We start from the raw sequence: 256,691 nt of genomic DNA, 5'->3' as shown, positions 1-256,691 counted from the left end.
AATTTAAGTGGGACCATCCTGTTACTCTCTTCAAACCATCGTCTACTACACTGCTCTCATCACCCCACAGGGGATCATCGACACGGCTGATTAGCCGTCCTCAGAAGACCACTTCCAGAACGAGTGAAAGTAAACAGACGACTAACTCTAAAGATATCTAAATATCTTTAGAGTTAATTTGGGAAACGGTAACTTGTTAACTCGTTAAACAACTTTTCCCATGGAGCCCCAAATTCCTAATGAGTTAATTGTTACATGATTAATTTAATCTAGTAACAATTAAACATAGTAGGTAATTATTCGATAAATAATAGTCATCACAATAATGAAAGGCACGTCATGACAGATGCTACAAGACCAAGAGCTGGTTCAGTCACTGCAGATTCAGCTGAACATCATGGCAGACAAGTGCAAAGTCGTGACCACAAAGATCTTTCACTATTTAGAGGACTTGCAGATGAACATTGCAGCCAACAAAGAACTACAGTATGAGGCTTGTTCACACTACTTTGACGCAGTTGACAACTTGCCCTTTGCTGTGAAAACACAAATCTTGAGCACTGTTGAAGAGGCATACAGCAATCCAGAGGAAAAACGTACAAAGTACATGTCAGATGGACAGCCTGCCATGGAGTTCCTCCAAGATGTTAGGGTGTTTGATCCACGTCACATTGTGTTTATGGATGACAGTGTGTCCAGCTACAAGGCTATTCCAGGCTTCAGTAAGGTACCGAGAGATGAACTGGATGCCTACTTGACCAATGTAGGACCAGCAACACTGAGAGCCACAGTGAGTGGGGTGGTGGATTTGACCTCACATGGTGAGGTCACAAAAAAAGATTTGATATCAAAATGGGGTCGCGGGCCAATAAAGTTTGGAACCCCTGACTTACCAGTTAAAAATTATTGCTAAAGGCCTGGCTTCCGTAGCCTGCTTTATAACAGTAACAATTAAAATATCTTAGAATATTTCCCTCTGCTTCCTTCTTTAGTTTTGGGACAGCATGCAGCTACCGTCGTTAGCAATGTTGTGATTCCCAAGAAATAGCGCTCAATAGCTCTCTCCTCCCCCGTGTCCTCCGGCTAGGGCAGACGGAGGTGTTTTGCCACGTTTCCATCCACAGTTTTTATAAGAATAAAGTCATTATATAAAAAAATTCATGACAGCTGTGAAGGAAACAGGAAGTGTGTGGTCCACCCACTACGACTTGGAAAACCACAAAATGTATTAGGCTACAGATTAGGTAAATTATGATGAACTTCACAGGGTGGTGAAAGTGCACGGGGATAAGCTTGATGCTGCTTTCCAATAAACAGCAAGGGTCTTATTCTGATGACATGATGATCGATGCTTGACTGCCATTTGACAAATAAAACATGTTTTTTATTTATCCATAATAATCTTATGTAGACTAGACAACCCGCATAGCCTACCACACTGTATCTGCGAGCTGTTGGCTAGAGCAGGGTTTCCCAAACTTGGTCCTGGGGCCCCCCCTGGGTGCACGTTTTGTTTTTTGCCCTAGCACTACACAGCTGATTCAAATAACCAACTCATCAAGCTTTTCGGACCGAGTTTGGGAAACCCTGGGTTAGAGCGCAGGTGCCAAGACCAGAGTAGGCACATTTGCTGTTTAACACAACCATTTTTGTTACATAACTATCGGTAGAGTTGAAAATGCTATGGAAACACATGGAACTTAAGTTATGTCCCGAATAAAAATCTAAAGCGAAAAAGTACAATTTGTGTACACTACATAATCACGGACTGATTTTTATCCTCAACAAGTCCATTTGGTGGAAACATGCCACTGGTGGGAAAAATTACATATTTTCTTTATGCGGATTCTAGAATATTCACATGAAACTCTGTCGTCAATTGGATGGAAACCTAGCTACAGAAATCACTAGCCACTGTTTTGCCATTTCCTGATATTTTTGAGACAATCAACACAAAATGTATATCCAGCAGTGCAACATGGACCTAATGTTGTGTCAAATATTGCTATCCATCTGTGGTTGTGTGGTCCAATTATATTGGGTGAATTGACTGGGACACTTTTTGCCCCTCATAATCATAGTCATTTTGACCAAGAGAGACGTTAATCAGTCCCTGTGGCATTTAGAGCAGAACACAAATTTATGGCTGAGGGCAGCGACCAGAGGCTATATTGGCAGATGTTATGTGTATTGACTAACTATGAGCAAATACAAGTTGGTCTTGATACTACACAGCCTATATTATATTCCAGTAACACCTTCAACCTGGCATCTATGAATGCTACCCTTGAGCCAAACACTCTTTCAAGTCCCTATGTCCAAAAACATGGACATGATGGACAACTTACTTTTAAACAGTTTAATACATTTCGTTTGAACAAGATGGGAAAACACAATTATTACAACAAGTGAAAGATGGATAAGCAGAATGACCACAGTTAAAGAGCTGACTATTCATTTTGGCACTTCCTCTTCCTGTGGCACAAATCATCCTGGCTCAGCCAAAGAGGAAGGATATTTCTGCAATGCATATGCTTTAAAATCTCCATAGGGGTGGGTACACTCCTTTACATAATCACGTTTGAATTAACCTTTCCCCTATTAGGATGTTCTTAATGTATTTGTGCACATCAAAACTAGTTATGTTTGTCCATGATCAAATACATACAATGCAGAGCTAGTGTGCAAAGTTTAAGATGGCATTAAATGAGTCAATCCATTGTACATTGTGGGAGATGCTGTGGTATTATCATCACCATCCAGTAGCCAAATACACACAGTGTGAAGTGTCTTTTGTGGTCCCACAGACCAAATACAAAATCATAAAAATACATAGCTAGTTAAAAAACAAGAAGGTCAAACATGGAAATGGTCACAAATGTAGTTGTCAATCCTCAGCCAAACTGCAGCAACCAGTCCAGCATACCATCTTGGTTTAGGTCAATGTCTCTCCTTTTGTGACCTAAACAGAGAAAGAGGTTTAGAGAACACATTATGATGACATCCAGTAACGTACAGGGAAATCAAACTGGAAACATTTCATTTATTTACAATATAGAATTAGAGTGGCAATTCTGACACTTACCCTTGCTTCAATGTACTCAATTCTCCGCTCTAACGCTGTCAGCTTTTCGTTCAGGGTGGCCAAACGAGACCGGCAGGACATATCTAAAGCAAAGGAAATATAAGGTCCACATATTTTCATTTCTGATCACATCAATGTCACTCATAAGTAAATATGGTTAATTGACTTTGAATCAAATCGCATCAATATCACAGGTTATGAAGATAATGCACATGTTCATAATCTCCCAAGTGTAGGCTAACTATTGCACTGTAGTTCAATAATGCAATCAATTTGTCTCAATTTACAGTATGCATGGGTCAGGTAGGTTCCAAAGTACATAGAGGCTAGCTACGCCCTGCCCCAGTATCTGTGCGTTAGAGATGTTGACGGTGAGTATGACGTGTCTCCTCTCTAATGCCCAGGAAGCTCCAACACAAAGCTCTGCAAGTGTTATAATCAGGGGTGTAGTGCTGCCAGAGCGCGGAGCAGCGGCGCTCCCTCACCTTTTTCAATTTGAGAATACAGAGCTGGTAGAACTATTTCTGGAAAATGTATTCTGATAAATGCTAAATAAATTATATTTAATTACCACAAATTATACGAAAATGATAGATTGACAAACCAAACATATGTATAGAAACACTGGTGGTGGCGAGAATGATGAACTGTAGGCTACATGTGTGCACTACGGATTGACCACTTTGGCCAATAAGAAAGTTAAAAAAATTAATCCTAATTCACTGTGTCTGCCTTTACGTTCATAAAACTCCACGGAACCTCTCTTGCGCAGTGGAACCCAGAACGATATGTGACCATTTGGTTACAGTGACACCGTTCTGCCGAGGACACCCACACCAGAGTGGCCACCACAAAGCCCAAGGAGCCTGACCCTCTCTGGAAGTTGCTGTCGCAACCCCTATTACTAGCCTGTTCAACCTCTCTTTCGTAACGTCTGAGATCCCCAGAGATTGGAAAGCTGCCGTGGTCATCCCCCTCTTCAAAGGGGGTGACACTCTAGATCCAAACTGTTACAGACCCATATCCATCCTGCCCTGCCTTTCAAAAGTTTTTGAAAGCCAAGTCAACAAACAGATCACCGACCATTTCGAATCCCACCGTACCTTCTCCGCTATGCAATCCGGTTTCCGAGCTGGTCATGGGTGCACTTCAGCCACGCTCAAGGTCCTAAACGATATTATAACCGCGATCGATAATAGACAGTACTGTGCAGCCGTTTTCATTGACCTGGCCAAGGCTTTCGACTCTGTCAACCACCGCATTCTTATTGGCAGACTAAATAGCCTAGGTTTTTGTAGTTGTCCACATACTCTAGGTCAGACCCGTCGAGAGTAGTGATTCTAGTCGGGTGGGCGGGTGCAAGCAGCGTTCGGTTGAAGAGCATGCATTTAGTTTTACTAGTGTTTAAGAGCAGTTGGAGGCTACTGAAGGAGTGTTGTATGGAATTGAAGCTCGTTTGGAGGTTTGTTAACACAGTGGCCAATGAAGGGCCAGATGTATACAAAATGGTGTCGTCTGCGTAGAGGTGGATCTGAGAGTCACCAGCAGCAAGAGCGACGTCATTGATATACACAGAGAAAAGAGTCGGCCCAAGAATTGAACCCTGTGGCACCCCCATAGAGACTGCCATAGGTCCAGACAACAGGCCCTCCGATTTGACACATTGAACTCTATCTGAGAAGTAGTTGGTGAACCAGGCGAGGCAGTCATTTGAGTGTCTGGTTAGACTGTAAACTCTCCTTCCAGACTCACATTAAGAATCTCCAATCCAAAGTTAAATCTAGAATCGGTTTCCTATTTCGCAACAAAGCCTCCTTCACTCATGCTGCCAAACATGCCCTCGTAAAACTGACTATCATACCGATCCTTGACTTCGGCGATGTCATTTACAAAATAGCCTCCAACACTCTACTCAGCAAATTGGATGTTGTCTATCACAGTGCCATCCGTTTTGTCTCCAAAGCCCCATATAATACCCACCACTGTGACCTGTACGCTCTTGTTGGCTGGTCCTCACTACATATTCGTCGCCAAACCCACTGGCTCCAGGCCATCTATAAATCACTGCTAGGCAAATCCCCGCCTTATCTTAGCTCATTGGTCACCATAGCAACACCCACCCGTAGTCTGCGCTCCAGCGGGTATATCTCACTGGTCATCCCCAAAGCCAACACCTCCTTTGGCCGCAATTCCTTCCAGTTCTCTGCTGCCAATGACTGGAACAAATTGCAAAAATCTCTGAAGCTGGAGACACTTATCTCCCTCACTAACTTTAAGCATCAGTTGTCAGAGCACCTTACCGATCACTGCACCTGTACACAGCCCATCTGAAATTAGCCCGCCCAACTACCTCATCCCTATATTGTTATTTATTTTGCTCATTTGTACCCCAGTATCTCTATTTGCACATCATCTCTTGCACATCTATCATTCCAGTGTTAATACTAATTGTAATTATTTTGCACTATAGCCTATTTTATTGCCTTACCTCCATAACTTGCTAAATTTGCACACTGTATATTATATGTATTTCTGTTGTATTTTTGACTTTGTTTTGTTTTACCCCATATGTAACTCTGTGTTGTTGTTTTTATCGCACTGCTTTGCTTTATCTTTGCCAGGTCGCATTTGTAAATGAGAACTTGTTCTCAACTGGTTTACCTGGTTAAATAAAGGTGAAATTAAAAAAATAAAAAAAAGCAGTTGGGATATTTAGCCTATTGGCTGAGATGCAGGGCCTGTTCTAGCTTGGTATGTCAGGGTGGGAAATGTGAATTGGGCCATGTTGGAGGTAATAATGCAATTAGTTTATAGTTTATTGAGATGCATGAATACACTACACCAAAAGCTAGTTTTTATGGCAGTTTCTTCTTCTACGTAGTAATGATTTATGTTCACAACTTGGTCAATAGATTTGATGATTTGACTACGCAAATAAATTACGAATTGATAGTTCACCTCTCTGTATATTGTAAACGTGTTCAAGCTAATCAAATCAAAGTTAATTTATGATACAGAAGTGTAAGCTGCACAATACAATGAAATGCCTACTCGCAACTAAAGCCCTCTCCTCGAAAACAGTGCAATGCCATTTGTACTTGTATTTAAATTAGGCTATAGCCTAAAAATAACTATACCACATAGTTGTAGGCCTATTAGGCTACACTGCAACAACACAAAATCCTGAACTGGCCGAATGGCAGAGCTATGATTCAGCTATCCTTCAGCACCACAAGTCTCCCGAGTGGCGCAGTGGTCTAAGGCACAGCATCGCAGTCCTAGCTGTGCCACTAGAGATCCTGGTTCGAATCGGGAGACCCATGGGGCGGCGCACAATTGGCTAGGGTAGGGGAGGGAATGGCCGGCAGGGGATGTAGCTCAGTAGCTCAGTTTGTAGAGCATGGCGTTTGCAACGCCAGGGTTGTGGGTTCGATTCCCACGGGGGGTATAAAAATAATGTATGCACTAACTGTAAGTCGCTCTGGATAAGAGCGTCTGCTAAATGACTTAAATGTAAACAAGTTGGTTCAACTTCTTTAACATCATTGCTCGATCCTGGCGCTCCAATCATTTAAAATAACACTCAAGATATGTTGCCTACGCCTAATAGTCATACTCATCACTTATTATTACAACTAGAAGAAGACTATCACTTCTCACAATTGTGTTAAGTTAGATCAAAGCTGAATCAATGTCTCGCAAGATCACATAATCATTCATTAATATTTTCCATAACCGAATATAATAGCATAGCATAGTAGGCCTATAACGTTACACCAACAAACAAACAAAAAACTTATAGTGAGATTTTAGGATGGTTAGCTGAAGCTGAATAGTCACGTTCTCTCATGCGCCAAAACGCAACCGAGTGTACCACTGGGCAGGATATATGCTTTGATTGAAACAAAATAAAAGAAAATGTAATAGTTAACACCAACTGTGCTAATTCGCTCACGAAACAGTAGTTCAAAAAGATCGAAATACATAGGCTATTCCCATTAAAATGATTGAGCTCAATCAAATGATTGGCATGCAGATGCAGTTTCACCGGTAAAATTGAAAGAACGATATATCACAATTGACAGCGATGATGGCTATTTTGAAATTAACTTGATGTTTGAGTGTATTAAATGTGTGGGCATAAGCAGACGTTGCAATGTGATTCATATTCTATAACCGGGCTCTCCAACCCTGTTCCTGGAGAGGTACCATCCAGCAGGTTTTCATTCTAACCCTAATCTAGCTCACATTATTCTAATAATTAGCAGGTTTATAAAATGCTTCAGGTTTGTTACAAGTAGCTCTCCAGGAACCGACCTGTGCGGTTGATTGTAAATGTTTATTTAAAGCTTTTTTGGAAGTACATACCGGCCTTGACGGGAGTAAATGGAGATAGTTGCTAAGTGAAACTCATATTTGGTGAGAAACGAACGTATTTTGACGTTAACGCTTGCTGAGCTTCCTGGGCGTAGAAGAGACGTCGTAATCATCGTCGAAATCGCAGATACTGGGGCAGCTACACCCCTCCCTTAATGCAAGTTCACACTCGTTGCAAGCTGGAGCTAGCTATCCATTTTAGAACCCACAGATACAAAATCAGTGTTGGCCCACTTCATCCTATGTTAAAGTCCAGTCCATGGCACTGTAGTCATGGTAAAATCTCATCGCAAAATTAGCTAGCACGAGTATTAGCTAGCAAGCTCAGTGAAGCAGTTTCATCGATTGCTCGATAAATTATAAACGTTGCAGCAAGTCGCAACAACATTGCAAGTATAATTCTTAACACGTGTTATACGTAAGAGTCGTTTTGCAGGTATATTATTGCTGTCTTGGATGGAAACCAACTAACGTGCTAGCTAGCGTTAGCCAAGAAGAAGACCGGCAGGGCTTGAAGTAGGTTAGGCCTTAACATTGACAGCCTTTTTGTTGCGGTTACCAAGTCATCTATCTAGTTACTGAGTACTTACCGAAGGAATTTAGAAAATCTGCTATTTTCTTGATACTGCTCGTGATAACCTCAATGTATTCTCGATTTGCCCAGTCTTGGTGGATCTCCCTCTGCACAGGATCTTCTTGACCGGCCATTTTCTGTTTTGAGGAAGCTGTGTTAGCGCTAGCTACCAGCAGGTGGCGACAGTTCCCTGAAACGTGAACTCCGTCTTTGGTGGGGTTTATCAGCATCCAACCTTATGGTGCATTACCGCCATCTACTGTGCTGGAGGTTGGGCCAGAGACAGAGAAACTAAATCCTACCTGCCAGCCCTGTTTCTCTTAAAAGATAACAAAATATTTGAGACTGTATCTAGTGACGTTCTACTCAATATACTATTTAAACAAATGTATCCCCTTCTCCCATATCTAAGCCTATCTTTCCCTATTACTGCCCACTCTATCAATACATGCTCCATGTTTCCTGGCAATAAATCACACTTTCCTATTGGATGCTTTCCTATCACATTTAAAGTCTTATTTAACCATTTGTGTACCACCCTTACTATTGTAAAAATAGCCTCCTCTCTTCTGTCCCTTCCTGCCATCCTCCCCTCCTTGACTTTCCTCTGTACTTGAAATAAATGCCTGCCCTTAGTATCTCTATTCCACTGCTCGTGCCATCTCTGCACCATCACTGTATATATATCAGTCTTTTTGCCTTTGCCTTGCTCATTGAAACTACAACATCAACACTACTAAGTGCTTGTTTAGCCAGTACATCAACTGTGAAATGGCCACAAAATCCTGTTACAGTATCCAGACGTCTGTTAAACAAATCAGGTAGATCAACACCCTCCCTATCTTTCCGTAATCTCTCCAACACTTCTAGATCAACTACTGGAGGCGGGAGTAGCCATGGTGGGTTTACAGGAATAGCTACCGTTGGACTAAACTCCCTTCCATACAGTCCCATCTCCCTCGCCTGGGTATTACCCACCCACCCAAAGCTTGTGTTCTGTCCTCACTCATGTTCCCAGCATGCCTGTAAAATCCCTTTCGCAGGATGAGACACCCCATGTCCCTGTAGGTTGAACCAATAATTCATTGCCAGCTGCTGTCTCCTAATCTGCAATGGCATATCCCTCATTTCCACCTGTAGTGCAGACACTGGGGAGGTCCGAAACACCCCACTACATATTCTGAGTCCTTGCCCCGTATGACATCTAACCTTTTCAATGAGGTCCGGGCTGCTCGTGGAGTTGCAATGATCATGAGAACGGTGAGGAATCAGCCCAGAACTACACGGGAGGATCTTGTCAATGATCTCAATGCAACTGGGACCATAGTCACCAAGAAAACAATTGGTAACACATTACGCCGTGAAGGACTGAAATCCTGCAGCGCCCGCAAGGTCCCCCTGCTCAAGAAAGCACATATACATGCCCGTCTGAAGTTTGCCAATGAACATCTGAATGATTCAGAGGAGAACTGGGTGAAAGTGTTGTGGTCAGATGAGACCAAAATGGAGCTCTTTGGCATCAACTCAACTCGCCGTGTTTGGAGGAGGAGGAATGCTGCCTATGACCCCAAGAACACCATCCCCACCGTCAAACATGGAGGTGGAAACATTATGCTTTGGGGGTGTTTTTCTGCTAAGGGGACAGGACAACTTCACTGCATCAAAGGGACGATGGACGGCGCCATGTACCGTCAAATCTTGGGTGAGAACCTCCTTCCCTCAGCCAGGGCATTGAAAATGGGTCGTAGATGGGTATTCCAGCATGACAATGACCCAAAACACACGGCCAAGGCAACAAAGGAGTGGCTCAAGAAAAAGCACATTAAGGTCCTGGAGTGGCCTAGCCAGTCTCCAGACCTTAATCCCATAGAAAATCTGTGGAGGGAGCTGAAGGTTCGAGTTGCCAAACGTCAGCCTCAAAACCTTAATGACATGGAGAAGATCTGCAAAGAGGAGTGGGACAAAATCCCTACTGAGATGTGTGCAAACCTGGTGGCCAACTACAAGAAATGTCTGACCTCTGTGATTGCCAAAAAGGGTTTTGCCACCAAGTACTACGTCATGTTTTGCAGAGGGGTCAAATACTTATTTCCCTCATTAAAATGCAAATCAATTGTTCTTATTCTGTCTCTCACTGTTCAAATAAACCTACCATTAAAATTATAGACTGATCATGTCTTTGTCAGTGGGCAAATGTACAAAATCAGCAGGGGATCAAATACTTTTTTCCCTCACTGTATCAAGACATCAGTCAGGAAGTTAACGCTTGGTCGCAAATGGGTCTTCCAAATGGACAATGACCCCAAGCATACTTCCAAAGTTGTGGCAAAATGGCTTAAGGACAACAAAGTCAAGGTATCGGAGTGGCCATCACAAAGCCCTGACCTCAATCCTATAGAAAATGTGTGGGCAGAACTGAAAAAGCATGTGCGAGCAAGGAGGCCTACAAACCTGACTCAGTTACACCAGCTCTGTCAGGAGGAATGGGCCAAAATTCACCCAACTTATTGTGGGAAGCTTGTGGAAGGCTACCAAAAACAATTTAAAGGCAATGCTACCAAATACTAATTGAGTGTATGTAAACTTCTGACCCACTGGGAATGTGTGAAAGAAATAAAAGCTGAAATAAATCATTCTCTACTATTATTCTGACATTTCACATTCTTAAAATAGTGGTGATCCTAACTGACCTAAAACAGGGAATTCTTACTAGGATTAAATGTCAGGAATTGTGAAAAACAGAGTTTAAATGTATTTGGCTAAGGTGTATGTAAGCTTCTGACTTCAACTGTACGTGGTCCTCAATGAGGAACGCCCAGCCCCCCACTCCTTCCCCGTAAGACAGCGCATCACATTTATCACCTTCTTACACTTTCACACCACTCTCTGTGTGTTCTTCCCAGTTCAGCATAGTGTCAAAGTACACCAAGGAACCTTGGCCATTTACCCTAACTCCATCCCTTGTTGCTTGCAATCTTTGAACATCCACTAGAACGCCTCCTCAAGTTGTTGCTTACCTTTTTAGTGCTAACACTGACAGGCATTCCTTTAATCCCCCCTTTAATCCACTGCTTCCCTGCTTGATCAGTCCAGCTGCTCTACACCACCTTACACTTTCCTATTTGCTTCACTCAGAGATGTTTTCCCTCTGCGCCATGTCCTTACAGAACACCAACAAGCTCCCATCTCTTAACACTTTAGCATTGACAACTTCCCCAATCAACTCTTATCACAGCTATCAAGGAAAATAATGGACCAGTGTGGGGGCCTCAAGGAAGAAAATGGCCCGGTGTGTTATAAATGCCAGGAACGATTTTTGGTCCCAGTTTTTGGTTCAAGTTTCCAAGGGTAGTCATTATAAAGGTTAACATGTGACTGACTGGGTTAAGACTGTGTTAGCCTGTTGAGCTAAAGCCTAGGCATTGGTCCTGTGACTTGGCTGGGTGTCTTCAAGGAGGAGAAGTGTAACACAGGTGGTTCGGTGTCCACGCTCGTGTGATGAGTAACTTGTCTGAGACCTGAAAAGTTGCATTGTCCGGTGCACAAGAGACCTGGGTTAGAACCCGATCAGTCAAACTAACGTCTTCATGTCTCAGCCAATCTTGCTCATCACATAACCTCATGAGCTGCCTGATCCCGTGAGCTTACATGAATGGTATGCTACACGCGATAATCAGTCTGGTAATTATGAGGCTACTCATCACATGGATTACCAAACCACCTCTGCACTCTTCCACTCTCATTAAATGGGGTGCACAGATCCTTCTGCTTCTGTTTGCCACAGAAAGAGTTGTTGTTCAGTAGGCCTGATATCGAACCCAGTCAGGTATTTTGGTGCCGTAATCTCTGAGTATGAGGTCAAAGGGGGGTGAAATATAACTGAGGTGGTTCGATGAACCTTGCTGGAGACTTGAAGATTTGTTTTAGCTTCCTGAACTAATACCTGTGGGCTTTATCTAAGTGGGCTAACACAGTCTTGAGACATGCAGGAGAACTGGTTCAAACCCAGTCAGTCACAAGAGCAAGATTAAATAGGGAGTGGAAAGGGCTTAGAAGGGCTATGACCGGGCTATTCAACTATGTTCTTATGAGGGCCAAATTGTGGTTTTTGTGACACTCCTTTCTAATGTGGCCTGTGATCATCATAAAGGGGAACAGAAAGCACATCCATGCTCCAGAGAGTCTTAGCTTTGAGGAATGGGGTCAATAGCTTATAGCCAAAGCGGTTCAAACGCTACATCCAAATTCATAGGAAGAAAATAAATTAAACATGGCTTCAGAAACCACCAGAAGCTTCTCCTTACCACAGAGAGCATTTTTTTTAAATATGTGTTCTCCTCTACCTTTCCTGGCTGGCAAAGTATCAGGATGTTGCCTCTGGTTTTGAATCTGAAATTAGAGAACTGAATCTGAATGCATCTGAGAAGTTGAATATATGAAACTTTGATTAACTTGAAATGATGTTTTGTAAACTTGATACCAACAATGAATGCAATATCTACCATAGTGAAACTGAATGTAGAAATATTGAATTTGAATATTCAATTAAATTGAAATTACCTTTTTAAAAACTGAATGCAAAATTCATTCAATTCTGTTTCAAATAATGAAATACAAGTTCAATGTATTAGTTAAATGATTCAATTTGTGTATGAAACAAAAATATATAAAATTAAATATCCTAATACAAATATTATAAAATTCTAATACAATTTCTATTGGCACTGGAATCGCTCCATAGCAAACCTAGCTACTGTTCTATCTGTGATGGAACTGTCAGAGAGGTCCGCAGTGTGAGCGCGATTCATAATTATGTCACTAACACACAGCAATCAACAGAAATCATCTGTTCAGCTAGGTGCATTGATTTATTGGGTGAATCAAGATTGTATTCTAAGCAGAAAAAAATAATTTTACTGATTACCCGTTCAGACTGATTTCAGCCATCACCGCCAGGTGGCACTATATTTTCCCGTCAATGTTGCATTGTCCATGTTATTTGCTTTGTCGATGCTTACCGTGCATATTTTGCTATCTCTCTTCTTGTCCGGCACAGTGCACATAATACCCATAAAACCTAGCAGTCAAACACAGAAATGGTTCCAATAGTTTTCACCATACATTTTTCAGTTTATTTTACAAACACTTCAAACTAAGTATGTGTTTGGTGTAGGCTTACCTTGGCGTGATGTTTTCATAACCATGTGAATGTCTTGGACAAGGTGAGTTTTATCAATATATTCGCCTCAATTTACTATAAAAAAATTTGAAATGCTAATTACAAACAGAAAAGACCTAAGCAAGACAACAAATTCCTGCAGGAAGCTCCTGCATGTCATTTCTAGCCGACACTGTCAGCTACCGTTCACCAGTGCGATCAGAGACCTGTGCCCAATCCATGATGAATCCATGTGCTGTATTGAAATAAATTGAATAAAGTGTTGAACTTCTTCCGTCCCCTTTCTCCGTCTTAGCTAGCCACCGACTACACTTTAGCTAACTAGTTAGCACAGCAGTAGATCAAAAAAATATTTTTGTATTACTTAGCCTAGATAATTGATTGTACAGTATGTCGACTTTGGTGTCTATTTCAGACCTTATAGCATTTTAAGGATGCACGAGAGCATTAAAAAGGGAGAACACCACTATAAGTCTGGCCATGTGGAGAATGCAGCTAATAGTGAGGGGCCAGCATGAGGGACAACGTTTATCCTGTGTCGGTGGGTGTAGCTATTAAGTTAAGTTTGAGCATCTTAGCAATAAAATGTTATATACAGCTGACAACATTCTACAAGGAAAGATCCACTTAATCAATTATATAAATCACTAACCAGATTACCCCAGATACCAGACTTAGATGAGCGATAACTGTTCTAGAATGTTTTCATTGAGAATGTATTTAAAAAATCTATTGACATTCAGAATTGACTTTGTTTAAACATCCAGTCTGTATTGTAGTTGCATGACCAGAGACAAATCTTCAAAGGCACAGTATTTCAAGGTGTTCAAAGTCATGCATTGAAAGGCATGTGGCACTTAACATCCTTCCTTTTGGCAGGTCTCTGTAGGTGACCAGGGGATTCTCTCTACCACATGCGAATGGCCCTGTGGAGCTCATAAGTGTAGCCATGCGGCTGCATTGGCTATTTTTGCGGTTCACAATATCGGATGTGGAATGCAAGTGGAGGAAGCCAGCCGTGCCCAACCAGGTGCAGTCAGTGGAGGACCTGTACCCGGCCGACGACTACAACCCTCTGTCCCAAGAGCCCACAGAGGAGGATCTTCAGTGGCAGGTTCAGAGCAGTCTCCGGGGCAGGTTCAGTGGAATGGCATGGCTCCTTGAACCTGAGCCAGAAAAAAAGGGCACCGGGGGAATGCAGGCATCCTGGCTGGCATGGCGCTGTCGGTGGAGGAGCAAATCAAATCAAAATCAAATTTTATTGGTCACATGCGCCGAATACAACAGGTGCAGACATTACAGTGAAATGCTTACTTACAGCCCTTAACCAACAGTGCATTTATTTTAAACAAAAAAAGTTAGAATAAAACAACAACAAAAAAAGTGTTGAGAAAAAAAGAGCAGAAGTAAAATAAAGTGACAGTAGGGAGGCTATATATACAGTAAAATAAAGTGACAGTAGGGAGGCTATATATACAGGGGGGTACCGTTGCAGAGTCAATGTGCGGGGGCACCGGCTAGTTGAGGTAGTTGAGGTAATATGTACATGTGGGTAGAGTTAAAGTGACTATGCATAAATACTTAACAGAGTAGCAGCAGCGTAAAAAGGATGGGGTGGGGGGGCAGTGCAAATAGTCCGGGTAGCCATGATTAGCTGTTCAGGAGTCTTATGGCTTGGGGGTAGAAGCTGTTGAGAAGTCTTTTGGACCTAGACTTGGCACTCCGGTACCGCTTGCCGTGCGGTAGCAGAGAGAACAGTCTATGACTAGGGTGGCTGGAGTCTTTGACAATTTTGAGGGCCTTCCTCTGACACCGCCTGGTATAGAGGTCCTGAATGGCAGGGAGCTTTGCCCCAGTGATGTACTGGGCCGTACGCACTACCCTCTGTAGTGCCTTGCGGTCAGAGGCCAAGCAGTTGCCATACCAGGCGGTGATGCAACCAGTCAGGATGCTCTCGATGGTGCAGCTGTAGAATTTTTTGAGGATCTGAGGACCCATGCCAAATCTTTTTAGTCTCCTGAGGGGGAATAGGCTTTGTCGTGCCCTCTTCACGACTGTCTTGGTGTGTTTGGACCATGATAGTTCGTTGGTGATGTGGACACCAAGGAACTTGAAGCTCTCAACCTGTTCCACTACAGCCCCGTCGATGAGAATGGGGGCGTGCTCAGTCCTCTTTTTTTTTCCTGTAGTCCACAATCATCTCCTTTGTCTTGGTCACGTTGAGGGAGAGGTTGTTGTCCTGGCACCACACGGCCAGATCTCTGACCTCCTCCCTATAGGCTGTCTCATCGTTGTCGGTGATCAGGCCTACCACTGTTGTGTCGTCGGCAAACTTAATGATGGTGTTGGAGTCGTGCCTGGCCATGCAGTCATGGGTGAACAGAGAGTACAGGAGGGGACTGAGCACGCACCCCTGAGGGGCCCCCGTGTTGAGGATCAGTGTGGCAGATGTGTTGTTACCTACCCTTACCACCTGGGGGCGGCCCGTCAGGAAGTCTCTGTAGCTCAGCTGGTAGAGCACGGCGCTTGTAACGCTAAGGTAGTGGGTTCGATCCCCGGGACCACCCATACACAAAAAAAAAATGTATGCACGCATGACTGTAAGTCGCTTTGGATAAAAGCGTCTGCTAAATGGCATATAAAAAAAAAATAAGTCCAGGATCCAGTTGCAGAGGGAGGTGTTTAGTCCCAGGATCCTTAGCTTAGTGATGAGCTTAGAGGGCACTATGGTGTTGAATGCTGAGCTGTAGTCAATGAATAGCATTCTCACGTAGGTGTTCCTCTTGTCCAGGTGGGAAAGGGCAGTGTGGAGTGCGATAGAGATTGCATCATCTGTGGATCTGTTGGGGCGGTATGCAAATTGGAGTGGGTCTAGGGTTTCTGGGATTATGCTGTTGATGTGAGCCATGACCAGTCTTTCAAAGCACTTCATGGCTACAGACGTCAGTGCTACGGGTCGGTAGTCATTTAGGCAGGTTATCTTAGAGTTCTTGGGCACGGGGACTATGGTGGTCTGCTTGAAACATGTTGGTATTACAGACTCAGTCAGGGACATGTTGAAAATGTCAGTGAAGACACTTGCCAGTTGGTCAGCACATGCTCGGAGTACACGTCCTGGTAATCCGTCTGGCCCTGCGGCCTTGTGAATGTTGACCTGCTTAAAAGTCTTACTCACATCGGCTACGGAGAGCGTGATCACTTAGTCATCCGGAACAGCTGGTGCTCTCATGCATGCTTCAGTGTTGCTTGCCTCGAAGCCGAGCATAGAAGTGGTTTAGCTCGTCTGGTAGGCTTGTGTCACTGGGCAGCTCGCGGCTGTGCTTCCCTTTGTAGTCTGTAATAGTTTTCAAGCCCTGCCACATCCGACGAGCGTCAGAGCCAGTGTAGTATGATTCAATCTTAGACCTGTATTGACTCTTTGCCTGTTTGATGGTTCGTCGGAGGTCATAGCGGGATTTCTTATAAGCGTCCGGGTTAGAGTCCCGTTCCTTGAAAGCGGCAGCTCTACCCTTTAGCTCAGTGCGGATGTTTCCTGTAATCCATGGCTTCTGGTTGGGGTATGTACGTACGGTCACTGTGGGGACGACATCATCGATGCACTTATTGATGAAGCCAGTGACTGATGTGGTGTACTCCTCAATGCTGTCTGAAGAATCCCGGAACATGTTCCAGTCTGTGCTAGCAAAACAGTCCTGTAGCTTAGCATCTGCGTCATCTGACCACTTTTTTATTAACCGAATCACTGGTGCTTCCTGCTTCAGTTTTTGCTTATAAGCAGAAATCAGGAGGATAGAGTTATGGTCAGATTTGCCAAATGGAGGGCGAGGGAGAGCTTTGTATGCGTCTCTGTGTGTGGAGTAAAGGTGGTCTAGAGTTTTTTCCCTCTGGTTGCACATTTAACATGCTGGTAGAAATTAGGTAGAACGGATTTAAGTTTCCCTGCATTAAAGTCCCCGGCCACTAGGAGCGCTGCATCTGGATGAGCGTTTTCCTGTTGATTAATGGCCTTGTACAACTCATTCAGAGCAATCTTAATGCCAGCATTGGTTTGTGGTGGTAAATAGACAGCTATGAAAAATATAGATGAAAACTCTCTTGGTAAATAGTGTGGTCTACAGCTTATCATAAGATACTCTACCTCAGGCGAGCAAAACCTCGAGACTTCCTTAGTATTTGTGCACCAGCTGTTGTTTACAAATATACACAGACCGCCGCCCCTTGTCTTACCAGAGTCAGACGTTCTGTCCTGCCGATGTAGCGTATAGCCTGCTAGCTGAATGTTATCATTGTTGTCGTTCAGCCACGACTCCGTGAAACATAAGATATTACAGTTTTTAATGTCCCGTTGGTAGGATAACCGTAATCTTAACTCGTCCATTTTATTCTCAAAAGATTGAACGTTGGCTAGTAGGATTGATGGCAGAGGCAGTTTACTCGCTCGCCGTCGGATCCTTACAAGGCACCCGGATCTGCGTCCGCGATATCTCCGTCTCTTCCTCACGCGAATGACGGGGATCTGGGCCTTGTCGGGTGTCTGTAGGATATCCTTCGCGACCGCCTCGTTGAAGAAAAAATCTTCGTCCAATGCGAGGTGAGTAATCGCTGTCCTGATATCCAGAAGCTCTTTTTGGTTATAAGAGACGATGGCAGAAACATTATGTACAAAATAAATTACAAATAACGCGGAAAAACACACATAATAGTACAATTGGTTAGAGGGCTGTAAAGCAGAAGGCTATACGGCAGGCAACAGTTGGACAGCGCACCAACCCCAACTGTCACACCATGGGGAGAGGGTGATTGACGGCCAGCAATTTTTGGAGCAGTGGTTAGGGCCAAGCGCGTTACTCTGTCGCTGCTAAGGGTCCTCAGATCATAGTTGGCTCAAAGTGGAGGAGAGATTGACTTCATCACTACTTGTATTTGTGAGAGGTATTGACATGTTGAATGCACCGAGCTGTCTGTTTGAACTACTGGCGCACAGCTCGGACACCCATGCATACCTCACAAGACATGCCACCAAAGGTCTCTTCACAGTACCCAAGTCAAGAACCGACTATGGGAGGCACACAGTACTACATAGAGCCATGACTACATGGAACTCTATTCCACATCAAGTAACTCATGCCAGCAGTAAAATTAGATTTAAAAAACAGATAAAAATACACCTTATGGAACAGCGGGGACTGTGAAGCAACACAAACAGACACATGCATACAAACACACGATAACATACGCACTATACACACACGTACACATGGATTTTGTGTTATAGATATGTGGTAGTAGAGTAGAGGCCTGAGGGCACACACTTAACATGTTGTGAAATCTGTTATGAATGTATTGTAATGTTTTTCTAAATGTATAACTGCCTTAATTTTGCTAGATCCCAGGAAGAGTAGCTGCTGCCATGGCATCCGCTAATGGGGATCCATAATAAATACAAATGGTCCAAAAATATTCCACATACACTACCAGTGAAAGGTTTTTGTTGTAGGACAATGACCCAACACACCTCCAGGCTGTGTAAGGGCTATTTTACCAAGAAGGAGAGTGATGAGTGCTGCATCAGATGACCTGGCTTCCACAATCCTCCGACCTCAACCAAATTGAGATGGTTTGGGATGAGTCGGACCGCAGAGTGAAAGAAAAGCAGCCAACAAGTGCTCTGCATATGTGGGAACTTCTTCAAGGCTGTTGGAAAAGCATTCCAGGTGAAGCTGGTTGAGAGAATGCCAAGAGTGTGCAAAGCTGTCATCAAGGCAAAGGGTGGCTACTTTGAAGAATCTCAAATATAAAATATATTTTGATTTGTTTAACACTTTTTTTGGTTACTACATGATCCCATATGTGTTATTTCATAGTTTTGATGTCTTCACTATTCTTCTACAATGTAGAAAATAGTAAAAATATAGAATAACCCTTGAATGAGTAGGTGTTCTAAAACGTTTGACCGGTAGTGTAGTTCATACACACACACACACACACACACACACACACACTAGGCTCCCAGAGTAGGTTATATTACTTACAAGTTTTGCTCAAAGCAGCCAACTAAAGTAATGTAGTTAAAGTAATTTGAATTACAAAGGCTGGTCTGAGTGCATCTCCTCACAGTTTCAGTCAGTACTACAACACAATTCACATTGCATTTTACCATGGGCACAGTGGATATATCTGTGCTGTGTAAATTATTTTTTACCCACTTCGTTGTGTGGAGCTTCCTTTTCTGGTAAATGCAAGGCCATTGTTATTTCCCAATGAAAAATGGCAGCTGCCTGAGCATTTGCAATGATTCAAGTAGTTAGTAGATGTTATACCAGGTCATTTACAAATGTAACAGCACAGCATCATGTCACTCCTCCTCAAACTATCAATTAGCCATGCGAATTTGTAGATATATCTGCACAGTATGTTTGTTTGTCAGCTAACTAGCCAGCCAGTTTAAGTGGAATGATTAACTGCCAATATTTAAATTTAACTGACTATATTTCAAATTAACTGTCAACATCAAAGCAAAGCAGCGCAACATCAAAGCAAAGGGCTACCTGCTATCCCGGCATCTGGCATCATCCCTCGTGCCTGGAACTTCAATGTTACCGTTGAACTCCAAATAAGAAGTAGAGTTGGATAGGACACCCTACGAAAATCATCTGGACTGCTTAACTAGAGAGAGAGAGTATATTTAAGGATGGAAGAGACATCACTTCCAGCAGATCTCCTTGCGGAGGGTGGCTTTGATCATGCACTGCTTCTCGTGCGGTGAGACTGATGTTCTGCATGTCACACCTCATGTCTAAAACATGGGGAAAAGGGAATATAAAGTCAATTTCGATGCATCTACAAATTCAAATGTTTTACACAACATTGTATCATATTTGATGAGTTACTGACCTGTACGTCCACAGGCTCGATGTGCTGTAGTCTCCACAACCGGATCACACTGGCACAGGATGTCCATGCAGCGGATGGTCTGAGGGATGCACTCCTGTTGGACTGAAAAAAAAGAGACATTTGGTCAGTGTTGGGTCTTTTTCAATGCTGTATCACCATCTTTATCTGGACAGAAAACGTATTGTTTATCGTAACACAAACCCACCTTGGACAATGTGACAAGTGGTCCCTCAACACTCAATCTTAAATCATGAGAACCATACACAAACATGACAAACATACTGCGCAGATATATCTTCATTCATTGTTGTACACAATATTGTCTGACATTTGATGAGTTACTGACCTCTCCGTCCACAGACAAGTGGTCCCTCAACACCCAATCCTCATGCCTCATTGTTTGTTTTTTGTTTTCCATTCAATAGCTACTTCTCTGATGAGTGGGTCTTGGAGATTTTATATTTTAGTCGAGCATTTGCCCTCTCAACATGGATCCTGTTTCTCGCTATGTCTTTTGTGAGATGTATCTCACTCTCTGTGAACCTTCCGTGGTTCAGGAATGGAGGAATGTTCACAGTGACTCCTGCAGGCATCAAGCTATGTTTCAAGAAGCCTTTGTCTGCCAAAATCATGTCTCCAGATGTGAAGATCTTAAACCCCGACTTCTGGACAATGGCTTTGTCCGACACAGATCCTGGATACAGATTACTACAGTATGTTATCACCGCATTAGGTGCAATTCCCAGGAGTAGCCTGAAGGAGTGCATTGAATGGTACATATAATAGGTTTGCTTCTGCAGATCCATCTGACTTGGAGTAGCAACTTTATGTCAGTACAGTCAATCACCATCCTGCAGTTTTTGCTGGACCCCTGAAAAGATGCAGGCAAGCACGTTTGGTTCTTCTCCCTACTTGGAACAGTCTTCATGATGCTAATGAAAAAAAGCTTGTGAATCACGCGAATGAAAGTGATGGTAACATTGCTGACAGTGCTTGCACTACAACAGAATAGTTGAGCCAAGTGCAAGTTGGTGTAGCTATGACGTAACTTCATAAGCGCCATAAACACTTGATCCTCAAATGACAGCATCTCGACCCTCCACTTGGCAAAGTAGACAACACAGTCCTTGTAACGTTCTAAGTAAATCAACAACGATGTTGAACATGTCTTTGTCTGGAAGTCCTGTTTCCATCCTAAGTACTATCAGACAGCTGTGATGCTGAATACCTGTTGCGGGTATACAGCCGAATCACCTGTATAACCTTCAACTGCGCTAATGTTTCCTCAAGATGCACCTCAGTGAGAACTTTTTGCAACTGTGCAGACAGCAGCCTCCTACATTCTTCAGCGGCAGAGGGGCCTGGAACTTCATCATCTGCCATGGTGGATGAGCTACCTTTTCTGGTAAATACAGGGCCATTTCTCTTTCTCACAGGAAAATGGCAGCTGCAGACCCGAGTGTTGCCACTAGTTTCCGGTCCGCACATCCAAAAGACAAAAAAATAAGTACATTTTACTAGGTAACTAGGTTGATTAATAAAATGGTAACATCTATATTTAAATACCATAACCCACAGACTTGACTATAGTAACGGTAAAATAGACTGGTCTTGGGTCTATCTGCACATCTAAAATCCTATTATGTGGATGGGACATTTCTGCTGGGATGGAGGAATTATCTGGAATGTTCAACTAGATGATCGGGACAGTCTAGGGTACTATTTGCCCAAAGAGGTGAAGTATTGCAATGAGCTATATGACTGTACTTCTGATTCTAATTCTCAAGAGGAAAGTTAAAACCCTCAGCCGTAAGGTCACTGAGGAGGACCAACAGTGATAGGGGGATCGTCTGAAAGGGACTGACCTGCAGGGATGGAACATAAGCATTTTGGGCACTGGCCAGAAGACCACGATATCTACTAGCCCGGGTAACATTCAGTTCCTAAATCTGTGGCACACAATATTTGTAAAGGCAAGAAATACACTGTATCAATTATTTACATGAGAAACTAAAAAGATTATAATATATCTACTTGCTATGTTACTTGCTACTTGTCGATGAGAGTTTGGATGGAGAAATCTGGAGTTTTTTCCCCACCCAGCACCTTAAGTGATTATTATTTATTCTTCTTCCTCCTTCTGTTATATCATGGCGATACGCAAACAAACGTTTAAGGTGCATGCTGCCACCTACTGTGCTAGAGTGTGCGATCAATACAGGTCTGCCTAATTCTGAACTACTAAGCTAATACAATTTTAAAAACCAAATAAATCCCTACTAACTTCTACCACATCCCCTCCCCCCAAAAGCCCTCCCAAGCCCCCCAACCCATTAAACGTGATCTATATCATGCTGAAACAATCCACGTTTGGGATTATTCTGCATGTCTACAACCATATCAGCAGTAACATCTGTTACCCCCAATAACCTTAAACCTGGCATTGCTGCTTTCCACAACCAGAGTCGTGTTGATAACCTTTACAATGAAAGCTATGAAGTTAACTTAATTCACTATCAAAGTATCCTTTGTCTCAGCACATTCATGAGCGCAAGATTTCTGAACAGGTCTCGAAAACCATGCCAGGACCAGCAGAAGCACCAGTGCTGACATTAGGTCCACTTAGTACAGGAGCAGCCATGGAAGCTCCATCATTCCGCACTGTAGCTCCACCAATCTATTATCAAATCAAATCAAATTATATTGGCCACATGCGCCGAATACAACAGGTGCAGAAATTACAGTGAAATGCTTACTTACAGCCCTTAACCAACAGTGCATTTATTTTTTATAAAAAAGTAAAATAAAACAACAACAAAAAAGTGTTGAGAAAAAAAGAGCAGAAGTAAAATAAAATAACAGTAGGGAGGCTATATATACAGGGGGGTACCGGTGCAGAGTCAATGTGCGGGGGGCACCGGCTAGTTGAGGTAGTTGAAGTAATATGGGGACAGTGGGGAGAACAAGTATTTGATACACTGCCGATTTTGCAGGTTTTCCTACTTACAAAGCATGTAGAGGTCTGTAATTTTTATTATAGGTACACTTCAACTGTGAGAGACGGAATCTAAAACAAAAATCCAGAAAATCACATTGTATGATTTTTAAGTAATTAATTTGCATTTTATTGCATGACATAAGTATTTGATCACCTACCAACCAGTAAGAATTCCGGCTCTCACAGACCTGTTAGTTTTTCTTTAAGAAGCCCTCCTGTTCTCCACTCATTACCTGTATTAACTGCACCTGTTTGAACTTGTTACCTGTATAAAAGACACCTGTCCACACACTCAATCAAACAGACTCCAACCTCTCCACAATGGCCAAGACCAGAGAGCTGTGTAAGGACATCAGGTATAAAATTGTAGACCTGCACAAGGCTGGGATGGGCTACAGGACAATAGGCAAGCAGCTTGGTGAGAAGGCAACAACTGTTGGCGCAATTATTAGAAAATGGAAGAAGTTCAAGATGACGGTCAATCACCCTCGGTCTGGGGCTCCATGCAAGATCTCACCTCGTGGGGCATCAATGATCATGAGGAAGCTGAGGGATCAGCCCAGAACTACACGGCAAGACCTGGTCAATGACCTGAAGAGAGCTGGGACCACAGTCTCAAAGAAAACCATTAGTAACACACTACGGCGTCATGGATTAAAATCCTGCAGCGCACGCAAGGTCCCCCTGCCAGCGCATGTCCAGGCCCATCTGAAGTTTGCCAATGACCATCTGGATGATCCAGAGGAGGAATGGGAGAAGGTCATGTGGTCTGATGAGACATGTGGTCTGATGAGACCACTCGCCGTGTTTGGAGGAAGAAGAAGGATGAGTACAACCCCAATTACACCATCCCAACCGTGAAGCATGGAGGTGGAAACATCATTCTTTGGGGATGCTTTTCTGCAAAGGGGACAGGACGACTGCACCGTATTGAGGGGAGGATGGATGGGGCCATGTATCGCGAGATCTTGGCCAACAACCTCCTTCCCTCAGTAAGAGCATTGAAGATGGGTCGTGGCTGGGTCTTCCAGCATGACAACGACCCGAAACACACAGCCAGGGCAACTAAGGAGTGGCTCCGTAAGAAGCATCTCAAGGTCCTGGAGTGGCCTAGCTAGTCTCCAGACCTGAACCCAATAGAACATCTTTGGAGGGAGCTGAAAGTCCGTATTGTCCAGCGACAGCCCCGAAACATGAAGGATCTGGAGAAGGTCTGTATGGAGGAGTGGGCAGTGCAAATAGTCCGGGTAGCCATGATTAGCTGTTCAGGAGTCTTATGGCTTGGGGGTAGAAGCTGTTGAGAAGTCTTTTGGACCTAGACTTGGCACTCCAGTACCGCTTGCCGTGCGGTAGCAGAGAGAACAGTCTATGACTAGGGTGGCTGGAGTCTTTGACAATTTTATAATATAATATATAATATGACATTTAGCAGATGCTTTTATCCAAAGCGACTTACAGTCATGTGTGCATAAATTTTTACGTATGGGTGGTCCCGGGGATCGAACCCACTACCCTGGCGTTACAAGTGCCATGCTCTACCAATTGAGCTACAGAAGACCACAATTTTGAGGGCCTTCCTCTGACACCGCCTGGTATAGAGGTCCTGGATGGTAGGAAGCTTGGCCCCAGTGATGTACTGGGCCGTACACACTACCCTCTGTAGTGCCTTGCGGTCAGAGGCCGAACAGTTGCCATACCAGGCGGTGATGCAACCAGTCAGGATGCTCTCGATGGTGCAGCTGTAGAATTTTTTGAGGATCTGAGGACCCATGCCAAATCTTTTCAGTCTCCTGAGGGGGAATAGGCTTTGTCGTGCCCTCTTCACGACTGTCTTGGTGTGTTTGGACCATGATAGTTCGTTGGTGATGTGGACACCAAGGAACTTGAAGCTCTCAACCTGTTCCACTACAGCCTCGTCGATGAGAATGGGGGCGTGCTCAGTCCTCTTTTTTTTCCTGTAGTCCACAATCCTCTCCTTTGTCTTGGTCACGTTGAGGGAGAGGTTGTTATCCTGGCACCACACGGCCAGGTCTCTGACCTCCTCCCTATAGGCTGTCTCATCGTTGTCAGTGATCAGGCCTACCACTGTTGTGTCGTCTGCAAACTTAATGATGGTGTTGGAGTCGTGCCTGGCATGGGTGAACAGGGCGTACAGGAGGGGACTGAGCACGCACCCCTGAGGGGCCCCCGTGTTGAGGATCAGTGTGGCAGATGTGTTGTTACCTACCCTTACCACCTGGGGGCGGCCCGTCAGGAAGTCCAGGATCCAGTTGCAGAGGGAGGTGTTTAGTCCCAGGATCCTTAGCTTAGTGATGAGCTTTGAGGGCACTATGGTGTTGAATGCTGAGCTGTAGTCAATGAATAGCATTCTCACGTAGGTGTTCCTCTTGTCCAGGTGGGAAAGGGCAGTGTGGAGTGCAATAGAGATTGCATCATCTATGGATCTGTTGGGGCGGTATGCAAATTGGAGTGGGTCTAGGGTTTCTGGGATAATGGTGTTGATGTGAGCCATGACCAGCCTTTCAAAGCACTTCATGGCTACAGGTTGGTAGTCATTTAGGCAGGTTATCTTAGTGTCCTTGGGCACAGGGACTATGGTGGTCTGCTTGAAACATGTTGGTATTACAGACTCAGTCAGGGACATGTTGAAGACACTTGCCAGTTGGTCAGCACATGCTCAGAGTACACGTCCTGGTAATCCGTCTGGCCCTGCGGCCTTGTGAATGTTGACCTGCTTAAAAGTCTTACTCACATCGGCTACGGAGAACGTGATCACATAATCATCCGGAACAGCTGGTGCTCTCATGCATGCCTCTGTATACGATACATCATGACTGATTCTATATCTCTGAGCCTCTCTCCACACCTGGCATCCACCAAATGTTGCACTATGTTCCCCCTAAGAATCACAAGACTTAACCTTCACATTGCTCCCACATTCACCAAGAGTGATTAAGTCAAAGCTTGTGACAGGATGTGTAGGGCTATATGATAGCCACAATAGCAGTTAATTAGCGTTTAATTTTGGGGGGGTAATTACAGGCGAATATATTTATAAAAGTGACCTTCTCCGAGAGAGATTTCCACGGCTATCAAAACGTCACGCCGGGGTAAGCCTACACGAAACACAGGCCTTGTATGAGGTAGATCTAAAATCCTCTACGGAAAAATGAATGGTGGAAAAACGATTGGAACCATTTCCGGGTTTTACCGCTAGGTTTTATGGGTATTATGACGCGTCCACTGTGTCTGGACTATAGACAGTACTTTAATTAGCATAGCAACGCCTGAGGTCTGTAACCACGACACAGGTATTTTGCCCAACGGAATAGCTACATTCGGTAAGATAAACATCAAACACTGCAGCGTTTTGTTTCCGAACCAATTGAATCGTGTATTATTAGCTAGCTATAGCATCCTTCAACCTCATTCTCTCGGCTAGCTAACAGTCAGTAGTAGCTAGATAGCAAGCCAGCCAGCTCTTTCCAGCAGCTCTTCTAGCTAGCTAAAGTACTGTAATTCTCTGTTTTTATCAATTGGCAAGAATGCCAAGATGGTACAAGTTAACAGTATAAGTTATATAGTGAGCTGGCTAGTTGTGCATTCACAAGTAGCTTGCTATACGCCCAAATTGACAGTAACTTACTGACAGGTATTTGATCTAACTACTGTAGCTAGCTAACGTTAGCTCGTAGCAGCTAGCTAACATGGTGGTGCCAGTGAATCAGCTAGTAAGCTAAAAGATGCGATTCATGTTCGCTAGCTAGCTAACGTTAGCGACCTTGGGAGACAGGAGTAAATTGCTGCACAGTCCAGTTTGTTAGACGCCAAATTGCTTGTGCAATGCATTCACCAGGGCCCGGTTTCCCAAAATCATCTTAAGGCTAAGTTCGTCGTTGGGAAACTGGGCCCAGTTCTCTGGAAACATGGTGCTGATATTAACTTAGTTCAAGATTCAAGATTTTGTCATATCAGAAGTTATTCCTATGAAACCTGCTCATACACTTGTTCTCTGTCTTATCACCTTGCTAGATATGGCTGAGCCGGAGCTTCTGCTGGATTCCAATATCAGACTTTGGGTGGTTTTGCCCATTGTCTTCATCACTTTCCTTGTTGGGGTGATTCGACATTATGTCTCCATTCTGCTTCAGAGTGACAAGAAGCTGACGTTAGAGCAGGTATCAGACAGGTAAGGGTATTGGAAGCATGTAGGCCTAGATGGACGGTGCATTGACAGTTTATAAAAGGGCTTGAGAGCATGTAGGGTTAAAGTAGAAATGTCTTACCCTGAGTTTGTTTTGACATATTCCTCTCCAATATTCAGCCAGGTTCTCATCAGGAGCAGAATCCTCAGAGAGAATGGGAAGTACATTCCAAAACAGGTGAGATCAATGTTGGATTGACCATAAAACGCCACACATCTTCGCTTCTTTGCACTGTTTGACTCTGCTACGTAAAAAAAAAAAAAATTTATACTGGTTGCGCTCAGACTTTGAGACCTCTCTTTTTCTTCAGTCATTCTTGATGAGGAAGTTTTACTTCAATAATCAAGAAGATGGATTCTTCAAAAATACCAAAAGAAAGGTTGTTCCTCCCTCCCCAATGACAGGTGAGCGTAAGATAATCATATCATACCTTCTCATATAATCCTATTCTCATACCATGATAGGCAGGTATTGGGCCGTGTATCTCTATATTAAACCCAGACACATGATATGGAGTATATTACTTCTGATAGTGCACCAATTACAACTCAGTTTGTTTGGGATTGCACTCTGTAAAGCTACACTAACTGTTTCTTTGTCCAGACCCCAGCATGCTGACAGACATGATGAAAGGCAACGTGACCAATGTGCTTCCCATGATCCTCATCGGAGGCTGGATTAACTGGACCTTCTCAGGGTTTGTCACAAGTAAGTAACATCCTCCTCGCTCACTGCACTGAGACTGGGTTGTTTGGATGATGATTGTCACTAAAGAGCTTCGATATCAACTTTCTTTTATGGTACAGGAATGACCAGGTATTTACTAAGAAATGGCATGGTAAAATTGTTATTACATAGAAATAACCGATAAATAGCAGTAGTATATAATTAAGTGCTTCCAGTTAGTTTCTTTGCTATAAGCAGTTTGTTCAACATTTGCACAGACTGTGGTTTTATATAAATGACCAAACTTACAATGTTCTCAATAACTATTTTCTTGTTCCTCACAGCCAAGGTTCCTTTTCCTCTCACCCTGCGCTTCAAGCCCATGTTGCAACAAGGAATCGAGCTACTCTCACTTGATGCTTCCTGGTTAGTTGATGAAATACATACTTATTACATTATCTGGGTTCCGTGACGTTAATATGGTAATACTGCCTCTGAGTCCTTTTGCTAGTGTAAGCATTGATGATTTATAACCTCACCCTCATTTCTGTTTTAAGGGTGAGCTCAGCGTCGTGGTATTTCCTGAACGTGTTTGGGCTGCGAAGCATGTACTCCTTAATTTTAGGACAAGATAATGGTAATTTTCATCCAACTTCATAATTCAGTTTAGTTTTTCCTGCAAAGGTTATTGATGCATGTGTTTCTGTAAACTAGATGTGACATTATTGAATCATAGTTTGTAACCAACTTACAGCAGTACTTGTTATCAAAAGCAATAAACAGAAGGTCATTGACCTGATTTGAGGAAACAACAAAATTATTTGGAGAAATTAGACTTCTAGTAGGCAAGCGGTCTTGCCTTGATTTGATAATAGGCCAGTCTGCAACCAGTCAGTGTCATGTCAGCAGCAAGGCTGGTTATATTTGGAACATGACTCCATAATCTAATCAAATCAAATTGTATTTGTCACATAAACGTGTTTAGTAGATGTTATAGCGGGTGTAGCAAAATGCTTGTTGAAGTGGCAGGCCTCCAATACTTCACAGTCCTGGTTTTGTCACGCCAAAGCGATATGAAGTATCAATAGTGTTGATGCTGGTGTAATGTGACCCATGCAGGTGCAGACCAGTCCAGGATCATGCAGGAGCAGATGAGTGGTGCTGCCATGGCCATGCCTGCAGACACCAACAAAGCGTTCAAGGTAGAGTTGTCTACTCTTGATAACATCGACTTACTCTCTATGGTGAATTCAATTCCTACAGGTCCCAGCAGAATCATCTGACAGACAGTTGTTTATTTCCCCATTTTAGGCAGAATGGGAGGCACTTGAGCTAACTGACCACCAGTGGGCGCTGGAGAATGTTGAGGAGGAGCTCATGAGCAGGGAACTGGATCTGGATGGAATGTTCAGTAAGGAGTTACCAACGGGTATCTTCTGATTGCCAGTTCATTACTGCAGGGAACCTGCCGCTGGACAACATTTTAGTTTTACTTAAAGTGGCTGACTTGGAGTTTCTCTAGGAAATGACATAGAGAACGATATCTACATTCATTTCAGTGCCATCATTGTCCATTTACATTTAATTGTAGATTAATTAACAGAACATTATAGTATGGAGTTCAGTTAATAATTTAAACTATTTGAAAGATTCAGCCTCAGCTATGTAAAACTCATTACAAAAAAAAAACGTTAATGTTAAAAACATTTTTTTTTAAAGGTGAATGAAAATGTGTTGTGTCACTACTTTGAATCATGTTTGACTTTGTAGTCTGATTCCACCTACCTTCCATTTGTTTGGTCATACTTGTTGGTTATTTGTGAGCTTATTGAAGAAAAGAAAAAAGTGTAATATTATTAGTAACTCAACCCATTTGTAATAGGTGGCTCTTAGCAACATAAGACAACTAGCTGTTGAAGTAAAAAAAAACAAAAAAAACATGGTTATTGCTGATGATTAAATTCCAGTTAATCTTTTATCATTCCTCTTTCAGTTTGTGTGCAGCATCAGCAGCTTCTTGTCATGGCTGACATGAGGCAAATCTAGACATTGAGTGCTGGAAAACAACTGTGTGTGATAGTTTTATGCAATGTGTTATTTTTAATATTTATTTCTCCAATTTATTTTTTAACATTTCCCTTGTGTTTTTGTATAAAGACTGTTTTGACTAAATCGCTGTGGAGTTTTATTCCCTCTTAATTGCAAAGAGACACAAGGAACCCAGTTGTCATGGCAATGGCTTGGCACCTTTCTGAAGACAGCAAACACAGAAGGCATCATTTAGCTACCTGACTTGTGAACTTTTAACCTACGAAAATATGAAGCAAAGTATTTGTTTACGAAGTTGATAATAATTGTATCTAGTTACAAAAAATGTAGAAGTTGCTGCTACTTTAGTGGAGCCCTCTACCGTCGAGCTCCAGCAACTTTCTGCGGATTCTACTAAACAACACAGCCACAAAGTGAAAATTGGTTAGGTTTAGAAAGGAATGGGAATTTTAGAAATAGAGGGGTTAATGAATTTGTGGCTGTAGTAACTAGTGACGACCCCCAGATCACGGAAACCGCAAGTCTCACCAACATTGTGTTGCTCGTGCATCCGCGGTTCTTCTACTGCGCGCTCACGACTCCGGTTCACTCACTGCATGATGGCGGAGGGAGGCGGACCCGAGTCGGGTAGCTCGGCAGACTCCGATCCTGAGTCTGTAGCCGCTCAAATACCGACACCTTCAACCGACAGTCAAAAACAGTGTATCGGAACACTTCTCAAAACAACTCTACGAAAGAGCGACGAGTGGTAAGGAAGTGTTTTGAATGTAACTTTAGCAGATAGTTAGCCATTAGCTACGGTAATGTTAGCTAGGCTAGCCAGCGAGCTACTTTTCAGTTAATGGGAACTAGCTAGGTAACGTTAGCCAGCAAGCTAGCGAGTAGCTTAGGCCTGTCAGAGACGGGTAAACCGGTTCCCATTGAACAGGAAATCGTTTGATTTGTGAAGTTAGTTGGGGCAGAGTAGACGTGACTAACGTTAACAAGCTAACGGTACTTCTCACCCGATAGTTACTGGAACTAGTGCAACCTAGCTAGCTATCTAGTTGTAGTTAGTTAATAACTACTGTTAGCTAGCCAGCAAGCTATTCAAGCGAAGGCATTGCGCAAGTTAACCCTGTCTACTCACATTAGCTTGCTGGCCGGTAACTAGTTACGACATGACGAGGTGTAGTCAAAAGGCCCCTGTTCAATGCGATAACGAGTGACTGCGAAGAAATGTTACCCAGCTACCTATTTTAGAAGCTAGCTAGCTAATGCTTTGTCATTGGAACTGGATAACACCCAGCGACTGGCGCTCTCATATATTCAGTTGCCAAGGCCACAGGTTTCCAGACAAGATCTTTGCGAGGTTTTAACTTTAACTAGCCAAATCCATACTGAACAGCAAGGGAAGGGAACCAACCAATGTGGGCTCAGTAGAGTTAGGCTAACCAGACAGGCACTACCAGTACATGTGACTATTAAACACTAAATCTCTGAACCAGTTGTCTTGAGACAGCAGGCTGCCGGGTCATAACGTTGTGTTTGTTATGGTACATACATCTAGATAGCAAAATTCACAACATGTTTATTTAACTCAAGTAAGCAATCCTTTTAGTTGGGCTCGATGGCAAGTTTGATATACTCTTGGGGCAAGGCTACAGACAATTTCGATTGTTTTGGCCTCCCAGTCTGTCTAAACAGGGTAATGTCAGCTGGGTAGGTGCTTTTAGCAACGCAGTGCCTTCAGAAAGTATTCACACCCCTTTACCTTTTCCACATTTTGTTGTGTTACAGCCTGATTTTAAAATCGATTAAATTTAGATTTTGTGCCACTGATCTACACACAATACCCAATAATGTCAAAGTGAAATGTAGTTTGTAGAACATTTTTTAAAATATTAATACAAAATTAAAAGCTGAAATGTCTTGCGTCAAAGTATTCAACCCCTTTGTTATGGCAAGCCTAAGTAAGTTTGAATAAAAATGTGCTTAACAAATTGCATAAGATGCATGGACTCATTTTGTGTTAAATAATTGCGGTTAACATGATTTTTGAATAACTACTCGATCTCTGTACCCCACACATACAATTATCTGTAAGGTCCCTCAATCGAGTAGTGAATTTCAAGCACAGATTCAACCAGAAAGACCAGGGATGTTTTCCAATGCCTCGCAAAGGGCACCTATGGGTAGATGGGTAAAAAAAAAAAGCAGACATTGAATATCCCCTTTGAGCATGGTGAAGTTATGAATTACACTTTGGATGAGGTATCCCATGTGGTCCCCTGTAGCTCAGTTGGTAGAGCATGGCGCTTGCAACACCAGGGTTGTGGGTTCATTTCCCACGGGGGGCCAGTATGAAAATGTATGCACTCACTAACTGTAAGTCGCTCTGGATAAGAGCGTCTGCTAAATGACTAAAATGTAAATGTAACAATAGACCCAGTCACTACAAAGATACAAGCGTCCTTCTTAACTCAGTTGCCTGAGAGGAAGGAAACTGCTCAGGGATTTCACCATGAGGCCAATGGTGATTTTAAAACAGTTACAGATTTTAATGGCTGTGATAGAACTGGGGATGGCTCAACAACATTGTAATTACTCAACTATACTAACCTAATTGACCGAGTGAAAAGAAGGAAGCCTGTACAGAATTAAACATATTCCAAAAAATGCATCCTGTTTTGTAACAAGGTGCTTAAGTAATACTGCAAAAGATGTGGCAATTAACTTTTTGTCCTGAATACAAAGCGTTATGTTTGGGGCAAACACATCACTGAGTACCACTGTTCATATTTTCAAGCATGGTGGTGGCTGCATCATGTTATGGGTATGCTTGTCATTAGCAAGGACAAGGGTGTTTTTAGGATAAAAATAAATAGATTAGAGCTAAGCACAGGCAAAATCCTAGAGGAAAACCTGATTCAGTCTGCTTTTCAACAGACACTGGGAGACAAATTCACCTTTCAGCAGGACAATAACCTAAAACACAAGGCCAAGTCTACACTGGAGTTGCTTACCAAGACGACGTTGAATGTTCCTGAATGGCCTAGTTACAGTTTTGACTTAAATCATCTTAAATCTATGGCAAGGCTTGAAAATGCCTGTCTAGCAATGATCAACAAAACTTGACAGAGCTCGAAGAAGTTTAAGAAGAATAATGGGCAAATATTGAACAAGCCAGGTGTGCAAAGCTCCAAGGCGCTGCACAAGTTAGCCCTGTCTGTTCACATTAGCTTGCTAGCCGGCTAACTAGTTACGACATAACGAGGTGTATTCAAAAGGCCCCTGTTCAATGCGATAATGAGTGACTGCGAACTAAAGTGAACTAGCTAGCTATTTTACATGCTAGCTAATGCTTTGTCATTGGAACTGGATACCCCAAAAGACTCACAGCTGTAATCGCCGCTAAAGTTGCTTCAACAAAGTATTGAATACTTATGAATACTCTACATAGTGAATACTAATGTAAATTAGGTTCCGTGTGGCTCAGTTGGTAGAGCATGGCGCTTGCAACGCCAGGGTTGTGGGTTTGATTCCCACGGGGGACCAATGCGAAAAAGTATGAAAATGTATGAACTCACTACTGTAAGTCGCTCTGGATAAGAGCGTCTGCTAAATGACAAAAATTTAAATGTAAAATTAGATTTCTGTATTGCAAACATTTCTAAAAACATGTTTTAACTTTGATTATGGGGTATTGTGTGTAGATGGGTGAGAACGGGATTATTATTATTTTTAATCCATTTTGAATTCAGGCTGTAACACAACAATGTGTAAGTGTATGAATACTTTCTGAAGGCACTGTATTTACATACACTAGCGTTGGTTTAAATTGTATTGGGTTGCACAAAAACAATCAGTGGGAAGCCAGAAGTTAAATACAACTCCATTTCAACTTACTGTGCTGGTGGGCAGGACTGTTGGGAATTTGAGTCAAAATATGTAAAGGATCGTATTATTAAACAGACTTTCCAAACGTTTGTCTGTACACCCACTCCCTCTGCTTACCTCATGTCAAAATAAGTCCCTCACAAGTTGTTCCTTTTTTGTCCACATATGGTGCACGTGCAGGACTTTTATTTTGACATGAGGTAAGCAGGGTCAACAGACCCACGTTTGAAAAATCTGTTAATACGATCCTTTAGATATTTTGTCTCAAATTCCCCCATCCTAATGACCAACCGTCCTGCCCACTGGCACAGTAAATTGAAATGGAATTATATTTAACTTCTGGCTTCCCATGGAATGTTTTTGTGCAACCCAATACAATTGAAAGCAACGCTAGTGTATGTAAATACTGCTAAATGCAGCCCATAGCTGCCCAGCTGATAGGTATCTGACTATGGCTGCATTTACACCGGCAGCCCAATTCTGATCTTTTGCCACTAATAGTTTTTTTGACCAATCAGATCTGATGTTTTGTCAATAATTGGGAAAAAAAATCAGAATTGGTCTGCCTTTGTAAACGCATCCTAGTATGTTGACTCTTGACCTCATTTTAAACACAGCTGAGATGGGCATTATAAAGGCTTTAGTTGCAGTACCATGTGTCTTATTTGAAGTACACCTAGCTAATTTAGTCACTAAGTTATCAATTCTAATAAGAGTTCTTTAGAAATAAAGTTTCCCCTGCCTGAACTTTGGACCATGTGAAATCCTGCTAACAAGCTTATGTAGTGGAAGGGATTCTTACTTGAGATGCGATTTAAAGATATCCTAGCTCACTGTTACTATATGTGAATGTGACCGAGAGCACAAGACAGTTTGTTTTGGAGTTGCATAATATGTTGACAGTTGAATACTAACACTAACCAGGTTTCCATTCAACCTTTTTATGCAAGTAAAGTACATTTGACGGGCCTGATGGAAACAGAACATTTTTCAGTAAACTTTCCAAATGTCGACAAAACAAAATGCGCTAGACAAGGTGGGATCTTTTTGTGTCGGTAAATTCAACGATGCGAGAAATGTTGGTGGAAAAACTATTTTTTCTTTATGCACAAATATTTATATAATAACAATCATATCGAAGTAAACTTTGAGATGACGTGTGGTCCTCCTACTACGACTCTTCGGGGAAGCATGCAGTTTATTAGGCTACAGATTAAATAAGTTATGATAAACTTCAGGGTGGTGAAAGTGCAAGGTGATGAGCTTGATGCTCCTTTCCAATAAATATTGAGGGTCTTATTCTGGTGACGATGCTTGGCTGCCTTTGAAAAATAAATATCTCGCTGTTTTGCAGATAATAATCTCATCATGTAGGCTCTACGTGCGCTCTAGCCAACAGCGCGCACATAGAGCTGTTAGCTAGAGTGCACGTGCCAATACCAGAGTGGGCATACTCGCTGTATAAAGCAACAATTTTGTGAGAAAACAATCAGAATTGAAAATGCAATGGAAACCCATTTAACTACACTGAACAAAAATTTTAACAAAACATATTTGGTTTCATAAGCTGAAATAAAAGATCCCAGAAATGTTCTATACATACAAAAAGCTTCTCCTGTTGTGCACAAATTTGTTTACATCCCTGTTAGTGAGCGTTTCTCATTTGCCAAGATAATCCATCCACCTGACAGGTGTGGCATATCAAGAAGCTGATTAAACAGCATGATCATTACACAGGTGCCCCTTGTGCTGGGGACAATAACACAATGCCACAGATGTGGCAAGTTTTGAGGGAGTGTGCAATTGGAATGTCCACCAGAGCTGTTGCCAGGGAATTTAATGTTAATTCTCTACCAACGTCGTTTTAGAGAATTTGGCAGTACATCCAACCGGCCTCACAACCGCAGACCACATGTATGGCGTCATGTGGGCGAGCGGTTTGCTGATGTCAACATTGTGAACAGAGTGCCCCATGGTGGCGGTAGGGTTATGGTATGGGCAGACAAAAACACAATTGCATTTTATCGATGGCAATATCAATGCACAGAAATACTGTGACGAGATCCTGAGGCCCGTTTTTTTTTTATGGTATCTGTGACCAACCGATGCATACAGTGCATTCACAAAGTATTCAGACCCCTTCACTTTTTCCACATTTTGTTACTTTACAGCCCTATTCTAAAATATATTTAAATCGTTTTCCCCCCCCTCATCAATCTACACTCAATACCCCATAATGACAAAGCAAAAACAGGTTGTAATTTTTTTCTCTCGCATTTATTAAATAAACGGAAATATCACATTTACATAAGTATTCAGACCCTTTACTCAGTACTTTGTTGAAGCACCATTGGCAGCGATTACAGCCTTGAGTCTTCTTGGGTATGACGCTACAAACTTGGCTCACCTGTATTTTGCGAGTTTCTCCCATTCTTCTCTGCAGATCCTCTCAAGCTCTGACAGGTTGGACGGGGAGCTTCGCTGCACAGCTATTTTCTGGTCTCCAGAGATGTTCGATCAGGTTCAAGTCCGGGCTCTGGCTGGGCCACTCAAGGACATTCAGAGACTTGTTCTGAAGCCACTCCTGCGTTGTCTTGGCTGTGTGCTTAGGGTCGTTGTCCTGCTGGAAGGTGAACCTTCGCCCCAGTCTGAGGTCCTGAGTGCTCTGGAGCAGGTTTTCATCAAGGATCTCTCTGTACTTTGCTCCGTTAATCTTTCCCTCGATCCTGACTAGTCTCCATGTCCCTGCCACTGAAAAACATCCCCACAGCATGATGCTGCCACCACCATGCTTCACCGTAGGGATGGTATTGGCCAGGTGATGAGCGGTGCTTTGTTTCCTCCAGATGTGACGCTTGGCATTCAGGCCAAAGAGTTAAATATTGGTTTCATCAGACCAGAGAATCTTGTTTCTTATGGTCTGAGAGTCCTTTAGGTGCCTTTTGGCAAACTCCAAGCGGGCTGTCATGTGCCTTTTACTGAGGAGTTGCTTCCGTCTGGCCACTCTACCATAAAGGCCTGATTGGTGGAGTGCTGCAGAGATGGTTGTCCTTCAGAGTGACCATTGGGTTCTTGGTCACCTCCCTGACCAAGGCCTTTCTCCCACAAGTGCTCAGATTGGCCAGGCGGCCAGCTCTAGGAAGAGTCTAGGTGGTTCCAAACTTCTTCCATTTTAGAATGATTGAGGCCGCTGTGTCCTTGGACCTTCAATGCTACAGAAATGTTTTGGTACCCTTCCCCAGATCTGTGCCTCGACACAATCCTGTCTTGGAGCTCTACAGACAATTCCTTCGACCTCATGGCTTGGTTTTTGTTCTGAGATGCACTGTCAACTGTGGGACCTTATATAGACAGGTGTGAGCCATGTCCAATTACATTTCTTTTTTTTACATTTTACACAATTAATTGAATATACCACAGGTGGAGTCCAATCAAGTTGTAGAAACATCTCAAGGATGATCAATGGAAACAGGATGCACCGGAGCTCAATTGAGTCTCATAGCAAAGGGTCTGAATACTTACGTGAATAAGTTATTATTTGCAAAAATGTCTAAACCGGTTTTAGCTTTGTCATTCTGGTGGTATTGTGTCGATTTGAGAAACTAATTTAATAAATTTTAGAATAAGGCTGTAGCGTAACAAAATGTGGAAAAAGTGAAGGGGTCTGAATACTTTCTGAATACACTGTATCTGTATTCCCAGTCATGTGAAATCAATAGTTTAGGGCCTAATTTATTTATTTCAATTGACTGATTTCCTTATATGAACTGTGACTCAGTAAAATCTTTGAAATTGTTGAATTTTTTTTTTTGTGTGTGTAGTATTTATAAAAATTTGGTACATGGGAATTTAACCTCAATGTATTTTTATATGCACTACGTCGTCATGCACAGCCTTTTATTTGCATCAAGTCAATTTGATGGAAACATCTCTGGTGTGAAAATGCGCATATTGTTTTTATGCAGATTTTAGAATATTCACTTGATAATCTGTCGCCAACTGGATGGAAACCTAGCAATTGTTAGAGATAATTTAGAAACTAGTGGCACAAATTGTCTGCATGCAAGGCAAGTTTTATATAAAACATTAGTTTTACCCTTGTGTGATATACACTACCAGTCAAAAGTTTGGACACACCTACTCATTCCAGGGTTTTTCTTTATTTTTACTATTTTCTACATTGTAGAATAATAGTGAAGACAGCAAAACTGTGAAATAACACATATGGAATCATGTAGTAACCAAAAAAGTGTTAAACAAATCAAAATATATTTTATATTTGAGATTCTTCAAATAGGCACCCTTTGCCTTGATGACAGTTTTGCACACTTGGCATTCTCTCAAACAGCTTCACCTGGAATGCTATTCCAGCAGTTTTGATGGAGTTCCCACATATGCTGAGCACTTGTTGGCTGCTTTACCTTCACTCTACGGTCCAACTCTTCCCAAACCATCTCAATTGGGTTGAGATCGGGTGATTGTGTGGAGGCCAGGTCATCTGATGCAGCACTCCATCACTCTCCTTCTTGGTCAAATTGCCCTTACACAGCTTGGAGGTGTGTTGGGTCATTGTCCTGTTGAAAAACAAATGATACTCCCACTAAGCACAAACCAGATGGGATGGTGTATCGCTGCAGAATGCTGTGGTAGCCATGCTGGTTAATTGTGCCTAGAACAGTTGATGTCTCTGTTACTTGAACTCTGTGAAGCATTTATTTGGGCTGCAATCTGAGGTGCAGTTAACTCTAATGAACTTATCCTCTGCAGCAGAGGTAACTCTGGGTCTTCCTTTCCTGTGGCGGTCCTCATGAGAGCCAGTTTCATCATAGCGCTTAATGTTTTTTGCGACTGCACTTGAAGAAACTTTCAAAGTTCTTGACATTTTCCGTATTGACTGACCTTCATGTCTTAAAGTAATGATGGACTGTCGTTTCTCTTTGCTTATTTGAGCTGTTCTTGCCATAATATGGACTTGGTCTTTTACCAAATAGGGCTATCTTCTGTATACCTTGTCACAACACAACTGATTGGCTCAAACGCATTAAGAAGGAAAGAAATTCCACAAATTAACCTTTAAGAAGGCACACCTGTTAATTGAAATGCATTCCAGGTGACTACCTCATGAAGCTGGTTGAGAGAATGCCAAGAGTGTGCAAAGCTGTCATCAAGGCGAGTGGTGGCTATTTGAAGAATCTCAAATATAAAATATATTTGGATTTGTTTAACACTTTTTTGGATACTACATGATTCCATATGTGTTATTACATAGTTTTGATGTCTTCACTATTATTCAACATTTTACAAAATTGTCAAAATAAAGAAAAACCCTTGTACGAGTAGGTGTGTCCTAACATTTGACTGGAACTGTACATTTTAACCTGGAAGTTATCATCCTCATTCTACCCAATACAGTATCTTAACAAGGCACTTCTTTTTGCAGGTTTCTGATTGATAGCCGGTGGTTCAAGCAGTGGAAAAAATATGTGGGATTTGACAGCTGGGATATGTACAATGTTGGAGAGCACAGTCTCTATCCCGGCCCTGTTGACAACTCTGGCCTGTTCTCATGTAATGAAGGCATCATATTCACTTCCACAACATTTCACATTGTGTTTTAATCTATGTGTAGGCCATGTGTGTTTTCTTTTGTCTCTGCTGTGAGCATAATTCTAGTAAATGCACAACTAGTTATAAACAAGCACTCCAAATACTTGATCACTCTAAAAACTTGATGTCATAAACTTACCTTGACTCTATCTCTCCTTAGACCATGATACCCAGATCCTGAAGGAGCACCTTATAGATGAGCTGGACTATGTCCTTGTGCCCACTGAGGCGTGGAACAAATTTGTCAGCTGGTATGGTTGCCTTGAGGGCCAGCGGCCCATCGCCAGAAAGGTGATGCTATTAAAAATGTATATTTTCACCCATTTGCTTTAGTCTCTCTCGTTAACCTTGCTCTTTCTGTCCGTAGGTGGTTGAACACGGCATGTTTGTCAAGCACTGTAAAGTTGAGGTCTATCTGTTGGAGCTCAACTTGTGTGAGAATGACAACATGGACAATGTGGTCACACGTCATTTCAGTAAAGCTGACACTATAGGTGAGAGAGAGAACAGTGTACTGTGAGCCAGAGAGCCAACTGACGTGTGAACTAACTAGATATGCATCATCTTCAGCCACTTCTGGCTTTTAATTAACTAAATATTGTGTGTGCCGTGTCCAAAGACACCATAGAGAGGGAGATGCGGTCACTATTTGAGATCCCAACGGGGAAGGAGACTCGACTGTGGAACAAGTACATGAGCAACACGTACGAGCAGCTGAACAAGCCAGACAGCACCGTACAGGATGCTGGTCTCTTCCAGGGCCAGGTAGAGTACTGTCTCTCCAACACCCACATCCACTCACTCACTGCTAGGCCACACACAGCTAGAGCTAGACCCTTTGCCCACTGGCACTTTCTTCATTAGACACACAGCACACTTGAATCTTTTTGAGGGGAAGCTGCAATGATGTCATCACTTTTAATCTCCTGAGCAGGGTTCGCTTGAGGTGCTTAAAGTACTGGAATTTGGCACTTTGAAATTCAAATATTGCAATACCTTGACAATCAGAAATGTTCTGAAGTTGGTACTTGAAAAGTACTTGAATTAAAATGAGAGGAGAACAGAAAATGATCTAATATGAAAAATATCAGGATAATGTATTGGTTTTACGAATACATTTCCAGGCAGACTGCAGAGTTTTAATTCCTCAGGTGTTTCGTGCTCTGCTTGCCAGGCTCATTCCACCCCCACTGCCTCTCAGCCAGGCAGGTAAAGAACTGACTGATTAGGTGCCGCCAAGTGTCACATAATAACTAAAATGCCGGGCAAATGTAGATTCCATCCTGCGCATATGGAACATTTCTGGGATCTTTTATTTCAGCTTATGAAACATGGGACCAACACTTTACATGTTGCGTTTTATACTTTTGTTCAGTATAGTTTACACTTTTTTTTTACCACTACATCACTAGACCCAACCAAGCCACACTGTAAGGTGCAACAAAATGTTTCTGACATTGCGAGCATGGGTGAATCGGCCCTGAAGGTGGAAAGAGACAAGGCTGCATCTTGCGCTGGCGCCAGTTCTACATTGTGACTTTTTCTCTACAGAGCTTTTTTGCCTCATTCAAGGGCCGCCCGCGATATTCCGCTTTATCAACCAGCAGCCGTGCTCCTGCTGTTCTGGTGGCTGTTCACGTGCCATTTTCCTCATACAGCCCACTTGCCCTTCTCCTGACTGGCTACATTAAAGATGCCAGTCTGAAGCAAGATGGTTTTTCATAGCTATTATGTAGTATTTTCTCAAATTCCCAATGAAATACAATACAGTCATTAAGCTGGAATTGTGTAGTAATGCGAATAGGAAATGTGTTCACAAGTAGGCATGTCCCAAAACTCTGCTCAACACTACTCAAATTACAACATCATCAGTACTGTCTTACCACTCATGTACGTAGTAAATAAGTAGTGAAACACGTATTATTGAGTAGAACGTTTATTTTTTAATGAGGTTGTGGCAATATACTGACATTTGGTGGCGACTAGAAACAATTGCGTAAATAGGAACTATTACAAATTGATGGTCCTTGAAAATTAAAATTAGTGCTAGAAAAAGTACTTGAAAGTCCTTGAACGTCATCTTAACCACTGTACGCACCCTGCATCTGTTTTTTCTCCCAACAGTTGAAATTGCACCTAGAGGTTGTTTTGCTGTCTGTTATGTTATGCAGCAGCAATTAACTCTGCTAACTGAGTATGTTATGAATGTTTTTGAAATCAGCTGAGTTCAGCACGGCTCTCACTGGTATGTTGCCCACACAGGTGCTCGTGATTGAATGCAAGAACGAGGACGGCACGTGGCCCAGACAAGCCTCCCATCCAAAGTAAGTTTATAGCTATATGGTAACACATTCTCTATTGTAGGACTTTGACTAGGGTTGCAAAGGGACGGTATATTACTGGAAACTTTCAAAGTTTATCAGTAAACTACTAGAATTTTGGTATCTTTCAAGGATTTTATTATCAAGCACAGGACATCTAGTGGCCATTTTGGGTTCTTCAGATTATCACAGGTGTCTGTAATATTATCTTTGGCCTTATTACATGTAAAATGTATGAAATAATTAAATAAGATGTTTTAAATTAAAATAAATGGAATGACAAAGCTGTAAACATTATCCTAAATATAAACCATCAACTTAGTGAATACCATTGGTGTTTAATATGAGGGTTTCAGCATGAAATATCCTTTACATTTTTTTACACACTTATTTATTTTACTATGTCTATGTATTTCTTTTCAATGTTTTGGCCTCAAACTGGTGACAGGTGTGAAAAGTCAATAGTTGGAATAGTTGCAGAGTTTATTGAAAATAATGCCGTTGTTGATTAGATGCTTTTAAAATTGAGGCTATTTTCTCTTGAACCATATGGTCCATCTACTAGAAACTCATGGAAAATATGAGATATAAAAAATGAATACTATATATAAATCACCAAGTTACGATAGATTGCCATAGATTTTCTGTTAATTACAAAAATTACTAAAGATTCCCGTAACTTTAGCTTTGCAACCCTATTTGTGACAATTAAGCCATTTTAATCAACATTTACAATATTCTCTGTCTGTTAGGCATGGGCGGTATACCGTATACCAGGGTATTTGGTATTAGCCATGAGATGGTTTCTCAATACCATTGAAACTATTTATTTTAAGTTTTTCAATAAATGTTAATATTTGTAGCTACTTTTAAGTAAATACCTGCAGTCAACTTGTGCAATACGTTAGGAGATAAAGCAGATTACATTTACATTTTAGTCACCTTTCCAGGCAGACTGCAGAGTTTTATTTCCTCAGGTGTTTCGCGCTCTGCTTGCCATGCTCATTCCACCCCCACTGCCTCTCAGCCAGGCAGGTAAAGAACTGACTGATTAGGCGCTGCCAAGCGTCACATAATAGCTAAAATGCCGGGCAAACGATCCAGAGCGACTTACAGTTAGTGAGTGCCATAGTTCCCCAGAACAGTTGAGCCAGTTGTGTTTGTTTGTAAATAGCACAACGGGAGAAAGTGGGAGCAGGTGAGTCCAGCTGTATATTGACAGGGGTCGCGATTTAATATTTTTTCTTTTTTCTTTTTTTTTTCTTCAATAGACTGATCAGGGATGTGCAACTATAGTTTGCCTTTGCAGAAAATACTTTAGTGCAACACATTCGGCAGATAGTAGCTTAATTTACATCAGATGACAACAGAAACGCAACGGAATTTGGCTGGCAGCCACCCAAGTAAATGAGCTTACAATGAAAAAGCAAGGTATTTTTTGCAAAAACTATGCATGGCCATCATATTTCCAATGTTTATCATAGAATGTAGCGGGCTACATTTCCCAATGTTTTACTAGCAGAGAAAAGTAGGCTGGCTACACTGAGAAAACTAGCAACACATCAGTCAGAGCGCTGTCTGCTAATACAATGCCCATTTGTGAATTTTCATCTGAGTGGAGAAGTGTAACTGAAGCACAAAATGAGTCTTCTCCAAGCATGCGTCAACTTTGTTCACATTTCTTGTAAATGTCAACTCACCCAAAATGACATTCGGTAGGTTCTACCTATGTATTACTTTATGAGCTGGATTGCCTGTATTTGCCATTTGTTTATTATAGTTTGCGCTTGTTAGCATATTTAGTTAGCAGCCTTCATGGAAATGCACTATTACTTGTGCTAACTTTGTTAGCATTCTGGTAATAGACATCCAATGGTATTTTTAGCCCCCTTGTGGACTATGCCAGTAATACCGTAAATCCCGGGATGAGAGAAGGATGATATGAAAATCTGGATACCGCCCAACCCTAATGTTTGCTTGCACAAAATAGTATATATCAAATAATGTGTGTCTGAAACTTGTCAAGTAAGTTGTCTATGTTCATGTTATTCAGATCCAGTACGGCTACATCCAGGAATTTCACTACCTCTCCAAAGCTCTCTTCTAACTCGTCGGCAACTATCTCCTCAACAGTAACCAATGGGGACAGCAGCAACTCTGGCTATACACTGAACAACAGCACCTCCTCTGGCAATAGGCAAGCAAACTGTGATTTTATCACTATGCCACAATATGCGAAGTCACTGGGATATCACTAGTCAATGGAGTCCCATTTATGTTTAGGAATATTTATATAATCCATTGATGTTTTACCTGTTAAACACTGGACTCAACCTTACTGTTTCTACAGATTGGGAGGTTACAATTCATACAGCTCCTCCTACAATTACAGAGAGTCACCATCCCAACCTGGCCTCTGTGGTCTCAGTAACCTAGGCAACACCTGCTTCATGAACTCCGCCCTCCAGGTAACACGCACACGAGGTCTGTGTGCAAACTTACATTAGCATATACTACACAAAGAATTCATATGGACCACAGCAAATATTGGGTACTGTAAAAGTTCAATTAAACTCAGTCTATAGCCGCCTGTCCCTTTTTAATAGCCGGGCAACAGCACACATTTCAGCAAATAAAAGCCTGTTTCAAATAAATACATTGTTTACAAGGTTACCATGAGTTGTTTACTAGGTTTAATGTTTGACTTGTTACATAAATAATTCTGTAATGTCTTAAAAATGATGGCAATCATCCATTTTTATCTCCAGTAAGAAACTGCTAGCCATTTGCTGCTAATAGCTGAGAACTGCTAGCTAACTGGCAAGCACAAAAACAGTAGTCTTCGGGAGTACAGACTCCCCAGAAATCGGCAGAAGTAAGAACTGCTAAAAATGCACTGTCAAATAGGAGAATAATTATACTGTAAAGGAAGTTTTATTTATATATTTTTTTAGAGGCGTACTAAGACAACATAAACATGACAGTGTGTAAATGATAACACATGAATGCAGGAAAGGAAGACATTTATTAAAATGCTGTAAGTGAATGCTGGAATGTTATTTGTCACATGCTTCGTAGACAACAGGTGTAGACTAACAGTGAAGTGCTTACTTACGGGTCGATTTCCAACAATGCAGATTTAAAGATAAATAAATAAAAATATATAAATAGTGACACAAGGAATAATTACACAGTGAATAACGAATACAAATAATGAGTTAAAATAACATGGCTATATACAGGGAGTACCAGTACCAAGTCTTTGCAGGGGTACGAGGTAATTGAGGTAGCTATGTACTGTACATATAGGTAGGGGTAAAGTGACTAGGCAACAGGATAGATGGCCACCCGGACAGCTGATGAAACTGAGGAGTATTTTTGTCTGTAATAAAGCCCTTTTGTGGGGAAAAACTCTGTTCTGATTGGCTGGGCCTGGCTCCCAAGTGGGTGGACCTATGCGCTCTCAGGCGCACCCATGGCTGCGCCCCTGCCCAGTCATGTTAAATCCATAGATTAGGGCCTAATTTATTTATATCAATTGACTGATTTCCTTATATAAACTGTAACTCAGTAAAATAGTTTAAATTGTTGCATGTTGCGTTTATATTTTTCAGTATATATATATCTTAACTATTAACTGTTTATAATGTGCTAAGTGTTCTGCTGTTGTGCATTTGGTTTGCTCATTTAGTAGCTAGTTAGCTATCTAGCTAAGTGGTTAGCTTCTTCCAAAATCCTGCTCCGCTTGGTAACAGCAGAGAATTCCCTCCTGGATCAAGCGCCTTTTGTCTAATATTTGTTTTGTGCGTGCAGAAAACTGAGTTGCATTTTTTTGCTACTTGTATAACTTTATGAGCTGGGATGTCTGTGCTGCAAATACTTTAGATCACAGACTATATAAAATGTTCAATTCGCTCGTTAGCATTTAGTTAGTATTCTTTATGGGATTTTACATGTACTTGTTAGCATTGCTAACCTTGTGTTCAGTGCTGGTATTACAATCTGAATACCTCCCAAGCCTAACTTGAAGCTCTTGACCCGGTCCACTACAGTCCCGTCGATGTGAATGGGGGCGTGCTTGGCCCTCCGTTTTCTGTAGTCCACGATCAGCTCCTTTGTCTTACTGACGTTGAGGAAGAAGTTGTCCTGGCACCACACTGCCAGGTCTCTGACCTTTTGCCTATAGGCTGTCTCGTCGTCTGTGATCAGGCCTACCACCGTCGTGTTGTCGGCCAACTTAATGATGGTGTTGGAGTCGTGCACGATGACGCAGTCGTGGGAGTGCAGGAGGGGACTAAGCACTCACCCCTGAGGGTCCCTGTGTTGAAGGTCAGCGTGGTGGATGTGTTGCAGATATGTTGAGGTGTTCAGTCCTAGGGACCTTAGCTTAGTGATGAGCTTCGAGGGCACTGGTGTTGAACGCTGAGCTGTGGTCAATAAACAGCATTCTCACGTAGGTGTTCCTTTTGTCCAAGTGGGAAAGGGCAGTGTGGCGTGCAATAGAGATTGCGTCATCTGTGGATATGTTGGGGAAAATTGGAGTGGGTCCAGGGTGTCTGGGATGATGGTGTTGATGTGAGCCATGACCAGCCTTTCAAAGCATTTCATGGCTACAGATGTGAGTGCTACGGGGCGATAGTCATTTAGACAGGTTTCCTTGGTGTTCTTTGGCACAGGGACTATTGTGGTCTGCTTGAAACATGTTGGTATTACAGACTGGGTCAGGGAGAGGTTGAAAATATCAGTGAAGACACTTGCCAGCTGGTCAGCGCATGCTCTGAGTATGTGTCCTGGTAATCCGTCTGGCCCCGCGGCCTTGTGAATGTTAACCTGTTTAAAGGTCTTACTCACATCGGCTACGGAGAGTGTGATCACACAGTTGTCCGGAACAGCTGGTGCACTTAAGCTTGGTTCAGTGTTGCTTGCCTCTAAGCGAGCATAGAAGACTTTTAGCTCGTCTGGTAGGCTTGTGTCATTGGACAGCTCATGGCTGGGTTTCCCTTTGTAATCTTTGATAGATTGCAAGCCCTGCCACATCCGACGAGTGTCGGAGCCAATGTAGTATGATTCGATCTCAGTCCTGTATTAACGCTTTTCCTGTTTGATGGTCTGTCGGAGGGCGTAGCGGGATTTCTCATAATCGTCCGGGATAGTGTCCCTCTCCTTAAAAGCGGCAGCTCTAGCCTTTAGCTCAGTGCAGATGTTGCCTGTAATCCATGTCTTCTGGTTGGGATATGTACGTACGGACACTGTGGGGATACACTTATTAATGAAGCCGGTGACTGATGTGGTAAACTCCTCAATGCCATCGGATGAATCCCGAAACATATTCCAGTCTGTGCTAGCAAAACAGTCCTGCATCTTAGCATCCGCTTCATCGGACCACTTCCGAATTGAGTGTGTCACTGGTACTTCCTGTTTGAGTTTTTGCTTGTATGCAGGAATCAGGAGGATAGCTATGGTCAGATTTTCCAAACGGAAGGCGAGGGAGAGCTTTGTATGCGTCTCTGTGTGGTGTAAAGGTGTTCTAGAGTTTTTTTCCCCATCTAGTTTCACAGGTGACATGCTGGTAGAAATGAGGTAAAACAGATTTCAGTTTTCCTGCATTAAAATCACCGGCCACTAGGAGCGCTGCCTCTGGATGAGCATTTTCTTGTTGGCTTATGGCCCAATATAGCTTGTTGAGTATGGTCTTAGTGCCATCATCGGTTTGTGGTGGTAATTAGACAGCTACGAAAATATAGATAAAAACTGTCATGGTAAATTGTGTGGTCTACAGCTTATCATTAGTAATTTCTAGAGATTGCACACCAGCTGTTGTTAACAAAGAGACACACACCCCAACTCTTGGGTTTACGAGACGCTGCCTTTCTGTCCTGCTGATGCATAGAAAAACCAGCTAGATTTATGTTAACCTTGTCATCGTTCAGCCACGACTCTGTGAAGCATAGGATATTATAGTTCTTCAGTTAACTAGGCAAATGAGCAAAAGCTGTGTGCGTCAAGGAAATAGACGCCTGGCTCAAATAGAAGCCTGTCTCTAATAAGCGCCTGTTTTGATCAGTGATTTAAGCAAATGAATGCCTGACTATTAATTTAAGTTTCACGACATGTCTTGCTATAGAGCATATTTCCCTTGTCTAAGACCGAGTTGTACTGACCTCTCTAAACCAGTTGATGGTGTGGAAGAGCAGGCCACTGACTAACTCTCTCTCAGGCTTAGACAGGCTCTCTGACACACAAACACACACCAAGCAAGGTTTGAACTGTATATTTCTGCCTTATTCACCTCACTGTTTTGTTGCAGTGCCTGAGCAATGCGTGCCCTCTCACTGAATACTTCCTGGATGACCAGTATGAGGCGGAGATCAACCGGGAGAATCCATTAGGAATGAGGGGGGAGATCGCAGAGGCCTACGCAGACCTGGTCAAGCAGATGTGGCTTAGCCGCAGCAGCTATGTGGCTCCCCGCACCTTTAAAGTGAGCAGTGCCACAGATACATAAGACTGAATTTCTATAGGCTACTGCAATGTAGTGCACCTTCCTCGTCCTCTTTTTGACCTTTAGATTTTTCTAATTCAGTCAGTTACCAGTAGATTTCTGCAATACAGCCAGTTACCAGTTACTATCTTACGAACTCATTGCAGACATAGCAATGAGCATGAAGCTATCTGTCATAATTACTATAACACGTGTGATTGACAAGCTGCACAGTCTGCTAACCTCCACCCTATGTTCCCCCTTTATCCCAGACCCAAGTGGGCCGCTTCGCCCCCCAGTTTTCAGGGTACCAGCAGCAGGACTCCCAGGAGTTGCTGGCCTTCCTGATGGACGGGCTCCACGAAGACCTGAACCGCGTTAAAAAGAAGCCTTACCTGGCCCTGCAGGACGCAGGGGGGCGGCCAGACGAGGTACACATACACACAATCTTGGTGATGCTAGTAAGGAAGATTTCCCATAGCATTGTCATTAAGTCCTATTATGTTTGAGATCACCTCTGTACAAATCTCTAACAGTTTTTTTTCTTCTGAATGACAGATTGTAGCTAAGGAAGCATGGACTAACCATCGCCTGCGCAATGACTCAATCATTGTGGACATATTCCATGGCCTGTTCAAATCCACTCTGGTGTGTCCAGAGTGTGCCAAGGTCTCTGTGACCTTTGACCCATTCTGCTACCTCACACTCCCTCTGCCCATGAAGAAGGACCGAACTATGGAGGTGTTCTTGGTCCGCATCGACCCCGATTCCAGACCCACGCAGGTAACACACACACACTGGACGGGCGCTGCTTTTCCCCCTCAATGTAGTTAGACACTCATCATAATAGCAATCATTTTTTATTTATTAAGGATTTCACAACAACAAAAGGACATGATAAATGCAGAGTAATATAAACATAATATAAAACCAAACAATGATATCAGACACACCAAAAACAAGAGAGAAAAATAAATTAAAAATAAATAATAGCACCACTGCTTCACCACATTATAAACTGACTTCAGATACATTTCACCTTTTGAGGTCCATTTGACCATGCAATGAAAGGGGCCCCAAGTATATTCAAAGTAGTCTAGTTTACCCAGAAACTGGTAAGAAACTCTCCCATAGCTAGCCAGCTGTGCCATGGTACTGGCCCATTCATCAAAGGGAGGGGGATATTCTTTCTTCCAATGCCTTAAGAGTAAGCGCTTAGCTGTTGTGATGGCCAGGATAAGCCATCTCTTTTCAAAGGAAGTGAAAACATAGTCCTTAAGGTCAGTTGTTGAGCCTAACATATACAGTTTTACAGTGATCAGGAACTGTCTTAATAACCTGAAATACAACTTGTTGCCTGTCCCCTGTAGCTCAGTTGGTAGAGCATGGCGCTTGCAACGCCAGGGTTGTGGGTTCGTTTCCCATGGGGGGCCAGTATGAAAATGTATGCACTCACTAGCTGTAAGTCGCTCTGGATAAGAGCGTCTGCTAAATGACTAAAATGTAAATGTTGTATATTATTCCACCAATCTTTTAGCGCTGGACATGACCAGAGTATATGTATAATAGAGGCATCATAACCTTTACATCTCCAACATCGGTCTTCTGGTATTAACATTGTGGAGTCCAATTGAATAAATGTATTTCCCATTTCTTTATACATAGTATTCAAATTAGACAAGCATGATTTTTACTCTTCATGGGATATACAGTACCAGTCAAAAGTTTGGACATACCTACTCATTCATGGGTTTTTCTTTATTTTTACTATTTTCTACATTGTAGAATAACAGTGAAGACATCAAAACTATGAAATAACACATATTGAATCATGTAGTAACCAATAAAGTGTTAAACAAATCAAATATATTTTATATTTGAGATTCTTCAAAGTAGCCACCCTTTGCCTTGATGACAGCTTTGCACACTCTTGGCATTCTCTCAACCAGCTTCATTAGGTAGTCACCTGGAATGCATTTAAATTAAAAGGTGTGCCTTGTTATAAGTTAATTTGTGGAATTTCTTTCCTTAATGTGTTTGAGCAAATCGGTTATGTTGTGACAAGGTAGGGGTGGTATACAGAAGATAGCCCTATTTGGTAAAATACCAAGTCCATATTATGGCAAGAACAGCTCAAATAAGCAAAGAGAAACGACAGTCCATCATTACTTTAACATTTACGACATGAAGGTCAGTCAATCCAGAATATTTCAAGAACTTTGAACGTTTCTTCAAGTGCAGTCTCAAAAACCATAAAGCGCTATGATGAAACTGACGCTCATGATGACCGCCACAGGAAAGGAAGACCCAGAGTTACCTCTGCTGCAGATGATAAGTTAATTAGAGTTAACTGCACCTCAGATTGCAGCCCAAATAAATGCAACAGTCCTTCAAGACTGTTGGAAAAGCATTCCTCATGAAGCTGGTTGAGAGAATGCCAAGAGTGTGCAAAGCTGTCATCAAGGCGAAGGGTGGCTACTTTGAAGAATCTCAAATATAAAATATATTTTGATTTGTTTAACAGTTTTTGGGTTACTACTTGATTCCATATGTGTTATTTCATAGTTTTGATGTCTTCACTATTATTCTACAATGTAGAAAATAGTACAAATAAAAACCCTTGAATGAGTAGGTTAGTCCAAAATCTTGACTGGGACTGTATCTAGAGCCAAATCTTTTGTCCATTGTACTTTAATCTTATTTAAAGGATCAGAAAATTGGTCCAGTAGCAGATTATAAATTATTTCTTCAATTGGGCTTGCTATGGGACAGGTAAGGGGGCTTCCCAAACATTTTCACAAAGAACTATGTAGCTGGAGGTGTCTCCAATATTAATTCTGTGGCAGCTTATATTTCTTAGTAATTTGGGGAAAGCTTAAGAATTGCTTAGACTGCTCATCAAATAAATCCAACAGATAATTGGTTCCTACTTGTTGCCACTGTACCCAATTCTTTATTTTTTTTAACCTCCAATTGGGATACGCTTATTGTGCCACAGAGGGGCTTGAGGCTCTTTGTATCTTACCCCACAAGGTTCTAGTGTTTGTAACAGTGGGGTGATCCTTCAGTTGTGGTCATACAGTGCAACAAATTCCAAGCCAGGGCGATACCCCCATGGGCCTCAGACTCCAGCTGGTACCAGCCTGGTTTAGCCCCTCCCTTCCGACATGGCAACCAAATACTGATTTGTTTGACATTGATAGCCCAGTAGTACCACCTGAAGTTAGGGAGACCAGATCCACCTTTTTTGGGGGAGACTTACTTTTTATTTAACCTAAACTGCTGAGTTACCCCAAAGAAAATCAAAACATGCCTGTCAATATCTTTAAAGTAATAATCTGGGATGTATAGAGGGAGATGAGCTAGAAGATAATATATTACAGGTGCCAGCATCATTTTAATATAATTAATTTTACCCCATAATGAAAGATTTTTGACCATCTAGCAAAGTCATTCTTCATTTTTAGAAGTAAGGGTTTCATATTCTCTCCAAAAATATCCCTGTGGCTGGGGGTTATTAGAATGCCAAGGAATTTGATACTCTTAGGGGACCATCTACATTTCATAATAACAATCTTAAGCACAGCCTCAGACAAAACATTTAGGCTAAACCTGGGCTAGTTGAATTTCATTTAAATACCGTGTCTGTGTACATAGATAATGTTCTACTAACACAATTTTGATTTAGAGGTGCCAAAATTGTGTTTCTGTTCTCGTGATGTCTGCAATGTAAATAAGACATTTGCATATAATACTAATTGAGGTGGTTATCAAAACCAGACCAGTTTCAATGGGGACCTAGAAACAGAGTGGTCTTTGTACATGCTGCCGTGCTCTCTTCGATTTCAGAGTGGGCCGCGGTTCACCGACTGAGGTCATGACATCTATGTAGACAGAAGTCAAAATATCTTGTCTCTCTCCATCCTTCTCTTTCTCTCCCTCTGCATCTCTCTTTTTTCTCTTCCCCAGTACCGAGTGGTGGTCCCCAAGCTTGGCTCAGTGACAGACCTGTGCAGCGCCTTGTCCAGGCTCTCTGGAATCCCTGCTGAGAATGTGAGAGCTTTACCCTTTATGTGCTGCTAGCTGAATGAGGGCCATTGTACTTTTAGACTCTCTTTTTACAGTCCCTGCCTGGCATTTGCACCCATGTCCTTTATGGTTATGCGCTCATGATGACATTTTGGTTGTGACTTGATAGGATTAAAATTATCGGCCAGTAGGCTTGGCGATACTCTGGTATATGGTATAAACGGTATATTTAGAAAAATTGACAGTATGATTTTCAATAACGTTTTTTTAAAATGTGCTACGCCACTGCTTATAACTATAAGTTATAACTGTTAACTTGCTAGCTAAGTGGCTAGATGTCAAGATCAAGCTTCTTGGTTACAGCAGAGACATTATAGCCTGAGTTACCAGTCTCTTTAGCTAACATTCCACACCTTGTCATTGCCAAAGAGTCTGGCCTTTCTGCCATCTTCAAATATTTTATATCATTAATGAGCTCGAGAACAGAGGAGTTGATCCTGATTTGATAACCCTCACAGCTATCCTCCAATCACAATAATGATACAAATATTGGAACTATATCACTTTCTCCACAGACCACATTGGTATTAGGTTGCTAAGCAACCATTTTTTGTTTGTCCACACAAAACCAGAATGTCAAAAGTTGCTAGCTCACATCTAAATTCTCAAACTAAATACACACTGCAATTCCAACCACAAAACCTATTTGCATTTATTTTAAGCCTCAAAATACAACAACTTGCCTAGCTAACAGCCAGCTATTTGTTTTTGACTTAGTTATTTCTTTTATTTTTATATTTAGCAGACGCTCTTATCCAGAGCGACTTACAGGAGCAATTATGGTTAAGTGCCTTGCTCAAGGGCACCGACAGATTTTTCACCTAGTCGGCTCGGGGATTGGAACCAGCGACCTTTCGGTGACTGGCACATCACTCTTAACCATTAAGCTACCTTAAAAATTCTATTTTTCAGGCTCCACATGTTGTCATGGAAAGTATTAATGTTATTTCCAACAACTAATGAGCAACTCTGTATATCCAGCTGCATATTGAATGTTGAGATTGCCGAAAAGCAAGGAGTGGAACGTTAGCTAAAGACTGGTGCCCAGACTAGAGAAATTCACACCCAAAAAAAATAATATATATATATATATAGTACCAGTCAAAAGTTTGGACACACCTACTCATTCAATGGTTTTTCTTTATTTTTACTATTTTCATATTGTAGAATAATAGTGAAGACATCAAAACTATGAAATAACACATGGAATCATGTAGTAACCAAAAAAGTGTTATTTTATATTTGAGATTCTTCAGATAGCCACCCTTTGCCTTGATGACAGCTTTGCACACTCTTGGCATTCTCTCAACCAGCTTCATGAAGCTGGTTGAGAGAACATTTACATTTACACATTTACGTCATTTAGCAGACGCTCTTATCCAGAGCGACTTACAAATTGGTGCATTCACCTTATAGCCAGTGGGATAACCACATTACAATATGTTTATTTTATTTTTTTATTTTTTGGGGGTGGGGTAAGGGGGGGTAGAACGATTACTTTATCCTATCCCAGGTATTCCTTAAAGAGGTGGGGTTTCAAGTGTCTCCGGAAGGTGGTGAGTGACTCCGCTGTCCTGGCGTCGTGAGGGAGCTTGTTCCACCATTGGGGTGCCAGAGCAGCGAACAGTTTTGACTGGGCTGAGCGGGAACTGTGCTTCCGCAGAGGTAGCGGGGCCAGCAGGCCAGAGGTGGATGAACGCAATGCTCTCGTTTGGGTGTAGGGACTGATCAGAGCCTGAAGGTACGGAGGTGCCGTTCCCCTCACAGCTCCGTAGGCAAGCACCATGGTCTTGTAGCAGATGCGAGCTTAAACTGAAAGCCTGTGGAGTGTACGGAGGAGCGGGGTGACGTGAGAGAACTTGGGAAGGTTGAACACCAGACAGGCTGCGGCATTCTGGATGAGTTGTAGGGGTTTAATGGCACAGGCAGGGAGCCCAGCCAACAGCGAGTTGCAGTAATCCAGACGGGAGATGACAAGTGCCTGGATTAGGACCTGTGCCGCTTCCTGTGTAAGGCAGGGTCGTACTCTCCGAATGTTGTAGAGCATGAACCTACAGGATCGGGTCACCGCCTTGATGTTAGCGGAGAACGACAGGGTGTTGTCCAGGGTCACGCCAAGGCTCTTCGCACTCTGGGAGGAGGACACAACGGAGTTGTCAACCGTGATGGCGAGATCATGGAACGGGCAGTCCTTCCCCGGGAGGAAGAGCAGCTCCGTCTTGCCGAGGTTCAGCTTGAGGTGGTGATCCGTCATCCAAACTGATATGTCTGCCAGACATGCAGAGATGCGATTCGCCACCTGGTTATCAGAAGGGGGAAAGGAGAAGATGAGTTATGTGTCGCCTGCGTAGCAATGATAGGAGAGGCCATGTGAGGATATGACAGAGCCAAGTGACTTGGTGTATAGCAAGAATAGGAGAGGGCCTAGAACTGAGCCCTGGGGGACACCAGTGGTGAGAGCACGTGGTGCGGAGACAGATTCTCGCCACGCCACTTGGTAGGAGCGACCGGTCAAGTAGGACGCAATCCAAGAGTGAGCCGCGCCGGAGATGCCCAACTCGGAGAGGGTGGAGAGGAGGATCTGATGGTTCACAGTATCAAAGGCAGCAGACAGGTCTAGAAGGACAAAAGCAGAGGAGAGAGAGTTAGCTTTAGCAGTGCGGAGAGCCTCCGTGACACAGAGAAGAGCAGTCTCAGTTGAATGACCAGTCTTGAAACCTGACTGGTTTGGATCAAGAAGGTCATTCTGAGAGAGATGGCAAGAGAGTTGGCTGAAGACGGCACGCTCAAGAGTTTTGGAGAGAAAAGAAAGAATGGATACTGGTCTGTAGTTGTTGACATCAGAGGGATCGAGTGTTGGTTTTTTGAGAAGGGGTGCAACTCTCGCTCTCTTGAAGACGGAAGGGACATAGCCAGCGGTCAAGGATGAGTTGATGAGCGAGTTGAGGTAAGGGAGAAGGTCACCTGAGATGGTCTGGAGAAGAGAGGAGGGGATAGGGTCAAGCGGGCAGTTTGTTGGGCGGCCGGCCGTCACAAGTCGCAAGATTTCATCTGGAGAGAGAGGGGAGAAAGAAGTCAAAGCATAGGTAGGGCAGTGTGAGCAGGACCAGCAGTGTCATTTGACTTAACAAACGAGGATCGGATGTCGTCAACCTTCTTTTCAAAATGGTTGACGAAGTCATTCACAGAGAGGGAGGAGGGGGAGGATTCAGCAGGGAGGAGAAGGTGGCAAAGAGCTTCCTAGGGTTAGAGGCAGATGCTTGGAATTTAGAGTGGTAGAAAGTGGCTTTAGCAGCAGAAACAGATGAAGAAAATGTAGAGAGGAGGGAGTGAAAAGATGCCAGGTCCGCAGGCTGCCCGGAGCCCTGTTCTGTGAGCTCGCAATGAGTCGTCAAGCTACGGAGCAGGAGGGGAGGACCGAGCCGGCCGGGAGGATAGGGGACATAGAGAGTCAAAGGATGCAGAAAGGGAGGAGAGGAGGGTTGAGGAGGCAGAATCAGGAGATTGGAGGGAGAAGGATTGAGCAGAGGGAAGAAATGATAGGATGGAAGAGGAGAGAGTAGCGGAAGAGAGAGAGAGAGCGCGAAGGTTGCGACGGCGCATTACCATCTGAGTAGGGGCAGAGTGAGTAGTGTTGGAGGAGAGCGAGAGAGAAAAGGATACAAAGTAGTGGTCGGAGACATGAAGGGGAGTTGCAGTGAGATTAGTAGAAGAACAGCATCTAGTAAAGATGAGGTCAAGCGTATTGCCTGCCTTGTGAGTAGGGGGAGAGTGTGAGGTCAAAAGAGGAGAGGAGTGGAAAGAAGGAGGCAGAGAGAAATGAGTCAAAGGTAGACGTAGGGAGGTTGAAGTCACCCAGAACTGTGAGGGATGAGCCATCCTCAGGAAAGGAACTTATCAAGGCGTCAAGCTCATTGATGAACTCTCCAAGGGAACCTGGAGGGCGATAAATGACAAGGATGTTAAGCTTGAATGGGCTAGTGACTTTGACAGCATGGAATTCAAATGAGGAGATAGACAGATGGGTCATGGGAAAAAAGAGAAATGTCCACTTGGGAGAGATGAGGATTCCTGTGCCACCACCCCGCTGACCAGATGCTCTCGGGGTATGCGAGAACACATGGTCAGACGAGGAGAGAGCAGTAGGAGTAGCAGTGTTTTCAGTGGTAATCCATGTTTCCGTCAGCGCCAAGAAGTCGAGGGACTGGAGGGTAGCATAGGCTGAGATTAACTTTGAGGTCTTGTTGGCCGCAGAACGGCAGTTCCAGAGGCTGCCGGAGACCTGGAACTCCACGTGGGTGGTGCGTGCAGGGACCACCAGGTTAGAGAGGCAGCAGCCACGCGGTGTGAGGCGTTTGTATAGCCTGTGCGGAGAGGAGAGAACAGGGATAGACAGAGGCATAGTTGACAGGCCACAGAAAATGGCTACAATAATGCAAAGGCGATCGGAATGAAATGAACTAAACATCTGGGAAAGCGAGAGAGCGGGGCCTCCCTCACTTACGTTTCACTGAAACACCAAATGTAACTCTCCCAACTTCCACCTCAGAAACTATAATTATTGTAAACTACAGCGGTTCAATGTTTTCTAGGAATAGACTAACTTCATTTATTCAGCTAGCTAACTTGGTACAGTATTCTTCCGTGAAAATCGTACAGGGCACCTAGTCATATGACGCCACAGCCAACTAGCATGCCGGACTCCAACAACACGGTTTAGCACCAATACTCGGCCACAACAAACCACTAGTGTGTCAACACACCAAGCAGATGAAGCAAGAAGCCTGATGTTGACATCTAGTCACCTGGAATGCATTTAAATTAAAAGGTGTACCTTGTTAAAAGTTAATTTGTGAATTTCTTTCCTCAATGCGTTTGAGCCAATCAGTTGTGGTGTGACAAGGTAGGGATGGTATACAGAAGCTAGCCCTATTGGTAAAAGACCAAGTCCATATTATGGAAAGAACAGCTCAAATAAGCAAAGAGATTCGACAGTCCATTACTTTAAGACATGAAGGTCAGTCAATCCGGAAAATTTCAAGAACTTTGAAAGTTTCTTCAAGTGCAGTCGCAAAAACCATCAAGCGCTATGATGAAACTGGCTCTCATGAGGACCGCCACAGGAAAGGAAGACCCAGAGTTACTTCTGCTGCAGAGGATAAGTAATTAGAATAACTGCACCTCAGATTGCAGCCCAAATAAATGCTTCACAGAGTTCAAGTCACAGACACATCTCAACATCAACTGTTCAGAGGAGACTGCGTGAATCGAATTGCTGCAAATACACCACTACTCAAGGACACCAATAAGAAGAAGAGACTTGCTTGGGCCAAGAAACACGAGCAATGGACATTAGACCGGTGGAAATCTGTCCTTTGGTCTGATGAGTCCAAATGTGAGATTTTTTTTCCCAACCGCCGTGTCTTTGTGAGACACAGAGTAGGTGAACGTATGATCTCCGCATGTGTGGTTCCACCGTGAAGCATGGAGGAGGTGGTGTGATGGTGTGGGGGTGCTTTGCTGGTGACACTGTCAGTGATTTATTTAGAATTCAAGGCACACTTATCCAGCATGGCTACCACAGCATTCTGCAGCGATACGCCATCCCATCTGGTTTGGGCTTAGTGGGACTATCATTTGTTTTTCAACAGGACAATGACCCAACACACCTCCAGGCTGTGTAAGGGCTATTTGACCATGAAGGAGAGTGATGGAGTGCTGCATCAGATGACCAGGCCTCTACAATCACCCGACCTCAACCTAATTGAGATGGTTTGGGATGAGTTGGACCGCAGAGTGAAAGAAAAGCAGCCAACAAGTGCTCAGCATATGTGGGAACTCCTTCAAGACTGTTGGAAAAGCATTCCAGGTGAAGCTGGTTGAGAGAATGCCAAGAGTGTGCAAAGCTGTCATCAAGGCAAAGGGTGGCTATTTGAAGAATCTGAAAAATAAAATATATTTTGATTTGTTTAACACTTTTTGGGTTATTCCATAAATCCATATGTGTTATTTCATCGTTTTGATGTCTTCACTATTATTCTACAATGTAGAAAATAGTAAAAATAAAGAAAATACCTTAAATGAGTAGGTGTCCAAACTTTGGACTGGTACTGTATATATAGCGCCCCTTGTGTGCACTTCCGGTAATCCGTATACCCCGGTATGGAACAGAAACGGTATGATGGTATGAGAATCTGGATGCCAGGAAATGTGTATATTAGGCTAACATAATTTCATTCTTTTATAGCCTTTTTTCAATTGTGAGGATAACGTTTTGTCCCACTGACGGGTCTGATAAAGTGACTCCAGTTGAGAGGAAACCATAAATGCTCCCTCCTATCTTCCTAGATGGTGGTGGCTGATGTTTACAATCACCGGTTCCACAAGATCTACAGACGAGACGACGGCCTCAACCACATCATGGAGAAAGATGACATATTTGTGTAAGCATTGTCTCTTCTCTTGCACTGGAAGATAACATATTGAACAGTGGTTGGGTATGAGCAGACGTCAAACATTATCTTTATTGTCCAGGGAAATTATTTTGTGCAGCCAGGAGTTTACAGAATAACCACACACAGTGCCTTCAGAAAGTATTCACACCCCTTGACTTTTTCCACATTTTGTTGTGTTACAGCCTGAATTTAAAATGGATTAAATTGAGATGTGTCACTGGCCTACACAGAATACCTAATAATGTCAAAGTGGAATTATGTTTTTAGAAATGTTTACTAATGAATTAAAAGCGGAATGTCTTGAGTCAATAATTATTCACCACCTTTGTTATGGTAAGCCAAAATAAGTTCAGCAGTAAAAATTTGCTTAACAAGTCACTTGAGTTGCATGGACTCACTGTGTGAGCAATAATAGTGTTTAACATTACTTTTTAATAACTCATCTCTGTACCCCACACATACAATTATCTGTAAGGTCCCTCAGTCGAGCAGTGAATTTTAAACACAGATTCAACCACAAAGACCAGGGAGGGTTTCCAATGCCTCACAAAGGGCACCTATTGGTAGATGGGTTAAAATAAATATTGAGTATCCCTTTGAGCATGGTGAAATGATTAATTACAATTTGGATGGTGTATCAATACACCCAGTCACTACAAAGATACAGGTGTCCTTTCTAACTTCGTTGCAGGAGAGAAAGGAAACCGGTCAGGGATTTCACCATAAGACCAATGGTGACTTAAAAACTGTTACTGAGTTTAATGGCTGTGATAGGAGATAACTGAGGATGGATCAACAACATTGTAGTTACTCCACAAAACTAACCTAAATGAGAGTGAAAAGAAGGAAGCCTGTAAAGAATTAAAAAAATATTCCAAACATGCATCCTGTTTGCAATAATGCACTAAAGTAAAACTTTTTGTCCAGAATACAAAGCGTTATGTTTGGGGCAAACACAACACATCAGAGTACCACTCTTTTTATATTTTCAAACATGGTGGTGGCTGCATCTTGTTATGGGTAGGACTAGGAAATCTTTTAGGATAAAAATGAACGGCAGAGGCAAATCCTAGAGGAAAACTGGGAGACAAATTCACCTTTGAGCAGGACAATAACCTAAAACACAAGGCCAAATTTACACTGGAGTTGATTTCCAAGACAACATCGAATGTTCCTGAGTGGCCTAGTTACAGTTTTTACCTAAATCGGCTTGAAAATCTATGGCAAGACTTGAAAAATGGCTGTCTAGCAATGATCAGCAACTAACTTGACAGAGCTTGAAGAATTTAAAAAAGAATAATGTGCAAATATTGTACAATCCAGGTGTGGAAAGCTCTTAGACTTACCCAGAAAGATTCACAGCTGTAATAGTTGCCAAAGGTGACTCTATCATGTATTGACTCAGGGGTGTAAATTAGATATTTCTATGTTTCATTTTCAATTCATTTGCTAAACGTGTTTGCACTTTGTCATTATGGGGTATGGTGTGTAGATGGGTGAGGAACATTTTGTTTTTATCCATTTTGAATTCAGGCTGTAACACAACAAAATGTGGAAAAAGTAAAGTGGTATGAATACTTTCTGAAGGCACTGTACAGTATCCACCACATGTACACAACATATTTAAAATCGTAAAAAAGGAACACCCCAAGTGTGCTACTGTATCATTCTCCATGTTTGTGGTCCAGGTATGAGGTGGCGGAGGAGGACAGGGAGAGGATGAACCTGCCTGTGTACTTCAGGGAGCGCCACTCCAAGCACACGGGCGGCTCCACGGGCACCATGCTGTTTGGCCAGCCCCTCCTCATTACTGTTCCCCGGCAGAACCTGGCCGCTGACATGCTCTACGAGAAGGTGCTGGAGAGGATTGGGTGGGTACACTGTCTGTCTGTAGGCCTGCTTTTGTTTCTACTTGTGTTCTTATGTACAGTATGCAGCATATAGACTTGAGATATTGAACATGTACTTAGTGTGCCAAATGTGGGCTTAGCACATGTGGCAAAAGATTAACATGTGTGATATTTACCCACTGTTTTCCCATTCCAGGCGCTACGTGAAGCGCTTTCAGAGCTCCAACGTTGAGGGGAGGGCCTCCGCCTCTGCCTCCTCGGCCAGCTGCAGCCTGGTAGCCGAGTGCTCAGCAACATCCTCCAATCACAACGCTGCAGCGAGTGGGAGTGGTAGCCCCCTGTTAGAAGGGGCGTCCTGCAGCTCCAGCAACGGCAGCAACCACTCGGGGTCCTCCAACAGGTCCAACGGGAATGGGAGGTGTGAGGGTAAGCAACAACATGGATCAGAGTGCTCCAGCAGCAGTAAAGGCAGCACAGTTACTTACATCTCGTACACCTATTGGTTTCTTTTTTATCCCATGATAAATTAGGTGTACTAAGCACATTTTAGTTTTGCATTCATGTGTGTGAAATATTTCATTGCCACGGGCTGACATGGCTTGTGTGAATCCGATGTGGGGGTTTCAGACTTGTGTGTGTTGGTTCCAGGTGAGGAGGAGGCCATGGATCACCAGGTGAGCCCGGAGCCAGAGAACGGCCAGTCGGGGGAGGAGGAGGAAGCCTCGGACCTGGAGAATGGCCCTAAAACCAAAGAGTGCTCCAGCACCCCGCCCAAACTCTTCTCCTTCAGCATGGTCAACTCCTACGGAACGGCCAACATCAGTCCACTGCCTTGTGACGGAAACGTCCTCAAACTCAATAGTTAGTATTCAGTCTCGCCTCTGGCTTTTCAATGTTTTGACCAGTTACAAGAGGAGAAAATGGCATGAAATAAGTGGTTTTCTGAATGTTTTTAGTTAAAAAGTATGTTGGTTCAGTTGCCATTAGAAAACCGGCTTTCGATGTGAGTTGAGAGCTGACCAAAGCCTCTTATCTCCTCCGTAGCACATTCCACAGTGGCGATTGACTGGGACTCGGACACAAAGAAACTGTGTTACGACGATCAGGAAGCAGAGGTCAGTACTGTTTCAGTTGACTTGATCAGGTTGACCTAAAGCCCTTTTAATCATGTCAACGTTTGTGCCAGGCTATGTCTATACGGTGTGTATCTGTCTCTGTGACTCAGTTCTGTATCCTCTGTGTGTACTGTAGGCCTATGAGAAGCACGAGAGCATGCTCCAGGCCCAGAAGAAGAAAGCCACAGTGGCTCTGAGGGAATGCATCGAGCTCTTCACCACAATGGAGACGCTAGGAGAGCATGACCCATGGTGAGACCAGGCACAAGAGAAACAGGCCCTAATTACTCTACTCACTAAATCATTGAAACCACTACTTTCTTTGGTAGGGTGTAATGTTGTCGTGACGTGCCTTTCATTATTGTGATGACTATTATTTATTGAATAATTACCTACTATGTTTAATTGTTACTAGATTAAATTAATCATGTAACAAGTAAATCATTAGGAATTTGGGGCACCACAGGAAAAGTTAACAAGTTACCGTTTCCCGAATTACCTCTAAAGATATCTTGATATCTCTTATCATTTAACAGTAATTTATTAATAATTTACCTCATCAGTCTCATTGTGAAAGTCGTAGGCTCTTTAAATCTGCACTGATCATTCCTTACCACACAAATTGATTTAATTATTTATTTACTAACTAATTAAAAATGATAACACAAGATACAAACACATACATGGTATAGGTAGGGATTAGAAACTTAATACAATGAAAATGGGTCCCTAGCGGACTAACACAATATGACACTTGTTACAAAAGATGGTGAGTTAAAGAGAGACAGAAACACTTGGATACACATGGACCTAAGCTCATAGTAATCCTAATACTTTGCCAGATACTGCGGCCCAATTGGTAAGAAGTAATGCATGTATTTACGTGTTTGTCTTTGTCGTCTCTGTTGGACCCAGGCCTTTGTGGTAAGGGTCGATTGGGCCTTCTCTTTTCGGATGGCCTTTTAGATGTAAGGCTCAGATGTAAGGCTCAGGTTGTCCACAAGAGGTCACAATGTCCTTCTTCTTAGTCGTCTGTTTACTTTCACTCATTCTGGAAGTGGTCTTCTGAGGACGGCAGCCGTGTGGATGATCCCCTGTGGGGTGATGAGAGCAGTGTAGTAGACGATGGTTTGAAGAGAGTAACAGGATGGTCCCACTTAAATTCACCTTCTTAGATACAGTACTTAGAACAGCTACTCAGCCGTAACATTGATTGTTAGTGGAGGCAACTTTGTCATCTTCACCTCATGTTGATTTTCAGGGTCGGGACCAATATGGACAACAGCTGCAGCTTGAGGTCCATCTAGTCTTATCTGATAATTCTTATCTCAGTCATTTATGCACTCTGGTAAAGAGGGGCGTTTCCGTCATACTGACACGCTCTCAGAGCTCCCTCGGGCGTGGCTAGTTACGAGGCAAAAGTATTATCTATATGATTTTGTAAGAAAGCTAAAATCACATTCCTATCTTCACGGAAACATTGTCTTCCTCCTTGATATTTTCTACACAAGGTAAAGGATGTAAACCTGATATTCACAGTGTAAAAGTTATTAAAGTCACAATGTTTTCGTTATAACGCCTTTATACAATTTTTAATGACATCACAAAATATACATACATTTTCCATATTCCATTTCTCATCATTCCCAACATTTAGATGTTGAAATATATTGTCCCAATGTTCATTGTTGGATGTTGAAGTTTTGGGCGGAAGAAGTCTCTGAAACAAAGGACATTCCTTTCACCATACTAGGGCCAGAGACAGGAGAATCTATCTCTAATTTATGACCGTATTAAGGTGTCAAGACCGTGGGATAGTGGGTCTGGTTGTTGTCGGACATTGTCTTGGCTGATATGAGGCCTTTGATCCTCACCCAGGGAGAGTCATGACAGTTGTTTTGTGTGTTTTTGTCTGTTTCACTGATATCAACGATGCCTCACCTTGTCCACACAGGTATTGCCCCACCTGTAAGAAGCACCAACAAGCCACGAAGAAGTTTGACTTGTGGTCGTTGCCTCGCATCCTGGTGGTCCACCTGAAGCGCTTCTCCTACAACCGCTGCTGGAGGGACAAGCTGGACACGGTTGTGGACTTCCCTGTCAGGTACAGACAACACTATGCCAAGAGGTGGAACTGCTATAACTGACAGATACGTGTCCTCTTTTAGTTAATTTATTTGCACAAATAGAAAGAGTTTGTAACAGTAAAAGTCAAGCTACTGGGGATGTTGGACAGTAGGTACCTCTTTATTTTATTTTTTTAACAATGACGGGGATAGCGTGGCAAACTCAGGCGGGAGTGAGTGCCAGATTATAGGGCCTCTGTAGGTAATTCAGAATGGGGTTGTTCTGGAATGTGGGGGACGTAGCTGTTGTCTGTTTCTTGTTGAGTACTTATGGAATTCATATGTGGTGGTGAAATAGATTTTGAAGAAAGAGGGTCAAACTGATTTAAAGAGCCGTAAACAAATTGAGCAACTTGAAGATAATTCATTTTATAAATATTCAATATTCAATATTTTTTTTAAAAGTGGTGTGCTGAATGGTCTAGGGATGGGCGTGAGTAATCAAGTACTCAAACCAAGTCAAAACTCGATCTTTACCAGAGATAATAAAATACTGTAAAACTATTTGGTTTAAATGTTGTTTTGAAGACAACTTTAATTTGCTTTGACTCTAGTGTTCCATTTGTACATGTGCGTTGCTGGACACAACAAAAAATAAGCCAAGCGTCACACAGTGCTGCTCTTCAAATTCCCTTTCCCCTCCATGTCCCACTCACTCAATTGTGTTCCTAACTCTCCCTCTACACATGCGTGCTGTGTGCGCCTACAGAAATAAATGCCTATAAAAATGTATGTAACTGATTGGATACACAAGCTACATTCCTTGCCAAATTACGAAAGTTTTATCACAAATTCTAAATGGACTGGTTGACTGAAGTAGGGAAATATGTGTTCCAACAATGAGCTGCTGTTTTGGAATGTTCATCATTTTCCGCTTGGGCTACTTTGCGGTTGTCTTTAGTTACCACAGCCGCAAAGTCAAAATTGGCTATATCGTAAAAATTCATGAAAACAAAAATGTGCGTTTTAAGCCTAGGCCTGCTCACCAAATGGATGTCCTGGCCATAATTCATCCCCATGCAGTGTTCAATGTAGAATTGTTAATCCATTTAGAAAATTCCAAGGAACAGGCAGAATAAACTAAATCTAACGTCGGTATATCGAAAAGAAGACCGATTTTGGTTTGTAACCTTGCCAAATTGAGTCCCGTTTCAAATGATCGATAAATTATAAATTATTCACATTAAGATGGGACATTGTCTGTGCTCTTTATTCTTTTTGGACTTTGAGAGGTCAAATTATGAAAGCATCCTTTTGATTTTGTAGTCAACTTTTATGGACCCAAGGTATTGACAGCTTTTACACTAGAGGGTGCTGGTTTGCTAGATATGTCAGAAAATGGACACTGTCTTTGTCCATTTGAGGAAGTCATGGTCACATATTTGAGAAGTGGGTCTAAACTGTCAGGGAAATTGACGTCAAGCTCGACCAGACAAAGAGCATATGTGGTTATAATTGCATCCGGTAATAACTGCTCACAAGCGGATTTCACAATCACAAAAAAGCCCTTTCAACTAAACTAGTAATTTTAATGTATTTTCCATTAGCAGAATACCCAACTTATTCCCCAGGTTGGGAACATGAAGCTAGTAAAATGCTGTGCTGTGGTATAAAAGCAACCTGTGTGGAGGTTGTCTGGCTGAATGCCTGGGAGCCTCCCTGGGCTGTGTTCACTGACCCCTACTGAGTCACACAGGAAGTATAACTAAATGTAACTGACATAGACAAGCACTGCTGCTTCCAAGAACCTGACTCATGCTTACTGGGGAGGTTTGAGACAGACAGAGCCATATGTTGTACCTCACCCCTCTCACCAACATATCAGCGGAAGTACTGGCTGATCACCATCCCCCATACTGGGTTCAGTGTTGATGACATGTCCAATATGAATCACATTTGATATAATAAAAAATGGCTTTCAGTACAGCCCTGTTGCTTATGTGTCTAGCTGTCAGTCCAAGTTGTTGTCTGTGGGTGTAAAGGCAGGTTTAGCTGATGACATGTCTTCTCTCTCCACACAGGGACCTGAACATGTCTGGGTTTGTGTGTGACCCCAAGGCCGGCCCCTATGTTTATGACCTCATAGCAGTCTCCAACCACTATGGAGGAATGGGAGGAGGCCACTGTGAGTAATGGTTGCTTCTGCCAGCAACACCCAGGCTAGGTCCATCCTAATTGCAGACCTAGATAATGAGATACACAGTACACACACCCTACCCCACCCACATTAATGACACAATCAGCTCTCACTTTGTTACATTTCAAATAACTGTTTACCTGGGAAATAGTGCTCAGCAATTAGTGCTTTTTGAGGTCGGTTCGGAGTCAATTATTTTAAAAAAAAATCACGGATTTCGGTTTCAATATTTTTCTTTTACAATAAATGCACTATGCATTATGTGGGTTAAATGCTGTAACAACACAGAATAAAGCAATTAATAAAAGTCCCATGATGGTAGTGACTGTCCACTACTGCTTATTACTTATTAACCATAATTTAGTCACATATTTCAGTTGTGTATATATTACATTAGTTTTATTTGATTACTTTATTATTTCATTCCATCATCATCTCATCTCTATAGAGCTGCTGCCTATGCTGTCTGACAAAATAAAATAAAAAAAAGTTATTCAAAGTAAATAAGGCATACTTTTATGACTGCTGAATACCAACTATCAATCACTTAGATCATGTATTTTCAGGTAGAGATGCCTCACAAAGCATCTGCTATCCCTCTCGATCGCACGTCTTCTGTCTCTTCTCTCCCTCTGTGTCTGCCCACATACTGAACAAGTAGGCACGCAATGGATTATGGTCATTGTAGTTAATTACCACGTTTCCTGCGCTAAACTATGTAGAATATTGGCCTGTTGGAAACAACTCCCTACTACATCGCACAGTCAGGGCTTGATCTGATTTATCTCTGGAGAAACTGTGCATTGAACTCATAGAAAAAAAACAATGACATTTTTTTTGTTGTTTAAAAACTCAAATAACCGACATTTTGGGTAATCGCTCTGCAATGCTGGGAAAACGGATAACAGAACAGTAGGCTGAAAGGGAGGTTTAACTGCCGGTGATCGGAGGCCATTGTTCTTCTTATATTTACTCTGTTCCTGTTATTTGAATACTACTATCTGCTGACAAAGGTATTTGTTTTAGTACCTGGTAACCTGAAGCAGGTCAACCATGCAGAATGTATGTTAACAGATAAGGTGTCTGGCTTACACCTTTTCTCTAAGGAAACTGAGCTTATAATCAGCAGTATTTAATTAGAATGTTGGTTCCCACTTACTCGTTTAATGTCAACTTTGATATCAATTTTGATTTGCTCAAACCTTTTCATGTATTTTAGCCAAGCTCTTGTTTGGTGGTGACTACCCAGGCCTGCTAGTGGAAACCAGTTAATCAGATATTCATCCTAGCTCAACTTTAGATCCCCATGACCATAGTTTTATAATGTTCCTCCAATATCTTGTACCTGCAGACACAGCCTACGGCAAGAACAAAGCTGATGGGAAGTGGCATTACTTTGATGACAGCAGTGTCTCGGCTGCCTCAGAGGATCAGATTGTGGTGAGTGAGCCACCTCAACCCTTACTTTCATGTGTAACTCTGCATATTACGTTTTTGAAACTTTGATTATGTATAAACATTTCTATTGCGTGTGACTCGTTATTACCCATTTGAAAAACGATACACTGAGTATACAAAACATTAAGAACACCTGCTCTTTCCATGACATAGACTGACCAGGTAAATCCAGGTGAAAGCTATGATCATTTATTGATGTCACTAGTTAAATCCACTTCAATCAGTGTAGATGAAGGGGAGGAGATGGGTTAAAGAATGTTTTTTAAGCCTTGAGACATGGATTGTGTTTGTGTGCCATTTGAGGGTGAATGGGCAAGACAAAATATTTAAGTGCCTTTGAACGGGGTATGGTAGTAGGTGCCAGGCACACCGGTTTGTGTCAAGAACTGCAACGCTGCTGGGATTTTCACGCTCAACACTTTCCCGTGTGTATCAAGAATGGTCCACCACCCAAAGGACATCCAGCCAACTTGACACAACTGTGGGAAGCATTGGAGTCAACATGGGCCAGCATCCCTATGGAACGCTTTCGACACCCTGTAGAGTCCACGCCTCGACTAATTGAGGCTGTTCTGAGGGCCGGTGGTGTGGGGTGCAACTCAATATTAGGAAAGTGTTCCTAATGTTTGTTATACTCAGTGTATGTTGTTCCATGTGTCCAGTGTTTATTAATAAATAACGTCAGCAGTGATGAAAGCTCCCATTTACTTCCTGTTCTTTGGTGTTGTCAGTGCTGCTGCAGTGTAACTCTATCCCCTCCTCTCCTCTCTACAGACAAAAGCAGCCTACGTGCTATTTTACCAACGCAGAGATGCGGGCGACGCCCCTGCCAAGCTTCCTCCCTCTGCCTCTCTGGGGGGTGCCACCACTGAAGCAGCCGATGATCACATGGATACCAACTGAGCAGCGCTGATGCTCAGGGACACTCACTGAAGCAAAAATAATGACGAAAGAGACACTTTGATGCACACACCAAGCTACTTCAGTGACATAAGACTTCTCAGAGTCTATATTATTAACTCCCCCCAGCCCAGTACCCGCTGTGTTTTATTTTATTTTGCTCGTACATCGTCACAAAGAGTCAAAAGCCTTGTTGGATACGTGACCCGCGAGACTTCCTCCCGGAGCTGGTGGCCTGCTGATGTATGAAACCTAGTTTACTGGTTTGTAAAAAATAAGGGGAATAAAAGGCAAAGAATCCTCTCACTGGACGAACAGAATGTTAGATGTGCCCTAAAATGCATAGGTATTATTAACACAAACTTTTCTGTTACCCACTAGAAAAGTAAAAAAACACACAAAAAAAGCAGAATGCGCATCTTGTTTCTACCAAAGCGTTCGAAATTGTACATCGTAAAGAACTGTACCAACTTCACTGACAGACTGGGGGAAGGAGAAACATGCCCTTGAGTTGTCTGTGATGATAACCCTCCAGTGCAGGGGTGAATTTATGCAAAATTGTATTTAATATTGAGATGTGCACACAATTCAACACATGATACTGATGGATCCTGTGACTTTCTACCTCCTGTGAAGAATGGATCCAGTTAGAAAGTCACGCTGGAGGTGTTCCTTCTACACACACACACAGAGAAACAGACACACTCAGGCCCTCTCATTTTAGTCTTCCTCTGGGTTGGCTTGCAGGGCCTGTGCCCACAGTAGATAGTGTTTAGTTGATCAAGGTCCTGTTTACTGGGCCTTGATGTAAGCTGTGGCAGAGGCTATTTATTTTCATAGACATGAGTTCAGTCAGACCTTAGCGCCTGCTCTTTATGAAGCCCAGCATGCTAACTCTCACTCATACACTCCCCTCTGTATTTATTTGGACAGTGATGCTAAAATGTGTAAATTTGGCTCTATACTCCAGCATTTTGGATTTGAGATCAAATGTTTCATGAGGCGACAGTACAGAATGTCACCTTTTTATGAGGGATTAATCATACATCTGTTTCATCATTTAGAAATTAAAGCACATTGAGTCTAGTGTATTAAAGTAGTCAAAAGTTTAGTATTTGATCCCATATTCCTAGCACGCAATTACATCAAGCTTGTGACTAAAAACTTGTCGGATTTGCTGTTTGTTTTGTTTTTGTTTAGTATTATGTTTTGCCCAATAGGAACTGAATGGTGAATAATGTATTGTCATTTTGGAGTCACTTTTATTGTAAATAACAATATAAGATGTTTCTGAACACTTCTACATTAATATGTATTCTACCATGATGATTATGGTTAATTATCAGTGAGACCGAGGAACAAAGAGCATACACCCCAAAAAATGCTAACCTTTCACCATTACCAATAACAGGGGAGGTTAGCATTTTTAGGGGGTATGATCTTTGGAGGGGGAAAAAAATCAAATGGGACTAGATGTATAGTGCTTTCATTTCTAAACGGTAAAACATATGTATGAAAATACCCTCAAATAAAAGGTGACATTCTGAACTGTTGCCTCATGACATTTTTTTAACTCAAATCCAAAATACTGGAGTAGAGAGCCAAATGTACAAATGTTTGCTTCACTGTCCAAATAAATACGGTGGGAAGTGCACCCCTTGCTCTCTGAGATAAGTCTCATCCTGATAAAGATGTGCTGCTCCCCCTTGTCACACAAAAGCAACAGTGGCCTTTTAATCCTACAACTTGTTTAAAAGGAGGCACTTTGAGTTTTACTTTAGTCGCATCTGGAATTTTAAATATGTATGTACGACGTGGCGAGGCCCTGACCATTCGTACATTTCTAGATAATATGGCTGTACTTTCAAGCATATTTGATTGCTGACTGAATGGACCTCCCAACTGCCCCGCTATGGCTTGTCCTTAGGCTACCTGTCCTGTGTGGTATTACAGTCCTACATTGAAATTGCTTTTGTTTTTTCTTAAAAGCACACTGCGTGAAGCAAAATGTGATATGTATGAAAGTGGTGCTAAATTTATGAAACTTGAAATTGTTGCTGTTCGTGATAAGGCTCCAATCCGTTGTTAAATAGAATTTGGACAGCAATAACTTAAAGGCGTCCTCAGTGTGTTTAGGACTGCAGGCATCTGTGTTCTCCCACCAATGGACTCTGACAACCAATCAGCTGTTAAATAAAATATATGATGGTGACATGACAGCTTGCTCGTCAATGGATGGAATGAGGACTCTTACAAATCGATCTGCTTGTATGTTGTTAGACGGTTGCTACGTAGCACTATATTTTTCACTGACACTTAAATGTGTCCCACTGAGTACTAGTAGTCTTCAGTGATAGCTGTTCAGCTTGTGCGGGCTAGTGGTGGCAACACAATACATGATGGCAGGAACCAGTGTCTCTGATACCACCTACTCCAGACTCAACACCCTGACCCTACTGTAATATTTCACTACATTGCCAAGTGTCTTGTAAAGGTTGATACAAGACACCAGTAACCGGACCTATACAGTATATGGCTCTGCCAGTATCTACTTCATGGATCAATTTCCCATAAGATAAATTCTAGCTCTGTGGCATCTGTCTTGTGCTTTTTTCATGTGGCACAACAGCATGTAAATGTCTTTGGGACTGCAGATATCATACTTGCTGGTCAGTCCCTCTCTGAGTATGCCCTCCTAAGATGATTACATTATTAATATAACCATATTTATGCCAATGAATAGAAAAGCCTTATATCATATCTGTAATTATTATTCTACAGCAAATGAAAAAGACATCCAGCTGTCCAAAACCGATCGTATTTTAAAGTTTATTTTCTTTACAATCCTCATTAGAAACTTAATTTTGCTGTCAAATATCTTGAATAGATGTAAATATCAAATCAGTTTGTTCCCATACACATATTTGCAGATGTTACCGCAGGTGCAGCGAAATGCTTATGTTTCTAGCTCCAACAGTGCAGTAATGCCTAGCAAAACAATACGCATAATCCAAAATAATGAAATTAAGAAATATCAGAACGAGCAATGTCAGTACCAGTCAAAAGTTTGGACACAAGGGTTTTTCTTTATTTTTACTATTTTCTACATTGTAGAATAATAGTGAAGACATCAAAACTATGAAATAACACATATGGAATCATGTAGTAACCAAGAAAGTGTTAAAGAAATAAAAATATTTTTTTTCTTTTAGATTCTTCAAAGTAGCCACTCTTTGCCTTGATGACAGCTTTGTACACTCTTGGCATTCTCTCAACCAGCTTCACCTGGAATTATTTTCCAACAGTCTTGAAGGAGTTCGCACATATGCTGAGCACTTGTTGGCTGCTTTTCCTTCACTCTGCGGTCCAACTCATCCCAAACCATCTCAATTGGGTTGAGGTCGGGTGATAGTGGAGGCCAGGTCATCTGATGCAGCACTCCATCACTCTCCTTCTTGGTCAAATAGCCCTTACACAGCCTGGAGGTGTGTTGGGTCATTGTCCTGCTGAAAAACAAATTATAGTCCCACTAAGCACAAACCAGATGGGATGGCGTATCGCTGCAGAATGCTGTGGTAGCCATGCTGGTTAAGTGTGCCTTGAATTCGAAAAAAATCACTGACAGTGTCACCAGAAAGCACCCCCACAGAATCACACCACCTCCTCCATGCTTCACGGTGGGAACCACAAATGCATAGATAATCCGTTCACCTACTCTGCGTCTCTCAAAGACACAGTGGTTGGAACCAAAAATCTCAAATTTGGTCTCATCAGACCAAAGGACAGATTTCCACCGGTCTAAAGTCCATTGCTTGTGTTTCTTGGCCCAAGCAAGTCTCTTCTTCTTACTGGTGTCCTTTAGTAGTGGTTTATTTGCAGCAATTCGACCATGAAGGCCTGATTCACGCAGTCTCCTCTGAACAGTTGATGTTGAGATGTGTCTGTTACTTGAACTCTGTGAAGCATTTATTTGGGCTGGTAGCTAATAAACATATCCTCTGCAGCAGAGGTAACTCTGGGTCTTCCTTTCCTGTGGCGGTCCTCATGAGAGCCAGTTTCATAATAGCGCTTGATGGTTTTTGCAACTGCACTTGAAGAAACTTTCTGTATTGACTGACCTTCATGTCTTAAAGTAATGATGAGCTGTTCTTGTCATAATATGGACTTGGTCTTTTACCAAATAGGGCTATCTTCTGTATACCACCCCTACCTTGTCACAACACAACTGATTGGCTGAAACGCATTAAGAAGGAAAAAGATTCCACAAATTCTCTTTTAACAAGGCACACCTGTTAATTTAAATGCATTCCAGGTGACTACCTCATGAAGCTGGTTGAGAGAATACTAAGTGTGAAAGCTGTCGTCAAAGCAAAGGGTGGCTACTTTGAAGAATCTCAAATATAAAATATATTTTGATTTGTTTAACACTTTTTTGGTTACTACATGATTCCATATGTGTTATTTCATAGTTTTTATGTCTTCGCTATTATTCTACAATGTAGAACATAGTAAAAATAAAGAAAAACCCTGGAATAAGTAGGGGTGTCCAAACTTTTGACTGCTACTGTATATATATAATGGTGTGTATAGACAGTATGGACAGTATATGAATAGAAAAGGTGTGTCCAGCAATAGTTATATAGAATGAGCCATGACTATAATACAGTATTTACATTTAAAGTGGGTAAAACAGTATGTAAACATTATTTAAGTGACCAGTGTTCAATGACTATGTACATGGGGCAGCAGTCTCTAAGGTGCAGGGTAGACCGGGTGGTATCCGGCTAGTAACAGTTACTAAGGTTCAGGGCAGGGTACTGGGCAGAGACTGGCTAGTGGCCACTGTAATAAAAACACTATTTCAAAAATAGGTACTTAACTGTGTTCTAATATGAATCATATTGCCAATATCTGCAATATTTATTTTTAATGGGAGAATTATTTGGATTGAAAATACAATAAAGTCTAATTGCTTTTCAGAACAGTAAGAATTTGAAAAAATAAGAGGTATTGCATCACATTAGACATTCTTGCTTAAATTACTAGTTTATTGCATAAGTGCATACGGTTATTCACCATATCCTAATAATAATAATAATAATAATAATGTGATGCAACCTGAAATTGCATCCATTTCCTTGTAGGTGTTTTTTTTACAGAATAACTTCCTGGAGTCGTTGAGAATGAACCACTAAACAAATGGCATTCAAAGTGTCTAAGCAAATGAAACAACCGTGCACTTCTCTTTTCCTACTAGCACCGACTTTGCTCATAACATCTTTGAGAAAAAATTTACTTATGACTGTGATATATGGTTGTCTCACCTAGCTATCTTAAGATGAATGCGCTAATTGTAAGTCGCTCTAGATAAGAGCGTCTGCTAAATGACTAAAATGTTAATATTATGATATTTCCTCCCTCTTCAGACCATTTAAATACACCCCCCCTTTTTGGCTCAGGTGCAGATCTAGAATCAGCAGCTTCCCCTCCCCCAATCCTTACCTTAACCATAAGCGGGGGAAATGCTCAACTGACCCAAGATCAGCGTCTAAGGGCAACTTCACCCTACACCACATTTTTGCTCATGTTGCCACACTTTCACATTTGACCTGAGCATTAATCACATGAAACTCCCGTAAAATACTATGAAGACTGACACAAGAAATACAATGATAAAAAGAATACATTTATTTGGGCAACTTGTTACATTAAAACACAGTCCTGCTTTACATGGGCCCAATGCAACTGTTATGTTAAGACTTTTACATTTCATCAGACATCCCTCTCACAAAAGTATTGGTTTCAATGGATGCCTTCATTTAATAAAAGTTCAGAACACAGCAGCATTTTGCATATGAAAGCACGGCACATGATTTGAAAAGATCATGGGTGTGCTGCTGTCACACAGAGGCTAAGCTTGTAAGGAGGAGGAAGTATTTATTGAATGGTGAGCTGTTGAAAGTTGTTTCTTTTTGAGTTATGGCCAAGGACATTTCCCAAAGTGTGACAATTCTTTATAATTTGAAAAGCCATCACATCTCATATTGGCATGATTTCCACTCCCCACCATTGCCTCTGTGTGACCAACACAGGGACTGTTTAGTTTGCCCTATTGAGAAGCTCCTTGATGTCACCCTCAATGTTGCTGGTCAGGAATCTCCTGCCATAACGCTTGAATGGCTCTCCATCTGGCCCAATGAGGAACTTCTCAAAGTTCCAGGCGATGTCAGTCCTGCAGATGGGACTCCAGATGATGCACTTGGGGTCGTTCATTAAGGCCATGGGCTCGTCGCTTGGGAATGGCAGCTTCTCCTTGAGGTACACAAACAGGGGGTGGGCGTCCTTCCCATTCACATCCACCTTCTCAAGGAGCTGGAACTTCGGCTCAAAGCCATTTCCCGGACGGACATACTTTAAGGACATCAGGATCTCTTCGTTCTTGCAGTTCTCCTGCAGGAGTAGATGGGAAGAATATTTAACATGTACAGCAAAAGTTTGTTAGATGTTTGATCTCAAAAGTGGCCTAATATCAAGTTGAGTCCATTGTCAAAAGCCATAGGTAGAACCCTCAATAAAATTGGATGGACACCATCTAATTTCATTATTGATAGTGCCCATCTTTCCCCTTCATTAGGAATTGAGACAAGGCCATGGCAAAATGAGTAAATTATGTGAAATTACTTATAAAATTGCCTCTCAGCTACAGCAACCAAAGTGATAATGGCTGGGTCATTTTTGCTTGTTTTTGCTCTTCTCAAAACAGAATGGGGGGGGACAGGGGGGGGGACAACATATTTAGAATGATAAGAAAATGTATCCCCTCTTACCTGATGTCCGAATTGATTACAGGGCACACCCAGAATCACGAGCCCCTTGTCGGTGTACCGTTCATGGAGCTCGTTCATTTGGGTGTAATCCCTGGTGGTCGTGCCTCAGAGAGACGCGACATTCTCGATCAGCACCACTTTACCTTGAAGAGACGAGAAATTAAACAATTCTCCTGTAAGGAGCTTTGCTGTCAGGTCGTAGAACGTCTTACAGACAGCCATTTACCTTGTATATGTCACCCCGCTGCTTCTGTCTGCGAAAAATGTCTGTCGGACTTTTGAATACAAGGTACCTACACGGAAATGGGAGGTACTTCATGAACATTTTAGGGACCGTCTAGAAATATTGGGATATTTTGTATTAAAATCGCACGAGAATGCGTTATCCAGGACAAATAACTAAATTATATACACTTGAAGAATACAATACGATAAAATTATAATGACACCCTTGGACGTCTAAAGTAGAGACGTAGTAGACCACTAGAGTTTCACAGGCTTGACATTATACAAGGTCTCTTCCTGCATTGCAAAAACACTGGCGCGGGAATCCTGTACTTTGACAAGAGTTGCTCTCACCAGTTCTTACGACGCGGTGAGTTGCCCAGCTAGAGAAGGTTAGAGGAGTAGGTGGGATAAATCGTTGAAAAACAAACTAACTTTACTCGGCGTGGCGGCGGTTCCGCACAGCTGTGCTGTGACTGGGTCAGAGATGGTAGGAGAGAGTGATGGAAAAGTGAAGCAAGTATGGAACATTGCGGTACAAATAAAGGAGGGAGTAAGAAAGAGAAAAAGGGAGTTGGGGTTTGAAGGGGAGCGAGAGGTCTATGGAGGCAGAAAAGGACGTTTGAGGAGGAACATAAAATGTTTCGGGAGGAAGGGGGAGTTGGGGCGATGAGTCCGATAAGGTTGACGGCTGTGATAAAATAGTTGATTGGGGAAGTTGTCAATGCTAAAGTGTTAAGAGATGGGAGCTTGTTGGTGTTCTGTAAGGACATGACGCAGAGGGAAAAAGCTCTGAGTGAAGCAAATAGGGAAGTGTAAGGTGGAGTCGAGCAGCTGGACTGATCAAGCAGTGGATTAAAGGGGTGATAACAGGAGTGCCTGTGAGTGTTAGCACTAAAGAGATAAGGAACAATTTGAGAGGAGGCGTTCAAGTGAATGTTCAAAGATTGCAACCAACAAGGGGTGGAGTTAGGGTAGATAGCACGTCTATTCTGTTATATTTCAAGGACTTGGTACTGCCAAATAAAGTAACAATAGGATAAAGTAGTTATTATGTAAGGGCTTATGTACCGAAGCCTTTAAGATGTTATAAATGCCAGAGGTTTGGGCATGTGGCAACAGTCTGTAAAGAGAAAAAGAGGTGTTCCAGGTGTGGAGGAGAGCATGAGTATGGGAAGTGTGGAGATGGTGTACAACCAAAGTGCTGCAATTTTGGGGGTGCTCATAGTGTGGCATATAGTGGGTGTGAGGCTATGAAGCAGGCAGTGGAGGTGCAACAAGTGAGAGTGGAGAGAAGGGTGTCATATGCTGAGGCAGTGAGGGTGGTCCAGGTCCAGGGAGATATAGGTTCAAGGGAGAGATGGGTAGGAGCATCTAGACCGGGGAATACGGGAACATTGATTGTGTGCAGGAAGCATGGCTCAAACCGACTGTAGAGTTTATCATACAGGGATATGTAGTGGTTCGTAGGGACAGAGATATAGGAGGAGGGGGGGATGTGCCACCTTCATAAAGCAAGGAATTCCCTACAGGATGATAGGCAAAGGTATTGAACATGAATATGTGTGGTGGAGGTGTGGTTGAGAGGAAGGGTGCTAGTGGTAGTGAACTACTATAATCCGTGCCAGATATTGGACCTGGAAGTGCTGGAGAGGGAGGAGGGCCAGGATAGAAGTAAGGTAATGTGGTGTGGGGATTTTAATGCCCACAACACGCTTTGGGGGTGGGAAACGGATGGATGGAAATGGCCAAGTGCTGGAAAATCTGATAGAAAATAAAGATCTAATGTGCCTGAATGATGGCCGAGGGACCAGGATTGATGTAGCCACAGGGAAAGAGTCTGCCTTGGACCTCACTCTGGTATCTAGTGCGATGGCAGGAATATGTGAGTGGGTGGTATGGAAGGAGTCGACAGTAGGGAGTGATCATTACCCCATAGTATGCACAGTAGGCCGGAGGGAGGAGGTGGTGTCAGTGGATGGTGTAGGCAGGTGGGTGTTTGGAAGGGCAAAGTGGGATCAGTTTCGGGAGCTGAGTGAGCAGGTGATGGCTCAGGTGGATATGAGAGGGGATGTGGATAGTATGAATAGCTGGGTGAGAACAGCGTTATTTGGGGCAGCTACTGAGGCTATACCTAAGAGTTCAGGGAGGAGGAAAGCAGTCCCATGGTGGACGGAGGAATGTGGGGCAATGGTGAGGAGTAGGAACAGGGCATTTAGAGTACTGAAAAGGACGCATAACTTCCAACATCTGATTCAGTACAAGCAGGCCCAGGCCCTGGTGAGGAGAACTATCCGTCAGGCAAATAGGTCATGTTGGCATCGGTTCTGTGCCACCATTGTAAGGGTGACACCTGTGGGAGAAGTGTGGGGGATGATTAAGAGGATGAGTGGGATTATCCAGTGTTGACAAGTGGGTAGGATGTGGCAGTAACAGATGAGGAGAAGGCAGAGATGATGGCCAAAGCATTTGTCCAATTGCATAGCTCCACAAATTTGTCAGAGGAGGGGCAGAGGGGGAGAGAGAACACGAGAGAGGAGCATCCTGGAGTGCTGGATAGGAGGGAGGATGTAAATGATGCATTGAATGCACCATTTACCATGGCAGAGATGAAAAGAGCAATAGGTAAGGCTGGGTTAACTTCACCTGGGAAAGATGAGGTGTACTATGTTATGTTGGCCCATCTTAGTGATGAGGCACTGGATAAGGTATTGGTGTTGAACAACAGAGTGTGGGAGGAGGGGAAACTACCAGGCAGTTGGAAGGAGGCAGTAGTGGTACCAATCCGGAAGCCCAGGAACGATCCAACAAGGCCAACAAGCTATCGGCCAATAGCTTTAACATCACATGTATGTAAGATTATGGAACGTATGATTACGGAGAGGCTGACTTACTTCCTGGAGAGCAGAGGGCTAGTATTGCCACATCAGAGTGGGTTCAGGAGGGGTAGTGGAACTATGGATCCAGTGCTTTGCTTAGAAGCAGAGGTCAGGAAGGCTCAGGTGAAGAAGGAGACTGTTGTAGCTGTATTTTTTTATGTGGAGAAGGCGTATTATATGATGTGGAAGGAGGGGTTGTTAATCAAGCTTGATATTATGGGGGTAGGAGGAAGAACGTACAACTGGATAAAGGATTTCCTGTTTGGAAGGTCTATCCAGGTGAGGGTGGGAAAGTCTTTATCAGGCAGCTACCTGGTGGATAACGGTACACCACAGGGGAGCGTGATTAGTCCTCTGTTGTTCTCAATTATGATCAATGATGTTTACTCTCAGGTATAGCCGGATATAGGGAGGTCATTATTTGCAGATGATGGGGCCTTATGGAAGAGGGGAAGAAATGTGCCATACATAGTCAGGAAGGTACAGGAAGCAATTGATGAGGTAGAGCGGTGGGCATTCATGTGGGGATTCAGGTTCTCTGTAGAGAAAACTCAAACCGTGTTCTTTACCAGGAGGAAGGTGGGAGATGAGGTATGCTTGAGGTTATATGGGAGAAACTTGGAGAGGGTGGGGGCTTTCAGGTTCCTTGGGGTATACTTTGACACTAGACTGACCTGAGCAGAACATATTGAGAGAGTGGTGGGAAAGTGTAAGAAGGTGCTAAATGTGATGCGTTGTCTGACGGGGAAGGAGTGGGGGGGCTGGGCGTTCCTCATTGAAGACCATGTATGTTGCATTGATCCGATCTGTAATAGACTATGGCAGTATAGCATATGGTTCGGTAGCCCGGACCTCATTGGAAAGACTAGATGTCATACAGGGGCAAGGACTCAGAATATGTAGTGGGGCGTTTGGGACGTCCCCAGTGGCTGCATTAAAGGTGGAGATGGGGGATATGCCATTGCAGATTAGGAGACAGCAGCTGGAAATGAATTATTGGGTCAACCTACAAGGACATGGGGTGTCTCATCCTGTGAAAGGGATTTTACAGGAATGCTGGGAACATGAGCGAAGAGAGGAACACGAGCTTTGGGTGGGTGGGTAATACCCAGGCGAAGGAGATGGGACTGTATGGAAGGGAGCTTAGTCCAACGGTAGCTATTTCTGTAAATCCACCACGGCTACTCCCGCCTCCAGTAGTTGATCTAGAAGTGTTGGAGAGACTACAGAAAGATAGGGAGAGTGTTGATCCATCTGATTTGTTTAAGAGACGTCTGGATACTGTGTATCAGGATTTTGTGGCCATTTACACAGATGGTTCAAAAGATCCAAGGACAGGACGTACTGGGTCAGCATTTGTAGTGCAGGAATGTGGGGTGGAAGTCAGGAAACGTATTACAGATCATCTGGCTGTATATATGGCGGAGCTGACGGCCATACTGTTGGCCTTTCAGTGGGTGGAGGAAGTCAAAACAAGACAGAGTAGTTATTTGCTCTGATTCATGTGCAGTGTTAATGAGTCTCCAGTCCTTTAGCTCACGTAGCAGACAAGACCTGCTTTATGAGGTGCTACAAACCCATGACAGGATTAAAAAGATTGGTATACAGATAAGATTTACTTGGGTCCCAGCCCATGTGGGGGTGGAGGGGAACGAGGCAGTAGATGTACTGGCTAAACAAGCACTTACAGTGGCTTGCGAAAGTATTCACCCCCCTTGGCATTTTTCCTATTTTGTTGCCTTACGACCTGGACTTAAAATTGATTTTGGGGGGGTTTTATCATTTGATTTACACAACATGCCTACCACTTTGAAGATTCAAAATATTTGTTATTGTGACACAAACAAGAAATAAGACAAAAAAACTGAACTTGAGCGTGCATAACTATTCACCCCCCCAAAGTCAATACTTTGTAGAGCCACCTTTTGCAGCAATACAGCTGCAAGTCTCTATAAGCTTGGCACATCTAGCCACTGGGAATTTTGCCCATTCTTCAAGGCAAAACTGCTCCAGCTCCTTCAAGTTGGATGGGTTCCGCTGGTGTACAGCAATATTTAAGTCATACCACAGATTCTCAATAGGATTGAGGTCTGGGCTTTCACTAGGCCATTTCAATACATTTAAATGTTTCCCCTTAAACCACTTGAGTGTTGCTTTAGCAGTATGCTTATGGTCATTGTCCTGCTGGAAGGTGAACCTCCGTCCCAGTCTCAAATCTCTGGAAGACTGAAACAGGTTTCCCTCAAGAAGTTCCCTGTATTTAGCACCGTCCATCATTCCTTCAATTCTGACCAGTTTCCCAGTCCCTGCCGATGAAAAACACGTGTTCTCGGGGTGATGAGAGGTGTTGGGTTTGCGCCAGACATAGCGTTTTCCTTGATGGCCAAAAAGCTCAATTTTAGTCTCATCTGACCAGAGTACTTTCTTCCATATGTTTGGGGAGTCTCCCACATGGCCTTTGGCGAACACCAAACGTGTTTGCTTCTTTTTTTCTTTAAGCAATGGCTTTTTTCTGCCCACTCTTCCGTAAAGCCCAGCTCTGTGGAGTGTACGGCTTAAATTGGTCCTATGGACAGATACTCCAATCTCCGCTGTGGAGCTTTGCAGCTCCTTCAGGGTTATCTTTGGTCTCTTTGTTGCCGCTCTGATTAATGCCCTCCTTGCCTGGTCCGTCAGTTTTGGTGGGCGGCCCTCTCTTGACAGGTTTGTTGTGGTGCCATATTCTTTCCATTTTTTAATAATGGATTTAATGGTGCTCCGTGGGATGTTCAAAGTTTCTGATATTTTTTTGTATAATTTTTTGAAACAAGTTAGTTTTTTAATTCTACTTCACCAATTTGGACTATTTTGTGTATGTCCATTACATGAAATCCAAATAAAAAAATCCATTTAAATTACAGGTTGTAATGCAACAAAATAGGAAAAACGCCAAGGGGGATGAATACTTTTGCAAGGCACTGTAGTAGTGGGGATGTTGATGTTGAAGTTTCAATGAGCAAGGCAGAGGCAAAAAGACTGATATATATACAGTGATGGTGCAGAGATGGCAGGAGCAGTGGAATAGAGATAATAAGGGAAGGCATTTATTTCAAGTACAGAGGAAAGTCGGGGAGGAGAGGACGGCAGGAAGGGACAGAAGAGAGGAGGCTATTTTTACAAGATTAAGGGTGGGACACATTTGATAGGAAAGTGTGATTATTGTCAGCAAACAGAGACCGTGGAGCATGTATTGCTATGGTGTAGGCAGTATCAGAGGGAAAGAGAGAGGATGAGATCTAGTATGAGGGAGAAGGGGATACAGGACATTTGTTTAAAGAGTATATTGAGTAGAACGTCATTAGATATAGTCTAAAATATTTTGTTATCTTTTTTAAGAGCAAAAAGGCTGATGGGTAGAATTTAGATTCTCCCTGTCTCTGGCCCACACTCCAGTACCGTAGGTGGCAGTAATGCACCATAACGTTGGATGCCAACCGCCAATAAACACCACTGAAGAAGAAGACCAGTTCTTACAGTATGTTTCATTCTCTACAAACCTTCCTAAGGAAGTAAAATAAACTAATTAATGCAGACCACGCTTCCGTGAAACATCTGTCTAATTTACAATCTATCAATTTAGAGAGTTAGCTAACGTTAGCCACTGAAGAATTGAGTAACACTAGACTAGTCATGCTCTACAACATTCGCAGAGTACGACCCTACCTTACACAGAAAGCGGCACAAGTCCTAATCCAGGCACTTGTCATCTCCCGTCTGGATTACTGCAACTCGCTGTTGGCTGGGCTCCCTGCCTGTGCCATTAAATCCCTACAACTTATCCAGAACGCTGCAGCCCGTCTGGTGTTCAACCTTCCCAAGTTCTCTCATGTCACCCCGCTCCTCCGCACACTCCACTGGCTTCCAGTTGAAGCTCGCATCTACTACAAAACCATGGTGCTTGCCTACGGAGCTGTGAGGGGAACGGCACCTCCTTACCTTCAGGCTCTGATCAGACCCTACACCTAAACGAGGGCACTACGTTCATCCACCTCTGGCCTGCTAGCCCCCCTACCTCTACGGAAGCACAGTTCCCGCTCAGCCCAGTCAAAGCTATTCGCTGCTCTGGCACCCCAATGGTGGAACAAGCTCCCCCACGACAGCGTAGTCACTGACCACCTTCCGGAGACACTTGAAACCCTACCTCTTTAAGGAATACCTGGAATAGTCTAACAGTAATCCTTCTACACCCCCCTCCCCCGGTGGTGGTTGTCCCACTAGCTATCCTAAATTGAATGCACCAATTTGTAAGTCGCTCTGGATAAGAGCGTTTGCTAAATGACTTAAATGTAAATGTAGTCTTGTACTTGCGGCTACTTAACTAATTTAGCAATTAGCCAATTTCTCAACCCAGACCTGGGGAGCTCTGAGATACAGCAACGCAAGAGAAGAAAAAAATCACATTCATAATAAATCATTGAATGCATATCATGGCATATGAGCAGCAGAATAGAGGCACTTACAGAAGTTGCACACATGGGAAACATTTTAGTAGGCTAGGGTCCGGGGAAAAAAATGGATTTTAGTAAACGAATTTCATACAATTCTACATAATTTTACATGACTGAATCTTTTTTAATACCACATTAATGATCGAAATGACAGGTTACTTTGGCACTGAGAATCTGAGATCAATAAAAACAACCTTGTCTTTAATCCATCAATAGCCTTGGCCTAGGTGTGTGGCGACAAATTGTAGGCTACAATATGAGGAGGAAATGACAGTCCTTAAAATGCTTTCCAGTTTCACTGACTCATGCCCCGTTTACATTGTGACGTATTTCATTACTCGGACGTCATCTTCACAGAGTCTTGCCTGGCTACAGATTGGACAAGTGTAGTGTTTGTAACGCAAGGTGGAGGAGAGCCTGTCTCGTCAGAGATCGCATTTACTTTTGGAGATTGCAAAATATGACCTATTCATTCAAGACAGGATAAATTAATTGTTTCAGGTGATAATAAACCATGTTTTGTTTAGTTACTTTTTCCTCAACTTGGTTCTCTAACTTTATAGCAAGTCATGCTAGCTTGCCTTGCAGAGCAGCTAGCTAGCTAATAGCTAGGCTAGGTTGAACATACCATTGTAGCTAGCGACCTCCACCTAATAATTATCATCAAAAACAAACGTCATTACCATCCTCTTCAGTCTTGGCCTGAACAAGACGCAAAATTAGAAAAATTTCCAAGTATGTAGGGCGGCAGGTAGCTTAGTGCCAGTAACCGAAAGGTCGCTGGTTCTAATCCCCAAGCCGACAAGGTGAAAAATCTGTTGATGGTCCCTTGAGCAAGGCACTTAACCCTAATTGCTCCTGTAAGTCGCTCTGGATAAGAGCGTCTGCTAAATTACCAATTTAATTTAATTTGTGGAGTCCGTCTCACAATGGAGCCTTCAACCGCAAGGGGGCATTGCGTTTCCACTCCGTTGTGGACATCCCCATTGAAATGCATGACATCCGGTGCAACTTAACGTGGTACTGATGGGTAACGCTGTATGTCCACCAAATGGCATGAGTTTTGCAGTATGTTGTTTTTGCTGGACTAGCATTTTCTGTGCCCTGCAAGGCTGCAGAAAGGTTTGCAACATGGAGAAGGTCATTTTCGCTGTCTCTGGGTTCCCTGCCATGTTCGACCAAAGCGCAGATTTCTACCTGGACCTCCATGCTAAAAATGCTGCATGGAGACACATTGCCAATATGATTGGATTACCTGGTTAGTTGAATGTGAAATAATTAGCTGGAATGTGGAAGCTAGGTGCTGGCAATTTCTTAGGTGAGCTTTCTACACTGCTCAAAAAAATAAAGGGAACACTTAAACAACACATCCTAGATCTGAATGAATGAAATAATCTTATTAAATACTTTTTTCTTTACATAGTTGAATGTGCTGACAACAAAATCACACAAAAATTATCAATGGAAATCAAATTTGTCAACCCATGGAGGTCTGGATTTGGAGTCACCCTCAAAATTAAAGTGGAAAACCACACTACAGGCTGATCCAACTTTGATGTAATGTCCTTAAAACAAGTCAAAATGAGGCTCAGTAGTGTGTGTGGCCTCCACGTGCCTGTATGACCTCCCTACAACGCCTGGGCATGCTCCTGATGAGGTGGCGGATGGTCTCCTGAGGGATCTCTTCCCAGACCTGGACTAAAGCATCCGCCAACTCTTGGACAGTCTGTGGTGCAACATGGCGTTGGTGGATGGAGCGAGACATGATGTCCCAGATGTGCTCAATTGGATTCAGGTCTGGGGAACGGGCGGGCCAGTCCATAGCATCAATGCCTTCCTCTTGCAGGAACTGCTGACACACTCCAGCCACATGAGGTCTAGCATTGTCTTGCATTAGGAGGAACCCAGGGCCAACCGCACCAGCATATGGTCTCACAAGGGGTCTGAGGATCTCATCTCAGTACCTAATGGCAGTCAGGCTACCTCTGGCGAGCACATGGAGGGCTGTGCAGCCCCCCAAAGAAATGCCACCCCACACCATGACTGACCCACCGCCAAACCGGTCATGCTGGAGGATGTTGCAGGCAGCAGAACGTTCTCCACGGCGTCTCCAGACTCTGTCACGTCTGTCACATGTGCTCAGTGTGAACCTGCTTTCATCTGTGAAGAGCACAGGGCGCCAGTGGCGAATTTGCCAATCTTGGTGTTCTCTGGCAAATGCCAAACGTCCTGCACGGTGTTGGGCTGTAAGCACAACCCCCACCTGTGGACGTCGGGCCCTCATACCACCCTCATGGAGTCTGTTTCTGACCGTTTGAGCAGACACATGCACATTTGTGGCCTGCTGGAGGTCATTTTGCAGGGCTCTGGCAGTGCTCCTCCTGCTCCTCCTTGCACAAAGGCGGAGGTAGTGGTCCTGCTGCTGGGTTGTTGCCCTCCTACGGCCTCCTCCACGTCTCCTGATGTACTGGCCTGTCTCCTGGTAGCGCCTCCATGCTCTGGACACTACGCTGACAGACACAGCAAACCTTCGTGCCACAGCTCGCATTGATGTGCCATCCTGGATGAACTGCACTACCTGAGCCACTTGTGTGGGTTGTAGACTCTGTCTCATGCTACCACTAGAGTGAAAGCACCGCCACCATTCAAAAGTGACCAAAACATCAGCCAGGAAGCATAGGAACTGAGAAGTGGTCTGTGGTCACCAGCTGCAGAACCACTTCTTTATTGGGGGTGTCTTGCTAATTGCCTATAATTTCCACCTGTTGTCTATTCCATTTGCACAACAGCATGTGAAACGTATTGTCAATCAGTGTTGCTTCCTAAGTGGACAGTTTGATTTCACAGAAGTGTGATTGACTTGGAGTTACATTGTGTTGTTTAAGTGTTCCCTTTATTTTTTTGAGCAGTGTATATTGAACAAAAATATAAACGCAACATGTAATGTGTATGCCATCTGCCTGGTACAGTTGAAACCGTGATTCATCTGTGAAGAGCACACTTCTCCAGCCTGCCAGTGGCCATCGAAGGTGAGCATTTGCCTACTGAAGTCGATTATGACTCTGAACTGCAGTCAGGTCAAGACCCTGGTGAGGACAACAAGCACACAGATGAGCTTCCTTGAGACGGTCACAGTTTCTTACAGCTTGTACAGAAATTCTTCAGTTGTGCAAACCCACAGTTTCATCAGCTGTCCGGGTGGCTGGTCTCAGACGATCCCACAGGTGAAGAAGCTGGATGTGGAGGTCCTGGGCTGGCATGGTTGCACGTGATCTGCGGTTGTGAGGCCGGTTGGACATACTGCCAGTGCCAAATTCTCTAAAGCAATGTTGGAGGCGGCTTATGGTAGAGAAATTAGCATTCAATTATCTGGCAACAGCTCTGGAGTTAGCATGCCAATTGCACGCTCCCTCAACTTGAGACATCTGTGGCATTGTGTTGTGTGAAAAAACTGCACATTTTAGAGTGGCCTTTTATTGCATCGTCTGGATGAGCGGTTTGCTGATGTCAATATTGTGAACAGAGTGCCCCATGGTGGCGGTGGGGTTATGGTATGGGCAGGAATAGGCTATGGACAACGAACACGATTGCATTTTATCGATGGCAATTTGAATACACAGAGATACCGTGATGAGATCCTGAGGCCCATTGTCGTGCCATTCATCCGCCGCCATCACCTCATGTTTCAGCATGATAATGCACGGCCCCATGTCACAAGGATCTGTACACAATTCCTGGAAGCTGAAAATGTCCCAGTTCTTCCATGGCCTGCATACTCACCAGACATGTCTCCCATTGATCATGTTTGGGATGCTCTGGGTCGACGTGTACGACAGTGTGTTCCAGTTCCCACCAATATCCAGCAACTTCACACAGCCATTGAAGAGAAGTGGGACAACATTCCACAGGCCACAATCATCAGCCTGATTAACTCTATGCGACGGAGATGTGTCGCGCTACGTGAGGTAAATGGTGATCACACCAGATACTGACTGGTTTTCTGATCCAAGCCCCTACGTTTTTTTAAAGGTATCTGTGACCAACAGATACGCATCTGTATTCCCAGTCATGTGAAATCCATAGATTAGGGCCTAATTTATTTATTTCAATTGACTGATTTCCTTATATGAACTGTAACTCAGTAAAATCTTTGAAATTGTTGCATGTTAAGTTTATATTTTTGTTCAGTGTAGCAAAGTGGTTAGCTTTGTAGTTAGATAGCTAGCTAACTGGCTTGACTGTTTATCAATCAACCAATCACATTTATTGATAAGGCCCTTTTTACATCAGTAGATGTCATGAAGTGCTATACAGAAACCCAACCTAAAACCGCAAACAGCAAGCAATGCAGATGTAGAAGCACGGTGGCTAGGAAAAACTCCCTTGAAAGGCAGGAACCAGGCTCTGAGGGGTGGCCAGTCCTCTTCTGGCTGTGCCGGGTGGAGATTATAAGAGTACATGGCCATTTAAGGCCAGAATGTTCTTCAAGATGTTCAAACGTTCATAGATGACCAGCAGGGTCAAATAATAATCAGTGGTTATAGAGGGTGCAACAGGTCAGTACCTCAGGAGTATATGTCAGTTGGCTTTTCATAGCCGAACATTCAGAGGTTGAGACAGCAGGTGCGGTTGAGAGAGAGTCGAAAACAGCAGGTCCGGGACAAGGTAGCACATCTGGTGAAATGGTCTGGGTTCCCTAGCCGCAGGCAGAACAGTTGAAATTGGAGCAGCAGCACGACCAGGTGGACTGGGGACAGCCAGGAGTCATCAGGCCAGGTAGTCCTGAGGTAGTCCTCCTCCGGGAGGGGAGGGAGAGATGGAGAGAGAGAGAATTAGAGGGAGCATACTTAAATTCACACAGGACACCAGATAAGACAGGAGAAGTATACCAGATTTAACAGACTGACCCTAGCCCCCCGGTACATGGACTATTGCAGCAAAGATACTGGAGACTTGTCAACGATGTAGTGATGGTGTGGTGGGGAATCAGGCGCAGAAGCAGAGGTACAGTCCAACAAGACTTTACTATGCAAAATAATCCACAAACGGCAGGAGGCCAAACAGACGCGCACAGGCGTCAACACACGATCGCACGAAAACACAGTGCGCAAAACTCTCCTAAACAGAGGAGGACACTACTAACACTGGCGTACTGGAAAAATAACACAGCTACGCAACCATCTGACAAGCGACAGAAAAACCCACCATAAAAGGACCAAGCAGCGTGTCAAGCGGCAACAGGATCCACCTACACAGGATTTATATCCACCCATAAAGGATTCATGGACATGGGAGGAGATTCTGGATGGTAAGGGGCCTTGGGCACAACCGGGAGAATATCGCCGTCCTCGTGAAGAGCTGGAGGCAGCTAAAGCCGAGAGGCGGCGATATGAGGAGGCAGCACGGAGGCAAGGCTGGAAGCCCGAGAGTACTACCCAAGAATTTCTTGGGGAGGAAGCGCCGGGTAAGGAGAGAACGCTGGTGGATGTCCTCCTCGGCTGGGGACATATTACGCAGGAGGAGGCCGTCCGGTACTGGAGGGCGATGAAGGGGGGAGAACCTGGCAGGAGAGGAGCAACGGCATCAGCAGGGCCATCGTCGGAAGGACGAGAGGCAACCCCAAAAAAATTTTTTTGGGGGGCACATGGCTTGGGCGCCTGGGCAGCAGGAGGCTGCCACAGGGAGATGTGGAGAGAAGGCTATCGGATTACGGGAGCCATTGGCGAGTAGAGGGAGGGAAGTTGTTGTGGCACGGCGTGAGAGACTGAGGTGTGTTACCAGTCCGGTCCGGCCCGTTCCTGATCCCCAGTTAAGGCCAGTGGTGTGTGTTCCCGGTACGGACCGGCCTGTTCCTACTCCACGCACCAGGTCCACGATGTGCGTCACCAGCCCAGCCCGGCCTGTTCCTGCTCCACGCACGAATCCTACGGGGTGCGTCACCAGTCCAGCCCGGCCTGTTCCTGCTCCACGCACGAAGCCTACGGGGTGCGTCGCCAGCCCAGCCCGGCCTGTAGCTGCTCCCCGCACTAGCCCTGAGATGCGTGTCCTCAGCCCGGGACCACCAGTTCCGGCCCCACGCATCAGGCCTACAGTGCGTCTCAGCCGGCCAGAGTCTGCCGTCTGCCCAACGGCGCCTGAACTGCCCGTCTGCCCAACGGCGCCTGAACTGCCCGTCTGCCCAACGGCGCCTGAACTGCCCGTCTGCCCAACGGCGCCTGAACTGCCCGTCTGCCCAACGGCGCCTGAACTGCCCGTCTGCCCAACGGCGCTTGAACTGCCCGTCTGCCCAACGGCGCTAAAGCCGCCCGTCTGTACTGAGCCTGCAAAGCCGCCCGTCTGCCATGAGCCTTCAGAGCCGTCCGCCAGACCGGAGCCGCTAGAGCCTTCCGCCAGACAGGAGCCGCTAGAGCCTTCCGCCAGACAGGATCAGCCAGAGCCTTCCGCCAGACAGGATCAGCCAGAGCCTTCCGCCAGACAGGATCAGCCAGAGCCTTCCGCCAGACAGGATCAGCCAGAGCCTTCCGCCAGACAGGATCAGCCAGAGCCTTCCGCCAGCCATGAGCAGCCAGATCCGTCAGCCAGCCATGAGCAGCCAGATCCGTCAGCCAGCCATGAGCAGCCAGATCCGTCAGCCAGCCATGAGCAGCCAGATCCGTCAGCCAGCCGCGAGCAGCCAGATCCGTCAGCCAGCCATGAGCAGCCAGATCCGTCAGCCAGCCACGAGCAGCCAGATCCGTCAGCCAGCCATGAGCAGCCAGATCCGTCAGCCAGCCATGAGCAGCCAGATCCGTCAGCCAGCCATGAGCAGCCAGATCCGCCAGAGCCGTCCAGCCAGGATCCGCCAGAGCCGTCCAGCCAGGATCCGCCAGAGCCGTCCAGCCAGGATCCGCCAGAGCCGTCCAGCCAGGATCCGCCAGAGCCGTCCAGCCAGGATCCGCCAGAGCCGTCCAGCCAGGATCCGCCAGAGCCGTCCAGCCAGGATCCGCCAGAGCCGTCCAGCCAGGATCCGCCAGAGCCGTCCTAGCCAGGATCCGCCAGAGCCGTCCAGCCAGGATCCGCCAGAGCCGTCCAGCCAGGATCCGCCAGAGCCGTCCCAGCAAGGATCCGCCAGAGCCGTCCAGCCAGGATCCGCCAGAGCCGTCTAGCCAGGATCTGCCAGAGCCGTCCAGCCAGGATCCGCCAGCCAGCCAGGATCCGCCAGAGCCAGCCAGCCAGGATCCGCCATTCAGTCCGGTGCTGCCCCTTAGCCTGGTGCTGCCTCTTATCCTGGTGCTGCCCCTTAGTCCGGTGCTACCCCTTAGTCCGGTGCTGCCCCCTTAATCCAGGTGGGTTAAATTGGAGGGTGGTCATTTGGAGGAGGCTACGAGAGTGGGTAGTGACTATAGTGGGGTGGTGGTCAAGCCCGGAGCCGGAGCCGCCTCCGAGGAGCAACACCCACCCAGCCCTCCCCTATTGTGGGGTTGTGAGGCGCGGTCGCAGTCCGCGCCTTTAGGGGGTACTGTCACACTCTGGCTCCGGGACTTGTATTTTGAGTCAGGGTGTGTTCGTTTTGTTGGGTTTTGGGTAGGTTATGTTGTGTTATTGGGTGTGTTTGGTTTTGTTGGTTTTGATTAGTCATGTGACTCCCAATCGGAGGTAACGAGTGTCAGCTGTCGGCTCGTTATCTCTGATTGGGAGCCATATTTAAACTGTGTGTTTTCACCTTGTGTTTGTGGGTTTTTGTTCCGTGTTCAGTCTTTGTACTGTTGGACTTCACGTTTCGTCGTTGTTTATTGTTTTTCGTGTTGCACTTTATTAATAAAGTCATGTTCACTTCAAACGCTGCGCTTTGGTCTACTCCCTTTGAAGACGGTCGTGACAAGACTGAGACGGGTGAGTCGGGGGACACTGTGGCCCCGTCCGACGATACCCCCGGACAGGGCCAACCAGGCAGGATATAACCCCACCCATTTTGCCAAAGCGTAGCCCCCACACCATTAGAGGGATATCAACAGACCACCAACTTACTACCCTGAGACAAGGCTGAGTATAGACCACGAAGATCTCCTCCACCGCACGAGCCTGAGGGGGCGCAAAACCGGATAGGAAGATCACGTCTGTGACTCAACCCACTCAAGTGACGCACCCCTCCTAGAGACGGCATGGAAGAGCACTAGTAAGCCAGTAACTCAGCCCCCGTAATAGGGTCAGAGGCAGAGAATCCCAGTGGAGAGAGGGGAGCTGGCCAGGCAGAGACAGCAAGGGCGATTCGTCGCTCCAGTGCCTTGCCGTTCACCTTCGCACCCCTGGGCCAGACTACACTCAATCATAGGACCTACTGAAGAGATGATTCTTCATTAATGACTTACAGGTCGAGACCGAGTCTGCATCTCTCACATGGATAAGCAGACCATTCCATAAACATTTAGCTCTATAGGAGAAAGCCCTGCCTCCAGCTGTTTGCTTAGAAATTCTAGGGACAATAAGGAGGCCTGCGTCTTGTGACAGTAGCGTACGTGTAGGTATGTACGGCAGGACCAAATCGGAGAGATGGGTAGGAGCACTGTCTGTGCTAGTGGCAGACTCCACTAAGCTGTCAAGCTTGCTAACAGCCTGCTGCCTGGCCTGCACCCTATCTCATTGTGGAGCTAGAGGAGTTAGAGCCCTGTCTATGTTCATAGATAAGATGAGAGCACCCCTCCAGCTAGTATGCAGTCCGTCACTCCTCAGCAGGCCAGGCTTGGTCCTGTTTGTGGGTAAGTTCCAGAAAGAGGGACAGAAAACAGTTTTCAACCAGCGATTGAGTTGTGAGACTGCTGTAGAGCGCATCACTCCCCCTAACTGGGAGGGGGCCAGAGACAATTGCTCGATGCCGACACATCTTTTTAGCTGATTTACACGCTGAAGCTATGTTGCGCTTGGTGACCTCTTGACTGTTTCATCCTAACATCGTTGGTGCCGACGTGGATAACAGTATCCCTATACTCTCTACACTCGCCAGTTTTAGCCTTAGCCAGCACAATCTTCAGATTAGCCTTTACATCGGTAGCCCTGCCCCCTGGTAAACAGTGTATGATCGCTGGATGATTATTTTTAAGTCTAATATTGTGGGTAATGGAGTCGCCAATGACTAGGGTTTTCAATTTGTCAGAACTAATGGTGGGAGGCTTCGGCGGCCTGCGTAAGAAGCTGGATCTGGAGCTGTGTGTTCGCCCTCCGGTGCTGCAGGCCTCTCAGATCCACATGAAGAACAAGGGGACATCGGGGTGAGACACACTGCTCTAACAAACTTAAACACCAACACACTCCCATCATCTCAGAGCACCAGTGTATACTGTTATGAATCCACAGAGCACTCGATCTTCACTGGGATTTTACATTTACAGTTATTCAAAACAGCAAGGCCACTTGTCTTAGTTTCTGGTCTCAATTAGCCACAAGGTCCTCCAACACCACAGCATCCAGCAGCAGTCAGGACAGTGTTTCCTTGGTGTTGGAAGGCATCAAGTAAGCTGTGCGCTTCCAGAAGACCATCTCTGAGGCCTGGCTCAAGGTAGGGAGAATAGGCAACTCTACAGAGGTTATATCAACAGCCAGTAAATGTATTTCCCCATGTGACTCTCCCTGTGTTGTTCTGCAGGCCATAGATAATGTGGACGCAGCAGAGTAAGTCACACCTTTCTCAGATTCTCCTCTTCTCTCTGTTCCTATAATTGCATAGGGGCTGAAACTTGTCAGATCAAATCAAATTGTATTTGTCACATGCGCTGAGTACAACAGGTGTAGACCTTACAGTGAAATGCTTACTTACAAGCCCTTAACCAACAATGCAGTTTTAAGAAAGATTACCTAAAAAAATAAAAGTAACAAATAATTAAAGAGCAGCAGTAAAATAACAATAGCGAGGCTATATACAGGGGGTACCGGTACTGAGTCAATGTGCGGGGGCACCGGTTAGTCGAGGTAATTGAGGTAATATGTACATGTAGGTAGAGTTATTAAAGTGACTATACATAGATAATAGACCATTAAAAGGGGGGGAGTGCAAATAGTCTGGGTAGCCATTTGATTAGATGTTCAGGAGTCTTATGGCTTGGGGGTAGAAGCTGTTTAGAAGCCTCTTGGACCTCGACTTGGCGCTCCGGTACCGCTTGTCATGCGGTAGCACAGAGAACAGTCTATGACTAGGGTGGCTGGAGTCTTTGACAGTTTTTAGAGGGCCTTCCTCTGACACTGCCTGCCAGGCCTCCCGAGTGGCGCAGTGGTCTAGGGCCCCTCAGGGGTGAGCACGCACCCCTGAGGGGCCCCCGTGTTGAGGATCAGGATCCAGTTGCAGAGGGAGGTGTTTAGTCCCAGGGTCCTTAGCTTAGTGATGAGTGAGGGCACTACGTTGTTGAGCTGTAGTCAATGAATAGCATTCTCATAGGTGTTCCTTTTGTCCAGGTGTGAAAGGGCAGTGTGGAGCGCAATAGAGATTGCATCATCTGTGGATCTGTTGGGGCGGTATGCAAATTGGAGTGGGTCAAGGGTTTCTGGGATAATGGTGTTGATATGAGCCATGATCAGCCTTTCAAAGCACTTCATGGCTACAGACGTGAGTGCTACGGGTCGGTAATCATTTAGGCAGGTTACCTTAGTGTTCTTGGGCACAGGGACTATGGTGGTCTGCTTGAAACATGTTGGTATTACAGACTCAGACAGGGAGAGGTTGAAAATATCAGTGAAGACACTTGTCAGTTGGTCAGCGCATGCTCGGAGTACACGTCCTGGTATTCCGTCTGGCCCTGCGGCCTTGTGAATGTTGACCTGTTTAAAGGTCTTACTCACATCGGCTACGGAGAGCGTGATCACACAGTCGTCCGGAAAAGCTGATGCTCTCATGCATGTTTCAGTGTTACTTGCCTCGAAGCGAGCATAGAAGTAATTTAGCTCGTCTGGTAGGCTTGTGTCACTGGGCAGCTCGCGGCTGTGCTTCCCTTTGTAGTCTGTAATAGTTTGCAAGCCCTGCCACGGTGTAGTACGATTCGATCTTAGTCCTGTATTGACGCTTTGCCTGTTTGATGGTTCGTCTGAGGGCATAGCGGGATTTCTTATAAGCTTCCGGGTTAGAGTCCCGCTCTTTGAAAGCTGCAGCTCTACCCTTTAGCTCAGTGCGGATGTTACCGGTAATCCATGGCTTCTGGTTGGGGTATGTACGTACAGTCACTGTGGGGACGACGTCGTCGATGCACTTATTGATGAGGCCAGTGACTGATGTTCCTGTTTGCTTATGGCCGTATACAGTTCATTGAGTGCGGTCTTACTGCCAGCATCGGTTTGTGGTGGTAAATAGACAACTATGAAGAATATAGATGAAAACTCTCTTGGTAGAGAGTGTGGAGCAAAACCTTGAGACTTCCTTAGATATCGTGCACCAGCTGTTGTTTACAAATATACATAGACCGCCACCCCTTGTCTTACCAGAGGCTGCTGTTCTGATGTCCAGAAACTTTTTTCGATCATAAGAGACGGAAGCAGCAACATTATGTACAAAATAAGTTACAAACAATGCGAAAAAATAAACAAAATAGCACGGTTGGTTAAGAGCCGATAAAACGGCAGCCATCCCCTCCGGCGCCATTCTTGTAGAATGACTTGTTGATACTAGTTGATTCTGTCTCTCCAAGTGATTCTGATGTTCCTGTGTTGTGTCTTTCTGTCTGTGTGCATGTGTGTGTCTGTTGGTCAGGTCATTGACTTGCTGGTCCTGTTCATCCTGCACTCCATCAATGCCAACCACAGCCGACGTGGAGCCGAGAGGGTGCTGAAGGTCAAAGTGAGAGCAGGACAGATCCAGGAGGCTCTGCTACAGAAGACCTTCAGGGGCTATGCACAGGTGGGACAGTCCTGTTACAGTAGTCCTGTCTCTCCAAGTGAAGCTGGTCTTAAACCTATATATCCCTGTTGCTCTGTTAGATCAAAGACCAATAAAGCTACAATTTGAGATTAGTTTTTCAGCAAAACGGCAGCTGAGGGATCAGGCTGGGACTGAGGAAAGAGAGGCCGATATAGAATAGAAATGCTATAAGGTAAAGATGAGCTGTGTGACTGAGGTGTTAACGTGGTGCTGATGCTGTGTGTGTTTCAGGTGATGCGAGGTTACTTCCCCTCCATCCTGGCCCTGGCCCAGAGTCTGCTGCGCTCCCCTGACCCCTGTGTGGTGCCTTTCGGTGGACACGTACCGACACTCATTCACTGCCTTTGACTCCTACTGCCAGCAGGTATGTGTGTGTGCGCGCATGTGCGTGTGTGTATAATTGATATGTCTTCATGTATGCATGCTGGCTAAAATATGCTTCACATGCTTATTTCCATTGTCAAGAGTTTTCTGTTCTTGTTCCCCGTGTGAGTGTGTTCAATGGTATTGTATGGTTCTTTCTATTGAATTTTACTTCCTCATGATGCCATCTATTTTGTGAAGCGCACCAGTCCCTCCTGCAGCAAAATACTTATTTCCCCCATTAAAATGCAAATCAATTTATAACATTTTTGACGTGTTTTTCTGGATTTTTTGTTGTTATTCTGTCTCTCACTGTTCAAATAAACCTACCATTAAAATTATAGACTGATAATTTCTTTGTCAGTGGGCAAACGTACAAAATCAGCAGGGGATCAAATACTTTTTTCCCTCACTGTAGGACTCGTTTTACTGTGGATATAGATACTTTTGTACCTGTTTCCTCCAGCATCTTTACAAGGTCCTTTACTGTTGTTCTGGGATTTATTTGCACTTTTTGCACCAAAGTACGTTCATCTCTAAGAGACAGAACGCGTCTCCTTCCTGAACGGTATGACGGCTGCGTGGTCCCGTGGTGTTTATACTTGCGTACTATTGTTTGTACAGATGAACGTGGTACATTCAGGCATTTGGAAATTGCTCCCAAGGATGAACCAGACTTGTGGAGGTCTACATTTCTTTTGATTTTCCCATGTCAAGCAAAGAGGCACTGAGTTTGAAGGTAGGCCTTGAAATACATCCACAGGTACACCTCCAATTGACTCAGATTATGTCAATTAGCCTATCAGAAGCTTCTAAAGCCATGACATCATTTTCTAGAATATTCCAAGCTGTTTAAAGGCACAGTCAATTTAGTGTATGTAAACTTCTGACCCACTAGAATTGTGATACAGTGAATTATAAGTGAAATAATCTGTCTGTAAACAATTGTTGGAAAAATTACGTGTCATGCACAAAGTAGATGTCCTAACCGACTTGCCAAAACTTGTGGAGTGGTTGAAAAACAAGTTTTAATGACACAAACCTAAGTGTATGTAAACTTCCGACTTCAACTGTATGTACAAGTAGAGTTGAGATGTGTCTGTTATTGGAACTCTGTGAAGCATTTATTTGGGCTGCAACTTCTGAGGCTGGTAACTCTAATGAACGTATTCTCTGCATCAGAGGTAACTCTGAGTCTTCCATTCCTGTGGCGTTCCTCATGAGAGCCAGTTTCATCATAGCGCTTGATAGTTTTTGCGACTGCACTTGAAGAAACTTTCAAAGTTCTTGAAATGTTCCGTATTGACTGACCATGTCTTAAAGTAATGATGGACTGTTGTTTCTCTTTGCTTATTTGAGACATTCTTGCCATAATATGGACTTGGTCTTTTACCAAAAAGGGCTTTCTTCTGTATACCCCCCCTACATTGTCACAACACAACTGATTGGCTCAAACGCATGAAGAAGGAAAGTAATTCATTTACATTTTAGTCATTTAGCAGACGCTCTTATCCAGAGCGACTTACAGTTAGTGAATACATATTTTTTTATACTGGCCCCCCGTGGGAATTGAACCCACAACCCTGGCGTTGCAAACGCCATGCTCTATCAACTGAGCTACATCCCTGCCGGCCATTCCCTCCCCTACCCTGGACGACGCTGGGCCAATTGTGCGCCGCCCATGAGTCTCCCGGTCGCGGCCGGCTGCGACAGAGCCTGGATTCGAACCAGGATCTCTAGTGGCACAGTTAGCACTGCGATGCAGTGCCTTAGACCACTGCGCCACTCAGGAGGACTAATTCCACAAATTAACTTTTAAGAAGGCACACCTGTTAGATGAAATGCATTCCAGGTGACTACCTCATGAAGCTGGTTGAGAGAATGCCAAGAGTGTGCAAAGCTGTCATCAAGGCAAAGGGTGGCTATTTGAAGAATCTCAAATATAAAATATATTTTGATTTGTTTAACACTTTTTTGGTTACTACATGATTCCATATGTGTTAGTTCATAGTTTTGATGTCTTCACTATTATTCTACAATGTAGGAAATAGTAAAAATAAAGAAAAACCCTTGAATGAGTAGGTGTGTCGAAACTTTTGACTGGTAGTGTACGTTTCAACATCAATGCCCTCAGAATGTGATATCCCAACAATGCTACCAAAGTAACCCCTGCTACCATTAACACTGCCCATGATGCATACTTCAAGATACTCCTCAATGTAGAAAATAGTAAAAATAAAGAAAAACCCTTGAATGATTAGGTGTTCTAAAACTTTTGACTGGTACTGTACATATATTTATTTTTTGTATTTTACCTCCTTTTTCACTCAATTTCAATTGCGATCTTGTCTCATCGCTGCAACTCCCCAACGGGCTCGGGAGAGGCAAAGATCGAGTCATGCATCCTCCGAAACATGACCCGACAAAACGCGCTCCTTAACACCACACCAATGTGTCTAAATAAAACACTGTTCAACTGACGACCAAAGTCAGCCTGCAGGCGCCCGGCCCGCCACAAGGAGTCGCTAGAGCATGATTAGCCAAGTAAAGCCCCACCGGCCAAACCCTCCCCTAACTCGGACAACGCTGGGCCAATTGTGCGCCGCCCTATGGGACTCCTGGTCATGGCCGTTGTGACACAGCCTGGGATCGAACCCAGGTCTGTAGTGACGCAACTGTCTCATCGCTGCAACTCCCCAACGGGCTCGGGAGAGGCAAAGATCGAGTCATGCATCCTCCGAAACATGACCCGCCAAAACGCGCTGCTTAACACCACACCAATGTGTCTAAATAAAACACTGTTCAACTGACGACCAAAGTCAGCCTGCAGGCGCCCGGCCCGCCACAAGGAGTCGCTAGAGCATGATTAGCCAAGTAAAGCCCCACCGGCCAAACCCTCCCCTAACTCGGACAACGCTGGGCCAATTGTGCGCCGCCCTATGGGACTCCTGGTCATGGCCGTTGTGACACAGCCTGGGATCGAACCCAGGTCTGTAGTGACGCCTCAAGCACTGCGATGCAGTGCCTTAGACCGCTGCGCCACTCAGGAGGCCCTTGTAACTATAATTTTTATGCCTACTGTTAGCAATAGCCCATATTAGCAGACTTACACTGAGTATACCAAACATTAAGAACACCTTCCTAATATTGAGTTGCACCACCCCGCCCCCCCCAACCTTTTTCCCTCAAAACAGACTAAATTCTAAATAAACATGGACTAGCATTCCACAGGGATGCTAGCCCATGTTGACGCCAATGCTTCCCACAGTTGTATCAAGTTGGCTAGATGTCTTTTGGGTGGTGGACCATTCTTGAAACACACGGGAAACTGTTGAGCATGAAAAACCCAGCAGCGTTGCAGTGCTTGACATAAACCGGTGCGCATGGCACCTACTACTATACAACCGTTCAAACATATTTTGTCTTGTCTATTCACCTTCTGAATGGCACACATACACAATCTATGTCTCAATTGTCTCAAGGCTTAAAAATCCTTCTTTAACCTGTATCCTCCCCTTCATCTATACTGATTTAAAGTGGATTTAACAAGCGGCATCAATAAGGAATCACAGCTTTCACCTGGATTCACCTGGTCAGTCTATGACATGGAAAGAGTTATTAATGTTTTGTATACTCAGTGTATTTAATTTCAAACTTCACATTTCTCTAGTATTGGCTACTTATCGTGATTATCGATATCAGTTACAGTGCCTTCAGAAAGTATTCATACCCCCCTTGACTCACTGTCTTCTTGGTAAGCAACTCCAGTGTAGATTCGACCTTGTGTTTTAAGTTATTGTCCTGCTGAAAGGTGAATTTGTCTTGCCCATTCACCCAGTCTGATGGAAAGCAGACTGAACCAGCTTTTCCTCTAGGATTTTGCCTGTGCTTAGCTCCATTCCGTTTCTTTTTATCCTGAAAAGCTCCCCAGTCCTTAACGATTACAAGCATACCCATAACATGATGCAGCCACCACTATGCTTGAAAGTATGGAGAGTGGTACTCCGTAGTAATGTGTTGTTTTGGATTTGCTCCAAACATAACACTGTATTCAGGACAAAAAGTTAATTGCTTTGCCACATCTTTTGCAGTATTACTTTAGTGCCTGGTTGCAAACAGGATGCATGTTTTGGAATATTTGTATTCTGTACAGGCTTTCTTCTTTTCATTCTGTCAATTAGTTTAGTATTGTGGAGTAACTACAATGTTGTTGATCCATCCTCAGTTTTCTCCTATCACAGCCATTAAACCCTAACTGCTTTAAAGTCACCATTAGCCTCATGGTGAAATCCCTGTGCTGTTTCCTTCCTCTCTGGCAACTGAGTTAAGAAGGATGCCTGTATCTTTGTAGTGACTGGGTGTATTGATACACCACCAAAGTGTAATTAATAACTTCAACATACTCAAAGGGATATTCAATTTCAGCTTTTTGTTTTTTTTACCCATCTACCAATAGGTGCCCTTCTTTGTCTTTGTGGTTGAATCTGTTTTAAATTCACTGCTTGACTGGGGGATCTTACAGATAATTGTATGTGTGGGGTACAGAGATGAGGTATTCATAAATAAATCATGTTAAACACTTTTATTGCACACAGAATGAGTCCATGGAACTTATGTGACTTGTTAAGCACATTTATTGAACACACTTATTGACTCAAGACATTTCAGCTTATCATTTTTATTAATTTGTAAACATTGTGTGTAGGCCAGTGACAAAAAAATCTAAATTTGATCCATTTTAAATTCAGGCACAAAATGTGGAAAATTCAAGGGGTATGAATACTTTCTGAAGGCACTGTAAATGTCCTTGATAAATGGTTGGTACGGTCGGTGTCTATAATTTTTGTTTTATTGTCCCAGCTCTACGCACAAGTACAAGTACTTTTTGAAAATGAAAACACTTCAGGTAGCTCATGTATGGCTACTAACACTGCAGCAGACACATGCATGTTTCAACTCAGCCTGCTGTGCTGGGAATGGTGTAGACATGCTCTGGTTCTTGCCGTTCTAATGGGAGGTTGTGCGCGTGTGTGCATGTGTTTGCAGGCTGCCCTCTGATCCTGACTGACATGGATGTGGTGGAGAAGTCAGAGAGCCTGTCCAAGACTGATAGAGAGTTCCTCTGTGGCTTGCTCTTCCACACCATCAACTGGTTTAGAGAGGTAAGTACAGCTCTGTCTTAGACAAGGGATAATGGGATGTCTTAGACAAGGGATTTATGGTCTATAGCAAGACATGTATACTTTTTCCGGAGATGAGATTCAACACTTATTGTGGTGGTTTTCTTGCAGAGGGTACTGGTAAGAAGAGAGAAGCCCCTGCTAAGAACTCATCAGCAGACAGCTCTCAGCTGGAGGAGGGCACGGAGGCAGAGGAGACCCAGCAGGTTAACACACACACACACACCTACACACACCTCTGACCTCTCACCTTTGTCACAGGATGTGACTTTTACATACAATACTCTCTTTTCCAGGGGTGGAATTAAAATGATATTTTCTTGTGTTCCCTCTACCCCTGCAGGACCATCCAGACAATGAGAAGGTTCAGGGGGTCAGTCTAGTGTCCTACCGGCCCTTCTTCAGGGAGCTGGACATGGAGGTGCTCAGTGTGCTGCAGTGTAGCCTGCTCTCCCGCTCTCTGCTGGACAGTGAGCTCCACAGCAAGGTAGAACACCACCCATCCCAGAGCCTGGACACATCACACACACAATACTCCCTCAGGGTTGGGCTCTTATTCCATTTGAACTCCGCCAATTATGAGATGGATGGAAATTAAATTACTGAATTGAAAAATCATAATAAAAGTGTTAGGCAATTATCACATTCTCTGAATTGACCCAGTTTACGCCAAATTGTCTGCAACCTTGTTCCCTGTATATGTCTCATACACACTAAAATAAAGGGACACTAGCTAGAATCCCTCCAATGTGTCTGTGTGCTGTAAAGAGATGCTGTGGACCTGTGTAGGTGCGTGAGGAGGTGCAGCTGGGCCCAGCAGAGTTAATCTTCTTGCTGGAGGATATGTGGCACAAACTGGAATTCAGTCTGACTGCTGCCCCTGCCAAGAGAGCTCCATTCTTCAAGGTAGGACACGCACGCACATACACACACACATCAGTTTCTCTTTCATCCTCCATATTGTCTCCTGGCTGCAGGGAAAGACAGACAAGTTTGTGGGTTTCTCCCACCTGTAGCCGAAGAGCCCTAAGGACATCGCCGCCTGCTGTGTCCAGCTGCTGCCCACCTTCTGCACCCACCTGGAGAACTGCCACAATCACTTCCAGATACACACACAAGACACACACACAGCTTCATGTTTTTTTGGTGCTCGGCACACATTTAGCTCATTGTTGTAGTGTCCCCCTTTGTGACTGTCTTTCCTGCTGTGTGCAGACTCTGCTGTCTAAAAACCAGGGGGTGGTGGACGCCCCAGGTCTGGATGTGAAGGAGCACCAGCTGCTGTCCTCAGCCTACCAGCTTGTCCTACAGGTCCTACACACCTCCTTCAGCTGGTCAGTCACACCTCAACACACCACCTGCACACTCCTGCCTTTCAGGACCATATCATCACAGTGCCTCACCTTCCAGGAAATTACAATTACTCAGGGTTTTGCAATTGTGGTCCTGTAGAGGTTGGTGTTGGCTTGTTTTGTTCCAGCCCAGCTCTAACACACCTGATTCAACAAATGGGAATCAGGTGTGTTAGTGGGCTGCAACAATAGCCAGGAACAGGTTTTCCCATCTCTATGGATCTGGCGGTGTAGCCTACAGTCCTGTCAGTTGTATCAGTAGCTGTGGTGAATGACTCTTGTCTCGTTGTGTGTCAGGTCTGGTTTTTCCCAGCCAGAGCACCGTGGCCTGCTGAAGAGAGCTCTGGGAGTGCTGGCTGACCAGCTGAAAGAGGGAGGGCTTGAACTGACCCTGGACCAGCTCATCAAGTGAGTGGTGAAACATTCCCTATCAGATAATAGCCAGTGTTTGTGTGTGTGTGTGTGTGTGTGTGTGACAAGTATGGTAAAGCTGTTCTTCCCTATCTCTCTGGTCTTCAGACACAGCTTTGAGTACCTGCTGAACTTCCGCAGTACGGTGCCCAGCCTCAGCTTAGCTCTGTGTCTCTCCCAGCTGCGAGAGAGAAGGGCACCAGGCTACATACAGGGAGCAGACCGGTGAGACACACACACGCTAAATCAGTCTCTATAGGATTGATGCAACAGTAAAATGGACTGTATCAGGATTAATTCAATTTCAATCCTGTCAATTCCGAAGATTTATTGATATTCTGAAAAGTTGCCTTTATTTTAAATGAGGATCTGTTCAGTAGATAACGGTCTCTCCCTCTAGCAACCCTAGTCCATTAGTTATTGTGCCAGGAGTGGGTGACTGTCAGCGGAGACGGAGAGAAAGGACCCAAACACAATGAGACTCTCCAAACTCTCCTTAGGGGTGTGTCTCGCAAGGATTCACTGATGATGTAGAGCAGTTAATGAATTAAGGTGGCCGTTGGGTCTTAGTATACTACAGACACTGGAAAGTAGAATTTACTCTATAGGGGAGTCCCAACCTTCTTGTAACCTCATTTATTGCAGCTCTTCTCCTGCTATTATGGTTGCCATGCTCCCACTGGCTGTAAGGTGAATAATACTATTCTGAGTGTTCATGGTGTTTTTGTTCCCTTCTCTCCTCTACACTCCCCCTCTCTGTAGTATTTACCTAGAGCACACTGATGATGTTCTGAAGGCAGTGGAGGAGATAGCTGGAGAGGGCATCCCTGAGCTCCTCAACACAGCAGCCAAAGACGCCAGCTCTAGAACTTGGCCCACTCTCAACAGGTAGGTCCTGGTACATATGTGTACAACTATCACTATCTCTCCTGACCTCTATACGCCCATATGGGTGGTTACATTGACCACCTGCCAATCTTTCCCCCTCTCTCTCACTAGGCTGACGTTCCTGGTGTTCTCTATGGGGATGATGGGAGAGCTGGAGAAGGCTGTGAGGAAGATTCCCCCTGGCAGGCACAACTGGACACACATACACAGACAGGCACAGAGGAACTGCCAGTGGAGCAGATGCAAGCTAGCTGGTTTGTGGGCGCTAGTAGATATTGTGCAGTGACTATGATACGCTTGTGTGTGACTGCATACATTCAGCAAGCATTAGTGTGTACTGTGTGTGATCTATAATTGGACATTTACCCTTTTCTGTGTCCAGGTGAAGAGTGAGAAGCTGCTGACATGGAACCTGGCTGTCAGAGACTTCCACATCCTGGTCAACCTGGTCAAGGTACTGAGTCTGTTTGCGCTAGGAGCTAGTCATGAATGGGTTAACCCTTATTCAAACACATGATGTGTCTAGAATGTGTTATGATTGTTCAGTTCACTATGGAAGATGTATGGCTGGAAATAGCATTTAAATTACTGTGCCCACGCTAAACGAGAAGCGTGTAAACATGTATTCCCCCGGGTGTTCTGCCTCTCCAACACACACTCTGGATGGAGGGAGATTAAGCCATCTGTCATGCTCTGCTGGCTCCATGCCGCGTGTGTGCAGTGGTGTGTGTTTGTATGTGTGTTTGTTGTGTGTGTACGTGTGTGCAGGGGTGTGTGTGCATGTGGATGGGCTCTCTGCTGGCTGGGTTTGGGTGTTGAGGAGCTAGAGGTAGTGTGTGTATTCGAATGTGTCTCCTCCATCTTCTCCTCGCCAGGTGTTTGACAACAGACCAGTGTTCAATGTGTGCCTGAAGGTGAGTCTCAGTACATTGGCACTGGCTCTGCCTGTCACAGTGTCAGACACATTCCATAACTATAATATTACCTGTCTTTTTAGGTTGTTGTTGTTGTTGTTGTTGTCTAGTATGGCAGTCTTTCCTGAAGCTGGGGATGCCATTGTTGGATTTCAGTTTTAAAAAGCACAAGGTACAGCCAAAAGACTGAGGGGAAAATACTAGAGAGAATGGTTTATTTCAAATTCAATAAGGCGACATTACATGGTGTCAATAGCAGCTAATGCTGAATTATTTGACACAATTTACAATAATCATAAATACATAATACACAAGAAATCCATCAACACAATAAAATCTACAACTTTAAAATAGTCAGTTGTTCAGTGGTTCAGTGTAATTGGTGTGTGTGTGAGACTGTGTGTGTTTGTGTGTGTCCGCGCTGACTCAGGAGGATGTCCAGAGCCTGCTGAAGACCTTCCAGCTCAGCACCAGGCAGCTCCACCACATGTGTGGACACTCCAAGGTACAACCCAGCCTCCAACACTACTCCTGTCCTCTCCACAGAAACCTTCTGTGTGGATGAAATATTTGAGAATGATGCTAGCCAACATATGAAGACAAAATTACATCCCTCTGATATGCCATCTACACTGAGTGTACAAAACATTAGGAATACCTGCTCTTTCCATGACATAGACTGACCAGGTGAATCCAGGTGAAAGCTATGATCCCTTATTGATGTCACTTGTTAAATCCACTTCAATCAGTGTAGATGAAGGGGAAGAGACAGGTTAAAGAAGGATTTTTAAGCGTTGATACAATTGAGACATGGATTGTGTATGTGTGCCATTCAGAGGGTGAATGGCCAAGACAAAAGATTTAAGTGCCTTTGAACGGGGTATGGTAGTAGGTGCCATGCGCAACGGTTTGAGTGTGTCAAGAACTGCAACACTGCTGGGTTTTTCACGCTCAACATTTTCCCTTGTGTATCAAGAATGGTCCACCACCCAAAGGACATCCAGCCAACTTGACACAACTGTGGAGTCAACAGGGGCCAGCATCCCTGTGGAATGCTTTCGACACCTTGTAGAGTCCATGCCCTGACGAATTGCTGTTCTGAGGGCAAAAGGGTGTGCAACTCAATATTAGGAAGGCGTTTCTAATGTTTTTGTAGACTCAGTGACTATCAATGACGTTGATTATGGGGACGTGTGTGATATGAAAAGGTATGTTTTGTCATACTATTTGTTTGTGGTGTTGTGGTGACCTGTGGTGTTCTTGCCAAGATCTACCAGGACACCATTCTGACCAACCATGTGCCAGCCCTGAAGAAGAGCCTGGAGCAGTTTGTGTACACAGTGAAGGCCATGCTCATCCTCAACCACTGTCAGGAGGCCTTCTGGCTGGGCAACCTCAACAACAGAGACCTCAAGGTACTGGATGGGTCACTGACTACCGCACCGAGAGGGTGTGTGTGTGTGTGTGTGTGTGTGTGTGTGTGTGTGTGTGTGTGTGTGTCTGTGTGTGGTCTCACCATGTGGGTGATTTCCCTATGGGCTCAGTGTGTACAGTGGCTTGTGAAAGTATTCATCCCCCCTTGGCATTTTTCCTATTTTGTTGCCTTACAACCTGGTATTAAAATTGATTTTTTTGGGGGTTTGTATCATTTGATTTACACAACATGCCTACTACTTTGAAGGTGTAAAATATTTTTTATTGTGAAACAAACAAGAAATAAGACAAAAAAAAATTGAGCGTGCATAACTATTCACCCCCCCAAAGTCAATACTTTGTAGAGCTACCTTTTGCAGCAATTACAGCTGCAAGTCTCTTGCAAGTCTCTAACCACTGGGATTTTTGCCCATTCTTCAAGGAAAAACCGCTCCAGCTCCTTCAAGTTGGATGGGTTCCGCTGGTGTACAGCAATCTTTAAGTCATACCACAGATTCTCAATTGGATTGAGGTCTGGGCTTTGACTAGGCCATTCCAATACATTTAAATGTTTCCCCTTAAACCACTCAAGTGTTGCTTTAGCAGTATGCTTAGGGTCATTGTCCTGCTGGAAGGTGAACCTCCGTCCCAGTCTCAAATCTCTGGAAGACTGAAACAGGTTTCCCTCAAGAATTTCCTTGTATTTAGCGCCATCCATCATTCCTTCAATTCTGACCAGATGCTGCCACCACCATGCTTCACTGTGAGGATGGTGTTCTCGTGTGATGAGAGGTGTTGGGTTTCCGCCAGACATAGCGTTTTCCTTGATGGCCAAAAAGCTCAATTTTAGTCTCATCTGACCAGAGTACCTTCTTCCATATGTTTGGGGAGTCTCGCACATGGCTTTTGGCGAACACCAAACGTGTTTGCTTCTTTTTTTCTTTAAGCGAGGTAGTCACCTGGAATGCATTTCAATTAACAGGTGTGCCTTCTTAAAAGTTAATTTGTGGAATTTCTTTCCTCCTTAATGCGTTTGAGCCAATCAGTTGTGTTGTGACAAGGTAGGGGGGGTATACAGAAGAAAGCCCTATTTGGTAAAAGACCAAGTCCATATTATGGCAAGAACGGCTCAAATAAGCAAAGAGAAACGACAGTTCATCATTACTTTAAGACATGAAGGTCAGTCAATCTGGAAAATTTCAAGAACTTTGAACGTTTCTTCAAGTGCAGTCGCAAAAACTATCAAGCGCTATGATGAAACTGGCTCTCCTGAGGACCGCCACAGGAATGGAAGACCCAGAGTTACCTCTGCTGCAGAGGATAAGTTCATTAGAGTTACCAGCCTCAGATATTGCAGCCCAAATAGATGCTTCACAGATTTCAAGTAACAGACACATCTCAACATCAACTGTTCAGAGGAGACTGCGTGAATCAGGCCTTCATGGTCGAATTTCTGCAAAGAAACCACTACTAAAGGACACCAGTAAGAAGAAGAGACTTGCTTGGGCCAAGAAACACGAGCAATGGACATTAGACCGGTGGAAATCTGTCCTTTGGTCTGGAGTCCAAATTGGAGAGTTTTGGTTCCACCGCCGTGTCTTTGAGACGCAGTGTAGGTGAACGGATGATCTCCGCATGTGTAGTTCCCACCGTGAAGCATGGAGGAGGAGGTGTGATGGTGTGGGGATGCTTTGCTGGTGACACTGTTTGTGATTTATTTAGAATTCAAGGCACACTTAACCAGCATGGCTACCACAGCATTCTGCAGCGATACGCCATCCCATCTGGTTTGGGCTTAGTGGGACTATCATTTGTTTTTCAACAGGACAATGACCCAACACACCTCCAGGCTGTGTAAGGGCTATTTGACCAAGAAGGAGAGTGATGGAGTGCTGCATCAGATGACCTGGCCTCTACAATCACCCGACCTCTAACCAATTGAGATGGTTTGGGATGAGTTGGATCTCAGAGTGAAGGAAAAGCAGCCAACAAGTGCTAAGCATATGTGGGAACTCCTTCAAGACTGTTGGAAAAGCATTCCAGGTGAAGCTGGTTGAGAGAATGCCAAGAGTGTGCAAAGCTGTCATCAAGGGAAAGGGTGGCTACATTGAATAATTTTTTTAAACAATTGTTTGGTTACTACATGATTCCATATGTGTTATTTCATAGTTTTGATGTCTTCACTATTATTCTACAAGGTAGAAATTGTATAAATAAAGAAAAACCCTTGAATGAATAGGTGTGTCCAAACTTTTGACTGGTATTGTATGTGTAAATGATAGATGCACACACACACACACATACTACATGGTAATGTTTTTAAATGTATGTACATTTAAAAGTATTTTGTCTGTAATGTCTTTTTTGTTATGTGTCGGACCCCAGTAAGACTAGCTGTCACCATTGGCGTCGGCTAATGGGAATCCTAATAAATCAAATCAAATAGATGCCTTTGTCTTGCAGGGTGAGGAGATCCTCTCTCAGCCCTCAAAGGGGAGTGATGAAGAGGAGGAGGAGGAAGGCTCCCAGCTGCCTCAGGAGCAGTCAGAGGATGAGGTACAAGCCATAAACGTATAAAGCTACTGTATTGAGTTAAATGTAATTGCTAAAATAATTTCTCTCTTTGTTACATATTTGATTGAAACACAATATACTAATTTTGTTTTTTTTGTAACCTTTCATTTTCTTCAAGCTTTCTGTCTATTGTAATCCCAAGAACAGTTAGATTTGTAGAGGATCCTTATGTAGTGAACATTGAGGTTTACAGGCAGCTATAAGGGAAATGGGCATCTGTGTGTGGAACACTGGGCTGATAAGATAAGTTGTACGGTTTCTGTTCCTAGCTAATCATTACTGGCAAGATCCAGAAAACAACAGTGAGGCAGGTTCAGGAGCACTGAGCCATGTTGTTAGACAGTAGCCCTCTAGTCTACATAAATGGGGTGATTTGCCGTAGAGTACAGCATCCTTCTAAAACACTGCTCAGTTTGTTTATCACACATGGCCACTTCCCCAGCTTCCTCTGCTTGCAAAGGGAGATGTTTTCCAGTCTAATGCCCTGCTGTGGCAAAATTACAAAGCTCAATTTTTACTGTTTCTTTCAGGCCCAGGAGAGTGACTGAGGAGAGGAAGAATGGCAACAGGAAGGAAGAGGGGAACAATGATGAAATCGCAGATGACTCGGATGATTAGGACAATGTGGAGGAATACTGTCGACTCTGTGAGCTCTTGACCTTTTGGTGTCAACAAACTCTAACCTTGCATAACCCATATCCCTTTGCCCACTCAGATAGGAATAGGTCAGGGAGAACAAAGAGGCGATTCCTAGTGTCTTGCTGCCATTGAGAACATTGACATTTAGTGGATTTCTGGGGAAGGAGGGGTCACTGTTAATGAGTGTTCAAAACGCTGCAAACAGCATTAGAGTGCTGAACTGTTTCAAACGCTAATGTCTGAGGCCAAATAGTTATAATTTATTTAACAATCCCTTGAAAACGGCATGCAGTTATTCAATGGTTTTAGCAGAGCTGCAGGTCTCCTTGCCCCTCAGCAGGTAAATCGAAAGATCTGCACCTTATTGTGATATTTATTAGTAACGACCTATTATAGGTCATAGGCCTATTTCATAGAAGTCTGGAAACACTGGGCAGTTACATTAATCAGTGTTTGCAAATGTGAGAGAGCCTTGTATGTCTAGTTTTTGTCACTGTCAAACATTATAACATTATCTTTGTTTATGAACTGGGTCCCTAGATGATGGAGCAACTGATATAATGTGATGTACTGTATCATTCAAATATATACAAGTTAGTCTTGTTCCCAGTCTCACAAGCTTGATTCATTACCTGAAACTGTAGTAGATAATGCAATGGACTCCATTGAGTGGTAAGGCAAAAGCAACCGACTGTAGACAAAGGTTGAGGAGTGAAGTTGGGGGAGGTGCATCTGCAAAAGTCGGACACTAACCACATTTCCATCCACAGTTTTAATGCGAATAAAGTCATAGCATATTTTTTTTTAAATCACATCTGTGATGGAAAGTTTCGGTAGAATTTGATAAATGCCGACAGAACATTTTCTTGCTCAACATGGTAGAATCGTTTTGTGTCTGTAAAATGTATTATTTGAGAAATGTTGGTGGAAACTCTTTTATGCGCAAATATTAATATAATAACCATCATATTGAAGTAAACTTAGTCACACAATATGGTGATATGTTGTGTGGTCCTCCCACTATGACTCAGGAAACCATGCAGTTTAAAGGCTACAGATGAAATAATGTATGATGAACTTCACAGGGTGGTGAAAGTGAACAGTGATCTTGATGCCCTATTACAATAAATATCGAGGGTCTTATTCTGGTGACATGATGATCGATGCTTAAATATTCTGGCTTTTATCCATAATAATCTCATCATGTAGACTAGCGTACACGAGCTGTTGGCTACAGCGCGTGTGCCAAGACCAGAGTATGCACATTTGCTATTTAACTCAACAGTTTTTGTGACAAAACTATCGATAGTTTAAAATGTGATGGAAACATATTGAACTTTAGATTTTTATTCGGTACATGAAAATTTAGTGCACACAAAATGTAGTTTTCACTTATGTCAGGGGTGTCAAACTCATTTTAGCTCAGGGGCCACATGGAGGAAAATCTTGGAGGAAAATCTATTCCCAAGTGGGCCGGACCGGTAAAATCATGGTATATATAACTGCTCCCGAGTGGCGCAGTGGTTAAAAAACAACAACTTCAGATTGTTTTCTAAAAAAACTTTTGTTTTAATACTATCAACATAAAACATAAAGCTGGAGCCTGAGGACAGTGTGTCCAAAATAGTACAAGCACAACATCACTATTAATCATAAAACACCTCAAGTTTATTTGAAAATTCTAAAGAAAAAGAACACACAAACACACAATGCCTCAGTGATTCACAGAACTGTTTCACAGATCACAGAACTATATCAGGGTGTCATTTCTCAGGCAGAAATGTAGATACAAATAATGAAATCCTGTTCCCCAAACAAGTGCAAGAATAGGTTAAATATACAAATAAAATAAAAATAAATTAAAAACAATAGCACATCAACATAAAAACATATAAACATAAAGCTGGAGCCTGAGGACAGTGTGTCCAAAAGCACAACATCACTATTAATCATAAAACACCTCAAGCTATTTGAAATTCTGAGGACAAACAACACACAAACACACAATGCCTCAGTGATTCACAGAAGTATATCACAGATCACAGAACTATATCAGGGTGTCTCATGCAGCACTTTAAGTGGGGTTGCATAGTTTATTTGACTCCTGATACCTGGCATCTTTAGCTTTCACCAGCGCATCAATATCAGGCGTCACATCCTGAGTGGCAGCCAACTTCAGGATGTGATTCAAGTGCTTGTGCATGAGCCTTGAGCGCAGCTTTGTTTTATTTATGCTCATTACAGAGAACTTGCTCACAAAGATATGTGGTTCCAAACATGCACAACAGTTTTGCCGCGAGGGCTGTCAAGTTGGGGTAACCTGGCAAGAGATTCTGATAAAATGTGTCCAAGCCAGCTGCGGCAAATTTGCCCTTCAAATCCGAGTCACACTGCAAGTATATTATTTCAAGTTGGATGCTGACGGGCAGATCAGAGGGATTCACGGTTAATGGCGAACAAAAAACGTTGAAGTCTTTCTCCAGTTCACCAAAAATCTGAAAGTGTTGCTCAAACTCCCTTAACAGTCCCGTTATTTTATCTTTGAACCGCTTCATGTCTGCCACATGTTGGGTCGCACACACATTTTTCAGACAGGGGAAGTGAGCTGCATCACCACCGGCGAGTTGCGTCTCCCACAATGACAGCTTCAACTTGAAAGAAAGTATACTGTCATAATACTGCGTGGCAACTTTGTTGCACCCTTGCAGCTGTTTGTTCAAGTTATTCAGGTGCTCTGTAACATCCACCATAAATGCAAGGTCCTGCATCCATTCTGCGGGATGAAATTCTAACACTGGTTTGCCCTTTTCTTCCATGAACTGTTCAATTTCTTCTCGTAAATCAAAGAAACGCCTCAGCACAGCACCTCGGCTTAACCATCTTACCTCAGTGTGGTATGGCAGGCCATAGATGTGGTCTTTCTCTCTGAGAAGGCTGTCAAACTGACGTTGATTCAGGCTTCTGGATCGGATGAAATTAACAGTTTGGATAATATAATAATAATAATATAATAATAATATAATCAAAATAATAACCACCTTCATGACGTTATCCATCTTTAATGACTTGCAACACAAAGCCTCCTGGTGCAAAATACAGTGAAAAGTCCAAAAATCACGTCCTCCATTTGCAGATTGCACTTTCTCTCTGAACTTTGTCACAACGCCTGCTTTTTTCCCGATCATTGAGGGCGCACCATCTAGAGCCAGGCTGACAGCGCGGGACCAGTCCACTCCGACCCTATCCAACGCGCTGACGAGTGCAGTGAAAATATCAGCTGCTGTCGTTGTATCTGTCATCGGCACCAACTCCACAAACTCCTCGGTGACGGTCAATGTGTCATCAACTCTGCGGATGAAAATGGCCAGTTGTGCAACATCTGTAATGTCCGTGCTCAATTGTGCTCAATTGCAACCAAAAACGCAATAAATTACTTTACTTTTTGCTTTCCCATTCAATTCCGTGAATAAATAGAAGGATGACAATTTTTCTTGGAACACTCTGCACTCTGCGTCCACTTTTCTCTTTTTTGACAGAGACATATTGGGGCAATGAGGGTGCCAAAGCACATAATGTTAAAAGTAGAAGCCGTAATAAATATCGCGGGCAAAACAAAGTAGCTCATCCGGACTGGCTGCACTTGCTTGACCTATTTGCTCTGCCCCGGTATAAACAGTTTGCTTGCTTAACACAATTACTATTGCGCCATCCAGTGGACACAATTGGAACAGCAGTTTCTTTTATTGAAAAATTGCAGCTCATTTTTATACTTTACAAAATCATCTCGCGGGCCGGATTAAACCCGTTTGCGGGCCGGACGTTTGACACCCCTGACTTATGTCATCATGCACAGATTTTTATCATCACAAGTCCATTTGGTGGAAACACCACTGGTGAGAAAATGCGCATATTTTCTTTATGCGGATTCTAGAATGTTTGCATAAAAATCTGTCGCCAATTGGATGGAGACCTAGCTACTGATGTGGTTTTCCAACCGCAAGGCTAAGGGCAACATGGCAGTGCTGCCATTGTTTATGAAAGTTGTTCTTTAAGTCGAAATAAACATGTCTCCAACCCCCATATCACACTTACAAACTTAAAATATAAGGATGGGACTAATAACAACTAACAACAACTAATAACAACAAGATAACTAATGTAAAGCATACTGTGTCCATAATAAGTATATAGGTTATAGGTTGAGAGCTTTTGTGAAAGAGCACAGTTAGAAAGATATGGAATATAGAAGCAAACCGGATGGACATCATGAAAATGATCGGAGAGGTTGAGGAAGTTCAGGAGTAAAAACAAACAAAATATAATTATTGTAAAATTGACTGTGTCCATAAAATCTATATAGTATTTATAAACTCGAAGTAGAGGCCTAAGCATTGTTGTTCACCAGTTTACTCCAATTAGGGAAGGGGTGGTAGGGTTGGAAAGTAATAAAGGGAAATTTATATTTTTTAAAGGATATATATATATACACTGCTCAAAAAAATAAAGGGAACACTTAAACAACACAATGTAACTCCAAGTCAATCACACTTCTGTGAAATCAAACTGTCCACTTAGGAAGCAACACTGATTGACAATAAATGTCACATGCTGTTGTGCAAATGGAATAGACAACAGGTGGAAATTACAGGCAATTAGCAAGACACCCCCAATAAAGGACTGGTTTTGCAGGTGGTGACCACAGACCACTTCTCAGTTCCTATGCTTCCTGGCTGATGTTTTGGTCACTTTTGAATGCTGGCGGTGCTTTCACTCTAGTGGTAGCATGAGACGGAGTCTACAACCCACACAAGTGGCTCAGGTAGTGCAGCTCATCCAGGATGGCACATCAATGCGAGCTGTGGCAAGAAGGTTTGCTGTGTCTGTCAGCGTAGTGTCCAGAGCATGGAGGCGCTACCAGGAGACAGGCCAGTACATCAGAAGACGTGGAGGATGCCGTAGGAGGGCAACAACCCAGCAGCAGGACTGCTACCTCCGCCTTTGTGCAAGGAGGAGCAGGAGGAGCACTGCCAGAGCCCTGCAAAATGACCTCCAGCAGGCCACAAATGTGCATGTGTCTGCTCAAACGGTCAGAAACAGACTCCATGAGGGTGGTATGAAGGCCCGACGTCCACAGGTGGGGGTTGTGCTTACAGCCCAACACCGTGCAGGACGTTTGGCATTTGCCAGAGAACACCAAGATTGGCAAATTCGCCACTGGCGCCCTGTGCTCTTCACAGATGAAAGCAGGTTCACACTGAGCACATGTGACAGACTGCCTGCAACATACTCCAGCATGACCGGTTTGGCGGTGGGTCAGTCATGGTGTGGGGTGGCATTTCTTTGGGGGGCCGCACAGCCCTCCATGTGCTCGCCAGAGGTAGCCTGACTGCCATTAGGTACCGAGATGAGATCCTCAGACCCCTTGTGAGACCATATGCTGGTGCGGTTGGCCCTGGGTTCCTCCTAATGCAAGACAATGCTAGACCTCATGTGGCTGGAGTGTGTCAGCAGTTCCTGCAAGAGGAAGGCATTGATGCTATGGACTGGCCCGCCCGTTCCCCAGACCTGAATCCAATTGAGCACATCTGGGACATCATGTCTCGCTCCATCCACCAACGCCACGTTGCACCACAGACTGTCCAGGAGTTGGCGGATGCTTTAGTCCAGGTCTGGGAGGAGATCCCTCAGGAGACCATCCGCCACCTCATCAGGAGCATGCCCAGGCGTTGTAGGGAGGTCATACAGGCACGTGGAGACCACACATACTACTGAGCCTCATTTTGACTTGTTTTAAAGACATTACATCAAAGTTGGATCAGCCTGTAGTGTGGTTTTCCACTTTAATGTTGAGGGTGACTCCAAATTCAGACCTCCATCGGTTGATACATTTGATTTCCATTGATAATTTGTGTGATTTTGTTGTCAGCACATTCAACTATGTAAAGAAAAAAGTATTTAATAAGATTATTTCATTAATTCAGATCTAGGATGTGTTATTTTAGTGTTCCCTTTATTTTATTGAGCAGTGTATATATGTATCTACAGTGGGGAGAACAAGTATTTGATACACTGACGATTTTGCAGGTTTTCCTACTTACAAAGCATGTAGAGGTCTGTAATGTTTATCATAGGTACACTTCAACTTTGAGAGACGGAATCTAAAAATCACATTGTATGATTTTTAAGTAATTCATTTGCATTTTATTGCATGACATAAGTATTTGATACATCAGAAAAGCAGAACTTAATATTTTATACAGAAACCTTTGTTTGCAATTACAGAGGTCATACGTTTCCTGTAGGTCTTGACCAGGTTTGCACACACTGCAGCAGGGATTTTGGCCCACTCCTCCATACAGACCTTTCTCCAGATCCTTCAGGTTTCGGGGCTGTCGCTGGGCATTACGGACTTTCAGCTCCCTCCAAAGATGTTCTATTGGGTTCAGGTCTGGAGACTGGCTAGGCCACTCCAGGACCTTGAGATGCTTCTTACGGAGCCACTCCTTAGTTGCCCTGGCTGTGTGTTTCGGGTCGTTGTCATGCTGGAAGACCCAGCCACGACCCATCTTCAATGCTCTTACTGAGGGAAGGAGGTTGTTTGCCAAGATCTCGCGATACATGGCCCCATCCATCCTCCCCTCAATACGGTGCAGTCATTCTGTCCCCTTTGCAGAAAAGCATCCCCAAAGACTGATGTTTCCACCTCCATGCTTCACAGTTGGGATGGTGTTCTTGGGGTTGTACTCATCCTTCTTCTTCCTCCAAACACGGCGAGTGGAGTTTAGACCAAAAAGCTCTATTTTTGTCTCATCAGACCACATGACCTTCTCCCATTCCTCCTCTGGATCATCCAGATGGTCATTGGCAAACTTCAGACGGGCCTGGACATGCGCTGGCTTGAGCAGGGGGACCTTGTGTGCACTGTAGGATTTTAATCCATGACGGCGTAGTGTGTTACTAATGGTTTTCTTTGAGACTGTGGTCCCAGCTCTCTTCAGGTCATTGACCAGGTCCTGCCATGTAGTTCTGGGCTGATCCCTCACCTTCCTCATGATCATTGATGCCCCACGAGGTGAGATCTTGCATGGAGCCCCAGACCGAGGATGATTGCCCGTCAACTTGAACTTCTTCCATTTTCTAATAATTGCGCCAACAGTTGTTGCCTTCTCACCAAGCTGCTTGCCTATTGTCCTGTAGCCTATCCCAGCCTTGTGCAGGTCTACAATTTTATCCCTGATGTCCTTAAACAGCTCTCTGGTCTTGGCCATTGTGGAGAGGTTGGAGTCTGTTTGATTGAGTGTGTGGACAGGTGTCTTTTATACAGGTAACGAGTTCAAACAGGTGCAGTTAATACAGGTAATGAGTGGAGAACAGGAGGGCTTCTTAAAGAAAAACTAACAGGTCTGTGAGAGCCGGAATTCTTACTGGTTGGTAGGTGATCAAATACTTATGTCTCCACCATAAAATGCAAATTAATTACTTAAAAATCATACAATGTCATTTTCTGGATTTTTTGTCATTTATGCCATCTCTCACAGTTGATGTGTACCTATGATAAAAATTACAGACCTCTACATGCTTTTAAGTAGGAAAACCTGCACAATCGGCGGTGTCTCAAATACTTTTTCTCCCCACTGTATATATATATATATATATATATATTTGCGAGAAAAAAACATGGGGGATTGGAAGTGATGCAGACAATTACATTGATGGAAGTTAAAATCTATCAGCAATATTAAAACTGATCTACCCCCTAAAATATATATATATATATGTGTGTACATTGAACAATCAATTGTTGAGAAAGAGAGCCTCAAATATCACATTCATTTCTACATAACCATTGAGGCAAAGTTGGTTCTGGTTTCAGTCATGTCTTTGGTTATGTTCCTGTAGGTCAAACAAAAACACCCTAATGATTGTTTGAAAAAAGCCTCCAACAATGCAGGCGATGGCTGCAGGATGAAGTTGGTGAAGAGCAACTGCAGAAACTTGCAGTTGACCGTAGAGAAAACATCATGACTTTTGATCAGATTCGTTTTGTAAAGTTTATGTAGTCGACATGTAGGCCGAAGTCTGAAAACGTTTATCCCCATAATGCAATACACTTTGAAAGGCTGTGATCTACATGACAAAAGTGATCCGCTCGAGCACGCCCCATGTACGCAGCTTCTTGGTCAGGGAACCTACGCCGTGTACAACACCATAGAGTGTAAGAGAATGTGGTGGTACAGTCTCGTGCCAATATATTCTAGCTACTTTAAAATAAATGTCACCTTGAATAGCCAACAATGCGATTGATAGTGTAATAATAATTCATACAATAATGCACAAATGTTATGTAGTTACTTTTATGATTAAAGATAAAATGTCGAGCTTCATCGAAAAGGGACACCCCTTCATATGAGGCAAGATGGTTTATCCGGGAACCATGTTCCTGTGTTTAGGGAAATAAACGGTGTTTGGCTATATAAGCCGACCGTCCTACCATAGATAGAACAATGAGCCAGATATTTCACCGGATGTATAAATGTGAAGCATCCTGTTGGCGTTTCCACTCACTACCAAATATGGTGATGGAGAGGAAGCCCAGTGGCCGGCAGTGGGAGAAGATGGAGCGAGATGGATTTTGGCCGACATTCTGCTAATTTTCTCATCAATGAAACATTTAATCTCCATACTGTTTTCTGTTTCAAACAGAGTGGACTGCGTTTCTTAGACTCTACCCTTTGCCAAAGTTTCAAAAAATCGCGTTGTTTAGAAGGAGTGCAAGGGCGAATTGAGTTCCCTAACGGAAATATGCAAACAAATGCTAGAACGCGCCAATAGGATCTCAGTAGCTTATGCTTGGCTCTGCCCACCTCCTTGCTTGTTCTTTAGACTATGATTAATTTGCTCCATTGGAAACGACAGACTCTGGTCTATCTTGGGTTAGTTAGAAAAATCTTTAGTCCTACCTTCAGTTATCACGGAAAATCTTATGAATGCAAACAACAGTTGTACGGTTTATTTTTACATTACAAGCAATTCATATACATTTTCTTTTCAAATCTCGGGGATATTTTATTCATGACGTTCGCTGTTTGTAGACTCCGAAAATTCGTACATCCCGTGGAGGCTCTTCTTGACACTTCATATAGAGCTTGACATTGTCAGAACAGAACGTTTCACTGGGAAGAGTTAGAGTTGCATCAGTGGCAGCAGTGTTAGTGTAGAAAATGTCTGACTCTATTATTTTAGCACTGATAGTGTTTCTCATCTTGTGTTTGATTGTAACAGTGGTTGCAGCTGTTGTGTACTCTGGGCTGTTCACTGAGGTCAATATCAAGACAGGGTCGCCTTATATCAAAAACGTTACCATTGCCTACAAACTCCATAAAGGACCTTATAAAGACTGTGGTGCTGCATTCACAGAGACTGTCAGTATTGGACCGAAGCTCAATACCATCCGTGTGTCTTATGATGACTCCACAGAGGTAAGACACCTGAATGGCATGCTGACCTGACTGTCAATGTGTGTGTGTGTGTGTGTGTGTGTGTGTGTGTGTGTGTGTGTGTGTGAGAGAGAGAGAGAGAAACAGTTCATTTATATTAGTTATGCTGTCTTCACTTCCAGATGTTTTCTCACAGACCACTCTTTTCAAAGGGACATGCCTTGAATCCAGAGAGCTGAATGGAATTCTGATTTGGGAGCATGCATAAAGTCAGCTGTACAATGCCACGTTGCGCAGCTGATGATTTCCCCCCTATTGTGGTTTCAGTTTACTTTGGCATTAGCATGCAACTGACTCATAAATGTCAACGAGAGCAAATCCTCCCTTCCATGGGTCAGATGAAAAAACAGAACTTATAACATAATGCTAAATATAGTCTAGTAAGTACACCCTGACTGTAGTATGAATGCAGTTCTGTTCACTCATTTATAGTGCTTGTGGGGAATTTCTAATGACACAACAGCTGTAAGAAGAAACTGGCTTGAGGGTTGTTCCTAGGCCAGTGTCAGGCCTCCTTCTCAATGCCCCACTGTTTGGTAACTTTACACTGCAACAGTTCTTGGAGTTTCATGGTTACATCCTTGTTAATATTTTACTATACCTGTCCTGTACTGTAAAGCACCACCTGTAAATATACAGCTGGCAGCTGTATTGTGATGGATTCATAAGTTCCTCCAGTCCTCACATGAGCCCGGGTGTTTAGTCAACAAGCTGTGGCAGCCACACAACAGCTTCCTGTTAGATAGCATAGATGTGTACTGAGATCCCAACTGATGATAAGGGCTGAACACAGGCTGGGTGGCCAGTGGGACTGGCTGGATACACTCATGTGACCCAGTGGTGTGACCCAGTGGTAATAGGAGCAGACAGGCTACAAAACCAACAGGTTGATGATTACATTTGTGATGTGAAATTCCTACAAGACCAGGAGTGAATGTAAGCCGGAAATAAATAGTTAGGGTATGCCGTACCGGTAAAACATGAGCCTATCACAATAATTAAAACATACACTGAGTGTACAAAACATGATGAACATGCTCTTTTCGTGACATAAACTGAACAGGTGAATCCAGGTGAAAGCTATGATCCCTTATTGATGTCACTTGTTAAATCCACAATCAGTGTAGATGAAGGGGAGGAGACGGATTTGAAGAAAGATTTTGAGAAGCCTTGAGACAATTGAGACATGGATTGTATGCGTGTGCCATTCAGAGGGTGAGTAGGCAAGGCAAAATATTTAAGTGCCTTTGAACAGGGTATGGTAGTAGGTGCCATGCGCACCGGTTTGAGTGTGTCAAGAACTGCAACACTGCTGGATTTTTCACACTCAACAGTTTCTTGTGTGTATCAAGAATGGTCCTCCACCCAAAAGACATCCAGCCAACTTGACACAGCTGTGGAGTCAACATGTGCCAGCATCCCTGTGGTACGCTTTCGAAACCTTGTAGAGTCCATGCCCCGACGAATTGAGGCTGTTCTGAGGTCAAAAGGGAGGGGTGCAACTCAATATTAGGAAGGTGTTCTTAATGTTTTGTACACTAAAATTGTAGGCTATTACACTATGTATCATTACCGCATGTCAGTCGCTTGAAAACTGAGCAAATAGACTTGAAAACATGTGGAATATGCTCCAAAATGCAGTGTGGTTCGATGATAACACTGACATTTTGCCAAGGCAAAGATGAGTGGCCGAGACAGAGACGCGCGGACAGCAGTGTACGCATCAATTAAGGTTACAAGACTTGTGTAGGCCTAATGAATAACAATCACCAAATGTAATTCATAACACTTTTTGGTGTTTTGAAAGGTATGTCTCTTTGCCAGAATTAGTAGCCTAATAGTTGGAATAATAGGATAACTGAAGTCTGGACACTGACTGTAGGCCTCACATTTTGATTTGATTTATTAGGATCCCCATTAGCCGACGCCAATGGCGACAGCTAGTCTTACTGGGGTCCGACACATAACGAAAAAGATATTGAAGACAAAATACTTTACAATTTACATACATTTAAAAACATTAACATGTTGTGTGTGTGTGTGTGTGTGTGTGCGTGCATCTATCAGTTACACATCCATGTCAGTACGTCCACACAACAAGTAGGTCACATGGAGGAAAGGCGTTGTGCCGTCAGGTGTTGCTTTATTTGTTTTTATAAACCAGATTTGCTGTTCACTTGCACAATATAAGATTGAAGGGAGTTCCATGCGCTCATGGCTCTGTAAAATACTGTATGTTTCCTTGAATTTGTTCTTGACCTGGTGACTGTTTAAAGACCCCTGGTGGCATGTCTGGTGGGGTAAGTGTGTGTGTCAGTGCTGTTTGCATAGTATTAATATTAGCCCTCTGATTACAATGAAGAGCAAGATGTGCCGCTCTGTTCTGGGCCAGCTACAGCTTAACTAGGTCTTTCTTTGCAGCAGTTGACCATATGACTGGACAATAATCAAGATAAGATAAAACTAGAGCCTACAGGACTTGCTTTGTGTGTGGTGTCAAAAAAGCAGAGCATCTCTTTATTACGGACAGACCTCTCCCCATCTTTACAACCATTTAATCTATATGTTTTGACCATGACAGTTTACAATCTAAGGTAACACCAAGTAATTTAGTCTCCTCAACTTGTTCAACAGCCACACCATTCATTACCAGATTCAGCTGAGGTCTAGAACTAAGGGAATGATTTGTACCAAATACAATGCTCTTAGTTTTAGAGATCAGGACCAGTTTATTACTGGCCACCCATTCCAAAACAGACTGCAACTCTTTGTTAAGGGTTTCAGTGACTTCATTAACTGTGGTTGCTGATGCGTATATGGTTGAATCATCAGCATGCATAGACACACATGCTTTGTTTAATGCCAGTGGCAGGTCATTGGTAAAAATAGAAAAGAGTAGAGGGCCTAGAGAGCTGCCCTGTGGTACACCAGATTTTACATGTTTGACATTAGAGAAGCTTCCTTTAAAGAAAACCCTATGAGTTCTATTAGATAGCTCTGAATCCACGATATGGCAGAGGTTGAAAAGCCATAACACAAGTTTTCTCAACAATGGGTTTTGGTCAATAATATCAAAGGCTGCAATGAAATCTAACAGTACAGCATCCACAATCTTCGTATTATCAATTTCATTAAACCAATCATCCGTCATGTAGCCTATTATAATATGAACTCCTGCAGAATTAACTGTTGCTCGCAGTAAAATTATAGACCAAATGTTACATTTGTCTCAGGAACCGTAGTGGAGAAATATGATTGCTTTCTTTCAGCATCTTGAGAGAATGTGAATGCGCACATTGGGACCTGGGTCCGGATTCACAAAACCATAAGAAGACATTTCTTCTTAAATGCAATTTTTTTCCTTGACTTTATACTTAAAAATAAACTTAAGAAAAGTTGCTATTCATCAATAAAGTTCTTCAAAATGTTCTTAAGTTTCTTAAGAAAATAGTTAAGAAGAAATGTGATTCTTGAAAAGAAAGTTATTGGATTTTTTTATTGGAACTGCTCTTAATTCCAAGATAGCTAAACCCTTGGAAGTGAGAAAACAATTCAATTGAACATGTTTAATTCACACTAACTTCATCTGAAAGTTTCAGTATTGATTATTTTAAACCTAAGAACATGTTTTAGAACAGAAGGCCTAATCTCAGTAACAAATATGCTAACATGATTGCCTAGCAGCAATCATCTTAAGTAGATAGTTAAGAAGTTCGTAAAAATATATTTGAGAAGTTTGTAAAAAATTAAATAATAATAGAAATCTTAAGATATTGTTGACGAATTGCACCTACTATCTTGTGAACTTTTCTTTTTTTCTTAAGAAGCTTCTTACGTTTTTGCGTAAGATGTGTTTTGTGCAATTTCTTTCAGCGACATAAAAGCTGACAGTGCTTTAATTTTCATCCACATAAAATATGCATCCAAGACTAACTGAAATACTATCAGAAACATGTTGGATCGTTTTCACAGCTTTTCATTTCCTTAACTGGTCAAACTGGTCCTCGCTCCATGAGAGAGCAGAAATGAAAGAGAACTTGACCGACGTGAACTAGATTGTTGATGATGCATTGATAATTCTATCAATTTATGACATTATTCTGGTGAGCAAGGTTTTATTTAGTATTCTAGATGAGCATCAAGTAATGACAGAATAGAAGCTGCATGTATCTAATTATAGAGAAGGTGACAAACCAATAGCCTACCAAATTTCGTAAATTATAAGCAGAAAAATATCTAAATGATTTTGTAGAAACCCCCTGTCATTCCGCCATCCCTGAGTAATGTGTGCAGACAGCCTACATGAGCCTTTTCAATCTGGACTCCGGGGTAGACGTAACATAGTAAATGTAAATCCGTGACACTCCAATTAGTGTATGGTATATATTCATTTGTGGATGTTCATCATCCATTTGTGACCGACCGGCTCGATTCGGTCTTATGTAGCAAGATTTGAAATTTGTGTTTTTTTACATTGGATAAAAGTAGAGACTCAGAGCTAGAAAATGGTATATCATACAGTACAGTTAAGGAACAATGGGAAAGTAATTGTTACGGATACAGGTATCCTGTGTTTTTGTGTGTTTCTCTCCTTCTGCCCTAATCACAGGTGTCCTGTATGTTCCTGATTGGTGGTCGTTGAGGTGTCTGCTGATTGGACCAATCAGGGAACATTCCTGTGCATTGCACCACCTGTTACTCGTTTGTTCAATCACACATCCCATTATATAAAACCAGTGACTTGTGTTTGTTGAGAGAGAGAGATTTTGCCATATGTGGGTATGGACACGGTGGTGTCCTGTGTGTTGTGTACGCACTAAGTTGTGGGTTACCCTATTGGTAACTTGGTTGAGAGAGACTTTTTCCATATGTGAGTATGGACACGGTGGTGTCCTGTGTGTTGTGTACTCACTAAGTTGTTGGTTACCCTATTGGTAACTTTGTTAGAAGCCATTTCTTTATGTGAGTTTGGATACTGTTGTGTCCTGTGTATTGTGTACGTACTTTATTGCTGATTACCCTGTTTTGTAGCTTGGTGTGTTTCTGGGAAAAGGGGAGTTTAAGCTAGTTGCCCTTGGGCGTACATTACCCGTAGGAAGAAATCTGTCTAAAAACACTAGTTAGACCCTGAGCGGACCACCCACTGTACTTTTGTATGACTAGCAGTAGCCTAGCGGTTCTTTAGGCAGGCTAGATCAGTTTAGGGGGGTTTTACACTATTGTTTCATTTCTTGGGTCCTGCTCAGCCCTTTTTCCCAAACCCTTACCGTGTGTTCAGAAATAAACACTTTGTGTTTGACGGTAGTTCATGGTTGTTGTGTCATTTTTGGTTCTCACTGTTCCCTGCCACACTTATAATTTACATGAATTTATGTTACGGGTCTCATGTCCATCCACCCTAGATGTTTAGAGCCACGGGGTTCGTGAACATAAAGTGGGGGCTCGTCTGGGGATCCTATCTATCCCATGCTACTCATGTAAATTAGTCAGTGTCTGGTTCAGTGTTGAGCTTGGCAGCTGTAACTACCTGTTTTTTTTGTGTGTTCAGTAGTCGACGGCTCGTGTTGCTAGTAGGATGGCTACTTTTGAGTTGGAGGCATTTTTGGAAAACCCTACGTGGGAGGTTTTTGATAATTGCCGTAGAGTGGATCTACAGGCTTTGGCTGACCACTTTTCTGTACCCATACCGAGGGGTTTAGTGAAAGCAGAAGTTAGGGAAGTAGTGTTAGCGATATTGTTAAACGAGCGAGTGCTTGAGTTACCGCCGCCTGAGTCTGCTGCTCCTGTAGGGGATGTGGTTGCTGTTCCTGTAAGCCCATCAGTGTCTGGAGGACGAGGCTAAGGCTCCAGCCACATTGCCCGTTATGACCCACTCTCCCCCACTGACTGACAGTGATGCCAGGATCGATGTCCGCTCGACACGGCTCCAAATGGAGGCGGAAGAGCGGGCACAAATCAGGCAAGACAAGCTGGAGATGCGTAAGCTAGAGGCAGAACAGGAGACGGCGTAAGCTAGGAGGCAGAACAGGAGACGCGTGAGCTAGAGGTAGAACTGAGACGCGTGAGGCTTGATCAAGAACTGGAGACGCGTAGGCTTGATCAAGAACTGGAGACGCGTAAGATGGAACTGGAGGTGCGTAAAATGGAACTGGAGGCAGAAACAGCGAGGTTAGTCGCTGCTCATACTATGCCTGCTAGTGAGCCATCCTCACCAGCTGTGTCGGCTGCTTTCACGTTTGATATTAGTAGGCAGATCACCTTGGTACCTGTGTTCAGGGAGTCAGAGGTTGATTCCTATTTCAGTGTGTTTGAACGTATAGCGGTAGCATTGAAATGGCCCGAAGAGGTATGGTGCCTATTACTTCAGTGTAAACTAACAGGTAAAGCCCAAGAGGTTCTGGCAGCGCTACCTCTTGAAGACAGTTTGAATTATGAAGTGGTCAAAGCTACTGTTCTTCGTGCCTATGAGCTTGTTCCTGAGGCATATCGACAGAGATTTAGGTCTCATAAAAAGTCTCCTACTCAGACTTATGTGGAGTTTGCTAGAGACAAAGGAAATCTGTTTGACAAATGGCACAGTGCTAGTAAGGTAACTGATTTTACCTCTCTACGGAGTTAATCTTGTTAGAAGAGTTTAAAAATTGCTTACGGGACGCATTGTAGTTTATCTGAACGAACAGAAAGTATCCTCACTGTCGGGAAGCGTCTGTATTGGCAGACGAGTTTGTGTTGACGTATAAGAGCGTGTTTTCGCTCGTACGGAGAGCCGGGCTGCGGAGTTGCTAACTTTTAATCCTAGTCGACCAGCAGTACATCCAGCACGCCCAAAAGATGTGCGTCACTGTTTCTATTGTCATAAGGTGGGACATATAGTTAATGATTGCTTTCTGCTAAAACGCAAACCGGGGATGCCTCAGCACGCCAGGCCGCCAACGGGTGTTGGGCTGATTCGTACAGTTGTAGGGCCGGAATCAAGACAGAAGCCTCATAGTGAATGTGGTTTGAAAGTCCCTGTCCCAGATCACAGTTATGAACCGTTCATTTTTGAGGGGTTTGTTTCTATATCAGATGACGAAGCGTCTCAGCGTCCAGTTAGAATCCTCAGAGATACTGGTGCGGCGCAGTCGTTCATAGTAGCTGATGTGTTGCCCTTGTCTAATAATACATATTGTGGTTCCAGTGTGTTAGTACAAGGAATTGAAATGGGATTCGTCCCAGTACCATTGCACTTTGTGAACGTACACTCTGAGTTAGTCAGTGGATTGTTCAGAGTTGGCGTACGTCCTATGTTGCCAGTAAAAGGGGTGACATTTATAATGGGCAACGATATTGCCGGAGGAAAGGTAATACCCAGATTGGAGGTAATGGATAAAAGTGACCAGTCTCTCTCGAGGAGCTGGCACAGGGTTATCCAGATGTGTTCCCCGCTTGTGCTGTCACACGTGCTCAAGCACGACAAGTGGGTGAAGTGATAGATTTGTCAGACACGATTCTATTCCAGAGAGTGTGACCCAGAGGATAGTTCGGGTGCTACCTCTGGTAAGCTGATGCAGTCTGACCAACAGCCCAGAGAAAGGAAGAAGGATGTGGAACTTGTTGCGGAGGCAATACAGTTACCAGTTACTCGTGAGCAGCTGATCGCTAACCAACAGGTTGACATTAGCCTGGCTAAATGTTTTTCTGGTGTTGTCTCAGAGGAGGAGCTAAAGAAGAAAAACATGGCATACTTCATTGATGGTAATCTCCTCATGCGTAAATGGACATCCCATGTTGACGCTTTGCGGAGATTGGAATGCTGTTTACCAAATAGTGATTCCTACAGCCTTCGACAAAATGTTTTATCCCTCGCTCATGATTACCAGTGGTCCGGACATCTGGGAGTCACCAAGACTTATGATCGTGTTTTGCGACATTTCTTTTGGCCTGGTTTAAAACAAGATGTGGCTCAGTTCTGTCGGACTTGCCACACCTGTCAAGTAGTTGGGAAACCGAACCAGGTTTTTTTTTGTTATCCCGGTAGGATGATTTGTGAATTTGGGGGTTGTGATAGTACGTGTGTCGCAAACCATTGTGGTTTGCTCTTTTAAGGGTGGGAGTGTTACGGATACAGGTATCCTGTGTTTTTGTGTGTTTCTCTCCTTCTGCCCTAATCACAGGTGTCCTGTATGTTCCTGATTGGTGGTCGTTGAGGTGTCTGCTGATTGGACCAATCAGGGAACATTCCTGTGCATTGCACCACCTGTTACTCGTTTGTTCAATCACACATCCCATTATATAAAACCAGTGACTTGTGTTTGTTGAGAGAGAGAGATTTTTGCCATATGTGAGTATGGACACGGTGGTGTCCTGTGTGTTGTGTACGCACTAAGTTGTGGGTTACCCTATTGGTAACTTGGTTAGAGAGAGACTTTTTCCATATGTGAGTATGGACACGGTGGTGTCCTGTGTGTTGTGTACTCACTAAGTTGTTGGTTACCCTATTGGTAACTTTGTTAGAAGCCATTTCTTTATGTGAGTTTGGATACTGTTGTGTCCTGTGTATTGTGTACGTACTTTATTGCTGATTACCCTGTTTTGTAGCTTGGTGTGTTTCTGGGAAAAGGGGAGTTTAAGCTAGTTGCCCTTGGGCGTACATTACCCGTAGGAAGAAATCTGTCTAAAAACACTAGTTAGACCTGAGCGGACCACCCACTGTACTTTTGTATGACTAGCAGTAGCCTAGCGGTTCTTTAGGCAGGCTAGATCAGTTTAGGGGGTTTTACACTATTGTTTCATTTCTTGGGTCCTGCTCAGCCCTTTTTCCCAAACCCTTACCGTGTGTTCAGAAATAAACACTTTGTGTTTGACGGTAGTTCATGGTTGTTGTGTCATTTTTGGTTCTCACTGTTCCCTGCCACACTTATAATTTACATGAATTTATGTTACGGGTCTCATGTCCATCCACCCTAGATGTTTAGAGCCACGGGGTTCGTAACAGTAATTCTGCTTTGAAAGTTGATCAACTTGTAACCTCACTTTTGAGAAAATGGCGCCAATTTGAAACGTGTAATATTTGAAAATGTAGCTAGCTAGACTCTCTTACCCGTATACATGGATGGACGCTTCTCCCTCTCTGTCACGGATGCCATGGTTGCCCTTAGTTTGAAGATGTAATCCGGAGACAGGTGTTTTATACAACAGTGTGTTCTCTTTTCGACTCCGTCTGCATATTTGCAATCAAACGCCAGAATGTTTTCCATCTCCTTAGCTATCATACTCTAATTCCACTGATTTCAAAACTCGGTCCTCCAGAAAGTGGAGAGCAACACTTATGCAGTTCTACTACGTGATATCTTGCCCTGTTAGAAAGGATTACCTACACATACTGACCAGCTCATCTTATCTTGTCTTTTTCTGTGGCTAAACCAACTTGGCTTGTAATTTAACAATTGTATTGGTATTTACAGATGGCATACAAGTTTGTTATTAAGGAACATGAAAGTACACATGTTCCAGAAGGCATTTCTGCAAAAAAAAACGCATTTTGATTTTAAAAAAAGTTTACGTTCAAATGGCGTTCATGTGAAGTAGTGAAATACGCCTAGTTTCCTGAAACGAGTCACATTTCGTAAGATATGTTACAAATGGCAATTCATACAATATGTTACGAATTTGCAAAACATATGATATGTTATGAATTCCTATTTGTTGTTTAGACATGGGGCGGCGCACAGTTGGCCCAGTGTCGTCCAAGGTAGGGGAGGGTTTGGCCGGCAGGGATGGCGTTTGCAATGCCAGGGTTGTGGGTTCGATTCCCATGGGGGGCCAGTATGAAAAAAATAATGTATGCACTCACTAACTGTAAGTCGCTCTGGATAAGAGTGTCTGCTAAATGACTTAAATGTAAAATGTGGATAACATTATCTAGGTGGGTAACGTTAGTTAAGCTAGGGACTAGGGGTTAGGGTTAGGAGTTAGGTTAAAGGATTAGGGGAAGGGTTAGCTACCATGCGAAGTAGCAAAAAAGTATTAAGTAGTTGCTAAAGTTGTCCCTGATGAGATTCGAACACGCAACCTTATTGTGTTTGTGGGTTATGTTGCATGCATTGTGGTTTGGGAATTGCTTTGTGCTGATGGTGTGTGTAGCAGTTAGATGAGCTGTTGGATAGGATAGTGGTATTGTGTTTTGTCAGCCTCTATGACATTTGAGTACTCTGAGTGACTCAGGCCATCCCAAATACCATATGGGCCAGTAACTCCATAGGAATTCAATCACTTTTTGACAGCATCCCTTTTGATTTAAACAAAACTTTCCATACATGTTTGCCAATGGAAGAAGTGGTCAGAAAGTTACTTTTTGGACCTGAAAGCCAAAACATTCAGGAGATAGAGGTGCTCAAAGTTGACCCATTTTGCATACCCCACCATACCATGAGAAATCCATGTCTTCACTGGAAAATATAAATGGTTGAGTTTGATATAATTTAAAAGTTTACAAACAGGGTTGTCAAACTATTTTATATAATTTCTTTTAAATGTTTTTGAATAGAAATCGACTTTTGTTTTACTTTTAACGTCAATTATCTTAAAATGTTTGTAGCTTACACCCTACTTTACATCTGAGGTATTTTTGTTTTGCCCACCATCGGTTGAGACACAACATGCTCTTGAATACAAGGGGGGTGTCATTTCAATCATAGAAATAGAACTCATAGAATGGACCTATCCCAAAATAATATTCCATTAATTTAGTTCTGAACCCCCAAAAAGTTACGGTTTATATCGTTCCTTTCTGTTCCTTTTTAAACCAAAGATTTGTTTTTACATTTAGCGCAACATTAAATTACTAAACCAATCAGTGCGAATAGAGCAGCTTGCTATGGAGTGGGCAAGCTATTTACATGCATTGGACAGACGAGTGTAGGGCGCAAGATGCAACAGAAATTTTGCGGGTGGGGAGAGACGGTTGACAAGGAGGCTTGGCTTGAAGCACTGGGAATCTTGTTGTTATGACATGCATTATCTAAATTAGGCCCACAGAATTATACCAACTGAGGAGCGGCTTAGATGAAAAAAAAATAATGTCTGAACTTCAGAAAGTTGGCTTAGCGAACATTGGACCAGAGCTAGCTAGCTAACAAGCTTCTGTGCACCAGAATCAAAAATAAAAACACATCTTATCTTTTTGTACTTCATAAATCCAATGTAACTATAGTATCCTTAACTAGCATTGAAAAGGTTAATCCATTCTTCTCTAATAAAAAATCTCTCTCCCTAATTTCTGAATCACGCTTGTAACGTCAGTAGACAGTGCTTTGGAAGGAGGGGGAGGGGCAGGTAGTCTACACGCACTGGCAAAGATTTTCAGGCAGACACTGGAATACGTTTCTGAGTGACAGTGAGGACTTTTATGGGACTAGAAAAAAATGCCCAGAACGTTATTAATCGGTTCCCCTGCTTTTAAAATAACGGTTCTGTTCCGGAATGGTATAGATCACTTTCGTTCTCGGTTCTGATTCTGTTCCTCAACATTTCTTGTTCATTTCTGGTTTTCTGTTATGTTCCTTGAACTGGTTTCAACCCCTGCTTCAGACCACTGCAATTTAGCTGGTACACCATTGACATTTTTATTGAATTTAAATTTTAACTTCTAATTACTACCACAAAGATGGCCGCCGGTCCACCTACCGTCAAATGTTAACTTAAATGATCATGTCTATTCTATTATCTATATTTCTATGATTTCAATAAGTTTCCTATGGAGGATTGACATTATAATTTAAAACAGCAGATATTCCAATTCAAGTCAACATTCTCTGAAATGTGGACCTCAAACTATCTTTATGGTAAAGAATGTAAGAAGGGCGCTGCACCACCTTGTGGACTGGCGGTGCCACTATGTAATCAATGGCCAGGCAACACACCCCGATAGAGCTCTAGATTGCAGGAAATGGCAGTTACAGGAGTCCAAAGGGGGGCACTGGCATACTCGGCAGCACCACCTTGTTAAAAAATCCTGGGGAGAACCCTGGGTATTATAGATCTGTCACGATACAACGGGTTGCGTGAGATAATGCGCAGCATTAGTTCCAGTACTTTGGACACATCACAATTAGTGATGTGAATCTCTTCTCTTAACATGTACAGTTGGGAGAACAAGTATTTGATACACTGCCGATTTTGCAGGTTTTCCTACTTACAAAGCATGTAGAGGTCTGTAATTTTATCATAGGTACACTTCAACTGTGAGAGACGGAATCTAAAACAAAAATCCAGAAAATCACATTGTATGATTTTTAAGTAATAATTTGCATTTTATTGCATGACATAAGTATTTGATACATCAGAAAAGCAGAACTTAATATTTGGAACAGAAACCTTTGTTTGCATTACAGAGATCATACGTTTCCTGTAGGTCTTGACCAGGTTTGCACACACTGCAGCAGGGATTTTGGCCCACTCCTCCATACAGACCTTCTCCAGATCCTTCAGGTTTCGGGGCTGTCGCTGGGCAATACGGACTTTCAGCTCCCTCCAAAGATTTTCTATTGGGTTCAGGTCTGGAGACTGGCTAGGCCACTCCAGGACCTTGAGATGCTTCTTACGGAGCCACTCCTTAGTTGCCCTGGCTGTGTGTTTCGGGTCGTTGTCATGCTGGAAGACCCAGCCACGACCCATCTTCAATGTTCTTATTGAGGGAAGGAGGTTGTTGGCCAAGCTCTCGCGATACATGGCCCCATCCATCCTCTCCTCAATACGGTGCAGTCGTCCTGTCCCCTTTGCAGAAAAGCATCCCCAAAGAATGATGTTTCCACCTCCATGCTTCACGGTTGGGATGGTGTTCTTGGGGTTGTACTCATCCTTCTTCTTCCTCCAAACACAGCGAGTGGAGTTTAGACCAAAAAGCTAAATTTTTGTCTCATCAGACCACATGACCTTCTCCCATTCCTCCTCTGGATCATCCAGATGGTCATTGGCAAACTTCAGATGGGCCTGGACATGCGCTGGCTTGAGCAGGGGGACCTTGCGTGCGCTGCAGGATTTTAATCCATGATGGCGTAGTGTGTTACTAATGGTTTTCTTTGAGACTGTGGTCCCAGCTCTCTTCAGGTCATTGACCAGGTCCTGCCGTGTAGTTCTGGGCTGATCCCTCACCTTCCTCATGATCATTGATGCCCCACGAGGTGAGATCTTGCATGGAGCCCCAGACCGAGGGTGATTGACCGTCATCTTGAACTTCTTCCATTTTCTAATAATTGCGCCAACAGTTGTTGCCTTCTCACCAAGTTGCTTGCCTATTGTCCTGTAGCCCATCCCAGCCTTGTGCAGGTCTACAATTTTATCCCTGATGTCCTTACACAGTTCTCTGGTCTTGGCCATTGTGGAGAGGTTGGAGTCTGTTTGATTCAGTGTGTGGACAGGTGTCTTTTATACAGGTAACGAGTTCAAACAGGTGCAGTTAATACAGGTAATGAGTGGAGAACAGGAGGGCTTCTTAAAGAAAAACTAACAGGTCTGTGAGAGCCGGAATTCTTACTGGTTGGTAGGTGATCAAACACTTATGTCATGCAATAAAATGCAAATTAATTACTTAAAAATCATACAATGTGATTTTCTGGATTTTTGTTTTAGATTCCGTCTCTCACAGTTGAAGTGTACCTATGATAGAAATTACAGACCTCTACATGCTTTGTAAGTAGGAAAATCGGCAGTGTATCAAATACTTGTTCTCCCCACTGTATGCACCCAGAACTTAATCGAGCATCTGACAAATTACGCAATACTTTAGTTCTGGGTTAACCGAGATGACTCAAACTCTGGGTTTTGGCTTTGGGGTTGATTTTCAGAAGGGGAGCATTAGCATACAATTTGGCAACACACACAGAGCGCTATGTGCCCTGTAGGGCTGACCCCATTTAGTCGACTGGTCAATTGTTTGGTCGATAGGCTGTCGGTCGACCGAGATTTCTTTAGTCGAGCAGTAGCAAAAAATATATAAAAAATCATGATGTACAAGACACCTGTCTGATTCGTGCCTGTCTGAGTGGACTAATCCATTGTGGAGGCTGTGGGTATGGCACAGTCCATCACTCTAAGAAATGTGCTACTGAAATTGTATATGGTTATATTACGTAAGAACAATGGTGCAACACTAATAAAAAATAATATTATTTTATAACAGATGCGCTTTCTCTCGCGTTGGATAGCTGTCACTGTCCTCGGTTCTGAAACATCAGTGCGCTGTTGAATTGGTGCATTTTCTTAGACCATGTTGCTATGTGCATAATAGCAAAGGTATCCAGCATATTGGTGTTGAGAACAGTGCGGTGGAGGCAGCAGCGGAGTTAGATGAGAACTGACCTTGCCTTGTCTAAGAAAAGTGAGGAGCGAGGAAACACCAACTTAATTGGGTCTATAATCAATAGCCTAACTGTTAAATGTGCCTGGCTTTATAAATCATTCATATATACAGTGCATTCTGAAAGTATTCAGAACCCATGACTTTTTCCACATTTTGTTACATTACTGCCTTATTCTAAAATGGGTTAAATTGTTTTTTTCCCCCCTCATTAATCTACACACAATACCCCATAATGACAAAGCAAAAACAGTTTTTTAGAAATTGTAGCAAATTTATTAAAAAAAGTATCAAAGTAAATATTACATTTACTTAAGAATTCAGACCCTTTACTCAGTACTTTGTTGAAACACCTTTGGCAGCGATTACAGCCTCGAGTTTTCTTGGGTACGGCGCTGCTAGCTTGGCACACCTGTATTTGGGGAGTTCCTCCAATTCTTCTCTGCAGATCCTCTCATGCTCTGTCAGGTTGGATGGGGAGCGTCGGTCTCTCCAGAGGTGTTCGATCAGGTTCAAGTCCGGGCTCTGGCTGGGCCACTCAAGGACATTCAGAGACTTGTCCCGAAGACACTCCTGCGTTGTCTTGGCTGTGTGCTTAGGGTCGTTGTACTGTTGGAAGGTGAACCTTCGCCCCAGAGCGCTCAGGACTTCATCAAGGATCTCTCTGTACTTTGCTCCGTTCATCTTTCCCTCGATCCTGACTAGTCTCCCAGTCCATACCGCTGAAAAACATCCCCACAGCATGATGCTGCCACCACCATGCTTCACCGTAGGGATGGTACCAGGTTTCCTCCAGACGTGACGCCTGGCATTTAGGCCATATAGAGTTCAATCTTGGTTTCATCAGACCAGAGAATCTTGTTTCTTATGGTCTGAGAGTCATTTAGGTGCCTTTTGGCAAACACCAAGTGGGCTGTCAGGTGCCTTTTACTGAGGAGTGGCTTCCGTCTGGCCACTCTACCATGAAGGCCTGATTGGTGGAGTGCTGCAGAGATGGTTGTCCTTCAGGAATGTTCTCCCATCTCCACAGAGGAACTCTGGAGCTCTGTCAGAGTGGCCATCGGGTTCTTGGTCACCTCCCTGACCAATGCCTTTCTCCTCCGATTGCTCAGTTTGGCCGGGCAGCCAGCTCTAGGAAGAGTCTTGGTGGTTCCAAACTTCTTCCATTTAAAAATGATGGAGGCCACTGTGTTCTTGGGGACCTTCAATGTTGCAGAAATGTTTTGGTACCCTTCCCCAGATCTGTGCCTCGACACAATCCTGTCTGGGATCTCTACCGACAATTCCTTCGACCTCATGGCTTAGTTTTTGCTCTGAAATGCATTGTCATCTTTGGAACCTTATATAGACAGGTGTGTGCCTTTCCAAATCATGTCCAATCAATTTAATTTACTACAGGTAGACTCCAATCAAGTTGTAGAAACATCTAAAGGATGATCAATGGAAACAGGATGCACCTGAGCTCAATTTCGAGTCTCATAGCAAAGGGTCTGAATACTTATGTAAATAAGGTATTTTTAATAAAGTTGAAAATAATTCTTAAAACCTGTTTTCGCTTTGTCATTATGGGGTATTGTGTTTAGATTGATATGGAAAAACATTAATTTAATCAATTTTAGAATAAGGCTGTAACGTAACCAAATGTGGGGAAGGGGTCTGAATACTTTCCGAATGCACTGTATTTAATCCATGTTAAATTCAGAATGTAACACAACAAAATGTGGAATAAGTCAAGGGGTATCAATACTTTCTGAAGAACGTCTGTCAAAGTTATTAATTTAGGCTACTGGTGTGTAACACATTAACCTGCCAGTCTATTTCCTTGTCTCGCTCTCGCTGTCTCTCCTGCTCTCTTTCTCGCTCTCGCTCTCTCTCTCTCCTGTTCTCTCTGTTTGTGAATATGAAAGTGCAGGTTTTTGTGGAAATTCCGACAGTGAGTCATAGTAGAGGAACTTTGTGGTGAGGCCCTGTATGGAAAAATTGAAAAAGCCTCAGTCCTTGTTGAAACAGTCTGGCATATCTGCAGGGCAGAGGGAGGGAGAGATGCCAGTACCATATCTAAAGCACAGCACAGGCATCATTACTACTGAACACAAGACATTATGCAGCAGCACACTAGCCTAGACTCACGTTCCCATGAGTTGATAGTTGGTAGCTTACTTAATGAAATGTGATTATAGCCTAGCTGTTTTTTACAGTAATTTCCATCTCTAATGACTGTGTAGGCTAATTCAAACACCTGATGTAATGGTGGCCTTTTTTTATGATAAATCATCTGCTCCTATGAACTTCACGTTGGTGCTCATGGGTCCTTTTTGATGGAAATGCCCAGTATTACTTCTGAATTATGCTGTTTACTTTCTATCCTTGGGCTGCCAATGCCACTTCACAATTTTCCTTCATCCAAACTGTTCACAGCCAAATATGGAACAATCCTAATTGTGCTTGAGAAGTTCCTGCAAGCAATATTTGAAAAAGGGGGAAGAGTGACATGCTGCTCGCTGTCTGTTTAGTGAGTGTGTTTTGACAGGCTTTCTAACAGAGCTGTTTTAATATGCATGTGAGGTGTGCAATTCATGTCTCCTCACAAGCGGAACGGATGAGAAGAGCAAGAGAAAAAAGTATGTTTCAACCACACCAGCAGGGGAATGGAGTCTCAGTCCTCGCTGTCTGTCTGCCTACCTTCCCTTGGGGAAAGAATGCCTGATGGATACAGACAGAGCTGGAATTATCTTCTAACGCCTGTCTCAAACTCTCTCTCTTTCTCTTATGTTATAGTTTCAACACCATGTCTTACAGGCCTGCCAACCAACTTCCACTTAACTGAGAATAAGTTAGTTTGCCAATGGCTCTTTTGGTTAGAGACATTCCTTAACTGCTCCAACGTAATGCAGCAGCTGAAGAGAGGTAGTCATACACTCATACACTGTCAGTCATAATCTAGGCTAGCCTAAGTTTAAGGTCTATTAGTTGGCCCCTCGTCACCCAGTGCATAGGCCTACTGTTTAGAAGTATTTCAGGCCTTATGCATTGGGGGATTTTAAGAGCAACGTTTGAAAGGTTATAAATGTGTTATTATGGCTGTTCATGTAATGGCACATTGTTTACCACTAGATGACAGTGATGGTATGCCTATAGCAGAGGGCTCTTGTCTGGAGGACACACACGCACTATTAGCATAACTAACAGGATTCTGGTTGCATACATGCATTGCATGTCATTTTGATATTAGATTAAGCATCTTATTTGACCTAGGTCTATAGCCAGTCTGTCCACAATTAATCTGCTGTGGTCACTCTGCGGTGACTGGCATCCACTCCTCTCTATGTCGGGGCATCACAGTCACAGACAGCACCCAGACAGCCAATTAGCTTTAGGCCTGGCTAGCTCTTCGTCCTGGCTGCCCAGTGATGGGCGGGCGGACAGGCGGCAGGTCTGTGTGTGTGTGTCTGTTTTTAATTGGCGTAATGCTCTGATCTCATTACCACAAAGGCCCGGGTGTCCTAACAGGGCTGCTGACAGTCACGGGTCAGGTCTCAGGTCATTCTACTTCATAGCAGACTAGACAGGTAGACATGTAGACCACAGTGATGTCATCGTTTCCTCAGTTTATTAGACTATTTGAGTGGAGACACAGCAGGTCTATGGTGCTCTCTAGTGTGGCAATAGGGAGAGGTCCAGCGGAAAGCAGCAAGAGTCTACCTGACTGATTCGATTGGCCAGACGCATTAAGCCTACATGGGAGGTCGCCAGGAATTAAAAGCTTGTTTCAAAGTTTATTCGCCAAGTGCACAGGATACAACCGGTGTAAAACAGTACAATGAAATTCTTACTTTGAGAGCTCTTTCCAAACAATGCATTGATAGTAATAATAATAATAATATACACTGAACAAAAATATAAACGCAACATGTAAAGTGTTGGTCCCATGTTTCATGAGTTAAATTTTTTTTTTACAGAAATATTCCATACAAACAAAAAGCTTATTTCTCTCAAATTTGTTTACATCGCTGTTAGTGAGCATTTCTCCTTTGCCAAGATAATCCAGCCACCTGACAGGTTTGGCATATCAAGAAGCTGATTAAACAGCATGATCATTACATGGACCATAAAAGGCCAGTCTAAAATGTGCAGTTGTGTCACACAACACAATGCCACAGATGTCTCAAGTTTTGAGGGAGCATGCAATTGGCATGCTGACTGCAGGAATATCCACCAGAGCTGTTGCCAGATAATTGAATATTCATTTCTCTACCATAAGCCAACGTCGTTTTAGAGAATTTGGCAGTATGTCCAACCGGCCTCACAACCGCAGACCACGTGTAACCACGCCAACCCAGGACCTCCACATCTGGCTTCTTCACCTGCGGGATCGTCTGAGACCAGCCACCAGGACAGCTGATGAAACTGTGGGTTTGCATAACTGAAGAATTTCTACACAAACTGTCAAAAACCATTTTAGGGAAGCTCATCTGCATGCTCGTCATCCTCACCAGGGTCTTGACCTGACTGCAGTTCGGTGTCATAACCGGTATGGGCAGGCATAAGCTACGGACAACAAACACAATTGCATTATATAGATACCGTGACAAGATCCTGAGGCCCATTGTCGTGCCATTCATCCTCCGCCATCACCTCATGGTTCAGCATGATAATGCACAGCCCCATGTCGCAAGGATCTGTACACAATTCCAGGAAGCTGAAAATGTCCCAGTTCTTCCATGGCCTTCATACTCACCAGACATGTCACCCATTGAGCATGTTTTGGGATGCTCTGGATCGACGTGTACGTCAGTGTGTTCCAGTTCCCGCCAATATCCAGCAACTTCACACAGCCATTGAAGAGGAGTGGGACAACATTCCACAGGCCACAATCAACAGCCTGATCAACTCTATGTGAAGGAGATGTGCTGCACTGCATGAGGCAAATGGTGGTCACACAAGATGCTGACTGGTTTTCTGATCCACGCCCCTACGTTTTTTTTAAAGGTATCTGTGACTAACAGATGCATATCTGTATTCCCAGTCATGTGAAGTCCATAGATTAAGGCGTAATGAATTTATTTCAATTGACTGATTTCCTTATGAGCTGTAACTCAGTAAAATATTTTGAAATTGTTGCATGTTGCATTCATATGTGTTCAGTGTAGATAATAATAGAAAATATATTTTATATTATTTTTTTACACAAGAGGTATGATATAGGTTGAAGAAACACGATAATACTGGTCAGTGTGCAGGTGTACTGTGTTTGAGGTAGGTTTATACATAAAAAGTGACTGGTAGAAGGAATATATAAATACAGTGGGGAAAAAAAGTATTTAGTCAGCCACCAATTGTGCAAGTTCTCCCACTTAAAAAGATGAGAGATGCCTGTAATTTTCATCATAGGTACACATCAACTATGACAGACAAATTGAGGAAGAAAAATCCAGAAAATCACATTGTAGGATTTTTTATGAATTTATTTGCAAATTATGGTGGAAAATAAGTATTTGGTCACCTACAAACAAGCAAGATTTCTGGCTCTCACAGACCTGTAACTTCTTCTTTAAGAGGCTCCTCTGTCCTCCACTCGTTACCTGTATTAATGGCACCTGTTTGAACTTGTTATCAGTATAAAAGACACCTGTCCACAACCTCAAACAGTCACACTCCAAACTCCACTATGGCCAAGACCAAAGAGCTGTCAAAGGACACCAGAAACAAAATTGTAGACCTGCACCAGTCTGGGAAGACTGAATCTGCAATAGGTAAGCAGCTTGGTTTGAAGAAATCAACTGTGGGAGCAATTATTAGGAAATGGAAGACATACAAGACCACTGATAATCTCCCTCGATCTGGGGCTCCACGCAAGATCTCACCCCGTGGGGTCAAAATGATCACAAGAACGGTGAGCAAAAATCCCAGAACCACACGGGGGGACCTAGTGACTGACCTGCAGAGAGCTGGGACCAAAGTAACAAAGCCTACCATCAGTAACACACTACGCCTGCCAGTCCACGTGTCCCCCTGCTTAAGCCAGTACATGTCCAGGCCCGTCTGAAGTTTGCTAGAGTGCATTTGGATGATCCAGAAGAGGATTGGGAGAATGTCATATGGTCAGATGAAACCAAAATAGAACTTTTTGCTAAAAACTCAACTCGTCGTTTTTGGAGGACAAAGAATGCTGAGTTGCATCCAAAGAACACCATACCTACTGTGAAACATGGGGGTGGAAACATCATGCTTTGGGGCTGTTTTTCTGCAAAGGGACCAGGACGACTGATCCGTGTAAAGGAAAGAATGAATGGGGCCATGTATCGTGAGATTTTGAGTGAAAACCTCCTTCCATCAGCAAGGGCATTGAAGATGAAACGTGGCTGGGTCTTTCAGCATGACAATGATCCCAAACACACCGCCCGGGCAACGAAGGAGTGGCTTCGTAAGAAGCATTTCAAGGTCCTGGAGTGGCCTAGCCAGTCTCCAGATCTCAACCCCATAGAAAATCTTTGGAGGGAGTTGAAAGTCCATGTTGCCCAGCGACAGCCCCAAAACATCACTGCTCTAGAGGAGATCTGCATGGAGGAATTGGCCAAAATACCAGCAACAGTGTGTGAAAACCTTGTGAAGACTTACAGAAAACGTTTGACCTGTGTCATTGCCAACAATGGGTATATAACAAAGTATTGAGAAACTTTTGTTATTGACCAAATACTTATTTTCCCCCATAATTTGCAAATAAATTCATTAAAAATCCTACAATGTGATTTTCTGGAGAAAAAAAATCTCATTTTGTCTGTCATAGTTGACGTGTACCTATGATGAAAATTACAGGCCTCTCATCTTTTTAAGTGGGAGAACTTGCACAATTGGTGGCTGACTAAATACTTTTTTTCCCCACTGTACCTATAGTGCCTTCAGAAAGTATTCACACCCCTTGACTTTTTCCACATTTTGTTGTGTTACAGCCTGAATTTAAAATGGATTACATTGACATTTTGTGTCACTGGCCTACACACAATACCCCATAATGTGCTTAACAAGTCACATAGTTTCATGGGCTCACTCTGTGTGCGTTAATACAGTTTAACATGATTTTTCAATGACTACATCATCTCTATACCCCACACATACAATTTTCTGTAACATCCCTCAGTCAAGCAGTGAAGTTCAAACACAGATTCAACCACAAAGACCAGGGAGGTTTTCCAATGCCTCGCAAAGAAGGGCACCTATTAGTAGATGGGTAAAAAAAAACAGCTGACATTGAATATCCATTTGAACATGGTGAAGTTAATAATTACACTTTGGGTGGTGTATCAATACACCCAGTCACTACAAAGATACAGACGTCCTTCCTAACTCAGTTGCCAGGCAGGAAGGAAACTGCTCAGGGAATTCACCATGAGGCCAATGGTGATTTCAAACCAGTTACTGAGTTTAATGTCTGTGATATGAGAAAACTGAGGATGGATCAACAACATTGTAGTTACTCCACAATACCAACCTAAAAGACACAGTGAAAAGAACGAAGCCTGTACAGAATAAAAAACATTCCAAAACATGCATCCTGTTTGCAATAAGGCACTAAAATAAAACTGCAAAAAATGTGGCAAAGAAATTAACTTTATGTCCTGAATACAAAGTGTTACAGTATGTTTGGGGCTAATCCAACACAACACATCACCGAGTACCACTCTTCATATTTTCAATCATGGTGGTTGCATCATCATGTTATGGGTATGCTTGTCGACAAGGACTAGGGAGTAAAAAAAAAAATATATATATATATATATATATATGTTTTCATTTTGTCATTATGGGATATTGTGTGTAGAAAAAATATATATATTTAACCCGGGCTGTATTAATTTTGAATTCAGGCTGTAACACAACAAAATGTGCAATAAGTCAAGGGCTATGAATACTTTCTGAAGGCACTGTATGGTAATATATACATGTAAATAACAACTGAAATAGTGACATGAGAAATAAATACTGTGAATAACAAATAAAAATAACGAGTACAAATAAAATGCCTATATATATACACACACACACACACACACACACACACACACACACACACACACACACACACACACACAGTTGAAGTCAGAAGTTTACATACACCTTAGCCAAATACATTTAAACTCAGTTTTTCACAATTCCTGACATTTAATCCTAGTAAAAATTCCCTGTCTTAGGTCAGTTAGGATCACCATTTGATTTTAAGGATGTGAAATGTCAGAATAATAGGGAGAGAGAGATTTATTTCAGCTTTTATTTATTTCATCACATTCCCAGTGTGTCAGAAGTTTGCATACATTCAATTAGTATTTGGTAGCATTGCCTTTAAATTGTTTAACTTGGGTCAAACGTTTCGGGTAGTCTTCCACAATCTTCCCACAATAAGTTGGGTGAATTTTGGCCCATTCCTCCTGACAGAGCTGGTGTAACTGAGTCAGGTTTGTAGGCCTCCTTGCTCGCACACGCTTTTTCAGTTCTGCCCACAAATTTTCTATAGGATTGAGGTCAGGGCTTTTTGATGGCACTCCAATACCTTGACTTTGATGTCCTTAAGCCATTTTGCCACAACTTTGGAAGTATGCTTGGGGTTATTGTCCATTTGGAAGACCCATTTGCGACCAAGCTTTAACTTCCTGACTGATGTCTTGAGATGTTGCTTCATTATATCCACATAATTTCCTTCCTCGTGATGCCATCTATTTTCTGAAGTGCACCAGTCCCTCCTGCAGCAAAGCACCCCCACAGCATGATGCTGCCACCCCTGTGCTTCACGGTTGGGATGGTGTTCTTCGGCTTGCAAGCATTCCCCTTTTTCCTCCAAACATAACGATGGTCATTATGGCCAAACAGTTCTATGTGTGTTTCATCAGACCAGAGGACATTTCTCCAAAAAGTATGATCTTTGTCCCCATGTGCAGTTGCAAACCGTAGTCTGGCTTTTTTATGGCGGTTTTGGAGCAGTGGCTTCTTCCTTGCTGAGTGGCCTTTCAGGTTATGTCGATATAGAACTTGTTTTACTGTGGATATAGATACTTTTGTACCTGTTTTCTCCAGCATCTTCAGAAGGTCCTTTGCTCTTGTTCTGGGATTGATTTGCACTTTTCGCACCAAATTACGTTCATCTCTAGAAGACAGAACGCGTCTCCTTCCTGAGCGGTATGACGGCTGCGTGGTCCTGTGGTGTTTATACTTGCGTACTATTGTTTGTACAGATGAACATGGTACCTTCAGGCGTTTGGAAATTGCTCCCAAGGATGAACCAGACTGGCTGATTTCTTTTGAGTTTCCCATGATGTCAAGCAAAGAGGCACTGAGTTTGAAGGTAGGCCTTGAAATACATCCACAGGTACACCTCCAATTGACTCAAATGATGTCAATTAGCCTATCAGAAGCTTCTAAAGCCATGACATCATCTTCTGGAATTTTCCAAGCTGTTTAAAGGCACAGTCAACTTAGTTTATGTAAACATCTGACCCACTGGAATTGTGATACAGTGAATTATAAGTGAAATAATCTGTCTGTAAACAATTGTTGGAAAAATTACTTGTGTCATGCACTAAAACGACTTGCCAAAACTATAGTTTGTTAACAAGAAATTTGTGGAGTGGTTGAAAAATGTAATGACTCCAACCTAAGTGTATGTAAACTTCCGACTTCAACTGTGTGTGTGTGTGTGTGTGTGTGTGTGTGTGTGTATGTGTATATATATATATATACACACACACACACACACACACACACACACACACACACACAGTGGGGAGAACAAGTATTTGATACACTGCCGATTTTGCAGATTTTCCTACTTACAAAGCATGTAGAGGTCTGTAATTTTTATCATAGGTACACTTCAACTGAGAGACGGAATCTAAAACAAAAATCCAGAAAATCACATTGTATGATTTTTAAATAATTAATTTGCATTTTATTGCATGACATAAGTATTTGATCACCTACCAACCAGTAAGAATTCCGGCTCTCACAGACCTGTTAGTTTTTCTTTAAGAAGCCCTCCTGTTCTCCACTCATTACCTGTATTAACTGTACCTGTTTGAACTCGTTACCTGTATAAAAGACACCTGTCCACACACTCAATCAAACAGACTCCAACTTCTCCACAATGGCCAAGACCAGAGAGCTGTGTAAGGACATCAGGGATAAAATTGTAGACCTGCACAAGGCTGGGATGGGCTACAGGACAATAGGCAAGCAGCTTGGTGAGACGGCAACAACTGTTGGCGCAATTATTAGAAAATGGATGAAGTTCAAGATGACGGTCAATCACCCTCGGTCTGGGACTCCATGCAAGATCTCACCTCGTGGGGCATTAATGATCATGAGGAAGGTGAGGGATCAGCCCAGAACTACACGGCAGGACCTGGTCAATGACCTGAAGAGAGCTGGGACCACAGTCTCAAAGAAAACCATTAGTAACACACTATGCCGTCATGGATTAAAATCCTGCAGCGCACGCAAGGTCCCCCTGTTCAAGCCAGCGCATGTCCAGGCCCGTCTGAAGTTTGCCAATGACCATCTGGATGATCCAGAGGAGGAATGGGAGAAGGTCATGTGGTCTGATGAGACAAAAATAGAGCTTTTTGGTCTAAACTCCACTTGCCGTGTTTGGAGGAAGAAGAAGGATGAGTACAACCCCAAGAACACCATCCCAACCGTGAAGCATGGAGGTGGAAACATAATTCTTTGGGGATGCTTTTCTGCAAAGGGGACATGACGACTGAACCGTTTTGAGGGGAGGATGGATGGGGCCATGTATCGCGAGATCTTGGCCAACAACCTCCTTCCCTCAGTAAGAGCATTGAAGATGGGTCGTGGCTGGGTCTTCCAGCATGACAACGACCCGAAACAAACAGCCAGGGCAACTAAGGAGTGGCTCCGTAAGAAGCATCTCAAGGTCCTGGAGTGGCCTAGCCAGTCTCCAGACCTGAACCCAATAGAAAATCTTTGGAGGGAGCTGAAAGTCCGTATTGCCCAGCGACAGCCCCGAAACGTGAAGGATCTGGAGAAGGTCTGTATGGAGGAGTGGGCCAAAATCCCTGCTGCTGTGTGTGCAAACCTGGTGAAGACCTACAGGAAACGTATGATCTCTGTAATTGCAAACAAAGGTTTCTGTACCAAATATTAAGTTCTGCTTTTCTAATGTATCAAATACTTATGTCATGCAATAAAATGCAAATTAATTGCTTAAAAATCATACAATGTGATTTTCTGGATTTTTGTTTTAGATTCCGTCTCTCAGTTGAAGTGTACCTATGATAAAAATTACAGACCTCTACATGCTTTGTAAGTAGGAAAATCTGCAAAATCGGCAGTGTATCAAATACTTCTTCTCCCCACTGTGTGTGTTGTGTGTATATATATATGAGAGAGAGAGAGAGAGAGAGAGAGAGAGAGAGAGAGAGAGAGAGAGAGAGAGAGAGAGAGAGAGAGAGAGAGAGAGAGAGAGAGAGAGAGAGAGAGAGAGAGAGAGAGAGAGAGAGAGAGAGAGAGAGAGAGAGAGAGAGAGAGAGAGAGAGAGAGAGAGAGAGAGAGAGAGAGAGAGAGAGAGAGAGAGAGAGAGAGAGAGAGAGAGAGAGAGAGAGAGAGAGAGAGAGAGAGAGAGAGAGAGAGAGAGAGAGAGAGAGAGAGAGAGAGAGAGAGAGAGAGAGAGAGAGAGAGAGAGAGAGAGAGAGAGAGAGAGAGAGAGAGAGAGAGAGAGAGAGAGAGAGAGAGAGAGAGAGAGAGAGAGAGAGAGAGAGAGATGGGCATGCTCCTGATGAGGTGGCGGATGGTCTCCTGAGGGATCTCCTCCCAGACCTGCACTAAAGCATCCGCCAACTCCTGGACAGTCTGTGGTGCAACGTGGCGTTGGTGGATGGAGCGAGACATGATGTCCCAGATGTGCTCAATTGGATTCAGGTCTGGGGAACGTGCGGGCCAGTCCATAGCATCAATGCCGTCCTCTTGCAGGAACTGCTGACACACTCCAGCCACATGAGGTCTAGCATTGTCTTGCATTAGGAGGAACCCAGGGCCAACCGCACCAGCATATGGTCTCACAAGGGGTCTGAGGATCTCATCTCGGTACCTAATGGCAGTCAGGCTACCACTGGCGAGCACATGGAGGGCTGTGCGGCCCGCCAATGAAATGACACGCCACACCATGACTGACCCACCGCCAAACCGGTCATGCTGGAGGATGTTGCAGGCAGCAGAATGTTCTCCACGGCGTCTCCAGACTCTGTCACGTCTGTCACATGCTCAGTGTGAACCTGCTTTCATCTGTGAAGAGCACAGGGCGCCAGTGGCGAATTTGCCAATCTTGGTGTTCTCTGGCAAATGCCAAACGTCCTGCACGGTGTTGGGCTGTAAGCACAACCCCCACCTGTGGACGTCGAGCCCTCATACCACCCTCACGGAGTCTGTTTCTGACCGTTTGAGCAGACACATACACATTTGTGGCCTGCTGGAGGTCATTTTGCAGGGCTCTGGCAGTGCTCCTCCTGCTCCTCCTTGCACAAAGGCGGAGGTAGCGGTCCTGCTGCTGGGTTGTTGCCCTCCTACGGCCTCCTCCACGTCTCCTGATGTACTCTCCTGTCTCCTGGTAGCGCCTCCATGCTCTGGACACTACGCTGACAGACACAGCAAACCTTCTTGCCACAGCTCGCATTGATGTGCCATCCTGGATGAGCTGCACTACCTGAGCCACTTTTGTGGGTTGTAGACTCCGTCTCATGCTACCACTAGAGTGAAAGCACCGCCAGCATTCAAAAGTGACCAAAACATCAGCCAGGAAGCATAGGAACTGAGAAGTGGTCTGTGGTCACCACCTGCAGAACCACTTCTTTATTGGGGGTGTCTTGCTAATTGCCTATAATTTCCACCTGTTGTCTATTCCATTTGCACAACAGCATGTGGAATTTATTGTCAATCAGTGTTGCTTCCTAAGTGGACAGTTTGATTTCACAGAAGTGTGATTGACTTGGAGTTACATTGTGTTGTTTAAGTGTTCCCTTTATTTTTTTGAGCAGTGTATATATTAGATTAGATAGATAGAGAGTAGAAAATAACATGGCTATATACAGGGAGTACCAGTACTGAGTCGATGTGCAGGGGTACGAGGTAATTGAGGTAGCTAGGTACTTGTCACGTCTCCTCACGTTGCTCCCCTCCGGCGCTCTGATTCGCCGGTCTACTGAGCCACCGGTCTGAGCGCACCACCTTGGCAACACCGGAATGGAAACCCAACGCACCCTAATCACCGCCAGCGCACCTGCACCTCATCATCTCATCACCACCCCTATATAGCCCTGGACTGTTCAGTGTTGTTGTGTGTGATTGTTAGTATCATGTCGTATACTCGCTCTTTTGTTCTCTTGCTCAGTGTTAAGTAAACCTTTTACATTGTTGATTCCTGCGTCTGCGTCGTGCCTCTTCGTATCCTCAGTACTTGTCACAGTACTGTACATATGTGACCCCTTTCAAGAAGCTAGGTGTATGTCGCACGTCACTACTTCACAGGAGAGGCATTTTAACATTTTAAAAAAGTAATGTTTTTATCAAAATTCGTTTTTTGGCAGAAATGCCTTATGGAACATGTGAACTTTCATGTGCCTTAATAACAAACTTGTATGCCATCTGCAAATATGAATAAAATTGTTCAATTATGAGCCTAGTTGGTTTAGCCATGGAAAAATACAGGAACCTTCCCGCTAGCCATGATTGGCTGAGATAATGGATGGGCTGGACATGCCGAGAGATGAGTTCAGATTGGTCTGCGAGGTAGCATGCTTCTGTCTATAACATGAGCTGCTCAGTATGTGTGGATAATCCTTTCTACCGCAGCTTTTTTAGAAAGATACAATGAAGAACTGAAAAAGTGTTGCTACTGCTCTCAACATTGCTGCCCTGAAGTTAATAGCGCTATCGACAAAGATCAGTGGGAAAAAGTTGTGATCGACTGCTTTCTGAAGGATGATCGTACAGCTCTCTAACTCTGAAAATGAATCAGACGATGAGGAAATCCCTGATTTAGGTTAAAACATTTTAATTGAACCAGACATTGTAGAGCCTTCTGTTGACAGTGATGGGGAAGAAATGGTGATCAACAGTGCTGTTGTCACGGAAGAAGTTGACTGAGTTTTTTTTAAATCAGTGGAATGCCTGGTGGAAGCAGAGAGATGATTGACAAATGTGGAGAGAGCCGACAAGAGAACACAGAAGGCGGTTGTATAAAGCACCTGCCTCTGGATTACATCTTCAAACTAAGGGCAACCATAGCCTCCATGACAGAGAGGGAGACATATTCATCCATGTATACGGGTAAGAGTCTAGCTACATTTTCAGATATTATATGTTTATAATTTTGTTCAAATCAAATTGTATTTGCCACATGCGCCATATACAACAGGTGTAGACATTACAGTGAAATGCTTACTTACAAGTAAAATAAAAAAAGTGTTCAGTAAAAAAATAAAAGCAAATAACTAAAGAGCAGCAGTAAAATAAAATAGCAGGAGGGAGGCTATATAACAGGGGGGTACCGGTACAGAGTCAATGTGCTGGGGCACCGGCTAGTCGAGGTAATTGAGGTAAGTTAAAGCGCACTGTTAGCAAGCTAACGTTAGCTGGCTCACTAGCTAACATTAAGTGTATGATCTGTGTAGTAATATTATTAGTATCTCAGAAATCCATTTGCATTGCTAGTTATAGCTAATATTCCCTAAATGTTTCTGACACTGAACAAATTTCAGATCTGCTGAGCGCAAACTTGAACGTTGTGAAAATTCTATGTAACTTCCGGTGCCCGTTTACTGGGAACACTGAGGCTGTACCCGCTTGAAGTTAGTTTTTTTGTATTTTACCCCCTTTTTCTCCCCCATTTCGATCTTGTCTCATCGCTGCAACTCCCCAATGGGCGCGGGAGGTGAAGGTCGAGTCATGCAACCCTCGAAACATGACCCGCCAAAACGCTTCTTAACATCCGTCCACTTAACCCGGAAGCCAGCCGCACCAATGTGTCAGAGGAAACACTGTTCAACTGACGACCAAGGCCATGTAGGCTCCCGGCCCGCCACAAGGAGGCGCTAGAGATCGATTAGCCAAGTAAATCAAATCAAATCAAATGTTATTCGCCACATGCGCCGAATACAACAGGTGTAGACATTACAGTGAAATGCTTACTTACAAGCCCTTAACCAACAATGCAAAGTAAAACAAATAAAAGCAAATAACTAAAGAGCAGCAGTAAAATAAAATAACAGTAGGGAGGAAATATACAGGGGGGTACAGGTGCAGAGTCAATGTGCGGGGGCACAGGCTAGTCGAGGTAATTGAGGTAATATGTACATGTAGTTAGAGTTATTAAAGTGACTATGCATAAATAATAAACAGAGTAGCAGCAGAGTAAAAAAGGGGGATGGGATGGGGGGGCAGTGCAAATTGTCTGGGTAGCCATGATTAGATGTTCAGCAGTCTTATGGCTTGGGGGTAGAAGCTGTTGAGAAGCCTTTTGGACCTAGACTTGGCTCTCCGGTACCGCTTGCCGTGCGGTAGCAGAGAGAACAGTCTATAACTAGGGTGGCTGGAGTCTTTGACAATTTTGAGGGCCTTCCTCTGACACCGCCTGGTATAGAGGTCCTGGATGGCAGGAAGCTTTGCCCCAGTGATGTACTGGGCCGTATGCACTACCCTCTGTAGTCCCTTGCGGTCGGAGGCCGAGCAGTTGCCATACCAGGCAGTGATGCAACCAGTCAGGATGCTCTCGATGGTGCAGCTGTATAACTTTTTGAGGATTTGAGGACCCATGCCAAATCTTTTCAGTCTCCTGAGGGGGAATAGGCTTTGTCGTGCCCTCTTCACGACTGTCTTGGTGTGTTTGGACCATGATAGTTTGTTGGTGATGTGGACACCAAGGAACTTGAAGCTCTCAACCTGTTCCACTACAGCCCCGTCGATGAGAATGGGGGCGTGCTCAGTCCTCTTTCTTTTCCTGTAGTCCACAATCATCTCCTTTGTCTTGATCACGTTGAGGGAGAGGTTGTTATCCTGGCACCACACGGCCAGCTCTCTGACCTCCTCCCTATAGGCTGTCTTGTCGGTGATCAGGCCTACCACTGTTGTGTCGTCGGCAAACTTAATGATGGTGTTGGAGTCGTGCCTGGCCATGCAGTCATGGGTGAACAGGGAGTACAGGAGGGGACTGAGCACGCACCCCTGAGGGGCCCCCGTCTTGAGGATCAGCGTGGCAGATGAGTTGTTACCTACCCTTACCACCTGGGGGCGGCCCGTCAGGAAGTCCAGGATACAGTTGCAGAGAGAGGTGTTTAGTCCTAGGATCCTTAGCTTAGTGTTGAGCTTTGAACGCTGAGCTGTAGTCAATGAATAGCATTCTCACGTAGGTGTTCCTCTTGTCCAGGTGGGAAAGGGCAGTGTGGAGTGCAATAGAGATTGCATCATCTATGGATCTGTTGGGGCAGTATGCAAATTGGAGTGGGTCTAGAGTTTCTGGGATAATGGTGTTGATGTGAGCCATGACCAGCCTTTCAAAGCACTTCATGGCTACAGACGTGAGTGCTATGGGTCGGTAGTCATTTAGGCAGGTTATCTTAGTGTCCTTGGGCACAAGGACTATGGTGGTCTGCTTGAAACATGTTGGTATTACAGACTCAGTCAGGGACATGTTGAAAATGTCAGTGAAGACACTTGCCAGTTGGTCAGCACATGCTCGGAGTACACGTCCTGGTAATCCGTCTGGCCCTGCAGCCTTGTGAATGTTGACCTGCTTAAAAGTCTTACTTACATCTGCTACGGAGAACCTGATCACATAGTCATCCGGAACAGCTGGTGCTCTCATGCATGCTTCAGTGTTGCTTGCCTCAAAGCGAGCATAGAAGTGATTTAGCTCGTCTGGTAGGCTTGTGTCACTGGGCAGCTCGCGGCTGTGCTTCCCTTTGTAGTCTGTAATAGTTTTCAAGCCCTGCCACATCCGACGAGCGCCAGAGCCGGTGTAGTACGATTCAATCTTAGTCCTGTATTGACTCTTTGCCTGTTTGATGGTTCATAGGGCATAGCGGGATTTCTTATAAGCGTCCGGGTTAGAGTCCCGCTCCTTGAAAGCGGCAGCTCTAGCCTTTAGCTCCGTGCGGATGTTGCCTGTAATCCATGGCTTCTGGTTGGGGTATGTACGTACAGTCACTTTGGGGACGACGTCATCGATGCACTTATTGATGAAGCCAGTGACTTATTTTAAATTTTATTTCACCTTTATTTAACCAGGTAAGCCAGTTGAGAACAAGTTCTCATTTACAACTGCGACCTGGCCAAGATTAAGCAAAGCAGTGCGATAAAAACAACAACACAGAGTTACATATGGGGTAAAACAAAACATAAAGTCAAAAATACCACAGAAAATATATATACAGTGTGTGCAAATGTAGCAAGTTATGGAGGTAAGGCAATAAATAGGCCATAGTGCAAAATAATTACAATTAGTATTAACACTGGAATGATAGATGTGCAAGAGATTATGTGCAAATAGAGATACTGGGGTGCAAATGAGCAAAATAAATAACAATATGGGGATGAGGTAGTTGAGTGGGCTAATTTCAGAAGGGCTGTGTACAGGTGCAGGGATCGGTAAGGTGCTCTGACAACTGATGCTTAAAGTTAGTGAGGGAGATAAGTCTCCAGCTTCAGAGATTTTTGCAGTTCGTTCCAGTCATTGGCAGCAGAGAACTGGAATGAATGGCGGCCAAAGGAGGTGTTGGCTTTGGGGATGACCAGTGAGATATACCTGCTGGAGCGCATACTACGGGTGGGTGTTACTATGGTGACCAATGAGCTAAGATAAGGCTGAGATTTGCCTAGCAGTGATTTATAGATGGCCTGGAGCCAGTGGGTTTGGCGACGAATATGTAGTGAGGACCAGCTAACAAGAGCGTACAGGTCACAGTGGTGGGTAGTATATGGGGCTTTGGTGACAAAACGGATGGCACTGTGATAGACTACATCCAATTTGCTGAGTAGAGTGTTGGAGGCTATTTTGTAAATGACATCACCGAAGTCATGGATCGGTAGGATAGTCAGTTTTACGAGGGCATGTTTGGCAGCATGAGTAAAGGAGGCTTTGTTTGCGAAATAGGAAGCCGATTCTAGATTTAATTGATTTGGATTGGAGATGCTTAATGTGAGTCTGGAAGGAGAGTTTACAGTCTAACCAGACACCTAGGCATTTGTAGTTGTCCACATACTCTAGGTCAGACCCGTCGAGAGTAGTGATTCTAGTCGGGTGGGCGGGTGCCAGCAGCGTTCAATTGAAGAGCATGCATTTAGTTTTACTAGTGTTTAAGAGCAGTTGGAGGCTACGGAAGGAGTGTTGTATGGCATTGAAGCTCGTTTGGAGGTTTGTTAACACAGTGTCCAAAGAAGGGCCAGATGTATACAAAATGGTGTCGTCTGCGTAGAGGTGGATCTGATAGTCACCAGCAGCAAGAGCGACATCATTGATATACACAGAGAAATGAGTCGGCCCAAGAATTGAACCCTGTGGCACCCCCATAGAGACTGCCATAGGTCCAGACAACAGGCCCTCCGATTTGACACATTGAACTCTATCTGAGAAGTAGTTGGTGAACCAGGCGAGGCAGTCATTTGAGAAACCAAGGCTATTTAGTCTGCCAATAAGAATGCGGTGGTTGACAGAGTCGAAAGCCTTGGCCAGGTTGATGAAGACGGCTGCACAATACTGTCTATTATCGATCGTGGTTATAATATAGTTTAGGACCTTGAGCGTGGCTGAGGTGCACCCTTGACCAGCTCGGAAACCGGATTGCATAGCGGAGAAGGTGCGGTGGGATTCGAAATGGTCGGTGATCTGTTTGTTAACTTGGCTTTCAAAAACTTTCGAAAGGCAGGGCAGGATGGATATAGGTCTGTAACAGTTTGGATCTAGAGTGTCACCCCCTTTGAAGAGGGGGATGACCGCGGCAGCTTTCCAATCTCTGGGGATCTCAGACGTTACGAAAGAGAGGTTGAACAGGCTAGTAATAGGGGTTGCGACAATTTCGGCTGCTATTTTTTAGAAAGAAAGGGTCCAGATTGTCTTGCCCAGATGATTTATAGGGGTCCAGATTTTTGCAGCTCTTTCAGAACATCAGCTGTCTGAATTTGTGTGAAGGAGAAGCGGGGGGGGGCGGGCATTGGCAAGTTGCAGCGGAGGGTACAGAGCTGTTGGCCGGGGTAGTGGTAGCCAGGTGGAAAGCATGGCCAGCCGTAGCAAAATGCTTGTTGAAATTCTCGATTATTGTAGATTTATCGGTGGTGATAGTGTTTCCTAGCCTCAGTGCAGTGGGCAGCTGGGAGGAGGTGCTCTTATTCTCCATGGACTTTACAGTGTCCCAAAACATTTTGGAGTTAGTGCTACAGGATGCTAATTTCTGTTTGAAAAAGCTAGCCTTTGCTTTCCTAACTGATTGTGTATATTGGTTCCTAACTTTCCTGAAAAGTTGCATATCACGGGGGCTATTCGATGCTAATGCAGTACGCCACAGGATGTTTTTGTGCTGGTCAAGGGCAGTCAAGTCTGAGGAGAACCAGGGGCTATATCTGTTCTTAGTTCTGAATTTTTTGAATGGGGCATGCTTATTTAAAGAACAACCAGGCATCCTCTACTGACGGAATGAGATCGATATCCATCCAGGATACCTGGGCCAGGTCAATTAGGAAGGCCTGCTCGCTAAAGTGTTTTTAGGGAGCGTTTGACAGTGATGAGGGGTGGTCGTTTGACCGCGGACCCGTTACGGACACAGGCAATGAGGCAGTGACCGCTGAGATCCTGGTTGAAGACAGCGGAGGTGTATTTAGAGGGTAAGTTAGTCAGGATGATATCTATGAGGGTGCCCATGTTTACGGATTTAGGGTTGTACCTGGTAGGTTCCTTGATAATTTGTGTGAGATTGAGGGCATCTAGTTTGGATTGTAGGATGGCCGGGGTGTTAAGCATATCCCAATTTATGTCACCAAGCAGTACGAACTCTGAGGATAGATGGGGGCCAATCAATTCACATATGGTGTCCAGGGCACAGCTGGGGGCTGAGGGGGGTCTGTAGCAAGTGGCAAGAGTGAGAGACTTATTTCTGGAAAGGTGGATTTTTAGAAGTAGGAGCTCAAACTGTTTGGGCACAGACCTGGATAGTATGATAGAGCTCTGCAGGCTATCTCTACAGTAGATTGCAACTCTACTAGACGGAAAATGTTGTAGTTGGGGATGGACATTTCTGCATTTTTGGTGGCCTTCCTAAGCCAGGATTCAGACACTGCTAGAACATCAGGGTTGGCTGAGTGTGCTAACGCAGTGAATAACTCAAACTTAGGAAGGAGGCTTCTGATGTTAACGTGCAGAAAACCAAGGCTTTTACGGTTACAGAAGTCAACAAATGATAGCTCCTGGGGAGTAGGAGTGATACTGGGGGTTGCAGGGCCTGGGTTACCCTCTACATCACCAGAGGAACAGAGGAGGACTTGAATAAGGATACGGCTAAAGGCTTTAAGAACTGGTCTTCTAGTGCGTTGGGTACAGAGAATAAAGGGGGCAGATTTCCGGGCGTTGTAGAATAGATTCAGGGCATTATGTACAGACAAGGATATGGAAGGATATGAGTACAGTGGAGGTAAACCTAAGCCTTGGGTGACAATGAAAGAGAGCATCACTAGAGGCACCGATTTGAGCCGGTCTCGGCATGTATTGGGGGTGGAACAAAGGAGCTATTTGAGGCAGTTTGAGAATGACTTGGGGTTCTATATTGAAATTGTATAATAAGAACTAACTGGAACAGCAATAGGCAAGGCATATTGACATGGGAGAGAGGCATAAAGCAATCACAGGTGTTATTAGAGAGAGCTAAGACAACACTGGTAATGGCGATGAAAGTTTGGGCTGAGGCTAAACAGATAAACAGGACAGGGTACCGTGTAAAGGAACAGTCCAGCAGGCATCAGCTGTGCAGCTGAGTGATCAATAAGGTCCAGTGAACAGCAATATGTGAGTCCGAGAGCAGTTTGAATTGGTGCTACAGCACAGCGAGCAAGAAGCACGGCTGTTGTTTGCGTGTGCTAGCGTGCCGGGGCTAGCAGATGGATTTTCATGGTCGTCGCAACGGGAAGCCTGTTGAAACCACAGACGATTACGTCGGTAGACCAGTCGTGATGGATCGGCGGGGCTCCGTGTCGACTCTAGGAGGTCCTATCCGGTTGACAGAGAGGTAGATAGCCGGGAGATGTGCCTGACTCGAGGCTAGCTCAAGGCTGATTAGCCAACAACAACATCCATTTGGTTGCAGCTAGCTAGTTGCGATGATACGGTGTTAAAGGTCCAGTGATTTAGTGATTCTGGCAGAAAATCCGATATGTTCAGGGTCGATAACGCGCTGTGCAGACTGGCCGATAATAGTCCAGGCTAGAGCTGGCTGGTAGGTAGTGCAGGCCACGGACAATGGTGAAAAACCGCTAACGGTGGCTAATAGCAAGTAGCTAGTTAGCTGGCTACTCCCGTCCGGTAGACAAAGAGGTAGATAGCCGGGATATGGGCCTGGCTCGAGGCTAGCTCAAGGCTAACTGGTGCTTGCTTCGGGGGCAGTGGTGATTAGCCTACAGCAACATCCATTCGGTTGCGGCTAGCTAGTTGCGATCCGGTGTTAGGGTCCAGTGGTTCAGTTATTCCGGCAGAAAATCCGATGTTCTGGGTGAAAACCGCTAACGGTGGCTAATAGCAAGTAGCTAGTTAGCTGGCTAGCTAGTTTCAACTGAAGATTCTAGATAAAGGTGAGTAAATAATAGAATCCGTTCCACATTGAGTGAGGTGGGTTGCAGGAAAGTATATTTAGTAGAAGGATGAAAAGTGTGATAGGGAAATATGTACGAAAAATACAAAAAACAGGCTATTTACACGGACACACAACAAAGATCACGACCGCACTGCTACGCCATCTTGGATCACCGATGTGACTGATGTGGCGTACTCCTCAATGCTATCTGAAGAATCCCGGAACATATTCCAGTCTGTGCTAGCAAAACAGTCCTGTAGCTTAGCATCTGCGTCATCTGACCAGTTTTTTATTAACCGAGTCACAGGTGCTTCCTGCTTTAGTTTTTGCTTATAAGCAGGAATCAGGAGGATAGAGTTATGGTCAGATTTGCCAAATGGAGGGTGAGGGAGAGCTTTGTATGCGTCTCTGTGTGTGGAGTAAAGGTGGTCTAGAGTTTTTTTTCCTCTGGTTGCACATTTAACATGCTGGTAGAAATGAGGTAGAACGGATTTAAGTTTCCCTGCATTAAAGTCCCCGGCCACTAGGAGCGCTGCCTCTGGATGAGCGTTTTCCTTTTTACTTATGGCCTTATACAGCTCATTGAGTGCAGTCTTAGTGCCAACATTGGTTTGTGGTGGTATATAGACAGCTACGAAAAATATAGAAGAAAACTCTCTTGGTAAATAGTGTGGTATACAGCTTATCATGAGATACTCTACCTCAGGCGAGCAAAACCTTGAGACTTCCTTAGGATTAGATTTTTTGCACCAGCTGTTGTTTACAAATATACACAGAACGCCACCCCTTGTCTTACCGGAGTCAGCCGTTCTATCCTGACGATGTAGCGTATATCCCGCCAGCTGTATGTTATCAATGTCGTCGTTCAGCCACGACTCGGTGAAACAGAAGATATTACAGTTTTTAATGTCCCGTTGGTAGGATAACCGTAATCTTAGGTTGTCTACCTTATTTTCAAATGATTGAACATTGGCTAATAGCATTGATGGAAGAGGCAGTTTATTCACTCGCCGTCGGATCCTTACAAGGCACCCCGACCTATGTCCACGATATCTCCGTCTCTTTCTCATGTGAATGACGGGGATTTGGGCCTTGTCGGGTGTCTGTAGGATATCCTTCGCGTCCGACTTGTTGAAGAAAAAATCTTCGTCCAATACGAGGTGAGTAATCGCTGTCCTGATATCCAGAAGCTCTTTTTGGTCATAACAGACGGTGGCAGAAACATTATGTACAGAATAAATTACAAATAATGCCAAAAAGGGCTGTAAAACGGCAGCCATCTTCTCCGGCGCCATCAAAAGCCCCCCCGGCCAAACCTTCCCCTAACCCGGACGACACTGGGCCAATTGTGTGCCGCCCTATGGGATTTCTGATCACGGCCGTTTGTGATACAGCCCGGGATCGAACCCGGGTCTGTAGTGACGCCTCTAGCACTGCGATGCACTGCCTTAGACCGCTGCGCCACTCTGGAGGCCCCTTAAGTTACAGTTTTTTAACAGTGGCCAAGTAGGCTGCTGTGACTATTTGATCATAATGTAAACCTACCAGAGTGGCCTACCACTCAAAAACAATGGAGAAAAATGCATCCCATAACATTTGAACATGGAAATAGCTGTTCTATCATTCAGCCTACAGTAGCAGCAAATGTGTGGTGCTCAAAGAAGGCCTACATTCCATGAGAGTTTTGAAAAAAACATGCAGGGCTTGACATTAATAACCTGTTTATCCACTTGTCCTTCATACAAGGAGGTGACTGAAAATGTTGTTGTGTTGTTTGATTCAAGAAACCACTTTACAAAATAAAATGCATTATTATTCCCAAACCATTATTACAGAGAATCAGACAAATGATGCAACGCTCTGCCTATTGGCTACTTAGCTTATTCAAGACTGTCTCAAAATACAATGCTACCCCTTTAAGACATAAACAAAGCTCTTTACCTGACACGCTTTTCAAAAATGACTACAAATGCACACATTTTGTCGCAACCCCTATTACCAGCCTGTTCAACCTCTCTTTCGTATCGTCTGAGATCCCCAGAGATTGGAAAGCTGCCGCGGTCATCCCCCTCATCAAAGGGGGTGACACTAGATCCAAACTGTTACAGACCTATATCCATCCTGCCCTGCCTTTCGAAAGTATTTGAAAGCCAAGTTAACAAACAGATCACCGACCATTTCGAATCCCACCGTACCTTTTCCGCTATGCAATCTGGTTTCCGAGCAGGTCATGGGTGTACCTCAGCCACGCTCAAGGTCCTAAACGATATAATAACCGCAATCGATAAAAGACAGTACTGTGCAGCTGTCTTCATTGACCTGGCCAAGGCTTTTGACTCTGTCAATCACTGCATTCTTATTGGCAGACTAAATAGCCTTGGTATCTCAAATGACTGCCTCGCCTTGTTCACCAACTACTTCTCAGATAGAGTTCAATGTGTCAAATCGGAGGGCTTGTTGTCTGGACCTCTGGCAGTCTCTATGGGGGTGCCACAGGGTTCAATTCTCGGGCCGACTCTATTCTCTGTGTATATCAATGATGTCGATCTTGCTGCTGGTGACTGTCAGATCCACCTCTACGCAGACGACACCATTTTGTATATATCTGGCCCTTCATTGGACACTGTGTTAACAAATCTCCAAACGAGCTTCAATGCCATACAACACTCCTTCCGTGGCCTCCAACTGCTCTTAAACGCTAGTAAAACTAAATGCATGCTCTTCAATCGAACGCTGCTTGCACCCGCCTGCACGACTAGAATCACTACTCTCGGCGGGTCTGACTTAGAATATGTGGACAACTACAAATACCTAGGTGTCTGGATAGACCGTAAACTCTCCTTCCAGACTCACATTAAGCATCTCCAATCCAAAGTTAAATCTAGAATCGGCTTCCTATTTCGCAACAAAGCCTCCTTCACTCATGCTGCTAAACATGCCCTCGTAAAACTGACCATCCTACCGATCCTTGACTTCGGCGATGTCATTTACAAAATAGCTTCCAACACTCTACTCAGTAAATTCGATGTAGTCTATCACAGTGCCATCCGTTTTGTCACCAAAGCCCCATATACTACCCACCACTGTGACCTGTACGCTCTCGTTTGCTGGCCCTCACTGCATATTCGTCGCCAAACCCACTGGCTCCAGGTCATCTATAAATCACTTCTAGGCAAATCCCGCCTTATCTTAGTTCATTGGTCACCATAGCAACACCCACCCGTAGTATGCGTTCCAGCAGGTATATCTCACTGGTCATCCCCAAAGCCAACACCTCCTTTGGTCGCCATTCCTTCCAGTTCTCTGCTGCAAATGACTGGAACGAACTGCAAAAATCTCTGAAGCTGGAGACACTTATCTCCCTCACTATCTTTAAGCATCAGTTGTCAGAGCAGCTTACCGATCACTGCACCTGTACACAGCCCTTCTGTAATTAGCCCACCCAACTACCTCATCCCCATATTGTTATTTACATTGTTATTTATTTTGCTCATTTCCACCCCAGTATCTCTATTTGCACATCATCTTCTGCACATCTATCACTCCAGTGTTAATACTAAATTATAATTGTAATTATTTTGCACTATGGCCTATTTATTGCCTTACCTCCATAACTTACTACATTTGCACACACTGTATATAGATTTTCTATTGTGTTATTGACTGTACGTTTTGTTTATTCCATATGTAACTCTGTGTTGTTGTTGTTTTTACCGCACTGCTTTGCTTTATCTTGGCCAGGTCGCAATTGTAAATGAGAACTTGTTCTCAACTGGCTTACCTGGTTAAAGAAAGGTGAAATAAAAATAAATTGTAGTAAGCAACCACTCCCCCATTGTTGACTAGAAATGACCTATAACTGGGCTAATAACTAACTAACGAGCAAAGAATATGAACAAATGTGCACAGGTGGCTACATGCAGCTCTTGCTTTGATCTCAAAACAAGTGCATCTACTCGCAACCCCGCATGTTGTAAACACAGTCCAGTTCAAAGTGAATGGCACAGATCCATATATGGCAAAGGCTATTTGCATATAGGCCTACTGCAGCTCTGATCGGTTATGGCACAACAGTCTGTGTAGAGTACGGGCCTGTGTTGTGCCTGTCAATGCAATAGAATCCTACTCCAATGCGCTCTGCCTACAACAAAATCTCTTGCTCAGTTAGTTTTTCATGCTAAGTCTTGCATAGTTCGTTTTTGTTTTGGTATGTTACATTGAAAGTGGCTAATATTGCATTGATTCGAGCACAATTCCCACAGTAGAGCGAAACGTTGATAGTGTTAACTAAAGGGGAAAACTCTAGAAAGTTGAGTGATGTTCAATCTTGTGCGTCTGCGTGGGTTTATATTTATTCTGTGCGGCAGTCCGATGGGAGCATTGGTTATAGTTTAATGTTAGCTAGCTAGCTAACATTGAACCTATTTGCTTAGCTTTAGCTACCTGCAGATTCATGCATGGTTCATGGTAGTGTTGCCACATTCAAAACAACTGGGAACTCTGAAAAATATGAGATCAAATCATGATGTCATTGATCTTCAGTTCGGAAAGTCGGAGCTCTAGAAAGGGGTCAGAGTTCCCGAGTTGGAATTCCGAGTTGGATGAGCGTTCAAATAGATTTTTCCCAGTCGGAGCTCTGGAAGGTTCTCCCATCTCCACAGAGGAACTGGAGCTCTGTCAGAGTGACCATCGGGTTCTTGGTCACCTCCCTGACCAAGGCCCTTCTCCTCCCGATTGCTCTAGGAAGAGTCTTGGTGGTTTCAAACTTCTTCCATTTAAGAATGATGGAGGCCACAGTGTTCTTGGGGACCTTTGATGTTGCAGAAATGTTTTGGTATCCTTCCCGAGATCTGTGCCTCGACACAATCCTGTCTCGGAGCTCTACGGACAATTCCTTCGACCTCATGGCTTGGTTTTTGCTTTGACATGCACTGGCAACTGTGGGACCTTATATAGACAGGTGTGTACCTTTCCAAATCATGTCCAATCAATTGAATTTACCACAGGTGGAATCTAATCAAGTTGTAGAAACATCTCAAGGATGATCAATGGAAACAGGATGCACCTGAGCTCAATTTCGAGTCTCATAGCAAAGGGTCTGAATACTTATGTAAATAAGGTATTCCTGTTTTAAGAAAAAACATTTTTTTACACACTTCTTTCCCCCTTTTCTCCACAATTTTGATCTTGTCTCATCACTGCAACTCCCCAACGGGCTTGGGAGAGGCGAAGGTCGAATCATGCGTCCTTCGAAACATGACCTGCCAAACTGCGCCTCTTAACACCCTTAGACAATACCCCATAATGACAAAGTGAAAACAGGTTTAAAATATTTTGCAAATGTATTAACAATAAAGAACAGAGGCCTCCTGAGTGGCGCAGTGGTCTATGTCAAATTGATGAGATTGATGAGGGAATTTTTTGAATAAGGCTGTAACGTAACAAAATGTGGAAAAAGTGAAGGGGTCTGAATACTTTGAGTGCAATGTACATCTTCACACACTCTGATTCCTGCCTGGAAGACTACATGTCCAGTTGGCAAATAGGGCCCTATAAAATACCTTAACCCAGAAGCCAGTTGCACGAATGTGTCGGAGGAAACACTGACGACCGAAGTCAGCCTGCAGGCACCCGGCCCGCAACAAGGAGTCGCTAGAGCACGATGAGCCTAGTTTAGCTCCCCCGGCCAAACCCTCCCCTAACCCGGACGATGCTGGGCAAATTGTGGGCCGCCCTATGGGATTCCCGGTCGTGGCCGGTTGTGACATAGCCTGGGATCGAACCCGGGTCTTTAGTGACGCCTCAAGCACTGTGATGCAGTGCCTTAGACCACTCAGGAGGCCTCTTTTTTAAAATATATATATATATATATACATTTGCAAAACATTTTAACCTGTTTTCCCTTTGTCATTATGGGGTATAGACAATACCCCATGATGAAAAAGTGAAAACAGGTTTAAAATGTTTTGCAAATTGATGAGATTGATGAGGTGAAAAAAAGTAAAGGGGTCTGAATACTTTCCGAATGCACTGTAATAAATTGACGGCCTCAATGTTTAGCCAGCTGTTTTCCTAACTACTTTTATTTGCATACTTTATTTGCTGCCCCTTTAATTCGGCCTGAAACAGCCCAACGTCATAAGATATCAGAAGTCTTTCCACTGTGAACCCCTATTAGTTTCAATTTCAGTCGGCCTGGGAATCTATTGGCTGTGTCGTGGGCCTATAAGGGGGGTAATGGCTTCCAATCAGCCGCCTTAACAACAATTGCAACCGACAGGCCGTCTCTCATCTCATCACACACAAAATGGTGGGGAGAAGAACTTGATGTCTGGTGCTCTCTTTTTGACTGACTGTGTCCTTCCTGTTCTCTCAATCTCCTCTCCTCACTGTTAACGGTCTATCAACTGTAGTGCAGTGCAGCATTGGTTCACAATCCCACAGCCTCTTAGCTCCATCCATCCCATCAGAACAGTCAGTCAACACACATACTGCACTGTACTGCACGCACTGGAGCCTGATCACACAATATTTAAGGGGGCAGCAACTTTCAAAATATATGAGCGAACAAGCAGTGTTTTATACTCTACTCTGAATATGATGTCCCGCGTCATCCTGTTTCTGCTGCACTTTTACATATGTTGGACTACACAAACTAGCCAAGAAAGATTAACTTGAGAGAGGGCATTGCTGTAGTTTGAAACCAGCAGTGCTACATCAACCTAGAATGAGGACACTAACAGTGTCCCACATGCTGTGACTGGACGGGTGAGTGGTGAACCCTGCCACCAGAAACCGGAGAGGAGAGAAACCCACCCTACTGTGTGTTAGGCTGAGAGAAACTGTGTATACCTTCCCTTTTGTGCTTCTCCGGCATCAGTCAAGAGGGGCCGGTTTCCCATAGCCAGAGTTAAGCTTAGTCCTGGATTAACAATCTTTCTAAATGAAGAATCTCCATTGTGATTTTTAGTCCAGGACTAGGCTTAATCTGGGTCTGGGAAACAGGCCCAAGCAATGGTGTTGAGTGGACATCATGTAGGCTACCCATAGACAGTGAGCTGATGATCGATTCCTGATGCGGCCTGTTAACCATTCTAAAGGATTCATCAGGAGACTAAATGATCCCACGCCACATTGCCAATCCAGACTAATATTTTGATTGTAGGCCTGCCTGGCTGTTAAATTGTCATGAGTGTGATCCTTGGCTAGGCAGAGTGCATGGGGCTCCATCATCTCTTCTCTTCTTGGATTGTAATACAGAGGTTAGGCTTCTCTCCTCCTAGCTGAAAAACAAGTATGTGTGTGCCCCTTGCAATGTCCTCCCTAAAGCACTAATGCTTGAGCGATTGGAAGACGGGCCAATATTGAGAATAATTAATTCCTAGAAGTGATACCCGGGAGGAAAGAGCAGCAGAGGGCCCAGGATCGGAGAAGATGAGCGTGTAAATCCTCATTACATGTCTGCTAATAATGAATTACCTCTGCCAGCCCTACCTTTTTATTGTTGGAGAGCCCTCATCTGTCAGAAAAGGCCCTCGCACCTCCAAGCAAAGAATTGCTTTCAAAATTACTTTTCTTCCATACAGGTCTCAGGAGACCTGGCTTAGAGAGGAATTGGGGTGGAGAGAAAAGGAGAATGGCACCATTTGTGAGAGCATTAGGAAATAATGAGCATTCTAAAGCATGGGGGTAGGATAAACAATGACTGTTAAAGTTGACTGGAGGGATAATTGAGGGACCTCTGGCAGTTTGTGTAAACTCTTGCTGATGTTCTTGGTGGTGTTGATGTGATGGAGCTTACACCGTGTGATGTGCTGAATTCGTTTTTCTGAGGCATGGCGATGTAACTCGACAACTACACCGTCCAATTACGGTGCGGATAGCCCCACTGTCTTCCCATTAACCAACGCGCCAGAAGTTCGCCTGGGCCAATATAAGGGCACTGTCAACTCTCCTCAGCCTCTTCTGTGGATTGAAGCCTAGCTCAGAGCCCAGTGAAGCCAGCTCTGTGTTTCAGAACTACTGTTTAAGGAGCTTTGGTTGGCTTTGAGATCACAGCTGTCTGCATCGGACCGACTGACTGGCAGAATTCCCGTAGTGCGTTACATTTCTCAGACATAAACCTAACTTTTATATATACAGCGAGAAGAAGATGAAGAGGAGCGAGAGAGCGAGAAGGATACTCCAAAATATCCTAATTGCCTGTAGTCTCTCTGTGGTGTGTTATCTGTAATGGAGGAGAGATTAAATGCAGTGTTGCTGATTGTGTTTGTGACTGTGTGTCTGCGTGTGTGTTGTTGTCTGTGCATGTGCTCACAAGTGTGTTTGTGTGTGTGTCAGTGGCGGTCTGTGCCGTTTAAGGGGAGGAGTAAAAAAAAAGATATAAGCATGTCCTTATTTCTATTACAGCATATTGGATGACTGTCATTCATATTCCATTCACCCAGTTCAATGTAGCATCAATAGGTTTAGGCTACTACATGATACTCTAAATTTCCCTATACCCATCATGAGGTTGCAACAACCTACAAATGAAAGTTTACAACGTAGGTGCAAAATTTGAGTAATCAAGGTGACAGTGAAAGTTCAAATTTGTAAGTCGCTCTGGATAAGAGCGTCTGCTAAATTATGTAAATGTAAATGTAATACCGCCTTGCACACTCTTGACTGCATCTAGCTGATCTAGGGTGTAATCATTACAGTTGCAAATGAACACATTTCTATTGGACAAATTCAGGTATGTTTATCCCTGTTTTGTTCCGTTTGCTTCCGTTTAAGAAATGTTTTTCAACAGAATCGCCGGAATGAATACACCCCTGATCACCCGCAAACACAGTTCACTTTCATAGCAGCAACATACCAACAGCATGATCACTTTGCTCTTTGTATAATTCCTTCTCGCATCTACGCGCTCTCCTCTCACCTTATCCCTTCACTTGTGGACTTCATTGCACAACAAAACAGCTGTCTGTGACCAGGCGAAAAAACCTTTCCAAGCCAAACCTTCATACCATAACTGCTACACACAGCCTACATTGTTGTCACCGTGAAAGTGAAGAAAATACAAGAAAATACCTCTTGCTTCTTGATTTTTGAAGAAATTAATTTGTTCAAAACTGTTCAACTATTGTCTTTCTCTCTTTGAGTCAACTACTCACCACATTTTCTTTACTGCAGTGCTAGCTAGCGCTAGCTTATGCTTTCAGTACTAGATTAATTCTCTGATCCTTTGATTGGGTGGACAACATGTCAGTTCATGCTGCAAGAGCTCTGATAGGTTGGAGGATGTCCTCCAGAAGTTCTCATAATTACTGTGTAAGTCTATGGAAGGGGGTGAGAACCATGAGACTCCTAGGTTTTGTTGAAGTCAATGTACCCAGAGGAGGATGGAAACTAGATGTCCTCCGCTAAACCATGGTGCTACCCCGGAGAGTGCTGCTGAGGCTACTGTAGACCTTCATTGTAATTAATTATTTGGTGATGTGAATGTATTTAGTATAGTTTTATCTAAAAAGGATAACATTTCTAATGTTTTTATTAAATTCACTGAGGAGGATGGTCCTCCCCTTCCTCCTCCTGAGGAGCCTCCACTGGTGGGTGTGTGGGCTGTGAGTGATAGCAGGAGCTCTAAATGATATCATTAGCAAGCGAGCGCTACATGTGGGTAACAAGCGTCCCATCAATGAGCCTAGGGAGGGAGTGAGGGAGGGTAGGTAAGTAGTCTCAAAAACCCGATCCTAGCCAACAGTGACTAGGGTCTGGTTTCAGTGGTGGACCAACGTCACTACCTTATCCGCTTGAATAAAGTACTAGCTAGCAAGATGGAGATCACAGAGGTTATTTTTAATGAGTGCATTTCGCACGTTTCTAGTTTGCATCAACTACCTTCACTAAAACCACTGCAAACGTTTTGCCTGCAAACTTTGGTTTCGAATCGTGACATTCTGCCTTGTGATTTGTTTGGAGAGGTGTCTGTCTGAAGAGGACCCCTTATCGAAGTTGCCAAAAGAGTCATTGAAACCAGACCCTAGTCACTGTTGCCTAGGGTCGGGTTTTTAATACTAAGCGAAGAAGGGAGAGATGGTTAGATAGTGGGACGAAGCCATGGGAGGGCAGCGGCAATCTCTCCTTTTATTTAAATGGATGTAGCTGTGTCTTATCATAGCCTGGCAGTATTGACAGGGACCATTCATACACAAGCCCTGTTGACAACCAACACCTTTTATCATGCTTATGTACACTACCGTTCAAAAGTTTGGGGTCACTTAGAAATGTCCTTGTTTTCGAAAGAAAAACAATTTATTGTCCATTTAAAATAACATCAAATTGATCAGAAATAAAGTCTAGACATTGTTAATGTTGTAAATAGCTATTGTAGCTGGAAATGGATGATTTTTAATGGAATATCTACATAGGCGTACAGAGGCCCATTATCAGCAACCATCAGTCCTGTGTTCCAATGGCACGTTGTGTTTGCTAATCCAAGTTTATCATTTTTAAAAGGCTAATTGATCATTAGAAAACCCTTTTGCAATTATGTTAGCACAGCTGAAAACTGTTGTGCTGATTAAACTGGCCTTCTTGAGACTAGTTGAGTATCTGGAGCATCAGTAATTGTGGGTTCGATTACAGGATCAAAATGGCCAGAAACAAATAACTTTCTTCTGAAACTTTTCAGTCTATTCTTGTTCTGAGAAATGAAGGCTATTCCATGTGAGAAATTGCCAAGAAACTGAAGATCTCTTACAACGCTGTGTACTACTCCCTTCACAGAACAGCGCAAACTGGCTCTAACCAGAATAGAAAGAGGAGTAGGAGGCCCCGGTGCACAACTGAGCAAGAGGACAAATACAGTGGGGAAAAAAAGTATTTAGTCAGCCACCAATTGTGCAAGTTCTCCCACTTAAAAAGATGAGAGAGGCCTGTAATTTTCATCATAGGTACACGTCAACTATGACAGACAAATTGAGATTTTTTTTCTTCCGAAAATCACATTGTAGGATTTTTAATGATTTTATTTGCAAATTTTGGTGGAAAATAAGTATTTGGTCACCTACAAACAAGCAAGATTTCTGGCTCTCACAGACCTGTAACTTCTTCTTTAAGAGGCTCCTCTGTCCTCCACTCGTTACCTGTATTAATGGCACCTGTTTGAACTTGTTATAAGTATAAAAGACACCTGTCCACAACCTCAAACAGTCACACTCCAACTCCACTATGGCCAAGACCAAAGAGCTGTCAAAGGACACCAGAAACAAAATTGTAGACCTGCACCAGGCTGGGAAGACTGAATCTGCAATAGGTAAGCAGATTGGTTTGAAGAAATCAACTGTGGGAGCAATTATTAGGAAATGGAAGACATACAAGACCACTGATAATCTCCCTCGATCTGGGGCTCCACGCAAGATCTCACCCCGTGGGGTCAAAATGATCACAAGAACGGTGAGCAAAAATCCCAGAACCACACGGGGGACCTAGTGAATGACCTGCAGAGAGCTGGGACCAAAGTAACAAAGCCTACCATCAGTAACACACTACGCCGCCAGGGACTCAAATCCTGCAGTGCCAGACGTGTCCCCCTGCTTAAGCCAGTACATGTCCAGGCCCGTCTGAAGTTTGCTAGAGTGCATTTGGATGATCCAGAAGAGGATTGGGAGAATGTCATATGGTCAGATGAAACCAAAATATAACTTTTGGTAAAAACTCAACTCGTCGTGTTTGGAGGACAAAGAATGCTGAGTTGCATCCAAAGAACACCATACCTACTGTGAAGCATGGGGGTGGAAACATCATGCTTTGGGGCTGTCTTTCTGCAAAGGGACCAGGACGACTGATCCGTGTAAAGGAAAGAATGAATGGGGCCATGTATCGTGAGATTTTGAGTGAAAACCTCCTTCCATCAGCAAGGGCATTGAAGATGAAACGTGCCTGGGTCTTTCAGCATGACAATGATCCCAAACACACCGCCCGGGCAACGAAGGAGTGGCTTCGTAAGAAGCATTTCAAGGTCCTGGAGTGGCCTAGCCAGTCTCCAGATCTCAACCCCATAGAAAATCTTTGGAGGGGAGTTGAAAGTCTGTGTTGCCCAGCGACAGCCCCAAAACATCACTGCTCTAGAGGAGATCTGCATGGAGGAATGGGCCAAAATACCAGCAACAGTGTGTGAAAACCTTGTGAAGACTTACAGAAAACGTTTGACCTGTGTCATTGCCAACAAAGGGTATATAACGAAGTATTGAGAAACTTTTGTTATTGACCAAATACTTATTTTCCACCATAATTTGCAAATAAATTCATAAAAAATCCTACAATGTGATTTTCAGGATTTTTTTTCTCATTTTGTCTGTCATAGTTGACGTGTACCTATGATGAAAATTACAGGCCTCTCTCATCTTTTTAAGTGGGAGAACTTGCACAATTGGTGGCTGACTAAATACTTTTTTTCCCCACTGTATATTAGTGTCTAGTTTGAGAAACGGGCTCCTCACAGGTCCTCAACTGGCAGCTTCATTAAATATTACCCGCAAACCACCAGTCTCAACGTCAACAGTCAAGAGGCGACTCCGGGATGCTGACCTTCCATGCAGAGTTGCAAAGAAAAAGCCATATCTCAGACTGGCCAATAAAAAGAAAAGATTAAGATGGGCAAAAGAACACCGACACTGGACTTTTTCTTTGCAACTCTGCCTAGGTCAGCATCCATGCCCTGCGGAATTGAGGCTGTTCTGAGGGCAAAAGTTGGTGCATCTCAATATTAGGAAGGTATTCATAATGTTTTGTTCACTCAGTATATATGTACTGAACTGAATATTTTACATACGTTTTGGTCTCATTTTGTATCCCTCGTGGTGTTCCCCCGCTCTCTCTCTCTCTCTCTCTCTCTCTGTCTGTGTGTGTGTGTGTCTCCCTCGCTCTCAGGTGCCCGATGACCAGTGTCGCTACATCATTGGCAGTATACTGAGTGAGGGAGATGAAAAGCCTGACGAAGAGCTCCAGAAGCTGTATGAGAAGTTTGGCTTCAATGTGCTGTCCTTCCCCAAGGTGTCCCTGGCTGTGACCACTACCTTCCCCTCCACCACCCCCCTATCCCACTGGCTGGCACCCTACAGAGTCTACCCTGAGCTCCGCAACTACATCATGGTATGTACCATACACCATCAGGAGGTTACCTAGTCCTCTTTATCTCTATGTGGTACCAGAGAGGATGAGGCAAAGCGAGAGGGATAACTGGGCCCAAAATCTGTCTTCTCCAGCAGGTGCCGTTTCTTTTTTTTTTTTGTATGGAAGTCAATGAGAGCGTGTCGAATTTGGTTAACAAAAATGTAATTGCTTATTTGCTACGTGTGGCTTATTTGATCTAATATAGGTTTTGTAATGCTTAGGTTGTTACGAGTATACTAATATAAGTAGGACACGAGACATCCCGGCAACTTGGGAGAAAAAAAACTTTGTCGGAGATGTGCCTGTTATCATACTCGTATCTGCCCTCTCATTGGCTAGAAGGGTCCCACCTGATCTTGCCGCCTGCCGACTGCTTTCCATTTTTGAAGACATTTCTTTTCATTGTTAAAGCGGCCAGTGCAGTATCTGGTCAATATAATGGATAATCTGTGGTGGTACATAAGGCTTCCATCTGATTAGGCTGTTGTCACAAACTGTCGTCTTCTATTCTACTCTGTCTCTGTCAAAAGTCCTCCATCTCTGTGCTGTATGTGTTGTTTAATTCATCACGCTAAACAGAGGAGCTCTTTATAGTTGATTTAAGAATGAATGAAGGTAGGTGTGGGTCCCTGGGCCCATATGCTGAGCCTCCATGTCCTCAGGCCTGGCCCCAGAAAAACTATTGACATTTACTGATGACATTTACACACATGGATTCATTCAGGGGCATTCCTCTGCATGCATAATGCCCTGGATGTGATATGATTGGAGGGTGTGTGTATCTGTCTGTCTGTCTGTCTGTGTGATGGGTCTAGATGGGTGTGAGGGGACCACTGGGGTTCAGTCTGAAAAGATAAAGGGATATATAGGGTCAAATATGTTTTTTAAATTAATTGCAGGGTCTTTGATTTTGGGTTATATGATGGAAATGAAGGTAGAGTGGCCCACCGGCCCCATCTTTATGTGTGTCACCGACGCCTTGCTCCTTAACAAGCTAAACACACAAGGAAACCACAGCCACCTCCGCTCACAAGGACTGTGAGCTCTTTAAGAATGTCAACCCTCGCAAGGCTGCCGGCCCAGACGGTATCCCAAGCCGCGTCCTCAGAGCATATGCAGACCGGCTGGCTGGAGTGTTTACGGACATATTGAATCTCTCCATATCACAGTCTGTTGTTCCAACTTGCTTCAAGATGTCCACCATTGTTCCTGTACCTAAGAAAGTGAAGGTAACTGAACTAAATGAGTATCGCTTCTGTCATCATGAAGTGCTTTGAGAGGCTAGTTAAGGAGCATATCACCTCCACCTTACCCGACACCCTAGACCCACTACAATTTGCATACAGCCCCAACTGATCCACAGATGACGCAATCGCCATCGCACTGCACAGTGCACTATCCCGTCTGGACAAGAGAAATACCTATGTAAGAATGCTGTTCATCGACTACAGTACCCTCCAAGCTCGTCACTATGCTCAGGGCCCTGGGTCTGAACCCCACTCTGTGCAACTAGGTCCTGGACTTCCTGACGGGCCGACCCCAGGTGGTGAAGGTAGGCAACAACCCCTCTGCCACGCTGATCCTCAACACGGGGGCCCCACAGGGGTATGTGCTCAGACCCCTCCTGTAGTCCCTGTTTACTCATGACTGCGTGGCCACGCACGTCTCCAACTCAATCATCAAGTTTGCACCTCAACAGTGGTAGGCCTGATTACCAACAACGATGAGACAGCCTACAGGGAGGAGGTGAGGGCCCTGACAGAGTGGTGCCAGGAAAATAACCTGTCCCTCAATGTCAACCAAATGAAGGAGCTGATTGTGGACTTCAGGAGACAGCAGAGAGACCACACCCCCATCCACATCGACGGGACCGCAGTGGAAAGGGTGAAAATCTTCAAGTTCCTCATCGTGCACATCTCTGACAACCTGAAATGGTCCATCCACACTGACAGTGTGGTGATGAAGGCGCAACACCTCACGAACTTCTAAAGATGCACCGACACTGTATCACCGCCTGGTACGGCAATTTCACCATCCGTAACCGCAGGGCTCTCCAGAGGGTCAGCCCAACACTACCTTCCCTCCAGGACATCTAAAGCACCCGGTGTCACAGGAAGGCCAAGAAGATGGCCAAGAAGATCGTCAAGGACCTCAGCCACCCGAGCCATGGCCTGTTTACCATGCTTCTATCTAAAAGCCGGAGACAGTACAGGTGCATCAAAGCAGGGACCGAGAGACTGAAAAACAGCTTCTATCTTCAGGCCATCAGATTGTTAAATAGTCACCACTAGCCTGCCTCCACCCAGTACCCTGCCCTGAACTTAGTCACTGTTACTAGCAGGCTACCACCCGGTACTCTACCCCGCACATTAGAGACTGCTGCCCTATGTACATAGTCAATGAACACTGGTCACTTTAATAATATTTACATACTGTTTTACCCACTTCATACAGTGGGGAAAAAAAGTATTTAGTCAGCCACCAATTGTGTAATTTTCATCATAGGTACACGTCATCTATGACAGACAAAATGAGATTTTTTTTCTCCAGAAAATCACATTGTAGGATTTTTAATGAATTTATTTGCAAATTATGGTGGAAAATAAGTATTTGGTCAATAACAAAAGTTTCTCAATACTTTGTTATATACCCTTTGTTGGCAATGACACAGGTCAAACGTTTTCTGTAAGTCTTCACAAGGTTTTCACACACTGTTGCTGGTATTTTGGCCCATTCCTCCATGCAGATCTCCTCTAGAGCAGTGATGTTTTGGGGCTGTCGCTGGGCAACACGGACTTTCAACTCCCTCCAAAGATTTTCTATGGGGTTGAGATCTGGAGACTGGCTAGGCCACTCCAGGACCTTGAAATGCTTCTTACGAAGCCACTCCTTCGTTGCCCGGGCGGTGTGTTTGGGATCATTGTCATGCTGAAAGACCCAGGCACGTTTCATCTTCAATGCCCTTGCTGATGGAAGGAGGTTTTCACTCAAAATCTCACGATACATGGCCCCATTCATTCTTTCCTTTACACGGATCAGTCGTCCTGGTCCCTTTGCAGAAAGACAGCCCCAAAGCATGATGTTTCCACCCCCATGCTTCACAGTAGGTATGGTGTTCTTTGGATGCAACTCAGCATTCTTTGTCCTCCAAACACGACGAGTTGAGTTTTTACCAAAAGTTATATTTTGGTTTCATCTGACCATATGACATTCTCCCAATCCTCTTCTGGATCATCCAAATGCACTCTAGCAAACTTCAGACGGGCCTGGACATGTACTGGCTTAAGCAGGGGGACACGTCTGGCACTGCAGGATTTGAGTCCCTGGCGGCGTAGTGTGTTACTGATGGTAGGCTTTGTTACTTTGGTCCCAGCTCTCTGCAGGTCATTCACTAGGTCCCCCCGTGTGGTTCTGGGATTTTTGCTCACCGTTCTTGTGATCATTTTGACCCCACGGGGTGAGATCTTGCGTGGAGCCCCAGATCGAGGGAGATTATCAGTGGTCTTGTATGTCTTCCATTTCCTAATAATTGCTCCCACAGTTGATTTCATCAAACCAAGCTGCTTACCTATTGCAGATTCAGTCTTCCCAGCCTGGTGCAGGTCTACAATTTTGTTTCTGGTGTCCTTTGACAGCTCTTTGGTCTTGGCCATAGTGGAGTTTGGAGTGTGACTGTTTGAGGTTGTGGACAGGTGTCTTTTATACTGATAACAAGTTCAAACAGGTGCCATTAATACAGGTAACGAGTGGAGGACAGAGGAGCCTCTTAAAGAAGAAGTTACAGGTCTGTGAGAGCCAGAAATCTTGCTTGTTTGTAGGTGACCAAATACTTATTTTCCACCATAATTTGCAAATAAATTCATAAAAAATCCTAAAATGTGATTTTCTGGATATTTTTTCTCAATTTGTCTGTCATAGTTGACATGTACCTATGATGACAATTACAGGCCTCTCATCTTTTTAAGTGGGAGAACTTGCACAATTGGTGGCTGACTAAATACTTTTCCCCCCCACTGTATGTATATACTGTATTCTAGTCAAGGCTCATCCTATATAACTACCGCTGTACACACCTTTTCTATTTATATACTGTCCATACTATACACACCATCGTACATACATATATATTATATGTTATGTTATTTTTTGGATTTGTGTGTATTATTTTGTAATAAAAATAATCCTAAGCATTTTGCTGCACCTACGATTACATAAACAAAATACTGTATTTTTGATTTGATGGAATCACCAGTGCAATAGTCAGAGGAGTTGGCTCAAGCACATACAGATCTGGGACCAGGCTATCCAATATACATTGGGGTGTGTGGATTTCTCTATAAACTGTTTAGTAGTTGAGAAGTATTATTTTAAGCTGACACTGACCGTGTTTGTGCTGACAGTTGCTAAGGTACTGCCAACAGTGCCAATGTGGCATGGGAGTGGCACTTTGATCTGTTGAGCCCTCCATCTGTTGTAGAGGTGTGTTGGCGGGCACAGAGAAGGAGGCAAGAGAGCAACACACAACTGAGTCTCTGCCCACTGCTCACTGCACTGATACAGCCCTTGTCAGCACATCGAAGATAGTCCCAAAATAGCCACATATGCGCACTTGTCACATGCAGACATGCATTACTGAAAAGCTTTAGTGGGTTTGGCTGTTGACATGACATTATGGATTACATTCAGCACCATGCAAGACCACGATAAAACTTTAACTCAGAATTACATTATGACGTCTGTTGAAGGCTAACGGTAGCCTTTCGCCTTGGTGTTCCAAGACTAAGGGACCTACTACACCAAGTGGAAGCAGATCAGCAAAAAGGATCTAGCCATCAAACCAAGTGATAATCTCACACCACATTACGCCTGTCTTCTGTTACATAACCATGGGCAGGCTATGTGTCTGCTAGCCTGCCTATAGCTGATGTCAGGTCGGTGAAAGCAGCATTATGTCCTACTCAGGGCACAGAAAGCATCATGCTCTGCTCTCCCTCGGCTGCGTGAGGCCCATAACGTGGTGTGTCAGAGTCCATCAGCTGACGATGACTTGACCTGGGTGCTGTGACAGGTCATTAAACCCCCTTCTCCCGTCTGTCTGTCCACGAACACACTACTGTTAACATCCTCAGCCTGAGGAGGCAATTGTGTGAGTGATGGGCCGGGCTGTGTGTTAGCGGGGTTAGCGCTGTCAGTGGTACGCATAGGGGCCATGGCTAGGCTAATGAATAATGGACGGTAATGTTGAGAGGGCTGGAGTGTGGATTAGGAGTAGGGCTGTGCCTAGGCATATGATTAATTGAGCAGGGTGGGGAGGAGAGGAGAGAGGGGGGAGCCTCCAGTGACAGTTCTTACTATAGTACTACACACTGTCCCACTCTGCTACAGTCTTTACTGCCAGGAGGCAGTTATATCTAAAAAATGCAGGTGAAATCAGTGGAGTTTTAGCACAAGAGCCAGTGAGAGGCTTCCTGGCATTAGCAAGCCTGACAATGCAACAGAAGGGTTAAGTGGGTGGTCTGGCACATTGGGTTTCATGCACACTCAAGTACATGTGTTTTCTCCCACTCGCAATATATGCCCAAACTGCCTGTCTGTCTCCTAGGGCCCTGGCCTCACTCTAGGCTCTATCGGCTCCAGGCTCCCAGAGACCAGGCTACATGTGGTCCTCTGTAGCTCAGCTGGTAGAGCACGGCACTTGTAACGCCAAGGTAGTGGGTTCGATCCCCGGGACCACCCATACACAAAAAAATGTATGCACGCATGACTGTAAGTCGCTTTGGATAAAAGCGTCTGCTAAATGGCATATTATTATATTATATTATATGTTGGCTGTAAAAAAAAAAATGGTTAAGTGCGGAGCTGCTCCCATCTCTCCCTGGAGCTTTCCCACTCCATGGTCCAACAGCACCCCTGCTCTCCAGCTTAGCCCTCCTAATCTCTCACCCACTTACTCTGGCAGGAATCAAGCTGCCTCAGACACTCTCAAAAACACAGCAGCATTTCAGACAACACAGTCAAACAGATTATTCATTGATTTTACAAAGACAAATGGATTATTTACTGTGGGGTCATGTGTTTGTGTTTCTGTTACTGTTTCCATTTGTGACTGTTTTGGTGTGTGTGCCTGTGCCTTTGCAGCAGTCAATGTAAAAACAGTGGCAGCGTGCGTACGTGGGTGTGTATGTTCACTGCAGGGACTGTGTGAGCATAGCTTGATGGTGAAATTAGGGGATAAAGGAGAAACGGGCACACTATATTAAGGGGATTGCAGCGAGCTCTGCCTGATCTTTGTTAGGACTAATGCACCTTTTCAGGACTCTCAGAAGGGGAGGGAACAATCATCAGGGTGTTATTTCCAGGGCTGACTCATACTAAACTCTCTCTCTCTCTCTCTATAGTCCCCCCGAGCCAAAACAGGAGGTGGAGCGTACAGCTCCAGTCCATTTAGTAATCAATTTATCTGAGCCGGGACTTACAACCCAGGCCTCCTGTGGAGAAATTTTCTGTTTTGCCTTGGCTTAGATGACATAACACATTCTGTCGATATGTGTTCTAATTTTGTGGGTTCTAGTGGTTGCTATTGGCCTTGACTTTTTAAGGAAATGGGTACATGTTTCCTAAGATGTTACTGGAACTGCCAGTGCTGAGTAAACACAACCGTGAGATCAATCGAAGTGCTGCTTTTATTGCTTTGTTTTACCTTCTATATATACAGTCGTGGTCAAAAGTTTTGAGAATGACACAAATACAGATTTTCACAAAGTCTGCTGCCTCAGTTTTGATGATGGCAATTTGCATATACTCCAAAATGTCATGAAGAGTGATCAGATGAATTGTAATTAATTGCAAAGTCCCTTTTCTATGAAAATGAACTTAATCCCAAAAAAAACATTTCCACTGCATTTCAGCCCTGCCACAAAAGGACCAGCTGCCATCATGTCAGTGATTCTCTCGTTAACACAGGTGAGAGTGTTGACGAGGACAATGCTGGAGATCACTCTGTCATGCTGATTGAGTTAGAATAACAGACTGGAAGCTTTAAAAGGAGGGTGCTTTAAATCATTGTTCTTCCTCTGTTAACCATGGTTACCTGCAATGAAACACGTGCCGTCATCATTGCTTTGCACAAAAAAGGGCTTCACAGGCAAGGATATTGCTGCTAGTAAGATTGCACCTAAATCAACCATTTTTCGGATCATCAAGAACTTCAATGAGAGAGGTTCAATTGATGTGAAGAAGGCGTCAGGGCGCCCAAGAAAGTCCAGCAAGCGCCAGGACCGTCTCCTAAAGTTGATTCAGCTGCGGGATCGGGGCACCACCAGTGCAGAGCTTGCTCAGGAATGGCAGCAGGCAGGTGTGAGTGCATCTGCACGCAAAGTGAGGCGAAGACTTTTGGAGGATGGCCTGGTGTCAAGAAGGGCAGCAAAGAAGCCACTTATCTCCAGGAAAAACATCAGGGACAGACTGATATTCTGCAAAATGTACAGGGATTGGACTACTGAGGACTGGGGTAAAGTCATTTTCTCTGATGAATTCCCTTTCCGATTGATTGGGGCATCCGGAAAGCACCTTGTCTGGAGAAGACAAGGTGAGCGCTACCATCAGTCCTGTGTCATGCCAACAGTAAAGCATCCTGAGACCATTCATGTGTGGGGTTGCTTCTCAGCCAAGGGAGTGGGCTCACTCACAATTTTGCCTAAGAACACAGCCATGAATAAAGAATGGTACCAACACATCCTCAGAGAGCAACTTCTCCCAACCATCCAAGAACAGTTTGGTGATGACCAATGCCTTTCCCAGCATGATGGAGCACCTTGCCATAAGGCAAAAGTGATAACTAAGTGGCTCAGGGAACAAAACATCGACATTTTGGGTCTATGGCCAGGAAACTCCCCAGACCTTAATCCCATTGAGAACTTGTGGTCGATCCTCAAGAGGCGGGTGGACAAACAAAAACCCACAAATTCTGACAAACTCCAAGCATTGATTATGCAAGAATGGGCTGCCATCAGTCAGGTTGTGGCCCAGAAGTTAATTGACAGCATGCCAGGGCGGATTGCAGAGGTCTTGAAAAAGAAGGGTCAACACTGCAAATATTGACTCTTTGCATAAACTTAATGTAATTGTCAATAAAAGCCTTTGACACTTATGGAATGCTTGTAATTATATTTCAGTATACCATAGTAACATCTGACAAAAATATCTCATAACACTGAAGCAGCGAACTTTGTGAAGACCAATACTTGTGTCATTCTCAAAACTTTTGACCACGACTGTAGGATATTAATTTTATCACCCTGTTGTAGGACATTTCCTGCACAGCATTATATGCAAACTTGTGTATTTGAGGTTTAAAAAGGCTTCTAAAGTTTAATTTCCACTTTAAAATGTCAGACTTGATTTGCCCAACAAAAAATGTATCAACCCCTACAAAATGTTCCATTAATTATAATCCACACAATAATTCACATTTCCTGTTGATCCAGGATTATTTTCCTGCTGTGAGAAACTGGTCAAATTAAGATCCTCCATCTCTACAGTATATCAGTGGAGGAGCAACAGATTGGGAAACATGGGAAATTACAGCCAAGAATGTAAGCAATACTTTCCTGCATGACAGACTGCCAAGACAACAAGTTGGCACCCAGGCTAATTCACTATACTACTGTACCCCATGGCCAAGATGTCGCAGTGTAGTTTAGTCAATAGCATAGGTAGGGTCCAGAGTTTCTCCTGATCAGGTCACACAACTTGGTGGATAGCTGCATTAATAGATGATATAGAGGTGACCCTTGTTCTCTCCTGAACGGTGGCACCTTCCCAGTTTGCTCCAGCGTTCTGAGATTTGATTCCCTCGGCTCCAGTCATGTCATGGTTTATTCACGCGCTGCTCTTCTCCATCTTCTTTTGATATTATTTGTTGAATTAAACATAGAAAATTGCTTCTGCTTGTCCACAGCATCCATATTTAATGTCCTGGCCTGATGAGTGGGCACGAGCTGGAACCGAGAGGAATTCAGGTGTATCCACCTAGTAAACCACAACAACCAAATCAGCCACCACTCACTGTGGAGTTGACGGCCAGCCAGCTATCCAGCGCTGTGAGGAGGTCGTGTTTTGAACGCGTTCATGTATGATGCCTATCCTTTTACTCAAGTGAGGCTGTTCGCTAATTGATCGGCCAAATGGATTTCCAAGTATGTTTTGGCAAGTGTTTGTGTTCCTGGTCTGATATTGTCACAGTTGTTTTTACATTGTTACTGTATTCTCCTTCCTACTATTACACATGTCTATCTGTCTGTTACCACTGTGCCAGCTAAGAGCCTGTTTGGGGGGACTCTAGTGTTTTGCATTTACAGATGCCCCTTTACCATCATAGTTATTACATGCATGATAGTTTTAGAGCAGGGATAGCATCAGCAATTCTCTGCACCCGTCATATGTACACACTAACACACATTCTCACACTCTGACACACACACGCATGCACACACGTGTCCACACTATATGAAATCCTAACATAGAAAGCCATAGAATGTGCTCCAGTGAATGACATCTCCCAGTCCACATGCTCTTACAGATGAAGAGTTGTCTCTCTCGCTCTGTCTCCTACTTTCTACTGATTTAATGGACGACAACATGGGCCCTGAATACCTCGCCCCATATTAAGACTAATATTTGTTGATAACCAGACTGTTATTGACTGAGTAATAAGAATGATGTCTCAAAGACAGAGCTCCATTTGGAAAGATATAGGCCTACCTATTTATGTTTTAGTTGTCCTCCTCCCTTTGTTACTAAATTAACCAGTAATTTCTGTGACCGTCTGTGGTCAGAAATATCTCCTGTAAGGCTCTCAGGATTGTTTGGCCCCAAGGGAGTGATGATGTACACTCAGTGTGCAACAGGCTGACCCATTGTACTCAATGACAATACGATAGGTAGTCTCTTGCGACACCCCCACTTTTTTTTCATTTTTTAAAATCTTTTTTTTTCATACTGGCCCCCCATGGGAATCGAACCCACAACCCTGGCGTTGCAAATGCCATGCTCTACCAACTGAGCTACATCCCTGCCGGCCATTCCCTCCCCTACCCTGGACGACGCTGGGCCAATTGTGCGCCGCCCCATGGGTCTCCCGGTCGCGGCCGGCTACGACAGAGCCTGGATTCGAACCAGGATCTCTAGTGGCACAGCTAGCACTGCGATGCAGTGCCTTAGACCACTGCGCCACTCGGGAGACGGATGGCGCAGTCTGGCCAAAGCTAGATGGGCTTCCTTCATTATTAATGCTGTCATTCCTTCTATCACACTTGTATTGGCTAACACAAGGCCTGCATCCCTGGGGTCACTCAGAGCTTATGGCCTCTCTTAGACTCCACCCTGTCTACAACCAGCACCGGACCTTACAGTATATATACAGTATAGAATATGCAATATACAGTATGCACTGCAGTATCCTGTCCTGTGTCTGGTGTTTTGTGATGCATCTTCCTATTTAGGGAAAGGTTGGTTATGGATAGGGTTGCAAAATTCCAGTAACTTTCCCAAAATTCCCAGGTTTTCCAGAAATCCTGGTTTTAAAATTCCAGAAATCAGGAAGGAATAAAAGCAGGAAATCCAGAATCCGCCAACCATCCTGGCCGTTCTGCCATCCTAGGCGAGACTAAATAAATTGCCTCCTATCCCCGCAAAACTAGATTAGTGTACAGTGTCAGCTCGTAATTACATTTTATGAATGCCCATCCATGTGGTACTGCTTGTAAAACAGGCAGTTGCATTGGCTTTTATTAAAATGTATGCGCACATGACTGTAAGTCGCTTTGGATAAAAGTGTCTGCTAAATGGCATATTATTATTATTAGTCCTGATTCCTGACATAGTGTACAGGTCTAAAGCATCCCTGTGCTCTCTGAGTCCTCCCCTATCTGAATGTGTTCTTTCACCCAGAACTGACTGGCCCTCCCCTAAGTACCAATACTGTAGCATGGGCGTTAGAGTAGCAAGGTACAGTTTAGGAGTTTCACCTCTGTGTACAGTTAGATTGGTATGGGACCAACATTTACACTAATCTTCTTTTTAACTCTTATATAAAGTAGCACTTTGTTAGACCTGAACTGAAGTTGAGGTCATGTCCTTGTGCTGGTTAGTGTGGTACTCTGGTAGGGCTTGAAGCTCTTATTTCCAGAGACAGTCCTGTCTATGGGGGCCAGTGGAGGTGGATGCAGGTCGTTTTGTTTGTGATGTGCTCATTGATTCCTGGTTCCCTTAGTTTCTCAGCTACTCTTTCAGTCTGATACCCCTGCTGTGGATCACACACCCTGCTGACAATTAGACTCCCCTCCTGTGAGCACAGCCTGATAGGTAGTGTGTGTGTGTGTGTGTGTGTGTGTGTGTAGACAGCTCTGGGCTGCTGTTCCCTGCAATGCTTTTCCAATTGAGCTGCAGGTCAAATCCGCCTCTCACATTAACTTTGACACAGTCACCATCTCCTTAATGTGTGATACGTGAGTGAAGGTTGCCATGGAAATATTGCTTTTCATATAGTCACGCTAAGGCATGAATCATTGTTCTGTGAGACTGATGCAGTATCATCCCCTGTCCTCTGGCACATATATGTTATGGCCGTTTGACTTCATTTGAAGGCCATTAGTCAGTAGAAACTTTTGTATGCTCGCCAAATGATGTTAACCTTTTGGATGGGAGTCCTCATAACACTCACACCCTGATTCTCTGTTATATGTGAATCAGTCTGACTATTGTTTAGTGCCAGTCTCCTCTCAACTAGGGCTGTGGCGGTCATGAGATTTTGTCAGCCGGTGATTGTCAACCAAATAACTGTCAGTCTCTCGGTAATTGACAGTTAATTAACATAAACACATTTAGCATCTCCTGGCTTCCACACATGGCCTATTAAGCCATTTTAAAAAGTATAATAAATCCATGTAATATAGCGTACACCTTCACAATAAATCCATTATTTATTTTAGACAGGTCTAAAGAAGCATGATATGAAGAAAATGTACTATATTTCAGAAGAAAAGAATAGCATACTCTGAGTTGTCTTAATGTGGCTATGCCAAATGGCTGTGGGCTACGCTAGTTCATTTAGCAGACAAGATTTGCTTATAATTCCGTGACATTATTTTATGTTATTTTATAGTATGAAGAATACCATTGAACAAAGCTGAATAAAATAGAAATATTTTCTCCAAACGATTTGAGGGAGTGCACACATGCGGCTATTCTGTGTTGAGCGGTTAACAAAGAAATAGGTACTCCTACTGTGAGGGAATAAAGTATTTGATTCCCTGATGATTTTGTACGTTTGCCCACTGACAAAGAAATTATCAGTCTATAATTTTAATGGTAGGTTTATTTGAACAGTGAGAGACAGAATAACAACAAAAAAATCCAGAAAAACTCATGTCAAAAATGTTATAAATTGATTTGCATTTTAATGAGGGAAATAAGTAAGCTGATGGGATCCTCGTCTTTTTATTAGAGGCCATCACTCTGTTTTCTCCCGCAATTGCGTAGCCTATAGAAATGTTGCTGAACATGAGCTCATGGGCTCTCATTAAGTGTTTGATTAGATTTTTTAATACGTTTGCATTGATCTCAGGTGATTAGAGGGACAATAGAGTGCGGGGTACCAGGCAGTTAGCAAGTTTAGTAGGCTACTAATTACCATCAGCAGCATCAGAGCTTGGAGAAGCCTTATTACCGTGACTAAACGGTCATGTGGAATTTGACTGCCTTCGTGACTCGTGACCGCCGGTGTGGCGGTAATTCGGTCACCGCAACAGCCCTACTCTCAACACCTCTCCTCCCTCCCTGATGACAAGACTCCCACGCTTCTCTTCTCTTCCTGTCTGTGTTCTATCACTGCAAAGAAAACAGCAATCCAATCTCACCAACAAGAAAACGAGAGAGGCGGGGAAGGAAAACACATTATAATGCCACCGTGGCATTTGACTTCATCCTGGTCTCATCAATCCAATAATAGAGAATGAAAATGAAGATAGACAAGATAATACTCTATTCCCTGTGTTATCATACTTTAAATGAATATTATTGCTTAGCCCCCCTACTCCCACTCACCCCCCACTCTCTGTAGCCTGCTGATGAGAAACCCCCAGTGTGGGAGTTTGTAGAGGGTCTGTGTGGGGGCTGCAGGCGGTGGGAGGATGGAACAGACCCAGAAGGCGTGCTGAGTGGCGGGCAGGGCTACAGGCTCCAAGGTGTATCTGCAGGCCATCCTGTCACGGTGGCCTGGTTGAACCCTCCACCACAGCACTACCTCACAGCTAGCCGTGCCCTACACTGACACATACATGGACACACGCGCACGACACATGCACGCATGCACGCACACACACGCATACACACACACACACATGTACAGTAAGTAACCATTTCACTGTTAGCATGTGACAAATAGCACTCTCACACACAGACTTTGACCATGATGGTGTGTGTGTGGGTCCAGCCATCATCAGACACCTCAGTGAGATCCATCGACTTGGTGTCTGCTTATTCCATCCAGCCAAATGAGCAGATACATCTTGGCCTTTAAACTGAAGTTCATGGCATTTAAAGGATAAGTTCAGAATAACCTTGGGCCCAGATTTGATTCTGCTTGAAATGGAAGCAATAGGGTTGCATGAAATGAGAACACCTCCAGTGATGTATGAAACGAGAACATGTTGTGTGCGAGAGCTGCACAGCAACAGCTACAGCAACAGCATAGAACCTGCCCCAGTGACCCTGCAGCAACAGCATAGAACCTGCCCCAGTGACCCTGCAGCAACAGCATAGAACCTGCCCCAGTGACCCTACAGGAGAACAAGGATAAAAAAACATCAAACACATGACCAAAGTCATCCACGGCTTTCTCCAAGAATCAAATCAAAAGGTAGGCTACATAAAACAGATGTCTCCCTGCTCTAAAGCGCTCTCTTGCTCTCTCTCTCTCTCTCTCTCTCTCTCTCTCTCTCTCTCTCTCTCTCTCTCTCTCTCTCTCTCTCTCTCTCTCTCTCTCTCTCTCTCTCTCTCTCTCAGTAGTGGGTGCTGGAGTTAGTGTTTGATCCTGTGATCTACAAAGAGAGCCCGTGTTTGTCTCTGTGTGCTGGTATCTTTCTGAGAACACAAGCTTATTTACCCACTCCATCCATCTCTGAGAGGAGAAGTCCAACCTGATGCGCGTGTACGTGCGTGCGTGCGTGCGTGTGTGTGTACTGTAGGCATGTGAATTTACATATTTTTCTCTGGCATAAGAAAAAAGAAAACACAGTTTAACTGAGGTAGATTCAGGATTATCAGGCAATGTTATAGTCCCAGGGTCTTTAGATAGAGACATAGATTGAGTGATTATCCTAAACCTCAGAGTATCGATTCTTTGGTCCAGGTGTGAGCACACACCTCTCACACAGCCCTACCCAGACCCCTGGTGTGTAGCCCTCATAGCATCTCTGATGAGTTTTTCCTCCAGAAAGGTGCGACGCTTGGAATTGTTTTAGTCATTCTAGCGCTCTGGTGTTTAACCAGTGGAATGTTGGCTTATCCTCTGCGTTTTTTAAGATCTCTGATTCTACTGTCTGCACCCCATAATAAATTCTGTCTCCTCTGTGCTGTGGTTAGTTGTTTTTACTGTCCCATAACTGCCTCATAAAGTAGTTCCTGGTCTATTGGAGATTTGTGCTGGATCTCCTATGAATGACCAAACCCTGATTCCCAAGTCCGAGTAAGTAGACGTTTCTGTTAGAATCAGATATGTTTCCAATCCCCCTAATGGTTATGGTTGGGTAATAATCTGATCCTAGATCTGTGGTTAAGACCAACATGTACCTGGATCTCACATGTCAGAGTCAAGCAGCCAGCCCTCTCCTCTGGACCAGATGGCTCTAGTCTCCAGCCTCACGGTGTAAAGACCAGGCTGCCTGGTTGAGTGAATATTAGTGAGGAGGACCCTTCTAGGTGAAGCAGGTAGAAGGCTGCTAATCCAGTACCCTGTGGCTGTACTGGAGAGACACTGATGACACAGACAACCAGGATCAGAGGTGTTGAGACTGATCTGCTGTTGACATTTCTTCTCAGACACAAGGCTTTGCTTTCACATTCCCCAGGTGTTTCCGATAGGAGAAGAGGGGAAGGGAAATGGGTGACAGTGGGGTTCTGATAACCACTTTGCCTGGGAAAGTGTGTGTGGTAGTGTGTGACATTACAAAGTGTCATGCTTGACAATTGCAGACAAGTCAGTGGAGAGCTTGTTGTCAGGTTTGCTAATGAGCCATAGGGGTTCTCTGTGTTCTGTGCTGTGTGGTGGGTTGGGTTGCTGTGTGTGGGTTGAGAATACGGAGACTGGCCCCACACAGACCCACAAGCCTCATCTGGCACCTCAGGGGCGATCACACACTGACAGGGAGAAAAACAAGCATTATTGTATAAATGTATATTATTGGGCAATAGAAGTGCATTGCGGGTGAAGTAGAAGATAAAACACCTCTAGCACTGCGTTTTGTTAGAGACATGAGGAGAGGATGCCTCTGTTGTAACTGTTTTGAGAGAACAATGAGATGGACTAGATTGACTTGGTTATCGTCCACAATGCAAACCAGTTAGATAGATAGATTAGAAATGTAACAGCGGTCAAGCCTCACTAATGGTTAAACTGTATCAGCAAGCTAGTCAATTATGCTTAGAGTAGAACTGCTAGCTCCTAACAAGTCCAAAAGTCCCTTTCTGAGTGTGTGGTGTTGGTAAGTTCCTCCTACATAATGCCTTTTAGATTGCTATGGTGAGCCCACTCCCATGCAGTGGTATTTCCAGCAGTAATTGTGCTCAGTGGGGCGCTCTCTTAGTTGAGGCTTCCTGATGACCACTGATGTGGGGAGTGAAGTACGGAGGGAACAGGCAGGTAATCAGTTGGCCCGATACCCTTCAATTAACCAGACCTTTATTTAGCTCAGTGTCCAGTGTGTGTTTGTTTCCCAATGCGCTCTGGCTCTGAGCATCATCAGTGGCGATGAGCATGGAGGATGAGAATCAAACCTCACTAAAGGAAAGGAAACTCCCCCTTCCAACATTTAATGTCCGATCCAGTTAAACTTTGTTGGACTTCTGTAATTGGGTCCCCTGCTCTGCTTTTCTCCAAGCCTAATGCTGTGTTCGTAACGAAGTGGGAATTTACCACCATAGAGTTAGAGGACACTAGATGGATAAAACCCATTTTGGCATGGACATTGCCATTTGAGGGTGTGAAGGAAAAATTAAGCTTAATGACAATTGTGTTAGACAACTATACAGTGTGCTTTAAAGCTATTATCCAAGTTGAACTCGAACCGGACAAATCTGGATTTGAGGAAGGGGAGTATGAAACGAGGCAATCCCAAATGTGTTATACATTGAAGGGGGGGGGTATATATCACTTGGGTACCTATATGTATGTCTTATATAATAGTTAAGCTTGCCAAGAAAACTCAGCAGAAAAGAGAATACTGATCTAAACCAGATGTTCCTTGCCTATATAAGCTCAAATGTATTTGTGTCTAAGAGAGTCCAAGGCTGGCTGCATCCAGAAAAGGTATCCCCTGCGCAGGTCACTATTGAATAAACCCTGGGTGAATGCTTAACAGTTTTCTCGACTACAAAAGCAGATTTTTCTACAACAAGGGCTTCCACCATTTTAAAGTAGTCCTATGGGTGAGGGAAGGATCATATTATTCCATCTGGGTAATCAGAAGGGATCAGCCAATGAATTATACTCGTGAGCAAACATTCCATAACTGTAGATGGCAGTAAATCGCCAACGTTGGCTTTATACCTGTTCAAAGAACACACACTAGCTGGCAGTTTGTATACCAACTCATAGAAGTAGTAGAAAAATAAAATGTACTACTTCAAAATGGAGATGGCCTTAATGGCGCTGCCCTTGCGCTCACATATGCCATAATGGGAGTAGAGAGGCTTCAGGTTGGGCGTTCTGGAGCAGGCATTTGCTTAAGGCATGGAGTGTAGCCCATGAGGAATGCTCCACGGAGGGCCATGTGGAATCATAAGTACCGTTCTCTTTTTGATAGGGTCTAGGGAGCTTTCTGATTCAGAAGCATCCAGCAGGCCATGTCCAGTAATGTGATATTGTTACACTGAACAAAAATATAAACACAACATGCAACAATTTCAAAGATTTTACTGAGTTATAGTTCATATAAGAAAATCTGTCAATTAAAATTCATTCATTAGGCCCTAAGTTTTGGACTGGGAATACAGATACGCATCTGTTAGTCACAGATACCACTATTTGCCTCATGCAGCGCAACACATCTCCTTCACATAGAGTTGATCAGGCTGTTGATTGTGGCCTGTGGAATGTTGTCCCACTCCTCTTCAATGGCTGTAAGAAGTTTCTGGATATTGGTGTCAACTGGAACATAGTGTCGTACATCAATCCAGAGCATCCCAAACATGCTCAATGGGTGACATGTCTGGTGACTATGCAGGCCATAGAAGAACAGGGAAATGTTCCGCTTCCATGAATTGTGTACAGATCGTTGCGACATGGGGCCGTGCATTATATCATGCTGAAACATAAGCTGATGGTGGCGGATGAATGGCAAGTCAATGTACCTTGGATCTCGTCACGGTATCTCTGTGCATTCAAATTGCCATCGATAAAATGCAATTGTGTTCATTGTCCGTAGCTTATGCCTGCCCATACCATAACCCTACCGCCACCATTGGGCACTCTGTTCACAACTTTGACATTAGCAAACCACTCGCCCACACGACGCTATACACGCTGTCTGCCATCTGCCCGGTACAGTTGAAATCGGGATTAATCCGTGAAGAGCACACTTCTTCAGCGTGCCAGTGGCCATCGAAGTTGAGCATTTGACCACTGAAGTCCGTTACGACGCCAAACTGCAGTCAGGTCAAGACCCCGGTGAGGATGACGAGCACACAGATGAGCTTCCCTGAGACGGTTTCTGCAAATTCTTCGGTTGTGCAAACTCACAGTTTCATCAGCTGTCCAGGTGGCTGGTTTCAGACGATCCCGCAGGTGAAGAAGCCGGATGTAGACGTCCTTGGCTGGCGTGGTTACATGTGGTCTGCGGTTATGAGGCCGGTTGTCACAGTTTTTTAAATGAATGGTGTTAAATGCTGGACATGTCTATACTTGGAGTTGAGCAGTGAGGGTGAGAACACGTTGACCTGAGAGACATTGTAGATCTAGTTACATATTTGCTCTGATTATTAATTATCAAAGACTTTGATTGAACTAACTAATGTGTACACAGTTGCTTTTGGAATTTCATTTCAGCAGTCACTGTCTGACTTATGTAGCTTGAAGTTGTGTGGCAGGTGGGTAAAAGCCAGGCCGTGCTCTTCAACTATCATTGTGACTATCTAACAGTGTCTCAACAGACAGACTTGGGTATGACTCGTTCTCTATCAGTCTCAGTATCCTCTCTCAGGAAGAGGACTCCTCACACCTGTGTGTGAGGCTGCTGCAGGCTAGGGAAATGAATGGTGTTGATGAAGACTAGAGACGTTGACAACATCAACTCTGCCTCTCAACTAACTGTTAACAAGAAACATTTACATTTGAGTCATTTAGCAGACGCTCTTATCCAGAGCGACTGACAGTTAGTGAGTGCATACATTATTATTTATTTTTTTCGTGGGAATCGAACCCACAACCCTGGCGTTGCAAACCCCATGCTCTACCAACTGAGCTACATCCCTGCCAGCCATTCCCTCCCCTACCCTGGGCCAATTGTGCGCCGCCCCATGGGTCTCCCGGTCGCAGCCGGCTACGACAGAGCCTGGATTCGAACCAGGATCTCTAGTGGCACAGCTAGCACTGCGATGCAGTGCCTTAGACCACTGCGCCACTCGGGAGATTGACAGCCTGAGAAAAGGCAAGCTTGTTATTCTACTGACAGATGGTGTGTGTGTGTGTGTGCTTGCATGGGTTTGTGTATGCATTTGAATGCATGTCTCTCGGTGTGTGTGTGTCACTCCGTGTGTGTCACAGATAGCTCAGAGAGCTCATGTTTTCCATGTTGCGTGTGCTGGGAATGAAAACAGGACATGGAGCTGTGTGTGAGCCACTCGATTAGATTAAGGAAGCAAATTGATTGAGCAAAGCGCCGTCTACATCGGAAAGTGGTGCTGATTGTTGGGGAGGGTGAGAATGCTGGCGCCTAATTTGATCACTCAGCTGCTAATGCAATCTGTGTTACGGCAGTCAGTGCAGATTGCGATTAATGTGCCAATGGGCCGAGCTGGAAGGGAGAAGCAGCCAGTTAGGGGAGAGGGGGGATGTCTAGAGCTGCGCCACAGCCCTGTGATCGTTATGGGGAGATAGGAGCAGGAACCTTAGCTCCCTCAGTGCCAAACCAGTGGTGTTCCATTCACCTTTAGTGATCATACACATAATCAAGATGTTTATACAATACTTGGAATCTTGACAGTTTAAATCTCATTAGGACTACCCTACAAAGCTTGAAATGCACATGTATCAGTTGTTAGTAGTCAATCATTATTTCAACCATGCATCACCAATAGCCCAAATTCCCCTAGGCAACTTTTCTGTTACAACTATCTCCCCACTAAAAGTTTGTTTGCGGTAGCTCCTCCAATGATATGAAATCTAATTGAATCAGAGTATGATGGACGTGTGTGGATTGATTTGATCCTTTTCTGTGGTAGAATACAGGTTGATTTAGCCTAATATTAGTGGGTCATAGAGAGGGTGTTATTTATTATTACAGGGTTATCACATAGAGATGTGCCCTGCCTCCTGTCCACTTCTATTATCCCCTGTCACAGTCACATATAGCCTTAAATATCACATTAACATGTCCCCGTCCCACTGTGGTCTCATACAGCCACCAGACTGGAGCCACCAGCCCTCCCTCCTCACACTTATATTCAGACCTGGAGGGTTTTTCTTTATCATATCATGGTTTATGCATTCCCTGATTCTTTGTGGGGATTTGAAATGGCTGTGATGTGAATAGGCCTTTTCTCCTAAATGTCTTCGATTGGGATTGTGGTAGAAAAGGGCTCTCTGTTTGAAGTCAGATATTTGAGATGTGAGGTTTGAAATAAGTGGTGGTGAGGGGTGTTTGATGGCAGCTAGAGAGGAGAGAGGGAGGGTAAGCCCTCTGCTCGCGACCGTCGCTGCTCAGAATGATATGCATTTTCTTTTTCTGGCGCTGGGGGAATTCAGGGATATTTACAAGGGATAAATGTTACATTTCAATGTGACTTATCAGATATGAGGTATAATAGAGGAGACCTTTATGGATGCACCCCAGAGAGAGAGAGAGAAAGAGAGAGATAGAGAGAGACGGTCAGAGTGAGGCAGGCTTTTGATGCCGAGTGCTATTGTAGTGGGGCACAATGTGCACCGGCCTGCAAAGACTCTTTGTTCCCGTGTGGACAAAGATGGCCCTGGTTCATCCTCCACCTTTCACTGGTGCCGTGGTGCTATCAAAGGCCCGGCGTGTTGCGGTCAACAGTATCACTCGGCTGGGGGTGGGAGCCCGTCTCTATGGACCTGACATACTGGCTGTGTCCCAAATGGCACCCTATTCCCTACACTGTGCACTACTTACTATGGGCCCTGGTAAAATGTAGTGCACCAAATAAGGAATAAGGTGCCATTTGGAATGCAACCTCTGTCATGGATAAATATGGTAATGTAACTTTTCCAGCTCTAAGCCTACAGTACCCTTACACAAAAATGGTTTAAAGTCATCCCTGTACATTCAGACCTTTTTTTAAAGGCAAGTCGTTGTGCTGAGATTATTTGCCTGCCAGAGATACATTTCTCCACCTTTTTTCAGCAGTGTGAAAATGCAGTTTATTTGGTCCTTAGGGCCTTAGCTACATACAGTAAGTATCTACAGGTAACTGCCAAAATAAAAGAAACACTTGAGTAAATGAGGAATACAAAGTATATTGAAAGCAGGTGCTTCCACACAGGTGTGATTCCTGAGTTTATTAAGCAATTAACATCCCATCATGCTTAGGATCATGTATAAAAATGGCCATTATTTTGGCTACCTTGGCTAGAAGAAGAGATCTCAGTGACATTTTGAGCATAGGGTGTTTAAAGAGTGTGTATGTGTCAGGGTTACCGTTTAATAGCTGTCTTTTGGCCTCCCAGAAATGTATGAAAAGCCGATAAATAAAATTGGCACTGGCCAATTGTCCGGGAGAAAAATATATTAATTGATTGAAATATCAATCGATATAGCGTGACAGCTGCTGTTACAGCTCAAACATCTGTTGTGTGGGCCCTTCCGACTGTAGGCTATGTGTCACGATCGTTGGATATAGAGGACCAAGGCGCAGCGTGGAAGGTGAACATACTTATTTATTAAATGATACACGAACAAAACAACAAATCGATACGTGACGTCCACAGGTGCAAAACACAAACCAACACGGAACAAGATCCCACAAACACTGTGGGAAAAACCACCTAACTAAATATGGTTCCCAATCAGAGACAACCAGCAACAGCTGATACTCGTTGCCTCTGATTGAGAACCACTCTGGCCAACATAGATATACAAACACTAGACTAGACACAACGAGCACAAAACATAAACTGTACACACCCTGGCTCAACTTAAAAGAGTCCCTAGAGCCAGGGCGTGACAGTACCCCCCCCTAAAGGCGCGGACTGCGACCGCGCCTAAACATCACCGAACAGGGGAGGGCTGGGTGGGCATTCCTCCTCAGAGGCGGTTCCGGCTCCAGGCTTGACCACCACCCTCTACTAACCCCCCCGTAGTGCCCCTGGTCTGGTCTAGCCCCACTGGCTGGAGCTGGACTGGACTTCGGTGGAGCGGATTGCTCAGGCTCCGGTGTGGAGCAGCTGACCGGTACCTGACCAGGCACCGGTGAAACGGGCACGGGCTGGCGATGCGCACCACAGGTTTGGTGCGGGGAGCAGGAACAGGCCGGACCAGGCTGGCGACGCGCACCATTGGCTTGGTGCGGGGAACAGGCCGGGCCGGGCTGGCGACGCGCACCACTATCTTGGTGCGGGGAGCAGGAACAGGCCGGGCCGGGCTGGCGACGCACACCATAGGCTTGGTGCGAGGGGCAGGAACAGGCCGGGCCGGGCTGGCGACGCGCACCCTAGGCTTGGCGCGATGGACAGGAACAGGCCGGACCGTACTGGGAACACACACCACTGGCCTTACACGGGGATCAGGAACGGGCCGGACCGGACTGGCAACACACTTCAGTACCTCTCGCCGTGCCTCTACATTTTCCTTCCCTCTATACACCAATGGCTCCCGTAACCCGGTGGCCTTCTCTCCTCGTCCACCAACTCGCCCCCTTATCTGCCTCCAGTGGCCCCGTCGTCCCTGCCATGTGCCCCCTAAAAATGTCTTGGGGGTGCCCCTCGCCTGTCCGACGACTGCCCGGTTGGCGCCGCTTCTCCTCTCCTGCCTGGGCACGCTGCTTGGTCCTGTATTGGTGGGATCTTCTGTCACGATTGTCGGATATAGAGGACCAAGGCGCAGCGTGGAAGGTGAACATACTTATTTATTAAATGATACACGAACAAAACAACAAATCGATACGTGACGTCCACAGGTGCAAAACACAAACCAACACGGAACAAGATCCCACAAACACTGTGGGAAAAACCACCTGACTAAATATGGTTCCCAATCAGAGACAACCAGCAACAGCTGATACTCGTTGCCTCTGATTGAGAACCACTCTGGCCAACATAGATATACAAACACTAGACTAGACACAACGAGCACAAAACATAAACTGTACACACCCTGGCTCAACTTAAAAGAGTCCCTAGAGCCAGGGCGTGACAGTACCCCCCCCTAAAGGCGCGGACTGCGACCGCGCCTAAACATCACCGAACAGGGGAGGGCTGGGTGGGCATTCCTCCTCGGAGGCGGTTCCGGCTCCAGGCTTGACCACCACCCTCTACTAACCCCCCCGTAGTGCCCCTGGTCTGGTCTAGCCCCACTGGTTGGAGCTGGACTGGACTTCGGTGGAGCGGATTGCTCAGGCTCCGGTGTGGAGCAGCTGACCGGTACCTGACCAGGCACTGGTGAAACGGGCACGGGCTGGCGATGCGCACCACAGGTTTGGTGCGGGGAGCAGGAACAGGCCGGACCAGGCTGGCGACGCGCACCATTGGCTTGGTGCGGGGAGCAGGAACAGGCCGGGCCGGGCCGGGAACAAGATCCCACAAACACTGTGGGAAACACCACCTGACTAAATATGGTTCCCAATCAGAGACAACCAGCAACAGCTGATACTCGTTGCCTCTGATTGAGAACCACTCTGACCAACATAGATATACAAACACTAGACTAGACACAACGAGCACAAAACATAAACTCTACACACCCTGGCTCAACTTAAAAGAGTCCCTAGAGCCAGGGTGTGACACTATGCATATTTTTTTTTTGGCTAATGATCCTCTGTGGTGAAATCATGCTTTCTGGTGTAGTAGCCTACACTGAGTGTACAAAGCATTAGGAACACCTGCTCTTTCCATGACATAGACTGACCAGGTGAATCCATGTGAAAGCTATAATCCCTTATTGATGTCACCTGTTTAATCCACTTCAATCAGTGTAGATGAAGGGGATGAGACGGGTTAAAGAAGGATTTTTAAGCCTTGAGACAATTGAGACATGGATTGTATATATGTGCCATTCAGAGGGCGAAAGATTTCCGATTTAAGTGCCTTTGAATGGGGTTTGGTAGTAGGTGCCAGACGCTGCTGGGTTTTTCACATTCAACAGTTACCCATGTGTATCAATGGAGTCAACATGGGTCAGCATCCCTGTGGAAAGCTTTTGACAGCTTGTAGAGTCCATGCCCTGACGAATTGAGGCTGTTCTGAGAGCAAAAGGGGGTGCAACTCAATATTAGGAAGGTGTTCCTAATGTTTTTTGTAGACTGTGTATTTTGAATGATTGTATTTATTTCTGTATAGACAGGAGTAAGCTAATTAGGCTATATAATGTTGCCAATTTAATAAAATGTACTTTAGGGAAAGCTTTGTTTAGCCACCTACGTATTCTAACGTCTTCAAATTTCTCACCGGAATTCGGTAAGAATGACGCACGCCGTTGCATTCGAGTTGCATGTTATGTTAAGATGAATTACTGTAAACTAAATGTGATTTCTGTCATTCTGAGAACTGCGTTTGGACGCCCTAATCACGTTATGAAACCATTACGTTTCTTAAATGTCCGGTAAATTAAAATGCTGCCGGTCAAATGCCCGGTGCCACATTTTCCTAACGGAAACTCTGTGTGTGTGTGTGTGTGTGTGTGTGTCTGTCTAAGTCACCAGATTTCAACGCAATTGAAAACTTATGGGAGATTCTGAAGCGGCGCCTGAGACAGTGTTTTCCACCACCGTCAACTAAACACCAAATTATGGAATTTCTTGTGGTAGAATGGTGTCGCATCCCTCCAGTAGAGTTCCAGACACTTGTAGAATCTATGCCAAGGTGCATTAAAGCTGTGCTGGCGGCTCATGGTGGCCCAACGCCTGATTAAGACACTTTTATGTTGTTGTTTCCTTTATTTTGGCAGTTACCAGTAGATCAGGCTAGTTGGTCGGAGCAGTGTGGACAGTGTTTTCTGTTTGTTAGCAGGATCCTCTGTAATCATTTAATAGTTCTGGTCTAAGCACTGATTGGAAATGGTCACATTGCATTGGTGACTCTGAACCAAATGTATCAGCTGTGACAGATTGAGTTGCCAACTCTGCTTGTGTTTCCTCAGTATAGCACTTCGAGGCCATGACTAGCTGTGTGTAAATGTGGAGACAGGCCAGTCTCTGACTGTGTAGAAGTGTTAGAGGGTCTTGGGTCAGACTTACATTAGTGGCTGTTCAGCCAGAGGTGTGAGCCTGCCAGCCTGCTTTCCTCCTCTCCTCCTCCAGCTCTCTCAGCCTCCCCAAGCAAGAGAAGACCACAAATAACACACAGGTGGGAGAGAGAGTGGCAAGTCCTTTTCCCATTGAAATGTTGCACTCCCTCCCAGTGAGCCCTAAAAGCCTGAGGCTGAGGAGAATAGGAGACCTACATTAAGCAGCACTTGCCTGTGGACTCCCTGTTTCGTCAGGAGGCTGTGGTAGGCAGGGAAGAGAGGAGGTAGAGTTGAGGAGGGGGTTTGGCGGTGGGTTGATCTGGCAGGTTATGGATCGGCAGTCAGAGACTCATCTGAGTGCTCCCCCTCCGTCTTCCTCCCCCCTTCCTTCCTCCCTCCCTCCACACCTCTCCTCCAATCCAGAACAGAGCAGACCTCAGTGAGAGCCATTACCCCTGGCCCTCATTGACCTAGCAGTCCCCCTCCTCTGCTCACTCCTAATGGGCTGCTCCACTGGGGCTCCACTGGGGCAGAGACATTACAGCCAGGAGGTAAAGGTTAATGTTTGAGAGAGGGGACATTAAAGAGGCATGTCTGTGTCTGAGACCATCCAGCAGCCCAGTGAGTCAGCCAGCCAGCACCTACTGTACTGTCTGGGGGGACCTTATCATCATAAAGTTTACAGCAGGACCAATCAACAGCAGTGAAATTACTGTTATTATCAGATAGCCAGACAGGTTTATCTGGGGTTGTTTTTGTGGTCATGTTAATTGGTCCAGGTCAGGATAAAGAATGTTGAATGATGGGTGGTAGTGGACAGTATGGATGCTCTGACTGAGAAGGAGAGGGTTGATGAGAGAGGGAGAGAGAGAGAGCATAAGAAGGAAGTAGAGAGTAATGGGGTGAGTGTGTCGGAGGCTGGCTGGGGAGAGGGGGAGAGCAGTAACGGGAAACAGACAAACATTTCGCTTAGGGCCCCCAAAAGGCTAGGGCTGGCTCTGACTGCATACAGTGCATTCGGAAAGTATACAGACCCCTTGACTTTTTCCACATTTTGTTGCGTTACAGCCTTATATTAAAATTGATTAAATAGTTTTTTTCCCTCATCAATCTACACACAATACCCCATAATGACAAAGCAAAAACGTTTTTTTTTTTTCAAATGTATTAAAAATAATACACACCTACTCATTCAAGGGTTTTTCTTTATTTTTACTATTTGTTACATTGTAGAATAATAGTGAAGACATCAAAACTATGAAATAACACATATGGAATCATGTAGTAACCCAAAAAGTGTTAAACAAATCAAAATATGTTTTATATTTGAGATTCTTCAAATAGCCAGCCTTTGCCTTGATGACAGCTTTGCACACTCTTGTCATTCTCTCAACCAGCTTCATTAGGTAGTCACCTGAAATGCATTTCAATTAACAGGTGTGCCTTCTTAAAAGTTAATTTGTGGAATTTATTTCCTTCTTAATGCGTTTGAGGCAATCAGTTGTGTTGTGACAAGGTAGGGGGATTTAAAGAAGATAGCCCTATTTGGTAAAAGACCAAGTCCATATTATGGCAAGAACAGCTCAAATAAGCAAAGAAAACGACAGTCCATCATTACTTTAAGACATGAAGGTCAGTCAATACTGAAAATGTCAAGTATGGCTATTTGAAGAATCTCAAATCTCAAATATATTTGTTTGTTTAACACTTTTTGTGTTACTACATGATTCCATATGTGTTATTTCATAGTTTTGATGTCTTCACTATTATTCTACAATGTAACAAATAGTAAAAATAAAGAAAAACCCTTGAATGAGTAGGTGTGTCCAAACTTTTGACTGGTACTGTAAGTATTCAGACCCTTTACTCAGTACTTTGTTGAAGCAACTTTGGCAGTGATTACAGCCTCGGGTCTTCTTGGGTATGACGCTACAAGCTTGGCACACCTGTATTTGGGGAGTTTCTCCCATTCTTCTTTGCAGATCCTCTCGAGCTCTGTCAGGTTGGATGGGGAGCGTTGCTGTACAGCTCTTTTCAGGTCTCTCCAGAGATGTTCGATCGGGTTCAAGCCCGGCTCTGGCTGGGCCACTCAAGGACATTCAGAGACTTGTCCCGAAGCCACTCTTGCGGGGTCTTCGCTGTGTGCTTAGGGTTGTTGTCCTGTTGGAAGGTGAAGCTTCGCCCCAGTCTGAGGTCCTAAACGCTCTGTAGCAGGTTTTCATCAAGGATCTCTCTGTACTTTGCTCTGTTCATCTTTCCCTTGATCCTGACTAGTCTCCCTGTCCCTGCCGCTGAAAAACATCCCCACAGCATGATCCTGCCACCTCCATGCTTCACCATAGGGATGGTGCCAGGTTTCCTCCATACGTGACACTTGGCATTCAGGCCAAAGAGTTCAATCTTGGTTTCATCAGACCAGATAATCTTGTTTCTCATAGTCTGAGAGTCCTTTAGCTGCCTTTTGGTAAACTCCAAGCGGGCTGTCATGTGCCTTTTTACTGACGAGTGGCTTTCTCCTGGCCACTCTACGATAAAGGCCTGATTGGTGGAGTGTTGCAGACGTGGTTGTCCTTCTGGAAGGTTTTCCCATCTCCACAGAGGAACTCTGGAGCTTTGTCAGAGTGACCATCTGGTTCTTGGTCACCTTCCTGACCAAGGCCCTTCTCCCCCAATTGCTCAGTTTGGTCGGGCGGCCAGCTCTAGGAAGAGCCTTAGTGGTTCCAAACCATTTAAGAATGATGGAGGCCACTGTGTTCTTGGACCTTCAATGCTGCAGACATTTTTCAGTACCCTCGACACAATCCTGTCTCGGAGCTCTACGGACAATTCCTTCGACCTCATGGCTTGGTTTTCGCTCTGACATACACTGTTAACTGTGGGACCTTATATTGACAGGTGTGTGCCTTTCCAAATCATGCCCAGTCAATTGAATTTACCACAGATGGACTCCAATCAAGTTGTAGAAACATCTCAAGGATGATCAATGGAAACAGGATGCACCTGAGCAAAATGTTGAGTCTCATAGCAAAGGGTCTGAATATTTATGTAAATAAGGTATCTGTTTTATATTTGTAATACATTTGCAAAAAGTTCTACAAACTAGATCAACTAGCCCATGTCAGCAGTTTTTTTATTTAGTTTTTTAGGCCATAGGTATTGTTGTAATTTTTTGTCGCTCAAATATCACATGAATACACATTAGACAAGGAAAAATGTATAGAATTGCAAGAAAATTAGCTTTAAAACTGCAACATTTTCTGCACCAACAAGAGAGTTGTGAGCTGTTTGTGTCATGAACATTGCTAGTGCCATTGAAATAGACATGGCGCGTGCAGGGGGGGGGGGTGTTCCCCAATGCTCGAAGGGTGGCCTGAGTGAAAAGGTTTGGGAACCCCTGCTCTAGATAATGACCAAATATAATGAAGCTTCCCGATGAGCTCCACGAACTGAGCAATGAGCATCTCTGTTCCTAAATACAAAAATAATACCAGTAGCCTCCACCATGGCACACTCTGGGGCACTGAGCAGGAGAGGAGAGGATGGCAGGGGTGTACCCAAGCGCAATGAACAGAAACACATGGGGCTGGGTGTGGAGAAGGGGGGGGTGGGATGGGAGGAAGGGGGACAAGAAGGGGAGAGCAGAGGGGGTTGGGCTGCCGGACACACACAACAAATACTTGTTAGTGTCCTCTCCAGCGTGACAATCTGCAGCTCTCGGTGCATGGCATGTACACAGCTCCTCAGCCTTCACTGACTGACTGACTGACTGACTGGGCTCAATCCTAAAAGAGCAGACAAACAGTATATTGCATGAATGAGTTCTACACAGAGAGAGATTGGCAGACACTCTGGAGAGAGATGGGTAGGGTGTGAGGGAGGGAGGTGTGGTGACAGACGGTGAGAGACAGAGCTAGCACAATGACAGGGGACTGTCCCTAATATCTCTAATTAGGTTCCTCCCAGCCTGGAACAAATTACACCCAGAGATAAAGACACTGGTTAGCAGGACAGAGACTGTGAGGTGTGCATTATCAGGACCCATGGATTAACTTAAAATAGCCATTATTTTAAAGATAAAACTAGCAGTTTTAATAAGCCCCCAACTAAGATGTACTAGTGACTAACTTCCTCAAGCTTACTAATTGCCCTGTTTGTTATGTGGAAGTAATAAAGGAATAAGCTAATTGAATCACACGTTAGCTCCTGTATTGATGGTAATGTAGCTTATCACGTTGATGGGTTATGTAATGTAATGTCTCTATTTCCTCCCATTTCCAAAAAATGAGCCAGTACATGTTCATGGTGACAGTGAATCAGATGGACAGTAGGGAGTGATTTATTTACTGTGTGTGTTTGTCTCTCTCTCTCTCTCTCAATTCAAAGGGCTTTTTGGCATGGGAAACGTATGTTTACATTGCCAAAGCAAGTGAAATGGATAAACAAAAGTGAAATAAACAGTAAAAAGTTAACAGTAAATATTACTCAGACAAGTTCCAAAATAATAGACACATTTCAAATGTCATATTATGGATAAATACAGTGTTGTAACGATGTGCAAATAGTTAAAATAAATAAACATAAATATGGGTTTTATTTACAATGGTGTTTGTTCTTCACTGGTTGCCCTTTTCTTGTGTCAACAGGTCACAAATCTTGCTGCTGTGATTGCAACACTGTGGTATTTCACCCAATACATATGGGAGTTTATAAAAATTTGGATTTGTTTTAGAATTCTTTGTGGGTCTGTGTAATCTGAGGGAAAAATGTGTCTCTAATATGGTCACACATTTGGCAGGAGGTTAGGAAGTGCAGCTCAGTTTCCACCTCATTTTGTGGGCAGTGTGCACATAGCCTGTCTTCTCTTGAGAGCCAGGTCTGCCTACGGCGACCTTTCTCAATAGCAAGGCTATGCTCACTGAGTCTGTACACTGTGTACTCTCTGTTTAGGGCCAAATAGCATTCTAGTTTGCTCAGTTTTTTAAAAAATTATTTCCAATGTGTCAAGTAATTATCTTTTAGTTTTCTCATGATTTGGTTTGGTCTAAATGGGTTGCTGTCCTGGGGCTCTGTGGGGTCTGTTTGTGTTTTGTGAACAGCGCCCCAGGACCAGCTTGCTTAGGGGACTCTTCTCCAGGTACACATTAGAATCGCTTCCTTTTAGGTGGTTGTGGAATTTAACGGCTATTTTCTGGATTTTGATAATTAGCGGGTATCGGCCTAATTCTGCTCTGCATGCATTATTTTGTGTTTTACGTTGTACACAGAGGATGTTTTTGCAGAATTCTGCATGCAGAATATTCCCATTTTGTGAATACTTGGTTGGTGACCGGACCCCACACCTAACAACTTAATGGGTTCTATAACTGATTCAATTATTTTTTGCCAGATCCTAATTGGTATGTCAAATTGTATGTTCCTTTTGATGGCATAGAAGGCCCTTCTTGCCTTGTCTCTCAGATCGTTCACAGCTTTTTCGAAGTTACCCGTGGCGCTGATGTTTAGGCCGAGGTATGTATAGTTTTTTGTGTGCTCTAGGGCAACGGTGTCTAGATGGAATTTGTATTTGTGGTCCTGGCAACTGGACCTTTTTTGGAACACTGTTATTTTTGTCTTACTGAGATTCACTGTCAGGGCACAGGTCTGACAGAATCTGTGCAGAAGATATAGGTGCTGCTGTAGGCCCTCCTTGGTTGGGGACAGAAGCACCAGATCATCAGCAAACAGGAGACATTTGACTTCAGATTCTAGTAGGGTGAGGCTGGGTGCTGCAGACTGTTCTAGTGCCCATGCCAATTCGTTGATACATATGTTGAAGAGGGTGGGGCTTAAGCTGCATCCCTGTCTCACCCCACAGCCCTGTGGAAAGAAATGTGTATGTTTTTTGCCAATTTTAACCGCACACTTGTTGTTTGTGTACATGGATTTTATAATGTCATGTTTTTTCCCCAACACCACTTTCCATCAATGTGTATAGCAGACCCTCATGCCAAATTGAGTCAAAAGCTTTTTTGAAGTCAGCAAAGCATGAGAAGACTTTGCCTTTGTTTTTGTTTGTTTGTCAATTAGGGTGTGCAGGGTGAATATGTGGTCTGTCGTACGGTAATTTGGTAAAAAGCCAATTTGACATTTGCTCAGTACATTGTTTTCACTGAAGAAATGTAGAAGTCTGCTGTTAATGATAATGCGGAGCATTTTTCCAAGGTTGCTGTTGACGCATATCCCACGGTAGTTATTGGGGTCAAATTTGTCTCCACTTTTGTGGATTGGGGTTATCAGTCCTTGGTTCCAAATATTGGGGAAGATGCCAGAGCTGAGGATGATGTTAAAGAGTTTAAGTATAGCCAATTGGAATTTGTGGTCTGTATATTTTATCATTTCATATGGGATACCATCAAAACCACAGGCCCTTTGGGTTGGAGGGTTTGTATTTTGTCCTGTAGTTCATTCAATGTAATTGGAGAATCCAGTGAGTTCTGGTTGTCTTTAATAGCTGATTCTAAGATTTGTAATTGATCATGTATATGTTTTTGCTGTTTGTTCTTTGTTATAGAGCCTAAAAGATTAGAGAAGTGTTGTCCACACATCTCAATTTCTGGATAGATAACTCTTCATGTTGTTGTTTGTTTAGTGTGTTCCAATTTTCCCAGAAGTGGTTAGATTCTATGGATTCTTCAATTACATTGAGCTGATTTCTGACGTGCTGTTCCTTCTCTTTCCATAGTGTATTTCTGTATTGTTTTAGTGATTCACCATATTGAAGGCGTAGACTCAGGTTTTCTGGGTGTCTATCTTTTTGGTTGGATAGGTTTCTCAATTACTTTCTTAGGTTTTTGCATTCTTCATCGTTGTTGTTAATTTTCTTAGGTTGTCTGCTTTACATTTTTAGATTTGATAGGGAAGCTGAAATGTCAAATATACTGTTTAGGCTTTCTACTGCCGTGTTTACACCTTCACTATTACAGTGAAATTTTTTTGTTCAGGAAGTTGTCTAAAAGGGATTGAATTTGTTGTTGCCTAATTGTTTTTTGGTAGGTTTCTACACTACTTTCCTTCCATCAATAGCATTTCTTAATATTGTGCAGTTCCTTTGGCTTTGATGCCTCATGATTGAGTATTGCTCTGTTCAGGTAGACTGTGATTTTGCTGTGATCTGATAGGGGTGTTAGTGGGCTGACTGTGAACGCTCTGACATACTCTGGGTTGAGGTCAGTGATAAAGTAATCTACAGTACTACTGCCAAGGGATGAGCTGTAGGTGTACCTGCCATAGGAGTCTCCTCGAAGCCTACCATTGACTATGTACAGACCCAGCGTGCGACAGAGCTGCAGGAGTTGTGACTCATTTTTGTTGGTTGTTTTGTCATAGTTGTGTCTAGGGAGGCATATTTGGGAGGGAATTCTGTCACCTCCAGGTAGGTGTTTGCCAACTCACTCACTTACTCTCACGCTCACTCTTACACACACAGACAGTTTTAATAAGGCGTTGGTTGGCAGTCCGGGCTGCTCATTGTCTTTTGTACATTAATAATGTGGTATAATGCTGTCAATCTGTAGCCAGTAAAAGCAGAACACTCCACTGTTGGGATATTAATCTCCCTCTCCTGTCACTGACACAGCCCAAGATAGGAGGAATACTTTCAAATGGATACCCCCTCCCCAGAGACCTGTTGGCATGTTATTGTACTCCAGATTTTCATGCCTGGATCACTTTTTTATATTCTGCTCAAAATGAATATAAATTGTTTATTTGTCTTGCTTTATTTGTCTTGCTTTATATCTCCATATTATTTATTTGCATGTGTTTATGTTAAAATTTTCAATATTTTGTACCCGTATGCAACTGAATAGAATGGTTGTCTTTTGCTTGACTTTAATGTGTGTGACAGTGTGTTGATAAGAATGGAAAAATACTGTTGCATTGCTTTCTAGCATTGTGATTAAGTGAAGTACACTATATATACAAAAGTATGTGGACATCCCTTCAAATTAGTGGATACGGCTATTTCAGCCACACCCGTTGCTGACAGGTGTATAAAATCGAGCACACAGCCATGCAATCTCCATAGACAAACATTGGCAGTAGAATGGCCTTACTGAAGAGCTCAGTGACTTTCAATGTGGCACCGTCATAGGATGCCACCTTTCCAACAAGTCAGTTTGTCAAATTTCTGCCCTGCTAGAGCTGTCCCGGTCAACTGTAAGTGCTGTTATTGTGAATTGGAAACATCTAGGAGCAATAACGGCTCAGCCGCGAAGTGGTAGGCCACACAAGCTCACAGAACGGGACTACTGAGTTTCAAACTGCCTCTGGAAGCAACGTCAGAACAAGAACTGTTTGTCGGGAGCTTCATGAAATGGGTTTCCATGGCCGAGCAGTTGCACACAAGCCTAAGATCACCATGTGCAATGCCAAGCGTCGGCTGGAGTGGTGTAAAACTTGCCACTATTTGACTCTGGAGCAGTGGAAACGCGTTCTCTGGAGTGATGAATCACGCTTCACCATCTGGCAGTCCGACGGACAAATCTGGGTTTGGCGGATGCCAGGAGAACGCTACCTGCCCGAATGCATAGTGCCAACTGTAAAGTATTGTGGATGAGGAATAATGGTCTGGGGCTGTTTTTCATGGTTCGGGCTAGGCCCCTTAGTTCCAGTGAAGGGAAATCTTAACGCTACAGCATACAATTACATTCTAGACAATTCTGTGCTTCCAACTTTGTGGCAACAGTTTGGAGAAGGCCCTTTCCTGTTTCAGCATGACAATGCCCCCGTGCACACAGCGAGGTCCATACAGAAATGGTTTGTCAAGATCGATGTGGAAGAACTTGACTGGCCTGCACAGAGCACTGACCTCAACCCCATCGAACAGCTTTGGGATGAATTGGAACGCCGACTGCGAGCCAGGCCTAATCGCCATCATAAGTGCCCGACCTCACTAATACTCTTGTGGCTGAATGGAAGCAAGTCCCCGCAGCAATGTTCCAACATCTAGTGGAAAGCCTTCCCAGAAGAGTTGGAGGCTGTTATAGGAGCAAAGCGGGGACCAACTCCATATTAATGCCCATGATTTTGGAATTAGATGTTTGACGAGCAAGTGTCCACATACTTTTGGTCATACAAGTTGCAAGAACAGGCTCTTTCCATGACATAGCCTGACCAGGTGAATCCAGGTGAAAGCTATGCTCCCTTATTGATGTCACCTGTTAAATACACTTCAATCAGTATAGATGAAGGGGAGGAGACAGGTTAAATAATTATTTTAAAGCCTTGAGACATGGATTGTGTATGAATAGGCAAGACAAAAGGCTTTTTTTTATTTTTATGGAAAAGGTTAGAGCTAGTCATCAAGCTGTGCACCCTGAGCCTCTCTGGAGCAGGAAAGATGGATGATATCTCCTGAATCCAGGGATGTATTTTAAACTCCATTGATCCCTCATTAAGGTGACTGAGATATGGAAAATGATATGGTAAATGTCATCAGTTAATGGCGTTTCTAACTCCTAAGGTATGAGATTTGTCTACATTAGTGTATGAAGTGAGAACATGTTTTTCTGCCTGGGTATGTGTCTAGAGACCAACTGCTTACAGTGAACGGAGTCTTCATTAAAGGCAGATGCTGACATGAGTCTCCCTTCCATCTGAATAAGCTTTGTGTGTAAGTGCGTGAGTGTGCGTGTGTACTGTATGCACATCATGATGACAGTCTCCTGGTCTAGCCCAGTGCTTCAGATCCCCAGCCAAGCTCTCCTCTCCTCACTCCGACCACCTCTCCTCTCCTCACTCCAACCACCCATCCTCTCCTCTCTTTCAATACCTGGGATTATCAAAGTATCCTGTCTCCATGGAAAAGAGGAAAGGGGGATCTTTGGCTGAGACGGTTTCCCTGACAAGAAGCTCATTTAAGCCAGCCGCCTGGAGAGAACTAAAACAGAACTGAAGGGGGACCCATTTCATGAAGCCCCCGACGAACAGTTCTTGTGCTGATGTTGCATCGAGGCAGTTTGGAACTCGGTAGTGAGTGTTGCAACCGAGGACAGACAGATTTTTACACACTACCCGCTTCAGCACTCGATGGTCCGGTTCTGTGAGATTGTGCAGCCTACCACTTTGTGGCTGAGCTGTTGTTGCTCCTAGACGTTTCCACTTCACAATAACAGCACTTACAGTTGACCGGGGCAGCTCTAGCAGGGCAGAAATTTGATAAACTGACTTGTTGGAAAGGTGGCATCCTATGACGGTGCCACTTTGAAAGTCACTGAGCTCTTCAGTGAGGCCATTCTACTGCCAATGTTTGTCTATGGCGATTGCATGGATGGGCTCTTGATTTTATACACCTGTCAGCAACGGGTGTGGCTGAAATAGCCAAATCCACTCATTTGAAGGGGTGTCCACATACACTTTTGTGTATATATAGTGTATATGGAACTTTATCAGAAGACATCTAGCCTTTTTGGGTACCTCAAATTATCTCAGGCGTCAAATTATCTCTAGCACTCTGTGTGGCCTTATCACATGTAACATACATTTTTTTTTAAATCAAATAAGATTATTTAAAAAAATAAAAAAATGGAATGACACATTTAAAAAAAATCTAGTAAGATGATACAAAAATGAATATAGAATGACAAAGCTGTAAAACATTATCCTAAATATAAACCATCAACTTAGTGAATACCATGGTTTTTAATGAGGGTTTCAGCATGAAATATCCTTTTATATTTTGTTTACACACTTTTATTTATTTTACTATGTCAATATGTGTTTGTTGCAAATGTTTTGGGGCCAAACTGGTGGCAGTTGTGAAAAAAGTCAATAGTTGGAAGAGTTGCAGAGTGAATTGAAAATAATGCCATTGTTCATTAGATGCTTTTTAAATTAATTAGAATATTTTCTCTTGAACCATATGGACTATCCACTACAAACTCATGGTCAATATGGACACAGATAAATATAAATTATACTATATATTTGAATATATATTTGTAATTTATTCAAGTAGAAATTACCATAGATTGCCATAGATTACCTGTTAATTACCAACTCCATATTAACGCCCATGGTTTTGGAATGAGATGTTCGACGAGCAGGTGTCCACATACTTTTGGCCATGTAGTGTATTATTCCTTGAAAGTTACCAAAATTATTGTAGTTTACTGGTAAACATAGAATGTTTCCAGTAATATACCCACCCTTTGCAAACCTAGCCAGGGAAGAAGTTAGAAAATCAGTCACCCTTTCCTCTTTAAAGTTACTCTGAGACACTGTGCTGCTCTGTGTCCAGCGCATAGCTGTGGTATCAGACATGTTGGGTTTAATTTCATCGCACCCTTCTCTTTAAAATGTTTTATACATTTTTCACAGGTGGGAACGTTCAACATGCACTATGGAACTTTTGACAACCCTGTTACAGAACAAGACAGAACAATTCTAACTAACAGCGTATATTCTCATTTTTGTTGTCTGTACTGACATGCATTTCTCTTGTGTCAGTCACCATATTGTGTGGCAAGCTGTTTGGATTGCCGTAGCTGCAGAATACTTCAGTCTGCTCTTCGGTTTGGCAGACAGACAGGCAGGCTTGTTTTGGATTTGAGCTGAGCTGTCTGGTTGAGCTGTGCTGTGGGCTTCATTGAGAGAGGCGGGTAGAGTCTATATCTCCACTGGCTGTGTGATCCTGCCTGGTTGTCCTGATGGAAAACTGGTGCTGGAACTCTCTGTGGCTGGCTGGAGCTATAGCCTAGCTGCCTCCACAATCACATCTTCCTCTGTGTTTGGGCTCAGGCCAAAGGGGCGTTCTATAACAACCCACTCTCCTCTCAATGTGCGAAGGTAGTGTACTGCCTCCCTGTCATAAACATTTGGAAATGGTTAGCTTTCTGGAGAAATGCGATAGGACATCCGGTCAGTGCAATCATGACCACATAAACCTAATTGTACTGGTCTGATTGACACAAATGAATGATTAGCAGTTATTAACCAGAGAAGCCATCTTTTTATTTTATTTTACCAAGGAAGACATTGAGACCTAGGTCTCTTTTTCAAATGTGCTCTACACAATGCAACACAAATATACACATTATACACAAAATATACATATACAGTATATACACATTAAAATTCAAAAACAGTCATGGGAAGCACAAGTAAAACATCACAAATCACCCAGAAAAACTGTTACATTCCTCCACAAATTATTCCCCAATCAATACTCTAAACTGCCTCAACGTTACCATAACATTAAGATGAAATGTTTTTGCATTAAAATTAAAGCAGATTTACCTAGCTCGGTGGAGCCTTGATTCCTCAACCAGAGTGGGCAAGCCTGACATTTACCTGACACACTGTACAATCCACCTCCCCTTAGAGCGAGACAACACTTATTGATTCACCTCTGTTTGGAGCTGGACCTCCAGTCCTGCTGGCTCAGAATCTACAGTATGTGTTCTTTAGGGTTGTTCTGTGACAAAATCTTCACTTGTGACCCCAGGGCATGCAGTGTTTGCCCTAATAAGTCAGGCTCTCTCACAGGGAGGGAGAGAGATATGTGTTTTGTTACAACCAGAGGCGTGTTTTTTCTTAAGTCTTCTTTGCTGACATAGTGCTCCACACTTTCCTCAGGGAGCCTGCTACCCAATTAGTAATGTGTTGGTAAACTGTCCAAAACTTGCAACATGAAATGGGGACAAATGGAGCAAAAAAAATCTAAATAATCTCTATGCGCTGAGCACAACAACACAGCACTTTAGATAATAACAACCACTAGATAAACAAAGTACTGCAAACTCTCCCTGTGTCGCTGTGGCTGGCATTTGTGTTAATTCCCTCTCGGGGGCTTCGTTTACAAAAAGTGCCCGGGTGTCAAGAGATGCCCGTTGTTACCAAGGACAATTATCATTGTGTACTGCAGCATCATTACCATATGAATAATACTTTCTGTTTTGAAACCTCTTCATCTCCTTTCAGAAAGTCACAGTTGAATTTGAAGGAGAGCTGGACCATTGTACTCTTAATACAAAGCACCGGTTGGTTTTCGCTATGTGGGGAGGATTTGAAAAGCCTCTAGGTAGTTAAAAGAAGAAGGATGCTGAGTTCTAAAGAGCCTGGGAGACTGAGGAGGGCTGTTAGAAGTTAGAGCGTTAGCCCAAAGGACAGACCATAATGATTTCCTCTATCAGAGACCTCACTCTTTGTGTCAGGAGTTAGAGAGACTGACTGACGGACACCTTGGCCTGATGGCCAGAAATAGCCTGCTCATCTTCAAGGTTGGGAGGGCATGCTAATGGAAGGACTTTCTTTAACAGACCGTCACAGGCTTTATCTGATGAGGATTTTCTCTGCTATTCACAGAGTCATTTGGAGCCAGTGAGGTATGGCCAGACTGGAATGGGGCTTTATAAAGGCAGAGGGACAGGTCAGATTTAAGTGCCCTCTGGGACCAGGTGATATGTACTTTAGAGAGACGGCTGTATAGCTGACTGTGTAGGACAGTATCTGGATGTGTTTAAGAGGGAAACTTTCACCTGACTTTGACCAAGGTATCTGACAGACAGTGCAGTGAACTTGAACATGTTTATCATCACTCTTCAAGCAACTCATGTCCTTTTTCGCAGCCATGTCCTGCACATCATTGCATTGGTGTCAACCTCCTAAAATGAGAGTGGTGAGGTAATGATAGGCTGGGGCAGGGATGTTGTTAGGAGTGTTAGCTACAGTAGCTGTAGAGGCTCAGAGCTTTTCTTAGTAGAATAATAAGAGAAGGCCAAGGTTGAACCTACTCATATACAGGGGCCATGGGTCCCACTCCCACACTCGGATAGAATCCATCTATCACCTCCCAATTATCATCACATAATGTACTGTACTGAAGACTCTAGTGGACCCTAGAGTGTGTTATAGAAACTCTCTTTCACCGTCTCTCATCTCTACCTCTCTCCTCATATTATCTCTCTCCTCTTCTCTTTCTCTCACCCTCTCTCGATCTTCCTTTTTCAATCCCTCTGTTCTCTTTATTCCACTCTGTATTTCTTGCCTTTTCTCACATTTTATCTTTCTCTCTTTCTCCCTCGTTTCTCTTTCCCACAATCACAGTCATTATAGGCTGAACGGGAACAGGGGAGCGGGGGTGAGGAGCAGTGAAGGGACAGGGAAATTAGGCACTCTGTCAGCAGAAGGGACTGTTAATTCTAACCATTAGCCCTGTTCTCTAGTAGTGGGTGGCCCATCTGGGCCTCAACCATGGCCCTATAGCCCTATGGTTGGAGGCTGCATGGTGTCAGCCCAGCTCTGGTATCTCTTTCCCCAGCACCAGGAGGCTCTGTGAGGGCTGGACACAGCAACATCCTTCCTCACTCTGTCACAGAGGCTGGATGGCGGGGGAGAGGGCCTGGGGGTGTTGCTGGGGGTTAATGTGTGTATTTGGTACCTTCTAAATATGTGTGATTGATTACTTTGTCGCTGTTTCCTGTTGTTATCGCTTTAGCTTTCTTTTCTCTGAGATGGTTGTCCCAGTCCTGGTTCGTCACTACTGAGTTTAGTTTACTTTTGTCTTCCTGTCTGATCACTGTTGTCTGTAGCACCCAGGGGGTCAACGTCACGTTCCATCATCACTCCTCATCATCCCTCTTCTCGATTGGGAATATTGGCTTCTAGAGCCACAATGTAAATCCATGTATTTAACATGCTGCTCCTTCTGGATATATGGACCAGAGATTCATAGCCTCTTCAAGGTTTCTAGGAGACGCACCGCTCCTTATTCCAAGGCTCAGTCCCAGACAGTCTGGAGAGGAGATGACAAGAGGAAGAAGAAGAAATAGGATGTGGGACGCCAAAGCTGTCCCCAACACAATCACAAGCAGAGCCACGCTTAATTAGAGAATGACAACATCAGAAAATGATGGATGAGAGAAGAGAGGATTAGGAGGTCCTAGTGGTCTGGGCGCTCCGAGGTGTTTTAATTAAGGGCCTGCACAGGAGAGAGGACAGGGGCCCAGCAGCCCAGTACTGGGCGGGGGGACAATAAGCACTTCTCTCCCCAAACAGTCTGGGCTCCAGTTAAACTGATTAGGCCCCCATAGAGAGTGGGGGTGGGGGGGCAATGGGACTGTAGTTTACTGTTGTCTAAGTAATCTCAATATTGCATTAACCACACAGTGGCCTCTCATAGTATATGACCTGATTAAATGCACCATACACAGACACATACAGTAGTCGAAATGTTGACATGGCACTAGCCATTCTACCCAAATATATTACATTTAATTTGCCATATCTGTCGAGAGAGATAGAGAGTGGGGGAGAGAGTGTCTGGCACTCTATTGTAGGGATGCGACACCATTCTTCCACGGGAAATTCCATCATTTGGTGTATTGTTGATGGTGATGGAAAATGCTGTATCAGGCGCCACTCCAGAATCTCCCATACGTGTTCAATTTGGTTGACATTCTGGTGACTGAGACGACCATGGCATACAGTTCGTTCACAAAGTATTCAGACTCCTTGACTTTTTCCACATTTTGTTATGTTACAGCCTTATTCTAAAATTAATTAAATTGTTTTTTCCCTCATCAATCTACACACATTACGCCATAATGACAAAGCAAAAACAGGTTTTTAGAAATTGTAGCAAAAACTGAAATATCACATTTACATAAGTATTCAGACCCTTTACTCAGTACTTTGTTGAAGCACCTTTGGCAGCGATTACAGCCTAGAGTCTTCTTGGGTATGACACTACAAGCTTTGCACACCTGTATTTGGGGAGTTTCTCCCATTCTTGTCTGCAAATCCTCTCAAGCTTTGTCAGGTTGGATGGGGAGCGTCGCTGCACAGCTATTTTCAGAACTTGTACAATTGGTGGCTGACTAAATACTTTTTTCCCCCACTGTATGTATTCACCCCCCTTGCTATGAAGCCCCTAAATAAGATTTGGTGCAACCAATTACCTTCAGAAGTCACATAATTAGTTAAATAAAGTCCACATGTGTGCAATCTAATTGTCACATGATCTCAGTATATATACACCTGTTCTGAAAGGCCCCAGAGTCTGCAACACCACTAAGCAAGGGGCACCACCAAGCAAGCGGCACCATGAAGACCAAGGAGCTCTCCAAACAGGTCAGGGACAAAGTTGTGGAGAAGTACAGATCAGGGTTGGGTTATAAAAAAATATCCGAAACTTTGAACATCCCACGGAGCACCATTAAATCCATTATTAAAAAATGGAAAGAATATGGCACCACAACAAACCTGCCAAGAGAGGGCCGCCCACCAAAACTCACGGACCAGGCAAGGAGGGCATTCATCAGAGAGGCAACAAAGAGACTAAAGATAACCCTGAAGGAGCTGCAAAGCTCCACAGCGGCGATTGGAGTATTTGTCCATAGGACCACTTTAAGCCGTACACTCCACAGAGCTGCGCTTTACAGAAGAGTGGCCAGAAAAAAGCCATTGCTTAAAAAAAAAATAAGCAAACACGTTTGGTGTTCGCCAAAAACCATGTGGAGACTCCCCAAACATATGGAAGATGGTACTCTGGTCAGATGAGACTAAAATTGAGCTTTTTGGCCATCAAGGAAAACGCTATGTCTGGCGCAAACCCAACACCTCTTATCACCCAGAGAACACCATCCCCACAGTGAAGCATGGTGGTGGAAGCATCATGCTGTGGGGATGTTTTTCATTGGCAGGGATTGGGAAACTGGTCAGAATTGAAGGAATGATGGATGGCGCTAAATACAGGGAAATTCTTGAAGGAAACCTGTTTCAGTCTTCCAGAGATTTGAGACTGGGACAGAGGTTCACCTTCCAGCAGGACAATGACCCTAAGCATACTGCTAAAGCAACACTTGAGTGGTTTAAGGGGAAACATTTAAACGTCTTGGAATGGCCTAGTCAAAGCCCAGACCTCAATCCAATTGAGAATTTGTGGTATGACTTCAAGATTGCTGTACACCAGCGGAACCCATACAACTTGAAGGAGCTGGAGCAGTTTTGCCTTGAAGAATGGGCAAAAATCCCAGTGGCTAGATGTGCCAAGCTTATAGAGACATACCCCAAGAGACTTGCAGCTGTAATTGCTGCAAAAGGTGGCTCTACAAAGTATTTACTTGAATACTGAATAGTTATGCATGCTCAAGTTTTCAGTTTTTTTGTCATTTCTTGTTTGTTTCACAATAAAACATATTTTGCATCTTCAAAGTGGTAGGCATGTTGTGTAAATCAAATGATACAATTCCATGTTGTAAGGCAACAAAATAGGAAAAATGCCAAGGGGGTGAATACTTTCGCAAGCCACTGTATATAGACAGGTGTGTGCCTTTCCAAATCATGTCCAATCAATTGAATTTACCACAGGTGGACTCCAATCAAGTTATAGAAACATCTCAAGGATGATCAATGGACCTGAGCTCAATTTGATCAATGCACCTGAGCTCAATTTCGAGTCTCAAAGCAAAGGGTCTGAATACTTATGTAAATAAGGTTTCTGTTTTTTTATTCAATAAATGTGAGAAGAAAAATCTAAAAACCTGTTTTCGCTTTGTCATTATGCTGTATTGTGTGTAGATTGTTGAGGGAAAATAATTGTATCAATTTTCGAATAAGGCTGTAATGTAACAAAATTTGGAAAAAGTCAAGGGATCTGAATACTTTCCGAATGCACTATATGGCTTACATCGTTTTCATGCTTATCAAACCATTCAGTGACCATTCGTGCCCTGTGGATGGGGTCATTGTCATCCTATGGGGGCTTAGCCATGGTGGCCAAAATAATTGCCAAAATAATGGCCTGCCCAGCATGTTTATACATGACCCTAAGCATGATGGGATGTTAATTGTTTCATTAATTACTCAGGAACCACACCCGTGTAGAAGCACCTTCTTTCAATACACTTTGTATCCCTCATTTACTCAAGTGTTTCCTTTATTTTGGGAGTTAACTGTACAAATGCACACACACACAGACAGAGCCTTCAGAAAGTATCCATACCCCTTGACTTATTCCACATCTTGTTGTGTTACAGCCTGAATTCAAAATTGATTAAATATATATTTTCTACACACAATACCCCATAATGACGAAGTGAAAACATGTTTTTAGAAATTTGTGCAAATGTATTGAAAATGAAATACAGAAATATCTAATTTACATTAGTATTCACACCCCTGAGTCAATACATGTTAGAATCACCTTTGGCAGCAATTACAGCTGAGTCTTTCTGGGTAAGTCTGTAAGAGCTTTGCACACCTGGATTGTACAATATTTGCACATTATTATTTTTTAAATTCCAGGATCCCTTCCCGTCCAGGATCTCCTCCCAGGTCCAGGCTGTCTGATCCTGGACACGCTGCTTGGTCCTCATTTGGTGGGATCTTCTGTCACGATCGTTTACGAACGAGAAGGACCAAGGCGCAGCGTGATAAGCATACATGTTTATTTACACGAATAAACACACGACCAAAACAACAAACGAAACGTGAAGTCCAAGGTAGCACACAAACATACCATAACACGGAACAAGATCCCACAACTAACAGGTGCCAAAAGGCTACCTAAGTATGGTCCCCAATCAGAGACAACGAGCGACAGCTGCCTCTGATTGGGAACCACCCCGGCCAACATAGAAATAGACATACCAGATACTACACCATAGAAACGAAACAACACAACACGGAATATACACACCCTGACTCAACAAATAAACGTCCCATGAGTCAGGGCGTGACAGGCTGTAACACAACAAAATGTGGAACAAGCTGAGTGGTGTGAATACTTTCTGAAGGCACTGTACATGCATGCATACATACATGGAATCTGTCCCTCAGAGAACAGCGGTTCGTATGGAGTGGAAACGCGTGTTTTTGTACACTCTTGGCATTCTCTTAACCAGCTTCATGATGTAGTCACCTGGAATGCATTTTAATTAACAGGTGTGTCTTCTTAAAAGTTAATTTGTGGAATTTCCTTCCTCCTTAATGCGTTTGAGACAATCAAATCAAATGAAATTGTATTTGCCACATGCGCCGAATACAACATTTCACCTTACAGTGAAATGCTTACTTACAAGCCCTTAACCAACAATGCAGTTTTAAGAAAATAAAATAAAAAAGTGTTAAGTAAAAAATAGATGAGTAGAAATAGCATATAATTAAAGAGCAGCAGTAAAATAAAATAACAGTAGGGAGGCTATATACAGGGGGGACCAGTACAGAGTCATTGTGTGGGGGCACCGGTTAGTCAAGGACTTGTGTGTCTTATTGTGACAAGGTAGGGGGGTATACAGAAGATAGCCCTGTTTGGTAAAAGTCCATATTATGGCAAGAACAGCTCAAATAAGCAAAGAGAAACGACAGTCCATCATTACTTTAAGACATGAAGGTCAGTCAATCCAGAACATTTCAAGAAGTGTAGTCGCAAAAACCATCAAGCGCTATGATGAAACTGGTGCCTGAGGACCGCCACAGGAATGGAAGACCCAGAGTTACCTCTGCTGCAGAGGATAAGTTCATTAGAGTTACCAGCCTCAGAAATTGCAACCCAAATAAATGCTACAGATTTCAAGTCAGTCACATCTCAACATCAACTGTTCAGAGGAGACTGTGTGAATCAGGCCTTCATGGTCGAATTGCTGCAAAGAAATCACTACTAAAGGACACCAATAAAAAGAAGAGACTTGCTTGGGCCAAGAAACACGAGCAATGAATATTAGACCGGTGGAAATTTGTCCTTTGGTCTGATGAGTCCAAATGTGAGATTTTTGGTTCCAACTGCCGTGTCTTTGTGAGACGCGGTGTGGGTGAACGGATGATCTCCACATGTGTATTTCCTACCGTGAAGCATGGAGGAGGAGGTGTTATGGTGTGGGGGTGCTTTGCTGGTGACACTGTCTGTGATTTATTTAGAATTCAAGGCACACTTAACCAGCATGGCTACCACAGGATTCTGCAGCAATACGCCATCCCATCTGGTTTGGGCTTAGTGGGACTATCATTTTTTCCCCCGACAGGACAATGACCCAATACATCTCCAGGCTGTGTAAGAGCTATTTGACCATGAAGGAGAGTGATGGAGTGCTGCATCAGATGACCTGGCCTCCACAATCCCCCGACCTCAACCAAATTGAGATGGTTTGGGATGAGTCGGACCGCAGAGTGAAGGAAAAGCAGCCAACTGGTGCTCAGCAGATGTGGGAACTCCTTCAAGACTGTTAGAAAAGCATTCCAGGTGAAGCTGATTGAGAGAATGCCAAGAGTGTGCAAAGCTGTCATCAAGGCAAAGGGTGGCTACTTTGAAGAATCTCAAATCTCAAATATATTTTTATGTGTTTAACACTTTTTTGGTTACTACATGATTCCATATGTGTTATTTCATAGTTTTGATGTCTTCACTATTATTCTACAATGTAGAAAATATGAAAATAAAAAAAACCCTTGAATGAGTAGGTGTTCTAAAACTTTTGACCGGTAGTGTATATAGGCTAGGACATACTGTACATTCAACCTGGTTAATTAAACCTGTTCTACACCAGTGTCCCTGCCCCATTTCACCATCATTGTCCACTCTAATTGTATATCATTACAATACAGATGTGAATACGTCTGACATTACTCACAGATTAACATCCCAATCAAAGTGGGAATTGGGTTGGCGATTTGTGAATTATTCACCACCATAATGTATTTATGGAGGAGCCCCGGTTTTTCATTTAATGCTTGCATGATTTAGGGAGCTTTGGGGGTCCTAAATGGGATATTGACCCCATTTTAAACATATACATGTGTATGGTCTCCTTACACACACACACACACACCTGCTCTTACAGATAATCAAAATAATGGCTAATTTGCCTCACTAAGTGTTCTGTTCTGAACCTACAGCATGTCAGTGGTTTGTCAGTCAGTAGAGTCAGTGGAGTGAGACCAGATTTGGGCTCAGCACAGAAAAACCTGTTGTTATTGTCTGTTAAGTGCCTTGTTATTAGCTGGATCTGAATTGGGTATGGAGTAAAGAAGTGTCGAGCTGATCCCTAGAGAAGAGAGTAAGAGAAGGGATGAGAGGCAGAGGAATTATCCATGGTCAGTGCAACAGGCCTGATTGCCTCTCCTCTCCCCCCAGCCTGCCTCATCGATTCTGGGGGAGCTGGGTGGCCCACAGCGGCTGCTGACAGAGTCACTACAGCTCATCAAGTCTTCCTGCTCATCGATCGCTGGGAGCAACTAGAGGTTGAACCCAACAGCCATCCTCCGCCCTCCTCCAGCTGGACCATGCCTCTCTGCCTGGCTGCTGGTGGCCACACTGGGGTGGAGGACACAGATAGAGGATGTCCTCCCTGTGACTGTGTCTGGGCTTGCCTCGAAGGATGTGGAAAATAGAGGCAACACAAGGAGGACAGAAATACTCTGTGCTGAGGAAGTGTGTGACCGGCATGGACAGTCACAATTGAACACCTCTATAGAGGTGTGAAACAGAGTTTTTGTCTGTCCCCACTGAGAGAGAAGAGAGAGAGAGCGGGAGAAGAGGGGTGTTATAAGGAGGAAGGACTGGCTTTCTAATGGTACTGAGGGAGTAAATAGGCCAGAGGAGAGAGGGGACTCAGGGGACTGTCACCAATTGTCACCCTGCCTTGCTTTTGTATACATTTTCCCCTGTCTGCCCGGGGACCAGCTATAAATAGACTGATCATCCAGCTATAAATAGACTGATCATCCAGCTATGAATAGACTAATCATCCAGCTATAAATAGACTGATCGTCCAGCTATAAATAGACTGATCAGCTCTGCTGTGTGTGTGTTCCTGCGTGGACCGTGATGAAGCAGCCCCTTTCCCACAGTTTGGGGCCTAACTGCCACAGGGGCCTAACTAGGCTGCACTCGGTCACTGTAAATGTGGGACGGTGATGGCCCTGCTCTCTCCTATCTCCCTTCCGTTATTCACAACCTGCTTCTTAGCCATCTCTCATCTGCTGCCTCTATTGGGGAATGTCTGGACACCACCTTCTGCAACTGGATACTGGACTTCCTGACGGGCAGATCGTATGCTGTGAGGATTGACAATAACACCTCCTCCACACTGACTCTTAACAAAGGGCCCACCCAGGGGTGTGTCCTCAGCCCTCTGCTGTACTCCCTGTTCACCCACCATCATCAAGTTTGGTGACAACACCACGGTGTTTTTATTTTTTTATTATTTTTTTTATTTCACCTTTATTTAACCAGGTAAGCCAGTTGAGAACAGGTTCTCATTTACAACTGCGACCTGGCCAAGATAAAGCAAAGTAGTGCAATAAAAACAACACAGAGTTACATATGGGGTAAAAAACATAAAGTCAGAAATACAACAGAAAATATATATACAGTGTGTGCAAATGTAGCAAGTTATGGAGGTAAGGCAATAAATAGGCTATAGTGCAGAATAATTACAATAGTATTAACACTGGAATGCTAGATGTGCAAGAGATTATGTGCAAATAGAGATACTGGGGTGCAAAAGAGCAAAATAAATAACAATATAGGGATGAGGTAGTTGGGTGGGCTAATTTCAGATGGGCTGTGTACAGGTGCAGTGATCGGTAAGGTGCTCTGACAACTGATGCTTAAAGTTATTGAGGGAGATAAGAGTCTCCAGCTTCAGAGATTTTTGCAATTCGTTCCAGTCATTGGCAGCAGAGAACTGGAAGGAATGGCGGCCAAAGGAGGTGTTGGCTTTGGGAATGACCAGTGAGATATACCTGCTGGAGCGCAGACTACGGGTGGGTGCTGCTATGGTGACCAATGAGCTAAGATAAGGCGGGGATTTGCCTAGCAGTGATTTATAGATGGCCTGGAGCCAGTGGGTTTGACGACGAACATGTAGTGAGGACCAGCCAACAAGAGCGTACAGGTCACAGTGGTGGGTAGTGTATGGGGCTTTGGAGACAAAACGGATGGCACTGTGATAGACTACATCCAATTTGCTGAGTAGAGTGTTGGAGGCTATTTTGTAAATGACATCGCCGAAGTCAAGGATCGGTAGGATAGTCAGTTTTACGAGGGCATGTTTGGCAGCATGAGTGAAGGAGGCTTTATTGCGAAATAGGAAGCCGATTCTAGATTTAACTTTGGATTGGAGATTCTTTATGTGAGTCTGGAAGTTGAGTTTACAGTCTAACCAGACACCTAGGTATTTGTAGTTGTCCACATACTCTAGGTCAGACCCGTCGAGAGTGGTGATTCTAGTCGGGTGGGCGGGTGCCAGCAGCGTTCGATTGAAAAGCATGCATTTAGTTTTACTAGTGTTTAAGAGCAGTTGGAGGCTACTGAAGGATTGTTGTATGGCATTGAAGCTCGTTTGGAGGTTTGTTAACACAGTGTCCAATGAAGGGCCAGATGTATACAAAATGGTGTCGTCTGCGTAGAGGTGGATCTGAGAGTCACCAGCAGCAAGAGCGACATCATTGATATACACGGAGAAAAGTGTCGGCCCAAGAATTGAACCCTGTGGCACCCCCATAGAGACTGCCATAGGTCCAGACAACAGGCCCTCCGATTTGACACACTGAACTCTATCTGAGAAGTAGTTGGTGAACCAGGCGAGGCAGTCATTTGAGAAACCAAGGCTATTTAGTCTGCCAATAAGAATGCGGTGGTTGACAGAGTCGAAAGCCTTGGCCAGGTCGATGAAGACGGCTGCACAGTACTGTCTATTATCAATCGCGGTTATAATATCGTTTAGGACCTTGAGCGTGGCTGAAGTGCACCCGTGACCAGCTCGGAAACCGGATTGCATAGCGGAGAAGGTACGGTGGTATTCGAAATGGTCGATGATCTGTTTGTTAACTTGGCTTTCGAATACTTTCGAAAGGCAGGGCAGGATGGATATAGGTCTGTAGCAGTTTGGATCTAGAGTGTCACCCCCTTTGAAGAGGGGGATGACCGCGGCAGCTTTCCAATCTCTGGGGATCTCAGACGTTATGAAAGAGAGGTTGAACAGACTAGTAATAGGGGTAGCGACAATTTCGCGGCTAGTTTTAGAAAGAAAGGGTCCAGATTGTCTAGCCCAGCTGATTTGTAGGGGTCCAGATTTTGCAGCGCTTTCAAAACATCAGCTGTCTGAATTTGTGTGAAGGAGAAGCGGGGGGGCATGGGCAAGTTGCAGCAGAGGGTGCAGAGTTGGTGGCCGGGTTAGTGGTAGCCAGATGGAAAGCATGGCCAGCTGTAGCAAAATGCTTGTTGAAATTCTCGATTATTGTAGATTTATCGGTGGTGATAGTGTTTCCTAGCCTCAGTGCAGTGGGCAGCTGGGAGGAAGTGCTCTTATTCTCCATGGACTTTACAGTGTCCCAAAACTTTTTAGAGTTAGTGCTACAGGATGCAAATTTCTGTTTGAAAAAGTTAGCCTTTGCTTTCCTGACTGCTTGTGTATATTGGTTCCTAACTTCCCTGAAAAGTTGCATATCGCGGGGGCTATTTGATGCTAATGCTGTACGCCACAGGATGTTTTTGTGCTGGTCAAGGGCAGTCAAGTCTGAGGAGAACCAGGGGCTATATCGGTTCTTAGTTCTGTATTTTTTGAATGGGGCATGTTTATTTAAGATTGAGAGGAAATTACTTTTAAGGAACAACCAGGCATCCTCTACTGACGGAATGAGATCTATATCCATCCAGGATACCTGGGCCAGGTCAATTAGGAAGGCCTCCTCGCTAAAGTGTTTTAGGGAGCGTTTGACAGTGATGAGGGGTGGTCGTTTGACCGCGGACCCGGTTACGGACGCAGGCAATAAGGCAGTGATCGCTGAGATCCTGGTTGAAGACAGCTGAGGTGTATTTAGAGGGTATGTTAGTCAGGATGATATCTATGAGGGTACCCATGTTTACGGATTTAGGGTTGTACCTGGTAGGTTCGTTGATAATTTGCGTGAGGTTGAGGGCATCTAGCTTGGATTGTAGGATGGCTGGGGTATTAAGCATATCCCAATTTAGGTCACCAAGCAGTACAAACTCTGAGGATAAATGGGGGCAATCAATTCACATATGGTGTCCAGGGCACAGCTGGGGGCTGAGGGGGGTCTGTAGCAAGCGGCAACAGTGAGAGACTTATTTCTGGAAAGGTGGATTTTTAGAAGTAGAAGCTCAAACTGTTTGGGCACAGACCTGGATAGTATGATAGAGCTCTGCAGGCTATCTCTACAGTAGATTGCAACTCCACCCCCTTTGGCAGTTCTATCTAGACGGAAAATGTTATAGTTGGGGATGGAAATTTCAGAATTTTTGGTGGCCTTCCTGAGCCAGGATTCAGACACTGCTAGAACATCAGGGTTGGCAGAGTGTGCTAACGCAGTGAATAACTCAAACTTAGGAAGTAGACTTCTGATATTTATGTGCAAGAAACCAAGACTTTTGCGATTACAGAAGTCATCAAATGATAGCGCCTGGGGAGTAGGAGTGATACTGAGGGCTGCAGGGCCTGGGTTAGCCTCTACATCACCAGAGGAACAGAGGAGGACTAGAATAAGGATACGGCTAAAGGCTTTAAGAACTGGTCTTCTAGTGCGTTGGGTACATAGAATAAAGGGGGCAGATTTCCGGGTGTTATAGAAAAGATTCAGGGCATTATGTACAGACAAGGATATGGAAGGATATGAGTAAAGTGGAGGTAAACCTAAGCGTTGGGTAACAATGAAAGAGATAGCATCGCTGGAGGCATCAATTGAGTCTGTCTCCGCGTGTATTGGGGGAGGGGCAAAGGAGCTATCTAAGGCAGGTTTAGCTAGGCTGGGGGGTCTACAGTGATATAGTACAATTAGAAATAACCGAAACAACAATAAACTAACCATGTTTGGGCTGAGGCTAAACATAAACAGGATGTAGTACCGTAAAAAGGAACAGTCCAGCAGATATCAGCTGTATAGCTGAGTTATCATAAGGTCCGGTGGTGAAGTACTAGTGAGTAAGAGGCCACGGCTAGCGTGTGCTAGCGGGCCAGGGCTAGCAGATGGATGGAATCTTCGTGGTTAACGTCGTAACCACATCAGACGATTTCGTCGGCAGACCAGTCGTGTAGGATCGGCGGGGCTCCGTGTCAACACTAGGTGGTCCCGTCCGGTTGACAGAGAGGTAGATAGCCGGGAGATGGGCCTGATGGTTGGCCTGATGGTTGGGCCTGATGGTTGGCCTGATAACCAACAACGACGAGTCAGCCTATAAGGAGGAGGTAAGTGAACTGGCATTGTGGTGACAGTTGACATGGACCAATAACACCACCAACATCAAGAGGGCGCAACAGCATCTTTACTTCCTAAGGCAGCTGAAGAAATTGGGCATGGCACCCCAGGTCCTCTCCAAATGCTATGGCTGCACCATCGAGAGCATCCTGACCGGTTGCATCGAGGCCTGGAACAGGAACTGCTCCATCCATGACCGCAAGACCCTCCAGCGGGTGGTGAGACAGCCCAGGACATCACTGGGACTGCGCTCCCACCCATCCAGGACATCTACTCAAAACAGTGCCTGAAGATGGCCACAGCATCATCAAGGACCCCACACACCCCAGCCACGAGCTGTTCACTCCCTTAGCGTCATGCAGATGGTATCGGAGCATGAGGTCTGATACCAACCGGCTCATAGACAGTTTCTATCTACAAGCCATCAGACTGCTGAACACTTGAACTGAACTGACCACTTGCTCTGATTCTCTGCATGTTAGTACACATGACACACTCACACACACACACACATCACAACTGCTGCTACTAGACTCTTATTAGGATTGCTAAATGCTGTACAATTTAAACACTTGACCCCCAATTCCCCCTTCCCCAACACATGTGTAAATATTGGACTACAAATTGTGCCTTCATACTTATGTTAAAACATTTATTCTATTCTACTGAGCCATTTACTTTATGTTCGTATTCTTATCTTTTATTATTTCTTATTGTTGTTGTATTGTCGAGAAGGAACCTGCAAGTAAGAATTTCATTGGACGGTGTATACCATGTGTATCCCGTACATATGACTAATAAAGCTTGAACTTGTAACTACTGCCACTGCTCCATAGTGGATCCTGTCTTATTCCACTAGCACAGCAGCAGGATCTTCCAAAACATGTGTAGTTCTTTAGTGAAAGCCATGTCTGATCTAGTGGTCTGTGATTGTCTCTAACTACTGTATTTTGTTGTGTTTTGTCTCCTTGATATCTACAGTGAGGGAAAAAAGTATTTGATCCCCTGCTGATTTTGTACGTTTCCCCACTGACAAAGACATGATCAGTCTATAATTTTAATGGTAGGTTTATTTGAACAGTGAGAGCCAGAATAACAACAAAAAAAAACTGAAAAACGCATGTCAAAAATGTTATAAATTGATTTGCATTTTAATGAGGGAAATAAGTATTTGACCCCTCTGCAAAACATGACTTAGTACTTGGTGGAAAAACCGTTGTTGGCAATCACAGAGGTCAGACGTTTCTTGTAGTTGGCCACCAGGTTTGCACACATCTCAGGAGGGATTCTGTCCCACTCCTCTTTGCAGATCTTCTCCAAGTCATTAAGGTTTCGACCCTGACGTTTGGCAACTCGAACCTTCAGCTCCCTCCACAGATTTTCTATGGGATTAAGGTCTGGAGACTGACTAGGCCACTCCAGGACCTTAATGTGCTTCTTCTTGAGCCACTCCTTTGTTGCCTTGGCTGTGTGTTTTGGGTCATTGTCATGCTGGAATATCCATCCACGACCCATTTTCAATGCCCTGGCTGAGGGAAGGAGGTTCTCACCCAAGATTTGACGGTACATGGCCCCGTCCATCGTCTCTTTGATGCGGTGAAGTTGTCCTGTCCCCTTAGCAGAAAAACACCCCCAAAGCATAATGTTTCCACCTCCATGTTTGACGGTGGGGATGGTGTTCTTGGGGTCATAGGCAGCATTCCTCCTCCTCCAAACACGGCGAGTTGAGTTGATGCCAAAGAGCTCCATTTTGGTCTCATCTGACCACAACACTTTCACCCAGTTCTCCTCTGAATCATTCAGATGTTCACTGGCAAACTTCAGACGGGCATGTATATGTGCTTTCTTGAGCAGGGGGACCTTGCGGGCGCTGCAGGATTTCAGTCCTTCACGGCGTAGTGTGTTACTAATTGTTTTCTTGGTGACTAAGGTCCCAGCTGCCTTGAGATCATTGACAAGTTCCTCCTGTGTAGTTCTGGGCTGATTCCTCACCGTTCTCATGATCATTGCAACTCCACGAGGTGAGCTCTTGCATGGAGCCCCAGGCCGAGGGAGATTGACAGTTATTTTGTGTTTCTTCCATTTGCGAATAATCGCACCAACTGTTGTCACCTTCTCACCAAGCTGCTTGGCGATGGTCTTGTAGCCCATTAAGTATTTGACCCCCTCTCAATCAGAAAGATTTCTGGCTCCCAGGTGTCTTTTATACAGGTAACAAAGCTGAGATTAGGAGCACTCCCTGTGTGCTCCTAATCTCAGCTTGTTACCTGTATAAAAGACACCTGGGAGCCAGAAATCTTTCTGATTGAGAGGGGGTCAAATACTTATTTCCCTCATTAAAATGCAAATCAATTTATAACATTTTTGACATGTGTTTTTCTGGATTTTTTTGTTGTTATTCTGTCTCTCACTGTTCAAATAAACCTACCATTAAAATTATAGACTGATAATTTTTTTTGTCAGTGGGCAAACATACAAAATTAGCAGGGGATCAAATACTTTTCTCCCTCACTGTACCTCACACACACTGTTCTGGCAGCTCCACTAGAACAGTGGGGGAAAAAAGTATTTAGTCAGCCGCCAATTGTGCAAGTTCTCCCACTTAAAAATATGAGAGAGGCCTGTAATTTTCATCATAGGTACACGTCAACTCTGACAGACAAATTGAGATTTTTTTTCTCCGGAAAATCACATTGTAGGATTTTTAATGAATTTATTTGCAAATTATGGTGGAAAATAAGTATTTGGTCACCTACAAACAAGCAAGATTTCTGGCTCTCACAGACCTGTAACTTCTTCTTTAAGAGGCTCCTCTGTCCTCCACTCGTTACCTGTATTAATGGCACCTGTTTGAACTTGTTATCAGTATAAAAGACACCTGTCCACAACCTCAAACAGTCACATTCCAAACTCCACTATGGCCAAGACCAAAGAGCTGTCAAAGGACACCAGCAACAAAATTGTAGACCTGCACCAGGCTGGGAAGACTGAATCTGCAATAGGTAAGCAGCTTGGTTTGAAGAAATCAACTGTGGGAGCAATTATTAGGAAATGGAAGACATACAAGACCACTGATAATCTCCCTCGATCTGGGGCTCCACGCAAGATCTCACCCCGTGGGGTCAAAATGATCACAAGAACGGTGAGCAAAAATCCCAGAACCACACGGGGGGACCTAGTGAATGACCTGCAGAGAGCTGGGACCAAAGTAACAAAGCCTACCATCAGTAACACACTACGCCGCCAGGGACTCAAATCCTGCAGTGCCAGACGTGTCCCCCTGCTTAAGCCAGTACATCTCCAGGCCCGTCTGAAGTTTGCTAGAGTGCATTTGGATGATCCAGAAGAGGATTGGGAGAATGTCAGATGAAACCAAAATATAACTTTTTGGTAAAAACTCAACTCGTCGTGTTTGGAGGACAAAGAATGCTGAGTTGCATCCAAAGAACACCATACCTACTGTGAAGCATGGGGGTGGAAACATCATTCTTTGGGGGCTGTTTTTCTGCAAAGGGACCAGGACGACTGATCCGTGTAAAGGAAAGAATGAATGGGGCCATGTATCGTGAGATTTTGAGTGAAAACCTCCTTCCATCAGCAAGGGCATTGAAGATGAAACGTGGCTGGGTCTTTCAGCATGACAATGATCCCAAACACACCGCCCGGCAACGAAGGAGTGGCTTCGTAAGAAGCATTTCAAGGTCCTGGAGTGGCCTAGCCAGTCTCCAGATCTCAACCCCATAGAAAATCTTTGGAGGGGAGTTGAAAGTCCGTGTTGCCCAGCGACAGCCCCAAAACATCACTGCTCTAGAGGAGATCTGCATGGAGGAATGGGCCAAAATACCAGCAACAGTGTGTGAAAACCTTGTGAAGACTTACAGAAAACGTTTGACCTGTGTCATTGCCAACAAAGGGTATATAACAAAGTATTGAGAAACTTTTGTTATTGACCAAATACTTATTTTCCACCATAATTTGCAAATAAATTCATTAAAAATCCTACAATGTGATTTTCTGGATTTTTTTCTTCTCATTTTGTCTGTCATAGTTGACGTGTACCTATGATGAAAATTACAGGCCTCTCTCATCTTTTTAAGTGGGAGAACTTGCACAATTGGTGGCTGACTAAATACTTTTTTTCCCCACTGTATCTAACAGCATCAAGTGTCCTGGGAACCCAAAGCTCCCCAGCTCAGTGAATGAGCAGACGATACACTGAGAATCCACCTCTTTTAATGTTAATGATCATTCTATGTAATTACCCAGCTGGAATCATAAAGAGATTCTTTGGAATAACTTGAGATAGAGAAAGTGGGACAGAGACAGAGTAGAGAGGGAACTCATCATTTGGGGGGGCCTGAGAACTGAGTGTGTACATGAGTCACGCAGAGACATAACCGAGACCGACAGAGAGGGATTTACACGTTGTGTGACACATTTTTTTAGTTTTTCACCTGTTATAAAATAGGAATTCTGCTTTCTATCTGAACGGGCATTTATAGAATGCAGTCCATTAAACCCAATTTCTCTTGTTTTGATTTGTGCATTCATCTTTGTCATGTCTTCTATCTGGCGAACATTTGGAATGATAAACTCTTCTCCATGCCTTAGCTGAGAGGATGACAGGTTTATTATTTGTTTGTTGTCGTATTGCAGCAGCTCTTCTTCACAATCCATATATGACCCTTAACCTTTTGGTGGACAGAGGGAAAAGTGGGCTTCGGCGATGTCTCATTAGCCAATGAGGAGATTAGGTGTGAGAGAGGGACTGAAGAGCTTTAGGAGGATATGATGGGTTCTCTACAGATGGATCAGGAAGAATGAGAAGGTGATCCTTCTCTAAAGGCTGAGCAAATATAAACTCTATGGGATGTAATGGATTCATTTCACAGTCTCTGACAACAGTATTGTGCTTGGGTTTCTACTATGCTGCTTGTGTACTGAAAACACTACACAGTTTTCTTTATCTGAAAAACTAGAGCACTTTACTTTCAAAGAAGCTGTATGTTCCTGATGTGCATAGCCATTAAATTCAAAGACCTTTACATACTAGGTTTATTAATTGAGCGTTACTGTAGTACATTCTAGCTGTATAGCTCCAGTGTCCGAACGTCCAGCTGAACTCTATAAGGGATGATCTCCAGTCAGAGCTGTGAACATGTGATGTGTTCTGGCCCTATAGACCCCCTGAGAGACGTGACCTGCTGCTCCGCTCCCTCTCTCCTCTTGCCTCGCTCCTTTCCTCCCTCATTCTGCTGCTGTCACTGGGCTGGTCACAAAGAGAGGGGAGAGAGATGGCAGATGAAAATGAACAGAATGAATTATGCCTATCACAGAGACCTTTTCAAACGCTCTCCCCCATGTGAAGGATGAACAAGGCTACCACCATCACACACATCTGGAAATAAAAGGCTGCTTCTGTATTGGCGTCTAGCCTAAGAGATTGAAAGAGGGAGAAATGTGTCTTAATGACTCAGAAGTGTTGCTTTTCAGTTTATTACCAGTGGTTTGTGTAAGGTCTATGTACTGTACTGCACAGTGATACATGTTGAATAGGCAGCCTCTACTGCTACTAGGGCTAATCATGATTATTATGCCATGGCTGCATGTACTCTTTCTGTGGCTTGAATGCTCCTAGGGCGTTGTTACAGTACCGGTGTTCCTTTCACTCCTATAGTGTCTATGAAGAGGGAGGCTGTCTACTCTCAGAGCAGCTGCCAGAGAGAGCAAAGTCACGACAAACCCCCACGAGACCCTCCCTTCTGTCTCTCTCTCTCTGTCTGTCTCTGTCTCTCCTCCTAATTTTCCCTGTCTTACCTCCAGTCACACCAACACTTAATTAACTTCCCAATTAAACAAATTATCCTTAACGACGCTAACTCCTTCCTTAAAATTGTTTGCTTTCGTGGACAGAAAATCTAATTAGGCAAAGTTTATATTGAGGGAGTTGATCCTTGTCCTTGCATATCAATTGACTGTGGTTGCTCGATCAATTTGTGCTTGCTCCATTTTTTGTCTCCGCTGCTTCGCTCTTCTATCTCTGGGTTTCTTTGTCTTGTCTTGGTCTGTTTTAATTAATTAGTCAGGGATTTCACCATCGATCCAGGAGGAGGCTGAGGCTCTCTCATGATAATCTGCCTTCATTGTCAGCAATCGCGTGTTAATTTATTTGGAGGACAGTTTCAATTGTGATGCTCTGTGTCTAAATGCTCCATCCTCCAAACCTTGTTGTTATCCTTTCTAGCTAATGGATGTGTGTCATGTAGTTGACGTGTTTCAGGGATGTTTCTGCTCTGTTTTGATGCAGATAACAAGGGAGAAAAGAAGATGGTAAAGCAGTCTTCTTTTTATCTCCTATAACTTCCTCGTCCCTCCTCATGTCGGTCGTTCTCTGTCTGGAAGGCTCCCAGCCCAATTATCTATTTTATTACATCATACATCACACTCAGTGAGAGGTAACGATATCAACTCTAAGAAAGTTTACAGTTTGGAGCCAAGTGTTCCTGACTCTCTGTGTGTGCTGCTGGGTTTGCATGTGGTTAGTAGTTATCACTGATACACTGCACCTCGAGATCAGGCTCATAGTCCAGACAAGGAATTATTCATACTAAACATACCAGCCTTTGGTTTGTACAGAAGCCTGTGTATTCTGTCAGGGAGGTAGTTCTGGCCTCAGGTTCAGTTGAATGGCTGTTGTTGTGGATGTCAGTCCTATATATCAACCATAGCATGTTGGTTTAATAATCTATAAAGCATTCCTTCATTATAATACATGGGATGAGATAAGAACGGAAAGATGCATGGGTGAATTGTAGTGGGAATGGATGGGTAGATAAAAGATCTACTCTTCCCACACTGTGCTTATCAGACTTCACAGCTCGATATGGAGAGAGCTTTCCTCCTATTAAGATGTGTGTATCTAGACGCTAAAGTCTAGTTTGATCTTCAAATAGCCTGGGTTCCTATACACAACTCTGTGTCTTTAGCTCTATAGCCTGAGTTCAGCTCTGTGTCTTTAGCACTGCAAAAAGCCACACTCCATACTAACCCCAGACCCATATGCATTTTACATGAGAGGAAACGAGGTGAAATTATTTGATAAAGTAATAAGACCAATTATAGTGCAGCACAGGAGGCACCTAAATGCCAGTTTAACCCAGAAAAACACTGTTTTCATCAATGCTTTATAAAGCTCCTGAATTATTGAGGAGGGGGTCATGTAACAGGGAGGGAGAAAAGCAGCACAACCACGTGCGCCATTTTATAATGATTATAAAGGCATTGTTTCTACTGCCAAATACAGTAACCAACATCAGCATACTGCTCATCATAATATGCTGTTCACTGGCTTCCTATTTACAGAGAAATATACATAGCAACCCAATAAACATGTATTGTATAATTGTGATAACCAACATGTATCCTTGTCTAATGGTTTTCAGTCTCTTCTTTGCGTGTGGTTAGGGCTGATCTTAGCCAATGCTCCACAGTGGAGTTAACAGTTAGGCAGATATGGTCTGTGCTGTGCTGTTCTATGCTAAGCTATACTGTGATGTGCTGTTCTGTGCTGTATAGATTCAGAGAAGTCCACTCTGTCCTCCATATGAGAGCAGAGCCCATCTCAGTCCCAGCAGCCCCAGACTGAGCAGGTTAACTGGACGCATGTTGACTCCCGGGCCGCCGGCCATTGAAATGGATCTCCTCCAACCAGGAACACGGCGATGCAGGATTGCGATGCTGGGAAAAGGGCAGGGTGAGGAGGAAGGAAATCCAATATCCTCCCATCGTAATTAAAAACGTTCACGCCAGGAGCGCCATTTTGATTATGACAGACCAGTTAATCTATCTCTTTTTTGTACTAATCTATTTATCATTGGTTAATAATACATGTGGGTGGTAACTGTTTTTCTGTTTGGCTGTCAAATCAGGGAGTAAAAATGGTATGGCGGAGGGCAGGATCAGTGTGGGTGGCAAATGGAACAGTCGGGGCGCCGATGGGCCGTAAATCTAACGGGTACTGTTGGCCATCCATTATTCACATGCTCTTTCTTAATGATTAAGTGGTTAGGGGGTGAACATTATTTATAATAACGGTTACATGGAGAAAATCGGACCTCTCTGAAATGAAAATGGATGGCCCTCCCATCAGCAAAATACATTTGACCTAAACCCTCCCTGAACGCTTGAAAAATAAAAACTAGTGACACTCCCCTATACCCAAAATAATAATTAAACCAAAGTGGATAGCAGAGAACATGTCTACCGTTTACCCTCATTTCTTGGACAGACCAGAGCCTTAGATATGCAGTTTTAGAAACTGTTCTTGGTCCTGTAAGCATTACATGGCAACACGGCAATTTTGATAGCGCACAGGGCTCCACCGCCGTGGACAAGAGTAGGACTGGAAAGATCTCCTTTATAGTAAAAGCATTGCATGAATCTATCATCGTATTTGCAGGTCCGAGAAAAAATTGCCTTTTATAAACATTTAATGCAATTCTACATAATTTTACATATTAGCTGAATCTTTTTTTAATACCACACAAAATCGAAATTACAGGCTAAGAATGGACAGAGAGATAGGCCTATGTGTTCATTTGATCATATTTCTCCAATGCCAAATCAGTGTGTCTGTCTTGTTTGCAACGAAACAGTCCATGTTTGCAAATAATTAAATCTGAGACTTCATTAGGAATCTAAACATGGTACTTTCAAAAGTTAGACCTACCTTTCCACCCCAGACAGAGTAGGGCCTACCGACACAGAAAAATTTAAGCTTTAACTGCTGGCTACTCTTCTTCCGTGGCTTAACCCAACGAAGGTCACAAGTGTTTCCCTAAAAGCTGTCAGGGTTTAAACATCTTCTATTGTATAGAAAGTGAATAGCTTAATCAATTGATAGTGACAATTAGATTACTTCCCAAGCGAAGTCGGCCTCTGAATGTCAAAGAAACGAAACAATGATATCCCCATATGAATCGGAGTCACGTCTTTCCCGGGTATTTTATAGCTTGTTTCTAGCATAAATCATCCAAAATAAAACGGATCAGATTATATAGTGCTTTTTGCCGTTTTCTTTAATGAAAGGTAGGTATGGTATACCCTCTCAATGCGTGTCTTGGTTTTAACTTAACAGCCCTTCACTGACACCGAGGTAGGCTATTTAAAGAGTGCATGGTGGGTGGAGGAATTGACGAGAAAAGTATGGATATAGGTTTACATTTTAGTCATTTAGCAGACGCTCTTTTCCAGAGCAATTAGGGGAAAGTACCTTGCTCAAGGGCACATCGACAGATTTTTCACCCAGTTGGCTTGGGGATTCAAACCAGCGACCTTTCTGGCTCAATGCTCTTAACCGCTAAGCTACCTGCTGCCTATATAGCAGCCTATAGCCTAATTTCATCTGTTAAACAGCTAGGCATACCTCTTTCTTAAATAGGACGAAATAGGCTCCAACACAAAGCCCTCTTGTTGTTAGTAAAGTCTAATTAAAATTAAGACTGTTGAATTGAACTATGCCTACTCTAATTTGCCTACTTTCAGCACCATGAGCTGTCCATTCCCGACTGATGGTGCGTCGGCTGCTGCTTCAAGGTTCAGCACCACCAGTGCTTAATTTGAGCCGGATCCAGCCGGAACAGGATCCGGCACCTCTCCGTTTTGGACTTTTTTGTTCCGGAACCTATTTGGCCGGATCCGGTACATCGTGGCATGAAAAATAATTTTACATTTTTGCATGAAATACGTTTATTAAAGGCCAACATTTTCCCGGACCCTAGGCTACTAAAAATGTTCCCCATGTGTGCAACTTCTGTAAGAGCCTCTAGTCTACTGCTCTATGCCAGTACTCAAATGCGATGATATGCATGCAATGCATTATTATAAAGGTGATTTTTATTAATTTTTCATGCGTTCCGGATCACCCACCTCTCGCTTTCACTTTTTGTTCCGGCACCTTCCGATTTACAAGTTAAACACTGAGCACCACAAAGTAAGTTACTCGAATCTGGCTTATTGTGAGGTCAATAACTAATAAATACATCATGGGCAAGAATCATATTGTTTTTCTAAATCAATTATAGTAGTAGAAAGCTATCAAAGTTGACCTCCTGTCCTCCTCATCTTCGGCTCTCCTTCTCAATCTGAACTAGGGTAGTCCACGCACAAGATTTTTTTGGAGTAGGCTTAATAAAAACATATTTTCGGAAGAAACCTTTGACTCCTCCTGAACTGCCACCATAGCCCTACACAGCACAGCCATTGGTTAGGCAGGACACAAAAATGTTTTGAATCATCAAGAGCAGAGCAGGCCGGGGTTCAGGGTTGAAATATCCATTGTATTGTGTAATGCAGCGTAGTTTTATGTACACTATCCCAGCAGCTATCTTAGAAATATAACTTTGGTCTGTGCTTCTCCTAACATGCACTTCGTAACCTATAGGCTATGGATCATTTGATTGAGACCACACTAAATAGCCTATAGGCCCACTTGATATTGTACGCCCATCAGAGATGAGGGGTGGCATCGGGCACACATGAATATACACTGAGTATACCAAACATTAGAAACACCTTCCTAATATTGAGTTGCCCCCCCACATCAGAACAGCCTCAATTCGTCTGGGCATGGACTCTACAAGGTGTCAAAAGTGTTCCACAGGGATGCTGACCCATGTTGACTCCAATGCTTCCCACAGTTGTCAGGTTGGCTGGATGTTCTTTAGGTGATGGACAATTATTGATACACACGGAAAATGTTGAGCGTTAAAAAAAAAACAGCAGCGTTGCAATTCTTGACACAAACCTTTGCGCCTGGCACTTACTACCATACCCTGTTCAAAGGCACTTACATATTTTGTCTTGCCCATTCACCCTCTGAATGGCACACACGCACAATCCATGTCTCAATTGTCTCAAGGCTTAAAAATCCTTCTTTAATCTTTCTCCTCCCCTTCATCTACACTGATTGAAGTGCATTTAACAGGTGACATCAATAAAGGATCATAGCTTTCACCTGGATTCACCTGGTCAGTCTCATGGAAAGAGCAGGTGTTCTTAAGGTCTTGTATACTCAGTGTATAGCCTAATAAGCAACTCATTATAAAACACTGTCATCAATTACAAATTACATGACCCTACCCTATACTACATGTAAAAAAAATACTAAACCCTCCCCTTGACTGAAATTGAAATTGAAACCTCCAGGTAACCGTTCTGTAAATGTTGATCCGTCCCTTAGTAATGCAGTGTTATATACAGAGCATACTGTGGCACATGTACTACTGCAAGGCCCGTGCAAAGAACATATGAAGCTGTCTAAATTGGCGACAGATTTCCATGCGGATATTCTAGAATCCGCATAAAGAAAAACTTTTGGGGGTCAAATGGCAGTAAAGCATCGATCATCATGTCACCAGAATAAGATTCTCGATATTTATTGGAAAGGAGCATCAAGATCACCTTGCACTTTCACCACCCTGTGAAGTTCATCATACTTTATTTCATCTGTAGCCTAATAAACTGCATGGTTTCCCGAGTCGTAGTGGGAGGATCACACACCACATCATCGCGTGGCTCAAAGTTTACTCTGATATGATTGTTATAATATCAATATTTGCGCATAAAGCTGTTTCCACTGCCATTTCTCGCATAATTACATTTGCCGACACAAAAAGATCCCACCATGTCGAACGAACAAATTATCTGTCACCATTTATAAAATTGTACCGAAACTTCCTGTTTCCATCACACCTGTCGTGATTTATATTTTATACTGTATGACTTTACTAGCATAACAACTGTGGATGGAAACGTGGTTTATGTCTCTGGCCCTCTCTCTCTCTAACTCTCTCTCCATCTCTCTCTCCAATGGATGCATTCCATTGTAGATGTACATCCATTAAGGCAGTGTGTGTTGTAGTGTGATTGTCTTGTTGTGTCCTGAAGCTGTGGAGGTCTAGGAGGTTAATTACTTTCTCAATAGAAGATATCTCTCAGCTTTCATGTCATCTTTATCAGTCACAACAACACCGGCACACAGACACTACAGCAAATCCTGACATGTCCAGGAAATATGTTGATGCCCTATACTTTGAACACTATTGGTGCCTTTAGAGAGGATTTGTAGTGACATTTGCGAAATGCGCCAATGGTTTTACAAATCATCTCTGCTCTGTGTTGGACCCTGCCATTGGTAAACCAATGTAATTCATCCTTATTTGTATTCACCTTGAATTTTGAATGACTTCTACTTTTGTGAGATGGACTGTAATTCATATCAGGCTTTAAATAGCCACTTGACAATAACCGTGCTAGGGATAATGCTAGTGCCAGAGTGGTTTGTAACAGAGAGTCTCAACAAACCATTACTTCCTGCAATAGTGGCAGATTCTTCCCTACTGGTTATATTCACAGGAAGTAATCATGCCATCAGATTGTAATCAGAATAATCCACTGTATCCCCAAATATCTTATAGTGACTGGCTTCTCTAGGGTGTGTTTCAGTGACTGGCTTTTCTGGTGTGTGTTTCAGTGAATTGCTTCTCTAGTGTGTGTTTCTGTGACTGGCTTCTCTAGTGTGTGTTTCAATGAGCTGTTGAGCTGCACACTAACGTCATCCTGGGGAAATAAATCTTCTTGATTGTTCTATCAGAGCAATGCTATTAGAGATATCAGAGACCACTAATGCAGTTAATATGTATTATCTAGTATGTTCCTTTATCTGTCAAATCAATCTCAGTACATGTAAACACTTCCCTCTGCCTGTCACAATGATGCCACAGTATCTATCATATACTACAGGAGCGTCACTGACGTTTGAAGAGAAAGGCCCCTCGTTTCTCCTTGTGTCCTCACCCGACCCACGCTATAAAAGTTTACAGATTTGTGTAAAGGCAGTGGAGAGACTCTCTCTCTCTCTCTCTCTCTCTCTCTCTCTCTCTCTCTCTCTGTCTGTCTGTCTGTCTGTCTGTCTGTCTGTCTGTCTGTCTGTCTGTCTGTCTGTCTGTCTGTCTGTCTGTCTGTCTGTCTGTCTGTCTGTCTGTCTGTCTGTCTGTGTTTGTGTACGGCTTATTGTATTTCTCACCTTCCTCCTGCTCCTCATTATCTGGGAGGGTTCGAGGAGATGTGGCTCATTTGCATATGGCAGTAGCCCTGGGGGGGGGGGGGTTTATGTGTAGCAGGTGATTCATACCACGGAGGAGCGGAACTAACTAGCTACATACCTATTTTACCCAGGATAAGATTAAAAACAATCAATCCCCCTCGTTCACACAGCGACCGTCGCCCAATACAAAAACGGATCACCAGCCCTCTCCTTCCCCCCTCTCTCCCTTTCCCTCTCGTCTCCTAAAGTGGAGAGGGGGCTGCACGCCTCCACAACCCACTGCCTCCATCTCTTTCATATATATTTGTAAAAATATTGATATAAATTTTTTATCATTTGTACAGTTCTTAATTTAAAAAAAAATGTGTCATTTTACTGTGTAAAACCTTGCAGTGCTACTTTTTTTTAACAGTGAGGTGGATATATATCTAAATGTGATTGTTTGTCTCTCTGAAATGAAACCATCTAGTGGTAGGTTTCAAATATTGAATAACCCCATGCCATGATTAGATAGTGAAAAAACACATTGATCTATTTCAGAAGTTCTTCAAACAAAACATTTGAATTTACTAACATTTCTGAAAATTGATATATAGGGTTTTGGAATGAAACGCTTCATTTATAAACTCCCCTCTTTCATCACACATCTGCCTCCCTCCACCCTAGGAAAGTGGCTATATAGACATATGGCTCTATATAAATGGAATATTAATGGCCTGGCATGTGGAGGAACATATCTCACATGCCATTAATTCATATTCATGCACCAGACATACTGTATACAGTATGGTAGAGTGTTATGTCAGCATACTGGGAGTGTTTCATCATGAGGCTCCTCTCTGATCTTCTCTTCTTGTCTGATGCCTTCTGCCCATCTGCATAACACACTTAGCTTCTCATTGGAATGGACTCTTTCACATAACAGTATGTTATGTGCTGCTATACAGTATGGATCACAGCACTTGTGGAATATCTGTATATATCAATCCTCATATTGACTACCTCACTACAGTGTATGAGGTTATACAGCATATCGATGCTGTCGAACCTCTTTTTTTAATGACCCTTTTTTTAATGACAGGACTGTCTGATGTCTTTGTTCCAGACAAAGGAGATTGGCTCATTAAATGTAGCATAATTGTTGTGTGTGCGTGTGTGTGTGTATGCTCATCCCTCACACAGCCTTGTTCTAATCAGGGTGTGCTGGATAAGCAAACTGCCTAGTGTTAAACATTAATGAGCAGAGAGTAAAGTAAAGATGTAAAGCAGGGGGCAATCTCCTCCTCCTGGAAAGAGTTTCTTTAAAGATTGTTTTGTGTTGTACTCTAGAGTGGGAGAGGAGAGAAATTATGTCACGCCTTAACACTGACAAAATCAGCTTAATGGTTCACAGCTCTGTTTATTGTTATGGGAGAAACGCAGGGCTTAGTGATGTGGTACATGGTCAAACTGACAAGTCTTTCTGGTCAACAGCAGCCGTCTTTAGAGAAGGACTTAGTCCATTAGAGTAACTCACCCTACGTTGTTGTTGAGATAAGTGCTTTTTGGATACAGAGCGGCTGAGCCTTTGAAAAGCTCAGGAGTGGAGGGCAGATCTCACAAAATAGACTGCCTCTTGCCAATGGGAATGAAACATGCAGTCTGAACTTTCTCTCTGTCTCTGTCTCACTCTCTCTCACCCACAGGAGAGGCAGCTCCATGCCTGGCCATTCATTGAGATCAATACAGGGGACCTAACCCACTACATGGCTCCGCTGTCCTCCCAGAGCGGCTTCCACCACACTGGCTTTGTTGTGCCCGAGCTCATCACACAGACATCGGCCAAGACACCGGTGACAGAGGTGTCCTCGGACCAGGACAGAGGGACAGATATTTCAGGTACTCTAAGCCCCTCGTCCTTCCATACAACCACTGACATGACATTGACCAACCAGGTGTTTATTTTAATTTTATTTCACCTTTATTTAACCAGGTAAGCCAGTTGAGAACAAGTTCTCATTTACAACTGCAACCTGGCCAAGATAAAGCAGGTGTGTTCTCCCCCTTTAGGATGTAATGGGCTAGTTCAACTAACACCACATATCTTTCAGTTCTCATTCAACCAACCCAACCACAGATGCGTTTTAGCTAGTTTCATTCATAGCAAGAAAATAAGACATTGGATGGCCAGTAGAGGAAAGAGAGACAAAAGCATTGAACTATTTCTTCCTGAACAGCTTGTTCCACTAAGAGGTTTGTTTGAATTACTTCAGCGTGATTGAGTTTGCAGAGATACAGCTCTAGTCTATCCAAAGGTAAGGCTGTGTGTTAGATATGTAACCCTCTCACCAGGCTCGAATTTGACTCTCACGATATTACCTTACTTAGAATATCTGAACAGCATGGGATATTAGGTGAGAAGGACATCTCCAATAAGAATCCCTATTGCAAACTTGCTAGGGTGAATGACAAATAGGGTATTAACTTCAGATAAAATGATTATAGACTTGGTTATTATTATAAGGATATGCTTTCCCATGCATTAAATGAAACTGAAACAGTAAATGACTCCACCAATACAACAGACATAAGGTTCAAGATCTATATTATCACTTTTTCAATGTAACACATCAAAATAAATAAAAATAATAAACCCCAATGATTTTTCCACAACCCATGTCCAAATTATTTGCAAGCTTGCTTAAACCGTGGGCGCGCGTTGGAGCTAAAAAAAATGACGACATACATAAAGTCCCAAAGTCCACCCCACATTTGTAGTTACTCACTACTTGTAGATATTGCCTCAGCAAAGTATAGCAGTTCCGTGCAGGTGTCCTCACAAGATCCACAGCGAACACAGCTATCAATGCAGCCAGTACTCGGTAGCAGCAACAGACATCTGTTGGAAACCCGAACTCGTTGATCGTCACAAGCAATTCTCTCCAAGTCTCGCACGATGCTAGGCTAACCTCTAGGATGTCGAATGTCTCCACAATGCGAAGGCAGCTTCAGTCTCCACTAGGTCTTTCTTAACTAAATAATAACACTCTCTTATAGAAATACAATCAGGATTTCCCTTCAAAACTCTGTAGGTATGGTTTTGTTCTCTCTTTATCGTTTCCTTTAGTCTTTTTTTTCCCTTCACCAACCCCACTAACGTCTCTCCTCTCCCTTCTTTCAACCTTTCCCTCCCTTTTCTTTTTCCAGCAACCAGTCCACTCTCCCATTGGCCACAACTTAACAAGCTTCCTCATTGTTCAAAACTTTAACAAGATATGTGGGAAACTTAAAACTTAAAAGTAAACCAACCTATTCACTTGTACATTTTTGAAACATTGCTTCAAAATAAATGCATTAACGACATTACAAATCAGGAGCTATTCGATCACCTTTTAAATCTAATACCAATTAATTATAACAAATAAACTCTATACTTGGTTTTAGCAAGGGTATTACAGATATAAAGAACCAACAGACAGCCAGGATGTGGCTGCAGGTATTTTGTGCCCCACCGTGTTGATCCCACCCAACAGCCCCTGTAATTGTTCTGTCACTGTGAGTATGTTTCTTCAAGTGCAATGTTTTTTTAGACCCGCCATTACTCTTTAAAACTTGACAGGGCTTTCAGGTTAGCACAGCGGTGATATTGACTTTGTCTTTGCACAAATCATTTTGTAAGAGAAGCAGTGGGGTGTGTCCGTCCGTCCGTCCGTCCGTGTGTGTGGATAAGACTGTGTGGGCTGTAGGTGTAGACTGAGATGGCTTGACTGAGAGGAGGTGACACAGAGGGAATGGGGAAAGAAGGGCTCACAGAGGCTGTCTCTCTAACCGCTCTTCCTCATAAAGTGCACAACTTTAGTTAATCAGATGCCCTGTATTATGGGGCTTATTGTCTTTCCTTTGTTCTGTGTCCATTCATGTAATGATGTCTGGGTTGGTTCAGAACTGGTTACCATGGTGAGAGTCTCTGCCACTGGTCACTGAGGAGGGCAGTGCCAGTCTGTTGGTGATGACATAGACAGTTAGTGCTGTTCAGAGCTTTGAATTTATTTGTCAACACCACTGAATTGAGACAAAATAGTGTTCATTGGTAGAATTGAATATGTGGATGACAAAATATTTTTGATTTGTTCAAGCAATAGACTTAAGAAAACCCAACTGAGGGGTTTTTTACAGAAACTGCACATTATGCTCCTATATTTGGGATAATAATCACTCTGGATTCACCAGTAAAGCAGAAATTCATCCTCCTCTTTAGAGAGAGTTCCAGACTGGCTTGTTGCTTGTTCTCATAATGAAAGACTGCTCAATCAGTGGTGCTGAGCTGTGTCTGACAGACCAGCCCTGGAAATCAAACTCCGCACAGACCTTCCTGTGTCTGACAGACCAGCCCTGGAAATCAAACTCCGCACAGACCTTCCTGTGTCTGACAGACCAGCCCTGGAAATCAAACTCCGCACAGACCTTCCTGTGTCTGACAGACCAGCCCTGGAAATCAAACTCCACACAGACCTTCCTGTGTCTGACAGACCAGCCCTGGAAATCAAACTCCACACAGACCTTCCTGTGTCTGACAGACCAGCCCTGGAAATCAAACTCCGCACAGACCTTCCTGTGTCTGACAGACCAGCCCTGGAAATCAAACTCCGCACAGACCTTCCTGTGTCTGACAGACCAGCCCTGGAAATCAAACTCCGCACAGACCTTCCTGTGTCTGACAGACCAGCCCTGGAAATCAAACTCCGCACAGACCTTCCTGTGTCTGACAGACCAGCCCTGGAAATCAAACTCCGCACAGACCTTCCTGTGTCTGACAGACCAGCCCTGGAAATCAAACTCCGCACAAACCTTCCTGTGTCTGACAGACCAGCCCTGAAATCAAACTCCGCACAGACCTTCCTGTGTCTGACAGACCAGCCCTGAAATCAAACTCCGCACAGACCTTCCTGTGTCTGACAGACCAGCCCTGGAAATCAAACTCCACACAGACCTTCCTGTGTCTGACAGACCAGCCCTGGAAATCAAACTCCACACAGACCTTCCTGTGTCTGACAGACCAGCCCTGGAAATCAAACTCCACACAGACCTTCCTGTGTCTGACAGACCAGCCCTGGAAATCAAACTCCACACAGACCTTCCTGTGTCTGACAGACCAGCCCTGGAAATCAAACTCCGCACAGACCTTCCTGTGTCTGACAGACCAGCCCTGGAAATCAAACTCCACACAGACCTTCCTGTGTCTGACAGACCAGCCCTGGAAATCAAACTCCACACAGACCTTCCTGTGTCTGACAGACCTGTCCTGGAAATCAAACTCCACACAGACCTTCCTGTGTCTGACAGACCAGCCCTGGAAATAAAACTCCACACAGACCTTCCTGTGTCTGACAGACCAGCCCTAGAAATCAAACTCCACACAGACCTCCCTGTGTCTGACAGACCAGCCCTGGAAATCAAACTCCACACAGACCTTCCTGTGTCTGACAGAGCAGTGCTGGAAATCAAACTCCACACAGACCTCCCTGTGTGTGGCCAGCCAGACTATAACTCAAACACACTGCCTTGGATGGGTGGGCTTGAGGGGTGGGTGTACTTGTACTGTACTGTACACACATCACTGCAGTACTGTGTGCTCAATGTCCCTCTACAGAAATGACTATACAAATCATGTGCTCTTTACATGTGATGATGATCTGACGATCACTGCTATGTAAATAACTGCTTATTTCATAAAACACAAGAGACATAAATAAGGATACTACACAAGTAGACACAACAGGTGTTGGTTTTCATCTCATATTGTCAATGAGATGATTAGTGTTCTCTGCAGGTCTTACTACTGTACCTCAGGGGATCTGTTTCACCAAGTGTGCCCGTGTGAAGAGGATGTGCTTTTGCATGTCCTCCATTCGTTTCATTGCGCAATTAAGGTATTTATTTTAACACTGTGAACGTTGCAGAAGCTAAATTGTGAGAAATTGTCAGCCCAACCGGGTGTTTCATTTTGGAACACTAACGCAGGAGATAATATTGACCATGTCGAGGGTAGTTATGGAACATTCCGTTTTCCTCTTATTCCTATCTCCCACTCTGAAACTATGGGATCATGCAGTGAAGAGCACCAAATAAGCATCATCTGTCCTTGATGAACAATAGTCTGTTCTCAGAGAGCTTGTTGAGCTGAACTGAGGTCTGTGTCTATATGCTATTATTATTATTACCCTCCTGAAGAAGTACAGAGATGGCTACAGTATCATTTAGTCCTACTGAATGTAATTTATTTCTAATTGCTGTATAATTACACAACAATTACTACATTGTCTGTGTAATTGTTAAACAATTAGGCCTACATATGATCGTGTTGTTATAATCAAGGCTAATGGAAGGGGGGAAGAATGGAAGGGGGGAAGATGTCAGGTGTGCTAGTTGCTGTAAATGATTTGGTTGTACAGTTATGGCCGTTAAACTGACGCTTAGATGAGGATCTTTAAAATGCTAACATGTCAATACTGCATTAGGAAACCATTACAATATAAATGCCTGTTTTTCCTTGGTCTTCTTCTACCTTAGACAGTTTTTTAATTTAGAAACAATTAAATTGTGTATGGAAGTAATATTGCAAATCTAAGTGTTTCTGCATTTCCAATCAAGAGTCCTCATTAAAACCACAGACTCAGTAAAACACAAATCTCTGACCAGTCTTCTCATCTTTTCATAGAAAAATGCCTGCATCTTTCTCCTGTGGGTAGATGAGAGAATAGGTGGATTTACTTTAGTTTTCTTCTATTTTTCCCCCTCCCCTCCTCTCCAAACTCCCAGCCTGCCTCAGTCTTGTCTGTCTCTAATTATCTCCAATTATCTCCTGCTCTCCTCCTTTATAGTGTAACTCTCTAACCCATATTCAGCCTTTGCTCAACCCCTTCAAATGTTCAAGTTGTGGGTAGGGGCAATTGCTCATAACTATTCATTTTGGGGGTGGATAGATGTAGTTGTTCCTGATCCCAACACTTTCTCACTAAAGTATACTTACCAGAAGTTCACTGGCATGCTCTGATAATAAAACTATGTGCATCGGGAGCAAATTAGGCTCTGGACAGTTATCTCACAGTGGTAAGGCGCAGAGTTCCTGACATCTATTGCCACTTGCCCTGTAAATTCAAATCCCCCATGTGGCAGCAAAAAAATAGTTGAAATCTGAATTCACAATTATTGCGTATTGTGTTGGGAAGAAAAGTCCAATCATCACCTTGAAAATTAAGATTAAGGGCTCAATTCATTCCAACCCACATAACAGTATTTACACAGGAGCTATTTTTCCAATGGTTAAAATTAACTCACAGGTTGGTGTTGGGTACTGTATAAAAACCTACAATTAGCCTACTACCAGGGTGAACCCTGTCACAGGTATGCTATCACTTTTCAGAATTAGAAGTGTGTGGGCATGGGATGAATATTGTAAATAAAGGATTTGAAAAATAAATATATCTATCCCATGTGGGGTTAGAATTCACAACCACTGAACTGTGAGCCAACTATCTCCTGTCTTCTCCTTCTCTTCTCTCCTCTCCTCTCCTCTCTTCTCTTCTCTTCTCTTTCTCTCTTCTCTTTTTGGTCTGAAACCATTTTAAGAACAAGACCTTAATTCCATAGCTAAGTTTTTTTTCCCTTTATTTAACCAGGTAAGCCAGTTGAGAACAAGTTCTCATTTACAACTGCGACCTGGCCAAGATTAAGCAAAGCAGTGCGATAAAAACAACAACACAGAGTTACATTTGGGGTAAAACAAAACATAAAGTCAAAATTACAACAGAAAATATATATACAGTGTGTGCAAATGTAGCAAGTTATGGAGGTAAGGCAATAAATAGGCCATAGTGCAAAATAATTACAATTATAATTTAGTATTAACACGGGAATGATAGATGTGCAAGAGATGATGTGCAAATAGAGATACTGGGGTGCAAATGAGCAAAATAAATAACAATATGGGGATGAGGTAGTTGGGTGGGCTAATTTCAGATGGGCTGTGTACAGGTGCAGTGATCGGTAAGGTGCTCTGACAACTGATGCTTGAATTAGTGAGGGAGATAAGAGTCTCCAGCTTCAGAGATTTTTGCAATTCGTTCCAGTCATTGGCCGCAGAGAACTGGAAGGAATGGCGGCCAAAGGAGGTGTTGGCTTTGGGGATGACCAGTGAGATATACCTGCTGGAGCGCATACTACGGGTGGGTGTTGCTATGGTGACCAATGAGCTAAGATAAGGCGGGGATTTGCCTAGCAGTGATTTATAGATGGCATGGAGCCAGTGGGTTTGGCGACGAATATGTAGTGAGGACCAGCCAACAAGAGCGTACAGGTCACAGTGGTGGGTAGTATATGGGGCTTTGGTGACAAAACGGATGGCACTGTGATAGACTACATCCAATTTGCTGAGTAGAGTGTTGGAGGCTATTTTGTAAATGACATCGCCGAAGTCAAGGATCGGTAGGATAGTCAGTTTTACGAGGGCATGTTTGGCAGCATGAGTGAAGGAGGCTTTGTTGCGAAATAGGAAGCCGATTCTATATTTAACTTTGGATTGGAGATGCTTAATGTGAGTCTGGAAGGAGAGTTTACAGTCTAACCAGACACCTAGGTATTTGTAGTTGTCCACATACTCTAGGTCAGACCCGTCGAGAGTAGTGATTCTAGTCGGGTGGGCTGGTGCCAGCAGCGTTCGATTGAAGAGCATGCATTTAGTTTTACTAGTGTTTAAGAGCAGTTGGAGGCTACTGAATTGGGCCCAATTTAGCAACTAATATAGGCAAATGTTATCTAAAACACTTTCCAAAGCATGGTCTGCTTCAATTTGGGACTTTTGTCATGACCTATTTCCAATTTTTCAGGTGTGAAAGTAGTCAGATTTCGTCGGAAGTGTCTTCCTGGGGGGTATACTAAATAGTCCAGCTCAGCAGCTGGTAGAACATAACCACTCTACCTGCCATTTACATGTACCGCAGCCTGAGAATGGTCAAATACAACACATATATAATACCTTCATGAACCCACTGATCCTCATCTCCTCCCTCTCATTGAGAAGTCTTAGGATTACTCAGGCATAATGAAGATCACTGCCCAATATGCCCTTTTTAGACATGATGGGTTTGCTGTGTATGGACTTGCTGGCTGATAAATGGGATGTTTCTCAGCTTATTAATATGCCATAAATAACTCCAGAGTCACAACACCGCTCATATAGACATTGTCTCTCTGCATATTACAGACGGGCTCAGATACACTGAACACTGGACCTGATAATGAGCTTGGTGAGAGATGGACAGATCTGAAGGATGTGGGACTGTGTGAGGGGCTCAGAGACCATGTGTGTTTATTGCACTGTGGTCCCCTGTGATAAGATGGTCCATAACACAGTGTGATGTGTAGATGGGGTTTGTTTGGAGTGTGAACCCAGCAGGGGAGAGGAGAGGAGAGGCTGGGCCAGGGTGTCCCGTTACCCTCCCGGGACACTGACAGGAGATTAATCCTCCATCGTTCCTTAATGAATTAACCTCTCCAAAGCTGTTGGAAGATGATTCCCTACAAAGAGAAAACATATTCGCTGGTTTATCACTGTAGGTGACTAACCCTTTCATACTAAGACGTTTTTCTGCCAACTTTACCATACCGCTAACTTTTTTCTGTCTTTTCCTTATACCTGTTGTAAGAGGGTCATATAAACATTGCCTACTTGGTCCTCTGTAGCTCAGCTGGTAGAGCACGGCGCTTGTAACGCCAAGGTAGTGGGTTCGATCCCCGGGACCACCCATACACAAAAAAATGTATGCACGCATGACTGTAAGTCGCTTTGGATAAAAGCGTCTGCTAAATGGCATATTATATTATATTATTATATTATACTTTTTTTACATGCTAAATATGTCAATCCTATGTGAAAGCAGTAGCCTATATGTAACCTGGGATGCTCTCCTACATCACACACCTGTCACAATAGGATGATGAGTTTACATAATGAGATCACATGATAGAGATAGAGGTGACTGACTGGCGTCCTGTAAACTGCTTGTTCTGTCTCTTTCTTACATTAATCAATGCTGAAAAGGTCTCACATTTGTGTGCCTATTTTCAGCCTGTAATTTCTGCACAATGACCACGGAGGTGGGGCCTAATTGAGACGACAGTGCTAATTGCAGTCACAATAGGCAGGAATTAATCTCTCCGGCCCCAAAACGATACAGACAGGGAGATGGCAGATGTCACGCTAGCTTCTCTCAACGAAAGAGATCAAGATTATTCATTCATCTTCATTCCAGGGCCGTCATAACTACTACACACATGCAAATGCACACATTCACACAAACCACTCCAATCCAATATGTCTTGGATCATGACAAGCTGAGGAGGTTATTATAATAAGACACTGGTGGATATTCCTCCATCAGAAAGGACTAGTAATCAAATGCTAATCAGGCTCAGCGTTTGGCACATCTTAATTACTCTGAAAGCATCATGGGCCAGTTCATCATGTTATACGGAGGAAATCTCTGTAGCATTACGCTAATGGTCCATCCTGGTGATGAGTGCACATATTCTTTATTTCTTGGACCAGACAGCAGAAACCAAGGCCATTTCCCCTCTGGTAAAGGAGTGAGTTAGAGAAATACTAAATGAGCAACCAGGCCGGATGGCACCATTAGATATCATGTGACTCACTGATATTGCTGTGTGGTTGGCTGTGTAGGAATGGGCCTTTGTCTCTATGACCAATAATATCAGTCTCATCAATGAGACTGGTTGATGTCTCATCAATGAGACATCAACCCAAACAGAATGATGTTGATGTGATTGTAATAACCTATTACTATGAATTACTCCCCTTAAATTCCAGAAGAGGAGTACATCTCAGTGACTCAGTGACTGGGTTTATGAATAAAGGAACTGGCCCAACACACATGCACGCACACACACACGTACTCACGCATGCACACACACACACACACACACAAACACAGTATCCATGCACAGAACAGGGGTAGAGTACAGCAGCACTGCAGCATATCATATCTGATCCAAGATGGCATATCAGTGCGGTCGTGTTTTCTGTAGTGTCCTCATGTAAATAGCCAGTTTTTTTTTTTTTTGTGTCTTTTTCGTATATATTTCTCAATCTCACTTTCCATCCTTTAACTAAATATACTTTCCTGCAACCCGTCTCACCCAATGTGGAACGGATTCATACATTTTTATACAGAACCTCTGGCTGAAACTAGCCAGCTAGCCAGCTAACTAGCTACTTGATATTAGCCACCGTTAGTGGTCTTCACAATTGTCCGTGGCCGTGGCCTGCACTACCTACCAGCCAGCTCTAGAATGGACAATTATCGGCCAATCTGCACATCGCGCTATCGAGCCAGAGCATATCTGATTTTCTGCCGGAATCACTGAATCACTGGACCTTAACACCGGATCATCGCAACTAGCTAACTGCAACCGAATGGCTGTTGTCGTTGTTGGCTAATCACCACTGTCCTGAAGCTAACCCCAGTTAGCCTTGAGCTAGCCTCGAGCCAGGCCCATCTCCCGGCTATCTACCTCTTTGTCAACCGGACGGGACCTCCTAGTGTTGACACGGAGCCCCGCCGATCCATCACGACTGGTCTGCCGACGTAATCATCTGATGTGGTTTCAACAGGCTTCCCGTTGCGACGACCATGAAGATCCATCTGCTAGCCCCGGCCCGTTAGCACACGCAAACAATAGCCGTGCCTCCAGCTCGCCTGTAGCGTAGCAGCCACTGAACTGCTCCCGGACGTACTTATTGCTGTTCACTGGACCTTATGATCACTCAGCTACACAGCTGATGCCTGCTGGACTGTTCCTTTATACGGTACCCCATCCTGTTTATCTGTTTAGCCTCAGCTCAAACTTTCGTCGCCATTACCTGCTGTTGTCTTAGCTCTCTCGAATAACACCTGTGACTGCTTTATGCCTCTCTCCCATGTCAATATGCCTTGCCTATTGCTGTTTCGGTTAGTTCTAACTGTACTTTTTCAATGTAGAGCCTCCAGTCCTGCTCAACCTGTCTCAGATAGCTCCTTTGTCCCACCCCCCACACACGCGGAGACCGGCTCAATCGGTGCCTCCAGTGATGCTATCTCTTTAATCTTTACCCAACGCTTAGGATTACCTCCACTGTACTCATATCCTTCCATATCCTTGTCTGTACATAATGCCCTGAATCTATTCTACAACGCCCGGAAATCTGCCCCTTTTTTTCTCTGTACCCAACGCACTAGAAGACTAGTTCTTAAAGCCTTTAGCCGTATCCTTATTCTACTCCTCCTCTGTTCCTCTGGTGATGTAGAGGTTAACCCAGGCCCTGTAGCCCCCAGTATCACTCCTGCTCCCCAGGTGCTATCATTTGTTGACTTCTGTAACCGCAAAAGCCTTGGTTTCTTGCATGTTAACATCAGAAGCCTCCATCAGAAGTTATTCACTGCGTTAGCACACTCCGCCAACCCTGATGTTCTAGCAGTGTCTGAATCCTGGCTTAGGAAGGCCACCAAAGATTCTGAAATGTCCATTACCAACTATAACATTTTCCGTCTAGATAGAACTGCCAAAGGGGGCAGAGTTTCAATCTACTGTAGAGATATCCTGCAGAGCTCTATCATACTATCCAGGTCTGTGCCCAAACAGTTTGAGCTTCTACTTCTAAAAATCCACATTTCCAGAAAGAAGTCTCTCACTGTTGCCGCTTGCTACAGACCCCCCTCAGCCCCCAGCTGTGCCCTGAACACCATATGTGAATTGATTGCCCCCCATCTATCCTCAGAGTTCGTATTGCTTGGTGACCTAAACTGGGATATGCTTAACACCCCGGCCGTCCTACAATCTAAACTAGATGCCCTCAATCTCACACAAATGATCAATGAACCTACCAGGTACAACCCTAAATCCGTTAACATGGGCACCCTCGTAGATATCATCCTGACTAATTTACCCTCTAAATACTCCTCCGCTGTCTTCAACCAGGATCTCAGCGATCACTGCCTCATGTCCTGCGTCCGTAATGGGTCCGCGGTCAAATGACCACCCCTCATCACTGTCAAACGCTCCCTAAAACACTTCAGCGAGCAGGCCTTTCTAATTTACCTGGCCCGGGTATCCTGGATGGATATTGACATAATTCCGTCAGTAGAGGATGCCTGGTTGTTCTTTAAAAGTGCTTTCCTCTCCATCTTAAATAAGCATGCCCCATTCAAAAAATTCAGAACTAAGAACAGATATAGCCCCTGGTTCACCCCAGACTTGACTGCCATTGACCAGCACAAAAACATCCTGTGGCGTACGGCATCGAACAGCCCCCGCGATATGCAACTTTTCAGGGAAGTCAGGAACCAATATACACAATCAGTTAGGAAAGCAAAGGCTAACCTTTTCAAACAGAAATGTGCATCCTGTAGCACCAACTCCAAAAAGTTTTGGGACACTGTAAAGTCCATGGAGAATAAGAGCACCTCCTCCCAGCTGCCCACTGCACTGAGGCTAGGAAACACTGTCACTACCGATAAATCTACGATAATCGAAAATTTCAACAAGCATTTTGCTACGGCTGGCCATGCTTTCCACCTGGCTACGACCTACCCCGGCCACCAGCTCTGCACCCTCCGCTGCAACTTGCCCATGCCCCCCCCCCGCTTCTCCTTCACCCAAATTCAGATAGCTGATGTTCTGAAAAAGCTGCAAAATCTGGACCCCTACAAATCAGCTGGGCTAGACAATCTGGACCCTTTCTTTCTAAAATTAGCCGCCGAAATTGTCGCAACCCCTATTACCAGCCTGTTCAACCTCTCTTTCGTATCGTTTGAGATCCCCAGAGATTGGAAAGCTGCCGCGGTCATCCCCCTCTTCAAAGGGGGTGACACTCTAGATCCAAACTGTTACAGACCTATATCCATCCTGCCCTGCCTTTCGAAAGTATTTGAAAGCCAAGTTAACAAACAGATCACCGACCATTTCGAATCTCACCGTACCTTCTCCGCTATGCAATCTGGTTTCCGAGCTGGTCATGGGTGTACCTCAGCCACGCTCAAGGACCTAAACGATATAATAACCGCGATCGATGAAAGACCGTCTTCATTGACCTGGCCAAGGCTTTTGACTCTGTCAATCACTGCATTCTTATTGGCAGACTAAATAGCCTTGGTTTCTCAAATGACTGCCTCGCCTGGTTCACCAACTACTTCTCAGATAGAGTTCAATGTGTCAAATTGGAGGGCCTGTTGTCTGGACCTCTGGCGGTCTATGGGGGTGCCACAGGGTTCAATTCTCGGGCTGACTCTATTCTCTGTGTATATCAATGATGTCGCTCTTGCTGCTGGTGGCTCTCAGATCCACCTCTACGCAGACGACACCATTTTGTATACATCTGGCCCTTCATTGGACACTGTGTTAACAAACCTCCAAACGAGCTTCAATGCCATACAACACTCGTTCCGTGGCCTCCAACTGCTCTTAAACGCTAGTAAAACTAAACGCATGCTCTTCAATCGAACGCTGCTTGCACCCGCCTGCCCGACTAGAATCACTACTCTCGGCGGGTCTGACTTAGAATATGTGGACAACTACAAATACCTAGGTGTCTGTTTAGACCGTAAACTCTCCTTCCAGACTCACATTAAGCATCTCCAATCCAAAGTTAAATCTAGAATCGGTTTCCTATTTCGCAACAAAGCCTCCTTCACTCATGCTGCTAAACATGCCCTCGTAAAACGGACTATCCTACCGATCCTTGACTTCGGCGATGTCATTTACAAAATAGCTTCCAACACTCTACTCAGCAAATTGGATGTAGTCTATCACAGTGCCATCCGTTTTGTCACCAAAGCCCCATATACTACCCACCATTGTGACCTGTACGCTCTCGTTGGCTGGCCCTCACTACATATTCGTCGCCAAACCCACTGGTTCCATGCCATCTATAAATCACTTCTAGGCAAATCCCCGCCTTATCTTAGCTCATTGGTCACCATAGCAACACCCACCCGTAGTATGCGTTCCAGCAGGTATATCTCACTGGTCATCCCCAAAGCCAACACCTCCTTTGGTCGCCATTCCTTCCAGTTCTCTGCTGCAAATGACTGGAACGAACTGCAAAATTCTCTGAAGCTGGAGACACTTATCTCCCTCACTATCTTTAAGCATCAGTTGTCAGAGCAGCTTACCGATCACTGCACCTGTACACAGCCCATCTGTAATTAGCCCACCGAACTACCTCATCCCCATATTGTTATTTACATTGTTATTTATTTTGCTCATTTGCACCCCAGTATCTCTATTTGCACATCATCTTCTGCACATCTATCATTCCAGTGTTAATACTAAATTGTAATTATTTTGCACTATGGCCTATTTATTGCCTTACCGCCATAACTTACTACATTTGCACACACTGTATATAGATTTTCTATTGCGTTATTGACTGTACGTTTTGTTTATTCCATATGTAACTCTGTGTTGTTGTTGTTTTTACCGCACTGCTTTGCTTTATCTTGGCCAGGTCGCAGTTGTAAATGAGAACTTGTTCTCAACTGGCTTACCTGGTAAAATAAAGGTTAAATATTTGTAGTTTTTTTTTTTTTTTTTAAGATTCACCCACCCACTGAGATCCTCTAGCCTTCTCAGGAGGTGAAATCTGCAATGTAGTCTTGCATTCACTCATTCATTCAAAAACCATCCAACTGGAAGGATGTGAGTGAGAATGCTGTTATTGTCGCTTGTTGCTGCCCATGTTCAAACTGGCCCAATTTTCTCAGCCTCTCTTAAAAATGACAACAATGGCAGGTCTGGCATTGACACCAATGAAGTCTCTTTGTGTAATGGAGCTAGTCACCTCATATGTGAGCTGTTGAGTGACGTGGGATATATGTAGTCCGTTTGTCTCAATTTACAGGGTAAAGTTTGTACTTGTACTGTAGTTTGCTTACCCTAATTGTATCTTTTGTCCGTTTCCCTTTTTGTAAAGTTGAAGTAATTCATTAGCTTGAAGCTGGAAAGATCCCAACCAGTTAGATTAAGGAGAGTGCCTCTGTCTGCTCTCTCTTTCTCCTTAACATTCTCCCTCTCTAGTCTCTCTCTCACTCTCACTCTCTCTCCACTCACTCTCTTTTACTCTCACTCTCTTTTACTCTCACTCTCTTTCTCCCTCTTGTGTACTTTCTTCAATTACAATAAGTAGGAAGACACAAAACACAATAGTTAATGAGTGTGGACTTAGGGCTCTATTCAATCCGTATCACGGAAGTTCAGCATTCCAGTGGGATTGAAATTTAAAGGCAATGTTCCCTTGTTAGCGGAGACTGCATTCACGGTACGGGTTAATTGGAAATTACCTTTACATTTCTATCGGGCAATCTGTAACACTTCAGCCATACAGATTGAATACAGCCCTTACACTTTTGTTCATGACGTCTCCACAATTACATTTCTTGTAATTTCTGGCTCTGTAGATGGTTAGTTTTGAACTGACATCTATTCGCTGTTTCACCTGACCTCTCTTCCTGTGGTTGCAGGTGCAGAGTCCCACAGTGATGTCAGCAGCAAGCTGAGCAGCCAGGGGCAGTCAAAGAGCACAGAGACATCTCAGGCCCCGTCCTCAGCCCCCTCGCTGCCCCCCTCACTGCCCCACAGGGACCAGGGGGACGGGGACGAGCAGGGCCAGGGCGAAGAGCACAGGGAGCCCAGCGAAAAGGAGCACGAGAACAAGGGCTCCAGCGAGTCAGTGGGCAGCGGCTCCTCCTTTGAGGAACTGGACTTGGTGGAAGAGATGGTGGAGGAGCTGGAAAGAGAGTTGGGGATGGAGGAGAGGGAGGAGGAAGGCCCCACGGTGAAGGAAGAAGCCAAGGAAGCCCCAGTAGAGGCTTTAGCTGAGGAGAGGGAGCCCATGGGGGATGGAGAGGAGTAGACGAGGGGGAGATATAGGGATGGATGGAGGTAACAACTCTGGTTTGATCCTTTTAAGGTGGGAGAGAGATTTCTTCAGCTAATCTTAGTTGTCTTTTATGTCAACTTGTTGGTGGATCTGTAGCCATACTATTTATCATGACAGACATGCCATCAATTTCTGGACATCTGAACTATCCTGTACGTAAAACTGTAATGTCTGTGAGAGATAACGACAAAACAAAGATGGGTTGATCAACATTAAACAGATAGAACTGTAGGACATGATACATTCACCAGTAGAAAGTGATACACTCTTTGAGTGGACAAAAATATTGTTACAATGTACTTGTGGGACTGATGAAAGTTAATATTTCTTTTGATTTAAGTATTTAAATGTTAGTAACATTGAATCCAATATGTTTTTATCATCTCCCATCATAGTAGGCACACATTTTATGTAAGATAATTAGTTTGATATATACTGTATATATACACTACCGTTCAAAAGTTTGGGGTCACTTAGAAATGTCCTTGTTTTCGAAAGAAAAGCAATTTTTTTGTCCATTAAAATAACATCAAATTGATCAGAAATACAGTGTAGACATTGTTAATGTTGTAAATGGCTATTGTAGCTGGAAACGGCTGATTTAAAAAATATGGAATATCTACATAGGCGTACAGAGGCCCATTATCAGCAACCATCAGTCCTGTGTTCCAATGGCACGTTGTGTTTGCTAATTCAAGTTTATCATTTTAAAAGGCTAATTGATCATTAGAAAACCCTTTTGCAATTATGTTAGCACAGCTGAAAACTGTTGTGCTGATTAAACTGGCCTTCTTGAGACTAGTTGAGTATCTGGAGCATCAGCAATTGTGGGTTTGATTACAGGCAAAAAATGGCCAGAAACAAATAACTTTCTTCTGAAACTCGTCAGTATATTCTTGTTCTGAGAAATGAAGGCTATTACATGCGAGAAATTGCCAAGAAACTGAAGATCTCGTACAACGCAGTGTACTAGTCCCCTCACAGAGCAGTGCAAACTGGCTCTAACCAGAATAGAAAGAGGAGTGGGAGGCCCCGGTGCACAACTGAGCAAGAGGACAAATACATTAGAGTGTCTAGTTTGAGAAACAGACACTTCACAATGATCAATTAGCCTTTTAAAATGATAAACTTGGATTAGCAAACACAACGTGCCATTGGAACACAGGACTGATGGTTGCTGATAATGGGCCTCTACACCTATGTAGATATTCCATAAAAAATCAGCCATTTCCAGCTACAATAGCCATTTACAACATTAACACTGTATTTCTGATCAATTTGATGTTATTTTAATGGACAAAAAAAATGATTTTCTTTCGTAAACAAGGACATTTCTAAGTGACCCCAAACTTTTGAACGGTAGTGTATATATATATATATGTATATGTACAGTTGAAGTCGGAAGTTTACATACACTTAGGTTGGAGTCATTAAAACTCATTTTTCAACCACTCCACAAATTTCTTGATAACAAACTATCGTTTGGGAAATCGGTTAGGACATCTACTTTGTGCATGACACAAGTAATTTTTCCAACAATTGTTTACAGACAGATTATTTCCCTTATAATTCACCGTATCACAATTCCAGTGGGTTTACATACACTAAGTTGACTGTGCCTTTAAACAGCTTGGAAAATTCCAGAAAATGATGTCATGGCTTTAGAAGCTTCTGATAGGCTAACTGACATCATTTGAGTCAATTGGCGGTATACCTGTGGATGTATTTCAAGGCCTACCTTCAAACTCAGTGCCTCTTTGCTTGACATCATGGGAAAATAAAAAGAAAATCAGCCAAGACCTCAGAAAAAAGATTGTAGACCTCCACAAGTCTGGTTCATCCTTGGGAGCAATTTCCAAACACCTGAAGGTACCACGTTCATCTGTACAAACAATAGTATGCAAGTATAAACACCATGGGACCACGCAGCCATCATACGCAGCCATCATGTCCACAGTATATCGACATACCCTGAAAGGCCGCTCAGCAAGGAAGAAGCCACTGCTCCAAAACCGCCATAAAAAAGCCAGACTACGGTTTGCAACTGCCCATGGGGACAAAGATCGTACTTTTTGGAGAAATGTCCTCTGGTCTGATGAAGCAAAAATAGAACTGTTTAGCCATAATGACCATCGTTAAGTTTGGAGGAAAAAGGGGGTTGCTTGCAAGCCGAAGAACACCATCCCAACCATGAAGCACGGGGGTGGCAGCATCATGCTGTGGGGGTGCTTTGCTGCAGGAGGGACTGGTGCAGTTCACAAAATAGATGGCATCATTAGGAAGGAAAATTATGTGGATATATTGAAGCAAAATCTCAAGGCATCAGTCAGGAAGTTAAAGCTTGGTCGCAAATGGATCTTCCAATTGGACAATGACCCCAAGCATACTTCCAAAGTTGTGGCAAAATGGCTTAAGGACAACAAAGTCAAGGTATTGGAGTGGCCATCACAAAGCCCTGACCTCAATCCTATAGAACATTTGTGGGCAGAACTGAAAAAGCGTGTGCGAGCAAGGCCTACAAACCTGACTCAGTTACACCAGCTCTGTCAGGAGGAATGGGCCAAAATTCACCCAACTTATTGTGGGAAGCTTGTGGAAGGCTACCCAAAACGTTTGACCCAAGTTAAACAATTGAAATGCAATGCTACCAAATACTAATTGAGTGTATGTCAACTTCTGACCTACTTGGAATGTGATGAAAGAAAAAAAGCTGAAAGAAATAATTCTCTCTACTATTATTCTGACATTTCACATTCTTAACCCTCCCGTTGTCCTAGGGTCAAAAGGACCCGCCACTGTGTTGAACCAACTTTCTTTAATTTTAATATTTTTGGGATCATTTGTGAGAAGGAGGCAGTGAGACTTTAAAGAAAGTATCACTGCCTCCTTCTTTTAAAATAAAGTGGTGATCCTAACTGACCTAAGACAGGGAATTTTTACTAGGATTAAACATCAGGAATTGTGAAAAACTGAGTTTAAATGTATTTGGCTAAGGTGTATGTAAACTTCCGACTTCAACTGTATATGTATATATACAGTACCAGTCAAAGGTTTGGACACACCTACTCCTTCAAGGGTTTTTCTTTATTTTTACTATTTTCTACATTGTAGAATAATAGTGAAGACATCCAAACTATGAAATAACAAATATTTTTCAACAAATCAAAATATATTTAATATTTGAGATTCTTCAAATAGACACCCTTTGCCTTGATGACAGCTTTGCACACTCTTGGCATTCTCTCAACCAGCTTCATGAGGTAGTCACCTGGAATGCATTTCAATTAACAGGTGTGCCTTCTTAAAATATACAGAAGATAGCCCTATTTGGTAAAAGACCAAGTCCATATTATGGCAAGAACATATTTTAGATTATTCTAAGTAGCCACCCTTTGCCTTGATGACAGCTTTGCACACTCTTGGCATTCTCTCAACCAGCTTCACCTGGATTGCTTTTCCAACAGTCTTGAAGGAGTTCCCACATATGGTGAGCACTTGTTGGCTGCTTTTCCTTCGCTCTGCGGTCCAACTCATCCCAAACCATCTCAATTGGGTTGAGGTTGGGTGATTGTGGAGGCCAGGTCATCTGATGCAGCACTCCAGCACTCTCCTTCTTGGTCAAATAGCCCTTACATAGCCTGGAGGTGTGTTGGGTCATTGTCCTGTTGGAAAACAAATGATAGTCCCATTAAGCCAAACCAGATGGGATGGCGTATCACTGCAGAATGCTGTGGTAGCCATGCTGGTTAAGTGTGCCTTGAATTCTAAGTGAATCACAGTGTCACCAGCAAAGCACCCCCACACCATCACACCTCCTCCTCCATGCTTTAAGGTGGGAACCACACATTAGGAAATAATCCGTTCACCTACTCTGTGTCTCACAAAGACACTGCATCATCATCAGACCAAAGGACAGATTTCCACCGGTCTAATGTCCATTGCTTGTGTTTCTTGGCCCAAGCAAGTCTCTTCTTATTATTGGTGTCCTTTAGTAATGGTTTCTTTGCAGCAATTCGACCATGAAGGCCTGATTTCACGCAGTCTCCTCTGAACAGTTGATGTTGAGATGTGTCTGTTACTTGAACTCTGTGAAGCATTTATTTGGGCTGCAATTTCTGAGGTGCAGTGACATTTTCCGGACTGACTGACCTTCATGTCTTAAAGTAATGATTTACTGTCGTTTTTCTTTGCTTATTTGAGCTGTTTTTACCATAATATGGACTTGGTCTTTTAGCAAATAGGGCTTTCTTCTGTATACTACCCCTACCTTGTCACAACACAACTGATTGGCTTAAACGCATTAAGAAGGAATTAAATTCCACAAATTAACTTTTAACAAGGCACACCTGTTAATTGAAATGCATTCCAGGTGACTACCTCATGAAGCTGGTTGAGAGAATGCCAAGAGTGTGCAAATCTGTCATCAAATCATTGATTTGTTTAACACTTTTTTGGTTCCTACATGATTCCATATGTGTTATTTCATAGTTTTGATGTCTTCACTCTTATTCTACAATGTAGAAAATAGTAAAAAATAAAGACAAACCCTTGAATGAGTAGGTGTGTCCAAACTTTAGACTGTATATGTGTATATATATGTATATGTGTGTGTATATAGTGAAATACAGTATAGTTTAAGACAGTGGTCACCAACCGTTCCATCACGATCGACTGGTCGATCTTCAAGCATTCCTAGTCGATCACCAAACATGTCTGTAGAAAAGCCAACGATAAAGGCTGTGATAAAGGCTGCCGCTCCTTTTTTTGTATTTTTCGTGTTGCGCTGTTGGTGGTAGGTGCACTTGATTCAGAAGCCCTGCGCACTGGGGAGGCGAATTGTTCCTATTTTGAACCATTTCATTTGTCTGAAAAGACTAACTCCACCTACCCGTTGGACCATGAGATCTGTGGCTAAATCGAGTGCGACACCTACACTGGCCAATCGGATAGCTCAAATCACCGTGCCTACAGCTTCCAGGACCCCAGCCACAGCAAAGTTTGATACTATTCTACGTGAGATTTCATAACTTCTAAAACAATGACCATAGAGAGACTGTCAAATAATACAGCAAAGAGCTGCTGTTTTTAATGAGTGAGTTCATGTCTAAGTTTGTATTCAGCACTGTCAACACTGTTTATATTCAACGCTATTACAAAACATAAAACACGCTTCTCCCTACTTCCACTCTCAATGCAGCTGCAATGAATAAGTAGCCAAGTGTATTGATAGCCCTGCATTTTTATTATTAGCAGCTCGTCATGTCTATTTTAATATCGAGGAATATTTCACTTTCTCTGGTCATAGGAACAACATGAGTTTGTGCAAGAGGCAGATTTTACATTTTAGTAATTTAGCAGACGTTCTTATCCAGAGCAACTTACAGTTAGTGAGTGCATACATTTTCATACTTTTTTCATACTGGCCCGCCGTGGGAAATGAACCCACAACCCTGGCGTTGCAAGCGCCATGCTCTACCAACTGACCATTAGGTGAAAGACAGTATCCCCCCTCTCTGGTCAGTCTCACCGGAGGAAAGGAAGGAGAGCGCAGGGAACGGAAGAGGCGAACCCTCTGCTGCTCTATTCTTCACTCCATTGCCATGTTCAAAACAACTGGGAACTTGGAAATATCGTTTTGAATGGTCATCCAACTCGGAATTCCAAGTCGGAAACTCTGGCATCTTTCTTGAGCTCGCAACTTTCCGACCTGAAGATCACTGACCTCATTTTTTCCCCAGAGTTCTCAGTTGTCTTGAAAACACCATGACCATCAGACCATCAGTCCAGTAAAATAAAAACGCAAATTATTTCAATATATGCTCAGCTGTGCCTCACAAATGCTATACCAACTGATCTATTTTGTTATATACACTGCTAAAAAAAATAAAGGCAACACTAAAATAACACATCCTAGATCTGAATGAATGAAATAATCTTATTAAATACTTTTTTCTTTACATAGTTGAATGTGCTGACAACAAAATCACACAAAAATTATCAATGGAAATCAAATGTATCAACCCATGGAGGTCTGGATTTAGAGTCACCCTCAAAATTAAAGTGGAAAACCACACTACAGGCTGATCCAACTTTGATGTAATGTCCTTAAAACAAGTCAAAATGAGGCTCAGTAGTGTGTGTGGCCTCCACGTGCCTGTATGACCTCCGTACAACGCCTGGGCATGCTCCTGATGAGGTGGCGGATGGTCTCCTGAGGATCTCCTCCCAGACCTGGACTAAAGCATCCGCCAACTCCTGGACAGTCTGTGGTGCAACGTGGCGTTGGTGGATGGAGCGAGACATGATGTCCCAGATGTGCTCAATTGGATTCAGGTCTGGGGACCGGGCGGGCCAGTCCATAGCATCAATGCCTTCCTCTTGCAGGAACTGCTGACACACTCCAGCCACATGAGGTCTAGCATTGTCTTGCATTAGAAGGAACCCAGGGCCAACCGCACCAGCATATGGTCTCACAAGGGGGTCTGAGGATCTCATCTCGGTACCTAATGGCAGTCAGGCTACCTCTGGCGAGCACATGGAGGGCTGTGCGGCCCCCCAAAGAAATGCCACCCCACACCATGACTGACCCACCGCCAAACCGGTCATGCTGGAGGATGTTGCAGGCAGCAGAACGTTCTCCACGGCGTCTCCAGACTCTGTCACGTCTGTAACTTGCTCAGTGTGAACCTGCTTTCATCTGTGAAGAGCACAGGGCACCAGTGGCGAATTTGCCAATCTTGGTGTTCTCTGGCAAATGCCAAACGTCCTGCACGGTGTTGGGCTGTAAGCACAACCCCCACCTGTGGACGTCGGGCCCTCATACCACCCTCATGGAGTCTGTTTCTGACCGTTTGAGCAGACACATGCACATTTGTGGCCTGCTGGAGGTCATTATGCAGGGCTCTGGCAGTGCTCCTCCTGCTCCTCCTTGCACAAAGGCGGAGGTAGCAGTCCTGCTGCTGGGTTGTTGCCCTCCTACGGCCTCCTCCACGTCTCCTGATGTACTGGCCTGTCTCCTGGTAGCGCCTCCATGCTCTGGACACTACGCTGACAGACACAGCAAACCTTCTTGCCACAGCTCGCATTGATGTGCCATCCTGGATGAGCTGCACTACCTGAGCCACTTGTGTGGGTTGTAGACTCCGTCTCATGCTACCACTAGAGTGAAAGCACCGCCAGCATTCAAAAGTGACCAAAACATCAGCCAGGAAGCATAGGAACTGAGAAGTGGTCTGTGGTCACCATCTGCAAAACCAGTCCTTTATTGGGGGTGTCTTGCTAATTGCCTATAATTTCCACCTGTTGTCTATTCCATTTGCACAACAGCATGTGAAATTTATTGTCAATCAGTGTTGCTACCTAAGTGGACAGCTTGATTTCACAGAAGTGTGATTGACTTGGAGTTACATTGTGTTGACTTGGAGTTACATTTTTTTGAGCAGTGTAATATGGTCTGAGAATAACTATATTGGCAGGCCAGGCATATAGCCAATATGCTGCGATAATGTATTAGGCCTACTGCACAAACCTCATTCCTACAGAAATGTTTTAATTAGGTTAACGTAACATTTTTTAAGTAATGTTTAAAAATAAATCTGAGCGGTAGATCTCTGCTTGCGTTTTGACTGTGAAAGTGATCTTGACTCAGAAAAGGTTGGTGACCACTGGATTAAGATGAACAACCATTATATGAAGGAATCTTATGCATTTAGTTGTGAAGAATTTGTAATTGTATCTGCCTACATATCATGACAATTGAGATGCTACCTACTTGCTTTGGTAACAAAATTTTCAGAATACTGTTATGAGGCCTTTTCACAGAACGTAGTGACCAGAAAAATCCAGAGCAAGTACTGTACAAGAGGGTATCTAAAGCAATATCTGCCTTATTCATTTTGACATGAATAACGGGGAATAACAGCCTAACAAGGTCATTTAGCTTTTGCCCTCAATTTGAAATAGGTTTGACACCTGGGAAAAGCAAGGCATAAACGGAGTGTTGTAGACTAATCCATAGAACTGTAAGAGGAGGGGCTTTAGGTGAAAGTCAGTTCAGACTCGAAGTCATCAAGGGCTAGGATTTACAATGCAACTCTGAGATGGAAACAGTCTAAAAGTTTAGATGAGATGGAAACTGTCTAAAACAGTATTTTTAATCATCTGATAGACTTATGTAACAGTTTAAGCATATAGCCAATCTATGAACATATTTGAAATCCGCATCTTTCAGATG

General features: G+C 43.8%; 4 protein-coding genes and 2 pseudogenes across 4 annotated transcripts; 4 read left to right on the top strand and 2 right to left on the bottom strand.

Moving 5' to 3' along the window:
• Positions 1–2,344: 2,344 nt before the first annotated feature.
• LOC121578519 (probable protein BRICK1) lies at positions 2,345–8,205 on the bottom strand. Its single transcript, XM_041892886.2, has 3 exons — positions 8,053–8,205; positions 3,086–3,168; positions 2,345–2,962 (listed from the first exon to the last, which is right to left on the bottom strand). The coding sequence occupies exons 1-3, from the start codon at positions 8,168–8,170 to the stop codon at positions 2,936–2,938; spliced, it is 228 nt and encodes a 75-aa protein (XP_041748820.1). The 5' UTR covers positions 8,171–8,205; the 3' UTR covers positions 2,345–2,935.
• An 18,135-nt stretch (positions 8,206–26,340) lies between these two features.
• On the top strand, positions 26,341–30,150 carry LOC121578518 (ER membrane protein complex subunit 3). The gene is made up of 9 exons (XM_041892885.2): positions 26,341–26,448; positions 27,140–27,296; positions 27,432–27,489; positions 27,623–27,716; positions 27,916–28,020; positions 28,323–28,404; positions 28,536–28,615; positions 29,098–29,180; positions 29,290–30,150. Exons 2-9 carry the CDS (start codon positions 27,142–27,144, stop codon positions 29,416–29,418), a joined length of 786 nt encoding a protein of 261 aa, XP_041748819.1. The 5' UTR covers positions 26,341–26,448; positions 27,140–27,141; the 3' UTR covers positions 29,419–30,150.
• A 92-nt stretch (positions 30,151–30,242) lies between these two features.
• On the top strand, positions 30,243–68,751 carry LOC121577584 (ubiquitin carboxyl-terminal hydrolase 4). The gene is made up of 22 exons (XM_041891311.2): positions 30,243–30,775; positions 39,347–39,474; positions 39,674–39,804; positions 39,881–40,007; positions 40,133–40,278; positions 41,776–41,837; positions 43,888–44,031; positions 44,185–44,302; positions 48,142–48,315; positions 48,588–48,746; positions 48,874–49,098; positions 52,285–52,368; positions 58,753–58,847; positions 60,548–60,730; positions 60,906–61,135; positions 61,358–61,570; positions 61,754–61,824; positions 61,961–62,076; positions 63,779–63,928; positions 65,972–66,075; positions 67,439–67,527; positions 68,320–68,751. Exons 1-22 carry the CDS (start codon positions 30,624–30,626, stop codon positions 68,446–68,448), a joined length of 3,030 nt encoding a protein of 1,009 aa, XP_041747245.2. The 5' UTR covers positions 30,243–30,623; the 3' UTR covers positions 68,449–68,751.
• Positions 68,752–74,110: 5,359 nt separating this feature from the next.
• LOC121577582 lies at positions 74,111–75,943 on the bottom strand (annotated as a pseudogene).
• LOC121578764 lies at positions 75,913–109,077 on the top strand (annotated as a pseudogene).
• An 8,314-nt stretch (positions 109,078–117,391) lies between these two features.
• LOC121578517 (testis-expressed protein 264 homolog) lies at positions 117,392–248,946 on the top strand. The gene is made up of 4 exons (XM_041892884.2): positions 117,392–117,951; positions 167,056–167,277; positions 233,175–233,367; positions 248,040–248,946. Exons 1-4 carry the CDS (start codon positions 117,694–117,696, stop codon positions 248,429–248,431), a joined length of 1,065 nt encoding a protein of 354 aa, XP_041748818.1. The 5' UTR covers positions 117,392–117,693; the 3' UTR covers positions 248,432–248,946.
• The last annotated feature ends 7,745 nt before the right edge of the window (positions 248,947–256,691 follow it).

The sequence above is a fragment of the Coregonus clupeaformis genome, chromosome 12 (assembly GCF_020615455.1).
Source record: "Coregonus clupeaformis isolate EN_2021a chromosome 12, ASM2061545v1, whole genome shotgun sequence".
Lineage (NCBI taxonomy): Eukaryota > Metazoa > Chordata > Actinopteri > Salmoniformes > Salmonidae > Coregonus > Coregonus clupeaformis.
Note: the sequence above shows the minus strand (reverse complement) of the source record. Positions and strands in the feature narration are given on the sequence as shown.

What these genes read in the sequence shown, in the direction of transcription:
- LOC121577584 (XM_041891311.2), top strand. Translation starts at nt 30,624, where the DNA reads ATGATGGCGGAGGGAGGCGGACCCGAGTCGGGTAGCTCGGCAGACTCC. An exon ending in AGCACCTCCTCTGGCAATAG is followed by an intron (nt 44,032 to 44,184) that starts GCAAGCAAACTG and finishes CTGTTTCTACAG; the next exon opens with ATTGGGAGGTTACAATTCAT. An exon ending in GTTGTGGACTTCCCTGTCAG is followed by an intron (nt 63,929 to 65,971) that starts GTACAGACAACA and finishes CTCTCCACACAG; the next exon opens with GGACCTGAACATGTCTGGGT.
- LOC121578519 (XM_041892886.2), bottom strand. Translation starts at nt 8,170, where the DNA reads ATGGCCGGTCAAGAAGATCCTGTGCAGAGGGAGATCCACCAAGACTGG. An exon ending in AGATTTTCTAAATTCCTTCG is followed by an intron (nt 3,169 to 8,052) that starts GTAAGTACTCAG and finishes CCTTTGCTTTAG; the next exon opens with ATATGTCCTGCCGGTCTCGT. An exon ending in TTGAGTACATTGAAGCAAGG is followed by an intron (nt 2,963 to 3,085) that starts GTAAGTGTCAGA and finishes TTCTCTGTTTAG; the next exon opens with GTCACAAAAGGAGAGACATT.
- LOC121578517 (XM_041892884.2), top strand. Translation starts at nt 117,694, where the DNA reads ATGTCTGACTCTATTATTTTAGCACTGATAGTGTTTCTCATCTTGTGT. An exon ending in CTTATGATGACTCCACAGAG is followed by an intron (nt 117,952 to 167,055) that starts GTAAGACACCTG and finishes CCTCGCTCTCAG; the next exon opens with GTGCCCGATGACCAGTGTCG. An exon ending in CAGAGGGACAGATATTTCAG is followed by an intron (nt 233,368 to 248,039) that starts GTACTCTAAGCC and finishes CTGTGGTTGCAG; the next exon opens with GTGCAGAGTCCCACAGTGAT.
- LOC121578518 (XM_041892885.2), top strand. Translation starts at nt 27,142, where the DNA reads ATGGCTGAGCCGGAGCTTCTGCTGGATTCCAATATCAGACTTTGGGTG. An exon ending in CTTCTCAGGGTTTGTCACAA is followed by an intron (nt 28,021 to 28,322) that starts GTAAGTAACATC and finishes TGTTCCTCACAG; the next exon opens with CCAAGGTTCCTTTTCCTCTC. An exon ending in AATTTTAGGACAAGATAATG is followed by an intron (nt 28,616 to 29,097) that starts GTAATTTTCATC and finishes TGACCCATGCAG; the next exon opens with GTGCAGACCAGTCCAGGATC.